At 42.9% G+C, this 288,358-nt stretch overlaps 1 protein-coding gene and 1 long non-coding RNA gene across 2 annotated transcripts; one reads left to right on the forward strand and one right to left on the reverse strand.

Annotated features, from left to right (window-relative positions):
* Nucleotides 1-1,000: 1,000 nt before the first annotated feature.
* On the reverse strand, nt 1,001-57,451 carry LOC144696123 (uncharacterized). Its single transcript, XR_013580072.1, has 3 exons — nt 57,362-57,451; nt 2,582-2,690; nt 1,001-1,164 (listed from the first exon to the last, which is right to left on the reverse strand). It is a non-coding gene; the product is annotated as an uncharacterized LOC144696123 (long non-coding RNA).
* Nucleotides 57,015-227,536, forward strand: LOC144696122 (forkhead box protein O3-like). The gene is made up of 2 exons (XM_078567432.1): nt 57,015-57,462; nt 224,450-227,536. Exons 1-2 carry the CDS (start codon nt 57,034-57,036, stop codon nt 225,863-225,865), a joined length of 1,845 nt encoding a protein of 614 aa, XP_078423558.1. The 5' UTR covers nt 57,015-57,033; the 3' UTR covers nt 225,866-227,536.
* Nucleotides 227,537-288,358: the final 60,822 nt, after the last annotated feature.

A 288,358-nucleotide genomic window follows, 5' to 3' on the forward strand; every position in this document is an offset into this window, starting at 1 on the left:
TGTACCTCAAACACCTGGGGTGTTTTCCCTCTCCTCAGTCTTTCCTTCCTCTACAATCTTTAGGCATTTAACATTCTAGCTTAGCCTTGCCAACCACAGATTTATTTCATCTTATTTTCTCTTTTGAAAAAAGTAGACATCATGCTGGTGAAAAATGCAAAAGAAAAAGTGCAAAATCCAACTGAGAAATGTTCATACAAATACTCGGTTCCAACAAGTTAATTTTTGTCTTAATCAACATTCAGGCCATTTAGGAATGAAATTAGAAATGCCTTTTCACACAAAAAATAGCTGGAACTGGATTTTGATCGATTTTTGTTAAGGAAAAGGTATCAAGGGATGAAGATGAAAAGCGTGTAAATAGAACTGAGGTACTGATCAGCTATGACATAACTGAATAGTGGAACAGACTTGAGGGGCTGAATGGCCTCCTCCTGTTCCTGTATTGGGCTCCTCTAGCCACAGGAGTGCAAGTCCCTGTAGTATAAAGGGTTAATGACCCTTGTGTTAACAGCAGTATACATTATCGGTGATGTCAGATCACATGTCATTGGGAACTGAGACAGAGATGATTCTGGAAGGAGCCTCATGTTTATCTGTCCCTGTACATAGTTATATATAGTTAATAAATGTTTGAAAGTTCCTAGAGGCCATGTTTCCAGTAGTCAATGTTAAACACACTTTGGAACCATTTATGATGATACCTCAGTCCTTAGTGCTTATCCTGCTTGTAATAGTGCAGAACACTGATTGATTTTTACTCAGCTGTCTGAGTCAAAGGTGCTTAAGCGCCTTCTCCGGGCCTGCCAGTTAAAATGAAATAGTTTACTGTGTTTAGAAAGTCTAAAAGCAGTTGACAATAGCATTAATTTTATTAGGTATGTTTAAATGAAATACTGTAATTTCTTTTACAGAGCAAGTCTGCTGAGATCCCTTCACTGCATTTAAACAAAATCCACTCAAGTTGTCATCCTCATTGAAATTTGATGTCCAATTAATATACAGAATGTCCTCCTTTATTCATTGTACCACAACCAAATTCAACAATAGCCACATCAGCGTATTTGTTACATTTCCACATCATCATGGCAACATGGTCTAGGATGTTCATGGAGCAAGAAGTTGTAATTAAAGTCAAGTCTTTCCCTTCATACTTCTTCAGAGCTGCAATTGCATTCAAATATCTATTAATTCACAGGCAAGAGCTTATAAAATTTCTCCTTTTTGCCATGACCAAATTTCCGGCAATATTTAAAATTATTTTCTTAAACTTGTTTCTCTTACGACAAACTTTGTGGCCTTTAAGTTTTACAGAGAATTCCAGATGTCACAATGTTTTCTCCTGATCTTAAATTACAGAACTTATTCAGTTTTGTGAAAGTTGAGGTGGATTAGAAGTTCCAGTGTTTCTAATGTTAATTGAATTATACAGAATTTCTTCTGAACGGTCTGCACATCATTACCTCTGCATAGGATATACATCCTAGATATATTTATAGCAGTGGATCAATTAATGCAACTGCCTTTGGATTTACAATGGCATAACAAGCAATTTATAGAAAATATAGTGTATATTCTAAAAAGCTGGGCTTTGGCATTAACAAGGGTTCTCTATTAGACTCAACCTCACTCTATCATTACTATCAAGCCAGGGGACTAACTCTGGTTCAATGAGGAGTGTCAAAGAGCATGCCAGGAGCAGCACTGGGTGTACCTAAAACTGAGATGCCAAGCTGATGAAGCTAGAACACAGAAATGCATGCATACTAAACAGCAGAAGCAGCATACTGTAGACAGAGCTAAGCGATCCTACAGCCACTGAGTGAGGTCAAAGCTCTGTGTTCCTGCCATATCCAGTCATGAATGGCGGTGGTGTATATTCTAAAAAGCTGGGCTTTGGCATTAACAAGGGTTCTCTATTAGACTCCTAAGTGGCACTGTATTTATGTCAATATTGCACAAGCAAGGCACACCCCAGTTTATAAAGGACATAAAGACTGCTTATGATACTGATGATGGATAAATACCTTTGAGTCCATGGCTTATAAAATCTGTCAAGGTATTACTGAATTTAACATAAAGCAACTGAAATGTAATTTGCTGTGTTACTGTGTTGCTCTTTTATTTATTTTAAATGGATGAGCACCAGAGGGTTAAATGTAACATACATTACAGAGTTTTACCTCAAATACTTGTCAAGTACCATACTTAATATTGAATTCAGATAGCACCAATTATGATTCAATGTTTCGTGTACAAACAAAGATTATTAGGGGTAAACTGTCTAATAGGTATTCACGTTGGACAAATTCAGCCAGGAAGGGGGTTACCTTAACATAGCAGGATTGCAGTTTTATAGAAACAAAGGAGAGTTTGCACATCATTTGAATAGATAGAGATGGGAATTACAATACCCTGGTGTTACCCAACTTTTCTAAATCTGTAATTGGTAGTAATATTATAAGCAGAGTTACAATATTGAAATTACTCTAAGCCTGGTTGATTAAGGCATTAAACACTGTTCGTTGGGTAAGGAAGCAGCACTTAGGGAATTTAATATGGAAATTAGTGAGTTATCAACCTGCATGACAACGCAACATTTTTTTTTTATCTTCATGCTTGATGTATTATTGAAGCTAAATGTGTCCTTTCCTGGTCTGTTTATTATTTGTGTTGACGTAATTATGGATCTGAAAAATAGAAGAAATTTAATTAATGGTTGCCGTAGTGACAAAGCTGATGATCTCATGATAGCGAGAAATTGCAACATTTTAACAGCATGAAAAGCACATCTTTTTCTCCTTCACTTATGAATCTTTTTCATGTGTTTTGACATGCGGTACGTAGTACACCTGGTTATTCTGCGTTGCACTAGTAGGAAAAGGTTGAACTGCCAAGTTAGAGTTGGTCACTAAAAAACAAAGTCAGAATCCAAAGTGGTTCAAGCAGGTGCTTCAGAAGAATTTGGAAAAATCCAATGTTTGGCTGAATCTAGAGCTAACAAATTACTGATTGAAATCCTTTTGCTTTGGATAAAAACATTAATCTTTAGTGAACTCTCTTGTACATCATCAGTACCAGTTCTGTATAGGCTACTCAGACATTAACAAATTACATCGTATAAACTGTGCTCATGAACACCAGTAAAGATTTAGGCCTCAATTTCTGTGAGGTCTGCGGTGTATTCCAAGGATAAAATGAACAATAAAGCAGCGGAAGGCTTGGTTTTATGTCTGAATCCTAATATTCGGACCTAACCTAAGAACATAAGAAATAAGCTTGAGCTTGCTCTGCCATTCAAAAAGGTCATGGCTGACCTTTGACCTCAACTTCACTTTCCTGCCCAATCCTCATACCAATTGATTTGGTAAGCGTTCAAAAATCTACCAGTCTCAGTACCCTTGAATATAGTCAATGATTGAGCATCCTCAGCTCTCTGGGGTAGAGAGTTGTAAAGATTCACAAACCCTCGGGTGAAGAAATTATCTCAATCTTAAATGGCCGACCCCTTTTTCTAAGATTGTGCCCCGAAGTTGTAGACTTTCCAGCCAGCGGAAAATTTATCAATAAGATTTGATCAAACACAAGAACATGGTCAATAAAATCTCCCTCCTTACTGGTTTTATTCTGACTATCTTCAAAGGATGGAAAGTTGAGTAGAACCTTCCAACAGAAAAGCTTTGACCTTGCAAATTCACCACTCTACCAATCCATCAATCTCACCAGCCAAATGAAGATCTTCACTAAAGTGGCATAACTGAAGAACTTACGACAGATGGGGTCCAATGTCTTGTTGGGTGATGCTGAATAATCCCTGAGGCTGTAGGCTGAGATATTTATCGAGCAACAGGGGACATTTTCTGTTAAGGATTTAATGATATTGTGAAAATTGAAAAGAAGAACCACTTTACCCAATGATTGGTGGCATGAAATATGTTCCTTTACTTCAGTCAAAGAGCGCATGAGTATTAGTAATAGGGCTCTGCCAAAATAAATGCAACTCCTCCAGAACCATATGGGAAAGACACACAGTTTGAAAACTACCTAAAAACAAAAGACACTTATCAATAGGCAAAGCATATGGCAGTGCAGAATCCTGTAGCAAGCAGTCGCAATCTACTAACCATGCTGTTAGTAGTATTACAGGTCAGGAATCACTCCAATAACATTTAAATAACAAAACCCAAATTTGCATACATCTTGAGGGGAAAAATGTTTTAATTTATCACTATAAAGTACAAATGAGTTAATAGGCAATGAGATAATGTGGTTAAAGGGAAGTTAGTCATGCCCTGTTTAATCCCCATGTACCTTCTCGTATGGGATCTGCTTTTTTTTAATGAATGTTGTACTATTAGAAGTTGTACTATTAGTATTAGAGAATAGAACGCTTTTCATTTTGGACACCCAGTATTAATGTCAAACACCACCAGATCAGCCTTGAGGTCTTTTTGTCCAGCAATGTGAATTGGTTTCTATGTTAGAAGAGCATGTCTAATAGATGAGTTTGGCAAATTTCCATTTCCCACACTAGGCACCCTCTAGCTCACTGTGTGACTGTGCTAATTTGGGGCATCTTTATGCTTTAATGGAACTGGATTAGGAATACCAAATGCCAGTCAGTCTGTGTGTGTAAAATTTAATCCAACAACTTCAAGTTATATTTGAATGTACCGTCCCAAAGGTAAAAATATAGTATCAAACCAACTGCATCACCCCATTACCTGAAGAATTGTGCCTGGCAAGATTAGTTTAGACTGTGGTTTCTGATTATTAATAAGTATGACTTTTGCCAGTCTTGCAAATAATTTTCTCTGGGTTCACAGATGAAATCACTTTAATACAAAAACAACTTTCTGGATCTTATTTACAAGTAGTTAACCATTGTAATAAGTGCCAATTAAATGAGGATGAAGTATAGACAACATGGTCATTTGGGTATTTTTTTAGAACCTGCTGCTATTCCCTAGAAACCCGACAAGACAATATTGCTTTTTATCATTTAATACCCGACTGTTGTTATTGAGAGTTAATGAGCTCATTCTTGGGCCCGATGAGAAACGGTAAATGATTTTTAATGCTGCTTTCTTAATAGGAGAAGCTAATTAACACAAATGTGAGTGCAGCACAATTATTACTTGTTTTTTTTTAACCAATGTGTACCAGCTCACATTCACTGACATTGAATACCACCTGATACATTTTATTCCCCATTTCACCATGTTAGCAACAATCATTTGAAACTTTCTGTCCTTTTTAGAATTATTGAAAAAGAAAGACTTCCGTTTCTATAGTGCTTTTCACAACCACCAGACATCGCAAAACACTTTATAGACAAAGGAGTACTTTTTGAAGTGTAGTAACTGTTGTGATGTAGGAGACATGGCAGTCAGTTTGCACACTGCAGGCTCCCACAAACAGCAATATGATAATGACCCAAATCTACTTTCGTGATATTGATTGATGGATTTTTTTTTCTGGCCAGGACACTAGCCCCTTCCAATATTGTCATGGGATCTTTAATGTCTAACCTTAGCAGGCAGGGCTTTGGTTTAACGTCTCATCCAAAAGCTGGCACCTCCAAACGTGCAGCACTCCCTCAATACTGCACATTTACTGACACCTATTTTAGTTCCTTCTGTGAGTTTGGACAGCACTCCCTCTAGCTCCAAGTCCAGATCATTGATGCATACAGTGAACAACAACAGCTTATAGTCACACAGCACATTTAACATAATAAAATGCCTCAAGGCGCTTCACAGAGGCATTATAAAACAACGCATGACACTGAGCCACATAAGGAGATATCAGGGCAGGCGTCCAAAAGCTTGGTCAAAGAGGTAGGGACAGAATCTGTCTCAGAACATAACAGTGAATGGTTAAACTGAAACGCTCCAGTCAAGTTTGAGGGCCCTAGCCCAAAAATTAATAAAAAGGGTTTTTGTCTCTGATAAGCTTTGTTTTATGAATTAAGTTTCTTATTTGTGCTGCCTAAACATAACCCAAACACAGGGGGGCACTGTATAATTGTAAACCAGACTGAAACCGAGTAAAAAATGAGTGAAATTGTAATGGACTGTACACCCATATAACCACTTGGTGTGAGTAATTTGGACATTTGTTTTATTTTTAAAACAGTCTAACCACTATGATGTCTCAGCTTCTTGTCGCCTTGCCATCATTCCCCACCCTGAGCCATCCCAGGCTCCCCACATCCGTAGCTATTATCCCAAAATAATTTCCAGTTCCTTCCCTATTCCCCAAACCCATCTCAGATTCAACTCCTCCATGAGATCCATTATCCTTCAACCCCAATTAGCACTCTACTACCTGTCAGGTACTTGTGGAGATTGTCAACTGCTCTTTACCCTTAAGTTTTTTTTCTATTGCATTCAAAACCACCGTTGTAAGCTTGATCTCTTGAAAAAAGTGAACTCTCGCTCCTTTTCTTTTCCCCTTTCTCTCTAAGGTCCTCAAATGCGTCATCACCATCCAATTACTCATCCAGGTTTACTTACTGCACAAAATCTTCTACTGCAATTTTCATCTCATCTACAGTACCATGGTGTCCCTGATTGAAATGACAAACAATATCTTATGTGGCTCAAAAACAAAAAGTGCTGGAAAAACTCAGTAGGTCTGACAGCATCTGTGGAGAGGAAGGCAGAGTTAATATCTCTGACCTCTCTGTCTCAATTTCTGGTGATAAACTACCCACCAATATTCATTACAAGCCCACTGACTCCCACAGCTACCGCGACTACAGCTCCTCACATCCCGCTTCCTGTACGGACTCCATCCCATTCTCTCAGTTCCTTCACCTCCGTCACATCTGTTCCGATGATGCCACTTTGCAAAACAGTTCCTCTGACATGTCTTCCTTCTTCCTTAACCGAGGTTTTCCAACCACGGTGGTTGACAGGGCCCTCAACTGTGTCCGGCCCATCTCCTGCGCATCCGCCCTCACACCTTCCTCTACCTCCCAGAATCATGATAGGGTCCCCCTTGTCCTCACTTATCACCCCACCAGCCTCCGCATTCAAAGGATCATCCTCCACCATTTCCGCCAACTCCAGCATGATGCTACCATCAAACACATCTTCCCTTCAACCCTCCCTGTCGCCATTCCGTAGGGACCATTCCCTCCGGCACACCCTGGTCCACTCCTCCATCACCCCCTACACCTCAACCCCCTCCCACGGCACCTTCCCATGCAACCGCAGAAGGTGCAACACCTGCCCCTTTACTTCCCCCCTCCTCACCGTCCAAGGGCCCAAACACTCCTTTCAAGTAAAGCAGCACTTCACTTGCACTTCCCTCAATTTAATCTACTGCATTCGCTGCTCCCAATGCGGTTTCCTCTACATTGGAGAGACCAAACGCAGACTGAGTGACCGCTTTGCGAAACACCTTCGGTCTGTCCGCAAGCATGACCCAGACCTTCCTGTCGCTTGCCATTTCAACACACCACCCTGCTCTCATGCCCACATGTCCGTCCTTGGCTTGCTGCAATGTTCCAGTGAAGCTCAACGCAAACTGGAGGAACAGCACCTCATCTTCCGACTAGGCACTTTACAGCCTTCCGGACTTAACATTGAGTTCAACAACTTCAGATCATGAACTCTCTTCTCTATCTTCACCCTCTTTTTGATCCTCTTTTTTCTAATAATTATTATTATTTTTTAATGTAAATTTTTCTTTTCCCACCTATTTCTATTATTATTTTTAAAATTTATTTCCATCCATTGTTTTATCTCCACCTTTTAGCCTATTTCGATCCCTTCCCCCCACCCCACCCCCACTAGGGCCATCTGCTACTTGCTCATCCTGCTTTCTACCCTTAATGTCACCATTAGCACATTCCCTTAGCTAATATCACCACTGTCAACACCCCTTTGAACTTTTGTTTATGACATCTTTGGCAATCTCTCCTTTGCCTCCACCTATCACTGGCCCTCTATCCAGCTCTACCTGTCCCACCCCCCTTAAACAGCTTATATTTCACCACATCTCTTTAGTTCTGATGAAGAGTCATATGGACTCAAAATGTTAGCTTTGTCTTCCTCTCCACAGAGGCTGTCAGACCTGCTGAGATTTTCCAGCAGTTTTTGTTTTTGTTTCAGATTTCCAGCATCCACAGTATTTTGCTTTTATCTTATACGGCTCTTACCTCAGTAAGCACATGAGTACACTCTCATCTCTCTATGGTCTTCAACATGGTAAACCAATGCAATCCTCCTCCACCGCCCCTCCTCAGCGTTTTCTTCCATTCTTGCATCATTCCATTCCCACCTATCCTTTTGCAGTCACCGCTCCTTCAATGGTTTCTATTCCCATCCTCATTATCTCCAGTATGCTGCAAGGTTCCAAGTACAGCATCACTTCTTTTGCTCGTACCAGTGTTGCCTTCCCAAGCAAAATTTGTAAGCATTTTAGTGATTTATACACAGGGTCTCCTAAAAACCTTCATTCTTCCGCAGCCCTTAATCTCTCACCATTAAGAAAACATTTCAATTTGTCTTTCTCAGGTCCAAATTGGGTATTCTAACAATTCCCCACATTGAACTCCTTCTGCCACATTCTTGCCCACTTACTTAGTCTATCACTTTTTATTGTTAATTGTATATTGGGTAGGTGATTATAAGTGATGAGCATTAACTCGGGTCTCATGTCTGTGCTCATATGAGTTGGAGCAGGCTGAACGTGTGACTGTTGGTGGATAATATGTGATGTGTATCTCTGTAAATAAAAACTTTGTAAGTGTATAAAGCTCCAAATCTCGTCTTCACTGTCTGGCTGAGTTCTAACATTTATAGCTTACTGCTCCCACCTACATAATGTACCTAATCTCCCATTCCTCATCCAAGTCATTGATATATATGGTGAAAGGTTTAGATGCCTATACAGATTCCTAGGGAATACCATTGACCCGAAACTGAACTGGACTAGCCACATAAATACTGTGGCTACAAGAACAGGTCAGAGGCTAGGAACCCTGAGGCGAGTAACTCACCTCTGACTCCCCAAAGCCTGTCCACTATCTACAAGGCACAAGTCAGGAGTGTGATGGAATACTCCCCACTCTCCTGGATGAGTGCAGCTCCCACAACACTCAAGAAGCTGGACACCATCCAGGACAAAGCAGCCCTCTTGATTGGCACCCCATCCGCAAACATTCACTCTCTCCGCCACCGACGCACAGTGGCAGCAGTGTGTACCATCTACAAGATGCACTGCAGGAACTCACCAAGGCTCCTTAGACAGCACCTTCCAAACCCACGACCACTACCATCTAGAAGGACAAGGGCAGCAGATAGATGGGAACATCGCCACCTGGAAGTTCCCCTCCAAGTCACTCACCATCCTGACTTGGGAATATATCGCTGTTCCTTCACTGTCGCTGGGTCAAAATCCTGGAACTCCCCCCCTAACAGCACTGTGGATGTACCTACACCTCATGGACTGCAGCGGTTCAAGAAGACAGCTCACCACCACCTTCTCAAGGGCAATTAGGGTTGGGCATTAAATGCTGGCCCAGCCAGCGACGCCCACATCCTGTGAATGAATTTTAAAAAAAGCTTTCTTCCTACTCCGTCTTGTCCAGCCGCCAACCAATTACCAACTTGTGGTGCAATGTTCCCTCCACTTCCAATTGTTGTTAATCCTAATTTTATTTTATTTTCTTTAATGCCCTCCAAGCCATACAATTGTTCTTACATTTGGTAATTTTATTGGAAGAAATGCATATCATAAAGTTGTATTTCCCACTTTAAACTTGCTTTTATTTTTGTACTGTCAGCAAAAGACATTGAAAATATGGCACTTTCTGGAAAAGAGGGTAGACAGGTGGTTAATATACAGGCCTCCATCAGTGTTGTTCACAACTTGGCAGTAGGGGAGTGTGCAAATAGCATCACACAGTCACTCATCCTCTTGAGTTTCTAAGCTTCGCTGGGGGAGGGCGGAGTTTCTGGCCCCAGCTCAACATTTCCCCCAACAGTGCCATGAAGATTATGAACATGTCATGTGGAGAGCCCATAAGCATGAGGCTGCATCCTACCACCTGTTGCATAGATAACATGTTGAAGAGTTGCCAGCATTTTAATCCCTTCCATAGTACTGTAGCACAAAACATCTCCAGGATTCTTATTCTAAATACAAAAAGTGAAAACCTTTGACCCTTTTATTTAAATAACCATTATGACATCACTGAGTACTGGCAGAATAATACAAAAAAAAACCTGGGTTTAAGAGGTAATGAAAATAGACTTTGCGCAGCTGTAGAACACTGCCCTTTCAACGCTAGGACTTGGGCTCATATCCATCTCACACTGTGGGAAGGGAAGCTCTACATTCTGTTACCCTACCTGTGCGGGTTCCATGCAAAATATATTCGGCTATTCTCAGCCTAGCTGATGGTGTGAAATTGCCTGCAGCACCTCACTGACTCAGACCAGAATTGTCCGAGAAGCCAGAAGGGTTTTTTGGGAATCACAAATAAGGAAATTCACCAAGGTACAGAGAGGGGGCCGGGTTTGAAAGGGCATTGCTAGGGTGTAAGGTAGGGTAGATGGTTTCTGTTACAGCTGACTTAAGGACCTTCCAATTTTACATTTATGCAGAAAGTGTTCCATTCTTTGGAATTGACAATCCTTCACCTTCGCGAAAGGCAAAGTCACAAAGATAGAGAGATTTAACAAACCACATACATGATATAAACAATATCAGCAGGATAGAAATACATGATGAAGTATCTGATATGTTTTGGATTACACTCCTGGTAACATGATACATACGTGTTCTACTACTGTCAGTGCCTTCGATGTAATAAAAATCAAATCTAACTCCAGGTTTGCCGCTACAATGGCAAAATACCGAAGCTGCTGTAAATCTAAAATAAAAACAGAAAAGGCTGGAAATACTCAACAGGCCAAGTGATATCTGTGGACACAGATTCAGTGTTAATATTTCAGGATCATGACCTTTTCCTCAGAACTCTGACAATAAATGATGATTGGTATTCTATGAAAACCGTATTTGAGCTAATTGAATACAAGTTTGATTTATACGTGCTCATCTGCTGCCTTTAGCTTGATGGTTCTAATGCAGTACATGTGACCTTTGCTTTTTTTCAGGGCCATATACTTGTCAGCTCAACATGAGAATGATCAAATGAGTGTGTCCTATTCAGGTCAGTGAAGGAATGAAGTAGACTTTTGATTTAGACAAAAGGTTAACCTGTACTGTAGGAAAGGGCAGCAAAAAGGCCTTAAAGAACTGAACAGAGGAAAAACTTTATTGCAATAGAGAAAAGAGAAGACATAACCCAAGGGTGATATTTTCCCTCATTCATTAACTTTAGCAAAAATTTCGCTGTGTGTGCAATTGAGCTAACTTTATTGCACATAAAACTGAGGTGTTTCAGGCTGGGGGTCAAAGTAGGTCAGTGAGCACAGGAGTGATATGAAAGTGACTTGCTGGCATTTAGTACACGGGCAGAGTTTTGGATGACCTCAAGTTTATGGAGGGTAGAACACAGGAGGCCAGCTAGGTGCGCCTATGAGGACTTGTTCAGAATACAGAATTTGGAGAGGGCCTTGGAGAGGGCTGTACAATTGCTCTCAAGCCATAAGCCAGGCGCAGGGTATAGATGCTGCAGCATCAACAAAAATTATTTCATGTTTTCAGATACCATTTTTTTATTCATTCACAGGATGTGGGCTTCGCTGGCTGGGCTGGCATTTATTGCCCATCCCTAATTACCCTTGAGAAGGTGGTGGTGAGCTGCCTTCTTGAACTGCTGCAGTCCGTGTGGTGTAGGTACACCCACAGTGCTATTAGGGAGGGAGTTCTAGGATTTTGACCCAACGACAGTGAAGGAACAGCGATATATTTCCAAGTCAGGATGGTTAGTGGCTTGGAGTGGAACTTCCATGTGGCGGTGTTCCCATGCATCTTTTGCCCTTGTCCTTCTAGATTGTAGCAGTTGTGGATTTGGAAGGTGCTGCCGAAGGAATCTTGGTGAGTTGCTGCAGTGCATCTTGTAGCTGGTACTCACTGCTGCCACTGTGTGTCGGTGGTTGAGGGAGTGAATGTTTGTGGATGGGGGTGCCAATCTAGTGGGCTGCTTTGTGTTGAGCTTCTTGAGTGCTTTAGGGGCTTCATTCATTGAGGCAAGTGGAGAGTATTCCATCACACTCCTGACTTGTGCCTTGTAGGTGGTGGACAGGCTTTGGGGAGTCAGAAGGTGAGTTACTCACCGCAGGATTCCTAGCCTCTGACCTGCTCTTGTAGTCACAGTATTTGTGTGGCTAGTCTTGTAGCCACGGTATTTATTCTAATGTCCTTTAGGGAAGGAAATCTGCTGTCCTTACCTGGTCCGGCCTACATGTGACTCAAGGCCCACAGCAATGTGGTTGACTTTTAAATGCCCTCAGAACTGAACAATTAGGGATGGGCAATAAATGCTGGCACCCACATCTCATGAAAGAATAAAGATATGGCTAGTCCAGGTCAGTTTTTGGTCTATGGTATCCCCCAGGATGTTGATAGTGGGGGATTCAGCAATGGTAATGCCATTGAATGTCAAGGGGTGATGGTTAGATTCTCTCTTGTTGGAGATGGTCATTGACTGGCACTTGTATAACACAAATTTTACTTACCACTTGTCAGCCCAAGCCTAGATATTGTCTAGCTCTTGCTGCATTTGGACATGGACTGCTTCAGTATCTGAGGTGTCGCGAATGATGCTGAACATTGTGCAATCATCAGTGAACATCCCCATTTCTGACCTTATGATGGAAGGAAGGTCATCGATGAAGCAGCTGAAGATGGTTGGGCCTAGGGTACTACACTGAGGAACTCCTGCAGAGATGTCCTGCAGCTGTGATGACTGACCTCCAACAACCATCTTCCTTTGTGCTAGGTATGACACCAACCAGTGGAGAGTTTTCCCCCTGATTCCTATTGACTCCAGTTTTGCTAGGGCTCCTTGATGCCACACTAGGTCAAATGCTGCCTTGATGTCAAGGGCAGGCACTCTCACTTCATCTATGGAGTTCAGCTCTTTTGTCCATGTTTGAACCAAGTCTGTAATGAGGTCAGGAGCTGAGTGGCCCTGGCGGAACCCAAACTGAGCAGGTTATTGCTAAGCAAGTGCCGCTTGATAGCAATGTTGATGACCCCTTCCATCACTTTACTGATGATCAAGAGTAAACTGATTGGATGGTAATTGATTAGGTTGGATTTGTCCTGCTTTTTGTGTCCAGGACATGCCTGGGCAATTTTCCACATAGCCAGGTAGAAGCTAATGTTGTAGCTGTACTGGAACATCTTGGCTAGGGGTGTGGCAAGTTCTGGAGCACAAGTCTTCAGTACTGATGCCGGAATATTGTCAGGGCCCATAGCCTTTGCAGTATCCAGTGCCTTCAGCCATTTCTTGACATCACCTGGAGTGAATCAAATTGGCTGAAGTTGGGCATCTGTGGTGCTGGGGACCTCTGGGGGAGGCCTGTCCAGCTCTGACAGGCCCCAAGCTCCAGCGTCAGTTTCCAGCATGTACAGGACCCTGGAACTGAAAATCTCACCAGGGCATCTCCGCGGTGAGCCCCATCAGAGCTGCACCAAACATCTATTGGTCTCAGTTTTGAATATGCTAAATCAATGAGCATCAACAGCTTCCTGGGGTTGAGAATTCCAAAGACTCACGACATTCTTGATCCAAAATGGCTGCCCCTTTATTCTGAAACTATCTTGACAAGCATCAGCACATAATGAGAATGGAGATCAGTGCACATGCCTTTTGATGGTTCTGCAAACTCCAGACCCCTGGCAACTATTTTTGCATATTTGAAAGGATGGTTTGGAACACCTACTTTTTCTTAAAATTAACAACTAAATATACACAGTAGTTATTATATATTTTAGAAATTATCAGGTCCAATGATAAGAAAGACTTGCATTTATAAAGTGCCTTCCACAACCTCAGTGCAGTCAATTAAGTGCTTTGAAAGTGTCGTCACTATAGTAATGTCGAACCTGTTGATGGCCCCATCCATCAATTTGCTGATGATTGAGTGTAGACTGATGGAGAGGTAGTTGTCCAGGTTAGAGTTGTTCTGCTTTCTGTGGACAGGACATATCTGGGCAATTTTCCACATAGCAGATTAATGCCAGTGTTGTGGTTGCACTGGAGCAGATTGGTGAGCGGCATGGCAAGTTCTGGAGCACAAGTCTTCTGTACTATTGCCGGGTTATTGTCAGAGCCCATTGCCTTTGCAGTATCCAGCGCCTTCAGCCGTTTCTTGACATCACGTGGGGCAGAAATTTCCCCCTTTCGCGAGGGTTGTGCAGGGACGGGCGCGGACCCGATCAGCAACCCCGATCGGGGCCGTGCCGCCATTTTATGTGGGTGGGCCAATTAATGCGCTGAGCGCTCCACGCGGGGTGGTGGGAGGGTGTTCCCTGAGTCGGGGCCTGCACTCTTTCATGCGTGTGCGAAAGAGCACAGAGGTGCTTCAGGGAGATTAGTTTAAGGTTTAAAAATTTAAATGAAGAAAAGAAAATATTTTAAGACATGTCCCCTCGTGTGACAGTGTCACATGAGCTGGGACATGTTAATGAATTGTTTCAAAATTTTTTGATTTAATTAATAAACCCTTCATGAAACCTCATCCCGCCCATGGATGAGTTTCCATGAAAAATGTAAAGGCCGCCTGGGCTCTTCGCCTGCCCCCCAACCTTAAGGTTGGACGGGCAGCATTCTTAATAACGTTAATTACTTTCTTAATGGCCTGAATAGACCTTTGACAGTTCGGCGGGCACACAGTCAAACTGCCGAACTGACAATCTAAATGACGCGAGGTGATGTTGGGACGCACGCCCGATGTCACTGTGCATCATTTTATGCATTGGAGAGCAGGCCCCACTCACCGGCCAGAAAATTCTTCCCATGGAATAAATCAAGTTGGCTGAAGACTGGCATCTATGATGCTGGTGACTTCAGGAGGAAGCTAATGTGGATCAACCACTCGGCACTTCTGGCTGAAGGTGATTACAAATGCTTCAGCCTTGTCTTTCTGCACTGACATGTTGGGCTCCCCCATCATTGAGGATAGGGATGTTTGTGGAGCCTCCTCCGCTAGTTAGTTGTTTAATTGTCCACCACCATTCATGACTGGATGTGGGAAGACTGCAGAGCTTAGATCTGATCCATTGGTTTTGGGTTCACTTAGCTCCATTTAAAGAATGCTGCTTCTGCTGTTAAGCATGTATGTAGTCCTATGTTGTAGCTTCACCACGTAAGTTATTCTGAAGTCAGTTCATCACCATCAGTTTTGCGACTGACAATCAGAAGGCCAGGTGTTGACAATCTTGGGGCTGGGCATCTCAGTCACCCTATTGATGCCCGAGGCCTAGATGATGCCCAAATTCAAGCAGGTGTGACTAGGTGGGAAGATCGCCCATCTGAAACAGACACAAGTCTGCTTTACGGAGCATCTTGGGATCCTATGCCAGTTGTAGGACCCCAATACAAAAACGCAAGGCTGGGTTTTATGGTTTTCAGTGAGGTGACAGAGGTGGAACAGAAAGTGAGTGGTCCACTCGCTCTTGCCCCTGCCATCTGAGCATGGCGAATCAAGCGTTGTTCAGCCAATTACTGCCCGCCCATTGGGAAGGCAGTCACTTAGTGGTGTGAATGAGGGCTACAGGCCCAATCAGCTTCTAGGCCAGGCCATCATGCGGGAAAGGGGTTAAGCCACGAACAGCAAGTCAGGGAGAGCTATCAATGTAAAGGCCTCCTGCCCTCCCAATCGCTCCTCATTTCTTAAGGCAGGCTTGGAACTGTGAAAAAAAATGAAGTCAAAAAATATACAAACGCTCCACCAGCCGAATCTGCTGCTACATGTAACCCTGGACCCAGTGGCAAATCTTTTCCTCCACACTTGTGATGCCTCCTCATACTTGGCATAAAGCACTCCCAAACCTTTTCCCATCCAACGCCCGAAAATGGAGTGGACAACAAAAAATTCCGTGCAATTGGGTCGTTAACAAACTCAATAGCTTGTTAATTGGTTATTTCAAAATGGTGGGCGGGCTTCCGATTTCCACACTGTTCCATTGGCCTTCTATAATATTGGAGACTGGCGTGATGACGACACATTAACAACCCGACACCATCACACCACGGGCTGAATTTTGCGTTTGTTGGTCGGGCGGGCCTGACCGAATCGGCGGCGGGCGCGGAGCCGATCTCCACCGGGGAAACGGGCCGCGCCGCCATTTTGCGCGGGGGGTGCCAATTAAGGCCTGCCCAGTGCGTTTAGGACTCCCGTGTTCATCGGGAAAATTAAATCGGCGGCGGGCGTGTTCGGACCGCCGGTTCCAATGGGGAACCGACAGTCTGTAAAAAGAGCGGCCAGGCAGCCTCCTTTAGGCTGTTCACCATGGCCAGTCACCCGGCAACACAAGAGGTGAGGGCAGAGGAGGAGAGGGGCAGGCTGCAGGGTAGGCCAGCGGTGGGGCCACTGTGCCCCTCGGTTCTCCGATGCCTGCCTTGCTGCCCTCCTGGGAGAGGTGTCCAACCATCGGGAGGTCTTGTTTCTGGAGGATGGGAGGAGGAGGGCCCCCCACGTCACCAGGCAGGCGTGGCAGGAGGTGGCGGAGGCAGTAAGCTCCCATGACGATGTGCGGCCCACTGGCACCCAGTGCTGCAAGCGCTTCAATGATTTGTTGCGCTTTGGAAGGGTGAGGACCATGTCGGCCTTGGCTATTTTACCCAGCAGGTAGCCTTAGCCTTTGAGGCCCCCCCAACGTCTTATTGTCGTTACTGCATTGGGCATTTGGCGCATGCTGGGTGGGCAAACGGGTACTCACCATGCTTACATCAGCCTTAGTGGTTGAGGAGAAGATGGGTTCTCCCCGCAGCATATGTTGGTGTTTGTGGTATTTGAGTAGTCTGGGGACAACCTGCAGGGGAGGCAGCTAGACACATACTCAGAACTCCAACACATGTCTTATTGATGGTGATGAGATGGTGGAAGGGGAGCCTCACGATGTCGTAGCCAAGAGCCATCTGCTGGCCTCGGCGCCGCACCTAGTTGCGCCTCCTTGCCATGGGCGCTAAGACCCATGTGTTATTCAAAGTGATGGACGCCGAATGTGTCCAAGGTGGCTGTTGGGGGAGGGGGTTGGGACCAGCCGTACTATCTTCTGGGGACTGGTCACCAGTAGTGTGGACAGGAGCCGCTGGAGGCCTCAGATGGGCCACTGTGGTTGGGGTGCGGCGTGCGCGTGCAGAGTACATGAGCGATCAGCCCCAATAAATCCTCTTCTCTGTTCTGCAGGCAAAAACTGAGAGCACAATAGCCGGGAGCGTCTGTGGACTGGTGGTGGGCACACCGTGCTGCAGCACCTCACCACCGATGAGGAACAGGCCATGGAGCTGGGCAGGAGGCAGGCGGACAGGTCGGCAGGTGTCAGTGAGGCTGGGCTGCAGCGGCCAGGTATTTGAGGGCCACAGTCCCATCCACTCTGTCTCCCCACCATCCAAAGCACTGATGGTTGCTGCAATCGTTAATGCTGCAACACTGCTCATTCACAGACTGATACAGTCAGATGTGTGGGTCATACACAAAGGTCCCTTGGCCCCTTGAGGATGTGCGTCTCCACCACCTTCCAAAGTCACCTTATCCCATTTGTGACCACTATCCCCATGGCCTAACATGCCATGGCATCGCTGCTGCACAGCCAAAGACTTATTGCGTCTTAGGAGGGTTTGTACCTCCACCACCCTTTCAGCCACTGCGTCCCACATTACTCTGTTCAAAAGGTCCTCAGCACCTCACTTGTCAACCTCATAGCACTCAACTTAAATAAATGCCACCACATTAGTCATCCCTGCGCTGAGGGGACATGTTGCCTTCTGTCCACCTGGTCTATGCCCCTCATAACGGTATGAAGGTCAATAATGTGACCTGTCAATCTCCTGTGCTCCATGGCAAATGTTACAAGTGTTTGTAATCTTTCCTCATAACTCCAACTCTCCAGGCCAGCATGCATCTAGGTCAGGAACCTCTGCACTCTCTCCACTCCAATGCCATCCCTCCCATGAAGCGCGGGTCACAACTGAACACAGAAGTGTAGATGTGGCCTCGACAGCGTTTTCTGCACTTGCAACATGACCTCCCTTTTCCTACATTCTATTCCTCAGCTAATAAAGGCAAGCCTGGCTTTGACCTTGTTAAACGCCTTATGTACCTGTTCTGCTACCTTAACGGGTCTGCCCAACAAGGTCCCTGTAATCGTCGTGACTTCCCACGGTCCCACCATTACTCATGTATTCCTGAACCTTGCTTGTCTTGCCCAAGTGCTTAACCGAACACTTATCCACACAACATTCCATGTGGCAATCCTTAGGCCATCTGACCAGCCTGTCTGTATGCGCGGGTAATGTTTGGGCCTCCTCTTGACTATTTACCACCTCACCAATGTTCGTCTCCTTAGGTTCTTGAAGGGTGAGCGACATATGAGGCTGGGGGGAAAGGGATGAAAGGTGTTACTGACTGAACGCTAACTGATGCACTGTCCTTGTTGTTAATTTCAGCATCACCACTGCATGGCCGCCACCAACAAGTCCAGAGCCCCCCCTCCACACCTGAGGGCCAAGACTCGCAACTTGTGTCACACCATTTCAGCCAGCCAGGCACCAGGGCAGCGACTATCACATCGATGGGGATTATAACGTCAGCTAGTGTCCCGGGGCACAGTGGAGAGGGCACTTCACAATCGCTGGAGGAGATGGCACGGACAGAGAGTGACGATGGCGCCAGCAGCCAGAGGATTGAAGGGGACCAGGCACATGCTGAGTCGGGCAGTGATGATGTGACTCTGGAGATGTCAGCCATGCAGCAGCTGCAGGACAAGCGGCCAGGTGCGCGGGAGCATCTGACAGGGTTGCGTGAGGGTTCAGTTGGCCTCTGTGGTGGAGAGTGTCAGTGAAGGCATGAACCTCAGGACAGAGCTTCAGGCTTCCTCCATTGAGAGATTGGCGACTCTCATGGAGAAAGGCTTCCAACAGATTGAGAATCTTCTGATTGGGTTACGCTCTGACCTGCAAGCCCTCACAGCGCTAATGGCCACAGGTGGTCATTCCCAATGTGGGAGATGTTCTGGGCACCAAGTGTCGCCGCTCGGTGCCCATCCATCTGCGGTGAGCAAGGAGGTCAATTGTGACCTCACGTTGGCGCAACAGCTGCCTGTTGTCTCTGCGAGCTCCTCTCAGGGCGCTCCGGATGAGACCATAAGACCATAAGACATAGGAGCAGAAATTAGGCCAATCAGCCCATCAAGTCTGCTCCGCCATTCAATCATGGCTGATAAGTTTCTCAACCCCATTCTCCCGCCTTCTCCCTGTAACCTTTGATCCCCTTACCAATCAAGAACCTATCTATCTCGGTCTTAAATACACTCAATGACCTGGCCTCCACAGCCTTCTGTGGCAATGAATTCCATAGATTCAACACTCTCTGGCTAAAGAAGTTTCTCCTCATCTCTGTTCTAAAAGGTCTTCCCTTTACTCTGAGGCTGTGCCCTCGGGTCCTAGTCTCTCCTACTAATGGAAACATCTTCCCCACGTCCACTCTATCCAGGCCTTTCAGTATTCTGTAAGTTTCAATCAGATCCCCCCTCATCCTTCTAAACTCCATCGAGTATAGACCCAGAGTCCTCAAACGCTCCTCATATGTTAAGCCTTTCATTCCTGGGATCGTTCTTGTGAACCTCCTCTGGACCCTCTCCAGGGCCAGCACATCCTTCCTGAAATACGGGGCCCAAAATTGCTCACAATATTCTAAATGTGGTCTGACCAGAGCCTTATAAAGCCTCAGCAGCACATCCCTGCTTTTATATTCTAGTCCTCTCGAAATAAATGCCAACATTGCATTTGCCTTCCTAACTACCAACTCAACCTGCAAGTTAACCTTAAGAGAATCCTGGACTAGGACTCCGAAGTCCCTTTGCACTCCAGATTTCTGAATTCTCTCCCCATTTAGAAAATAGTCTATGCCTCTATTCTCCCTACCAAAGAGCATGACCTCACACTTCCCCACGTTGTATTCCATTCTGCCACTTCTTTGCCCATTCTCCTAACCTGTCCAAATCCTTCTGCAGCCTCCCTGCCTCCTCAATACTACCTGTACCTCCACCTATCTTTGTATCATCTGCAAACTTAGCCAGGATGCCCTCAGTTCCTTCATCTAGATCATTATGTATAAAGTGAAAAGTTGTGGTCCCAACACTGACCCCTGTGGAACTCCACTAGCCACCGGCCGCCATCCTGAGAAGGATCCCCTTATCCCCACTCTGTGCCTCCTACCAGATAGCCAATCTTCTATCCATGCTAGTACCTTGCCTCTAACACCATGGGCTCTTATCTTACTGAGCAGCCTCCTGTGCAGCACCTTGTCAAAGGCCTTCTGGAAGTCCAAGTAGATAACATCCATTAGCTCTCCTTTGTCTAACCTACTCGTTACCTCCTCAAAGAATTCTAACAGATTTGTCAGGCATGACCTCCCCTTGATGAAACCATGCTGATTTGCCCGATTTTATCATGCACTTCCAAGTATTCTGAAATCTCATCCTTAATAATGGGCTCTAAAATCTTACTAACGACCAAGGTCAGGCTAATCGGCCTGTAATTTCCCGTCTTTTGCCTCACTCCCTTCTTAACCAGGGGGGTTATATTGGCGATTTTCCAGTCCTCTGGGACCTTCCCTGACTCCAGTGATTCCTGAAAGATCACCACTCACGCCTCCAGTATCTCTTCAGCTATCTCCTTCAGAACTCTGGGGTGTAATCCATCTGGTGAGGGCAGCAGCTCCTCCACCCCTCTGCCAGTGACCGTTGCATCTGTTGAGGCAGCGACAATTGGGGAGGTGCCAGTTCTGGAACTGGCCACTCCCTCCCAGGCGGGGCCAGTGCAGGCTCCACGGGCCAGAGGACACCCGCCAAGGTCATCGAGGCCAACAGGACAGCAGAGTCAGCAGGCTGGCTCACAAGCCACTCCGAGTGATAGGGCGGCGCCTAGACGTAGCACCCGCAAACGAAAGCATAAGGCACGTTAGGCACACCACGTTTGTCACTGGTGATTTTGTGTTGGCCCTAGATTAGGGAATGTTTCATTATGTGCGTCAGAGCGACGTTTGTTGTTTATTCTGGACTGAATAAATCCACTTTTCTGACTATGGCTGAGGGTGTTTCCTTTGTGCTGCATTTGTATGTTTCACAGACATATCATGAGTGTTTGAGTGGACATTGATGTTTCTGTACTAAGCCCTTAGTTGCAGCTGATGAGGTGGAAGATGTGGCACCTAAGTGCCACGTGTGGAAGTGCCAGGCAATGCTGTTCCTGCTGATCCACGTGTGTGGAGCTAGCTGAAGGTTCATTGGATTAAATTATCCCGGGTGTCCCTGCCTCCTTGGTGTAGTGCCGGGTCAGCGTGCTGCCCCTCATCATTGCCCTGTGCTTCCTCATCCTCTGAGCCACTGCTGGATTCATCATGTGCAGCCTCATCCACTGCGTCAAGGTCTTCATCAACTGCATCCCCCCTTTCCAGCGCAAGATTATGCAGAGTGCAGCATACAACCACTATCACAGAGACGGGTTCTGGGGGGTACTGGAGTGCGCCCCCTGAGCGGTCCAGGCAACGGAAGCACATCTTGAGAAGACCAATGGCTCTCTCCACCACAGTCCTTGTGGTGCTGTGGCTCCTATTGTAGCGCTGCTCAGCTTCTGTTCTTGGATGGCGGAGAGGCATCATGAGCCACCTTCTGAGGGGATAGCCCTTGTCACCCAACAGCCATCCATCCAGCCGGGCTGGAGCACTGAAGAGCCCCGGCACCTGGGAGTGTCTGAGGATGTAGGCATCGTGGGAGCTGCCTGGGTACCTTGCACAGACTTGTAGAATCTGCATCCTGTGGTCACACACTATCTGCACGTTCATGGAGTGGAAGCCCTTCCTGTTGACGAAGGCACCGGGCTCACCTGCTGGAGCCTTGATGGCCACATGTGTACAGTCTATAGCACCCTGGACACGGGGGAAGCCAGCAATGGCCGCGAAGCCTCTGGCTCACTGTGTGTGACTTGCCTGGTCACAGCGGAAGTGGATGAAAGTCATTGCCCGTCTGAACAGAGCGTCTGTAACCTGCTTGACACGTGTGGACAGCTGATTGGGAGACACCGCAAAGATCACCCACCGAGCCCTGGAAGGAGCCAGAGGCATAGAAGTGGAGGGCAACTGTGAGCTTCAGAGTCGCTGGCAAGGGGTGTCCACCCACACAGTTAGGGGAGATCTCAGGGCCAATCATCTGACAGATATAGTTGACTGTCTCCCTTGAGAGATGGAGCCTCCTTCGGCTCTGCACCTCAGGTATATTGAGGTAGCTGCTTCGCCGCCTGTAAACCCTGGCAGCAGGATAGTGGTGTCTTCTGTGGCCCCTTCCGCCTTGGACAACCTCTTGGCCCTGCACCCCTTGTCCCTGCGCCTGACCTCCCAAAAGTGGCTCCCCTGGAGGCTGATTGTCCAATCCTGGCCTCCTCCTTATTCTATCCCTCCCTTCCTCCTCAGAGGAGTTGCCTCCAGTGGAGATGTCAGAACCCATACCCAGGCTGAATGGAGGCCTCTGGAAAGCTGCAGGCCCGATAAAGATTACTGTCTGCAGGCGGCTGAGCTGAAGCTTCAAAGTACAGAGAAAGCTGCTGGAAGTCGATCTGAACTGGTAACAATCACACAGGCAAGTTTAAAACACTTTCTGCAATAAATACTTCAGATAAAACATTAACAGCCCCTCTGAGCCCACATATCCTGCCCGTGGATGAGGTTTGTTAAAAAATCAGTTACCCGCCTGCCCGTTGGGCCCTTGCGCCAAGGCGAAGATCGCACGGGCTCCTCAAAATCGGCTTCAGTTGCAGAGTTAAGAGCCTTGAAAAGGCCGTTAATTAACGGCGGGCGCGCGTCGCACTTCATAGTGCGCCCCCCCAGCTAAATATCGCGATGCCGCGCGCTGATGTCGGGACGCTCGCCCGATGTCAGCGCGCGACATTTTAAGCGCTGATGTGCGGGCTGCGGGCTCCGCTACCCGCACGCCAGCCAGAAAATCCTGCCCCACAGTTTAGGTTCATGTTGGCGGGTGGGCCTTCTGCCCGATTTACGGCTGTAAAATCCATCACACAGGAACAAATGGACAGAACTCATTCTGCCCAAGCTCCCGCAATGGTACCAGGTCTTGAGCGGTCTCACCAGTGATCTTTAAACAGCCCACTTGGTGCCACTCGAAAAAAATCAGTCATAGAATCGCAGAATGTTTACACCACAGAAGGAAGCTATTCGGCCTATCAGCCGGTCCCAGTTCTCTGCGAGAGCAATTTAGCGAGTCCTGCTCCTCCCACCCTTTCCCCATAGCCCTGAAAATTTCTGCTCTTCAGTTGCTTATCAAATGTTTGAAAGCCACGATTGGATCTATCTCCACCACCCTCTCAGGCAGTGCATTCCAGATTGCAAACGCTCACTGTGTGAAAAGGTTTTTCCCTCATGTTGCCTTTGGCTCTTTTGCAAATCACCTTAGAAGGAGATAAACCTTTTTCCAAAGTTAGGTTTTTGGAAGGTTCTTGGCCAGGGCCTTCCCTTGGGCCCATCAAAATCCCCAGCGTTCATCAGACCTCGACCAGCGACCAGCATCAGAAGGCCTGTTTGGCAGCCACCAGCTCAGTGTTTCCATTCAAATGTTGCCTGATGTCCCAGGCCAGCACTGAGTGGTGCCATCGCTCTGCCGACTTGACCCTCATTTTGGAAGGGAAAGTTGAATTTCCGCTCCACTCTCCTTACGGGAAACTAACAACAACAAGCCACATGTCAACTCCTGAAAGATAGGAACATTGAAAGAAAACAAGTTGCTTCTCGGTCCAATGTCATGACAGTACGCACTGCCGACCTGCAGAGAAGGTTAGGAGGAGATTTGATAGAGGTGTTCAAAATCATCAACAGTTTGAATAATGAGAGAAAGTCTCCAGAAGGGTCAGTTAGCAGTGAACACAGATTTAAGGTGACAGGCAAAAGAACTGGAACTAGAGTGGGAAAAAAATTATTATGAAGCTATGAATTATTGTGATCTGGAATAGACTGCCTGAAGGGGTAATGGAAACAGATATGATAGTTACTTTCAAATGTGGTTAGATAAATATTTGCAGGGAGAGTACAAATTACAGGGCTGTGAAAGAGCTGTGTACTGAACCGATTTGATAGCTTTCAAAGAGCTGAACCAGGCATGTTGGGCTATATCATTCTGTGATTCTAAAATTTATTGTGCTTGATCTTACTCTTTTTCTACCCACTTATGTGCCTGTGTTTATTCCTGGTTTCCTATTATTCCGGCTGTCACTATGTTGTCCTTCTAGACGGCACTCCAGTGCAGTGTTGAAGGAGTGCTGCACAGCCAGAGGTGCTGTCTTTCGGATGAGATGTTAAACTGAGGCCCCATTTCCTCTCTCAGGTTGACGTAAAAGATCAAATGGCACTATTTCAAAGAAAAGCAGGGGAGTTATCCTGGAGAACATTTGCTCCTAAACCAACGCCACTGCAACCAGATTACCTGGTCATGGTTATATTTTTATTTGAGGGAGCTTGCTGAGTGCAAATTGGCTGGCACGTTTCCTACAATTCAACACTTCAAAAGCTTTTCGTTGGCTGTAAAGCACTTTGGGACATCTTGAAGTAATGAAAAATGCGATACAGATGCTCGCCTTTCTTTTCTCTAACCTTCCTTTAAAACAAACAAACTTTTTTTTTAGAAATTGGCAGGATATTTTGTAGCATTGCATCATAGTGGGAGGATCAGTGACATCATGATAACCTGGCAGATGCTACTGTTTCTCCAGAAATGCTCAGAGACAGGGCAGACTGGCTCCACCCAAATGTCATCTGATGGGACTTACTTATAGGCTGAATCATGCTAAACCACCCAATTATGACTATAACAGATAAATATTTTCCATGTTAAAACATAGCCCAGTGCTGAGGCTGAAACTAGGGGCTGGGAGCACACCAACCCAATTACTATATAAACTGATACTCACTGAATCCTCGCCAATTCTCCACCCCACAACATTGGTTAAAGTTCTGGTTTTGTCGTACTACTGGCCAATTAAAGTGACTGCCAATGTATGAGTTATATGGGGATCAATAATTGTACTCAACAAGGGAAAATAGGAAATTATTACTACTATGGCTATCCCTCACTACAGAGGGTGATCATCTTCCAAGAGTCTGAAGATGGCTGATGAGGCCGATTTGGCTTCTGCAGACCTTATGGCACGTAGGGCATTGGTTGTCATGTGGGATGTCTGGTCGTGTATTATCAGCTCGGGTCCTTTTCACTACTTTCGCTTTTCCACTTCATTTTGTCATCGTTGGGTCTCAAAATGCTGGGATCCTTCCCACAGACTCTACCACCATCTGGTTCGGTCCAAGACGATGGTCTCCCAGGAGTTGATGTCAACGTTGTATTTCTTCATGTTGGCTTTCAGCGCATCCTTCAAGCGCTTCTTCTGTCCTAACCCTGGTGCGTTTGCCTTTTACTGAGCTTGGTGAAGAATACTTGCTTTGGAAACCCGATATCTGATATCTGAACTATATGACCAAACCAACGAAGCTGACGATGGATGATCATAGTTTCGATCTTGTGGCACCTGCTTGTGAGAGGACATTGTTATTGATATGGAACTAGGGACTGGGAGCACACCAACCCAATTACTATATAAACTGCCGGGCCCTCTAAACTTAGGTCTGTTTATCAATTGGAAGTGTTTGTATAACCTTGTCTCCCTAAAAATGCTCACAGACTCATGGACATTTACAGCACAGAAGGAGGCCATTCGGCCCATCATGACTGCTCTGCTCAACAAAGATCTGACTACACTAATCCCATTTCCCAGCACTTGGCCCATGGCCCTGGAGGCTATGGCAACGCAAGTGAATATCTAAATACTTCTTAAATGGTACAAGAGTTTCTGACTCAACCACCCTTTCAGGCAGTGAGATCCAGACTCCCACCACCCTCTGGGTGAAAAAATTTCCCCTAAACTCCCCTCTTAGCCTTCTACCTCTTACCTTAAATCTATGCCCCCTGGTTATTGACCCCTCTACTAATGGAAAAAGTGTCTTCCTATCCACCCTATCTATGCCCCTCATAATCTTATACACCTCTATCAGACCCCCCTCAACCTTCGCTGCTCCAAGGAAAACAACCCCAGCCTATCCAATCTTTCCTCATAGCTCAGACCCTCCAGCCCAGGCAACATCCTGGTAAATCTCCTCTGCACCCTGTCCAGTGCAATCACATCCTATAATGTGGTGACCTGAACTGCATGCAGTGCTTCAGTTGTGGCCTAACCAGCGTTTTATACAGTTCCAGCATAACAGCCCTGCTCTTGTATTCTATGCCTTGGCTAATAAAGGCAAGTAGCCCATATGCCTTCTTAATCACCTTATCTACCTATCCTGCTACCTTCAGGGATCTGTGGATATGCACACCAAGGTCCCTCTGATCATCAGTACTTTCCAGGGTCCTACTATTCATAGTGTCATCCCTTGCCTTGTAAGTCCTCCCCATTTGCATTACCTCACACTTTTCTGGGTTGAATTCCATTTGCCACTGCTCTGCCCACCTGACCAGTCCATTGATATTCTCCTGCAGTTTACTGCTATCCTCCTCACTATTTACCACCCTATCAATTTTGTGTCATCTGCAAACTTCTTGATCACAACCCCTACATTTAAGTCCAAATCATTTATGTACACCAGTGATTATATAGAAAATCAGGGACATTCACAGCAACTCTATTGTGTATTCAAGTTATCCAACATCCACAGTATGGATCCTTTACAGGCTTTTAGTGTACCAAAACATGATAATATTTAAATAAAAATGCACTTTTTAAATGTAAACCTAGGTAAAGATTAAAGCCCAAAGCTCCATCAATACTGAAAATGGGGAGAGAGTGGACACAATAAATATTTGTGTCTGCTGATATCACAGTGTCTGGTGGGCATGTATTGTCCCAGCCTACTTAGTATGCTGGCTATATTTTCCTATATTATTGCAAGATATTTTTTTTAACTCATTGTCACTTAATATGCTCCTTCCACAAAATAAAAATTGATGCAAGTTTCAAAATCTGACTTATTCTTCTACAGGATAATTGGTTAAAAACACCAATAGTTAGGATTGCTGCAATCCTCTACAATGGCTGTGTAGTGTTCAGTTTTTCTGTGTTTGATTATGTGAGTCTGTTTACTTTGAATGTTCACTGGCTTGATTGATTAAACCAGGGTATGGACTCAGAGAAAAAGTAAACAAAGATAGAGTTGGAAGATAGAGCTAAAGGACGGAGTAGACATTTTAAAACACTGTGAATAAAACCTGTTAAACCGCTGCATAGCTCTGCAATATAAAATATATAGCAGGATTTCTAGCATTTTGCCTTAAACTCCCTCCATTTGAGATTTAACATGACACTGTGAGCAGTAGTTGTATTATTCCTTGGATATTGAACTCAAAGGGTCTATCCTTGACATTTATTATATCACTGTGCTGAACTTTCACAGTCAATTAGTTATAGATTTCCTACTCATTCAGAGTCAATGGTCGGAAATTCTAGCTTCTCATGATTTACTCCTCTTAATCCAGAGACACCTGTTTCTACATCGCTCACAAATAATGTTTGCATAATTATTGTTCTTTTTAACACTTACATTGTATACTTCCCTAATTATTTTCGCATGCATGTATTGTCTTATAGAATATTTACGATCAGAAAAATACTACTCAGGAGAATTCTATGAATTCTTGTGAAAATGAAAAGGTATCAAATTCAGAAATTGGAACCATTGAGACAATTTTGTTTCCAACTGCAGTTCCAAATGCCTCAAGAAGCCAATGCCAGATTGCTATATTGCTTTAAAAGTAAACATATTCTTTGGAGTTGGGCTCATCACTGAAGCCGTTAAATCCAGCAGTGCCCATTTCTCAAATTTGATTAATCAATTCCTCTCACTTCCTTGATGAATCTAATGAACAGTGAGAAGAGTCTTGTGATTGACAGCATGGATAATCTAAATTCTCAACTTCAATCACTGCAGTGGGAGTTCAGGGGACTCCCAGAAACACACCTTGGGGTCCAACAATTAATGTGATTGATTTCAGAAGGGTTGGAGAGTTAATCCAGAAGCATACTCTGCAGGAGATAAAATCTGCAGTTTCCAAAGTACATGAAGCTTGTTAATACAGCTTTGTGCATATTCTGTTGGTGGTCCCTCAAAACAAGGAGGATGCTTACCACAGAATCCTAGAGTAGAAAGAGAGAGAGGGAGAGAGAGATAAAGAAAGGGGGAGCGAAAGAGATGGAGGATGTAATATATAGGGGTGAAGTTCATACAATGTTAAAGAAGTAGAAAGGGGTGGTAAAAGGCAAACGGAGAAAGAGCATTGATATGGGGAAAAAGTTTGTTGGTAAGTATGTGGTCAAAGAGAGGTTGCAGGCTTTCTGATCTTTCTTGCTGTCAGCTTCTTTAGTCTTCATCATCTGCCTTGCCTCAAAGCCAGCTACACCTTGGGCAGTCAAGTGCATGCTCTTCCCAGCTGTTAAGTTCAAAGCTGATCTTCTTCAAGTAGGCTTTCAGGGTATCTTTAAAATGTGTCTACTATCTGCCCTGTGACCTATGACCAGTCGTGAGCTGGGAGTAGACAGCACACTTTGGAAGGTGAGTGTTCAACATTCTGATGCAGTGGTCTGGTCTGTCCAACCCAATTGCTGCATGAGAATAGCTGCCACTTGGCTCAGGACGCCTGCTTCCTGGAAGATGCCCATGTTCATGCATCGATTAATTCAGGCGACGTGCAGGATCTTCCGTGGAAAGCGCTGACAGTAGGTCTCGAGGTTTCTCAGGTGTCGGAGATACGTCACCCAGGGTTCGCTGTCATAGAGGAGTGTCGGGAGGATGACTGCCTTGTCGGCTGTGACCTTTCTGGCCGTCCGCAGGTGATGGTTAATGAAGACTCTCTGAGCAGCTTCCCAAAGGAGGAGCTCGCACACTGGATCCTGTGATCCTGTACAGGACCTGCAAGTCTATGGTCACTTACTGGGACATCTGGTTACCAAGATAGCAGGAATTACCTGCCTCCAGGGGATTACCCACAGCCATGATACTGGGGGCTGGGGGGGGGTGGTGGTGGATTTGGTGTAAGCCCTGGTTTTGGCTGTAGGAGGACCTTTGTCCTCAACATTCAGAAGCAGCCCCAGGGCTCCATATGTTTCTCCAAACAAGTCAAGTTCTTCTGTGTGAGCCAGGATAGCACAGTCATCCACATACTGGAGGCCAGTTATAATTTGCACAGAATTGTCTTACAGCAGAGGAGGCCCCACACAATCTTAATGGCCCAGCAGTCTCATATGTACGTAAGAAAATGGAGCAGGTTTAGACCAAATGACCCCTCTACCTGCATTTCCATTCATTAAGATCATAACTGAACTTTGATTTCAACTCCAATTTCTGCATGATCCTCATATCCCTTGAATCCCTTAGTATTTAAAACCTATCAATATCATCTAAAAATACCCAATGACTGAGCATCTTCAGCCCTCTGGTTATAGAGTCATAGAATCATAGAGGTCTACAGCACAGAGAAAGGCCCTTCGGCCCATCGAGTTTATGCTGGTCAAACAAGTACCTAACTATTCTAATCCCATTTTCCAGCATTAGGCCCATAGCCTTGTATGCCATTCCAAGTGCACATCCAAATACTTTTTAAATGTTATGAAGGTTTCTGCCTCTACCACCCTTTCAGGCAGTGAGTTCCAGATTCCCACCACCCTCTGGGTGAAAGAATTCTTCCTCACATCCCCTTTAAACCTCCTGTCCCTTACCTTAAATCTATGCCCCCCTGGTTATTGATCCCTCCACCAAGGGGAAAAGTTCCTTCCTGTCTACCCTATCTATACCCCTCATAATTTTATACACCTCAATCATGTTCCCCCTCAATCTCCTCTGCTCCAAGGAAAATAACCCCAGTTTATCCAATCTCTCCTCATAACTAAAACTCTCCAGCCCAGGCAACATCCTGGTAAATCTCCTCTGCACTCTCTCTAGTGCAATCGCATCCTTTCTATAATGTGGATTCCAGAACTGCAAACAATACTCTAGCTGTGGCCTAACCAGCGTCTTATACAGTTCCAGCATAACCTCCCTGCTCTTATACTCTATGCCTTGGCTAATAAAGGCAAGTATCCCATATGCCTTCTTAACCACCTTATCTACCTGTCCCGCTACCTTAAGGGACCGGTGGACATGCACACCAAGGTCCCTCTGATCCTATATACTTCCCTGGGTCCTACCATTCATCATGTATTCCCGTGCCTTGTTTGTCCTGCCCATGTGCATCGCCTCATACTTATCCAGATTAAATTCCATTTACCACTGATCAGCCCATCTGACCAGCCCGTCTATATTCTCCTGTAATCTAAGGCTATCCTCCTCACTATTTACCACCCCACCAATTTTCGTGTCATCTGCGAACTTACTGATCAACCCTCCTACAATCAAGTCTAGATCATTTATATATACCACAAACAGAAAGGGACCCAACACCAATCCCTGTGGAACCTCACTGGACACAGGCATGAGTCACAAAAACACCCCTCGACCATCACCCTCTGCTTCCTGCCACTTAGCCAATTCTGGATCCAATTTGCCAAATTACCTTGGATCCCATGGGCTCTTACCTTTGTTATTGGTCTCCCATGTGGGGACCTTATCAAAAGTCTTGCTGAAGTCCAAGTAGACTACGTCAAATGCATTGCCCTCATCTACATACCTAGTCACCTCTTTGAAAAATTCAATCAAATTGGTCAGACATGACCTGCCCTTAACAAAACCATGCTGACTGCCCTTGATTAATCCCTGCCTCGATTAATTCTGTCCCTCAGAATTGCTTCCAATAGTTTCCCCATCACTGAGGTTAGACTGACTGGCCTGTAGTTCCCTGGTTTATCCCTTCCTCCCCTCTTGAATAACGGTACCACATTGACTGTCTTCTGGTCCTCTGGCACCTCTCCTGTGGTCAGAGAGGTATTGAAAATTATTGCCAGTGCCCCTGCTATCTCCTCCCTTGGCCCGCTCAACAGCCTGGGATACATTTCACCCGAGGATGGAAATTTAACTACTTTTAAGCCTCCCAGACCACTTAGAACCTCCTCCCTTTCTATACTAATTTCTTTAATTGTATCACAGTCCTTCTGCCCGATTTCTATACCCACGCCATCCCTCTCACTTGTGAACACCGACACAAAGTATTCATTTAGAACCCTACCTATGTCTTCCGGCTCCACACACAAATTACCACTATGGTCCTTAATGGGCCCTACTCTTTCCCTAGTTATCCTCTTCCTCTTGATAATTATTTTGGCTGATGATGTATATACACCACAATGACGTATAGAAACAAAGTGTTATAAAATTTATTGCATTAGGTCGCAATAGCCACTTTCACTTACTTGCTCAGCAGCTGTTCATGCATCACCTCATAAAAAATTATCTTTCCTTGAAGGGTACAGGAGATTGACAGCAGATTTTACATGCAGCCAACCTGCAAACTGTAGTCTAAACTTTTATGATGGAAAGTCGTAAACTTGTATCTCCCAGCAGAACTTTTACTGCTTAAATTTCTTGGCTTTCAATCTCTCGATGTGCTGACAGTATTTAATATTTAAGACATAAGTTGCTAAGGCCCAGAGGGTCTACAAAAATGTAACCTATCAGGTCAGGCTACAATCATAAATAAGTCCAACTGGTGCTGCACCATACCACATAGAATGCCAATATAATAGTAATTGAAAAGCTACTCAAAACATATATGAAGCTAAAAAGGTTTTTACTTTAAAATAACACTGTAAGGACTGTCTCTTACCAGTAAATAGAATTTTCCCAAAATGTAAAATTGTCGCTAATTGACATTGCTTTTGTCTGACTAAGCTTTCTTTAACTTCTTACTAATTATGAAACCAATCAATGAAGTAAATGGCTCCAGGTCAGTATTTCCTTGGTCTGCATCTATAGGTTGGCCTCCAGAGGAATGGTTTAAAAATTGTTTAAAGAATGGCATTCATCAATATAAATATGGTGGTATTATGGCACAGCAGATGGTAAATGCTAAGCTACTCAAATCCCTGAGAGAAACTACAAAATGCTGCCACGACTGTTTGCAATTTGTATTTATTTTGAGATGTGAGCTTTGAATTCAGTGAAAAGAAGGCCACAAAGGCTTAGAGGGTTTTTGCAAAACTATATTAAATGTTTATTAACAAAAGAAATAATGTTAAGCACATATATAGGTCTACAAATTACGACTATGATAGCTCCTAGCTCCTCTAATTAATCGAACTCCCAGTTACACCTCCATTAAGACAACACAAAAAACACATAGGGCTGCATCTTACCTATGTCGGGCGGGCTGGGCGGGAATGGGTGCGGAGCCGTTTGCCGCCCATGATCGGCTGTGCACTGTCATTTTAGGTGGGCAAGTCAATTAAGGCCCGTCCAGCGTAATAAATGGCCAGTAGAGATCAGCGCTACCTGTGCAGGCGGGGGAAGGAGAGAGAGTCGGGGCCTGCACTCTTTCGCGCGCGTGCGCAAGAGCGCAATAATCTCCCTAAGGCACGAAGCCGCCTCAGGGAGATTAAGTTGGTAATGAAAATTTTGAATAAATAATCTAAAAAATTATTTAAACATGCCCCTCATGTGACAGTATCACATGAGCTGGAACATGTTTGTGCATTTCGCAAATTTTATTTAATTATTTTATTAAACCTTCGGGAAACCTCATCCTACCCGGCCGCCTTGGCTCTTTGCCTGCCCGCCAACCTTAAGGTTGGGTGAGCAGCGCTGTTAATGAGCTAAATTACTTTCCTAATGGCCTTAATAGGGCCTCTTACAGTTCGGCGGACACACGCCAGAGGCGGCGCCCACCAAATGCAAGAGCGAAATGACGTTGATCAGGAATATGTTGGAACAGTCAAGTCTAGAGTTGGAAAAGTTATGAATGAGGGTTTCAGCAGCTGATCAGCTGAAACATGCGTGGAGTCGGATGATGCTGCGGAGGTGAAAATAGGCGGCCTTAGTGAGGATGGGATTATGTTGTCGGAAGCTCAATTTGGGGCCGGATACAACATCAAGATTGTGAACATTCATCAATGGAAGATTAACTGTCCAAAGTACAGACCTGAAGAGCAAAGGTCTTAGCTTGCTGGGGCATATTCCTACAGTGAAATAAAGCATAAGGCTTGCATGTGATACAAACTTACTGTAAGCAGATTTTAAATTTATCTTATTTATTTATAGGTAAAATAGTTCAAATATTTCAAACAGTGAGATAATCCTTTTCCATTTGAAGTTGTGGATTTTCAAAGGAACGTGTCAATCTGGATTCTGGTGGATTACTCATTGTAGTTTTCACTCTGTACGGTAGATTTTGACTGTGCAGTAGTATAGCGTGTGTTTAAAGTCACCTTTTTTTATGATACCTCTTTTTCAGAGAAATATATTTGCTTCATAATTGCATGCAGTTGGTCTGTAATTTCTCTTAATTACATTGGAAGGTTTTCTAAATGCAAAACAATCACAGCATATTACCTTAGATTTTTTTCTATTCATTCATATGTGGGTGTCACTGGCAAGGCCAGCATTTGTTGGCTGTGAAACACTTTGGGCGACTTGAGGCTGTGAAAGGTGCTATATAAATGAATATTCTTTCTTTATAATGACAAAGTCTGTGTATTGATTGGTATTTGTTAAAGAGAAATAAATTGGGGTTTGGGTGTAACTTCACAGAATTTGCATGACCAGAATGAATTAGATAGAATGGGAAATCTACCTTCTCTCTTCAATTTTTGATAATGTCCTGTATTATGGGCTTAAGTTCTTTATCTTGGTGTTACAATAGGTGGGAAAGTAAGTTGCAGTGAAGAAATAAGAAATTTACAAATGGATGTGGACAAGTTAGGCGAATGGGCCAGAATTTGGCAGATGGAGTTTAACGTGGATAAGTGTGAGGTTATCCATTTTGGTCAGAAGAATAAAAAGGCGACTTATTATTTAAATGGTGAGAAACTTCATAATGCTTCAGTGAAGAGGGATCTGGGTGTCCTCGTGCATGAATCACTGAAAGCTAGTATACAGGTACAGCAGGTAATAAGGAAGGCAAATGGAATTTTGGTGTTTATTGCTAAAGGAATAGAGTATAAAAATAAGGAAGTGTTGTTGCAACTGTATAAGACATTGGTGAGACCGCACCTGGAGTACTGTGCACAGTTTGGGCCCCTTTACTTGAGGAAGGATGTAGTTGCACTGGAGGCTGTTCAGGGGAGGTTCATTGGATTGATTCCAGAGATGCGGGGCTTGTCTTATGAGGAGAGATTGAACAGTTTGGGCCTATACTCGCTAGAGTTTAGAAGGATGAGAGGAGATCTAATTGAGGTACATAAGATGCTAAAGGGGATAGACAAAGTAGGCTTGGAGCGGATGTTTCCCCTTCTGGGGCATTCTAGAACGAGAGGTCATAGTTTTAGGATAAGGGGTGGTAGATTTAAATCAGAGATGAGGAGGAATTACTTTTCTCAAAGGGTGGCGAATCTGTGGAATTCATTACCTCAGAGAGCAGTGGATGCCAGGACGCTGAATAAATTTAAGGAGGAGATAGACAGATTTTTAATTAGTAATGGGTTGAAAGGTTATGGGGAGAGGGCGGGAAATTGGAGTTGAGGCCAAAATGAGATCAGCCATGATCGTAATGAATGGTGGGGCAGGCTCGAGGGGCTGAATTGCCTACTCCTGCTCCTAGTTCTTATGTTCTTATGTGCAAATAAATAAGAAAAATAATATTAAACATCTGATGTGATGAGTTTATCAAATGATAGTAAAAAGAAAAGGGAAGGACTTGCATTTATAAAGTATCTTTCATGATCTCAGTGTTTTACAGCCAATGAAGTGCTTTTGAACCCTTGACTCTTATAATTTTGGAGTGTCAGCAGTCAACGTGTACACAAAAAAGCTCCCACAAACAGGGATGTGGTAATTATACTGGTGTTAGTTGAGAGATAAATGTTGACCTCGGGAAGAGCTCCCCTATTCTTTTCCAAAAAGCTCGATGGAAACTTTCTTATCCACATGAGAAGACAGACCAGGCCTTGCTTTGCTGCCTCATCCAAAGGACACAACTCCAACATTACCATTACTGGAGTGTCAGCCTAGATTTTTGTGCTCAAGTGTCTGAAGTGGGACCTTATTAACCCACAACCTTCTGACTCAGAGCTGAGAATGCTACTCACTGAGCCACAGCCAACACACATGAAATTATGTTTGCGCTAAAGCTTTTGAATAATTTCAAAGCCACAATTTAGCTTACTTTGCTAAACCTATTAAAGAGGAACTAAGCGGGGTGGGGGTTGGGGAGTGTTGGGCAGAGGGGAGATGAAAATGGTCTGGATGAGTTTCAAAGATGGATCTACAGGATAAAATATTCCAGAAGGCTCAAAAGACCTTTCCTCATTGTTGTACCCTTCAGTGTGTTTTGTCATTGCACAGTTCATTCACCAAACACACCCCATTAATGCATTTGGAATTAGTTATTTTTCACATTTGTGAATTAATCTAGCCTCTTTGATTGTACTTTCTCATCAATATGCAACATCATTCACTTGCTTTCCCTGGGTAGGGTAGCATTATTGTAGGCAGCCTGAACTCTGTAATCATTCCACGTTACTCTCAACCAAATTCTTTTCTCATGAATAAAATAAATATCCATCAGTTCTACCTAGCACATTATGGGGTATGCTGTTCTTGTGATTTATGCAGAGGCTGAACTCCTCTGACAACAATCTACTGCCAAGTTAACCATCGCAAGATTTCTGGCAACACTAAATAAACTGATGGCTTCTTAAGCAGAACTTACTCATTTTTTTTTTACCTTGAATTATCATTTGCCCTGTTCTGTCAGCCTTCAACTTCTCCGACCCCAGTGCCATTTTCATTTCTGGTATCATGCTTTGCAGAGCCTACTTCTCAACGTTCAATAGAATTTAAAAATTGCTGATTTGACATTAATGGCCTCGCTTAATATATTTGTGGTGGCAGGAAACTTATTCATGAGGCATTAACTTATTTTAAGTGCCGGCTGCAATTATTCTGTGACTGGACTGTGAATTATAAACTTTCCAACCGGCACTACAGAATAGGGTTGATATTGTTTCAGTGAAGATGTTAGTTGGCACCTTAACAATGCTTTTTAAAAAAATATATATCATAGAATGATACAGCACAGATGGAGGCCATTCACCATTCAGTCCATTATCTCAATGCTGTCAAAATTCTCAAAGTTAAATGAAATCACAAATTTATTGGATGCATTACAACTTTAATCTATCCAGCCTGCATAAATCTAAGTCCATTAACTTTGTTTGTCAGTCATGAGTCAGTGAGTAGCCTGTTGCATCTACACCAGAATATTGTGGCTTCAAGTCCCAAGCTAGGACTTAAGCACAAAATCTGGACTGACAGCCCAGAGCAGTAATGAGGGAGTGCTGCAGTGTCAGAGGTGTTGTCCCTTGGATGAGATGTTAAGCAGAGGCAACATCTGTCTTTTCAGGTGGATGCAAAAGATCCCATGGTGCTATTGTAACAATGACTGCCGTTCAAAAAGTATTTTATTGGCTGTAAAATGCTTTGGGGCTTCCAGTGGTCATGAAAGGTGCTATATAAATGCAGTCTTTCTTTAAGGGAACAGGCATAAAATTTAGGGGAGATAGTGGCATTGGGCTAGTAACCCAATGTCACGGGGGTCACATGTTCAAATCTCACCAAAAATGACCAAACTGTAGAGGGGGAAGAACAGGGTGGAGGTGTTGCCATATATTCACACACAGACAGAAGGAATATGCGCACACTTTGGAGCTTTTTGATGTAAACAAAAGCTTAGGAAACAGCCATTCCCTGGTTCATTCCCCAGGGCAATGCCTTGACTAGCCAGAGTCAACCTGCCGGGTTTGAATTTGAACAAAGCTGGGCAGCTAACCGCTCCATCCTGCATTCTCCATGGCAACACCTCCACCAATCAGAGTCCACTTGCCAATCAATCAGCGCCCTCTTCTCATACAATAAAACTGTTGTTCCCCCATTTACAGTTTGGTAATATCTTGCGAGCTATCCTGATGAGTGCGAGGCGAAAATCTTAGATAATATCTCTTTTATCAGCAAAATCCAGCTTGAGATGGAACTATTTGGCTTATCAAGCCCACTCTGTATGGAGTCAATATATACTCATTCTACCCTGGACTTCACCCCCATTACTATATTCTGTTGCTATATATATACTTGGATTTTCAGGAAACTTCTACAAAGTTCCAGAGCAGCAGTTAATAACTAACTGTTGGTGCAGTCATGTTGGGTTGAATGATCAACTGTATGCTTCTATGAATAGCTAAGACAAAGATTTGCAAGATAGATGGACATTGTTACTGCAACAGGTAAATAATTCGCTTAGAAATGAGAAACTGATGTTAGCCATAAATGAGAACATTTCAGGCTGAAAGGATGTTACAATTATAAAGAGGATTGAGAAGATTGATCCAGGTAAATCATTTACTACAGTGCCCAGTTCAAATACTGAGGATACAAGTTAAAATGAGGAAGTTAGCACTAAGTATGGAAGCTGAATAGATTGTTTGGATACAAAGGGTAATAGAATTGTGGAGTAAGTTAACAGGGGAGGCCATGGAAGTGTATAGTACAGATCGGTTCAAGAGCCAGTCAGTTGTGTTTCTCGAAAGAGAAGGGATTAAAGGTTATGATGGGAAGGCAGTTCTTTGGCTTTAGGGCAACTGACAAGCTTTGCTCACCTTTGCACCTTTCACAGACCTTTTCCTGTTCCGAAGAACCATTCAGATCCCTCAGTTCATACTGTATGAGAAAGAAAGAGAGAATAGCTTTTTATGGGTATTGCACCCCCCACAACCTCAGGACATTGCCAAGTGCTTTACAGCTAATTAAGATTTTTTTTTTGCTGAAGTGTGGTCACTGTTGTAATGTAGAGAAACATGGCAATCAGTTTGTGCACAGCTAAAGTCCCACAAACGCCAATGAGATGAATGACCAGTGGTGTTGGCTGATGGATAAATGTTAACTAGGACACCCAGAGAACTCTATGCTCTTTCTCAAATAGTGCCAGGGGAACATTTCCATCCACATGAAAGTGCTCACTTTAATACTTGTCTAAAAATGAGTTTATAAACTGCTTCAATAAATTGCTCCCTTACAACTATGTCCTTGTTTTATTTTACCTGTCTCTCCACCACATGTCTACCAAAGAAAGTTTAGCTTAAATATAATTATTTTTGATGTCAAACGATGAGCCTGAGCATATGCATATATTATTCTTCGGGCCACTATTTTAATGCTGGTAACGTTTTGGGGTTTTACTCAGCAGTTCCTCTCGTGCCCCTCTAAGGGGGCACCTACTCCCTGTGAACCAAAGGGTGGCCTTAAAAACACAATATCTGATATTATAGTGTTACCTGTGGTGAACAGAGCCCCTAATACCGTATTTAGATTACTGGGTTTGACATTGTGATCTACTGAGCTTTGGAAAACAACGGAGTAAACATTTTATTAGACTGTGGTTTAAGCCAGGGTGTTTCAACCTTTTAGAAAGGTTGGTCATATCATTGAGATACAACCAGAAAGTATGCTGGGTCTGATTAAGGACACAGATCAATGAATAATTTTAGTGTGGTTGCAAAGTGGAAACCACTCTGCTACAATTCAATACTGAAGTTGCATTGTTTACTCACTCTAGGCTACCACCTCCTCCTTCATTTCAGTCTCTCCATAATAAAGAGCTTCACAAGGATAACATTTCATAAGTAACCCCCAGACATGCAGTTCTACTGAAAATTTGGACCTCCTCTCCTTTGCCTTTTAAAGTTACTTCCGCACTCTCTACTCAAGGCCGTGTACATGGATCTGCCAGCTCTTGTACCATTGACAGGTCCAGACCACAACTGCAGATTTGTAGAATTATTGGGAGTTGGAAAATGCCTGCCATGTTCAGGAAGGATACAACACAAATCATTTTGTTATTTCATAACAACACCAATCATGATTCCTGTTGGTTGCCTACTACACATGATTAGATACGGGGAGTAGAGGTTGGCTTTCATTTAATGAACGCAAATAAATAAGTTGAAAAATTCCATTAGTAATTCTGCAAAAAGCTTATTAACTTACTGATGATTAACATTTTTGTAGGTACCATACCGCTTATAATCGCAAATTAACCTCTGTCTAGCAGGCTCAAAAAACTCCTGAATAAAGCTTCCCTTACAAAGAAAGGAAAACTCCAAGAAATACATCATGATATGATAAAGAAAAGTAGTTAGAGGTTACAGTACATCTCTATCCTTCACACAGACTCTCCTTGCTGCAACCTTTGCATAGCTTAGTTTTTATGCACAATAACTGTTTATCAGATACAATTTTATGCCCCAACTTCTGAGATTCAATATTTTAATGGTTAATAAATTTGTTCAAAGATTCAGGGTCCCTAGTCCTGCTCAATCGTAATTAATACTCGTTCATCAAAAATTGTAATTTAAATCAATTCAGTTGTAAAATACCTGTGCTGAAATAAATATTTACGGAAGTGAATTTAAAACAGCGAAGTCTTATTTACAAGCACCTTAGACCTCAAGCCTATCAATCATGGTGCAAAATATGGAGTGAAGGACCAAATATTCATTTCTTTTTATTTTGAAAACTGCATACAGATGAAAGGTTCTTGATCTCTTCAGGGATCCCCATTGAGAGTAAGTGACTTTGTGCGAGTTTTACTTGGTCCTCAAATAAACAAAATGCATCAACAGGCAATTTTTAAAAGGTCAACCTGTCCTCATTTTAAACAAAGAAACACTGAGGGGGAAAAAAAAATCATCCAAACTTAATCGTTATCCAACAACTCTTGCTGGAAAATGTTCACAAACTGATTCTGCATGAAGATGGTACCTGGTTCTACAGTGATGTCCTCCATTGGTTAAATAGGCTGCTAACATTCAGTGTGGTAGGAATTGGTCTCAAGTGGTGACACAAAATGGGCACTATCGGATTGGCCGTTTGCTATTCATAGCACCTGATGTTCAGTTCTATTGACTGCATTATTTCAAGCCTCTGGGTTACTAGTCTAGTAAATTAACCATTATTCTGCTGTACCCTGGAGTTGCAATACATAGGGGACTGGAACTTCATCCATTGTAGATCAATGCCTTCATGAGGTAACTGTAGAGAGACTCGAGAGGAAGACTGAGGGAAGAAACACTCTTAAGTGTCCAAATCCTGAAGTAGGTGTTGAGAATTTTTAGAGTAAACCAGTGGAGCACCACAGGACCTCACTAGAAGCTAAGGAAATTGTGTGTCAAACTATATGTACACAGTAACTCCTTACTTTTTGTAATTGCAAGCCAGTGAATGTAAATTCAATTAAAGAACTCAAAAAGGATGGAAACAAAGCTCAGTTTTAACAGAATGTACAAAAACACAAACTTAAACCAAGGGGAACAGAAAGGTGAAATGAGAGAGTGTTCTGAACAGTCATCAAAATAGTCAAGTGGTGTGGATGAGCTGGATGGTATTTTTTCATCTTTTTTTTTGATTTGGTAAGTGCATAAGCTCATCTTTAATTTACTGATAATGGGTTCCCTATCCTTTATTGAATTTTCCTGGTCCTTGTGCTAACAATGTTCTAGAAAGCAGCTAGCAACCTTCTCCCAGAACCTCGGCTTGTGTTACTTCAAGATGCATACGAAGGATCTGACAGAGAATTACTACACATGTTCTGTTTTGCCTTTTAAGGAATTATCTGCTTTCTGTTGGCATCTTCCCACCTTGAATAATATTAGCCTCTTGGCATTATGGTATGTTGGGACATTAATGCACATGGACTGCAACAGTTCAAGAAGGCAGCTCACCACCACATTCTCAAGGGCAATTAGGGATGGGCAATAAATGCTGGCTTAGACAGAGATGCCCACACCCCATGAACAAATGTAAAAAATAATCCTACCCTCATGTCTTGGTCCCAGCCTGTCTCACACCGCGAACGTTACTGCATTCTTCTTCATATCTCTTCCAAGTTTAAGCAATCATTACCACCTGTTACCTTTGATGACCCCAGCTTTAGTCCTCTATCTATCGATATTATATCTTCTCTGACATCAGGTGGAATTGCCATTTTTCCATTCCTAAGTTGGCTGCCAAAAAGTTTAGTTTTCCTTTTCGTGCCAAGTTTCTTTCCTACTCTATAAATCTTTATTCTCTACAAAAACCCAAGCCTGTCTGAAACTTGGATAGTGCTCCTGCACTTGGCAGAGGTTCCTCTCACACCTTGCTCTTGGACAAGTCAAAACAAAAAACATCGTCATGTGCTGGTAAAATTCTAGCCTTCAACTCTCTTGCCAGTACAAGCTTTTCCTACCCCCCCATTTAATTGACACCATTATGATCACTTCTCCTATGAAATTCCTTTATTTTTTTCAAATATCAGCTGTGGCTCATGCTGGCACTGAGTCATAAATTTGTAGGCTTAATTTCCACTTCAGGATTTGGCCACATAATCTACTTGAGTGCAATGCTGCTTAACCTTACATCTTTTCCATGCCCATTTGGAATAACACAAAAAGCCCTACAGATAACTGGCACCCTCTTCCTACCCACTGGACCATTAATCTTCACACCCACTCTTATTTTTCCAGACCTTCCACCTACTGCCATGGCTCAGTGACAGTACTCTCAGCTTTGAGTCACGAGGTTGTGGGTTCAAGCTTCACTGCATGAAACTTGAACATATAATCTAAGCTGATACTTCATGCAGAACCTAGGGAGCATAGCGCTGTCGAGGCCCTTGTCTGCACTCTCGCCCGGGCGTAGAAGATTCCATGGCACTATTTTGAAAAAGGGCAGGGGAGTTATCCCTGGCGTACTAGGCAACATTTCTCCCTCAACCAACATCACGGAAACAGATTATCTGATTGTTATCACATTGCTGTTTGGGGGAGCTTGCTGTGCGCAAACTGGTTGCAATGTTTCCTACGTTACAACAATGACCGCACATAAAAAGTACTTCATTGGTTGTGAAGCATTTTAACATGTTCTGAGATTGTGCAGGGAGCCATATAAATGCAAGTTCATTTTTTTTATAACTACTTGTCCCAGTGTGCTGCTGGTTTTTCTCCCTGCATAGTAGACTTTTGAGATGCCTGCACTGTTACTTGGTGCTGCTGCCTCCTCAGCTATGGCACAGCATTAACTCACTTAAAGGTGATGGAACATTTAAATGGAGACAAAGGCCACCGACATGCAAATCACAGCTTCTGGCTTCATACACTTACATAATAACTTGCCACAAATCCTCAGAAACAGGCATTATAAAAATCCAGCCCCATTCTCTTTTACATCTCTCATGGGTCTTTGAATGTACCTGCCCCTTTAATGGTGCTGTTGCCTTTAAGGCCCACTTTGCTGCCAGCCTTCCGAATCTCTCTAGTTCGACAACGAATAAAAGCAACTCCAGCAATGCTTGGGCCTGTAGCCTCCTTTGTAATAAGAGCCTTCAGGAAATTCTGGCACTCCAATTCTTGCTGAGGCACCATGTCCCTAAACAATGCCTGTCTCAGAAAAGTGGCCCTTTATTCATTTCAATCAAGATGATGTGTGGCACTCTGTAACCTGGCTTCTCACATTGGTTTCTCAATCTTAAAAATAGCCAAGACAAATAAATTCCTGGGGAAAAAAATCTTCTGCTCAATATCTTTCTTTTAGATTTCTATATCATCATGCCTGAGGCATTTTTAAAATGTTGTACGCCAAGAGGCATTGTTAATTAAATCATTGAATCATGGAATGATGCAGCAGAGGAGGCCATTCAGCCCATCATATCTTGCCAGCTCTTTGGTAGAACTATCCAATTAATTCCACTCCCCTGCTCCTTCCCCAAGTATTTGTTCACTTTTCTTTCGAAAGTTACTATTGAATCTCCTTCCACTACCCTTTCAGGCAGTGCATTCAGGTTTAGTACAACTAGCTTTACAAAAATTGTTTCTTGAGTTCTTTCATCAATCATCTTACGTCTGTGTTCTTTGGTTACTGACCTTTCAGCCACTGGTTCACTTGGATCTCCTTTTTGGCCTCTAATTTTCCTGACTCTTCCTTTTACTATTTATATGTTTATGAAAAATGTTTGCATTCCCTTTTATGATCACATATTCTCACACACTCTCTTTGCCCTCATTATTCCCTTTTTTTTTTAAGATCTCCTCTGCACTTACAACGTTATTAATGATGAATACCTGGAACTAGAAGTCTATTATTTAATCAAAGTTTTGCATCTGATTAGATGGAGGTATGTTGCAGTTCACTCAAGGAGTCTGAGTTACCGTGACAACATGCACTTTTACATGTATGTTGTAGTCTGGAGTTATGGACAGCGATGGTGGAGGCTCCCACATTCATTCCATCACATGGCTGACCAGGAATCTCTCCCACTCTTACCGCCTGCCATTGGTGTGTGTTGGAAGAATTTGCAGGTTGATAATCAACCTGTTTGGCCACATTTGGAACACACTTTCCTTGGCAATCAAGTCCGGGTTGGGACTCATACGAAATAGGAGCAGATGCAGGCCATTTGGCCCCTTGCGTCTGCTCCACCATTCAATAAGATCATGGCTGATCTGTTTGTGTTTAGATTTCCACATTCCCATCTAACCCCGATAACCTTTGATTCCCTTGCCTAACAAGAATCTATCTACCTCAACCTTAAAAATATTCAATGATCGCTGCCTACACCGCCTTCTGAAACAGAGAGTTGCAAAGTCGCACAGCCCTCTTACAGAAAAATAATTCTCTTCATCTCTGCCCTAAAAGGGCGACCCCTAATTTTAAAACAGTGTCCTCTAGTTCTGGGACTCACCCACAAGAGGAAACATCATTTCTGCATCCACCTTGTCAAGACTGTTCAGGATCTTATATACTTCAATCAAGTCACCCCCCACTCTTCTAAACTCCAATGGAAACAAGTCCATTGTGTCCAACCTTACCTCGTAAGACAACCCGCTCATTCCAGGCATCAATACAGTAAACTTCCTCTGAACCGTCTCCAATGCATTTATAGCCTTCCTTAAATAAGGAGATCAAAACTGCACACAGTATGTGAAATGTGGTCTCACCAATGCCCTGTATATCTGAAGCGTAACATCCTTACTTTTATGTTCAATTCCTCTAGAATAAAGGATAGCATTCCATTAGCTTTCTTAATTACTTGCTGTACCTGCATACTAACTTTTTGTGATGCATGCATGAGAACACTTAGATTCCCCTGCACCTCGGAATTCTGCAGCTATTTTCCACTTAAGTAATACTCTGCTTTTTTATTCTCCCTGCCAAAGTGAACAACTTCACATTTTCCCACGTTATACACCATCTGCCAGATTTTTGCCCACTCACTTAACTTATCTATATCTGTCTGCAATCTCCTTATATATCCTCTTCATCACCTACTTTCCTACCTAACTTTTGTGTCACCAGCAAATTTAGCCACCTTCATCCAAGTTATTTACATAGGTTATAAGAGGTTGAGGCCCCAGCACAGAGCCCTGCAGAACTTCACTCATCAATCAGAAAAAGACCCATTTTTGCATACTCTCTGGCCGGGATTTTCCGGCCCTGTACCAGGCGGGACCCGCCAGATGTCCATTGACTTGCGGCGGGACTGGACGATCCTAGCGGTGGGGGGGCGTGGAAAATCCCGCCCACAGTTTTCTGCCAGCCAGCCAATCTTCTGCTCATGCTAATATGTTACCCCCTACACCATGGGCTTTTATTTTCCGCAATAACCTTTGATGTGGCACCCTATCAAATGCCTTCTGGAAATCAAAGTACAGTACGTCCAAAGGTTCCCCTTTATCCATTGCACATGTGACTCCTTCAAAGAACTCCACTAAATTGGGTAAACATGATTTCCCGTTCATAAAACCATGCTGACTCTTCCCAATTACCTTGAGTTTTTCTAAGTGCCCAACTACAACCTCCTTAATGATCGGTTCTAACATCTTCCCCACAACAGACGTCAGGCTAACTGGCCTACAGTTTCCTGTTTTCTGCCTCCTTCCCTTCTTGAATAGAGGGGTTATATTTGCTACTTTCCAGTCTGATGGAGCCTTTCCAGAATCTAGGGAATTTTGGAAAATTCACACCAAAGCATCTACTACCTCATTCGCCACCTCTTTTAAGACCCTAGGATGAAGTCCATCAGGACCTGGAGACTTGTCCGCCCGCAGCTCCAACAATTTGCTCAGTACCATTTCCCTAGTGATTGTAATTTCACCAAGTTGCCCTCACCCTCCCACCCCCTGATTTACAGCTATTACTGGAATATTTTCTACACCCTCTACAGTGAAGAGAGAAACAAAATATTTGTTCATTTCATCCACCATTTCCTTATTATCTACTATTAACTCCCCATTCTCACTCTCCAGAGCACCAATACTCACTTTACTTACATTTTTCCTTTTTAAATACCTGTATAAACTCTTGATATCTGTTTTTACATTTCTAGCGAGCTTCCTCTCATACTCTAATTTCTTTCTCCTGATTAACCTTTTAGTCATTCTCTGCTGTTACTTTATATCTGATCAATCATCTGACCTGCCACTCATCTTTGTGCAGCTATATGCTTTTTCCTCAAGTTTGATGCTCTCCTGAACTTCTTTAGTTAATCACAGATAGTGGGTCCTTTCTTTAGATACTTCTTTATAGTAGAAATATACTTATCCTGTGTATTCCAAAATATCTCCTTAAATGTCTGCCACTGCTTCTCTATTGCTCTATCCTCTAGTCTAGTTCACCTCAGCTAGCTCAGATTTCATGCCCACATAGTTGCCTTCATTTAAGTTTAAAATACTAGTCTTAGACCCACTCTTCTCCCTTTCAAACTGGATGTAAAATTCAATCATATTGTGGTCACTGCTACCTAGGGGTGTCTTCACTCTGAGATCATTAATTAATCCTGTCACATTACACAATACCAAGTCTAATATAACCTGCTCTCTGATTGGTTCCAACATGTGCTGCTCTAAGAAACTATCTTGAAAGCATTCTATGAACTCGTCATTCAGGCTACTAATGCTAATCTGATTTTTCCAGTTTATATGTAGATTAAAATCACCTATGATTATTGCCACCACTTTATCATAAGCACCCAATATTTCTTCTTGTATACTTTGTCCTAAATTGGGATTACTAATAGAGGCCTGTAGACCACTCCTTACTATTCCGCATCTCCACCCAAACTGATTCTACATCCTGATCTCCTGAACCAAGGTCATCTCTAACTGTTGCACCAATGCCATCCTTGATTTACAGTGCTACCCCACCACCTTTACCTAGCTTCCTCTTTTTTTTGAATGTCATATACCCCTCAATATTCAGGACCCAATCCTTGTCACTCCATAATTGCTATCACATCATATTTATTTGCTTCAATGTGCGCTATCAATTAATTTACTTTGTTATGAATGCCAAGTGTCTTCAGATACAGAGCCTTTAGTTTTGTCTTTTTGTTGTCTCTGTAAATTCTAGTCTTGACTGTTGGTTTATTCTTAAGTTTTTACTCTCTGTCCCCTCCTGCCATTCTCTGACCCTCATTTCCCATATTACTATTTTGCTCTCCTGCCTTGACGCTACACCTTGATTTGCTACATCTACCCAAGCTTGATCCTTCTCATGACCCACCTAACCCCCCCACCCCTCCTGCCCATTTAATTTAAAGGCCTCTCTACTTCCCTAGTTATGCAGTTCACAAGAACAATGGTCCCAGCACGTGGTTCAAGTGTAGACCATTCCAATGGTACAGCCCCCACTTTCCCCAGTACTGGTGCCAGTGCCCACAAACCAGAGCCCACTTCTCCCACACCAGTCTTTGAGTCACATGTTCATTTCCCTAATCTTATTTGCCCTATGCCAATTTGCACATGGCTCAGGTAATAATCGAGAGATTGTAACCTTTGAGGTTCTGCGTCTTAATTTGGTGCCTAGCCCTTCATATTGACTATGCAGAACCTCTTTCCTTATCCTGCACATGTCATTGGTACCTACATGGACCATGACAACTGGATCCTCCCCCTCCCACTGTAAATTCCTCTCCAGCCCTGAGTAAGTTCCCTAAACCCTGGCATCGGGCAGGTAACACAGCCATCTGGACTCTCGCTCGTTGCTGCGGAGAATAATGTCAATCCCGACGCTATACTGTCCCCTACTACCACTACATTCCTTGTTGCTCCCCCCACTTGAACAGCTTCCTATACCAGGGTGCCATGGCCAGTCTGCTCATCCACCCTGCAGACCTTGCTTTCGTCCACACCTTGTACCTGTTTGACAATTGCAAAGTCTGAGGCTCCTCCACAACTGTCTGCTTGGTCCCTTTACCTGCCTCACTCATTGCCACATCCTCCCGTCTCTCACCACTGTCCAGAACAGATAACCCTATTTTAAGAGGTGTGACCGTCTCCTGGAACAAAGTATTTCTCCCCCTCCCTTATATTGCGCAGTGTCAGCAGTTCAGCTTCCAGATCAATAATCCTGATCTGGAATTCCTCTAGCTGTTTACACTTTCTGCAGATATGTTTGTCCTGAATTGTCTTGGCACCCAGAAGCTACCACATTCCACAGCTGCAACATAACACCTGTCCTGCCATTGTTTTTACATTATTTAGTTAATTTAATTGCTTTCTTAATTAACTTAGAACAATTTCTACAATTTACTACAATTGACTGTGCTTATTAAAAGCTATTACTATCTACAACTAAAAGTTTTAGGTTATTTAATCACACAGGTGTGTATAATAGTAAACACATCTAGGCAACATTTGCTTATAGATAGCTATAAAAGAACTCCTGTAATATTGCACCAGGAAAACTGCTGTAGCTTCAGTAAAGGCATACCACATGACCTCTACCCTCATCCACTCTGCAGTGGAATCCACCTCAGAATATAACTGCATGTTGCAGCCCAAGACTTTTCTGGCTTGACTGGGTGGCTGGTTCAAATATCATCCTCTCCCAGCCCAGAGCTAACAGCTCCCAGCTCAGCTCCAGCTATCTCTCTATCTAAGCTCTCCACAGTAACTGTAAAATACCTTTTTTACCCCCTTTCATCTCAGGTTCCATTGTTCTCACATATGAACATACGAATTAGGAGCAGGAGTAGGGCCACTCGGCCCCTCAAGCTTGCTCCACCATTCAATAAGATCATGGCTGATCTGAATGTAACCTCTACCCCACATTCCTGCCTACCCCCGATAACCTTCCACCCCCTTGTTAGTCAAGAATCTATCTAGTTCTGCCTTAAAAATATTCAAAGACCCTGCTTCCACTGCCTTTTGAGGAAGAAAGTTCCAAAGACTCAAATGGTCTGAGAGAAAAAAAATTCTCCTCATCTCTGTCTTAAATGAGCTACCCCTTATTTTTAAACAGTGACCCCTAGTTCTAGATTCTCCCACAAGGGGAAACATCCTCTCCACATCCATCCTGTCAAGAGCCCTCAGCATCTTAAAGGTTTCAACTAAGTTGCTTCTTACTCTTCTAAATTCCAGTGGATACAAACCCAATCTGTCCAGCCTTTCCTCATAAGACAACCCTCCAAGTCACTCACCATCCTGACTTGGAAATATATCGCCGTTCCTTCACTGCCACAGGGTCAAAATCCTAGAACTCCCTTCCTAACAGCACTGTTGGTGTACCTAAACAGCATGGACTGCAGCAGTTCAAGAAGGCAGCTCACCACCATCTTCTCAAGGGCAACTAGGGATTGTTTCTCAGAGCAATATGTTGCAGAACCTACCTGGGAACATGTTATTTTAGATCTAGTAATATGTAATGAGGTGGGATTAATAAGAGGTATCGTAGTTAAGGATCTTCTCAGGAGTAGCAATCACAACATGGTAGAATTTCAAATTCAGTTTGAGGGGGAGTAATTCGGGTCTCAAACCAGTGTCCTCAACTTAAATAAGGGCAATTACAGAGGTATGAAGAAAGAGTTGTCTAAAGCGGGCTAGGAAAATAGACTAAGGGGAAGGTCAGTGGATGAGCAGTGTCAGATATTTAAGCAGATATTTCATAAAGCTCAGCAAAAATTTATCCCAGTCAAAAAGAGGGACTTGATGAGGGGGATGAACCACTCGTGGTTAACAAAGGTGGTCAAGGAGAGTATCCAGTCAAAAACTAAGGCATACAAAGCGGTGAAAACTAGTGGTAGGTCAGAGCATTGGGAATTTTTTTAGGAACGAGCAATGGATGACTAAAAGCTAATAAAAAGAGAGAAAATTGATTACGAAAGTAAATTGGCAAGAAATGTAAAACAAAATGCAAAAGCTTCTATGGGTATATTAAAAGAAAGAGAGTGGCTAAAGTAAGCGTGGGGCCCTTGGAGGATGCGACTGGAGAATTGATAATGGGGAACAGGGAAATGGCAGATAACTTAAACCAATATTTTGCATCAGTCTCCAAGGTGGAGGACACTATAAACATCCCAAAGATATCAAATAAGCAAGGAGATAATGGGAGGAAAGATCTTGTAACAGTTTCTATCACGAGGGACAAAGTATTTGATAAACTAATGGGACTAAAGGTAGACAAATTGCCAGGACCTGATGGCCAGCTTCCAAGGGTTTTAAAGGAAGTGGCTGCAGAGACAGTGGAGGCATTGGCCAAAATATTCCAGAACTCATTGGATTCCGGGAGGGCTCCAGTGGATTGGAAAACCGTTAATGTGATGCCTCTGTTCAAGAAGGGAGGGAGACAAAAAGCAGGAAACTATAGGCCAGTCAGCCCAACTTCTGTCGTTGGGAAAATGCTAGAGTCCATTATTAAAGAAGAAATAGCAGGACATTTAGAAAAGCTTAACGCAATCAAACAGAGTCAACATGGTTTTGTGAAAGGAAAAACATGTTTGACAAATTTGCTAGAGTTCTTTGAGAATACAACAAGCAGAGTTGATAAAGGGGAACCTGTAGATGTAGTGTATTTGGATTGCCAGAAGGCATTCGATAAAGTACTACATAAAAGGTTACTACAAAAGATAGGAGCTCATGTTATTGGGGGTAATGTATTAGCATGGATTGAGGATTGGTCAACACACAGAAGACAGAGAGTCGGGATTAATGGGTCTTTCTCAGGCAAGGAAGGTGTAATTAGTGGAGTGCCACAATGGTCCGTCCTAGGAGCTCAATTATTTACTATCTATATTAATGACTTGGAGGAGGGGACAGAGTGTAATGTATCCAAATTTGGTGATAATACAAAAATAGGTGGGAGGGCATGTTGAGGTGAGGACATAAGGAATCTACAAGGGGTTATAGATAGGTTGAGGGAGTGAGCAGAAACTTGACATTTGGAATTTAATGTAGGAAAGTATGAGGTCATGCACTTTGGTAGGAAGAATTAAAAGGCAGACTATTATTTAAATGGAAAGAGACTCCAAATAAGTGCAGCACAGAGGGATCTGGGTGTTCTTGTGCATGAAACACAAAAAGTTAGCATGCAGGTGCAGCAAGTAATTAAGAAGGCAAATGGAATTTTGGCCTGTAATGCTAGGGGATTGGAGTTTAAAAATAGGGAAGCCTTGTTATAACTATACAGGGCGTTGGTGAGGCCGCACCTGGAGTACTGTGTACAGTTTTGGCCCCTGTATTTAAGAAAGGATACACTGGCATTGGAGGCAATTCAAAAGAGATTCACTGGGCTGATTCCTGGGATGAAAGGGTTGACTTATCAAGAATGGCTAAACAGGTTAGGCCTTTATTCATTAGAGTTTAGAAGAATGAGGGGTGATCTTATTGAAATGTACAAGATTCTGAGGGTGCTTGACAGGATAGATGTTGAGAAGATGTTTCCACTAGTGGGGGAATCTCGATCTAGGGGACATAGCTGCAGAATAAGGGGACACTCATTTAAAACTGAGATGTGAAGGAATTTCTTCTCTCAAAGGGTAGTGAATGTCTGGAATTCTCTACCCCAGAGAGTTGGGGAGGCTAGATCAATGAAAGTATTTAAAGAGGAGGTAGATAGATTTTTGATATATCGGGGAGTTGAGGGCTATGAGGAATTGGCATGAAAGAGGAGTTGAGACCTGAAGTAGATCAGTCGTGATCTTATTGAATAGCGGGACAGGCTTAAGGGACCGAATTGCCTACTCCTGCTCCTATTTCTTATATTCTTATGGAAACTCTTCCTATCCATCTTTATATTACTAGCTAGCTTTCTCTCTAATTTTACCCCCCTTATTAATCCCTTTTTCATTCTTTGTTGTTATTTATATTCTTTCCAACCTTCTGACCTGCCACCCGTCTTTGCGTAATTATATGCTTTTTCTTTAAGTTTGATGCTGTCTTTAACTTTTTTAGTTAACCATGGATGTTAGGCCCTCCCCTCAGAATCACACCTCTTTGAAACTCAAATCCTTCCAAATATGAAAGCTTTTATGTCTCTTGTCTTTGCTTTAGGGTCAATAAAATATAATATCCCCACTACTATTTACCCACGGGACTCTTGCAAGATTCAAACAGGTTTCTTTTCACCTCTGACTCCCCTTTGATATTCAAGTTACCTCTCAGCTTATCTAAAAATGCAAATGTTAGATTTAATCTACTTACTTGTACCTCAAACTTAACACGTCTAACCTTTTCATGTTTCAAACCCCCCAGACAACCTGACTCATATCAATCTCTGCCTAGCTTAATTAAATCACACACACACACACACACACACACATACACACATACCCACATACCCACATACACACACACAGACTTCTTTGCAGAATAACACAATATTCCCCAAAAATATTTTTAAAATAACATCCATTCTCACAGCTGCTGTTACAAAACACTTATTATGAGGAAAACTTTACAGTTACCAATAAATTGTACTAATTTGTACCAATAAATTGAACACCACCACCTGGAAATTCCCTTCCAAGTCATGCACCATCCTGACTTGGAAATATATCGCTGTTCCTTCACTGTAGCTGGGTCAAAATACTGGAACTCCCTCCCAAACAGCACTGTGGGTGTACCTACACCACATGGATCGCAGGGGTTCAAGAAGGCAGCTCACCTCCACCTTCTCAAGGACAACTAGGGATGGGCAATAAATGTTGGCCCAGCCAGTGAAGCCCACCTTCCCTGAATGAATAAAAAAAACTAATATTTAAAAGATAAGTGAGCAAAACAAGTAAAATAATCACCAACCAATCACTTACCTAGTTCCCCATAATGTTATATTTGATGTTCTCCAAATTTGGTCAGTCCACTGAGACACATCACCAACGCCAGCAACAGCAGCACCAACACCAGCAGCAGCACCAGCAGCAGCAGCACTAACACCAGCAGCAGCAGCACCAACACCAGCAGCAGCAGCACCAGCAGTGCTAAAAGCACCACCAGCAGCAGCAGCAGCAGCAGCACCAGCAGCAGCAGCACCAGCAGTGTTAAAAGCACCAGCAGCAGAAGCAGCACTAACAGTGCTAAAAGCACCAGCAGCAGCACCAGCAGCAGCAGTAGCAGCACCAGCAGCAGCAGCACCAGCAGTGCTAAAAGCACCAGCAGCAGCAGCAGCACCAGCAGCAGCAGCAGCAGTAGCAGCAGCAGCAACAGCAGCACCAACACCAGTAGCAGCAGCAGCAGCACCAGCAGTGCTAAAAGCACCAGCAGCACCAGCACCACCAGCAGCAGCAGCAGCACCAACAGTGCTAAAAGCACCAGCAGCAGCAGCAGCACCAGCAGCAGCAGTAGCAGCACCAGCACCAGCAGCAGCAGCACCAGCAATGCTAAAAGCACCAGCAGCAGCAGCAGTGCTAAAAGCAGCAGCAGCACCAGCAGCATCAGCATCAGCAGCAGCAGCAGCACCAACAGCAGCAGCACCAGCACCAACACCAGCAGCAGCACCAGCACCAGCACCACCAGCAGCAGCAGCAGTGCTAAAAGCAGCAGCAGCACCAGCAGCACCAGCACCAGCAGCAGCAGCACCAGCACCAGCAGCAGCACCAGCACCAGCACCAACAGCAGCAGCAGCACCAGCACCAGCAGCAGCAGCACCAGCAACACCAGCACCAGCAGCAACAACCAGCAGCAGCAGCAGAACCAGCAGCACCAGCAGTAGCACCAGCAGCAGCACCAGCAACACCAGCAGCAGCACTTGCATCAGCCACAGCACCAGCAACACCAGCACCAGCAGCACCAGCAACACCAGCAGCAGCACCAGCATCAGCCACAGCACCAGCAACACCAGCACCAGCTGCACCAGCAGCAGCACCAGCAGCACAAGCTGCAGCAGCAGCAGCACCAGCAGCACCAGCTGCACCACCAGCAGCAGCAGAACCAGCAACACCACCAGCAGCACCAGCATCAGCCGCAGCAGCACCAGCTGCACAGCACCAGCTGCACCATCAGCAGCAGCAGCACCAGCAACACCAGCAGCAGCACCAGCATCAGCCACAGCAGCAGCAGCACCAGCAGCACCAGCTGCAGTAGCAGCAGCACCAGCAACACCAGCAGCAGCACCAGCAGCACCAGCATCAGTCACAGCAGCACCAGCCGCACCAGCTGCAGCAGCACCAGCACCAGCAGCACTAACAGCAGCACCAGCACCAGCAGCAGTGCCAGCAGCACCATCAGCAGCACCAGAAGCACCCAGCAGCAGCAGCACCAGCACCAGCAGCAGCACCAGCAGCACCAGCAGCACCAGCACCAGCAGCACCAGCAGCAGCACCAGCAGTAGTAGCAGCAGCACCAGAGTTTAGAAGAATGAGGGGTGATCTTATTGAGACGTATAAGATTCTAAGGGTGCTTGACAGGGTAGATGTTGAGAAGATGTTTCCACTAGTGGAGGAATCTCGATCTGGGGACATAGTTACAAAATAAGGGGACACTCATTTAAAACTGAAATGCGAAGGAATTTCTTCTCTCAGAAGGTAGTGAATGTCTGGAATTCTGTACCCCAGAGAGTTGTGGAGGCTAGATCACTGAAAGTATTTAAAGAGGAAGTACATAGATTTTTGATATATCGGGGAGTTGAGGGCTATGAGGAATTGGCACGAAAGAGGAGCTGAGGCCTGGGGCAGATCAGCCATGATCTTATTGAATGGTGGGGCAGGCTTGAGGGGCTGAATGGCCTACACCTGCTCCTATTTCTTATGTTCTTCTGTGTTCACTGCACCACAAGACCTCCATCTGCTTAAGTAGCTCATATTTATTAGCTGAACACATGTTTAGGAAATGGCCTTTCATTGACTCCCTGGTATTTGCAATATATAATACTGTATTCATTTCCACTTTTTGCTCTGCTGTAGAGTTATTAGTCAGTTTGTGTGTCATTTGTGGCCATTGGAAAATTCCAAGCTCTTGATCGGTATTTACATCTGCAAATGGGTCTTTAAATTATGAAGGGGTTTGATAGGGTAGATATTGAGAAAGTTTTTCCACCAAAGGTCATAAATATAAGGTAGTCAGCAATAAATATAATAAGAAATTTAGGAGACACTTCTTTACTCAGAATGTGGAACTCACTAGTACATGGAGTAATTGAGGGAAGTGACGTAGATGCATTTAAGATAAGTACATGAGATAGACAGAAATAGAGGATATGCTGATAGGGTTAGATTGAGTAAAGTGAAGGCTCATGTGGAGCATAAACACTGACATTGACCAGTTGGGCCAAATGATCCTTTTCTGTGCCATAAAATCTCTGTAATTTTATGCAATCACTACCTGAAGATGTTAAAAAGAATCATTAATGATATTTGCAGTAAACTATTTCTCCACATTTTAAAACAAATTTATAAATTTCAGCTCATTGGTCAATGAATGTTAGGCTTTGCACTTTGCAAATGCCTTAAACAAAATAATTTTGCAATGAAAAAGTCAAAGAATGTTCTAGAAATTACAGTTTTATGGAGTTATATAGAATCATATTAATGCATCTCACCATAAAGGTTTTAAATGCAAGCATATGAAAATTTGCAGACTCTCAATTACTGCTTATATAACATTTATAAATATCAGTAGCCAGAACCTATGTTTATAAGTGTAAACTCAACTTTCACTACTCATCTATCACTGCCAAAATTAAATAAAATGTATCATGTACAAAATAGGAACAGGTTTCGAATTCAGTTATTCACTAGTGAAACTCACATTGTTCAATATTAAACTGACACATGCAAAGGCACATGCACATTTATGCCATAACTGATTTATTAGTTTTGTAAATGTTTGGTCAGCATATACTTTATGTTATCCACACACTCCGGAAAAAATATTGTATTAAGAAAAGTGTTTTGGAACAAAAGATTTATAACAGAATTCCTCAAGGGAAAAATGCATTTAGCAAAATGCCACACTGTTGCAGTCACTTTAGTCACTCCTAAAAGTTGATGTAAAATATTAAATATATATTTTTAAAAGGAATCTTGTTTTGGAGTCAAACAATATTTAGTCAAAGTCATAGAGGCCTACAGCACAGAACAAGGCCCTTCGGCCCATTGAGTCTGCACAGGTCAAACAAGTACCTAACTACTCTAATCCCATTTTCCAGCACTAGGCCCATAGCCTTGTATGCCATGGCATCACCAGTGCACATCCAAATACTTCTTAAATGTTATGAGGATTTCTGCCTCTACCACCCTTTCAGGCAGTGAGTTCCAGATTCCCACCACCCTCTGGGTGAAAAAAATTCTTCCTCACATCCCCTCTAAACCTCCTGCCCCTTACCTTAAATCCAAGCCCCCTGGTTATTGATCCCTCCACCAAGGGGAAAAGTTCCTCCCTATCTACCCTATCTATGCCCCTCATAATTTTATACACCTTGTAGAAACAAAGTGTGCTTTAAGTTTTGACAGTTGGGTCAAAATCCTGCAACTCCCTTCCTCACAGCACTGTGGCTGTGCCTACACCACATGGACTGCAGTGGTTCAAGACGGCAGCTCACCCACCACCTTCTCAAGGGGCAATTTAGGATGGGGCAATAAATTATTCATTCGGGGGAAGCCCACATCCCGTGAATGAATAAAAAAAAGAGTCATTATGGAAAAGCAAAAATCTTGTATCGTCAGACAATACCGGTATTACGAGAAAAACATATGTTATTGAGTCACTATGAAAAAGGGCAGGTGACACGAAACCATATGTTATCATAAAGAATCTAAGTTTTAAACGGAACCGTCAGACTGGGTCCGATCATCATGGCTTAACCGCATGACGTCAGTGAAGGGGATTTCCTTGAGGCCCCGCCCCCCCCCCCCCTCCTTGGGCTCCGGTTAATTTATTCCACGCTCCGCCCGCCCTGGAACAATGCTGGGCCAATCGGAGGGGGCCGGTGGGCGGGGCCCGCGTTGGCTACACGGAGCGGATGGAAGGCTGCTGTCAGCGGGCGGCCAATCAGGCGGCGGCTGGCCGCAGTGTATCCTTTCCAGTGGGGGAAGCACATGGGGAAGCAGCGGCGGCTGGAACTGACAGAGCCGCAGTGACAGTGAGAGCGGCAGCAGCGGCGGCAGCAGCAGCCGGGGGCAGAGAGAGAGGAGAGAGAGGAGAGGAGAGGACAGCGCTCCATCCTTCTGGGATAGCACCGCGATCACTCCCAGTTTTATCATCACCTATCTTCCGGGGCTTTCCCCCCCCCCCCCCCCACCCATCCCTTTCTTTGATGTTGCATCTCCCCCAGCACTGACATCTCTCCACAATATCTATTTATCTTTTTTTTGTTGTTGTTGTTGTTGTTGCTGGTGGTGGTGAGGAGGAGGAGGAGGAGGAGGAGGAGGAGGAAGGAAAAAAAAAAAAGGACCATGGAAGAAGCTGTAGCCCCTCACGTTGACATCGACCCGGATTTCGAGCCGCAGAGCCGGCCCAGATCGTGCACCTGGCCGCTCCCTCGGCCCGAGTTCCCCGGAGCTGAAGGCAAGGGAGAGGAAAGCGCCCTGAACAACGAACCGGCCGCGGCGACCGAGAATGGCAGCGGGGTCAACAAGGCAGAAGCGAAGGCTCTCGCCGCCGCCATCCACTCCCCGCTCCGCCTCAGCGAGTGCAGCCAGCACCGCAAAAAATCTTCTCGCAGAAATGCATGGGGCAACCTGTCATATGCAGATCTGATCACTAAAGCCATTGAGAGCTCACCCGAGAAGAGACTGACACTGTCACAGATCTACGACTGGATGGTTCGCCACGTCCCCTATTTCAAAGATAAAGGGGACAGTAACAGCTCCGCCGGCTGGAAGGTAATGGCTAATTCTTTGGGTGAATTTGCAGGTGTAACATCGCCTGTTGCATTTCCCTCACCCCCCCCCCCCTCTAAACAAAATTACGAAGAGATGGCCGGATGGTTGAAATTATTTGAGTTTGACAGCACCTTGTAGGTTGTGACGTTTAGGAGAGAGCTTTCAGCTGTGAATTAAGTCAGAATTGATCTAAAGTGGATTTATTTTGGAAGTTAGGGAGGGCAAATCCCATCGGCTCACTAGAAGCTTAAAAGTTTATCTATCATTTTAGTACATGACCCCCCCCCCCGCCCTCTCCCACCACACACACACACACACACACACTTGCACACGAAGTTTACATACAGCCAGTGTTGCGGAAGAGCTCAGTACACGATTACACAGGAGGCGACTTGTTAAAACCCTTTTGTGTATTGTGCAGAAACCGGAAACTTAAAGAAATCTATAGCTCCTTCCACCTCCTGTTTTATTTAAAGACAAAAGCTGCAAGTTAGCAGCCTAGAGGTAAATCCAATGTCTTTTGCGGAGAGCTGGCAATGCCAAAGCACATTGCGCAATCTATTCCTATTAGGAAACTGAAATCGCAGCCCATAAGACCCAACTTGAATCGGCAGCGAGTTACTGCCGATAGACCATAGTTGCTGATCCGAAGTCGAAGAAAGGTTTTGAACTGTGGATGGATTTTTAAAAAGCTATTTTCCCACTAAGATATATGTTGTGGTTGTTAATGATTATCTTTCTACGGTCTTGCAGTGACAAAGCGATTCATTTTGTTTAACGCACTGATTCTTGAATGATGGATGTAACATTATAATCGTTCGCTAAAACGTAAAGGAAATCAGGTGGTAAATAGTTGGATCCCCCGGGTTAGAGTTAACCCGTTTATAGACAGGGTCTTGGCTGGACAAGAATTCCAACTGGGGAAATGTGCTTAGATTGATTAAAGAACAGTTGATAGATGTTTAATCGTGTCGTTTGGTTTCTTTGGCGAGCCTTTAAGGACATACAGTGGAAGATAAATGCCAGAACCCCATTAATGCTTCATACATGAAGTGAACCGATGTTTCGGACAAGTTGTTGACCAGATGCTGTTAAGATACATGTTTGCAGTGAGCTTCCTTATAACGTGATAGAGAATATTGGGTGACCAAGAACGAATTACAAGCATATAAATGGCCTCAAATTAAGCCTAAGCTAAGGTGACAAGACATGCCTTAGTAGTCCAAATTGATTGTCAGTTTTATATAGTGCATATACGTTTGGTAAAAGTGCGTGCAGCATACTTATGCCATCATTATTTGATAATTTAGTTAAGTTGACTTGATTGCCTTCTTATAATTTGCCTTATTTGCAACCAGACCATATCCGGCTTAGAAAGGACGGGCCGAATGGCCTCCTTCTGCGCGGTAACAATTCTGAACTCCATTCCATTGCCAATGTCTGGAGCCCTCTCGCTACCTTCAAAAGCCTTCTGCAAAACTAGCTCTCTGACCATGCCTTTGGTGCCCATCTCCAGTACTTACAAACCTGCGTGAAATGCCTTGCTGCACTGACCAGAGTTAAAGAAGCTATACAGATGCAAGCTATTGTTGTAATAAATTAACCTCCCAGGTGGGCTCATGGCTGCCGTTAAAAAGAAAGGGTGAGTTGTGTCTGAGAATCAAGATTACGCTGTCAGTTTAAATGGTGAGCTTTACTATCGGAATCATTTAAAACATCAGTGGGGTAAGGATAATGAATTGAGACTCAACCATTGAAAAAACATAATCCTCAAGACCATTTGGACATAATTTGCTACATATATGGATGTAGGGGCTCAGAATTCGATGATATGAGTATGCCTGTAATGGCAAACATTAAAATGTCATTGCTCTAGCTTTTTTTTTAGGGAATCTCTCCAAATAATCCTTTTCTCATATCTGAATTAGTAATGTAGTGTTGAGTAACTCAAATCACTCCAGGTAAAAGAAAAGTGCCCTCAGTAAATCAGGGAATGATTACAGGTGCTAGGATGGAGAGTTGTACTAAGTCAATACTTTGGCAAGGAATAGTTTCAAAATGAGTCTATAAACTTAGCTCATTATTAGCATATTCCTTGAAAATGATTGGTAGAAAAACACACCTTTGTCTCTATGTTAACTAGCTCCTCTAAAATGCTAAGATCTATTTTCTCAGGCATGATTCGACACTGAAATCCCAATCTGTGCTGGGAAATAGGAATATCTGCATTGCACACAGGGAGGTGAACTGAGGCCTGTACCTGTTGCAACTCTAGGTGGTGCATGGTGAGCAGAATAGCAAAGATCTATGTGTGTCTAAATGTACTTTGTACAATTATTTGCTGGTAAGACTGAGTTTTGCTGAAAATTTTCGCAGTTAGTTTGAGTGAGAACAGAGCGTATTCACCAGGTCTGGGCTAAGAAATACGTGGTTTAGTGTATTGTATTTTGTATTCAGGAAACTATGGTGTGGATTATATTCACATTATTTGAGCCTAGCCTTCAGATGGGGAAAGTCTGAACTGAGCTGTAGAGTGGTGGTTGTGTCAGTCAGAATTTTGATCTATTTTAATATAATTAAACAACCAAGAGAAATAATTGAACCCTACAGCCTGTGGGAACTGAATTTCCATCCACACAGAGAAAGCTGGAGCACTGGGGCTAATTATGTTAAACTCAACTCCCTTACATTGTCTGAATCAGTGAATAATTCAAGTCAGCACCCTGGTGATGTCATTAGGACTGACTTAATTTGAACAAAAAAACTTTTAAAAAATCAACATAATTAGAAAATCAAGCAGGTATTCAAATTTACCATAATAGTTTAAAATGGTTTGAGTATTAAAAGGGCTCCTGATAGTGAAAGTTCTTCTTTAAATGTTTCTTGAACGGACCCTACCTGGCACATTTAAAAAAAAAATCTGCGCCATTCTTTAGCTCCAAGAACTCCCCTCCACACAGAAGTGCTTTAAGTGAATAAGAGCGGTATACTTGCAAACTCTTTAAACGTTGTTTCGCACAAAGACCATGAACTGTTATTCACAGAGTCTAACACTGTGAATTTGAAAATGTTGCAAAGTTTGGCTTTTTACTTCCAAAAATGGAAATGTTTAACATTCGGTTTAATGCGATGACTAAACATTCCCTTTAAACCTAAATGGGTTTTAAATTTACAAGCTTTATCTGAATCTCTTTATTCAGCAATGTGAAAGAACACATACTGGTGTCCTCTATGTGACCACTGGCCTGTGTAACGTGATGGTCCCTAATGAGACTGGAACATTATTTCAGCAATGTCTTGGCTGGCATTTAGTTGTAAGGGACTGAATTACAATCTTACTGGCTGGAAACAAGCAGCAGTGGGGGGAGGAATCAAGACCATTCTGAGGACTAGAGTACATAGAGAGTATAAATGGTGTTTGTTTAGGTCTGTAGTTTGATGATTTTAGATGACAGAATGATTAGGGAAATCAGTAAACTGTTTCTTAGCGCATAGCTAAAATTCAATATCGCTAAAGAAATATTTTTTTAAACCAAAAAATCCCTGACTATGCAATCGCCTGAACTGGACATTATGTAGAAATATATGTTCACATTTTATTTACAGCCCTTCCCCCCACATTTCTCACCTGATAAAGTCAGAGTGTAAATGAGCCATCCAAATAGAAGATTCCAGGTTCGACTCCCAATAAGTGCTGAGTTATTTGACCTTAGCCAATGGGAGTCTGGGGCACTATGAGTCTCAGTGATGGTTTGGCTGGAAAGGGAAAAAAAATTAGGTTTCCCATACCTGTTCAGAGGTACTAGCTGGAAACTGCACGCACCCCGGGACGAGGGGGTTGTCCTATGACCAGCCGCTGAATAAATTGGCTCTATATTCTCTGGAGTTTAGAAGAATGAAAGGTGATCTCATTGAAACATACAAGATTCTGAAGGGGCTTGACTGAGAGATTGTTTCTGCCGATTGGGGAATCTAAAACATAGTCTCAGGATAAGGGGCCAATCATTTAGGACTGAGATGAGGAGAAATTGCTTCATTCAAAGGATTGTGAATCTTTGGGAACCTACCCCAGGAGATTGTGGATGCTCCATTGTTGAATACATTTAAGGCTGGGATAGACAGATTTCATTCTATCAGGGAATCAAGGGATATGGGGAGCAGGCGGGCAAATGGAGTTGAAGCCCAGGATTAACCATGATCATCTTGACTGGTGGAGCAGGCTCGATGGATTGTATGGTTTACTTCTGCTCCTATTTCTTGTGTTCTTGTGCATATGCAAACATGAAGGGAAGATAGGATTGGACAGCTGTGGTGAGTCGTCATGGTAAATAGTCAGCTGGCATCACTATCTTGACTCACACAGGGAGAATGGCAATTTGGAAGAGGAGCTGAAACCACTGAACCATACCGAGTCCCTGCCTTCAGGAGCACATTTGTTCTGTTAAACGCTTTCCATCAGAAAAAAAGCTATGCATTTTTAAACACTGAGATCATTTTCTACTCAATTTCAAGGTGATCTGTGTACCCAACTTCCCAGTCTCTTGAGAGCCTGTGAGTGCTTGCCATTTTCAGAGAACACAGTTCAATGGCGATTGATATTAATTCCAATCCCATACATTTCAAATGTGGGTAATTGGAAATGTTCCAAATGGTAAGTCAGGTGGGAGAATACCTGCAGCAAACTGTGCTGTGACATGGTTTTCTGATTTAGTTTTAAAAGTTCCAGAAATTTATCGGGAGAAAGGTATGTTTTCAGATTGACTGGAGAGTGAAGGATTATGTTATAAAGCATTTTGAATGATATTTAGTGGGGCGTAATATTGTTTCAGCGGCTTTCTGAAATGGCTATATTACAATTTCATGAATAATTTAACCTAAACAAATTAAATCTTGAGAACTATTGTATTTTTAATGAGCTCCAGCTATTCCCTTCATGTTGTTTGAGGTGCCTGATTCCTGCTCAGGTCATGCTGTGCAGCAATGTAAGCGAGTCTAAGTTTCTCCAGTTGTAGGGGAACATCCACAATGACACGATAAAGCAAAGCACCACAAATGGTGGAACTCAGCAAACCTCCTTTGACAGCACCTTCTAAATCCGCGACTTCTACCACCTAGAAAAACAAGGGCAACAGACGCATGGGAACACTACCACCTGAAAGCTCCCTTCCAAGCCACACACCATGCTGACTTGGAACTAGATCGCTGTTCCTTCACAGTCGCTGGATCAAAAAATCTGGAACTCCCTCCCTAACAGCACTGTGGGTTACCCACCCTAGATAGGCTGCAGCGGTTCAAGAAGGCACCTCACCATCAATCTTCTCATTGGCATTTTAGGGATGGACAATAAATGCTGGCCTTGCCAGTGATGCTCAAAATCCCGTGAAAGAGTTAAAAAAATTTTAAACAAAGGCAGAAGATGCGGGGAACGCTCAGCCCAACCAACCTCATGCTTCCAGTGCTTTGTGTTTTAGTTTTGTAATGAAGAGGTGACTTCCTGTGATGATCACCGGGGTGAAAGATCCGGTCAGATTTTGTTTGCCTCATGTAACAACTGGGAAATGCAGCAGTGTCTGGGGTAGATATTCCTGGTCTGGGTGTTTTGGGATGCCTGAGAACAGCAACTACAGGAAATTTGAATGGTGAGGAAAGCAGACCTGTGTGGGAAGCCAGACAGGTGACCCAGTGGGTGTGTGTTCCCCTTTGCTTGATCTTTCTGTATTTGCTGTGCCCATGTGACCCAGTATTCCCAGATATAGGACTGGGGAAGTTCCAGGCAAGAGAAACAGTGCCACTTTTGTTTCAGATTCTTACATCTGCTAATAATACATCAGTGCACAGCACATTCACCTCTGAGTCAGAAGTTCAATGGGTTCAAGCCAGACTCGAGAGGCTTGAGCACATAACCAAGGCTGACACTTTGATGGGGCACTGAGGGACAGCTGCATTGTGACAGGTGTCGTCTTGTAGATGACCTGTTAAACTGAAGCCCTGTCTGCTCACTCAGGTGGATTTAAAGTATACCATGGTATTATTTGTAGAAGAGTGGGATGTCCTGAGCAACATTTGCCTCTCAACCAAGGCCATTAAAACAGAATATCTGGTCATGTATCTCATTACTGCTTGTGGGACCTCGCTGCATGCAGATTAATAGCTATGTTGCCCTACAATACAACAGGGACTACACTATTGATGAAGCACTTTGGAATGGCCTGGGGTCATGAAAGCACAATATAAATGAAAGTTCTTCCTTCTTAGTGGCAGTGTTAGATAGGAAGTATGGCACTGAGCAGAAACCCCAGTTTCAACCGTCATTTTAGAATTTCTTCCTTTGTTTAGAATTTCTCTTTAGAAAAGGATATATTGTCACCTCACCCTTCTGAAGAGTACTTTGAAACATTTTCTTCCTATTTACCTGAAGAACTCTTGCTGTAGTGTGACTTTATTCTCTCACTCAGGTGATCAATCTTCACTTGCTGAGTTTAGAGTGTGTCAGCAGCGAATACTACAGGTGAGACATACCACTCAGCCTCCCCGTACCCTTAGCCAATATCTAGACACATGCACTTTCCAGTTGGCTTGGTCACTCTATGGTGTTTGGTACTGTTCACTGAGCTCTGTCAGGCCATTGATTGGAAAAGGATTAAGGTGCAGGTAGGTGAGGGCATTTGTCTGAATTGTGCTCCATGAATTCACATTGAATGTTAGCTCTGCTGGAAACGAAGATTACTTTATTGCTTTGTCTTTCAGATTGTAGGTTTTCACTGAAAGATTGTTGCTGGTTGAATTCCAGTTGTAAGAGTTCCACTGCCAATGACATCTATTATGGAATAACATTCCTTTATCAGAGGGCCTATTTACTGCCATACGTTTTGCTATTATCCTATGATACTCGATTCACCTTTGCCTGAGCACTCTGTATCCCAGGCTATCTATACTACTGAATCGAATGCTGCATTATGTCTATATTTTTAACAATTAGTTCAGCATTACTCGTGTGCAATCACTCGATCGGTAATAATTAAATAACACTCTAACTAACAAGTAGTTAGTGATGACTTTTAATTGATTTTCCACTGCCAACAGTAATTGCAAAGTGAATGAACACAAATGGATACAGTAGTTCAACTGTAATGTGAGATAACCCACATTTAATGTCAATTCTCAATAGACCTACAAATCTATTAAACTATAAAGTGCCAAATACTTGGGAGCGTGACACATGCACAAAGTGAATCTTGAGATTTGACTGCCTAGCTGGCATGAAATCAGAGACTTTGTGCATGTGGTGTCATCAAATGCCAGATCTTACAGTAATGCGTAGTAAAGGACATACTTTCCAGGAGCGAGTGCAATGGAGGTTTACTAGACTGTTTCCTGGGATGAAGGGATTATCCTATGAGGAGAGACTGAGTGGGCTAGACCTATATTCCCTGAATTTCAGAAGAATGAGAGGTGATCTGATTGAAGTATGTAAAATTCTTAAGGGGCTTGAAGGGTAGATGCAGAGAAAATGTTTTGAAGAAAACTTGGAACACATTGCCATAGTCTCAGAATAGGGGTCGGCCATTTAGGATTACGGACGAGGAGAAATTTCTTCACTCAAAGGGCTGTGAATCTTTGGAATTCTCTACCCCAGAGAACTATGCATGATCAATCATTGAGCATATTCAAGACAGAGGTGATAGATTTTTGGGGATCAAGGGAATTAAGGGATAAGGAGATAATGCAGGAAACTGGAGTTGAGGTAGAAGATAGCTCACAATCTTACTGAACAGCCAATCAGGCTCGAAGGGCCAAATAGTCTACTCCAGCTCCTATCTTTTATGTTCTTATGAATGCTAATCATCTTTAATTGATCAACGTACTAATTGGCAGACTTTGTTAGCCCACAGCGTTAACCTATTTTTATATCAGCCTAAGACAGTGCCAAAGATGTGGTTCTACCCAGTACAAAATGAATCTGGATAGTCGCATCCAGTCCTTAGTTAGAAGACATCCATAGGTGCAAAAAGACGCCTTGATTTCATTCTGATTGATATGAAATTCTTAATCTCCCTCAATAATGTTCCAACAACGGCTGATGCCAAAAAGAGCATTTTCCATTGGATCGTTTTGGAACAACTCCCTGCTGTTGGTTTTGCGTCACAATATTGGTGAACTTGGAGTTTCAAATACTAAGTGCAAGTAACAAGAACTGATGGAAGGCAGAGCTGCTGGTAACTGTGAGTAATAAGCAGTGAATGATTGGGGAGGATTCTTGGCACCCTTGAGTACTAATAGGTAGAGGGCAATGTTCAGAGTTCAGATGTTGAAGTCCTCTCTCCTCCCCCTCCATTTAGTTGGTATGGTTTCCTCATAAAGAAGTATACTGTAAAGTACACGACCTCATTTCCCTCCTTAATTGGATTGCAAGAAAATAATTCTATCAAAAGAACAAATAGAGATTTAATGTAACCCTTGGATGGGGGAAGGGATAACAAATGATGTAAAATGGAATGAAGCCACCCTGATAAAATCCACTGTATCAATAAAAGAAATAATATATACCATAGAAGCCATTTTAAAGCTGCAGTCTTGTCTTAATTCAAATGGTTGTAAACTGCTTGAGTCTCATTTGAGTGATTCATGATGTCCTGAATGAGATAATGCCTTGTAATCACTCCCAGTTAACCATTATTCTCCATTTAAACTCTATTGACAGATGCAGCAAAAGCCAGCCTCAATACATGCAGGTTGCTTGTGGTAAATTATGCATTTAGGGCACTGACCTCAAAGACAACAGCTGGGACCAGTTAACAAATGGATTTTTAGACTTTGTTTTACCGCCCTTATCTTGACCAATATCGATTTTAATGTCTCTATAGAATCATAGAAAGTTGCAGCGCAGAGGAGGCTATTCAGCCCATCATATCTGTGCCAGCTCTTTAAAAGAGCCAACCAATCAATCCTATGGGCCTATTCTTTTCCCATAACCCTGCAATTTTTTCCATTTCAAATATTTATCCAATTTCCATTTGAAAATTACTATTGAATCTGCTTCCACCGCCCTTTCAGGCAGCGCATTCGAAATCATACCAACTCGCTATGTAGATCTTTCTCAATTTACCTCTGTTCTTTTGCCAATTACCATAAATCTGTGTCCATTTGTTACTGATTCTCCTGCTACTGGAAACATTTCTCCCTATCTGTCAAAACTGGTAATGATTTTGAACACTTCTATCAAATCTCCCCTGAATCTTCTATGCTTTAAGGAGAACAATCCCAGGTACTCTAGTTTCTCCACATAAATGAAGTCTTTCATCCCTGGTATCAATCTAGTAAATCACCTCTGCACCCTCTCTGAGGCCTCAACATCTTTCCTAAAGCACCTAGAATTGGACTTAAGACTTCATCTGGGCCTAACGTGTGTTTTATAAAGGTTTAGTAAAATTTCCTTGCTTTTATACTCCATACGCCAAGGATCCTACATACCTTTAAAATGCCTTCACAACTTGTCCTGCCCACTTCAAAGACATTTGTACATATAGGTCCAGGTCTCTCTGTTTCTGCACCCCCTTTAAAGTTGTAGCATTCAAGTTATTTTGCTCCTCCTCATTCTTCCTACTACAATGAATCACCTCCCGCTCCTGTGCATTAAATTTCATCTGCCATGTGTCTGCCCATTTCACAAGCCTGTCTATGTTTTCCTGAAATATGTACTCTCCTTCTCAATGTTAACTATGTTTCTGAGTTCTGTGTCATCTGCAGTCTTTGCAACTATTTCCTTATACCCAAATCCAGGTCCTTAATATACATCAAAAAGAGTAGTGATCTCATCATCCACTCCTGGTGGACGCTGCTACAGACTTCACTCCAGTCTGAAAAACAACTATTCACAACTACACTCTGCTTTCTCTCCCTTAGTCAATTTTCTATCCATGCTACTATTGTCCCTTTAATCCCGTGGACTTCAATTTTGCTAACAAGTCTATTTTGTGGCATTTAATCAAACACTTTGAAAGTCCATATGAACAACATCAACCGTACTACCCTCTCCATTTCTCTCAGATATATATCACTCAAAATCTGCCCACCACTGGCATTAGGCCGACTGACCTATAGTTGCCTGGTTTATTCTCCTCCCAATTTTTGAACAAGTTGCAACATTTGCAATCCTCCAGTCGTCTGGCACCATCCCAATATCTAAGGAGGATTGGAAGGTTGTGTCTTGAGCTTCCATGATTTCCACCTTTACTTCCCTCAGTAACCTAAGATTCATCCTATCTAGATGGGTTAGCTTTTCTACTTTGGGAGTTGCCACCTTTTTAAGTGCCTCCACTTTATCTATTTTTATCCTATCCAATTTCTCTACTACTCCTCCATTCCTATGACAGTGCCAGCATCCTTTCCTTTGGTGAGGACAGATGTGAAGTACTCATTTATTAACTCAGCCACCCTCCCTTTGCCCCCACAAGAAGATTTTTTTATTTACTAATTGGTCCCTCCGTCCCTTGACTATCATTTTACAATTTATATCTTTATAAAAGACCTTGGGTTCCCTTTTATGTTACCTAGTAAGCTATTTTTATACACATTCTTTGCCCCTCTTATTTCCTTGTTCAGTTCTTCTCTGTACTTTTTGTATTCAGCTTGGCTCTCTACTGAATTATGAACCTGACCTTTTTGTGTTTCATTTTCTGTCTATATATTTAGACATCAAAGAAGCTGTAGTGATGGATAGCTTTCCTCTACCCATTGTACGAATGTGTGTATTCTGTAGTTGAACTCTCTCCTCTTTGAAGGCCTCCCATTATCCATTTACTGTTTTACCTGCCAACCTTTGATTCCAATCAACTTTTTCTACTCTCTGGGATTATCCCTCCTCCAGTTGAATATTGCTTTCCCAGTGAAATATGCTCCATTTGCCCCATTTCATTCCCTAGAAACAGATCTAGCTCTACTTTCTTCCTCCTTGGGCCAGAAATATACAGATCAAAAAAGTTCTGCTTCACATTTCAGGAATTCCTCCCCCTCTTTACCCTTTGTACTGTTACTTTCCAAGTTAAATACTTTTACTTGACTATTTATAGTGATGGTTACAATTGCAAACAGAACTGCATCTACAGGATTAACTAAACAGTAGATATTTGCTCCAGAGATCTATTCACTCACTTCCCAAGAGGTTTAAAATAAACAGATGCATTACAGGTGAAAATTGTTCATTTTTGTGATCCACACTGTTGCTTTATAAATTTCTATTATGCAATTTCTTGGTGTTATTTATTTAAGAAAGTTGTGAAAATGGCCTTTATTCATGTTTCCATCGCCACCAATCTGTGCACCATTTTGACTAGTTTGACTTAAGCCTGATGAAATAACCCTAAAGCATAAATGTATTTGCAAAGCTGGTAAATCTCATTATCTTCTCACTTTTATCTGAAGAATTTGCTGTTCTTTATCAAAGTTAATCTTGAATGGAGCAAAATGATGATCTTGAAAGGAGGCAGATAAAATTAGATTGTGCTTGACTACAAACTGATTAAATCGAAAACTGAATACCCTTTGCATAATACCATCAAAGTGGGAAGAGAAGATGCTGTATTTCTCTACCTCACCATGATGGACTCTTAGTTGCCTGGTGAACTAAATTAACTTGATGGTAAAAGAAATCTGGTCTTGGATCTAGCACTCTCGCAACAGCTGATGGTTTTCTCTGGAGTTTAGAAGAATGAAATGCGATCTCATTGAAATGTGTGAAATTCTTGAACCTGTTGACTGGGTAGATGCTGAGAGGCTATTTTATCTTGTTGGAGAGTCTAGAATGAGGGTTCATAGTATCAAGATAAAGGGACCAAGATGAGGAGAAATTTCTTTGCTCAGAGGGTTCTGATTCTTTGGAATCCTGTACTCCTTCTTCTATTTCTTACGTTCTTATGATATGAAAATGGACAGTTGGCATGTGTGTTTGTGACCCTTGACAGTGCCAAGAAGATATTTTATCAGATGGGTGAATTGCAGCTGATCTGTAACCTGGAATCACCCAATATCTGCTGACAATTTTAGCATGGGTCATGGAATGGCAATCAAGAATGATCACTCTTACCCTCCTTAATGCAAGGGAACTGAGGCCAATTATAAGTGCCCCAGTACCTTTTTTTGACTGAGTTAAGTCAGCTCAGTGCAGACTGAGAATTGAGCATCAGACCTGCCTGATCTGTGAAGCTGGTTGGCTAAAGTTGCTGAACCATCATAGGACACACCTGGGATTTGTCCAACGCTGACTCTTCTATGACAAAGGTGATTCTTGAACACAATGCGTTGTACATTTTGTAAAAGGGTGCTCTATGATGCCTTTATTGTGAACTGTCATTTCCAGTGTAGATCAGCAATTGAAGAATGATGTGACAATCCCATTTAAATTGGGCATCATATTTCTAACAGGAATCCTGTAAGTACATTCGAAAGCAGGAGGCGAGCAGCCAAATAAACTGGATCTAACTGTGGTTTTGGCAGGTGATCACATTCTTCCACCCAAAATGCAAATAAAAGCACTTAAATGTAGGCAACGCACTGAGCAGCTTCTAAATGCAACACAAGCAGCTATAACTGTTGCTGTACAGTCATTCTCCTCACTGAATGCCTTCGTTAAAGGGGCAATCCTATTCAAAACTGATAAAAACAAAAAAACTGCGGATGCTGGAAATCCAAAATGAAAAATAAAAAATAAAAAATACCTGGAAAAACTCAGCAGGTCTGGCAGCATCGGCGGAGAAGAGTACAGTTGACGTTTCGAGTCCTCTTGCAGGGTCATGAGGACTCGAAACGTCAACTGTACTCTTCTCCGCCGATGCTGCCAGACCTGCTGAGTTCTTCCACCTATTCAAAACTGGATGGCTGTAGAAACTGGTGGCAAGCTGATTACTTATCAATGACAATAACTAATAAAACATGGCAAGCAACTTGCTATTGTGATTTCATAACAAACGTATTCCTGGCTCAGTGTAGAGAATAGATTATTATGGATAATTTTAAAGTTAATTTCCTGGATAGTGAAACAGGCAGGTGCAGTTTGGATGCCACTTTTGCACTTTGCCTTTACATTTTACTTTTTATCAACCTTGATGAAGATTTATGTTGACCGGGGGTGTAAAATGATGGGTTAGTTTATTTGACCCCTAAAGAGGCCCACGTATACTAAAAATGCTAATCTGTTAATATCTTAAGCAGCATCACATGTATGCTGCCTTATTGGATATTTTCACTTCTCATATGAAGTATAGTCAAAAATCCAATTACCTGCTTTTGATCAAATACTTTGATCTAAACTTGGCTGGGTTGAGGGGACTTCCTCCTTGTCAACTAAGACAGTTAGAGGGTTTAATTTATTCTACCTGGATGCAGGACTTAATAACACCTTATTTTATTCAACACTTTATAATTTCCCTACTCCAGTCCACAGAGGCAATGCCTTATCTTTGTGGTGTCACCATAACCACTTGTGACATTACGGAAGCTGAATCATCAGATTAACTCTTTACAGTGTTTCCTTTCGTAGCATTTTTAAACATAACAAAGGAATTCAAATGAGGTTTATTGGCATCTCTTCCTCTTGCATGAATGATAAACATTGCAAGGGACATCTGCTTCATTCTATTTCTAACGAGGATGTCTCTAACACATTCACTTGCGAATTAGAAGGTGTTACTCATATGTTGAATACAACTAATAATTCCCTGCACTTTCAGTGTCTTTCAGTCATCTCTACTTATTCCTCTCTCCCCACTGTGTATTCCTCCTCTCTCCTCACTACATACTCTCTCCCCTCTCTATGAGCCCTTTCTGTTTATTACGTGTCCTCTCTCTTCACTGTGTATTTCCCCTTTATCTCCCCATCCCTCCTTTGCATCTCTTCTTCCTTGCTACGCACATTTGAATCCTCACTGTCTAGTCGCTCTCCTCATTGTAAATCCCTGTTTCTTGCTATAAATGACAGATCTCTCTTGAACATAGCAAAGCCTATGGTGTTAATTGTATATTAAGTGAGTGTTTAATTTGTGGGCATTCACCGGGGATTATATATAGGAACAGATTGAAATTGTGGTTTAAAGACAAAAAATGCTGGAAAAACTGAGCAGGTCTGGTAGCATCTGTGGAGAGAGAAACAGAGGACCCGAGGGCACAGCCTCAGAGTAAAGGGAAGACCTTTTAGAACAGAGATGAGGAGAAACTTCTTTAGCCAGAGAGTGGTGAACCTATGGAATTCATTGCCACAGAAGGCTGTGGAGGCCAGGTCATTGAGTGTATTTAAGACTGAGATAGATAGGTTCTTGATTGGTAAGGGGATCAAAGGTTACGGGGAGAAGGCGAGAGAATGGGGTTGAGAAACTTATCAGCCATGATTGAATGGCGGAGCAGACTCGATGGGCCGAATGGCCTAATTTCTGCTCCTATGTCTTATGGTCTTATGGTCTAATGTTTCAAGTCTGTATGACTCTTGTTTAGAGCTAAAGAGAAGTAGAAATGTGATGGATTTTATACTGTTTAAGAGGGGGTGGAGCAGGTAGAGCAAGATAGAAGGTCAGGGATAGGTGGGAGCTAAGGAGGGATTGAAAATATGTCATGGACATGAGACAAAGGGAGTGTTAATGGTAGCAGTAAAGACTAAAGAAGGTACTAATAGTGGCATAAAGGTAAGAGCATGATGTGTTAATAGTTGAACAAGGGTCAGCACTCTGTGAAAACACAACATAGAAACCAGTGACCGGTGGCCCTGTGGGGTGGGGAAAAAGGATTATAAATAAATAAATAAAACATTTGAAATTGTGGTTGTTAGGTTTGGAGGTGTATGATTGTGTTGTGTGTCTCTGTAAATAGAACTTTATAAAGTTTGTAAATATTAGGCTCCAGTTCTAATTTTCATCACCTGGCTCTCTGGAATGGAACATGTGGTATCAGACTAAATATTAAAAACACTAATCTGTTAACTGCTCATCAAACAAATGCACCTGAATGTGATCTTTAAAAATGTCACAAAATTAAACTCATTGCACTGCCTGAAGCAGTCATATTAATGAAATGTAGAAACCATTCTTCTCCAGTAATCATTGAATGTTCAGCCACCAAATGAAAAATAATCTGGTAAATAGTTTAGCTTCTGTGCACATCCTAAAACAAGTGTACAAATCATGTAGAAAGTAATTTAAACCCTTATCAGGAGTATGACTGTAATGTGTACCATCTAAAAGTTGCACTGCAGCAACTCACCAACGGTTCTTTGACAGCACCTTTCAAACCTACAACCTCCACCATCTATAATAACAAAGGTGGCTGGCACATGGGGATACCACCACCTACAAGTACTCCTCCAAGCCACTCGCCATCCTGACTTGGAAATATATTGCCATTCCTTCACTGTTGCTGAGTCAAAATCTAGGAACTGCCTCCCTAACAGCACTGTGGGTGCACCTATACCACATGGACAACAGCAGTTCAAGAAGCAGGAATTCACCAAGGCTCCTTAGACAGCACCAAATCCACGACCACCACCATCTAGAAGGACAAGGGCAGCAGACACATGGAAACACCATCACTGGAAGTTCCCCTCCAAGTCACTCATCATCCTGACTTGGAAATATATTGCTGTTACTTCACTATCGCTGGGTCAAATTCCTGGAACTCCCTTCTTAACAGCACTGTGGGTGTACCTACACCGCACAGACTGCAGCGGCTCAAGAAGGCAGCTCACCACCACCTTCTCAGGGGCAATTAGGAATAGGCAATAAATGCTGGCCCAGCCAGCGAAGCCCACACCCAATGAATGAATAAAAAATGAATAAAAGAACCTATCTTGAATATGACAGTTTCAGTTTTGATGGATTTTGAGGATTTTGTGGTGTGATGGATAAGCACTAGACCCAAATTCCTAATTTCTAACTTGTGTCCTCTATTGTTTAAGTCCTTCACCAAAAACAAAGAACAAAACCTGAAACAATTGGAATGAAAGATAAAAAAAGCAACGAGAGACAAGAAAAGATGCAAAATCTTTATAACAAATTTAATTTTTCTCCAAGATTCTAATTTTTTAAAATTATGACCTTCCATACGCAACACCACTGAAGGTCCACTAGTAATGCAAATGCTGTATAAATGGGAACATTTAATAATGAATAAAAGTCTTGTGTCTCTTTCAGTCTCATTTCTCACTGTCTGATTTGTTTTATGTCTCTCGTGTTTTTGAAGCACAGTGTAAACAGCAGAGGACAAGTTAAAAGCTATAAAGTTAGGAGTTAGGGAAAACATCCAAAGGCCAATGGAGTTGTTGTGAAATGATTTCAGACAGCCTTCTTCTTGATTAGGTGCTGCGTATAAGCTTTTTAAGTGTGGCGTTACATTTTATGTTGCCTGAACTCTTTGAGATTATGGTCACGTGTATCTAATTTTAACAGTGAAATTTCAATGGAATCAATTGGTCCATTCCTTTTCAGATCTCAGCATCTCATTGCCATCGCTCTTTTCAGTTATATATCCAGTGGCGTTTCAGCTGATGTGTACTTTTAAAAAATTAATTCATGGGATGTGGGCGTCGCTGGCGGGGCCCAGCATTTATTGCCCATCCCTAAATGCCCTTGAGAAGGTGGTGGTGAGCTGCCTTCTTAAACCACTGCAGTCCATGGGGTGTAGGTACACCCACAGTGCTGTTAGGGAGGGGGTTCCAGGCTTGTGACCCAGCGACAGTGAAGGAGCGGCAATATATTTCCAAGTCAGGATGGTGAGTGGCTTGGAGGGGAACTTGCAAGTGGTGGTGTTCCCATGTGTCTGCTGCCCTTGTCCTTCTAGGTGGCAGCGGTTTTTTTTATTCATTTAAGGGATGTAGGTGTCGATGGCTAGGCCAGCATTCATTTCCCATCCCTAATTGCCCTTGTGGAGGTGCTGGTGAGCTTCCTTCTTGAACTGCTGCAGCCCATGTGGTGTAGGTACACCCACAGTGCTGTTAGGGAGCGAGTTCCAGGATTTTGACCCAACGACAGTGAAGGAACGGCGATATATTTCCAAGTCAGGATGGTGAGTGGCTTGGAGGGGAACTTGCAAGCGATGGTGTTCCCATGCGTCTACTGCCCTTGTCCTTCTAGATGGTAATGGTTGTGGGTTTGGAAGATGCTGCCTAAGGAGCCTTGGTGTGCAATGCATCTTGACGTGCATCCTGTAGGTGGTATACACTGATGCCACTGTCAATATCAATGTCTTCTGCAGTGCATACGACTGTAAAAATTAAAGAAAGAAAAAGAAAAACTTTATATCAGGCCTTTCACAACCACTGGACACCCCAAAGCACTTTACAACCAATGCAGTACTTTTGAAATGTAGTCATTGTTGTAATGTAGGAAACGTGGCAACCAGTCTGTGCACAGCAAGCTCCCACAACAGCAATGCAATCATGACCAGATAATCTGTTTTTGTGATGTTGAATGAGGGAGAAACATTTGCCAGGACACCAGGGAGAACTCCCCTGACCTTCGAATAGTGCCATGAGATCTTTTACATCTCTCCACCTGAGAGTTCAGATAGGGCCTCTGTTTTAATGTCTCATCTGAAACCTGATCATCTCTGATAGTGCAGCACTCCCTCAGTACTGCACTGGAGTGCCAGCCTAGATTTGTTTGTGCTCAAGTTCCATTGCTTCTCCTATCTAATTTTAATTTGTGCTCTCCGATATCCAAGCTCTTCTCCATAGTGAAAAAAATTGCCTGTTTCTAGAATTAGGGGCAGTGCACAGTGCAAGTGCATACACTTGCAAATGTATTCTCTTGACTCTCTCCTCCACCAGCAAACTATTCTGCTACCGTGGCATGTGGGAGTTAAAACTCGGGAAGAGCATGTTAAAAGTGAGGCATGCTCCTTCGTCCTCACCAGCATAGGAAAGGGCTAGGTAAAATAATTATACACTATAAAAGCGACCAAATGAGCTCCCAAAATAAGTGGGTGCGTGTCATTGTGAATCCAGAGACAGTAACACGTTGAAAGTAAAGCGAAATAATTGGAATGGATGCAGATCTGAGAACAGCAACCCTCCTTCAATACTCTCAGGCTTACAAGGAATCAGCCGTGATGTCAATGGAAATCTTTGTTGCCGGAATGAACAAAATCCCACGTGACAACATTCCTTTGATTGTGATAATGATTTCATTAAAATCACCCATTTGTATTCTGAACTGCAGCAAACAACTACTGAAAAACTGAAGATGCTGTTTAGAAAACCAACTGCACTTGAGCATTGATATATATTGAATAAGAGCTGATGTATAGCTATAGTACTTTTCTCTTTTGCACTAAGAAAATGCTATTTTATATTTCATATTTCAAAATTAGTGTGAAGGACTTCCTTCAGTGTCATGTGCACTGTAGAGTCAGGTCCCAAGAAGATACTAAATAATGTCTCTATTGTAGTCGTGTAAAATGGATGTTAGTTGCATTAGATGATGTGGCAATGACAGTGTGCAGCCCTGGATTGCTGACTCCAGTTTTGTTATTTGAGGATCAGTTTTCAAAGAGGAATAGGCCATGAGCACAGCTTAAGCTATTTCTAACTGAAGGTAGATTTGAAATACTAACTGATGCATTTTGCAGTGGAAAGATTTTGCCTTGAACGTAGGAAATAGGAGCAGGAGTAGGCCATTTGGCTCATCAAGCCTGCTGCACCATTCAAACAGATCATCCACCTCTTACACCATTTTCCCCACTATTCCCACATCCCTTGATGTCATCTATTGATTTCTGTCTTGAACATGCTCAATGATTGAGCTTCCACAGCTGTCTGGGGTAGAGAATCCCAAAGATTCGCCACCCTCTGAGTGAAGAAATTCCTCCTCATCTCAGTCTTAAATGGTCTGCCCCTTATTCTGAGGCTGTGTGCCCTGGTTCTAGACTCACCAGACAGGGGAAACATTCTATTCACACCTACCCTGTCACGCCCTGTAAGAATTTTGTAAGTTTCAATGAGATCACCTTGAAGCCTCCTTGCATCCTTCCCACAACTCACATTCTCACCTAGATTTACAAAAAGAAAAACTATATATGTTAGGAACATGAACCAAAGACAGAAAATCCTGGAACATACAGCAGGCTCATAGATCCTGTAAACTTATACTCTTCGTCAATAATTGTTCTGACAAACTTTTCATCAAGGGTCTACATCTGAAAGATTAATGGACCAAATCTTTTTATGATGCATATGGACTTGATTCAAGATATAAGCTGGCATTTTCTGTTTTCATTTTTAAGCAATTTTAAAAATCTAAGTATCTGTCATAATATAACAAGTGCAGAATGGTTGATTTTGTCTATTTGAAAGGTTGGTTCCAAAGCGCAGCAAACCTGATAATGTTAGTGAGAATGAACAGAGCTATAGAATGCAAGGTTAAAGATCTACACATAGTTAACATACATATATTGTTGACAGACATTTTTAAAAATGTGATTTTCAAATTTGGAATGGAGCTCCATCAAGATATGGCGAATAATTATTAACAAAAAGACATTTGGAAACATTTGCTCGAATTTGCAATGTTTAGATAGATTGGCTAATGTGACATTTCAAGACTGCTGATAGCCACCGGTTAAATGAAACTTTTGCATATTTTGGTATTTCTCGAGATAGCAAACTGTATTTAAACACCGTTGTTAATCGAAGAAATGCCACCAAAGGAAATTAAACCGCTCGACAAGATTAACATCTTGAGAAAGAGGAACCCATTATGGATTCAAACTCTGTCCGAAAGTACAGCAGATTATATCCCACTTCATCAGCATGGTCTGAATGATACGATGTCAGCATTGTATATGATAACTGACCATTTAGGTTTATTTTGGTATGTCTGAGGTATTTCATTTTAATGCATTGCGTATAAGTTTGTGCTTTGGTTGCACCCTTTACAGGTTTTTATCACTTGTGTGCCTGTAGGCCACAGCGTCATCGCTGTCAGTGCCCTTTACCCTGGAAGCAGATTCCCCTTGTTGCTATGTGTTAATGCCATTGTAAATGTAATAGTGGAATTTCTTATTTCCAGCAAAATTGTATAAGTTTTTAGAACAGGTTTACATTTTTGCTACAGGTACCAGAAGCAATCTTCCTTTCTTCCATTTGTGATATTCCCAACACAAACTGATCAGTGGAAAGCTTCTCCCACATTTTGAGATATACTAGTCTATTCTGAACTTGCAACTAAGGAAGGGCTGGTGCACAGAATATGTGGTTAAAATGAAGACAAAACCAAGCTATCTGCCTTGGTGCAGTGGGTAGCACTCTTACCTCCGCGTCAGAAGGATGTAGGCCCATGTCCCATTCTAGAACATTGAGGACAAATTCTAGGCTGACATTCCAGTGCAGTGCTGAGGGAGTGCTGCACTGTCAGGGATGCTGCATTTTGGGTAAGACTTTGAAATGAGGCGCTGTCTACACTCTCAAGTGGATGTTAAGTAGCTCATGGCACTATTTCAAAGACGAGCAGGGGCGTTCTCCTCATGTCCTGGTCCATATTTATCCCTCAGTGAAAATCACTGAAAATGTGGATAACTCATTGCTGTTTGTGGGAGCTTGCTGTGTACAATTTGGCTGTTGTATTTTCCTACATTACCACTGTGAGTACACTTCAAAAGCACTTAATTGGTTTTAAGGTGACTGGTAAGTTCAGAGGTTGTGAAAGGTGCTATATAAATGCAAGTTCTTTCTTAACATATGTGGTTAGCAGATTTTGATAAAATAGGAGTGATTTCAACATGAGAAATATTCTGAATTGCATAGAATGAAAAACAAATCCAATTATAGCTGTCATGATAAATTGAATGTTGGAATTAGTAATTACTGCATGTAGTTGGTCACTGCTGATATCTGCCATTCTCATAGCTCCATTAATTTCAGTAGGGCAAGCTGTCATGATTTTCTAAAATTGAAGGCAGTTATGAAGCAAATAGTTCAAAAGAAACCTGCTCATTAAAGGGGAAAACTTCATATTGTTTGACAATGAAAAGCCAGTACAATAAACTTCTGTTTCACCAAAAAAATCACGTGGATTCCATATAAATGAGAATAGGTTGAAACGTCAATCAGAAAAAGTTAAAGCAATCATGCAGAAGTCACTCTCTGCATTGGTAAAATATTTTGGATTATTTCTTGCTGAATGTGGGTGTGAAATGGTTAAGAATATCTCCTATTTATTGCTATTGTAGTCAAATATATTATGATATATACAAGTAATTCTGTGAAGGAAAAAATGTTGCGTATCATTTTAATGGAATGGACTAATATGCAATTAATGGTCTTATCTTTTGAGCATTTATCTAAAGAAATATACCTTTAGTGTAAGTGTACAAAGAGCTATAAGGGAAAAAACACTTTCAAAACTTGCCACGTGATGGCTGGCTTTGAGTGAACATCAGGAATGGAGCCAGGACTAAGGTTAAAGGAACAAACATCACCTGACCTGCCAAATGTCAGAAACGCTATACAGCTGATGATTCTCATCAGGATAGAGGACATCCTGTTCTGAGTTATTACTGCTTATGATTAATTACTAATTTTAATAATTAAAAACAATTAAATTAAAATTAAATATATTTCATGTGCTTTTCAGGGATAGGGAGAGTTTATTCCAAAGCAATGCTGAAATACTTGATAGATTCAATTGACAAAGTATGATGATCTGAATAATAAGATTGCACTCCAGTTGTAACTTCCTGTAGCCCAAATATTATTCCTATAATACATTTATATATAAACACGTTCACTTATTTCTAATTGGGCTGTGGAAACCACTGGCATCTGACAAAGCTACTGTTATGGTCAAGTGAGATGGGGTCGATTGGCTCCCCTCTTTTCCTCTCTCCTCCTTTGACCGCAACAGGTCTTTTTGCTTAGAAAGGATATATTTGCCAATTCAGTGAGTACTTAACTATTTATGCACTGAGAGCATAAAAGAACCAACCGGACAGGTTTTCTTGAATGTAAGAAGGAGGTTAGCTTTATTATACTTAAACCGATCTAAGCAAAATAATAAAATACGCTCCCACACACACACACACACACACACACTAGAGTCCATAAAACTAAAAAGAATATACAGCCTAGCTGGCTTTGATAGTCTTGCAAATTGTCTCAATGCTTCCATTTAAAGGTGTAAATGGTTGATTTGGCTGTTCTCTCGGAGACAGTAGTCCTGGGTTGAATTCTTTTAAGAAGTCTCTGTCTGCAGCACGGGCGTCCCTGGATGGTCACAGTCAGCAAACAGGTTCCGAAGGTTGCAAGGCACGTTGGTGAGAGATGGTGGAAGGATGGACCCCACTCGGGTCTTCTTTCTCAGCGTCTCAGCTGCTTGTTCTCTTACTGCAGAGAGACCAGAAACTTTAAATACACAAAGGGTGGGCCTTTCACATGACCATCAGCCAGTGATTTGAATGTGGTCGCCACTAATGTATTCCCCCTCAGAACTTTAATCAGTTCATATCTGGGACACTCTCTCTCATAGCGAGGGCCCTATTCAAGTGATTGCATTTAAGACATTGCCATTATAGATTGAAAAGTTCATGTCTGGGGACCCCCTCTTGGCTAGGGTCCTATTGTCCAAGCGAATAGGCTCAATGGTTCATCTCCAACAGTTGAATACCTCGGGCAGTTGCCTTGATGCCTTGCTAATGGGGACAGGATGTGTGGCTCACTTACATTCCCTAAGTCCGTGTCCTTGATGGATCTTTGCAGACACACTGGCCCAGATTTCGCTGCTTGGTCAGGTGTGCAGAGACGGGAGAATTGCCAGGTCTGTAAACCTGACCTTTAAAACTGGCTGCCCCGCAGTTCTGATTTTCATTCTGGGTGCGGCCGGCTGGATTGGAAGTTGGGCTCACCACCCCCTGAGTGAGGACAGAGGCTGCTGAGTGCAGAGGTTGGCTGGGTGGGAGGCCTACCTCTGTGCTGTGGCATTTTGCTGAATTAAATTAAAAGAAGATTTTAACAGAAGAAACAGCCCCCAACCCTCACCCCATGCCCCATCACCCCCCATGCTCCATCCCTGCCAACCTATGTCAACTTATACCTCTCACCCACCCATCATGGCACCTCATATCCCCTCTGCCAACCCATGCCCCTCTACCCACCCTAAATGGCACCCATGCCCACTATGCAAATCCATGCCCCTCTACCCACATTCTCATGGTCCTTTATAACCCCTATGCCAACATAGTGCCAAAGTTCCAACCCATGCCCCCCACCCACCACCCTTTGCCCTTTCACTCTCCATGCCAACTCACTTAGTATCCTTTGATATTTATTTGACAGCTCTGACAGTTCTTTGACAGTTTTGACAACCCTAATGTGTCTATGCACTTCTTACGCACAATCATGTTTACTTTTAACAATTCCAAAGGGGTGCCTTACCTCTCCAAAGGGGTAGAGGAGACTGCATTGTGAGCAGCGAATACAGTAGACTAACTTGAAAGAAGGGCAAGTAAATTGCTGCTTCACCTAGAAGGAGTGTTTGGGGCCTTGGACGGTGAGGAGGGAGGAAGTAAAGGGGCATCTTTTTGCGATTTTATGAGAAGGTGCTGTGGGAAGAGGTGATGTGCTGGGGTGATAGAGGGGTGGACCAGGGTATCACGGAGGGAATATTCCTTTCAGAATGCTGACAAGTGAGGTAAGGGGAAGACGTGTTGGGCATCATGCTGGAGTTGGCGGAAATGTCGGAGGATTTCATCTTTATACTATTCTTACCACTCCCTTTGCCTTGTGTTTTATGACATTTTTGTCATTTAATCTCTCCTGCCACCCAGCCTATCCCTGACACTCTATTTTGATCCACCTGCCCCTCTCCCCTTTTCCAGCAGCATAAAACCCATCACGTTCCTACCTCTCTCCAGTTCCGAAGAAGAATCATATGGTACTTGAAATTCTGTTTCTCTCTCCACAGATGCTGCCAGATCTCCCGAGTTTTTTCCAGCATTTTCTGTTTTTATTTCAGATTTCCAGCATCTGCAGCATTTGGCTTTTATTTCTCTGTTTTTAAAAGTTCAATTCAGGTTTCCAGCCGGTGAATTACAAATCATTATTTGGCATAAGGCGCGTTTTCATGACACTACAAAGCCCACCTTGAAGCAAGCAGATTCTTCTCATGTTACTGGAGAAACTGGAAGAATCATAGAATGGGTACCGCGTAGAAGGAGGCCATTCTGCCCATCGTGTAATGTCAGCTCTCTGCAAGAGCAACTCAGCTAGCCTCACTCCCCCACCTTTTTCCCCTTTAGCCAATGTTATTTTTCTCTCTTTAAGTGCTTATCCGATTCCTTTTTGAAAGATGCAGTTGAATCGGCCCTCCAGCAGACTCACAGGCAGTTCCAGATCATAACCGCTCACTGCGTAAAAATGTTTTTCTTCGTGTTGTCATTGGTTCTTTTGCCATTTACCTTATGTCAGTGTCTGCTGCTTCTCGACCATCAATGGGATAGTTTCTCTCTGCTTACTCTGTCCAGGTCCTTTATGATTTCGCAACAACCCTGCCAAATCAAGAAGGTAGACCAGCACTTATAAGGAGAGACTGTCAGACACCCAGGGGCTGAATTCTCGTGCTCCCGACCCGGTCAGGCGAGCACCCCCACGTCATCGCCGCGATATTTCGCTCGGCGCGCGCGTGCAAAAGTCAGAAGCGCGCCCGCCGACAATTAAGAGGGTAATTAAGCCCATTAACGCTGCAATTGTTGCCGATTTTCACGGCCCGTCCGACCTCACGGTCGGCGGACGGGCGAATTGGCCGGGCGGCCTTTGCATTTTTCATCCAACCTCATCCAAGGGCGGGATGAAATTTCCGTTAGGAAATATAAAAATAAATATCTTTGGGCAGCACTTTTTCAGCTATATTTTCAGGTGATTGATTGTGATATACGGATGTTTTTTTTTCAGCTTTTTAAACCTTTATTTGAGCATTTTTAAGGTCTGCAGCTCCCTGAGGCAGCTGCCTGTCTTAAGGGAGCTCCCTCGCAGCGCTCACCCGCACCCGCCTGCTCTCTTCCCGCCCCCCAAACCCAGCAGCGCTGAGCTTTTCAGCGCGCCTTTCATACTGACTGGCCATTAATTGGTCAGCCAGCACGAAATCGCAGTTGGGGCTGGTTTCTCGATCGTTCCCGGGTCTGCTAATCGTGCGCGCCCGCCAAGGGTAAAAATCAAGCCGAGAAAAGGCCAGCATCGTCAGAAAAATGGTTAGTGGTCGGACGGTACGGGCTGACACACAGCTTCTACATATTAGAGTCAATATAGAATTGTTACAGAATACCTTTTGTGTAAAGCAGTGCCTGATGCGGCTTGCACTAAGGGATAGAGACCAGGGATTCTTGTATGTGACTCTTTATCCATTCCAGGGTTAATTGATGCTAAACAACATTTGGGAAACTGCAGTTGGTCCCAATGCCAAAGAGAAAAAGCAAGGTAGGGTTCCTGCCCCTAACTGATACTCATTGACACTTGGTGAAATGTGCATGTGTGTGGATATCAGGTGAAACCACGATGGGCCTCACTTGTGAATCCTTTCATGGTCAAACTGCAATTGACACTCGTTGTGCCACGGCTCAGAAATAAAGAATGCCCGCCAAGGGCAAATACAGAGTGAGGCTGATGACCATGAAACCTTACCTCAAAGGAGAACTGGTACTGCCAGAAGAGAATGGGTAACATTTAAAAAGAAAAACATTATTTGCGATAGGTTCTTAAAAGGACTGGGGGGTGTTGTTAGAACGGTGTCATGCAAAGACTTTAAAAATCTCCAGGCATTTTAAGTTAATTACTTGTAATACAGCTGGGCAACAATAGTTCTTTAGTTTTTTTGGCCTTGTTTTCGCTAATGCATATGATCCCCTGTCCTTTCAATGACCCCAACTCGCTCGGCAAGCATAAAACATTCCTTTGCATGCAATAACGACGCGGATTGGTGGCTTTCATTGCCTGACCTCAATTGCTGCTTCTTGGCAGACTAGCCTGCGCAGATGATGTTGTGTCAACACTCTGCAAACTGTGAGGTGAAGCGAGGGAAGTCGGTTCTAGATGCTTTTGTGGAAAAAAAAAAGGAATAGTGCAGAATGATAATCCTGCCTCCGTACAGAGATTTGGCTCAGGTTCCCGAGTTACCTAGGCATCATTCCAAACATAGACATTGCTCCCTTGAAATGATTCCGTGAGAGGTTTCGAAAAAGCAACTGAAGGTAATCACACCCTGGCTGGCACTGTGTTTAAAAACGTACTTTAATTATCCGTCGGGGCCACTTTGATACACTCCTAACTTTGACATTTTCACTTTACGCAGTGGGGAAGCTTATATCACAGGATATAGCAATAGGGACGACACGAGAGTGCATCTCAGTGGTGGGAGAGCTCGGGCATTCTAAAGGGACATGAGCTTTATGAAAAATAAAAGCAAAAAACTGCGGATGCTGGAAATCCAAAACAAAAACAAAAGTAAAAATGCCCGGAAAAACTCAGCAGGTCTGACAGCATCTGTGGAGAGGAACACAGTTAACGTTTCGAGTCCGTATGATACGGACTCGAAACGTTAACTGTATTCCTCTCCGCAGATGCTGTCAGACCTGCTGAGCTTTTCCAGGTATTTTTATTTTTGTATTAGTTTTATGAAAATGCTTGACAAAGATTTATTCATTTGTTTATGAAGGTACCACACAAACTGTGCCAAAAACCCTTTAAGTTCTGTGGCATGATATGCCATAGTCATGAAAATGATTCATGTCTTTATTTTTTTGGCATTTTGCATCTTTGAATAGAATAAACATTTGCCAAATACTTTTTCATAGCCACAGTGTCGCTTTAGGACCTTTTTATAAAGTAAAAGATGCACTTGGCTTGAATGGGAAAGAACAACAGCAGCATTATTAACCATGGGATCAATCCTGTTATTGAAAAATTTCAATACACTGAAAATATATTTAGACAAAGTGTCTAACTTGTCATTGGTCTTTTGTCACTCTGTTATTGCAAAGAACCTGTTTTTTTTTTAAGCATCAAGGCTGCTTTGATCCAATGAAATGATTTTCCCCTGGTTTCTTACTGATTTTGGGCAAGTTAATATATCGTCATTTACATCATTCTGCACATCATATCTACTCTAGTACTCTAGTCCAAAGTCATTGGGAAGCAAAGCAGACAATAGTTTAAACAGATTTTTCTTTTATTGCTCAGATCTTTAGCATAAAAAATATGTCAGTGGTTGTGTCTAAAACAAATTACTTCAGTCATTCCGGACAGAACTGTGCTTGAGTTTGTGGTTGAGCTACTTGGTTCCATTTCTGTACATTTAGGGATCCCTTTATGGATGTTCTCAGAGAAGATTAACCCTGCTTTGTCTTGGAGGGAAGTTAGTTCTCTTGTGGTTTACACCCCTTGATCACTTTTATTGTGAGGGCTAATATGCTGTCCACTCCCAGGATAACTTCAATGGCTCCTTCAGCCAAATAGTGGGGGAACCAGAAGAACAATGGTACACATAGGAGAAGGCATTTGGCCAATTCCAGGCATTGGCACAAGGGAAGAGAAAAATATCACCCATGTAGTATAAGAAAAGTGTGCCAGGACAATACCCCCTTGCCACCTTGTATTCCCAGCCCAGTGATTGGAGCTATGCCAGAAGTCACAGCCGTGTGGGTAGATGTTATTTGCTTCTTCCATTTGCCTCCATGGAGATACCTCGGCCCCTGTTTCATAGCTCAGCAGCAATGGGTGAAACCAGCAACCTTCTATTCCATCATGCAATATGGCAGCCCTTGATATTGTTATTATTATTGCATCATTTCCCCCTTCTGTTGCATCACCCTCTATGTTATGTAGAGGAATGTCGGAGATCCATCAGTCAATTAAAGCGTCTTATCTATTGCAAAAATAGAATAATGCCGTAACTCAGAGTGAAACCTGAGCAGTTTCTATTCATCAGTAGAACTCAGAGACTGGATTCATCTTGTAAATTTATGGACAGCTATGCTATGTATTTATAAAACATAGCAGTTTCATTAAATTGTTTCTGCGAAATGCTTTAAAGAGTTCAGATGATGCTACAAAAGCTGTGACATCCTCACAGTTGCAAATTCGTGTGTCCCAAGATCATCTGAGATGCCCACATTCACTGGGAAAAAGAAACTGATTTCATGCATTGTGAGGGAATTTCCAATTTTTCAGGCCAAAGTGAATAAACCATGCAAGCAATGAATATGGATATTGTTTGGGGAATGTGTCTAAGTACTTATCAATGTAGGAGTGTACACCGAGGCTGAGCAGTCACACAAGACTGAGATACTGACACAAATAAATCCTTAGCTGGAATTATTTCTTTCAGAGACAGTTTTTCTTTAAAAAAAAAAGTGTTTTCTTTTAACTCAGTTTCCTTCATCCAGTCCGATGAACAGATTATTTTAAGCAAATCTCTCCAATTGCTCCTTTCACTGACATAGCAGGGGTTCAAAATCCAATAGCCAGACAGGCTGTGAAGAAGGAAAATAAAAAAAGTGAAAACCAATAAACAGGCAGATTAAAAAAAAAACAGAATAGAAACAAGACAGAATGTAAATGAGAGCAAATGGAGTATTGATACTCCATTGATTTGATTTTCAACAGCAATGCAAATAGGAACCTGTGTTGCTCACATCATCATGACCTTTCAGAAGACACAGCTTCACCCATGAATTGTCAAACATATGCATGAAGTGTTAGTCACTGGTCTCTCGTGTGATTTCCAGTAATTGGAAAGGGCAAAGAGATACTCTGCTCTTTTTCATCATTACGATGTGAAAGGTTGCACAGTGGGCCATTGGATTTGCTTTTACTTAAAGAAGTTTTTTTTTTGAGGAAACTTGCACCAGCCACTTTTATCCAGGCGCCCATCCATGTAACACCACCCGCTGAATTTTCAGGTCCCAAAGGGGGGTGGGAGGGGGCGGGGGGGGTGGGCGACGTGGGGACAGGCGGGCATGTAAATTCATGCCACTGGCCAGCATGCTAGTTCCCCAGCTCCATCACCTCCACAGCCCCTGGTTGAAGGCCTATTAAGGCATATTGTTGCAAAATTTCAATCAGCCTCCAGATCCCCGAAAGAGTTGGCGGAGAATTTAGCTGCCTGGAGGCGATTTTGTGGTCCAGACTAGGGGGCTGGCACTTCAGGCAGGCTTAGAGGCCCTCTCTGCCCACCTGGCTTCAACGGTAGCCACAGACCACCTCATGGGTAAGGTTCCCCCTCCACAATGACGGCCTGGCTGCTGGGGCCAATTTAAATTTTTTTTTAATGGAGAGGCCACCTCCATTTCTCTTACTTACCTGGTAAGGCAGCCTGCTGATTACTCAGCATTGTGCTGGAGAACCTCCTATTGACTCTCCAGCTTTGCACGTGCCCATTGGCTTTAATTGGATGGCAAACCCGCTCTCTGTCCATTAATTGGCCAGTTCGGGACAAATCACAAGTGGTCGACTGTTTTCCCCACAGTGCAGGCTGCTGGCCCCCATTGACCATGATAGCCGGATATCGGGCTTCGCAGGGAGAATCCTGCCCCACCTTTCCAGGTGGCTTCATCACCTGTGGACTGATATACATTTGCCTGTTTTGCACTGCACTTTCCGTGTTGGCATTTGTGCCCAAGGAGACACTGCGCTGACACCAAAAGCGCAGTCCGAAAGCAACATATGCTGGTGAAATGCAACGTTCCCTTGACAGAGATGTTAACTCTTGACCAGTTTTTAGGGCAGGTGAGCAGTGGGCTGATTTGGAAATTCACCCACTGCTCCAGAAACGAGGCTCTATAGTCATTTTAACCCTCAGGCTTCACTTAAATCCCGCAGGTCAACCTCGCCCTCACTCCTGGCTGCAGGGAGTGGTGGAAAATCATGCTGACTGGGGGCAATGCTGCCACCAACACCTGTTGGGGCCTTTTAAATGTTTCAAAATGAGGGTATGGTGTTATATCGTGGTGATCAGTATTTATGTAGTTACAATAGGTCAAGTTTCAACAGGGTAACCTGGACAAATTACACGTACCCATACCAAATGCATTGAGAAGCATGTGTTTCTTCAATTAGTTGGGGGAAAGATTAGTGCTTTGTCCAGACAAAGTGTACTTTTTATGATTAGTTTTGGTTCAGGAGGCAGCCAGTAAATGATAAGGAGATTTCAAGTGTCAGGTCTTTTGTCTGGAAGGAGCAGCAAATTCTTAAATCGTGTCCGGTTCCACGGATGACCTGATTTGTCTGGTTACTTGGGCATCAGGTAAACCAGAAAAACCAGGCCAGCGCTGAACAATGTGTTATCAGCAGCTTTCGCTGTGTAAAGAGCTGCAGCAGTAACTGTCCTTCTCCAGCAAAAGCAAATGCCATGGATAGTCAGAAGTTCTCCTTACTATAGCTAAAAAAAAACCCTCTGTATATACTTGATGTTCACTGCATTGTGAAAGAACATTCCAGGCATCGACTTTGCCACTTATATGGCTGCATATCTGCGGATCGTTTATCATTTGCCATAAAAACGCTATAAACACTTCCATTGTGTAATTAAGTACCCTTGGCGTTAGCATTGGACGCTGACTAGATTTATGGAGCTTTTTTAAATAATATGATGCAAATTCAAGCCATTTTTCTTCTGAGGTGAAGTCAAATTAATTTTACTGTTTGCCTAGCCCTGTTTTATTGCACATTTTTATACTTTGTCAGAGGGCTGCCTCGGTCAGGTTACAATGCCTTCTGTGCCTGTGAGAAACTGGTCATAAAAGTTTTGGTGAAGCCAGCAGTGTTTCTCGTTGACGTTGTACCATCTTCCAATATTTTTAACTTAAATTTACATTTCTTTTCACCTCCAACTCCAGTTTGCCGCTCATCAAAACTGGTTTCTGAGCGTGTTTACAGATAGTGTTAGTGGCGTTTTGAAATTAACTTAATCAGATGCATCCTTGAAGAGGAAGGAACAGAGTGACTTCTTGGCTGGTGTACTGGTGCCGAGGAACGTTCCCCCAGAACGGCTCGCTGCTGTCAGAAATAAGGAGCAATTTGGGAAAAGAACTGAAAAAAAATTATTATTCGCAGTTTTACAGGATGGTTAAGGCATCCATTTATATTTTTAAAGTATATGTTTGAAGGAGATATAACAACAATCTGCATTAACAAAGCACCTTCAACACAGTGAAATATCCGAAGGTGCTTCACAGGAGCGTTATCAAACTGAAATTTGACACCAAGCCACATATTAGGACAGACCAAAAACGGCGGGTTTCAAGGAGCATCATGAGGAGGAAGCCAAGCCAGAGAGGCAGGGAGGTCTAGGGAAAGAATTCCAGAGCTTAGGACCTTGACACTTGGAGGTACAGTTGCCAGTGGTGGAGCGAATAAAAGTTGATATTCGCAAAAGGGCCAAATTGGACAGAGATCTCGGAAAGTTGTAGGGTCGGAGGAGATTACAGAGATAGGGAGGGGGTGAGGCCATGGAGGCAAGAAGGAGAATTATAAAATTAAGGTGTTGCTTAACTAGGAGCCAGAGTAGGTTAGCAAGCATAGGGGGACAATGAGTGAATGAGGCATCGTGCAAGTTAGGGCATGGGTAGCAGAGTTTTGGATGAGTTTTACAGAGGGTACAAGTCCCAGCGTCTAGAGACGACCAACTGTCTTCGTGCAAAAATAGAATTAAAATGCTGAGCCATTCTCAACACCCTCAGCATCGCTAAATCTCAACATTCAAGATATTGAGAGAGATAAACAGAATAAAAGCTCACAGGCCTGATGGTGCAGCCATCTCTGGGGAGCTGGTGTAGTGATAATATTGCTGGACTAGTAGTTCAGAGGCCTAGGCTAATACTGTGGAGACATGGGTTCAAATCCTATCATCTATTAAACCCAGAATGTAAAGTTAGTCTCAGTCATAGTGACCCATGCTGGTTATCATTGATGTTGTAATAACCCATCTGGTTCACTAATGCCCTTTAGGGCTGGAAATCTACCATCCTTCCCAGGTCTGGCCTACATGTGACTCCAGACCCATAGCAATGTGCTTGACTCTTAAGTGGCCTAGCAAGCCCTTCGGTTCAAGGGAAATTAGGGATGACCAACAAATTTTGGCCTTGCCAGTGATGCCCACATTCCATGAAAGAATTTTTAAAATCAGTTTATACTCAAGTCTGATAATGGGCAAAGTGCCCACCCAGCTCCATGGAAGTTCCAAACAGGATTAAGCACCAATTCTTCTTCAAGCAAAGTTTGGTCACCTCATGGAGCGGACTTCTGAACTTGGGAGTGGAGGCAAAACCCCAAGAAATATTTAAGAAAGAGTTGAAAAGGAGAGTTGTTGAATCATTATGAGTGGGTAAACTTAATGGGTCCAATGATCTTTCTCACCCATAACTATCTTGTGAACTTGTGAAAGTACAGATTAGATACTGGATATTCTCTGTAACAATACTGTACCTCAACTCTACCTTCAGAGCCTATCCTCTGATGGTGAGGCAATTCAGTTTCTCAGAGCAGTCATCCTTGGACCTTGGTTATGACTACCAGTCTATTGACAGTGAACCTTTAGCCCACTGAGTTGAGACTGACTAAGCAAACCTTACTTAGGACCATTAACGCTGAGAGAGACTTTCATCTCATCAGACTGGGCTCAATCCAAACCAAACCACTGATGTGAAAGGACAATGTGCATCATCCAATCTTAGTTGATAAACCACTCATGTTCTTTAGATAGCATTTCAAATATCAGTAAAAGAGCTGTTCGTTGTTAGAAGTCCTTTGACTAATACATGTGTTGGCTTTTCATATGTAGCCCAGTTAAATTGTGCATTAGGTTTAGTGCTTGAGATTGGCAGAGTTTCCCTGCAGTGTTATGCATAATACTTGTACAGTCTTCTGCTCAGGTTTTCTCAGGACTTCAAAGCTGAGAAGTTCCTTATCATCACTCAGTCCTTTCCTTCCTCCTGCAATCGACAGGTTTTTAAAAAAATATATGACAACCCAAACTTGCAACATCCAACCACTATTTCCTGATTCTGTTTTCTCATGTACTTTTTCAACGATGACGGGGTGGGGGAAGGCTGTTGTCCAGCGCCATGAGATCAGATCTTTCACACAATTTCTCAATAAATTATAGTTAACCAGTTATGTAGTGAGTTAAAGAGGAAGTAGCTGGATGATTAACCTTGAAAATCACTATTACAGTAATTTCATGAAGGACCACTGCCCACATAGATTGACATTGAATCATTTCAGCACTTCATTCCGCGAACTTAGTTCGACAATGCCTCCTGGCCCTTATTGCTTCCAATATTATAATAATAAGAAACAAATGAAGTTCTGTAATATTGACCACAGTAATGCACCAAGAAGCTATTTTTACAGTCTTGTTATGATTTAGTTGGATGCTGTCATTTGCTGTAACACTGTGGTGAACCCTGTACTTTTTGGTTTGAGGTTTCGATTGATATTCTGCTGAAATTTCGATACTTTTAATTATGCTCTGTGGTCGGATGACACAGTTTTTAGTAATTGGAGTTGAGGGTTCAAACTCAGCTGCTCAATAAGGGTGCATTGATGTTAGTAATTTAACGTCATTGCAGCACAAGTTGCTTCACATCAGCGCTATTGTAGCAATATAACTCCCAGGTGAAGGCAAAGTGGGACTCCCTGGGGTGGGGAGTGGGGGGTGTGATTCTTTGGCACTGTATGAACTCTGTAAACTCGCCTGACCTTAATTTAAATATTTCGAGAGCAGAGATTCTTCTTTCCCCACTCTCTAAATATTCGAAATGTCCAACCTTTGGGAGACAGTTCTGCTCTTGCTTATACCCAGGCATTCACAGACAGGGCATTTGAAATCATAGAATCATAGAATAGTTACTGCACAGAAGGAGGCCATTCGGCTGGTTGTGACCATGCTGGCTTTCTGTAAGAGCACATTGTAGCACAGGCAAGAATCAAGCAATGTAAACCGGGTTTTGAGTGCTGGAATCCAAAATGCAGTCAGAAATCCAGCTTTAATGAGTATTGCTATAAAGAAGGCAAGAACTTTATATGCCACCTTTCATGATTCCAGGGTGCCCCAAAGCGCTTTATAGCCAATTAACTACTTTTGAAGTGTGGCCATTGATGTAATGAAGGGGACCAAAGCAACCGATTTGCGCATGGCAAGCTCCCACAGAGAGTAATGAAGCAACGATAATCTATTTTATTGATTTTTGTTGAGGGATAAATGTTGTCCAGGATACAGGGAGGACTCGCCTACTCTCCTTCAAAATATTGCCTTGGGAGCTTTTACATCCACCTGAGAGGGCAGGCAGGGCCCCAGTTTAAAATCTCATCCAAAAGACAGACAGAAGTCCTATAGCTCTGTATCTGAGGTAGCTGGTTCTTAAATGGTGATAGGAAAATGTAAACACTTTCAAGGTCTCAGTAAGAGTTGTAGAGGATCCATGAAGCAGACGCATGAATTATAGACCTAACCGAGCTTGTAAATACAATCAGATTTTAAATAATCTGATTTACAAAAACATGGCCGGGGGGCGGGGAGGGGGGAGGTGATGGCGTAGTGGTATTGTCACTGGACTAGTGATCCAGAGACCCAGGGTAATGCTCTGGGGACCCCAGGTTTGAATCCCACCACGGCAGATGGTAAAATTTGAATTCAATAAAAAATTTCAAATTAAAAGTCTAATAATGACCATGAAACCATTGTTGATTGTTGTAAAAATGCATCAGGTTCACTAATATCCTTTAAAATAGGAAATCTGCTGTCCTTACCTGGTTTGGCCTACATGTGACTCCAGAACTGCAGCAATGTGGTTGACTCTTATTGCTTATTGGGTATTAAATGCTGGCCTGGCCAGTGACACCCACATCCCATGAACGAATTTTTTAAAAAAAATCACTTTATCAGAATGTCATTATTCTGTATGGAGATGGGTGTTACTGGGAGTTTGGCAGACTAGACTGCCCACACTAGCTTAGTGAGTAATTGTAGCATTCAGTGTGGTCCTTAGCTATACTGATGAGGAACGTGCTGATTTGAACCCAGATCTATGTAACTTAGCTGATTGGGAAGAATAGAGGAGCTGAATATTATTTAAATGGAGAAAGACTGCAGAAAGCTGCAGCACAGAGGGATTTGGGGGTCCTTGTGCATGAATCACAAAAAGTTAGCATACAAGTTCAGCAGGTAATGGGGAAGGCAAATAGAATGTTGGCCTTTATTTCAAAGGAAATGGAGTATAAAAATAGGGAAGTCTTGCTAAAACTATACAAGGCACTAGTTAGACCGCACCTAGAATACTGTGAATAGTTTTAGTCCCCTTACCTAAGGAAAGATATACTGGCATTAGAGGCAGTCCAGAGAAGGTTCACTAGGTTGATTCTGGGTATGGGGGGATTTTCTTATGAGGAGAGGTTGAGTAGGTTGGGCCTGTGCTCATTGGAGTTTAGAGGAATGAGAGGCAACCTTATTGAAACAAAAAAGATTCTTAGGGGGCTTGACAGGGTAGATGCTGAGAGGTTGTTTCCCCTTGTGGGAGAGCCTAGGACCAGAGGGCATAATCTCAGAGTAAGGGAGCACCCATTTAAGACAGAGATGAGGAGGAATTTCTTCTTTCAGAGGGTAATGAATCTGTGGAATTCTTTACTGCAGAGGGCTGTAGAGGCTGGGCCATTAAGAATATTCAAGGTTGAACTAGACAGATTTTTAATCAGTAAGGGAATCAAGGGTTATGGAGAAAAGGCATGAAAGTGGAGTTGAGAATTATCAGATCAGCCATGATCTCATTGTACGGCGGAGAAGACTCGATGGGCTGAATGGCCTACTTCTGTTCCTATGTCTTATGGTCTTACGCTGTCAGGGTTGCTACAATCTGTTTCTTGAAAATCCCTGAATAAGGTGAAACGTGCTCTTTGCTCTGCCTGAAACCTGTTGGTTTTCCAGTGCAATGAGCTGTTCATGACCGAGTGTTGCAGATTGGTACTTTCCAAGATCTGGGACTACTTGCAGAGGGAGGCATTAAAGCTTGGTGCCACTGCCACAAAGGCTCAGTGGAGAAATGCTTATAAATATCTCACTGAATCGTAAATATCTTATTGAAATATATAAGATCCTGAGGGGGTTTGATGGGGTGGATACCAGGAGGATGTTTCCTCTTGTAGGGAAGACTAGAACTAGGGAACACAGATTATGAATAAGAGGTCTCCCTTATAAGACGGAAATTAGAACTTTTTTCTCTCTGAGAGTCATTAGTCTGTGGAATTCTCTTCCCAAAGAACAGTGGAGGCTGGGTCAATGAATTTATTGAAGGCTGAGTTATATAGATTTTTGGTAGTGGGAGTCAAGGATTATGAGTAGGGAGGAGGGCATACAGGAAAGCGGAGTTGAAACACAACCAGACCTTATTGAATGGCGGAGCAGGCTCAATGGGCCGAATGGGCTACTCCTGCTCCTAAGCCTTATGTTTCTAGGCCACAGTCTAAGGCCCTCCCACCGTGGTACATCAAGGGACTGGAAACCATGTAAAATCCCTCGTGCTGTTTGTACCAGAGAATGTTTGACCTGAAATGTATGTTGTAAATTCAGCCAGTAATTCTAAGTGTAAGGCACCTCAGAGTGCCTGCCTTACACTGGATTCAAAGAAATTGAACTGTATTGTGCTTTATGTAATGTCAAATTTAACCTAAGTAATGGACTTCTGCAAGAATTTATGAATGAAGTGTCTAAAAATAAACCATGAGTAAGGGAAAAGAACAGTCATTGGAAGTTCCTGACTAGATGACTTATTTTGCATGGTGCACATGTGTGGACTTCCAGTGAAAGGAGATCAAGCTTGACTGTAATGCTCCTGTGGCGAAATAGCTTGTCAGCACTTACCAAGCACATGTGTGAAAAATGGCCTCTTGGGTGGGGCTCTGCAAAGCTGCCTGGAACTGAAGTTCAGCAAGAGGGCAGGTCCTGTCCAGGACAGGAGGAGAGGGGAGGGAATGAGGGGAAAGGATTGTTCAAAAATGATGGAAGCGATCCAGTATTGTAAACGTTCATTGAGAACCTGTCATTTTCAGACTTTCACCTCTGGTTTAAGCGCTACCTAGTTCAGCCTGTCGGCCTCACCTGAAAATAACGACAGGGGAAATTTTGGTGGTCGCAGAAACCGGGCTATCAAAATTCAGCAGCCCTTGGAACAGCCGCTGATTTTCTTTCTCCAGTGGAGCAGGATCTGAAACAGACAGCCCACTCACTTTCAGCCATTCTGCGTATCTGCCAAAGCTGAATTTCACTCTGTGAATTTGAAATTGAATCTTTCCTGTAATTGAACTGTGTAACTTCCGATCTCCAGAGCATCAAACCCAGGGGGTACCCCAAATAGGTGCCTGAGGACCCCACCCCCAACCCCCGGAAGCCTCCACGTAAGGACTGCATGGCAATTGCCCAGCAAGTTCAAACTTCCATTGGGTAATTACCCGGCACTGGAGTTGAGGTTACAATCAGGTCAGGCATGATCTCATTGACCGGCAGAGCAGGCTCGAGGAGCCTAGTGGCCCACTCCAGCTCTGAATTCGTACGTTTGTGAGTTCATATGTAAATGTTAGCCTTTCTTTTTCAGATCCTGCCCTACACGCTGTGCATTTCCAGAATTTCCAGAAAACCAGAATTGCCTGGTTTCATTTTACAGCTCCCAATATTTGCCACTTTCCCCTTCATCGTGTCTGCTTGAAAGTATTTCGAATGTGTACAGCCATTTCATTCCTATGAGGGACAGTGCCATCAAGCATTCACAACTAATCAGTCTTTCTAAGCTTAGAAATTACTGTTGCTGTTCGAAAGGACAAACATTTAATACCTTTAATTACATTCCTTTACCTGGCATTTTGTGATGGCATTTACCTATTTAAAATAGCCAGTTTAAGATAGCAGACAGGAATGCCACACAAAAGCATTAAGTGTTTGCCTTAGTCTCACTAGTATGAGTGCAGGCCGTGGGTCAGTTTGTGGCACTTCTGCCTCTGAGTCACAAGGCTCCAGTTTCAAGTTTCATCAGGACATGAGCACAAAAGTCAAGGCTGACGTTCCTAATGCAGTGCTAAGAGAGTGCAGCTCTGTTGGAGCTACCATCTTTCGCATGAGATATTAAGCCCAGGATCTGTCTGTCTGCCTGCTCTGCTGTACACAAAAGACCCCATGGCAGTATTTCAGGGAGGGGCAGGGGAGTTATCCCTGGTGTCCTGGCCAATATTTAACCATCGACCAACATCACAGAAGCTGATTATCTGGTGATTATCACATTGCTGTTTGTGGGAGCTTGCTGTACGCCTTGGCTGCTGTGTTTCCTACATTACGACAGTTGCCACACTTCAAAAGTACTTCTTTGGCTGGAAAGTGCTTTGTGACATCCTGTGGTCATGACAAGTGCTAAATAACTGCAAGTTTTTCTTTCAGTTTCAAGGCTTAAATATAATGACGCAGATGAATGTTTGATGGCGAGTCATGCTTACTGATGGTTTGGACTCGGAAGGTCCTAATTTCCATCTCCACCTATGTGAAACTAGGCTGCCGTTCCAGCGCAAAACTGAAAGGAACACTCCCGTTATAGGAGGTCCTGTTCTTCTACCTGTTCCTGTGATTTAGTGGATGTTAAAGATTCAGTGGATGTCAAAGATCCTTTTGGCACTATTTAAAGAGAGAGACCAGGGCTTTCTCCTTGTCCACTGTCCTCCCTCAACCAACAGCAGCTAATATAGAGTAGGTTAATTAATTTGATTGTTGCTTGTGGAATCTTGCTGTGCACCAATTGGAAAGCAATTCATTGCGATTGGAATCACTTTGGAACAAACTGAGAAATATGAAAAGGTGCCAGATTAAAATATGGTTTTCCTATCTTGATGTGTCCTCTTTTAGCATGGAAATATTTTCTATGGCAGTAGAAAATCACCCAGAGGTCCTTTCATAGGGAGTTGATTTCCTTATTCTGGAATGAGTGTTCATGTAGAAACGTAGTCATTCCCAGTGGACAATGAAGTCATTCCCGGCGGACAATGAAGTCATTCCCGACAGACAATGAAGTCATTCCCGACGGACAATGAAGCCATTCCCGACGGACAATGTGGCCATTCCCGGCGGACAATGTAGCCATTCCCGGCGGACAATGAAGTCATTCCCGGCGGACAATGTAGCCATTCCCGGCCGTCAATGAAGTCATTCCTGACAGACAACGTAGTAATTCCCGGCAGACAATGTAGCCATTCCCGGCGGACATTGAAGTCATTCCCGACGGACAATGAAGCCATTCCCGGCGGACAATGTAGCCATTCCCGGCGGACAATGAAGTCATTCCCGGCGGACAATGTAGCCATTCCCGGCCGTCAATGAAGTCATTCCTGACAGACAATGTAGTAATTCCCGGCAGACAATGTAGCCATTCCCGGCGGACATTGAAGTCATTCCCGACGGACAATGTAGCCATTCCCGGCGGACAATGTAGCCATTCCCGGTGGACAATGTAGCCATTCCCGGCGGACAATGGCAACGCAACTGTAAGACCTCCATGGGAAAGAAAGGGAAAAGAAGATTTTTGTTGGTATTATCGCATCTCCTTGTCGCAGTAAGGATTGAGCCTTTAATAGCTTTCTGGTGTCCTTTAGTGGGGATGTCCAGAGATACTAGGATGAAGAGTTAATCTCCAAACAACTGTCTGAGTTTGAGGCAACCTGCTCTGCCTCTGTCTGAATGCCGCCTACTGCTGAAACTCTCTCAATCCTAGTTACTGTTCCCTGGTGATCTGTGTTAGTGATGCCGAGCAGACCCCAATGGATATGAGTCAGATCAACCTGGCGTGCAAGAACGATAGAGAATGCATGAATGTACAGTCCATGTAGGTTTGGGAGCCTAACCACGTTCACACAGAACCTTTTAGCCAGCTTACATTATGCAGTAAAATAGACTGTAGCATTGATTGGTTGAGCTTGTCTTTGTTTATTATTAGGTTGACAAAGAAAAGAGCTCATATTAGGTGCCAAAGGCCTTCAGGCTGTGAATTGGTATGTCATAGTTTTCTGTGATTCAAACTCAGGATATCCGGTAGAGGTCACATCCCATTTAACCCTGAGGAGACAATGGCTGCTTTGAGCAAATTAAATTCAGAGTTGATTGCCATCGCTTCATGGCACTGATATTCCTCTCCAAATGTCTCCCCTTCCCTACATCCCTGAAGGAATGAATTCATTTTAGGGGCCATTTCCATGGAGATCAGGCACTTGCCAAGATGGCTACTCTACACGCATTTGACATAGGATTATCACAACAGGCCTCAATGATCTTTCCATCTAACATCCACACATGAATCTTTGTCAGCAGGGATCACTCAATAGTGATAAGCATTGGGAAGTCTGGCTAATGTCTTTGCTTCCCTAGACCAGGCAAGTTACAATCAAATGTAGTGCTCCTATTGTCACCCATGGCTGAGATCAGGAACTTACCTGGGCCAGCCACATAAATACTGTGGTTACAAGAGCAGGTCAGAGGTTAGGCATATTGTAACTAGTGACTCTCTTCTTGACTCCCCAAAGCCTGTCCACCATCTACAAAGCACAAGTCAGGAGTGTGATGGAATACTCCCCACTTGCCTGGTTAAGTGCAGCTCCAGCAGTACGCAAGAAGCTTAACACCATCCAGGACAAAGCAACCTGATTGTTTGGCATCTCATTCACAACCTTAAACATTCACTCCCTCCACCATTGGCACTTAGTAGCAGCAGTGTGTACCATCTACAAGATGCACCACAGCAACTCACCAAACTTCCTTAGACAGCACTTTCCAAACCTGCAATCTCTACCACCTAGAATGACAAGGGCAGCAGATGCAAGGGAAAATGGCCACCTGCAAGTTCCTCTCCAAGTTGCACATCATCCTGACTTGGAACTTCATCACTGATCCTTCTTTGTCATTGAGTCAAAATCATGGCACTCCCTTCCTAACTGACCCATGGGTTTAGCTACACCACATAGACTGCAGCGGCTCAAGAAGACGGCTCAATCATCTCATTGGCAATTAGGGAGGGACAACAAAAGCTGGCTTTGCCAATGACCCTCATATCCCATAAATATGTAAAAAGACAAACCGGGGAGAGAATCAGATTCATACTGAACAGAGGATATGCTGAGTCATCCTTGGGGAAAGTAATTTCACCAATTTCTTGGGAGGTTGGGGGAAAGCTATGAATTAGTTTGTAGTTTACCCAAGATATCTCGCTTAGGCTGAAAACAAACCCTGGCTGCTATTTTAAGCTGGTCTGTATCAAAGATAAGCCACCCCTCCCTCCCCCACTGCTATTCAAACTGACACTTACTAGTTTTGAAAATTTAAATCTGGCTAAATTAGCAGCAGGTGGATCCACATCAATATAAAATGGAGTATGGATGCCTGCAAGGCTCACATGTTTTTTATTCTTTCATGAGATGGGCATTGTTGGCAAGGCCAGTATTTGTTGCCCAAGCATAATGACAGTTGAACAGAGCAGCCTGCTAGGCCATTTCAGACTCAACCACTTTGCTGGAGTCACATGTAGGCCACACCAGGTAAGGGTGGCAGATTTCCTTCCCTAAAGGACATTAATGAGCCAGATGGGTTTTTACACCAATCAGTGATAGTTGTCATGGTCACCACTACTGAGACACACTTTCAATTCCAGACTTTATTAATTGAATTTGAATTCTAACCAGCTGCTGTGGTGGGATTTGAACCCACACACCCAGAGCATTAGCCTGGGCCTTTGGATTACTAGTCCAGTGATGTTACCACTACACCGCCACTTCCTCTAAAAAAAATAAGCAATTGATTTTTTTGGAAAGCTGTGTAGAAAGAAGTTGAACAGGTACAGAATTGAACCATAAAAGATGCATACATCAAGGTTTGACTGAACCTTTAACCTCCATAAAAAAGCCTAATTTAAAATTGTAATGCTATTTTCTACGTAGACTGACCCTGTGTTGGAACAGATATGAAACGATGGTGCTTTGTTTCAAGGCTTTGTTGCATCATTAACATAGTTTGCACACATGTCTGCTTCACAAGGTGGAGATATTATTTATTTGGTAGGCACAGGTTACAAGGAGATAAAGTGTGTTCCACTTAATCTCTTATGCACTAAGAAAAGTAAATTTATATAGTACCTTATCACAGCTCTCAATGCACCCCAAATCATTTAACAACTGATACCCTTGTGGTTGCCTTTATTGTTGCTTGTGGGTGAATGTGCCAATAGCAATGAGATCAATGACCAGTTAGTTTGTTTTCTTTTTGATGAAGTTAACTAAGGAAAGAATTTTGGCCTGGACAATAGCAGAAAATAACTATTGTTCTTCAAATGTAATTTTTGATTTCAAGCTGGAAAGGCAGACATTAATGCTTCATCTGAAGGACATGACCTTTGCTCCCTGCACTGAAGATAACATGCGCAAGTCTTAAGAGTGGAGTTACCAACAGAGCCAAGCTGATGCTTAAAGAGATAAAAGCAAAATACTGCTGGAAATTTGAAACAAAAACAGAAAATGCTGGAAAAACTCAGCAGGTCTGGCAGCATCTGTAGAGAGAGAATTAGAGTTAACATTTCGAGTCCGTGTGGCCCTCCTTCAGAGCGTTGTTGATGCTTAAAGAGACTAGTTAATAAGGAGCAGTGAGATATATTATAGCACTATAAACCTTTAATTCCTCTTGCTAATTCACCAGGTGAGGTCTCACAGACAGCTCCTTTTATAACTCACTCTATACCCTCTCCATCTCATTCTGATAATCATTTGCACTTTTATCTCATCTTCACTTTTTATTATCACCAAATGGTTTACATTTAAGACTCTGGAATTCCTTGCCCCATTCAGTCATCCCTAACCCCTCTAACTTAGGCCTGTAAAACATTCATTTTCCTTTTCCAGAGTTGCATAATTGTCTCTATGCTCCCTCCATGCTTATTGATGTACTATATTTCGGTCGTAGTCTTTCACCTATGGTTGACAATGAAAAAATCAGAGCAACACTGACAATTTATTTGTGGGAAGTACATGTTTCTTGATTTGATACACAGGGATGTTTGGAATGTTACATTATTGGAAAATTGACCATTCTCTTTCAGCCATTCATTATTTTGATGCAATATTATAAAGTAAAATTTAAAAAGCCAATGACAGGAGCTCTTTGAAATCTCAGGGAACTGTACAAGGTTTGATCTCAAAATGAGCTGATCCTTCATTAGCCTTTCTTGGGAAGTTTACATTTGTGGATATTAAGCAAAGGCAGGTTTGGGGTTAGCTGCGATCTCTCCCTTAATTGTTCCCCTTCCAACCCACCCCCTTCCTTTGGTGAAACAACTGCCAACACTCAGTGTTATGGCTCCCAAGAAGCATGGCCCTTTGGGCAAGATGCTGGAGGATTGCCCATGGACACAAGCACTCGAGTGATCTCACCACTGAGTTCCAAAATAATTCACCAACCTCTTGGAAATAAGAAACAATGAAGATCTGCAATGTTAAAATCGATGTAACATGCAATATTGTGTTGATAATGAAAATAGCAAAAAAATCTTTGTTCACTTTTAGATATTAATTCAGTTAATAAACAATGCGCGCTACAGATCTGTAGTGGTCATATGGTACTTCACTGGCAAATCTTTAATATTTAGCACATTTCCCGAGCATTGTTTTTCTACCTTGATTAACTGAAGGCCAATAACTTCAGCTTCCATTGTCTAATACCTCTGCAACATTCAATTCCAGCCTTGTTGTGGCTAGACATCATGGGCCCAATTTCGAAACACTATACACCAGCACACAGAGGCATTTACCCACATGTGATTCACAGAACTTACTGTTCTCCCTTGAGGCTGACTGTGCTTTTTCATGCATCAAACAGTCTGATTTTGTGCCTTGGCATATCTTCGATTTCCTCAATGGGCTCCAACATCTTGAGCTTTCCAACGCAAATAGTCCACCTGTCTACACACATCTGGAGCACAGTATTTGCATTAGCAGAACAGCCTTCGGGCTTCAGTCACCATCCAGAAGGTCATGCCAACATGGTGTTGGCCTTGCCTCTTTGGTTAGGCTGCTAACTCATTCCCCAAGGACTTGATCAAGCTGTGGTTATGTTAATTGAGCCCTGTGGGTGAAGGAGTGTTACATGGTGAAATTAGAAAAAATACCCCACAGATTGCAGCTAAATATGTCACTTAAGTGAATCCATTGTTTGATAGAATATGTACCATTTTACAGAACTCCATCCAATATTGAATTGAAATGATTATTTCCAGAGGTAAGGTTTGACAATAGATATGTCTTCATGGCTGCTTGTAAGTCAGAACTGACTTAATTGACTTCTAATAGAGTTTAAAAGAAGTACAAGATTAAATTAATGGAGTAAACAACTAAAAGAGGCCCCCTCAAAGGCACACCATTTGCTAAGGAAGAAAACTATTTGAACTGCTATGTTATTATAGTGTGGAACTTACCAATGTGACCGTCAAAAGTGAGTCAGTTTGGCACATTAATGAGGCAGAATTTGCTCAGCTTTGCAGATTCTCAAGTATGATACTCAAAGACTGGATCAGAGCTTGCTTGGTCCATCTGGGAATATTAATGTCCAGTTCAATGGTCTATCAATGCCTCCTTACTTGCTGTTAGCAGACAATGGACAAACCTTAAGAGGAAAAAACGTCTGATTACCATATGACTGTATTGTTAGATATGCCCCATTCTGAAACATTTGTGCTTTAAACAGCCCTGTTCACACAAACAGGTATTTAACAAGTTCTTAATCTGTCTTACATTTGCCTAAAAAATAATTTTAATTTGATTGTCCATTTAGCTTAATCTTGAAACATATGTATTCCTACTATGTGTCCAGTTTTCTAAATTTTAATTGGGTTGCTCTGACATCAGTCAAAAATTAATTTATTTTTCTTCCCCAACTTTTGTTTAGTCTTTTCACAAGATTTTTTCAAAAAAATATGGTTCAAAGAAATGTAACTTTATTTCATACATCATTTAATTGTAAATAAACTGAGGCTAAAACCCACAAACAAAACTTTTGGTCATTCATTTTAATTTCCAACTCTTGTTCCAAATTGTTCTGGGCTACTGAGCTGATGTTCTTTTATTCTGGGAAAGCATTTATATTTTAGTTATGTCGCCTTAGCTACAATCTTAGTCTTACTTTTGTTTTTACTTTCAAAACAAATTTAGTTCCAATTTCAATTTAGTGGACAAAAATATAATAATTTTAGTCAAGGAGTAGTTCCCTCGTCATTTTATTAGACAGAAACAGCATTGGACAAAAGTAGGTGGAGCTAGCCTAAAATTAGCATGATGTCACTGAGAAAAAGAGATAAAAGAGCGTAAATAATCTCAGCATTATATATTTCTTTAATTATTAGCAGCATTGTATCATATCCCTAACCCTGATGGCTTAATTGTTCCCTTCAGACTAGTCGGAGTGATGTAAGTCACAATCTCTTTCATCTGGTGCTCCACAGGTTGCCTAGGGAAGAGGTGAGGTGAAAAATGTCCATTGGGAGCACAGGTACTTTGTCGTATTAACCTTTTACTTGAGTTGAGCAATTGGCCGAGTGCCAAAGTGTTATTCAGTCTCCAGCACTCCCGGAGTTGTATTTGACTGCCACAGAGCTATGAGAGAAAGCGCGACTGCAATTATTCAAAGCTGACACTTCAGTGCAGTACGGAAGGAGTGCTGCATTGTTGGAAGTCCCACATTGCAGATTGAATGTCACACAGAGCCTGCCTCTTCAGGTGGCTCACCTGAAAGTTAAGACACAGGTACGGCAAGGAATTAGGAAGGCAAGTGGTATTTTAGCTTTTGTTACAAAGGAATTGGAGTATAAGCTAAATAATTATTACTACAATGAAACAGGGCATTGGCGAGGCCACACCTGGAGTACTGTGTGCAGATTTTGGTCTTTGTTAAGGAAGAATATATTTGCCCAAGGAGAGTGCTACTAAAGTTCACTAGACTGGTTCCTGGGATGAGGAGATTGTCACATGAGGAAAGATTGAGTAGCCTAGGTCTTTATTTCCTGGAATTTAGAAGAATGAGTGGTGATCCGATTGAAATACATAAAATTCTTAAGGGCTTGACAGTGTAGATGCTGAGAAAATGTTCCCCCTGCCTGGGATATCTAGAACATGGGGTCACAGCCTCAGAATAAGGGGTCAGCCATTAGGACTGAGATGAGGAGAAATTTCTTCACTCAAAGTTGTGACTCTTTAGAATTCGCTACCACAGAAAGCTGTGGGTGTTCAATTGTTGAGTATATTCAAGACAATGTTTGATAGATTTTTGGAGACTAAGGGACTTAAGAGATATATGGATCACACAGGAAATGTAATTGTGGTAGAAGATCGACCATGAACTTGATGCATGGTGGAGCAGGCTCGGAGGGCCAACTGACTTACTCCCGCTCCTATGTCTTATGAATGTCACTGCACTCAAAGGAGCGCGTGGACATCTGGTGCCCCAATATTGGGTCAACATTTCTCCCTCAACAAACACCACTGCAACATCTTACAGCAGTTCTGGGACGCTGCACAAGATGGCAGCTACGTTTGATGACAGAGCGATATTGAATCTGGTTCAGCACCATTTTGAGAAATGTGATAATACCTTCGTGTGGCTGGTCTCCCATTTTCTACCCTCTGTAAACTTGAGTTCATCCAAAACTCTGTGTCTTATCTCTCAGCAAGCCCAGTTCCCCTACCACCTCTGTGCTCGCTGACCTACGCTGACTCCTGGTCAAACAACGGGCTGCATTTTATGTTCCCCCATTGGGTGTGTTTTTTTGGCAGGTAGGGCACATTAAATAGGGCGGGTGCCCACTCCACCACCTTCCCACTCACCCCCAAGCTCACCTCCATAATACAGGGTGGGGTGGGCAGACTGCCCGATTCTGGTGCCATATTTAAATAACCAATCAGGGTCGATTAGCCCTGTTATCAAGCCAATTGACCGGGATAATAAACTGCCCACACCATAAAACGTTCAGCATGGGCCCTCAGGTCGGAGAGGGCAGCCCGATTTTCAGAAAAGGTTCTTCAAAGGGCAGGAGGGAAGGGGGGTGGGGGGGTTGGGGTTTGCCGATCGTGGGGGGCGGCCTCCCTAAGATGGAACCAACTCTTCCTTCCTACCTGTCCACAGCCTGAATCCCCGCCTGTTCCCCTCAGTCCCCTCCCTGACCTACCCAAACTCATCCTGTCCAAGACCCCAGACTTCTCTGTTCCAGGGAGCCATGGGTCTTCTTCCCACTTCTTCTGCAGTCCTGGCAGTGGCCAATGACACAGCCGGGACTGATGGAGCTGCTGGCTAGTGAGGGATGGAAGTCCCACTTGGTCCCGTTTAGCCGCCCTGCAGCACTTTATGACCGCGGGGCAGGTCAACGTGGAACATGTCAGCTCCACTCTGACTTTGCTTCTGGGAGTTATGGGGCAGCGGGGGGTGGTGGGGTGTAAACTATCTCCTGCCCTGTATTATTCAGCCCAACCTCTTGATTTTAAAGTTCTCATCCTTGTTTTCAATTCCCTCTATGGCTTCTCCCCTCCCTATCTCCGTAATCTCCTCCAACGCCACAACCCTCTGTGATATTTGTACTCATTTAATTCTGACCTCTTTTGCAGTCCCAATTATAATTGCTCCACCATTGGAGAGGTGAGGTCCAGAGTGACTGTCCCTGACATCAAGGCTGCATTTGACAGAGTGTGGCATCAAGGAGCCCTAGCAAAATTGGAGGCAATGGGAATCAGGGGGAAAACTCTCCACCCAGCACAAAGGAAGATGGTTGTGGTTGTTGGAGGTCAATCATCTCAGTTCCAGGACATCACTGCGGGGGTTCCTCAGGGTAGTGTCCCTAGGCCCAGCCATCTTCAGCAGCTTCATCAATGACCTTCCTTCCATCATAAGGTCAGAAGTGGGAATGTTCGCTGATGATTGCACAATGTTCAGCACCATCTGTGACTCCTCAGATACTGAAACAGCCCATGTCCAAATGCAGCAAGACCTGAACAATATCCAGGTTTGGGCTGACAAGTGGTATGTAACATTCACGCCACACAAGTGCCAGGCAATGACTATCTTCAACAAGAGAGAATCTAACCATTGCCCCTTGACATTCATTGCCAAATCCCCCACTATCAACATCCTGGGGATTACCATTAACCAGAAACTGAATTGGACTAGCCAGATAAATATTGTGACTACAAGAGCAGGTCAGAGGCTAGGAATCCTGCAGTGAGTAACTCACCTCCTGACTCCCCAAAGCCTGTCCACCATCTACAAGGCACAAGTCAGGAATGTGATGGAATACTCTCCACTTGCCTGGATGAGTGCAGCTCCAACAGCATTCAAGAAGCTTGACACCATCCAGGAGAAAGCAGTCCACTTGATTGGCACCACATCCACAAACATTCACTCCCTCCATCACTGATGAATACTGGCAGCTGTGTGTACCATCTACAAGATGCACTGCAGGAACTCACCAAGGCTCCTTAGACAGCACCCAAACCCATGACCACCACCATCTAGAAGGACAAGGGAAGTAGACACATGGGAATACCACCGCCTGCAAGTTCCTCTCCAAGTCACTCACCATCCTGATGTTCCTTCACTGTCGGCTGGGTCGAAATTCTGGAACTCCCTTCCTAACAGCACTGTGGATGTACCTACACCACATGGACTGCAGCGGTTCAAGAAGGCAGCTCACCATTACCTTCTCAAGGGCAACTAGGGATGGGCAATAAATGCTGGCCTAGCCGGAGACACCCACATCCATGAATGAATAAAAAGAAAATTGGTGGCTGTGACATCAGTTGCCAAGACATAAGTTCTGGAATTCCCTCCCTAAACCTCTCTGCCTCCCCAACCTGCTTTCCCCCCTTTAAAACACTCCTTAAAATCTGCCTCTTTCTTCAAGCTTTTAGCCATCTGCCTTAATATCTCCTTATGTGCCTTGGGGTCATATTTTGTTTTATAATGCTCCTGCGAAGCACCTTCATTACATTATTGATGATATATAAATACAAGCTGTTGTTCGATAAAAACATGTTCTATTTTCCTTTATCAGGGGCAGCAGTTGCTGGACAAAAAAAGCAAAAAGAAAGAGAGGTAGAGACTGAAGCGTACAAACATGTTTTCTCCGCCCTGTATGCCTCTGATGTGCTGGTTGTGGAATGCTCTAGCTACACGCTATGTTATTGGAGTTTCCAGCCTCCTGTTTTTTTAATTTAGATTATGCTGACTCAAAACTGGAAAACAGCGAGATGCTTTTCTTGAACTGAAAAGTTGCTGGAAATTTTTTTTAAAAAGCTAACCCCACCCCCACCAATAATTTATTGTTGTGAAATTTGCATAAAATCTAAAATATTCCTGTACCCTTTTTTTCCAAAGTCTCCATGCTCTAACAGCTTCCCCTTGCAATTATTACACATATTCCTACTTAAGACCGTGCATAATCGCAGATCTAAAACTCACGTCTCCTTTGCAGCAGGAAAAGAGCCAGGAAAAACAGTGTAGCACACTGTGTTCCTGGATTCAGATGTTCTAATGCCTGGTACATTTTGTTGTTGAATAACTTGGCTGTGGAAAGGCTCATTTGTCAAGCCTGTCCAATAGTCCTTAGCCTGGCTGCAGTGTGCTTGCCTTGGGGATGCTGCTTATTCTGACAGCAGTACAAGCCTAATTGTCTGAATAATAAGCACCGATGAATGCCTGCCTCATTCCGGCATGTCAAAGATGTAGGCATAGCGTCTCAGCTAGGAGCTTAGTGACAACTGTGACCAAGTGAACTCCAGTAAGTAGGTCATTTGTAAGTGGGCGGGTCTGCTCCAGAGTCATTCCTGAGGACTATAGGGAGGTACGCAAATACATTGGAGCTGCCTGCAGTGAACACCAAACTCAGGAACAGGTGCAGAGCAGACCAGTGCCCTTTTGACTCATTCTCATCTGTTCAAGGCACACCATCACTATTGACCTTATATAAGGGATGTCAGCTTTAATTTGGGCAGCAAAATAACTTTTAATAAAGGAGAATGGACATCGGAACAAAAAAAAAGGCAGTAAATCTTGCAATATTTTCACCTTTTATATATTTGGGGTAATAGATGCTTCTAGGTTTTTGTTTAGCAGAATTCTAGCTCAATCAGGAGGTTCAGATGATTCACCCATACTGCAAAATATCGCCCCAGATTTTGGCGGGGTTTTGGACGGTGCACTGTCAGTGTTCAGCATCATCACCCATCTGAAACTGACCGCAAGTGCCGATTAGTATGGAAATCCCAAAGTTGTGGTCTGTCACTCACTGCTTCAGCACAGACTGTGCACCCTCCCCGCCAGAACCTGCAATCAGTGAGATTAGCTGATTTGGTGAGACTTTTCCCCTTTTCCACTCTCACTTTGCTGTTAGAAACCCCGTAAAAAGTTACATTTTGATCAATCAGGTTCAATCAACTGGGTTTTTAACGGTGATGTGAGTAATAGCTACTGCTGAACAAGAGATCTGACCCTGAAAACATAATTTTATATTTGTAGAGTGTTGTTAAATGTCTCCCTTATGATTAATTACTAGATTTTTAAAATCATTTTTTAAGAATAATAATTTTTCTATCAAAAGCTTTTTGATGATATTTCAGGTTCTTGTGCATGTTTCAACCTTTATTTTGCTCTATGTAAATATTTTTTAAAAGTGGTTTGATTTTCGTTCTTTTCATTTCCTGGTTGACTATCTGTGAGAATTCTTTAATGCGATTGGCTGCTTGGACATCAGTTGAATGACATCACTGTAGTGGCATGCTGGGAATTCGCTTGAAAGAAGGCTGCAATCCACTGCACAGTGAGAGAGATAAAGTTCTTGCCACAGAGATTGCGAGATCTCTCAACAAGGCTTCCTTCGAGGTCAGCGATAAACACCTTGCTTCATTGCTGACCACAAACCTGTGCCACTTTAACGTATAAAAGACCCCAAAATGCAGTTGTTCTTCACAATAATTGGAAAACTATTTTGGTGCATTGATACTAGTGAGACCTCCTCTTTAATCAGTTTGCTGCAGGAGGTCAAGGTTGATTTGGTTGACTTCTTCTCAAGCTAGTGTCACTCAGAGTTGAGAGGAAGGATGTATTCATGATTGGCCAATTGGCCACGTCAATGTGCCTTCACGCCTCCCAGAAATGCTTCATTATAACCTCACTTCCAATGCAGCCCAGATCTGAGAACCCTGATAACCTTTGACTGCCCATGAACCATGAACTGCAAATTGACAGGTTTTGGGGAAGCGAGATATCTATCAAGCGCAAAACCTTGCTGCCTTTTTAAAAAATTGCTCGTGGGATGTGAGGATCGCTGGCAAGGCCAGCATTTATTGTCCGTCCCCAGTTGCCCTTGAGAAGGTGATGGTGAGCCTACTGGTTATCATTTATAAGCAGGGTTACGTTTTATCGTGAAACTGAGCAAATAGCATTCATAAAAGAACTGGAAATCTTCTGCAGTATGATGTGTTTTCAGTTGGCACTGTGCCAGTCAGGCACCAGTAAGATCTAGCTTCAATCCCATGATAACACAGTCCAGAATTTCCATATCTCAGAGACACTAATCTGCTCCAGCCTCTTCCGAGTGCCAAATCTCAAGGGGGGCAATTCTTTACGAGAATTGTTTTACAGCAGTCTAATCATTACCATATACCACAGAACAGCAAAAGAACAAGAGCAGAAGGAAAACAAGACATCTGATGGGTACATTCAACTGTGTGTGACCTGTTTATTTTAAAGGGGCATTGCTTATCCAATTCTGAAGTTGTGTCAGTTCAGAAAATCCACTTGCAATATTTGTGCTGATTTAAGCGTTGGTAAAAATGCATTACACATTGGTTGAGGTAAAGAATGTAAAATAGCAGTGAAATGGCCCGTCACTTTTTTATGATACTACATCTGAAAATGCAGGACTGAATGTTGGAAATCATCATCCAGAGACAAAATTACATGGGGATATGGCAGCCAAAAAGAAGTAGTCTGAAGCATTCCCATTTAGCACAGCGTGCAGTGCCAGAAGCACATACCCTGAGGTGTGCATCAATTATTAAACAAAGTGTTATTTAATCCTAACTAGTAATTGTAGGCAAATGCAGCATTAAAAATGGCTCAACTGAATTTCCAAACATGTTTTTCAAATATAACCTTAAATTTTTGTTTGGTTGTGAGGGTATCCTAGGCCACTGTAAGGGCAATTTTAATATTTGGGTTTCTTATCTAAATTATGTGAACCTAAAAGGCACAAAAGCCTCATAAGGACACCTCTTTGTTCAATTTGGGGCCCGACAACCAGTACAATCCAGATCATGAGTTATGTATAGATGAAGAATGTCATTCAGGCCCTCACAATTAATCCATCTAGGATGAGTTTAGAGTTATATAACATAACCCTGCTTATAAATGATAACCTGGAGGCTCAAGGGCAACTGGGAATGGACAATAAATGTTGGGCCTTGCCAGCGATGCTCCCTCACAATAACTCTTGTTCTTTAAAAGATTTTCACTTCCCTCCCTCAAATTCTCTTTCATGTCTGAAAATAACTTAAAAGCATAGAAGTTTACTGGACAGAAAGAAGCCAATCTACCCATCATATCTGTGCCAGTTCTTTGCTAGGGCAATGCAAAGCTAACCCCACTGCCTGGCTCTCTCTTGAAAGCCCAGTATCTCTCCCTGTTTCTAATATTTCACCATTTTTCCTTCAAAAGATGCAATGGTCTTTGCCAAAATTTCCTGTGTTAAAACATTCCATGTTCCAACAACTCCCTGTATTAAGAAATTTATCCTAGCTGTTCACCTCACTCTCTTAATGATAGTTTTGAATTAATGATCCCTTGTGTCAGATTTACCAACTAAAGAAAATAAGTTTCTATATTGCTGAACACAGACTTTACCATTTCGAACAGCCGCCCTTTGTCTGACAATTTTGCTTTAATTTTTTTATTCATTTATGGGATGTGGGTGTCACTGGCTAGGCCAGAATTTGTTGCCCATCCCTAATTACCCTTGAGAATTTGGTGGTGAGCTGCCTTCTTAAACTGTTGAAGTCGCTGTAGTGTAGTTACACCCAAAGTGCTGTTAGGGAGGGAGCTCCAGGATTTCAACCCAGCTACAGTGAAGCAACAGTGATATATTTCCAAGTCAGGATGATGAGTGGCTTGGAGGGGAACTTGCAGGTGATGATGTTCCCATGTATCTGCTGCCCTTGCCCTTCTAGTGGTTGTGGGTTTGGAAGGTGCTTAAGGAAGTAACTGGAAGTAGTGTTCTAGGTCTACCTTTTTAATGCTGCTTACTGTCTCATTTGCCTTGATAAAATCACCAGTCAGGTGTAGCCTGAAAAGCTATGTTTCTCAAGCATTGCTTTGAAACAGTGAGACTCCACTGGTGCTCGGTTTTATTTCCTTCTCTAATTTACCTGCAGAGTTGGAATGTCTCCCTTGGTGACAACAGTGGTCACAGTATTCAATTTTAATTTTATATTAATTGAGTGTTGAATTATATTCAGGTGGCGGGCATTAACCAGGGATGGATTTGTACTCCTGTAGGTTTGGAGGTACATGTTTGTCATGTGAATCTCTGCAGATAAAAACTTCTAAAGAGTATAAAGATTAGGCTCCAATTCTACCTTTCATTGCCTGGCCTTTTGGAAAATAATACACAAGGTGTAATTGGCTCCTGCAGAGCACTGTACGTTTAGCTAGCGATATAGTTTAGCATTCCGGGTGTCTTGTTGATTGCTGCTCCACAGTGATTGGATACGTTAAATGCCATTTACTGAGATGACCCTAGATCCCTTTCAACATCACTCTTAGCTATGATGCAATTCACCGTCTGTCTGTGTTAGTTTGGGCAATATTTGGAATACTACAATTAGATTTAGTGTCTTGAGCTAGGAAGAGGAAATTCAGTCAAGGCCTTTGCTCCTGATTGCTATCCACAACTCCTGCTGGAATGAATGTGTGTTGGCAGACATTTTTTCAAGATACTGAGGGGAACAGATAAGATAGATAGAGAGGAACTATTTCCGCTGGTCAGGGAGTCTACCACTGGGTACATAAGCTAAAAATTAGAGACAGATCTTTCAGGAGTGTTCAGGAAACTCCTCCACGCACAAAGAGTGGTAGAATTTTGGAACTCTTCCATCAATGGAAATTGATGTTAGATCAATTGTTAATTTTAAATCTGAGATTGATAGATATTTATCAGCTAAAGGTGTTAAAGGGATATGGGGCAAAGGCAGATATAGGGGGCTGGATTTTATGGCGTGAGGTGCGGACTGCTCACTCCTCCCTTCCCTCCCCCTCCCCCCCCCTCATTCCCCCCCCCCCCCATTTCCCCCCCCCCCTCCACACCCCCCTGCCCAGCACCCCCATCCCCCCCGCCCTCCCATCTCCCCATCCTCAGAGGAAAAGTAGATCCCAAGCTTTTAAAAAGACGGTCCAGCAGCAACACTACACTGAGGAGCTGCGGGCTAAACAGGCTCAGGGTCAGGCCTCTGCCCCTCAGTGGTAAGGAAGTCCCACCCTCGAGAACTGCCAGCCAATCAGCTCTCGCAGTCTCAACAGCTCCAAAACTCAGTAGCGGGGTGGGGGGCTGCTAGGACTGCAAGGAGGCACAGGGAGAAGAGCGATGGACACAAGACAGGTGACGGGTGGGAGAGACATCTTGGTGGGGGTTACCTCCAATGTGCAGAGGGCATCATCCAATTGATGTGCCCCTGCCCCCAATTGATATGCACCCTCCTTTCTTCCCACCTTTTCAAAGAAGCCCTTTCAAAAGCAGCCTTCACACTGTGGCCTGCCTGCCACAGCCCAGTGTTCTACTGCTGTGGTGGTTAACTGCCACTTAATTGGGCAGTTAAGGGCCTCAACAGGCCTAAGGACAGGCGGCCTAGTGGGCGACATACCCATCCCCTGTATTATGGGGAACGGGTCGGGGCTGAGCAGGGAAAGAGGTGGGCTCGGCACCCAACATATTTTATGTGCCCCACCCTGCCGAAAACACACCTCCATCCAGCCCATGGAGTTAAGTTGTGGATCAGTCATGGTCTCATTGAATGGGAGAACAGGCTAGAGGGTTTAAATGGCCACCCCCTGTTCCTATGATCCAGTGACATGTGAAAATGAGGACAAGAATCGCAGGATCACTGAAGGAGGCCATTCAGCCCATCATGTCTGCATCGGCTCTCTGAATGAGCAATGCACCAAGCTCCATTCCCCCACCTTCTCCCTGTAATCCTGCGCATTCATCTTTTCAGATAATCCAATTCTCTCTTGACTGCCTCAATTGAACCTGTTTCCACCACACTCTCAGGCAACATATTCCAGACCTTAACCTCTCGCTGCATGAAAAAGTTTCTCCTCGTGACTCCATTGCTTCTTTTGCCAATTACCTTAAATCTGTGCCCTCTTATTCTCGATCCTTCCATGAGTGGGAACAGTTTTTCCCTATCTACTCTGTCTAGACCCCTTGTGATTTTGAACACCTCCATCAAATCTCCTCTCAACCTTCTGTTCTCCAAGGAAAGCAGTTCCAGCTTCTCCAATGTATTTATGTAATTGAAGTTCCTCATCCCTGGAACCAATCTTGTGAATCTTTTCTACACTCTCTCTCATGCCTTCATATGTTTCCGAAAGTGCACTACCCAGAACTGGACCAAATACTTCAGTTGAGGCCGAACCGGTGTTTTATACAAGTTTAACATAACCATCTTGCTGTTGTACTCAATGCCCCTATTAATAAAGCCTAGGATACTGTACATAAGCTTTCCTGTCATATTATCTACAATTAAATAGTTGATTGACACCCACTGTCCAAGCTGATATGTGAAGATTGGATAATTAGGTGAGGTGTTAAAGAGTTCATAGTCGTGGAAAAGCAAAGCAAGGCAGATGTTGGAAATATGAAATAAAAACAGAAAATGTTGGAAATACACAGCAGGTCAGGCAGCACCTGTGGAGAGAGGAACAGAGTTAACATTTCAGGCTGATGGCCTTTCGTCGGAACTGTTCTGATGTAAGATCACTGACTTTAAGTATTAATCCTGTTTCCATATTCGTAGATACTTTGTAAAATTGTACCCCAGTGAAATTAAGCATCACCAGGAAGAAGGAGAGGGGGGGGGGAAAGTGGGAAAAGAGTAATAAATCTTTCCCTCAGTGCAAAGAGTTATGCTGTAAACAATGTGGCTGCTGATGCACAGTGGCTACAGCATACATGACTTGTGACAGAGTTTCAACTCAATTTGAACCTATTCAAGCCCTTTGAGCTATTATTCCCTGGAGTGTCCCTTCAGCTCTCCAGCTAGTTGTCTGCATGGCTCTTTGTCACCGTTGTGCTCGTCTCTGGCACCAACTGCAGCATGGGAATATTTGATGTGCCAAAAGGTTGCGTAGTTATGGGAGAAATGTTATCTTATTATTATGTGTGACAATGCTCTATTGACTGAGGTAAATAATGCAATTGTAGAGCAGTGCTTTTGAATGTTCTGCTAAGTGCAGTTATCAGTCTGTGCAAAGAGAGAAATAAGACGGCAAATGTCTCCATAATCGATTAAGGTGACTGAGGCAACATATAGTCTGTTGCACAACGTCCTTCAGTTGTGCCATGATTACTTGTTCTCTGCAGGTAAAACATCTTTTGTGCAGTGGTTTACAAGGTGCGTTCTATTCTGTAACTTCACAATTGGAAGGTGCCTGACAATGGTACTGTCTGGTTTAATGCTCTGTCAATACAAAGCATTCATTGTTGTAATTTTTTAGAATCAGGAAATGTATTACATAGACGCCAATGACTGTGTCCTGTAAGCCATGCCAACCCTTTGGGATCAGTTAATCGATGGCCAAATGTACCCTTATCTATTAGGGTTCAATGGCATGAATAAATCAAAGTAATTATGCTATCCATTTAAGATTGTGTGGGCAAATTCAAACTGGCACTGAATGTCTTTTTTTTGAAATAACAGGGAATAACGAGTTTGTTGTCTTGATGACAGACTGGACAACAACTATAAATATATTCCCAGAAAAACTCTGATAGACGTGGCACATAGGTCACTGTAAATTATTAGAGTTAACATGGATAGGCTGGAGAAGCTGGGGTTGTTCTGCTTAGAGCAGAGGAAGGCAAGAGGAGATTTGATAGAGGTGTTTAAATTCATGAATGGTTTGAAGTAAATACAGAGAAACTGTTTCCAGTGGTTGAAGGGATGATAACCAGAGTGCACAGATTTAAGGTGATTGGCAAAAGCACCAGGAATGAACTTTTTTTAAGCAACGAGTAGTTAGGACTTGGAATGCACTGCCTGATAGGGCGGTGGATGAAGATTCAATAGTAACCTTTCAAAAGTGAATTGGATAAATACCGGAAGGAAAATGACAGAGAAATGAGGAATGCACGAGAGAGTGGGACTAACTCAATTACTCTTCAAAAGAGGTGACTCAAACTCAATGGGCCCATTGGCCTCCTTCAGTGCTGTACTATTCTATGATTCTATGAGTCATAGACAAAGCAGAAAGATGGTCAGCTAATTGGTTTATTTTTTGACTTGGACAGTTATGCGTCTGGCTTTCCATTATACATTTCACTATATATTTGTACTATTTCAATTGTTTTCCATTAAACTCTGCAGTGCAGGCAGCACATAACTATATCGTGAAGCTGTTGCTATTCCACCACATGGAAGGATTGAAAGGGCCTGAGTCAGCAGCCTCAACACAGCGAAAGTTTCAAATAATCTTGGTGCAGTTTGATCTTCGTAACTGTGTTGTGACGATACCTCTAATTTTGAAGCTAATATTGATCAGACTCATAGATTATTGATCAGTTCTTCGTCATAATATTTGTAACACACAGTTAATGTAGTGTGTTTCTGCAGCTAAACTGACTACCTGTTCCACGTTACACAAGGCAATTAAAAAAATTATTTTAACCCTGACATGTCTGTGGACATCTGAGAAGAATTTTGGGTAAGCCTTCTGGAGAAAAGTCTGATTTTTAAAAAACGTTTATACATGAAGAGTTAACTTGTATTTACTCCTTTCACTTAAATGTGAGATCTTCTAACCTGACTCAGGAACTAAAACTGACTCAGTCTTCATCAGATGGTGTTTCCTCCTGCCTATTGACCATTGAGAGTGGATGTGATCTCCTTGACCCAGTCTGTCCCACCTTTCCCTTTGGAATAAGGTGCATTACCATGAATCCCAGCCAGTGAAAAATATCGTGGTGCGCGAAAATGATGAGAGAAGTATAATTTTATTAAAGTCCCTCTCTTCAACTGCATTTGTCAAAAAAAAAGAATAATCCAGGCTGTTAATTGAATAATAACCGAGTATCTAATTGTATCCAGGTGGTGGGTATTAATGAGGATTCACTTGTTCTCTGTTAGATTGAAACAGAATAAAACTGTGTTGGTTTGGTTTGGAGGTGCGTGTTTGTAAAGCGAGCCTCTGCAAATAAAACCTTATAAAGTGTGTAGGATTAGGTTCCAGTCCTATCCTTCTCTGTCTGACTATTAAAGATAGAACAAGGGCTGCTACTGCAGGGCAGCACTGCAGTTGAAAGGAGTAGGTTTTTTTTTTAAGACAACAGGTTCATTTGCCATTAATGTGGTGATGTAAATCCAGTTATGTGAATGTTTTTGAATATTTTTAGGCTGGCTTGGCCTGTTTTCAAACTTACAAAGTGGCGTGCAGAACTTACAGAGAAAAAGTTCCTATTTTCTCTCCACATTTCCAAATTTATGCATCCTATGACCTAACAGTAACCTTAGGCCTGTGAGAAACGGCTTGCTGAAAGACTGCACGTGTATGAAGGAGATGAAATAATAACATCAGCAAATGACATCAGGGCTGGGTGACTTTGGGTGCTATTTTTGGTCCCTTCACTTTCCTGCTGCTTAAAAATGACACTAGTGCTTTCCAGCTGATGTCATTTTGATTCCCAATCGACAGTGATTTCCACAATAAATACCAGGGTACGTTTCACAGGTCATCAAAGATCAGATGAAAAAGGCTTGTGTGGGAATTCAGAGCAATAGATCGTTGGGGATAGATTAAAGAGGGATTAGCAGTGCTATATTTAAGGGCTGATTGTGCAGGTATCATAAAAGCCAAAATGTCCTGGCCTAAGTAAGTGAAATCTGATAAAGAATGTCAAGTATGTTATTCAGGGTTAATTTAAAAAAAACACTTTGCAACTTTTCACATAACCTTGAGTTTAATCAATTGCCCAGCAAGTCAATATGGATAAAGACAACAGGCAAACAATTGATGCAACAATGACTAATTTTTGAAAATGTGCTACAGTTTTCAGAAAGTTAATTGACAGCAGATTGGTTGCATTTAGTGTGTCAAGATTTCTACACTGGGCATTTAGAAATATTTTAAGCCTGGGCTTATATTTTGTACTTTAGTTGGGTTAACCTTTGTTGAGTCCAGATGTAGCAATAAGGGGTCCGCTCGACTCTTGACCTCAAACCACAAGAAATGCTGTGCAGCCCAGATGGTGTGTGATGTCTTACCTGTTGCCAGCCATGGAGTGTGTCTGACCTGTGTTTGTGTGTGAACTCGCTCTCCTGCACATCAGCTGTTCAAAAACCAGACTTTTTATAGGCTGAGTTTGAAACTTTAAGAGTACAGTTGACCAATAGCAGAATCACATTTTACTGGGCTTGTAGCTGGCCCATTTGTAAGTACCATAGTTGGATCAGGACTTTGACAAAATGAGCGGAAATGGAGTTGGGTTTGCTGCACTGACAATCTGTACAGTGGGAGTGAATGGAAAGTGGTTTCATCCATTAGGATTTGTACAAGAATCAATTGGACACGATTGGATTCTTTGAATTTTTATATAGTGGGAGTGAATGGAATGTGTTGGGATTCCGTATGTGTTAATATGGTACTATTGAGTTCATTGGTATTCTCTACAGTGAAGTTTAATAGGAAATGGTTCAGTACTTTGGAATTCTATGCTTAGATGTGGTATGCATTTATTCGGAGCCTATAGCAATGCATCCCCAGACATCTGTTAATTCATCCACATACACTTGATCCATATTATTGTACCATTACTGGGAACTAAGCCAAGTTATTATGAAGTACACACTTCTAGTGGCTGTTTTGTAACATAACATGAAAAATTTGCACAATAATCAAAACCTTGTAATCTTATATAAATCAGAACTTTATTAAAAAAGTTGTTCAATGAGATAATTTTACAAATCACAGGTCTCATCAATGAAAATAATTAATAAAACAATAAGTAATTGCAGTTAATTTCAAATAATGGTTTGCACAACATAATTTATTCTAGGGAAATTTAAAGGACAACTCCTAGACTATTTATTATTGTACTATTGGTGATATATCTAATTTTCTTTCTCTGTGTTAAAGATTATCAAGATTTAATGGATTTTTACACATATGAAGGGATTCAATAACACACCATAACTAAGGGAATTACAACAAAGAAAGTCCCTGGAATATATTTTCCTCGCATGTAAAGATAAAGAAAAAAATGACTTAATGAAGCATTAACGTTTATAAATAAGATTTTAATTAACAAAATTTTATAGAACAATTTTTTTTTCTTTATTCATCCACAGGCTGTGGGCATCGCTGGCAAGGCCAGCATTTGTTGCCCATTCCTAACTACCCTTGAAACTGAGTGACTTGCAGGGCCATTTCAGGGGGCAGTTAAGAGTCAACCACATTGCTGTGGGTCTGGAGTCATATGTAGGCCAGACCAGGTAAGGACATCAGATTTCCTTCCCTAAAGGACATTAGTGAACTAGATGGATTTTTACGACAATTGAAAATACTTTCATGGCCACCATTACTGAGACTAGCTTTATGTTCCAGATTTATTAACTAAATTTACATTCTACCAGCTGCCACGATGGGATTTGAACCCGCGTTCCCAGAGCATTTGCCTGGGCCTCTGGGTTACCAATCCAGTGGCATGACCACGGCACACCATCACCCTCCTAAATTAGGCCTGCCTGTCACGTTTTGGATTTTTAAGTTATTTCCTTCAGGAGAAAAGTTCTTGGACTAAGAATTTGAACAGGTTTAAAAGGAAATGTCACAGGCAGCAGTCAATCAGTGCACTAAATACAGGCATGTCAGTTTGAGGACATCACAATGCACAGCCCATTTCAGACTGATACAGCAACAATCTCTTATCTCATTCAGGGAGCGGGATTAATTGCCAAAGAGTCAGCAGAGATGTGGTGGGCTGAAAGGCCTCCTTCTGTGCTGTAACATTCTATGACCCCAACCCCATCAGAGAGGATGTCAGGGACATGGAGCAATTCATCAAAATGTAACATGTCAGTACAGCAAGCAATTAGGAAGGCAAACGGTATGTTAGTATTTATTGCCAGAGGGTTGGAGTACAAGAGGAAGGACATCTTGCTGCAATTGAATAGGGCTTTAGCGAGGTCACACCTGGAATACTGGGTATGGGTTTGGTCTCCTTAACTAAGGAAGGATGTACTTGTCTTTGAGGGGGGTGCAATGATGGTTCAGTAGATTAATTCCTGGGATGAGATGGCTTTCCAACGTCGAGAGATTGAGTAGAATGTGCATGTACTCTCTGGGGTTTAGAGGAATGAGAGATGATCTCATTGAAACTTACAAAAAATCTTAGAGGCCTTGACAGGGTAGATACTGAGGGCCTATTTCCACTGGCTGGAGAGTCTAGAACTAGGGTTCACGGTCTCAGGATAATGTGTTGGCCAGTTAGGGCTAAGATGGGTGGAAAATTCTTCAGCCGGTTGATGTGAATCTTTGAAATTCACTACCCTAGAGAGCTATGGCTGCTCAGTTGATGATTATATTCAAGGATGTGGATGATAGATTTTTGGACTCTGAGGGAATCAAGGGATATGAGGATCTGGCAGGGAAAAGTGGACTTAATGTTGAAATTCAGCCATGTCTTACTGAATAGCAGAGCAAGCTGGGGGCGCTGGATGACTCTTTCGTTCTTATCATCTCATCTTTGGTAGCTAAATAAAATATTAACACCTTTCATGGTGAGGACAATTCTATTCATATAGGCAGAGCAGGAGATACCTATGGAGGACGTTGACCCAGGAGAGTAGGTTAGTTGGTTTGTTTAAAGAAGCTGTTGACAAAAAACCAAATTACAAAGAGAGAAGTGAAATTGGATTAACTAGTGGAATTTGCTCTCACCATTACTTTGTATGGGTCATTGGTGTTCTGTGAAATAAAGTACTTTGGATCTAGCCTTGTTTCATCAAAGACTTTCACCCACCTTTAAAACAATTGGAGAAGTGTATGTGAGGACATGTATGGTATATAGTCATGGTGGGGGGTTGGGGAATATCCTATTCTTACACACTATCGTACACTTCGATAACAAGCAGAATGGGCATGCACCTAAATGTAAGACACAGCCGCTGAGTGAGAAGAGCAGGCTCCTGGTGGATTCCTCTTATCATCAATGGCGAACCTGTCACTCCCACCAAGGCAAGACCTGGAAGACCTGGTGAGGATGCAGTTCCAAAGTGGGCAAGGCCAGGTTAAAAGAGGCATGGAGCATAGAGATTTGAGGGATCTTTAACATTAGGCCTCAGAGTGTGCAGTCCCTTGAAGGGGAGGCAAGGGAAAGAGGAGTGGGATGCAGGAATTTGGGGAAGGCTTGCTGGGTTCTGCCTTTCTGCACTATAATTTACCTACCAAGATAGGGGTAAACTAGCTATTGTCCTTGGGGTAGGGGGGGGGGGGGGGGGGGGGGTGTGGAGAGGAGGGGTTTGGGGTAGGGGTGGCGGGGGGGGGGGTGTTAGTTAGAGCAAAATCCAAGACATTGCTCTTTGCAGATGAGCTGCTGCATTTACCTACAGAAGTGGCTGTATTCCCAAAGCAATTCATTGGTTTGGAACTGTTTTGAGATGTTCCAAGGATGTGATAAAGTGCTATATGAATGAAGTTCTTTCCTTTTTCCCCCTTCCCTTTTAAAGAATGCTTTGTGTTCGTTCTCTGACATACTTTGCTCCTGATAATATAAAGCGGAGGTGCTAGTCTTGCAAGAGAACTTATCTTGTGTAAATTCTGGACTGTTGCCCATTTGCAGGTCCACACAATTCACACAGTACGACATTCCACTCATTAAATCATCTGATTAACTGTTATGACAGGACAGGAATGATTTGGCCTTTCTATAGCAGAGTTCGAAGGAGAGCCAAAGCCTGGAACAAAGTTAAGATCATTTGCCAGATCTGCCTCACCTTGCTAATGACAATTGGGATAGAAAGAGAAATCGAAGAAAAACTTGCCTCTTGTATTCACTCATTCTGAGGAGGAGGAGGATTTTCAGTTAGGGGGCAGCTTTCAAGTTTCTTTTCCTTTGAAAAACAATTTTTTTCTTTTTACTTTTCTAATTGGTATTTAAAGAGGTAGCCACTGCCGTGCCGACCATCAAATTGCAAACTTTGTGCTGAGCTGGTGCAGTAACTAACTATTCAACAGAAATTATTGTTTGATATCCATGCGGGGAAGTAGGGAGAAGGCAGCTGAGTTAAGTTGCCCTGGGCCACAGCTGTATGCATCCTTGCTTCCATGTAGTGACAATGGGTAGAGGCATGAGAGTGAGTTTTTTACTGTCCTTTTGACCTTGGGCTGGTGCATGACATGGGAAAGAGCTATACAGAAAGCAGCAGGAACTGGAGGGGCAGGCTGGGGGGCGAGGGGGTGAGGGGGGGGTGGGGGGGGGTCAAATTAAATGCCTGCAAAATGAGTAGAAAAGAACATTTTGTGCCTCATATCTAACAACTTAAAACATCAACCATTTGAACAAAAATGCCTCATACCATTATGTATTCAAAATAGACCAAGGATACAGCCTGATAGAGCTCTTTTGCAAAAGGCCTGACTAAATGCTGGCACTGAAGCCGTTTAAACACACGGACAAGGGTGGCTTTTCGTGAGTACTTTGCCTCACTGAGAAATGATAGAGCACAAGACCTTCTTTGTCATACTCAACAAAGGACCTGGAAAGCTTCCACTCCTTAAATTCCAATCTCTGCTTCCCTTGCCAAAAAAACCTTTAACATCACAAGTTTATATATTTAACAGAATTATCCTGGCAGCAACATGTAACTTAAAAGCAATTTTAATAACAAATGAAAGCTGAATTTAAACTAATACCAATTCTCAGCAGTCAAATCTCCGTCTCTCATGAAGCCAAGCTATAGGAGCCCAGAGCCTCATGCACCTTAAAAAACAGGCCAAAGTAATCAAGTCAAGAGCACAGTGAGTTCTGAAAGCAGGAATTACATATAAGAACCATATACATTCAATCCTCAATCAGCCTTTCACCCATGAAGTAAAGTCATTGACTGTTCAGGGAGTAACAGCATGAAAATATTTGTTTTTGGAATCACTGATGAGTTTGCTCTTTCTCTAATTTTGCTCCGCTATGTTCCGTGTGATCTACCTTTTTATGACTCTGCATGAAATTGATTTCTTAGCACAATGCATGATGCCACTGTTGGGGTTTCATGCGTGTGGTATGGGAAAAGGCAGCATGTCTGTAGCAGTGACAGTCGCACTGTGGGATCTCATGCTGACTTTATACAACTGAACTGTTCCTACTTGAAATACAATGAAGAAAGATTTTCACAACCTCGGGATGCCCCAAAGTGCTTTATAACCCACGAATGAAGTCTATGTTATGTTATAATGTAGGAAAGGTGGCAACCAATTTATGCGCAGCAAGTTCCCAAAAACAGCAATGTGGTATTGAGTGGGTAATCTGTTTCAGCGATGTTTGTGACAGGTAAGTATTGGCCTGGACATCGGGAAAAACTTTCTTCTTCGAAAGTGCTAAGAGATTTCTAATATCTACCTGAGCAGGCAAAGCAAGAAACGATTCCTTGGACAGTACAGCTCTCCCTCAGTGCTGCATTGTGACTCTAGACTTTGTGCCCAAGTCTATGGAGTAGGACTTGAATCCACAACCTTCTGACTTAGAGGCAAGAGTGCTACCCATTGAACCACGGCTGACACACAAATTGTGAGGCATTTTGACTTTGTGTGATAATGTAAAACTCATGAAAGTGAGTAAGCAGCCTGTTTCACGTCTCTCCTGACTTTTATTTCCATTGAAGTCAGTGGGAGTGATGTGAAACAACTTGCCCAGTCACTATCATTGACACTATTACACATTGACACATTTGTCTTCTGCTCCTGGCATTCTGGAACCCGGATTCCTAAAGCAGCAGCCCCAGACCGACAGTCAATCTGCACTGATTGAACACTACAGGTTGTGACTTCAGTTATATGACTGAGGACCACCCCAAGGCAGGGCAAGGTTCTGCTCAGCGAGTTGTAAGTTGTGTTGCTGGACTGAACAGGTTAGAAGTGAGAGAGTGTTGAATCTAACACTGCTGAAAGTGTCCATTTAAATTTGCCACCACTAATATGTTTCCCATCACATGGAGAAAAACCCATTTCTTGAGGTACACGTTTGTAGTACTGGGAAGTAAGATCGTAGCCTTGTTTGTGTGTTACAATGGGGAAGAAATGTGATTGGTTCACAACAGCTCCAGGATATAACTGCAATGTGAAAATAACCAGAGGGGTCACTGATTCCCAGCACGATGCCATTCAGGCCCTGTGCACAATTCTTCATTCGGTATGATCTGCAAAGGGTTGTTAAAAAATCCCACTGAAGTCATGGAATATGACTATCAGCACAGAATTATTTCTGTTTCTTTAGAAGGTCTCATGATCCCTTCATTTTAAGTTATCATCTAATCAGTTCCTTACTTGATGGGGAATTCTTACTTGATGGGAACAGCCACAGCCAGAAGCAAAGTACAGGTGCAATAAAGTTTATGTCACAACCATGATTATCAAACATCCCATTGGTAATATGGAATCAGCCAACTGGAGGCAGCCTTACAATCTAACCACATCCTGTTCTAATGATTTCCAAAATAATATGTCTGCTGCTTGTTCCCTCTGTGTGTGAAAAAGTGCCGAGGCAAGATGTTCTTTGGCCAAAAGGACAGAATCATAGCACATGAATACTATGGCTACAGGAGTAGGACAGAGGCTGGGTATTCTGTGGTACAGACTCACCTTCTCCCAAAAGCCTTTCCACCAGATACGAGGTACGGATTAGGAATGTAACTAATATTCCCCACTTGCCTGGATGAGTGAAGCTCCAACAACACTCAGAAAGGTTGACTCCATCCAATACAAAGCATCGCACTTGACTGGCATCCCATCCAGCACCTTAAAAGTTCACTCGCTCCAATCACGAACGCACAGTGACAGCTGTGTGTACCATTTACAAGATGCACTGCAGCAACTCACCAAGGCTCTTTTGACAGTACCTTCCAAACCTGTGACCTCTACCATCCAGAAGGACAAGGGCAGCAGATAGATGGTAACACCACCACCTGCAAGTTCACCTCCAAGCCACTCACCATCCTGACTTGGAAATATATCGCCGTTCCTTCACTGTCACCGGGTCAAAATGCTGTAACTTCCTTCCTAACAGCAATGTGGGTGTACCTACACCACAGGGGCTGCAGTAGTTCAAGAAGGCAGCTCACCACCACCTTATCAGGTGTTATGATCCCAGCTGATGTCACTACTGGACAAGTCAAATCCCAGGGTGGAACTCGGCTTAATAGATCCTAACTTTTATTTTTTGTTTAGAAACATGGAGGGTGGCTACTGAACAGAGTGACAGGAGTCAGCTGATGAAATTTTAACAAAAGAATAAAACATTTATTAAACAAGAAAATATGAACTATATTACATTGCTCCTTCACCCACACCTATACCTTTACAGATACATATAGATTTATATGGATAATACAAGTTACAAAAGCTATCTTATACTCTCATGTTACCAGTAAGTACGTAGTCCATGTAAATAAATGAATGACCTGTGGTCAGACACACCACACTCTGAATCTAGGTGACTGATGCCAACTCAAACAGATGCTAGGAATTTCTCTTCAACTCCATCCAGACGCTTGTCACACCATGAGCCAACCAGTCTCACTGAGCTCTGTCTTTCACACGAGGGTTTCCAATCCCCCCTCTCAAAAAACCAGCTTTGGAATCTTCTTGCAATCTATGCTTTCTCTTGGACGCCTTCCACAAGGGTCCACCTCCAGGGTTTCAAACTCTCCTTCCGATGCTCCTCTTCCCGGATTGCCACGTGCATTCAAGTTTTGCCTTCCACGCTCTCTCTCTCAGATGCTCAGCCAATGCCAGCAGAACACCACTGCTTCACATGCCCATAGTAAGGAGTCACCAAACTTTGGCCGTCTCCTTGGATCTTCTGGTGTTCGCAAGCCTATTTTACTTTAGGTCTGCATCCTGCAGCGTTTTCTCTTAGTTTCACTTCCACTGAACTGGATCTTGTTCAGATTCCTGTCCTTCCTTTGACTAGAATGCCTTCCTTGGACCTTTTTCCATGTTCCAATCCCTGGTTTTGATTTCTTCTTTAGTTTGGGACTTGCTACCTATCCCTCTCCTATGCTGCTTCTGCTGGCAACTCCTTTCAACTGAACTGAAACTACTTTTCTGTTTTCTGTCTCTGTAGGTCCCTCTCTCTGGACCCCTGTTGCTAGGCAATAGCACGATTTTTCTACCTCATGTTTGTTTTAACTTCCCTTCAAGAGTCATAAAACCTCATTGGAATGCAAGCATTTTTTAAAGGTGAAAGCAAAACTCAAGTTCCCCCCTTTTTAATGCACAAATGCAGAAATACAAATTAAATTTAAAGTTAAAGATATACCTTATTCCTAACACACAAATTCACATGTAACTTACTTAAAACTACCTCTAGTTCCTAATACAAGGGCAAAGGGTGCAAGAAATGCTGGCCTTGTCAGTGATGCCCACATTGTATGAGCAAGCTAAAAACGAGGAGGGTGAGAGGATGAAAAAGTGAATAAATTATTGGCAGTGGTACCACTAGTGCTTTAATGAAGTGCTGGCAAATCATGCAATCATTTCAGATGCCTTCCAAAGCCCTGCCCAAATCACCTTACCCTATTATACTTCCTCTACTTGTGGGTTCAAGTCCCATCCCAGCACTCGTGGCCAAAAATCAAGTACTGAGGGAGTGCTGCACTGTCAGTGGTGCTGTCTTTCGGATGAGACTTTAAGCCGTGGCTCTGTCTGCTCTTTCAGTTGGACATAAATGATCCTTTGATGTTGTATTGAAGAAGAGCAGGGGAGTTATCCCTAGTGTCCTGGCCAGTAGTTATCTCTCAATCCATACCACAAAAATGGATTATCTGGTTGTTATTGTTGTGTTCAGTGTTTGACTGTGTGTGTGTGTGTGTCTGTTGACTGTTCCCCATGCTGCTTGTCAAGCCTGTGGATGTGGTTACAGAGAAAGAGAGAAACTGGTAGATGCAGTCATTTTAAAAGCTTTTTAAATAAAGCCCTGTTCACGCATCAAACCTGGTGAGAATCATCCCCGCACAAAATACAATGATGATCACATTTCTAGTTGTGGGATTTTGCTGTAAACAAATTGGCTGCTTCGTTTCCTATATTACAATACACATCAAAAAATTTCTTCATTGGCTGTGAAGCACTTGGGGACATCCTGTGATTGTGAAAAGCTCTTTTTAAATGTGCAATTTTCTTTCTATACTTAGTTCTTCAAATACCATCTATTTTGGTGATAAAAGCAAAATGATGTGGATGCTGGAAATATGAAATAAAAACAAAAAGTGTTGGAAAAGCTCAGGAGGTCTGGCAGCATCTATGGAGAGAGAAACGGAGTTAATGTTCCAGTACAGTATGACTCTCCTTCCATTGCCATGTTATGCAGGGCTCCATCTGCATTGTCGTGAATGAGAAAAACCAGCTCGGCAGAGTGTTTAAATCAAGTGCAATACATTTATCTCCCTTATCATATGGTTTATGAATGGCACAACATGAGTTGGTGCAGTATCACTTCTTGGCTCTTGTACTCAAGTGATTCCTCTGTGGAACATATTGCCTGTAGTCTTTGTGTCCTAAACCTCCTTCGGCTACTGTGAAGGTCTTGTGTATGAGTCTTTTTTTTTGAAAAATATACTTTATTCATAAAATATATGGAAGAACATTCCAAACCATTTCAAAATCACCATCACAAAAGTACAATCAGGTTCAACTTTTACACATGGATCACAAGGTGCATCAATACAATCGATGAATATTACAATCATTTCAATATGGTCAATGCAGACAATTGGATTGGAGTTATCAACATACACCATGTTGCACTCTGAGGTGCATCAATACAATTATAATACAGTTAGTATTCACTGCATACATTTACTTTGAGCTGTACAGCCCAAGGGGCTCTCAACAGTTCCCAGCCCCTCGGTGCCCTGTGGCAGAAAGGTCTCAGACAGCGACCTTTCCCCATTGCCCCTTTGCGGCGGCTGCCCCAAGCTTTAGTGCGTCCCTCAGCACGTAGTCCTGAGTCAACCAATGATAGTCACTCTTGCTGAGACTAACTTTATATTCCAGATTTTATTACTTAACTGCTGTGGTGGGATTTGAATCCACATCCCCAGAGCATTAAGCTTAGTCCTCTAGATTACCAAGCCAGTGACATTACCACTTGTAGTCCTGAGTCAGCCACAATGAAGATATGGTAGTTGCGAGTGTTGTCTTACTTTAAGCTATCTTGGTGCACTCAGGGCTGCCAACCACCTCTCATATCTTGGTCCTACTCTCCTAAATCCTGGAAGAGGGTTTAGCAATTCTTAAGTATAAAAAGCTCGCTTTTCTCACTCAGTAGTCCCTAATTCTGGAGCAATTTTGCTGAGTAAACAATTGACTTTGCTGTTCCAGTGCTACTTCAGGTGTTAAATTGCCTCCTAATTGCAGTTCATATCTAATTAAGAGGATTAGTGCTGCTCCCTTTTGATTGGCTGGCCAATAATACAGGAGCAAAAACCACATATAGCTTGCAGACTGGAAATTTAAAGATTGGGTGTAAATCAGCGGGGGTAATTTCTGTGACTGCCACGAAGGGCTCAGCCCCACCATTAACTCCAGAAAAACACAAAACAGAATTTTCTCAACATTGCTTAATTCTGCAACAGTTTAATCCACAGTCAAATAGAAAACACTGGTTAACTATTCTGATCACCTGCCATCAGGCTCTTGGGGGGCCACTTTTCCTGATTGTGTGTGACAACGTGTCAATAGCTGTTGAAAAATCTGCATGCTAGCTCTATGTATTTAAGGTCATTCAGTTATTGAGAAGGTCATTCGCGCACACAGCATTCCACAGGTGTGACGTGGCATTGCAGCATGTACTAAAGTAACAGTTACTTCCACTGCGTGTGATGTTACCTATAATTAAAGGAGAACATGCAGCATTATTTTAAAATTGCCAACAGCAACAGGCTATGAGTTCTCAGTTACACCAGCTCAGATTCTGGAGGGTTAAATTTACCCAGTGAATGTCAATCACTCCAGCAAAGATTTATAGGATCCCTGCAGAATTTAGCAGCAGTATTTTGATATACTTTTGGTGGGTCAAACAAATAAAACAAACCTTGAAAAGCAGTCAGAAATGTAATTATTACAATGTCAAATGTCAGTATGCAAGTGGAAACATTATCAACATTAACTGTAGTGAAAAGCTTGGAGGACAAATATGGGCTGATTTTAAAACTAAATATAAAAATTGGATGCTGGAATTATCTGTTGAGGAGCTAAGGTTTATTCCTATATTATTTTGACGCACCTTTTTTTAATAACTCAGAGCAGAAAGGTGAGGGAACAATTTGCAAAAATGGAAATCAGCCCAGCTCTTTGTAATTGCATCATCACCAGAGAAACCATGCAAGCACCACTTGTAAGTCTGGCTGTAATCATCCAATTAGAATGCTGTCTTCAAAGGCACACCTCTCAGATTTACAATTGTCCACAGGTGCTTGAGGTAATAACTGCCAATACTCTGTACCCTTATGACCTATATTTGAATAGTCAGTTATTAAACAAGGAAAATAATCTCCATTTTATATCTGGCAAACTAAATATACACTGCAAAATGATTAAGTTAAAATTAAGCAAGGTTTTATTAAGTCCAGTTTGCTTAACTTACGTGGTGCTTAAAAATGAGCATGTTCCCTATTCATTCTGTAGCCTGTTCTGCTGAATGAATAATGATGAGAGTCAGCTTTTTTAAGTGAGTAGTTTTCCAGTCTACTTCCTCATCCCCGATATTGTAGCTTCTGATCAGTTTAATGCTCATTTATCCAGTGCACTGATAAGTATATCATTACTATAAATTCAATAAAAATCTCAAACTCTTAATATTTTAAAGATATTCTAATTTTTTTGTATACCATTTTATTTGGCATTTCTTAATTTTCTACCTTTAGTAAATTTACGAAATAATTGAAAGAACTGCATTTATATACTGCCTTTCGTGTCCACAGGACATTCTAAAGGCTTTCGCAGCCAATGGATTATTTTTGAAGCACAGCCATAGGAGCAAAGACTAGTTCATGGAAAAGTTAATACCACAGAGCAGATAAATCTTCACCTTGTGCTATATTCGTTGTTATTGTTAATTATTTGTGAAGTTATTAGCATATCTAGAAACACTTACTAAAGATGTTGCTTCATGAAAGAATTTTTATTATGCTATCAATAGAGTGAGAGCACTTTCAAATATATTATCATTAATTATTTTCAACAACAAGCTAAGTCTTTAGGTATGAATTACGTAGAGTGGTCTGTTGTGTTCTGGGGCCTAGGGGTTACATTTCTGGGAGAAACGAAAAAATATGCCTTGTTAGTAAATTCACCACTGTCTAGATCTACAGGCACTTTAGAGCAGTGGCTCATTGCTTTGTACAGCCTTATGTAAGGTACTGTATGTATGGGCTTCTCAGTGAGTTCTCTTCATGGGAAAACTTATCCCAAGGATCAGTTTTGTGTGGCTCTGTGGTTGCTAGGTAACATTTCTGTTTATAGATAACAGCAGATCGCAGTCACCCAAAGGGCTGTTACAACGCCATAGAAAATCAGTATTCCAGACCTGATCACACATTAACCTGGACATGGACATCACATTCAATTATTTGGAATCCTGATTCCTTTCTGAAACTGGGTTGCCAAACTTTGGAACATTTATATCATTCAAGTGTCTTGTTAGATTCTTGAGAAGCATCACTATTACAGATGCATCATAACTAGTTGTCATTGAGATTTTCACATTTCAAAGCCACATATCCCCACAATTTCATTAGCAAGCAGTTAATTCTGACAAACAAAGACCTTTTGCATGTTTTCCAGAGAAACACGAATGTTAACTCCACAGTTCCTTTCACATTGCAATTAAAAAGAAAATGAAGTCAACAGCTGTCATCATTATAAGCGACGAGGCTGAGTTTAAACACTCTGAAATTTAATCACAGTTCCTGTCAATCAACCTAAGTAGACTTTCAATTGACAGAAGTCAGTAACGCGTGGGCCGAGGAGGATTAAAGAAGCAAGATCACATTTTTTCAATTTTCGGAGAAGAGGTCAATAGCTGTTCTGCTAATTGCAGCACGTTTTACCCACCAGAGGGTCTTCATTTAATTTCAGGATTGTTATTTACCATTAAGACCTGACATTCCACCCCCCTATGCCACACAAGACTTTGCATCGCTTTGAGCTTACAGCAGTGAAGCTGACTTAACCTCAACTCAACCCTAAATTTTAGAAGCTCCAATATTTTTTTCTTGGTCGCACATTGGGAACGAAATCCTAATTAGAAATTCTACTTTATAAGTTCAGTTGTCAATGTGCACACCCAATGTTTTCGTACCTATTATGCACACTCAAAAAATATGTATGGCTGTTAGTGCTTGTTGTAGTCCATGGAACATTTTGCACCTTGTAGCTTTACTTTGTAACATCATCACCTTCAATGTCCTTATTCTAAGCGTGAGGTATATGAAACAGCATGATGTCGTTCACACCAGCACAGCCACGCTCTTCCCATGGTGCCCACTGAAACTCAGTATGTTAATGCACATTGGCTGGCGCAGTATGCCCCCCATCATGTCCGAGCAAATGCAGCGAATTTCTACATTCTCAAAGTGTACCCAATGAATGGGCCCATCTACTTATACAGTGGCATGACTGTGCCGGCACTACACTGAGGCTGGTGTGGCAGGAAATCTGTGCAAGTGGCACTTTTTGTTTTTCTCACAGAATTGTACAATTCTCTGCACGTACACATCTCCTGTCGTGTTGGCGCAGTATGATTCATCCCACTTACCTACATCCAGGGGTTTTGCTGGGGAGGCAAAGCACTTAAATCTAGCGTGGTATCCAGCTGCAGCACAGTCAGATTTTTATGTCGCATTTACCTCACCACTGGCATAAATTCAGGATGAAAACCTTAGTACAATCATGACTTAACACTTCTTTTCAGTTTGTGCTTTGTGCCAGTATAATCTCAGAGCCATCTGCTCAACGCTTCCACTCATTCATCATTTTAATGGCAACCATATAGCCTGGATTCTTTCTCACATAATGGTCCTTCGTTCAGTATGTATAACAGTTTAATTTTAGAGAGACACTTCATTGCTGTAATAAGCGAAGACCCAATTTAAAACTTTTTTGAGGAGTTATTACACCACTTCAGATAATTCATTCTTTTCAGTGAGCAGCTAATCTACTGTCAATCACTGCCTGTAGTGTTTCATTCCAAATCATCGCTTGTATCATGTTTCTCATGGCCCTTCTGCATTTTTAAAATTCATTCACGGGATGTGGGCATCACTGCCAAGGCCGGCATTTGTTGCCCATCCCTAGTTACGAACAAACGAACAAGGAGCAGGAGTAGGGCCACTCGGTCCCTCGAGCCTGCTCCGCCATTCAATAAGATCATGGCTGATCTGATAGTGACCTCAAATCTGCATCCCGCCTACCCTCAATTGCCTTTCACCCCCCTTGCTTACCAAGAATCGGACTTAAAAATATTCAAAGACTCTGCTTCCACCGCCTTCTCAGGAAGAGAGTTCCAAAGACTCGCAACCCTCTGAGAGAAAAAAATTCGCCTCATTTCCGCGATCCTTTATTTTTAAACAGTGAGCTCTAGTTCGAGATTCTCCCACAAGAGGAAACATCCTCTCCACATTCACACTGTCAAGACCCCTCAGGATCTTATCTGTTTCAATCAAGTCGCCTCTTATTCTTTTCAACTCCAGTGGATACAAACCTAACCTGTCCAACCTTTCCTCATAAGACAACCTGCCCATTCCAGGTATTAGTCTGGTAAACCTTTTGTGAACTGCTTCCAACGCATTTACATCCTTCCTTAATTAAGGTGACCAATACTGTACATAGTACTCCAGATGTGGTCTCACTAGTGCTCTGTATAAATGAAGCATAATCTCCCTACTTTTGTATTTATTCACTTCACAAAAATTGATAACATTCTATTAGTTTTCCTAATTACCTGCTGTACCTGCATACTAACCTTTTGCGATTCATGCACTAAGACACCCAAATCCCTCTGCATTTTAGAACTCTGCAATCTCTCACCATTTAGATAATATGCTTCTCTTTTATTCTCCCTGCCAAAAAGGACAAGTTCACATTTTCCCACATTATACACCAATTGCCAGATCTTTGCACACTCACCTAACCTATCTATACCTTTTTTTAGCCTCCTTTCACCCTCTTCACAACTTACTTTCCTAACTATCTTTGTGTCATCAGCAAATTTGGCAACCATCCCATTCATCCCTACATCCAAGTCATTTATATAAATCGCAAATAGTTGAGGTGCCAGCGCTGATCCTTTTGGCACACCACTTGTTACATCTTGCCAACCTGAAAAAGACCCATTTATGCCTACTCTCTGCTCCCTGTTAGCCAGCCAACATTCTATCCATGCCAATATATTTCCCCCCTCATACCATGAGCTTTTATTTTATACAATAACCTTTGATGTGGCACTTTATCAAATGCCTCCTGGAAATCTAAGTACAGTACATCCACCAGTTCCCCTTTATCAACAGCACATGTTATTTCTTCAAAAGTTGGTTAAACATGATTTCCCTTTCACAAAACCATGTTGACTCTGCCTGATTACCCTGAACTTACCCAAGTGCCCTGCTGTAGCTTCTTTAATAACAGCTTCTCCCATTTTCCCTATGATAGATGTTAAGCTAACTGGCCTGTAGTTTCCTACTTTCTGTCTCCCTCCCTTTTTGAATAATGATTACATTTTCTATCTTCCAATCTAATGAGACCTTCCCGGAATCTAGGGAGTTTTGGAAAATTAAAACCAATGCATCAGCTATCTCACTAGTCACTTCTTTTAAGACACTAGGATGAAGTCCATCAGGACCTGAGTACTTATCAGTCCGCAGCTCCAAAAATTTACTCAGTACCACTTCTTTGGTGATTGTAATTTTCCTGAGTTCCTCCCTCCCTTCCATTTCCTGATTTATAGCTGCTTCTGGGATGTTATTTGTATCCTCTATAGTGAAGACTGATGCAAAATACCTGTTCAATTCATCTGCCATTTCCTTGTTTTCCATTATCAATTCTCCAGACTCACTTTCTATAGGACCAATGCTCACTTTGCTAACTTGTTTCTTTTTAAAATATTTGTAGAAACTCTTACTACCTGTTTTTATATTTCTGGCTTGCTTTCTCTCGTGCTCTAATTTTTCCCTCCTTATTAATCTTTTAGTAATCCTTTGCTGTTCCTTATATTCTGTCCAGTCATCTGATCTTCCACCTGTCTTTGCACAATTATATGCTTTTTCTTTAAATTTGACACTATCTTTAACCTTTCTAGTTAACCACGAATGGTGTGTCCATCTCTTGGACTTTTTCTTACTCATTGGAATGTATCTATTATGTGTATTCTGAACTACCCCCTTAAATGTTTGCCACTGCATCTCCGTTGACCTATCCCATAACCTAATTTGCCAATTCGCTTTAGCCAGCCCAGCTTTCCTGCCCTCATAATTGCCCTTATTTAAGTTTAAACACATAGTCTTGGACCAACTCCTCTCTTCCTCAAACTGAATGTAAAATTCAATCATATCATAGTCACTGCTAGCTAGGGGCACCTTCTCTATGAGATCATTAATTAATCTCATCTCATTGCATAATGCCAGATCTAGTATAGCCTGCTCTCTGGTTGGCTCCAGAACATGCTGTTCTAAGAAACTAGCCTGGAAACATTCTATGTGCTCCTCATCTAGGTTACCTTTACCCATCTGACTTTTCCAGTCTATATGTAGATTAAAATCTCCCATGATTATTGCTGTACATTTCTGACAAGCTCCTATTATTTCTTCCTTTATGGGAAGGTAGTGGTGAATCATTGCAGTTCATGTGCTGAAGATACACCCATTATGCTGTAACATAGGGATTCCCAGGATTTTGACCCAGAAATGATGAAGGAACATTCAATATATTTCTAAGTCAGGATGATGTGTGGCATGATGAGTAATTTGCAGGTGGTGGTGTTCCCATGCATCTGCTGCACTTGTCCTTCTAGGTGGTGGAGGTTGCGGGTTTGGAAGGTGTTATTGAAGAAACCTTGGTGAGTTGCTGCAATGCACCTTGTAGATGGTACACACTGCTGGCACTGTGCATCAGCAGTGGAGGGAGTGGATATTTATAATGGTGGATGGAGTGCCAATCAAGCGGGTTGCTTTGCCCTGGATGCTGTCAAGTTTCTTGAGTGTTATTGGAGGTGTACTCATATCTTAGGAATCTTTTCCTCGAGACAAAGTACACTATCTCTTACATAAGGCACTTGATTGCCATGATAGTTTTGTTTCTTGGTGAAAATTGTGGGGAAGTGATGATGACTGTTATACTGCATGCATAACACCCACCCTTAGTCATTTTTCTCATTTAAAACGTGGCATTACAGATTTTGGGGTCTATGCATTTCCTGTCAACCTTTTCCATCATAGATTCCTCTGCCCATTTATAGAATGGAAATCACCTCGCTTCCTGTGCTTACACCTCCCCTCACCATTAGAGGTGCTACAGCACTCACCATCACCAGGAGAATGTAATTATAGTACGACATGTTTGTATAGGCAATTCCCATTATAAATATGGACTTAGGAATTTATGAAGAAATATAAAAATAAAGACAAAATTTATGACTATAATGGAGCCTGAAATATGCCTGCACCCCCTCGTTCATATATCATTTCTCCTCTAACCCCAGTTCACCTAAAACTTAGTCAGTCTTGCTTCTCATGTACCATGTTACAGATGATTGTCTATATATTGCGTAGGATACATGGCACCGCATAAAACCATTCTGCCCAAACGGTCTATGCTGGTTCTTATGCTTCATTCAAGCCTCCTCCCATCTTTCATCATCTAGATCTATCATCATAACCCCCTACTCCTTCTCCCTCATAAGCTTGTCTAATTTCCCCTTGAGTGCTACTATACTATTCGTTCAACAATCTCCTGTGGTAGCAAGTTCCACTTCTTGACTTCTCTTTGGGTCAAGAAACTTATTCTGAATTCCCTATTTGATTTTCTGGTGAATATCTTATACTGATGGTCTCCAGTTATGCTCTTTGCTACGAGACGAAACATTCTCTTGAATCTGCATTCTCTTTGTATCCATGTACATTTGTGAATTGAAAACTCACAGTTATTCAAAGTTTGGACTTTGATAAAGAGCATATTGTGCTCCTATGCAGAAGCACAGGAAACAAATGAGAAACGTTTGCATATTGCATTGAATAGAGAGAAAAGGTCATAATATGATGCAAGTTGTCCATCATTATTGAATGTTTAAGTTAAACATGAAAAAGTATGGGAGTGGTAGAGTGATCCAGCAATAGTGAATTATGGGAGTGGTAGAGTGATCCAGCATTGTGAAGTATGGGAGTGTAGAGTGATCCAGCAATAGTGAAGTTTGGGAGTGGTAGAGTGATCCAGCAATAGTGAAGTATGGGAGTGGTAGAGTGATCCAGCATAGAGAATTATGGGAGTGGTGGAGTGATCCAGCAATAGTGAAGCTGTTGCAAGTTATACCATGAGGTAGGACACCAATTTGCAGTCATTGGCCCAGGCAGATGCTACACTAGTGCAAAAGCATTTCTATGTAACATTTGCTTCACACCCCTTGCTGAAATACTGCACGATTCACATTATCGTTCACACAAGAATAAATCCTGGCTACTTCAAGATATCCAAAAGCTTTTGTAAATTTAATTTCTGTGAGATTCCTCAACAGTATATAGTGCAGGTTTGTTGACTTTCTTGACCATTAACTTGGCTTGGCTGCCCACAATGCAGGCCCAGTGCATCTTGCAGCATGTGGATCCACAGTACTGTCAGCACCTCCAGTTCAAAGCCCTGCTTCACAGCATAACAATCAATTCACAGTGAATATCACCCCTCATAAAAGATGAAAATCTGGTCATTCATAAAACATAAGGCTAATAACAATCTTTCCACTTTCACTTGACTGAATCTAATTGCTCAGTTCACTCTATTGGGAGAAAACTATCCAGTTTTATCTGCAAATGGAAGGGACATTTACTGCTGCATGATATTTTGATGTAACAATTAAGGTGTGTAGGCATTTAGCAAACAGGCTGTAGAAGCCGTTTCTGGAATGTACTTAATCCTATAGTTGCAAAGGTTGAGTAGACTTCCCCTATATTCGATAGAATTTAGAAGAATGAGCTGTGAACTAATTGAAACATATAACATTTTTAAAGGAGAAGCAAAATACGCAGATGCTGGGAATCTGAAACAAAAGCAGAAAATGCTGGAAAAACTCAGCAGGTCTGAGCAGGAGAAACAAAACAGAGTTGTTTCGAGTCTGTATGACTCTTCTTCAGAACTAAAGAGAAGTAAAATGTAATGAAATTTATGCTGCTTAAGGGGGGTGGAGCGGGTGAAGCTGGATAGAGGGCCAGCGATAGGTGGAGGCAAAGGAGAGATTGCCAGAGATGTCATGGACAAAAGGACAAAGGGGTGTTAATGATAACGATACTGACTAAAGGAGGTGCTAGTGGTGGCATTAAGGTCAGAGAGCAGAATGTGATAATGGCAGGACAAGGGTAAGCACTCTGGAAAGAACAACATGAGCTAGTGACAGATGGCCCTGGTGGGGGTGGGGCGGGGAGAGGGGACGGTGGTGGGAAAAAAGATTTTTAAGGGACTTGACAGAGTAGATGCTGGGAGGATGTTTCCACTGGATGGGAAGTTTAGAACATGATGGTCACAGTTTCAGAATAAGAGTGTGCTATAGGGCTCGAATGAGGAGAAACTTCTTCAATTGAAAGGTCTGAATTTTTGGAACTCTCTCCAGAAAGCTGTGAATGCTCAGTCATTGGGTATATTCAAGACAGAAATCAAGAGATTTTTGGTACGAAGGGAATTAAGGGATATGAGGATAGTGTGGGAAGGTGGAGTTGAGGTAGAAAATCAGTCAGGCTCATATTGAGTGGCAGAGCAGGCTTGAAAAGCTAAATGGCCTACTCCTGCTCTTATTTCTTATACGATTATTTCCTGAACTGATTGAAGAGCTGTTTTCTGCCGATTTTATAACATCCTTTCTCCAACCCAAAATGTGCCCTACATTCATTTGATTTCCTCTCACTAGAAAACATTGCCTCAGTTCCACAGTGCATTAGCTCGGTGCAGTATCTATGACCCAAAGACCAGCCGATCATTCTCTCCAAGAAGCAAAGACTGCAAATGCTAACAGGGCATTGGCTATGAAGGTAGATATCCCAATCCATGGTACAAATCAATTGAAATTTTTAAGTACTTTTTTCACTTTATTCTATAGCGGAACACAGTTTAGTAATGCATTGTAAAGAAAGAGACTGGATGGTGGCAATGTTAATATGAGGGGAGTTTCTAGGTAGTCATTGTGCACTTAAATTCTAAGTTATTAAAAGTAATTGAAGATTAGTGAGGTCCCTTAAGGTCCAAAATGGGAGAATTTATAATAGAGAACAAGGAAATAATGGCAGAGCATTTAAACAACTACCTTAGTTCTGTCTTCACTTAGAAAATATCAACGGGATGAGACAAAGTCAACATGGACCCATGAAAGGGAAATCATGTTTGAGAAACATGTTTGAGAAACCTACTGGAGTTTTTTGAGAATGTAACTAGCAGAATAGATAAGGGGGAACCAGTGGATGTGGTTTATTTGGATTTGCAGAAAGCTTTTGATAAAGTCCGACATAAGAGGTTACTGTATAAAATTAAAACACATGGGATTGGGGGTAATATATTGGCATGGACTGAGAATTGGCTGGCAGACAGGAAACAGAGAGTAGGAATAAATGGGTCTTTTTTGAGGTGGAAGATGGTGACTAGTGGGGTATCGTAGGGATCAGAGCTTGGGCCCCAGCTATTCAGAATATACAACAATGAGTTGGATGAAGGAACCAAGTGTATTATTTCCAAGTTTGCTGATGACACAAAACTAGGTGGGAATGTCAGTGATAAAGAAGATGTTGAGAGGCTTCAAGGCGATTTAGACAAGTTGAGTGAGTGGGCAAATAATTGGCAGATGGAGTATAACGTGGATAAGTGTGAAGTTATGCACTTTGGTTGGAAAAACAGATTGGCAGAGTATTATTTAAATAGTGATAGATTGGGAAATGTTGATGTACAAAGGGACCTGGGTGTCCTTGTACACCAGTCACTGAAAGCAAGCATGCAGGTGCAGCAAGCAGTTCGGAAGGCAAGTGGTATGTTGGCCTTCATTGCAAGAGGATTTGAGTACAGTAGCAAGGATGTCTAACTGCAGCTATACAGGACTTTGGTGAGACCACACCTGGAATATTGTATGCAGTTTTGGTCTCCTTACCTAAGAAAAGATATATTTGCCATAGAGGGAGTGCAGCGAAAGTTCACCAGACTAATTCCTGGGATGGCAGGATTGTCGTATGAGGAGAGATTGGGTTGACTAGGCCTATATTCGCTAGAGTTTAGAAGAATGAGAGGGGATCTCATTGAAACGTATAAAGTTCTGAAAGGACTGGACAGACTGGATGAGGGGGTGATGTTTTCCCTGGCTGGGAGAACCTAGAACAAGAGGTCACAATCTCAGGATATGGGGTAGGCCATTTAGGACTGAGATGAGGGGAAATTTCTTCACTCAGAGGGTGGTGAACCTGCAAAATTCTCTACTACAGAAGGCTGTGGAGGCCAAGTCACTGAATATATTTAAGAAGGAAATAGATAGATTTCTGGACTCTAAAGGCATCAAGGAGTATGGGGAGAGAGCGGGAGTATGGCATTGAGATAGAGGATCAGCCACGATCATATTGAATGACGGAGCAGGCTCAATGGGCCGAATGACCTGCTCCTATTTTCTATGTTTCAATGTTTCTATGTCAACGTGAAAAGGCCGACAAACACTTCTTGGCATCTGACCATTGATAAAAGCTGTAACCAGCTAATGAAGAGTTAATACGGAAAGTGAGCAGCAATGGAACCACTGTATTACAGAAGCTTTATGGAATTAATGAAAGAGCTGACATTGGCACCACACATATAAAAGTATTTTCAGGTTTCGATCCAGATATTCATTTAGTGGAGGAAGAGATGCAGACAGGTTTGGCTGGAGATGGACAACATCCGCAGATGACAGAACCTGCTTCGTGACTAATGTGTAGCAGACTTTATAAAAGTGGACAGCAGAGCACACACACTCAAACCAGGTTCAGTCAACGTGTCTCTTGACTAACTGAGGACTATTTAGGAAAAGGACTCCATGTGATCAGACTTGGTTAAAATAGCCATACTGTCATGACAACCAAAACCACACACATTTGAAACCACCTTAGCAACCAGTTGTTTGCTCATTGTTAACAAGGACTAAAGGAGTTTTCTTCTCTGCATCTTGATTATAAGGGTGTGACTTGAACATTGACAGCTGACAGTCTAAAATATGCCACTGGAGCAGGGTCATATTTGTAAATAGAAGTTGCATTTTTTGGTAATTAAAAAAATCCACTTTGATCCTAGACTATTCGACGTGCCAACTAAATAACAGAAACATTTATTTATTTAATAGGGATTACAGCATTTTAAATATAGATCTGTACAGTTTTATTGAATTTAAACTGTGACTTCATACAAAACCAGCCTACCACTCTCTCAAGAGAAGCAAAGGCTGCAACTGTTCCACAAGCATCAGATAAAAGGTAGATTACCCAATCCATGGCATAAATTCATTGCGCAATCATCAGCCTTTTCTTTCACTTTCTTCTACAATAGAACACAACTTAGCAAAATGAACAGACCTACAAGCATTTGTTAGCATCTGACAATTGAAGAGAAAGAGATTGGATAATGCCACTGTTGGTAATATTAAGTGGGCATCTGCCAGGATATGTTTGGAATCTAAAATGTTAGAATTACAAATTGAGAGGAGGTAATACTCCAGAATGAAAAAAGAATGTTTATTTTCAATGAGTTGAATATTTTAATATTAATGATATGTCTGTTTATGTGCTTGGAAAACACGGGTGCCATTCATGACTCAGAGGGTGGTACTTTTACCTCTGAGTCAGAAGTTTGTGGGTTCAAGTCCTACTCCAGACTCTTAAGCACAACATCTAGGCTGACACTCCAGTGCACTACTGAGGGGGTACAGTGCTGCACTGTCAGAGGTGCTGGCTTTTGGGTGAGATGCTAACCTGATGCTCCATCTTCATTCATAGGTGGCCATTAAAGAGCAATGGCACAGTTCAGGCTAAGAGAAGGGAGCTCTTGCCGGTGTCCCATCCAATACTAATCCCTCAACCAACAACACTTAAAAAAAAAAGTTTATCTGGTTGTTTATCTCATTGTTGTTTGTCGGACTTTATTATGTGAAAATTGGATGCCACATTTCCTGCATTACTATGTTGACTAAACTTCCAAAGTATTTTATTAGCTGTAAAGCCCTGTGTCATGTCTTGAAATTGTGAAAGATGCTACAGTATGTAAATATAAATTGTTCTTTATTCTAACTTTTACTTGTGAAGTTAGAGAAGATGTCATGAAGCTATTAATGTATATAATATTATTGGAAAATATTTTTCTAAAATAGAGGTTTAGCCTGTGAGTGTGTCTTAATTGTTTTAAAGCCAGCTAGTCTGGGTACTTTGATGTGTACTAGTTTTGAGATGTAAGAGAGGTAGAGTGCATTTACATTTTTTGAATAGAGCATTCAAGAAGGTGAGTGAAACCTGGCACATAGCGAGCAGAGACCAAGCAATATGTTTATATTACTAGTAAAATTGGTACAATGAAAGGGGTTTTATTGTTAGAAGAGGCTGGTGATACAATGAGAATTTACATTCAATGAGCAATGCTAAGTATAATTTCAGCAGTTTTGTGTGCGCAGGGCAGAGGCAATGTGAGATCAAAGCAGCTGTAAGCCTCCAACCGTCTCCACAGGACCAAAGAACTCATTTTAAATTCATAAGATGAAAATGCTTTGCCTGGTGTCTGGTTAACTCTATGGGGTTGTTGTTGCCTTAATGGAGATTAGTTTGGGAGCTATGATCATAGTAATTTGTAGCCATGTGTATTTAACTTGTGTAAATTAATAACATGTTTCATTTAGCTTAACATGAAACCTCTCAAGCGCTGGTGGTGTGATTCCTGAATTTAGAGTTGCATCTCAAACACAACACTTAAAATTATAGGTTATGACAGTTGTTTAAAGTTTCCCTCTGGGATTTTAAAAGAATAACTCAGCTTTACCAACTGCACTGGTCATAACAAAGAATGAGCATCCTCCTGGCAACGACCTGTTCAAAAAACAAGCTGGGTGATTATTGGCTCAGTATTGATCAGGGAAAAAGGAAATGGAAATGGAACAATGGAGAACAGTGTCTGGACATTCACAGGCTTTAGCAATGGGGAGGAGAAGCCACAGTTCTTTCACTTTTGGAGTTATTCAAAGATGCAAAATAGAAGGAGGTGAGTAAATATGTGTGTAATCAGACAAGATAGAGAGGTAGAGAGTAAAAAAATCACAGGTAAATTTATTTGAGTTTAATTTGAAATATTAAAAATAACAATATTAGTTTGGCTCAGTTGATAACATTCTCACCTCTGGGCTAGAAGGTTGTGATTCAGCCTCCATAACAGCCCCTGAGCACAGAATTTATTTTGACAGTCCGATGTAGCACTGGACCAGGAATTATTGGCCCTCAGGTGAGATATTACACTGATCTAGGTTCTGTCTGCTTGTTCGCATGGATATTTGATAATGTAATGGAAAAGCACTAGGGCTGCTACCCTGAAAGGACCAGCTGAAATTGGCCAAAAATCATTCATCGTCTAAACCCATTTAATTCCATCAGTGGAGACGCACTAAAAACTTGTACTGTCCAGTTAGAAGCGAGAATTTTCAAAAAAAGGAAGTTTGTCTTTTTTTTATTCATTCAAGGGATGTGGGCTTCACTGGCTGGGCCAGCCAATATTGCCCATCCCTAGTTGCTCTTGAGAAGATGGTGGTGAGCTGCCTTCTTGAACTGCTGCAGTCCATGTGGTGTGGGTACACCCACAGTGCTGTTAGGGAGGGGGTTCCAGGATTTTGACCCAGTGACAGTGAAGGAACGGCGATATATTTCCAAGTCAGGATGGTGAATGGCTTGGAGGGGAACTTCCAGCTGATGGTGTTCCCATGTTTCTGCTGCACTTGTCCTTCTGGATGGTAGTGGTTGTGGGTTTGGAAGGTGTTGTCTAAGGAGCCTAGGTGAATTCCTGCAGTGCATCTTGTAGGTGGTACACACTGCTGCTACTGTGCGTCAGTGGTGGAGGGAATGAATACTCGTGAATAGGGTGTCAGTCAAGTGGGCTGCTTTGTCCTGGATGGTATCAAGCTTTTTGAGTGTTGTTGGAGCTGCACTCATCCAGGCAAGTGGAGAGTATTCAACCACAGTCTTGGCTTGTGCCTTGAAGATTGTGCACAGACTTTGGGGAGTCAGGAGGTGAGTTACTCACAGCAGGATTCCTAGCCTCTGACCTGCTCTTGTAGCCACAGTATTTATATGGCTAGTCCAGTTCAGTTTCTGGTCAATGGTAATCCCCAGGATGTTAATAGTGGGGGAATTCTGCGATGGTAACGCCATTGAATGTCAAGGGGCAATGTTAGATTCTCTCTTGTTGGAGATGGTCATTGCCTGGTACTTGTGTGGCACGAATGTTACATGCCACTTGTCAGCCAAAGCTTGGAAGTTGTCCAGGTCTTGCTGCATTTGGACATGGACTGCTTCAGTATCTGAGGAGTCACAAATGGTGCTGAACATTGTGCAATCATCAGCGAACATCCCCACTTCTGACCTTATAATGGAAGGAAGGTCACTGATGAAGCAGCTGAAGATGGCTGGGCCTAGGACACAGAGATGTATGTATGTCTGATATATATGGGAAGCAGATCTTTAATTTTACAAGTGGCAAAGTCATGTGCACCCACATTTCTGACTTGTGTTGCTAGCAGGGAAGGTTCTCTGCCAATAGTGCCAACTCACAGAATTATCTCCTATCTCCAGCGCATTAATCCTTTGTGTACACTGTGCATCTATACGTGTCATATTTCTTTCCATCACACGTTGTCGATTTGACGTAATTTGATTTGTTCGGTTACTGTAAGTTAGTAGCTCCCATAGTACTATGTAGCGCATTACATGTCAAGACCCCTCAGTGTTATAAAATATTGTATCTCTGATTCCCTGTGAGCGATGCTGCAAGAGATCCTCCAATCTTTCAGTACAAACACGCCACCTACTTCGGCAATCTCCTACATGTTAAAATATATTTGAATGCTTTAATTGGTGCTTTTGACTGATGTGAACCAACTTTTTGCTTTGCTATTCTTGGAGTACATCAGTGGTTTAAAAAAAACCCTGTTTATATGATCTATTCCTATGATTCAATCAAAGAATCTCTGTAAAATCATTAACAGGCGGCTAAATCCTATTATTTTATGCATGCAAAGGGCAGATATTGTTTGTCTCCATGTGCCCTACAGATTATATGGATACTGCTGGGTGTACAAGCAGTAGGAACTCCAAACTTTGTCAGATGATATAAGAGGAAACTCTTGGTATTTGTATTATATGTGTATTGGACACAAGCTGTACAGCAGTTGTATTATAGAGAAACATCAGTTTCTTAGCTTCCATACTAAAGTGAGATGAAATCATGCTTACCCAGCTTGCAAATTATCCAGAGGGTGCTGACACTAAGGCAAACACGACTAATACAGCAACGGACACAATATAATGCTCGTGATCTCCAGGACGAGTCTATAGGTCCCAATCTCTTAGGGTTTTTGCATTGTTTGAAAAAGGGGAGGCATAAAACAGCTGTGTTTGGTGCTTTTTTAAAAAATCCCTGAATTATGAAGTGGTTTGTTTTCCTGGCTAACCAATGGATGGTAGAATTGGAAAGGACTTGAGCTGACCAAGTGGCATAACTTCCATCCTGAGCTCTCATATCTTGGCTCTGTGATATCAATACTAAAGAGAGTTGGATCTCTCTTGTTCAGGAGATTTTAATCACTAATATGACATTTGCAGAACGACAGCACTCCTAAGGATCAGAATCGGGACAAGTATTGGTGTGCAGCATATTATACTAAGGTAGTTACTGCAATATGTAATATGAAGATGTACATAATCTCCAGACAAATTCTGTATTATCTGCACAAACAGTACTTTTGTTCTTAGTCTGTTGACCCTGGTGGGAGAGATCTTCACCTCTATCAGACATTGACTATAACATTGAAATTGATCCTACTCTTGCCCAAATTTGATTCAAGATCATTCTGGGAATTTTTCTGTAACTTGTTCATTTATTTAATTGTAATTCTTCAGAAGGATGCAAAGCTCCACGAGGCTCTGGTTGCGATGAAGTGCCCTGTGAGTGTTGCTTTTGTGATTAATGAAAAACGCGAAATCATTATGATGCTTTTTAATGGATTTTGTGCAGAAAAGGAATATCAGTGCTGGAGGAATGGGACATTTTGCAGCATTTTGCACTCAGTTCCAGTTTTTAAGTATAAAAATCCTCACAATTCAGCCACAACAATGAGGATTAACAGCAACTTCGTAGGGGTGCCTCTTCAATCCACCAATGAAAAACCTTGGAGGAGCACCATTCCATTGAACCAAAGGGACATTTCCTTTGCCCACACCAACTGTCTTTGTACATTGAGATTTATTTGCAAATCTGGTGCCTTATTATGTTAGTTTGTGCTCGGATGAGACTGGCCAAATTTATTTCCCGTAGCGCCACTACAACCAGTCCATAGAATTGATATTTCAGCTATTAACTCAGGATTTGAGCCTAGGTGCAGGAATAATAAGTGCAACAATGACATAGAGGTGGGAAATGTTCTATCAACAGAAGTAAAGACTGTTGTGCAACAGAAACATAAATTAATGGCAACCAAGTATCTCTTTAATGTGTTTTTTTTCTGGTGACGGAATTCATCTGCTTTCAAAAAGGGTGTTAAGTACCTGGTAGCTTCACCTTGCAACTAGAAAATAAAGCCTAACCTTGAAAAATGCTTGACAAAAAAATTATTGTAAACGAGAAACAAGGGCCAGTGCCCACTGAGGCCAAAATAGAATCAATTGGCATCATAATAGCTGCTAAGATAAGTCACTCTTTTATTTATATGTTCAAAAACTTGGCAAATTGACTAATGAGCACTTCTGAAACAGCACCAAATGTGCACCGTAGGGAGTTTGTCCAAGGTCGTGAGCTTTTGAAATACCATATTTTGAACTTTAGTATTTTCTGTAACAAGTTGAAAATCCCCAGCTCCTTTTAAGCTGGCTGATTGTGGAGAAACATGTAAGGGAATCATGGATATAATTGCTTTTGTGTATGGGTAGCACTTCCCAGTGAGCTTAGAAACAGCAACGGTCATCGTCATATTTGGGACAAACTTAAAGGTGATTGGCAAAACCATGAGGGTAGATCTTTAAATTCACCATTTAGCTGGTTTACAATATAATAAGAGCTTTTAAGTTGGGGAAGAAACAGATTTTCCTGGCCAAGTCCCGAATACAGTTGAGGAGATTAATTGATCTGATTGATGAGGTCAAAGGAGAAATGTAATTGACTGTCACTGATTAATAATTAAACAGTGCAGCTAAGGTTACGTGAGGTGTATATTTTCTTGGAGTCGTGCTACAAATGAGTGAGATCAATTTCTAAGAGTAATGTGCCACGTTAAACGGCACACATGTAATTTTCAAGTTCATCACGTAGGCATTAACTTGGCAGAATGGATTGCTGCACATTGTAGGAGTAATAGCCAGTGCAGTGTTTTGCCAGAGAATGCACAGAGTTGTGTCATTGCTGTGTATTTCATTATTTGCATTACCACCATTCAGGGTAAAGTAACCAGTGGGCTAGAATTCAATGTAAAAGTAACACTGAAGCTGACAGTGTTCACCATTATTTATGCACAAATCAGACATGCACAGTTAAACATGAAAATCCAGACGTTGCTGTCTGAGATGTGACCCTCATCACTAAGCTGCATGAAAATGGCATCTTGCAGCCTGGCTCCCATTCAAATGTGTGAAGTTCCTGTGTTGACATTGTAGCTGCGGATAAAGCATGCTCCAAAAAGTTAGACTTGTCCATTCCAATCTGAGTGCCCCTCTAATGGTGTGGCAATTCTTGATTACTGCCAAGCAACCTTTCTGGCACTGAAAATTAACTTCACAAATGAGGAGTCACCTTTGTAAAGATTTTAATTGTTGTAGGGAATTTAACTTTTTTCTTTTTTCTTTCTGTCCTTTTATTTCTCCCTTTATCCAATCCTTCTTACCTTCTATTGTACTTTCAGTACCTGATTTGACATTGAATTCACTACTCTGACACTTCTGGTTCAGGTTCTGTGCTCCTCATTAATGAGCCTTCGGTCTAATTGGCTAGGAAAATACGCAGTTGGTTGCTCTGCTCACTGAAGTCCCAGATTCCCTGTAGAAAGCACTTCACTGTTTCCATCTCCCACACAGCAACTTGCAGTGCAAAAGCTCAAGGAAGTTAAACGGGCGATGGTGAGGCTATCCAACGTTAGGCACCATTCAATCACCGGTGAAGTAGATTCTGGTCCGGTGTGTGGCAGAAGCACAGACTATTTCACTGAAAACATGAGAAGGCTGGGAGTTTGATAAAGGCAAAATAGATAAACTAGAATGGAGTTCAGTCGGATTATTTGTATGCGGTTCAAAGGTTGAAAAGGCCTTTGTCATCCACCTTCACATTGAGTATTTTGTTTGGGGAGGAGGTGAGTCAGGGTCACGTCTGGTTGAACATGTCTCCAACAATCTGCCCAGCCATGTGTTCCACACAAAATTATGCCTCAGCTCACATTCTGACAGATTCAGTCTGAATGCTGACAAGCCATAAATAAATAGAAACAGGGAAAATGTCAAGGCCATTTTGTTGGTATTCCTGTTGTCTTAGTAGTTATAACCCATGATCTGTTTCTGTTCAAAGTGCTTACTCATTTTGACCTTGAAGAGATCTCAACCACTTGCCCTACAACCTCCCTTGAGAAGCTATCCAAAAAACCAACCACCCTCTCAGTGAAGTAATGCAGCCTTTTTTCCACCAATCTACATTTTCTTAGCTTACACTCATCTGCTTCCTGGATCAAATCAAATATTCCTGATTGATTCTGTGCACTCTTGAACCTGAATTAATTTGAATAATTCCATCATATTCTTCCATACTATTTTCCTCTCCAATGGAAAGAAACCCAGTTCTGTAAGTCTATCTACATTTGCTTTCTATTCTAGTCCTTTAATCATTTTACAAGTTTTTCTCTGCTCAGCCAATTTCTTCCTTTAGTGAGATTCCAGAACTCCAGGTGCTTGCTGACCAGGAGAAGATTCTTCGATTCTCACTCAGTTTCTCTTTTTATGAAAATAGCGTTCATTTTGCTCTTTATGTCAGCCAGAACATTGGCTTGAAGGGCACATTCTACTACAACTCACAGATCACTTTTCGGGCTTGTTTCTTCCTTTCTCCCAATGGTTCTGTAATCCTTTTGCCTATTCCATTCATGACTTTATCCTTATTTTACACCCAACTGCACCTGCCAATTGTCTGCCCACTTCCTCAGACAGTAACCCCTCCGTACCCCCTACATTATTAACCACCCACTGCTGCTTTCAAGTTGAAGCTTATCAACGACACCTTGCAGGTGGTTTATGTGTTAGCATCGAACATCTCTCCAACCCAACATCACTTTTATTGCTTACCTGAGCAAGGTCAGACTCAAGTGCAACTAAGGTAAGTTGTTGGTGGCTGCCATTGGCAGGGAGGCCCGGGCCATTCATTATCCAGCTTGAGGTCTGACACAGAATTTATTGGTCGTCTGTTAATTTCAGCAGATTGGGCATCGTAAAAATAAAATAGAATGTCTGCAGGAGATTCTTGGACTCCAGTGGTATGCATATTTTTGAAAAATTCCCATAATTCTGGAAGGAGATGCTTGAAGAGGTGCCAATGCATTACAGACACTTAATCCAGCAAACTGTGGGGTAGGTATACTAAGGCATTTATCTTGTTGATTTTTAAAAAAAAATATGATAACGTGGCTGCATCGATCTAAATTCAATGACTGCAAATGAAAGGCAACTGCTGTCTTCTCTCCAATACAAGTACATACCAGACCGTAGAGAAGCCAGTAGAGAAAGGAATGGACAGCACTACAGCATATGTCTTTCCCATATCCGTGTTTAAACTGGTGATGGCAAAATAAATATGAAAAATACCACACAGATTGGCAGAAGACTGGTCACAACATGGCCAAACCTAACTGAGTATTGGATGATGAACCAATGTAAAGTTGCCTCACAAAGCAAGTGCCTCTATTTCAACAATTAAAAGCGCACTTAATTTACAGAGCCAGTGTCCATCTTCATATTTAAATGTCAACACAGTAACCAGGGCTACGACTGAATCTGGATTCCTTCCACTTGACTTGTTTAACATGTGGGAATGATCAGTAGAGTAGGGTTGCAAACTGTCCATTTGCCCGAGTACTAGGTTTCAAGCCAGCCCAAGCCGATGGGATGAAAGTCTTCCCTGTCCTGTTTGGACAGTCTCCAATGCCGTTCCAAGTGGGTGTTGATGCAGAGCACAAAACTGCCGTTAATTTGCCAAACTCTTTCAGAGGGGCTGCAAAGTTTTTGTGAGAAATGGAAAATGTCACACTGCTTCATTAGCGGGTGCGAGTTTTTATTGTTGGATGAGAGTGGGGCCTTGACTCTACAACTTGCTATGTTCAACCTGACCTGAAGAATATTGGCACTGAAGCTTGGGGCTCTTAAACTGGAGAATCATTCCATTCCGCAACATTAGCAACTCTCACCTTAATCAGGACAAAATTGTTAAAATAAAACATAAGACAATGTGTTATCCATCTCATGCAATTATCAAACTGTAATGTAAAAGGGTTCCTTTTATTTCCCAGGATGAGTCAGGTACTAATTATCATTTGATTCATCATGCTACAATACAGACAAGCTGAACACTTTCTCAGTCAGAATGCTTGACACGATAAGCTCAACAATGTCATTTCCCCCTAAACCAGCCAGTAACTCTTGCAATTACTATATGCAGAAAAGAAAAATACAGGTGTGTTTGAAACTACAAGATAATTATTTGGAGTTCTGCGGATGGATGGAAACTGTTTTAACTTCATTCTAATAAATTTTTGAGATTGCTTGAGTCCTGCAATGTGCTAAAATCCTTCCACTAAATACCTGCTCCTGAACACGTCTGGGGCGATTATGTGTCTTTATGCTTTTGCCACAAATAAGAAATGCTTCACCTACCAAGAGTAGGTATTGATGATTTGGATACGCACTGCACAATTTCCCACCCATTCACCTTAAGTGGCAATAAGATCATGTTCGGCATATGCCTAAATTTCCAAGTTGTGCTCCCATCAAAAGTGCAAAAGTGGAACATCATCCCTTCAATGTATTCAAGGTGCAATATTCCTCTGCACCATGTAATCAACTTAAACTGGATATTGGTGGGGTTTAAATTCATGTCATTCAGTTGTAGGAGAGTTGTGCCTACAATCATATCTGCCATCATTTCAAACAAAAAGCAAGGGACCAATGGGAGAGGGAGTTCAGTTATGCGGAGAAAGTGGAGAAGCTGGGATTGTTCTTCTTCGAGCAGAAATGGTTAAAAGGAAATTTAATAGAGGAATGATTTCAATAGAGTACATAAGGAAAAACTGTTTCTACTAACAGCAAGGTCAGTAACCAGAGGTCACAGATTTAAGGTAATTGGCAAAAGAGCCGGAGAGAGAGATGAGGGGATTTCGTTTTTTAATGCAGCGAGTTGTTGGGATCTGGAACGTGCTGCCTGGAAGGGCAGCGGAAGAAGATTCAACAGTAACTCTCAAAGCAGAATTGGATAAATACTTAGAGAGGAAAACATTGCACAGTTATGGGGGAGGAGCAGTGGAGTGAGATTAATTGGATATCTCTTTCAAAGAGTTAGCATAGACACGATAGAGTGAATGGCCTCCTGTGCTAATTCTATTGTTTGATGTAAAAGCTAATAGTCTATATAATATTCCAAAGAGGATATGTGTCTCAGCAATTAACGCAACACCATGACCTGCTCATGTCATTTATAAACATCATCTGTTACTACCTTGCAACACAATCAACCCTTTGTGACAGATATCTTCCAGGTATGTCATACTGAACTTATGATACTTGTACAATGTACCCTGGATAAATATAAAACTGACGATTCGCTATTTTCAGTAATCTGAGCCTGGACTTCTAACCTTGGGATTTTGACTCCTCCTGTATCCATTTTCTTTGGAGATTTGACCCTTTAGTATTTTTATGGTGATTTATTGACCCTTTATTGACCCTTTAGTATTTTTATGGTGATCACATGGATAGAGCCAGTTATACTCTGTAACAATTGCAGGGGAATTTGCTTATCTGATTGCATAGCTTGAATTTGAATAGCCAATAACAAATTTGAGCACACAAGCCAAATTTGCTGATTGGACATTTTGCGTCTTAAAAGGAGGCTCTTCACTGCTGGAATAAACTGCTACCGCATAGGGGTAACCTGAATTTAAAAATTCACTTTAAGAATCAATAATTCATTCTGTGCCATTTACGCTACAAAGTTGTTTAGACTTTGCATAACCCACTCTGTTTAGTGTAATTCAGATGCAGCAACTCAAATTTAGGCAAATAGGGTGAGATCAGTCATCTCCAATGGTTAGACTCACCCCACATCAGCATTTCACTGGCTGCAGTGTAATGGAGCTCTTGGGAACTTCATTTGAATCTTTTTAATGTTAGCAGGGGCCCATGAAACAGTTGAGTCTTTGTTAATATTAAAATTCACCCAACGCTCGGATGCCAGCCTGTTTGGATGTTTGCGGAATCACATTTGCACAGTGCTGTACTTTCTCTTTAGCCAGAAAGCATTGAAAACATTGCAGAGACACCACTAGAACTCGGGTCCATTGGATTCCGAACAGGTACCAATACCTGTACTGGAATGGTTTCTTGCATCCCTTCCCCTTCAGCTCAGCCTGCCTACCCCCCACCTCACCCCTCCCCCCCCCCCCCCCCCCGCCCTCAACTTTACAGACTCTCAACTAACACGCTTCAATTTTTGTGCGGAGAGGGGTTCACTGTTCCAGGATTGGTGATCTAATTCTATCTCCCTTGGGTGTTTTAAAAATGTTGTAAAGAAAAAAGCCACATTGCAGAAGATGGCACTCCATAAGTCGCAACTAATGTGACATCTCTTTTACAGCAGGGAGTTAGCAAACGAAACCATCTGTTCAACTCCGCAAAATAGACCCACCCCTTGAATAATTTTGAAGCAAAGTATTTTCTATCTGCACGCACTGTTTCATCGCTATTAATTGGATAGTTTTAGCCATAAACCCCTAATGCCCTAGTTACCTTTGATGGCCTGGGTGGCAGAACATTTGTCCTAATTGTGTGGCTCCTGTCCTTTACCATAAAGCAACGTGCGTGTGCTGTGGCTTACATTTTGAAAAGTGTTTACAATTCAAAGTTATGCAAGAAAATCTAAACTAACATTTCCTTGCGCATTCTTAGTACTTAAGACTGTTTCGTTTACGTAAAAGTCATTGACAAGATTTGCCCCTTCATGTCTGTTTAGTGAGTAGTCACTCTCTCTGGTAAATGAACCAGCAGATCTCCTCCATTTACATAACAACAGTCACTACACTTCGAAAGTAGCTCACTCACTGCAAAATGCTTTGGGGCAGCCTGATGTTCTGAAAGGCGCTATATAAATGCCAGTTCTTTTCTCCGTTTGAACTTTTATTTCCAGAGTTTGTTGAAATGATGGAAAAACTTCTATTAGACTGGGTATTAATTTACATCCTTAAAGGCGACTTTATGTTATAAAGATTGGATACTCCACAGCAGACGATTCTGTTTAATTAAAAGGATGTTTTTTAAACCCGGCACAATGAAAATTCATGACACCCTTTCCCCTTTAAGACACTAACAGTGAACGAGAAACATAGCTTCAGGGGGAATGAAAAATGCTAAGAAGAAAATGGTACATATGCTGCCAGAGCACAACAGAAATACTGTACATGCAAATTATCTTTCCAAGTAATTACTGTTAATACACCCAGATGCTGTCTTACCACTAAAGACAGCAGGCGCCCATTGCACTGTGCGTGTCACCTCTGGGCAATGCACAGCAAGCGAATGAGCCAATCCTTCTCCACACATGCACACATATATTCTGTCTTTCCATAGTTTCTAGGAATAATTCTAGGACAGGTAAACAACATTACTTCCCCTCCCCGCCCCCCCCACCCTCTCCTTTCCCCTCTTTCCCCAATGGCTCTAACCTCTGCTCATCAGAAAATAGCAGTGTAACTGTTGTGCGTATCCTCTTGAATTCAGTCCAGGGGTTTTTTTGCCTCTCGTGACAGCTGACACACAGAGATTTGCACACTCCAGCTAATGACTAACCCAACTATAATGACTAACCCTGGCAACCAAAGAAGAGAAGTAAGACGCTTTCAGTTTAACCCTTTTGGCTCTGAATTTCCACTTAGCAGTGCCAAGGAACAAAGAAACCAACCTTTGCCCAGTATCGCTCAGATGGTTCTTTGCCAGGAATGAGCTGTTGGATTACTCAGACAATTATCTTGCAAAATGCCACAATCCAGACAGAACTGTACTATGTATAGACAAGTAAAAAAGATTTATCATAAAAAGATTATTAATCACTTGGGAGGTCATATAATCTCCAGATGTCACACTTCGAAGTGTAAACAGTACAAAGGGAAACAAAGCCATTTATGTCCTTCTAGCCCAGGGCTGGAAATTTACAAGCACATGACGAATTGTGAATGTTCTTTATCAAATGGTAATTAAACTCAGATTGACCTCAGGACGTATATAGACCATGTTCCCACAGGGAGTCCCTCAGCACTAACCAGATTTTAACAGCTAAATATTGCAAGTGTGGTGCAGGATGAGCAATGCCACAGGAGATCAGCTAGCAGTATTTTCCTTGACTATCTACGCTGGGAAAATTAATGTAAGTCATTTCTTTTGTACGCTGCACATCTCATCAGAACGTTTTGACGATAAGGAGGCACTGCTGGCAGATGCAGCAAAATCACCCTATTGCCTTTGCACAGAAAACTCTCTTGCCCACCCTCTTGTCCCAAAGTCATCTCTTTCCAGTCAGGCTTACTGTCATGTGCTATCTCACTCGGTAGGCTCCAGGAACAGGAGAAGCTGTAAAACATGTTTGGTGGCTCGAGGGGTGGAAGGCACAGGAGCTAATCTTCACTGAGTGAGTGGAATGAAAATCAGGCAGGTGCTACAGTGCATGAGGTTTCTGCCCTGCCAGATTACTGTCCAAGTATTTAGCCCAAACTACCTTCCCTTTCAGTTGGCGGCAAGCGACAACTTGTATTTGTGTAGCACCTTTGATGCAATAAAACGTCGCAAGGCACCTCAGGTAGGAGGCAGGTGCTGCCGCGCAATACAAAGTTATGGCAGGTTGGTCAAAGGCATGGATAAGTAGGTGGGTTTGGTGGAGGTGCCTAATGGAGGAAGGAGGTAACAAGGCAGAGATATTTGGAAAAAGAGTTAGAGGGTGGGGTCAGCGTGACTGAAAGTTTTGAGGTCAGGCGGAATGCCGGGAAGAGGGTGTGTATGAGAATCCAGAGTTGGTACACTGTAGAATAGAACTGGAGCTTGCAGAGGTAGAGTGGGGTCAGGACACGAAGATCTTCCAAATGAGGGCAATAATTTAGGATTTGCTTAGTTGAGAGACAAGAAGCCAGCAGAGGCGATTGAAGACAGGGAAGATGAGTAACTGAGTTATTTCGATCTATCATTTGATCTCCACCTTTTAGCCCATTTCCATCCTTTCCCCCCACCCCACCCCCACTAGGGCTATCTGTCACTTGCTTGTCCTGCTTTCTACCCTTAATGTCACCATTAGCACATTCCTCAGATAATATCACCACCGTCAACACCCATTTGTCTATGACATCTTTGGCAATCTCTTCTTTGCCTCCACCTATCACTGGCCCCCTATCCAGCTCTACCTGTCTCACCCCCCTCAACCAGCTTATATTTCACCTCATTTCTACATTTCTTTAGTTCTGATGAAGAGTCATACGGACTTGAGACGTTAACTGTGTTCCTCTCCACAGATGCTGTCAGACCTGTTGAGTTTTTCCAGCTATTTTTGTTTTTGTTTCAGATTTCCAGCATCCGCAGTATTATGCTTTTAACTGAGAATGTGGTGTTGGGCAAATTGAACTTTGTTTTGAGGAAGTGTTCAGGAGGTTTCTAAAGTTCTGGAGGAAACTAACTAGGCAAAGTGGTTTTAGGCAGGGAATTCCCAGTGTAAGGGCCAAGATGGTGAAACACCTTACCACCAGGGGTAGTGATAAACTTCCAAAAGTTAAGTCTTGCAGCCTCAAAAGCATGAACAAGAATTTTAGCATCAATGGGGATGCTATGGGGTGAAGGTGAGCAATGTTGCAGAGGTGTATAGGATATGGGGTTTGAAGCTATGTTCGGTCATGGTTCAGTTTTCAACTTTTCTGTAGCAATTTGATACAGTTTAGTGGCCTGTGGGGCCATTTCAGAGGGCAATTAAGAGTCGACCATTTGGGCAATCTCAAGGGCAATTAGGGATAGGCAACCAATGCTGGTCTTGCCAGCGACGCTCATAATCCCATTAAAGAATTTTAAAAAAGGCCTGAGTGATTCATAAAAGAGAGACATTGAATTGAAGGTATTTGGATCGGCTGGCTTTGGTTTTTCCACTCAGAGGTTCCACAACTTGGGGTCAGTTAGGGAGCCTGACAACAAAAAGATGATTGTAGCATTGAGTATGTAGGAAAATTAAGCTGGATGCGTCAGTTTATGTATGGCAACTAACCCTGTGTCTGTCATTAATGGTTGCATTAAGAAACATGTAAATGGAGAGAAGTGGTGGGGTGGGTGGTGGGGTGGCTTATGGTGGAACCTCAGGATGCCTCACAGGTCACTGTCGGGAAGGAGAAGCTGGTGCTAGAGATATGCTGGATCTGTTGTGCCAAATAGGAATGCAATCAGTCAAGAGCAGTGCCCTGAAGGTGGGGCACAGATGGTATAGGAGGATAGAGAGAGATTGACCATGTTGAGCATTACACAACCATCAAAGACAATAACCAAGATACATCACGGAGAATGTCACTAGTGACTTTGACTAGAGCTGCGTCGGCGCTGTGCGCAGAGCAGAAACCAGGTTACCGGAATTCATTTTGGGAGAAATAAGCTTGGGTTGTGACTACAACACCTTGAGGAAACTTGGGGAACAAAATGAGGTTGGACATGTGGGCAGCAGTTAGTGAGGGTGAGGGGGCTGAGGGCATTTTTTTTCGGGGAGGGGGTTTCAATGGCAGTTTTGAAAGGGAGATTAACAGCGCCTGGGGTAGCTAAGGGTGGCTCTCATGACGCTGGAAAAGTTTGAGGCAAGAGTTTCATGAGAACCGTACTGTTTGTTTCATCCTCCAGTGGAGGAGGAAATTGCAGCTTTTCCCGACAGGGGAATTGTTGGCAGGACGTCCATGGCATTGTCTGGTTTCAGGGAGCCCTCAGTAACATTTCTTTTAATTGCTCATGGTATGTGAATGTTGCTGGCAAGGCCAGTATTTACTGCCCATCCCATAACATGAGACATGATTGTGCCTTCTAGATACTTCCAGCACTTCGGAACAATAAAAAATAAAGTTTAGTATCAGTTGGAGCCTACATTTAGTGGAGGGTTTTAGTGCACCACTGGTCGGGGCCTCAGAGAACATACTGTGGCTCACAAATGTTAAGTGTGTAAAAGGCATGTGAAATTGGAAAATTTGCTTGCCATATTAACATATGAAATTTAGTTGTTCTGATATTCCTCCTACTTTAAATGGAGGAGTTAATTTGTTAAAAATTGTTTAAAATACTAAAATACTGAACAAAGAAACACTGCTCAAACACACAAGCATTCACATGCCAACACTGGGTTGAACAGCATTGAAGTTCAAGTGTCAGTACGCAGTGCGGTGCTGTGATTTGGTGGGACGCAAGTCATTAATATATGGAATGAAAACAGAAAATGCTGGAAACACTCAGCAGGTCTGGCAGCATCTGTGGAGAGAGAAACAGAGTTAACGTTTCGAGTCCGTATGACTCTTCTTCAGAGCTAAAGAGAAGTAGAAATGTGCTGGATTTTATACTTTAAGAGGGGGTGGAGCAGGCGGAACGAGATAGAAGGTCAGGGATAGGTGGGGGCTAAGGAAAGATTGACAAAAGTGTCATGGACACAAGACAAAGGGAATGTCAATGGTGAAGTGGTGAAGTGCAAGGAAAACCACAAGCCCACCGACACCCATTAATATATGGAGTTGTGCTCATGTGAAGCCTTGGCCTCCAAATTAGTACCCACACGATGAGCTGCCAGTTTAACAATGATACATAGAACTTTAATTAAGTCATGTTCACTTACTGACTTAATTGCTCCCCTCTTCTCTAATATACCATAGAGCCAATGTAATCATGCTGGTACTTATCTGACAATATATCACCAGTATTAGCCCTTACCTGTAATTTTGTGCGAGTTCCCACTAAAAATCTATAATGTTTATGGAATTAAATTATATAACAATCATCAATAATTCCTGTTTCCCGACAATATAACAAGGGGCTAAAAAAAGCGTTTTGTAGGATACTTCGGGACATCCTGAGGTTGTGAAAGGTGCTATCTAAATGCAACTTCTTTTTTTCCCTGTCCATTTTGTCAGTGGAGCTTAGAACTGCTGAGTCATTCTGGATTCTGCCTTTGACCTTTCGTTCATTTGGGTGTTCTAGGCCCAACGGACTGGATCAATCTGTAAATGGTGCCTGTCTGAAGTGTCTGCTTGGGTACGTCTGTGTTCCGTCTATTCTGCACTGGACACTTGTGAAATGGCTGTGGGTAACTGGAGGATCTGTCACTGCACTGCTCCTGGTGCCACTGATGGGCATGCGGTTCAATTATCACACTGTCAGTCCTTGTTCCTATCAGCAGAGCCAGTGACCTGAACACAACAGCAGGCTGTATAATACCCTAGGCAGCAGTGGTTGGTTTGAGAACCCTGTCACAGAGTGCTGGCAGGAAGGCTACATTGTGGTCTGTCTCCAACCCAACCTTTTCAAACTTCTTGCATTGACAAAGAATCTGTTAATTCCGATCCAGGCTGAATTAAAGAGACAGTGTGTATTCTGTTGGCTTCTGTACACTTAAAATATCTCCTTCAATTAAAGAAGACAGGGCTTCTGTGCCTGAAGCATGCCCTTTGATTGCTAATGACATGAGCTCAATTTATAAATCACTGCCTCCCATTTTTTTAAATTAGGAGCAGAAAGCACAGATTGTATATTTGTCCATTGCCACATTTTCCATATATACTGCGCGCTCTCAAAGTAACTTTTATAATTTAAAGAAAAAGATTTTCTAACTCTGTCTACTCCATGCAGGCCACAAACTGCTAAAAGGGTGCTGCATTACACTGGTGAATTGAAGGTACCAAATTATTACAGGATTTTCAAAATTGCCCGCAAAAGTTCATCGCACAATTATAGTTCAAATTTCAATGTGACTTATTTTTGCAAAGTTACAGCTGCATTAATTAAAATACACTTGCTGACTCGATTAATGTTTCTTTCCGTTGAGTAGTGGTGGGGCAGGTTGGGAGATGGAAAATGGAGTGGGGGTGGGGGACAGGGCTGCTTTTACTTCTTCCCCCAATTTTTCTCTTACTCTCTCTCTCCTGGGCACATTGTCTCACTGTGCGTTGTATGTTTGCAGCTGTTGGCAACCCTCACCAAAATGCTGTGCCAAATGAGACAGTGACTTCTTGGGACTATTTGGCAATGGGGGCTATGACAGCTGAACCCCCACCCTGTCCTCGGAGTTCTGCTCCCCCCCGAATTTCTGCAGAAATAATGATCAGGTACAGGGATCCTGGTAGATTTTAGTCTTCCCAATTCAGAAATATACTGAGGCCAATGAAATTTCATCCATCATCGTCTCATCTAGCTATAGTAATATATTAACATGGAACTGGTATCAAACTTGGCAGATTTCCATTTTGAATGGTTTAGTAGATTTTATACATTTACTCACTGAGCCATCAGGGGGGTTCTCCATGCCAGGTTCTGTGTAAAAATGCCCAATCTCAACTGGTACTTGGGCATTGCTAGCATTTGATGCCTTTGAAGTGAGTGGCTTACTAGGCCACTTCAGAGGGCAGTGAAGGGTACCGCATTGGTGTGGCTCTGGAGTACCATATAGGTTAGACCACATAAGGATGGTAGATTTTCTTCCCTAAAGGATATTAGTGAACCAGATGGGTTTTTCCAGATTTGTTCATTGAATTTGAATTCCACCATTTCTGCCATGAAGGGATTTGAACCCCCAGAGGATTAGCCTGGGCTTCTAGATTGCTAATCTGGTGACCATACCACTACATCACCATTTTACCTTTACGTGCATCCCTCCAGTGGCCAAAACACTGAGAAATCACACAGGCGGGCAGAAAGGATGGAAAATACTGAAGAAGGATGAGGAATGGAAGATAAATAGCAGGGGGAAAAGGCAAAAAAAAAAATGATAGGAGAGGGAAAGAGGAAAGAAGGAATATATTAATGTAATTTAGACATTGGGCGGAATTTTGCATCCCGTGGGTGGGCGTGGCCCAGCAAGCTTAAACCGAAAATAACGTGCGATGACGTTGGGCGAGAGTGCCAGTGTCATCGTGCACTCGTGCGATATTTCAGTCGGCGGGTGCGCAACGCGCCCGCCGACGATTAAGAGGCCTTTAAGGCCGTTAATGTATTAATTAAGTGCGATTTTTCGCTGCCTGTCCCACGATACGGTTGGTGGGCGGGTGAATCGGCCAGGTGGCCTTTGGATTTTTGAGGAAACATCTATGGGCGGGATGAGGTTTCTGATATTAATTTTTTAAAAAATGTTTAAAATTTTTTTTTGTAATCTGTATGTTCACGTGAGGGAGACTGATGTGTGGACATTTTTCTCCTGCATTTCCAAACCTTTATTTCATGGTTTAAAATTCTTCAGCTCCCTGAGGCAGCTCTCTGCCTTCAGGGAGCTTCCATTGTGCGCTCCCCCAGCTCCCGTGCTGACTTCAGCGCTCGCCCTCCTCCTGCCCCCCACCCCAGCAGCGCTGAGTCTTTCAGCGTGCGTTTTATGCTGGCTGGTCATTAATTGGCTGACCATGGGCGGCAGTCCATTCCAGCCCACTGCCCCCGCCCGACAACCCCGAAAATCCTGCCCATTGTGTGTGTCCCCCAAGTGACTGAATGTGGCTCTCTTCTCTTGATCAGGTTTATGTTTTTGATCTGATTTCTTTGATACTTGGCTCACAACGAAAACTGTGACCCCTAAGATTTAACCACTCTGACTAACACGGAGGCAGCAATGTTGGACCAGTGCATTAGAACAGAAGCTTAAACCTACAGCAATCTCTTAGTTACTAATCTCTAAACCCTTCCCAACAGGAAAGGAAGGAAACTGGAGTCTGTATTCTTTGAGCTTATCTTGCATGTGGTCTTTGTTGGCCAATTGAGAATGACACAGTGGGCCCTATATTAACTATGTGAGAGCTCCAGGGGGCCAATCTGCAACATTAATGTAACAATCCCAGAAAAGCAGGTCCTCCTCATTAACCTTTCTGATCCATTCTTCTAGCTTAATTTGTGTTTTCACAGACTGTTGCTGGGGAGCCGTGGGTTAAAGGCTCCTTTAACATTCAATAATACATGTTTACTCAGGTTATAGCGGACAAGGGATCATTGTAACACTTGGCTTCATCTGGTGCCAAAACAAACACTGAGTTGCTAAAACCATCCTGAAATCCTCACTAAACATACATCTCCTCACCCATGATTATCAAAATTAAGAGGTCATATTCTCTTAGCGAAGCTGGTAGGCTTTCTGGCATTCTCTTTGGTGAGAAGATTGAAGACTGAATTGGCATCACTTCTGCAGGTTTGAAGCCTCCAAGGTGATATATCGTTTCCATGTTAGTGAGAGATGTAGCTCGCATGTCTAGCAGAGAAATAAAAGAGTGAGTAACTAGAACTAACTTTTCATATTCTGCAGCAACAATAAAGATGTATTTTTGAAAATGCAGCGTGGGCTGAGCTGAACCTTTAGGAGAGAATTAGGGGCTGGGGTTTGAGCAGGTAAACACGAGCAAGAACATTATTTGGCAAATTAGCAACCTACCTCTTAAAGCCACCTGAGTGCAATGTCCTGGAGAAGCTGTAGCTGATGAGATTTTATGATTGTGTCAGCCATGGCTTAGCTGGTAACACCCTCTCCTCTGAGTCAGAAGTGTGTGAGCGCACATCCCTCTCCAGAGACTTCACCGCAAATTCTAGGCTAACACTCCAGGGTAGTGACGAGAGAGCACTGCACTGTTGGAGGTGCTGTCTTTTGGATGAGACATTAAAAGGAGGCCCTCACTGCCTTCTCAGGCAAATGTAAAAGATCCCATATGGCACAATTTTGAAGAAGAGCAGGGGGCTTCTCCCTCAGCGTCCTAGCCAATATCTATCCCTGAGCTAATGCCTAAAAAGCAGATGATCTGGTCATTATCACACTGCTGTTTGTGGGAGCTTGCTGTGTGCAAATTGTCTGCTGCATTTCCTAAATTACGACTTTTCAAAAGTACATCATTGGCTGTAAAGCATCTTATAATGTCCTGAGTTTGTAAAAGGTGCTATATAAATGCAAGCCCTTCTTCTTAGAAATGGTAAATTGTGTTGGGAATGTGATGTGAAACACTATTTCTAATGATGCTTAAGCTGAATGATTCATTTCTTCATCCAGTGTAATGCACTGGTAAAGATGGTCAAGAGTTAAATATTTTTTCCACCACTGATGGTGCCATTTCATTCTCTGACACCAAGGGTCAATGTTCCATTCTCAGCGAGTCCTTCGCACGATGCCTGAAAAAGTGGCGAGACCCCCGCATGACCTTTACGGGGAGGGTCCGCTGTATCTTCTACCCATTAGGCAGTTAAGTGGACAGTGGCAGGCCTTCATCCCAACTGAGGAGCCTGGAAAATGATGTACCGCCTGCTAATAGTCGCTGGCCAATCAGAGATCCCCTCTGGAGTCCCAGGATCATGGAGCGACCCATCGTTGGAAGCTGGGGTAGTGTTTGCGGGGAAAGGGCAGCTGTGAGGATTGGCAGTAAGGGCAAGGGGTTGGGTTGTCAGCGGCTACCCCTCTGCCTCCATCTCCATGCCCTCGATCACGCACAGATTAGTTCAAATCGAGGGAACTCGCACCCCCAACCCCCCCAGTTTTACCAGTCGTGCAGGCCACATGTTGGTAGGTCTACCTGGAGCTGGGAAGATTGCAGCGGAGATGGGAAGAAGCCCTTACATGGTCACTAATTGGCCACTTAAGGGACTCAAGTGGAGATGGGGCAAGAAGGTTGACAATGGGCCTCCCCGCCCAGAACTTACTTCCAGCAGAGGTGGGCAGACTTTGGGTATCGGTCCCGACGACACCAACCCACTAAATTTTCAGGCCCGCCCGTCTCCTTCTGCGCCTTGTGCAGGGACTGAAGATTCAGGCCCAGGAATATTTTAAAAATGCCCAATTTGTCCCAATATTACTTTCTGTTATTTTTTTCAAAATTATTTTCTGCTTTTTCAACGTGTCTGACCATTGGGAAAATGAGCCACCCTTTTCGCTGCCAATCCTGTATCTGGTGAAAAACCCCTAGAGAATTAGCATGAACACAGCACCAGAACCAAAGCTGTCGTGGGCATGTACTTAAATTACAACGAAAATGGAAGTCACCATAGTTCCCTCTCTCATTAGAGAGAGATGAATGGTGGTGAGCTTAACCTGAGGGTCACCACACCTCAGGCAAGGAGTGAGGCTGAGCCTTCATAGATGGCCTCAGCCAATGTAGGAATTGAACCCACACTGTTGGCATCACTCACCACCCATCCAAGCTAACCGACTGGACAACACCTGAATCTGCGCCATGTTTTCAAATAAACTTTCATTTTAATGAAATATTTATCCTGACCCACACAGTTACGAAGTGCATTGTCTTGTGATATGTCCTTCAGTATTCTGGCTAAAGTCAGCGAGCGTTATCTCATAGGACTGAGGATGTTTGCTGTCCTTTCTATGAGACGTTGAAATCAAGGCCCCTTTTGCCTATTCAGATCAAAGGCTCTATTCAAAGAAGAGCTCGGTGTCTTGGCCTATAGAAACATAGAAAATAGGAGCAGGAGTAGGCCATTCAGCCCTTCGAGCCTGCTCCGCCATTTATTATGATCATGGCTGACTATCCGACTCAATAGCCTGCTCCCGCTTTCTCCCCATATCCTTTGATCCCTTTTGCCCCAAGAGCTATATCTATATACACTTATCAAGCAACATAGTCAGTTCAGACTAACAACTCATTAACTGTTGGCTGTTTGTGGGACCTTGATGCAAATTGGTTGATGAATTTACTTAACTACCAACAGTGCCCACACTTCAAAAGTGCCATTGTGGTAATGTCAATGGACTAATAATCCAGTGGGCCCAAGCTAATACTCTGGGGTCATGGGTTCGAATCCCCATCATGGTAGCTGGTGGAATTTTAAATTCAATTAATTAAAAAAAAATCTGGAATTGAAAGCCAGGCCTGTATTTTTGCTCCCTGTTCAGGAACGGAGAATCGGGACATTTCTTGGCTCCGCAAACCCAACCTGGGAGAAAGTGGCCCGCAAGGTTTGATTTTCATTCCAGGGTGGCGTTTATCCCTGGGAGTTGGGCCGGGTAACCATGGAAACAAGGTGGAGGCAGGCTGGGTGAAAGGCCTACCTCGGTGCACCGGCACTGTATCGAAGTTTTTTTTTAAAGAAACCATAAAGTGCCCTCCAGCCCTCACCCCTCACACCCCCTCATTCCCCCCTCCCAACCCATTCCCCATGCCGCATCCATGCCAACCTATGCCTGTCCGCCCACAACCATGGCCCTTTATAGTCTTATACCAACTTAGTGACAAATCATGCCAACCCATGCCCCTCCCCCCACCTCTCCCACTGCCCTTTGGACAGCTACCCATGGCCCCTCAGATCCTCTATGCCAATCCATGGAACTATCATCGATTGTCGTAAAATCCCACCTGGTTCACTGAAATCCTTAAGGGAAGGAAATCTGCCATCCTTCCCTGGCCTGGCCTCCACAGCAGTAAGGTTGACTCTTGCCTTCTGAAATGGCCTAGCAAGACACTCAGTTCAAGGGTAATTAGGGATGAGCAATAAATGCTGGCCTTGCCAGCAACACCTACAATCCCGTGCAAAAAATAAATTTTCAAAAGCGATTCTTTGGGTACGAGATATTTCAGGACCTCCCCATGTTATGAAGGGTGCTGTTTAAATGTAGGTAATTTCTTTTGAAGTAGGTGAATGTCCCAAAACAAGAACTGATATTATCCGTGTAAAAGGAAAAGCACATGAGCTGTTTCAGCAGCGTATAGTTTTCCATTATGTTAAGCCGTTGGAGGAGGCTGGATCCTCACTGATCTCCCCCAACAGAACGATTCTGGGCCGTTGGGAGAACTCCCAGATAGTTTCCAACAAGATGTGCAGGCAGGAAAACGATCAGAGGGTGAGGTGGTGTGGACGGATCACCAACGGTCCCTGCACATTGGAGAGGCCGAGGGGATTTGATTTCCTGCCACCAGCACCCCCCTCCCCCGCAACAATACATTGCATTAGATTGCTAAAGAGAGAGGTGAGAAGAAGGAGATATTTTGTAGGAATAAGTTACCGGGACAAAAACGTAAAAAAGTAACAGAAATAATCCTGATCCTGACTAGTGATCGGATAATACATAAACAAAAACGTTCGCCTAATTTTCTGCATTCTATTGTATATTTCAATGCAAGAAATAGCGAGAAAGTCATTACAGCTGAATATTATGCTGAAAACACTGTATTATGCAGGAATGTTGAGTTCTCAGTTTCGTAGTGGGTTTTGAAATCCAGAAACATTTGTCACGGAGCTGCAAGCAGTATAGCAAAGATGTCAGCTCCTTAGCACGCTGTCAACGTGGCTCTACAAACAGCTAAAGCAAGAAGTAATTATTCCCCACCCCCACCATCATTTAGTTAAAGTACTGTTTGGGGAAGCGATACCAGAATCGGGCACACTGCCAGTGCAATCATTTTATACTGTGCACTTATGAATAAGTACAGTAGGTACATGTTAATAGAGTCTGGAGATCCTCTGGTGATTAAAGTGTGAGTAAGGATAGCACGGCACCAGCTGACCTAGTTTCTCATCCTGTTCAATCTCAGGGAGATATTCTGATGCTCTTGCGTGCAAAAGAAATGGCAGGGCTCAGGTTTTTTTAAAGATAAATGGAAAAGCAGCTATCAGTTAAAGGAATCGCTTTAAAAGTATCTTTTTTTTTCTCTCCCTCCTAGTCTCCTTCTCTCCACTCCTAAAGTTGCTGTTTCTCTTCCCCTCGATTCCTTAATTTTAAAATTTTCATCCTTGTTTTCAAATCGCTCCATGGCTCACCCCTGCGATTTCTTTCAGTCCCACAACCCTCTGAGATATCTGCACTTCTCCAATTCTGGCTTCATGCGCATCCCCAATTTTCATCACTTCAGTCACAAGTGGTGTTGGACAATTAAACAATTAACAGGAGGAGGAGGCTCCACAAATATCTCCATCCTCAATGATGGGGGAGCCCAGCACAGCAGTGCAAAAGATAAGGCTGAAGCATTCGCAACAATCTTCAGCTAGAAGTGCCGAGTGGATGATCCGTCTTGGCCTCCTCCGGAGGACTTTGCAGGGTCGAGTTTGCCATTGCCATTTCGGAAGGAAGTTAAGTGATAGGCCAGACCTGGATGGCAGATTTTCTTCGTTAACCAACGTCAGTGAACCAGATGTGTCTTTTATAAGAAAGGTCAACAATGGTTTCATGATCATCATGTTAGACATTTAATTCCGGATTTTTATTGAATTCAAATTTCACAATCAGCCACAGTGGGATTCGAACCCCAGTCCCCAAAGCCTAACCCTGGGTCGCTGGATTATCAGTCCAGTGACTATGCCATTGCCTCCCTCAAGAGCTGCCACAGATGGTGCGAGGGCCTGGGCCAGTGAGATAGGAGGAAGAATCTAAAATAAACTATAAACTAGAAAAAGTTGGAAGTACTCAGCAGAGCAGGCAGCATCTTTGTGGAGAGAAACAAGAGTTAACATTTCAGAGCCACGATCTTCCACCAGAGCCTCGCGTTGTGATGCACAGCATTCTCGTCCGTCTCTGCAACCCCGTGCTCTGCGCTTGTAGTCCCTGTGAGCGACAACACATTGATAGTAATTTTACAGGCAAAGTTATTTTGTGGGCTTCAGATGTTTTTAACAGGTTTTTCAGCGAAGCGTATTATTTCTGAGCTCCACCTGAAACGAACCAGTGAATTAAGCCTGGATCCTTCACCAAATACACAGCTTAGGGGATGTTAGTAATTCTTACTCCTGTCTGCATGCAATTAAGCTGGGTCATACATGCAATATATTGTTGTAGCTTGCTCGTGGTTGGGAAATGGCTGTAGACGGTCTTACCTGTGTAGCATGTAGAGGTATAACCAGTATTGCTGGTAAGAGGATTATTATGATTATATGTGACATAATAACTGATCTTCAAACCACGAGTAGTGGCAATGCTGCATAATAACTTTTTGTAGGCAGAGTTTGTCGATTCCATTCTCCTCCTCCTCTCCGAGATTATAATTCTGCTGATGTCTTCACTGTAATCAGGCATCAGCCCCGAGGCTGTCCCTGTGTGCACAGTTTAATGAGGGGTTAGCTCATGCTTGCTTCAGTTTACTGCGCTCGCACTGTAGCGGCAGCAGATTGGCATCGCTGCACAGAGTTTCGCAGGTTCACAAGGGCTGAATATGGAAAGTTTAAAAAAAAAATAGAAGTTGTGCTCAAGCAAACAGTCAAGTTATCTTAGCTAACTTTGCGTGCCAGGGCTGAAGGCACAGAAACGTTTCATACTATCACAAACACAAAAAATAAATCTTAGGGCTGTTCTAGCAAGGGTAGGATTCACACTGAGTCTTTCTGAACATCTGGTTTTTGGAGAAATCCAACTTGTAGCAAAACTGCAGTTTCTCACCATGAAATTAATTCTTCCATTGTTCCTTCACTGTGCAGTACATTCTGGGTTGAGCAACACCATTGTGACCCAAGCTGCATTCTTTGGATAGGCCCATATAAACTAAGAAAGCTGAACTTTGGCTCACGAACTGGAAGAGCTGATGTTGTTGCGCAAAAATGGGGTGAAAAGAAAAGCAGATATGTTAAACAGCAATTTCCATTTTAACCATGATGAGCTTAATGGCTGAATATTGTCCTTGAATTCAACTTCTTTGCCTATTTAAGAAATGTGTCTTGTAACATTGTGTAGATGGAACTCAATATTTATCTATGGCATCATCATAGCCACCTTGCGTTCTGTGCCAACTCATGATATGTGGTGCAACAATAAAGAGTCCCCCGAAATCTCAGCCAACGTTCTGCAATGCGACTTTCAGTGTGCTGCATCTTGTGTTCAATTGACTGAGGCAGAAGAGTGGAAACACCACACCGTTCTCTCCAGCATTCACTGTCCCTTGTTGACTTCAAATTGAAATCCTGTGACGATGTCACATCTTTGTTCGGGCTATTGCACCCTCTAAATGCAGGAATGACTTACTGGCATATTTTTGGTCTTCTTCTGAAACACTTGGAGCAATATTAGCACTTGGGATACTTTCCAGTTTCAGATACCAAGCTTCAACATCAAACAAACTCAGGTCTGCTCTATACCAAGGTGTTCACTAACCCCTCTACTCTGGCCTGACAATTTGCCTTAATTCTAATCTCAGAGAAGTGCCCTCTTTTAAGACTAGGTGCCTTTCCATTTACCATACAGGGCATTTCAATGGACTCTCCAGGTATTCTGACCAAGTAATAATCATAGAATGGTTACAGCACAGGAGGCCAGTCTGTGCCAGCTCTCTATCTGAGCAACTCACCTAGTCCCACAGCCCCGCTTTTTCCCTGTAGCCTTGCAAATCCTTTCTTTTCAGATAATTGTTAAATTCTCTTTTGAAAGCCACAATTGAATCTCCCTCTACCACACTTTCAGACAGTGTATTCCAGATCCTAACCACTCACTGTGTAAAAAAAGATTTTCCTCATGTCACCTTCTGTTCTTTTGCCAATCACCTTTAATCGGTGCCGTCTGGTTCTCAACCCTTCCACCAATGGGGGCAGTTTCTCCCTTGTGATTTCTTGTGATTTCCTTCCTTGTGATTTTGAACAGCTCGATCAAATGTCCTCTCAACCTTCTCTTTTCTCATCCCTGGAACCATTTTCATACATCTTTTCTGCACCCTCTCTAATGACTTCACATCCCCCTTAAAGGATGGTGCCCAGAACTGGATGCAACACTCTAGTTAAGGTCAAAACTGCATTTTATACAGGTTTATTGTAACTTACTTGTTTTTCTACTATATGCCCCTATTAATGAAGCCCAGGATACTGTATGCTTTATTAACCACTCTCTCAACCTGCCCTGCCACCTTCAACAATTTATGCACATATACACCCAGGTTCCTCTGCTCCTGCACCCTCTTTAGAATTGTACCCTTTATTTTATATTGCCTCTTCTCATTCTTTCTATCAAAATACATCAATTCATACTTCTCTGCATTAAATTTCATCTGCCACTTGTCCACCCGTCCAACCAATCTGTCTATGCCCTTTTGGAAGTTTACTACTATCATCCTCCCAGTTCACAATACTTTCATGTCATCCACAAATTTTGAAATTGTGCCCAGTACACCAAAGTCTAGGTGGTTTACACAAGTATTTCTAGCATTTTCTGTTTTTATTTATGTGCAGAACACATTTTACCAACAACCCTTCCTTGTTCAGCTGTAAAAGTAAACTCTCTTGCACCAACCCCTGTTGGATTTGCATCCAAGTTCCAGAGATCAATGGACAGTGGACTAACCCAATCACTGGCCTCATCTATTGTTTGTTTAGCCAAAATAGCAGCTGAACAACCTTATGACCTGGAGTTTATGTTTGGTGTAATCGTTCGGAGAGGCCACAAGATGGTCTACAAAATAAAATGTGCCACTGAATAGGTGAAGGATACTGTTCTAAAATTGGGATTAAGACTCGTTGTTGGAACAGTGTAGAAGCAGCTTTGCACTGCAGCTTACCTTGATTTTTATGCTTGGCACCTAATGTGGGAAAGTGCTCCACAGCCCAATTCTGACTGAACCTTCTTCATGGTCTTGCTGTAAAGCACTAAAGTAAATGTCAGAGCCATCCATTGTACTTCCAGTTGAAGGTTTTTTCCCCCTCCGAGTTCCATAAAATCCAAGTTGAAGAATGATAGCACTTCAAACACTTTCCAGTTTCAGATGTCAATCTTTAGCGTCAAGGGAATCCATGCCAGACTTTAGTTAACAAAAGGTTTTTGATGATTGAGTACAAAGTGAACAAAGGCAGGGATTAAGGACCTTTTGGTTAACACTGGAAACCACCTGGTGATTGAGAATTGATGCTTATGCAGACTTTGCATTTTGGGAATGGTTCAACTTTGCTCAGATAATTGCCCTCATCGAAATATAAAAGGTTCTGAGTGGGCTTGGCAGGGTAGATGCCGAGAGGTTGTTTCCCCTGGCTGGAGAGTCTAGAACAAGGGGCCATAGATTCAGGATGAGGGGTTGATAATTTAAGACTGAGGCGAGGAGAAATGTCTTCACCCAGAGGATTGTGAATCTTTGGAATTCTGTACCTCAGAGGCTTGTGGATGCTCTGTCATTGATAAATTTATGGACTGAAGGGGAATAAAGGGATATGGGAATCAGGTGGAAGTGTGAAGTTGAGGTCAAAGATCAGCCATGATCTTATTGAATGGTGGAGCAGGCTCGAAGGGCCCAATGATCTACTCCTGTTTCTATTTCTTGTGGTCTTATATTGTCATTATGTTGCCTTTCTCACGAAGGCTGTTGGGGTGGGGAGGGAGGTTAGAGAGTCACAAAGCGGTGTTGGAGGGGCTACCAGCAAGAGATGAAATCATGTTAATGAGCCAGTGCACAATATTCTCTCATGGCAGTGGTCTGGACCTAGAAGATGGATCGATCATCTGGCTGCCATCTCAGTCACAAATGGTACCTGCTTGGGAGGGAAGGTGGTTTTAATGAGGGAATGACTGGTATATTCTGTGATGTAGATTGGCTCAAAAGTGTTGGGGTCAATCTGGTGAGTTCCAAATTGCTCAGTTTGTGAAAACTGACAGCTACTCAGTGTACAGGCAGTAAAATCAATAACTAGTCACCTTTGGTAAATGTTAATGCTGTCTGTTTGCTAAAAGCAAGTGTGTGTGAAAAAGAGATGCCAAATACTAAAACTTATGTCTGAGGCACCCTTAAACAATGCTAATGATTCTTTTAAGAGTGTTAGTTTAATCTACTTGCAGATTACATTGAAATCCTGTCTCCAGGTGCAGGGACTACTTTCATCTTCAAATTCAAGATTGGCTGCTAAGGTGGTATGAGGTGGTGTGAGGTAATGTGAGGCATTGTGAGGTGGTGTGAGGCATTGTGAGGTGGTGTGAGGTAGTGTGAGGCGTTGTGAAATGGTGTGAGGCGTTGTGAGGTAGTGTGAGGTGGTGTGAGGTAGTGTAAGGCATTGTGAAGTGGTGTGAGGCATTGTGGTGTGAGGCGTTGTGAGGTAGTGTGAGGTGGTGTGAGGTAGTGTGAGGCATTGTGAAGTGGTCTGAGGCGTTGTGAAATGGTGTGAGGCGTTGTGAGGTAGTGTGAGGTGGTGTGAGGTATTGTGAGGCATTGTGAAGTGGTGTGAGGCATTGTGAAATGGTGTGAGGCATTGTGAGGTAGTGTGAGGCATTGTGAAATGGTGTGAGGCATTGTGAGGTAGTGTGAGGCATTGTGAAATGGTGTGAGGTGGTGTGAGGTGGTAGAGTCACCAGGCTACAAATGGGCATGTGTCAGCATTTCATCACAAGTTGAGTTCCTGCTCTTTGTCCTTGTTGTCAAGGACAGATGTTTCTCCATAGGGAGAGGGAGAATTTGAAGATGGGTTTTCTCACTCTGACAGACTTACTGACAGCTGGATTAAGTAAAGGAAGCTCTGATCAGGGCCTAGAGCCCTGTCTGTTTTCTTGGTCAGTACATGTTGCATAGCCGACAGAGAGAGAGAGAGGGAGGAATATAATTTAAAAAGGTATTCTCTAATGTCAACAGTTTCAAAATAATAGGGTAGGAGAAAACACATCACAAGGGAACTGTTAGAAACTCACCTCACATTTACTATTTAAATAGTACTTTATCTTAGCCCACTATTCTTTGTATTCCTTTTCATTAAAGTCATTCCAACAAATGATATTAACATGTTAGCAGAAAATTCCAGTCAACATTTTAGAAGAGATTCTGGGCTTGTTCACAAAAAAAAAAGCTGGGCAGTCCTCCAGACTGTTTCTCATCTAGTTTCTGGAAGTTTCTTCCGCTCACGTCTGCTCTCTGTCAAAAAGACAGAAATTACACGGGAGTCATATACTAATGACGTTAGTGATGCCATCTTTACAATGGAAGTTTTGCTTAACCCAGAATTTCGGTGGTGCACTCAGAGGCCCGGTGAGAGCACAGTCTTGAAGGTGGCAAACCATTAGACTGCATGCCAAACAGGGTTAAGAAGCACCACAAGCTAGGTCAGCATAGTTTATCATTCAAAAGAATATCTCCTTGTGCTTCATCGATATTTTATTTCTCTGCTGTGTGTTCCTGACTGGGAAGAATTTTTTTTTCAAAGTTCTATTTCCCAGTGTGTTTATCCCTGATGTTAAAGGATGCCATAGAAATGAGAAAGACTATGCATCTAGATAATCCTTACTTCAACACAGCAAAGATGTAATACTGAGCCCCTGCCTCCTACAGCTTGTCTTGTAGCATTTACTCCATCATCCACGTGCCTGCTTCAGGGATTTGCAACAAAATTATGTTTAAAAAAAAAAACCCGTTGGTTTAAAAAAAAAAGCAAAGTTTTATGTTCGTGATGTGACATTTCGAGAGCGCCTGCCAGAAACGCCCAGAAGATGCCAGGAAACTGCCTTAATCAACTGTGATGTTGGCTGGAGGGTGAATCGAGGTGGGCACAGAGAAGCTGCAGCCGCCACAGCGCAGAGGCAGCAAACATCTGCAGCAGGTCAACGTTAATATCTCCTGGGATGGAGGAATAAGGCTCCACCCAAACTGCTTCAACCGCTTTTGGTCATCAATAACGCAAGGAATGCTCCCTGTCATGAAATATCAATTAGTACCTCACAGCCGAGGCTTGTAAAGGAGCCCCTGTGGTTTCGATGGTGTCAGGTGGTGTTTAAGAGAAAAGAATCGCAAACATAACAAAAGGCTTCTGCTGGCATTGAATGCTGCAACGGGCTCAGTGACATCGAGACCCGGTGAGCAACCAGAATGTGCCACATTGCCGATTGGTCAACACTGTTCAGTTCAAGACCTGAAGATGATTTTAAAATAGCAGGTCTCATTTGCTTCCTGCTTTTAAAAAAGAAGGCCTCTGAAAAGTACTTCTTTCTTGTTATATAATTTAGGCAAAAGTATTCGTTGGCAATAATTTGCCTAGGGCAACCCTCCAACCCAAGCTGCCGCTGAAGTGGCTGACATGAGAGTGAGTCTCGGGGCACATGTCACTCCCTGCAACATGCTGTTTGGGCAGGAACAGAGTAGGCCTATGTTCAGTCCATCCACCTGCAAGATGCTGGAGAATTGGTGAGGTTATAACAATCCACTTGCACCGAGTTATTTCCTCTATTAAACGCAGCTTTATTTAGCAGCTCGACCACCAGTGATGACAATTAAGGCAGCCCACATTGTTAAGTACTAGCAGACAGCAGAAAGGTGTGGGTTTTACAGAACCATCTGGCATCGTTTACCTCCAGGACTGGAATGCCCTGAAAAAGGGAGGGCTTCAGCCTCAAACACACACAGCTTTGTTCAGTGTGCAAACTACAAGTAAGACACAGCGTCGTCACATGATCATTGAAAGGCACTGCACTGCTGAAAGTGTTCGAATGGAATTTGATGGATTTTGATCTTGTGCAATTGGCGACTTTTAAAAAGACTGTTATAATTTACTGAAGAGCTCTTTCCTGATTACTCTTAATCATTTCCTGTTACTTCTCCACTTAACAATTCAACGGAGACGTTTGCTGAATTTTGGGGTGCCTGTGGGTTCGACTACTGATCTGTGTTTGAGATCGCTAACTGTACCTACCCCCAGCCAGGAGCTTATGATGAGGCCGACTGACTGCTTGAAACTTATTGTATTGACAGGAAGTCAGACTTATAACACAAGAATTTTTAGGAACCAGAAAATGAACCATTAGGTTCAAAGGGCCTATCCTCAGGCTAGATACTGGAAGATAATGGGCCATGGTACCCACTCTCAGAAACAAACTGTGCCGGAAGTGTAGAGTCAGGAGATGATGAGCTCAAATCGTTTTAATGGTAATGGTACCGGCATCAATTGTGTGGGCTCAAACACGAGTGGCACATAAGTAAGATATCACAGAGTGCAGCTGGAGCCCACTCTGAGTCACCGTCATCAGGAGAGGAACAAGCCAGGGAAAAGAAATCTCGGGAAAAATCAGAGGAGAAAAGCTTCTCGTTACAGAAGTTGAATGTGTATCACGTGTTTAAAATTAGACACATAGGGCGTAATTTTACCCTCGTCGGGCGGGCACGGTGGGCAGGCGGGCCTGGTCAAGAACCCGCCCGCCGCCAGCCAGCGTGAATGGCGTGCTGAAACGCTCAGCGCTGCCGGGGTGGGGGTGGGAGGAGGGCAGGCGTGGATGCGCTCAGTAAAAGCTCCCCAAGGCACAGAGCCACCCCGGGGAGCTGAAGATTTTCAGCACTCAAAATAAAGAAATGAAAAATAATGAAAACGTGTTAAATTGGAGTGCAAAAAGCTTTTTTTAAAATCACCGGTCAAAACCTCATCCCGCCCGTGGAAGAGGCTTTGCCAAAAATGCAAAGGCCGCTTGGCCTTTTCGCCCGCCCACCAACTGCACAGTTGGACGGCAGTGAAAAATTCAAATCGACTAATTGATTAAGGGCCTTAATAGGCCCATTAATTGTTGGCGGGCGTGCTGCCAACTCCCGTGCACGCTGGCCGAAATGCGAGTGTCCGATGATGTCAGGACGTTCGTCTGAAGCCATCGTGCGTCATTTTACGCTTGAGTGTATTGGGCACACGCCCACACGCCAAGCGAAAAATTCTGGCCATAGTGGTAAATCAATCACCAACAAAATAATCTCTGATCGGTTGGCACTGACTAGTGTGGACTTGATACTAAACTGTATGCATGATGGATGCAGTTGTTCAGATTCCATTTTGTAGCTGACAGCTGGCATTGTTGCAATAACAAAACCAAATGTTCAAATGTATTTTAGACCCTTAGCCATTGGTTAGGTATCCAGCAAATGTGTTGGTACCCTGGCCAAAAACTTCCATGTGAACCAGCTGGGGGTCATTCAGCAACCCATAATTCAGCAAGACATTCCTGAACAAAGCACTGGGTCCACCATTTTTGGGATGATTTGGGTTTTTGCCTCTGCCATAATACCAAGATCCCTCTTCAAATATCACAAATGACAACCTCTGTGGCTGTGATGCACTGTCCCTCCTTAACTTCTCTGTAGTCTTTGATGGAATCGATTGTATCATCCTTCTCCAGTGCCTCTCCTCTGTTGTCGAGCTCTGTGCAACTTCCCTCATTCATTTCCACTCTTACCTATTCAATTGTAGCAAGAGCATCTCCAAGCATTGGCTTTTCTTCCCTCATTGCATTGTCCTTGGAACCATCCAAGGATTCACCTTTGGCCCCCTTCTGTTCCTTATCTACATGTTACATCGTGGGGTCAGATTCCAAATGTATGCCAATGACAGCCAACTCTATAACCCAGATTTTCACCCTATATGACAGATCCTATTTTTGCCAGTAGGGGAAAGGGGGCAGGCTGTGATCACATGTGGGGGGAAACCCAAACCTAGCAGAGCGATTTGAACTCAGTGCTGAGTTCAAACAGGCCCCATTTTTGCTGGAGCAAGATCCATTTGCTGCAGTGTATGACTTACGACTCTTAAGAGTAAAGGTGAATGCATGTCAAAAGCAGATAAGGTCTGTGGAACTGTGAAACTGTCAAGTTATTTACATTCCCTGCGCTTTAAGTTTTGAAAATAGAACAGCTTGCTGTGTTTCTGAGTTGAAAAGAAATGCTGTTTTCAGTTTCAGTAGATGTTTGTTGACGTAAACCTGAGGGCTATCATTATAGAATTATTATTGCTTGACTGCTTCCATAACCTATCATTATCACAGTGGGAGGCTGTAACTTCAATTTGACTGACATCTCCAAGAGGTTATTAAGGACTTAGCTATCTTTGATTTGGCTATGAATACAAATGTATGTTTTTATAAGGGATTAAGTACTTGAGAAGATTTAAATGTATTGAATGGGCTTTTATCATGAGAGTGTATTTTTAATAGAGTGAAGTCTGTAATAGATACTTAAAACTTTATTTTATTTTATCTCAGCACGGCTCCTGAGGTCTGCCAATGGTGGACAGTGGGTGCATTGTCATGGAGGGTGTAAAGACAAAGGTGGAGGTCATATATTTGCATGAGTTAGCACCAAGTTGATATAGCAGCTTTAAGGGGCCATGGGGATGTGTGGGGGTCATGTGTTGGCATGAGTTGACACTAAGTTGGCATGGGCTGTAAAGGGCCATGGGGATGAATGGGGTTCATGTGTTGGCATGAGTTGGCATAAGAGCTATAAGGGGCCATGGGGATGAATGGGAGCATGGGTTGGTCTGCAGGGTATGAGGGGCCATTGGCGATGGGTGGGGGCATGGGTTGGCATGAGTTGGAATGGTGAAGCATGGGGAGCAGGTGGGGGGGATGAGGGAGTATAAGGTTCAGACAGCCTAATATTCAGCCACACAATTGGGACAAAGTCCCAGGACACCAAGATGGGCCTTTTAAACAGCCCGCCTCAGTACTTGACAGCCACTATGGCTGCCCTCAAACTGTTTCTGATGCACCCATCTCCTTGGAACGAGGGTCCCATTATTCAGGGCACTTTTCCCTGAGGTGAATGCAGTGAGCCGTGAAATTTCCTGATTCAGCATACCCGGCTCGGGAGTGATAATCCAGGCCTCCCTCCCCACCACCTCTTAACCCTTCCACTGTGCCTGCATTGTCAAATAACTTGTTCAATGCCACCATTTCCAGCGGTTAAACAATGGGAAGACCAAAACTATCACTGTGGGCCTCTGTCATAAATTCTATATCTTTGCCACTGATTCCAGCCCCCTCCCTAGTCAATGCCTCTGGCCAGACTGGTTGCAACCTTGGCAGTCTGTTTGCCCACAAACTGTTTTCTGACCCCATATCTTCTTTCTCACAAAGATCAGTTAATTCCAGCTCCATTGCCGGTTCCCACTTCTTCCCCTATCTCAGGGCATCCATGCCTTTGTTACCTTCAGACTCAACTACTACAATGCTCTCGTGGTGGCCTCCATCTTCCACCCTCCATAAACGTTAGTAATCCTATCCAGCACCAAGTCCTGCTCACCCGCCATCCTTCTCCTCAATGACCTACTTCAGCTCCTGGTTCCTCACAACTCAAGTTTAAAATTCTCTTCCTCTGGTTTAAATTCCCTTGTGAGCTTCCCCCTCCCATTCACTGTAACCTCCTCCAGCTCTCCAACCCCAACAAACTCTCCGCTCCCTTGACTTTGGCGCATCCCTCTTCCCATTGCCCACTATTGGCGACTGTACCTTCAGCACCTTGGCCCAAAGCTCTGAAGTTTCCTCCTTGGACCCCTGTGCAGCACAACTGGTCTTCCCTTCTTTAGACACACTTCTTTGACTATGTTTTTGGTCAATCCCTCCACCATGCCCCCCCCCTTTAGTATCTCTCTCTAACTCAGCATCTGTTTTTCTGATTATGTCTCTGTGAAGACCCTTGGAATGTTTCTTCAATCTGGAGGCTATATAAATGCAAATTTTTGCTGCCGAATGATCACAAGAGGAACGGCATCTTCCTGTTGATCTAGGGAAATGCTGGAAGGAATCTTCAAGACGGGATTGCACTTTGCAATGCAAATGATTCTGACAGTAGTGAGCGAGTGGGGGCCGAGAGAGTAGCTGTGTCTTTAACTCAGAAATTTACCTGCGGTTCAAAGTAAGCTTGAAAATATTTGTTGCAAAGTGAGTTTCAATAACCTTTCAGTAATTGATGAAATATTCAATTAGCAAAACGAGTGGGTGGCACAGCCTTATTTTAAAAGGGGCATTGTCGCAGTACTGGGGAATTTCTAGACATGCTGAATTCCTGCAAAAGACTGCTCCAAAAAAAGCCCTGGCATTTCCACACCAGGAATATAAACATAACAAGCCTGCATATTTTCAGTTCATTGAAAGATTTCTGGGATTTAAGTACAGCTCTGTGACTCAGTCTGTTCTAGTTTACAACCACCCAAGACCAGAGCGTCAGCCTTGTACTTAAGTGCAATGGATAGAATATACACAACCTGGAGCGAGGTTTACTTAGGTTTAAAAATATCAGCAATTTCAATGTATCTCACTTCTAAGATTAAACATCACTCGTCTTTGTTAATAGGTTTAGATGCTATCTCAGAAAATGTCGGAAATACGGAGCAGATCTGTCAAATGAATCATGCAAAACATTATGGAAATAGCCCTCTACCTGAACCAACAGGGTGAAAACTTCCACCTGCCTTTTCTCTCTTGTTTATTACCAGCACTTTCTGTTTTTATTCCAATTTTTCAATATCTTTCTTTCTATTTTTAACCTATTTCGGCTTTTTAGATGATAAGTTCCACTTGAACGCCTCAGAGCAGTCTGTGTGTAACTTGTAAACTGAAATCAGCGCTCAGCAGTATTAAGTACTGGAGGTACAAACATCGAAACAGTTAAGGAAATGCAGCAGCTTAATCCAATTTCTATGTTTCTATCAATTTTATTGGGAAGATGTGGTGCGAAGAGATTTTATATCAAATTAACACCAGAATGCAGCCTATAAAGTCCAACAATATTGGCACAGTGCAAAATGCAGATGTGGACTTGGTTGCAGTTAGCAGGGACTGATTATTGTCAACAAAACCCCCTTTTATTGTATACAAATTTGACATATAATCCTGTTTATCTCTGAACTAAGGAGATGAGGCTCGCAGGCAGGTGCTAGGGGCTGGTAGTGTAGCAATGAGGGGGCAGTAACTGTAGGAACCTCATAACAGTGATTAAAGAACTTCTTTAAAAATGTGGATCAAAATAAGCGATGATGTTAATAATCAAGATGGATTATTTAGACAACATATTGTTTGTGCTATGGATCATGTCCTGTATCACAGAATTAAAGGTAGTCGTGTGACACTTAAATTAACAGATTAAGCACTTCACACAATACTATAGAATTAACATCAATCGAAAAGCAAAATCTCGGCTGATTTTTCTCCTTTTATTATGTGATTGTTAATTACATCACTCCCTGGGTTAATCACTCTCATGCAGAAATCCCACTCTCCAAAAATCACAGCCGTATGATAGTCTAACAGGAATAAAGTGTGAAACCAATATAGGCATTTCAGAAAAATCAACTTATTTGCAGGAAAATTTGACAAAAACCTCTTTGAAAGCTACTTTGGACTCTCTAACTACACAAGACCTACTTGTTTTAAAACAACCTCTTTGTACCAATGTGGCTCAGGAATGTAGCTTACAGAGTTTTCTTTTACACACTTCATTTTCTCTCCTGAAAGCGATAACTCACAGCTGTCCCTCCCCCATCCCCCGCCTTCCAACTTCCCACCTTCCCCTTCCCCTTCCCCCAGTACCTCACTCAAGTGGCAATGCTTTCCATTCATTCCTTGGACAGGGAATGAATGACAATAGCAGGCCAGTCCACCACAGTGGACGCTGAACCCAATTCTCTTACCACGCCGTGCTTAGTCAATTCCGTTTTATATTGGTTTTACAGGATGTGGGTGATATTTTACTATCCATCCATAATCGCTGGGCAAAGGCCTTCTCACGAGGAAGCAGTGGCGGGCTTTGTTAGTACAACCGAGTGGCGGAGAGCTTTATGGGTCAATCATGGGATTGGGATTACATCTAGGTCAGAACAAGTGTCAGGGGGGCAAATGCCTATCCCTCTCAAACTTTGGTAATGTTCCTGGGAAGTTTCCTGAGGCGCTTCACTATGTTAAAGGTGCTATATAAATGCAGGTTGTTGGTGAAATGCACTAGCTGACTTTATCTGATTACCTACCCATTTTCTTTGGTACTAGCCCAGAAATAGCCAGGTTTGAATTCACAACCTCCAGAACTGCTAGTCCAGTACCATAACCAGTACGCCATCATAGTGGAAACATAAGCCAGGATTCGCAGCCCAACATACTTGCTTGAAAAGATATGCAGCTCCTTGTGGTAAATAATTAATAAAAGTGAAACTCAATGCACGAACTTCAATTAATGACATCATCACACACTTTACAAACAGGATAAATGATGCGAGGAGATGGAGTTTGATAATTCAAAGGTGTTTCAGGACTGTCTTCCACAGGGTGTGCACAGGTTACGTCTTGGCTCGGGTCCAGCTGAGTGACAGGTTGGGTTCCTCGGAGCGCTCCAGCAATGCTTCAAATGTAACCTGACCTGCCATGTAGTACGGCACTTCACTGCATTGCAGACAGATGTTGCAACATAGCACCAGGACCAGGAATTCCTGGTAGCCACAAGGCTTTGGTGCGGCGCCAGGGTATGAGCTAAAGCCAATGGTTGCGTGTGTAAAACTGCGGTCATGTCTGCTGAATGCCTTTCTGTGGCATTTTAAAATTACAGACCAGACCAGAGTGACATTTTACATCCCCTGAATTGCTTGCCCATAAATACTGCCAGCAGTTATTTTTAAGACTGATGTTGAATCTGCTTCCTGTTTCCCTCTTGATATACTTTTGAGTTTTGTTTTGTAGCCTTTTTAAAAAGGGTAGCTTAAATAAAACAAAGGCACTATTTCAAAACACTTACGATTTAATTTGAAAAATGGTATTCACTCAGAATTTACATTTTATCTTTGCACCCGGGCCTTAGTGATCTCTGTATTATTCCTTTTTCTATTAGAAGTAGTTATCTCATGTGGTCTTGTCGATGATTGGAAATGGGAGTAATTTTGATGTTGTGCAGTAGTGTAGAGCAGGTAATGGCGAATTGGCTGCCTGGTTTATGTGTCCACATTGACCCCTCATTGGCTTCTGGTCAAGCAATTTTAAAATCCTGATCCTTGTTTTCAAATCCCCCAAATGGCTTCACCCCACCCTATCTCTGTAACCTTCTCCAGACCTGTGACCCTCCGAGATATCTGCCTTCATCTTATTCTGCTCCCCACCCCGAGCATACCCGATTTTAATTGCTCCACCATTGGTGGCCGTGCCTTCAGTTGTCTAAGTCCTAAACTCTGGATTACCTTCCCTACTCCTCTCTGCCCCTCTACCTCACTTTCCCCCTTTAAGACATCCTTAAAATCCACCTCTTTGACCAAGCTTTTGAGCATCTACCCCAATATCACCTCATGTAGCTCTATATGCAATTTTGCTTTATAATGCTCCTGTGAAGTACCTTGGGACATTTCATTACATTAAGGGTGCTATATAAATGTAAGTTGCTGTTGTTCTTCCGATTTTTGGTTCCATTAACTTCAGTGGAACTAAATCAGTGGAGATGTACAACTGACAGCTGACCCAATATCACCTGAATTACAAAACACAAGGTCAAAATAGCCCAGAGAGGCAGGACAAATTGTACTCTCCAAGTGATGCAGAGATAAATGTACTTGGATATCGATTTAATTCACTCCCCTTTATAAAGATATCCATTCTGTCCTTATTTTTCTGCAATACTTTGGTGATAATATGCAGTAGCAAAACTGCCAACAAGTTGGAAGCAGAGCAAAGGAATTGGTTGGAACATAAGAATTTCTCTGCAGGCTAAGACAAGGGGCCAGAAGATACAAAGCTGGGTGCTGCAGCATATTAGTGAAGGGAGGGTATAATTGTGGTGTTACATGTTTGCAAAGGCAATTTCTATTCTAAAAACAAATCACAGAATCACAGAATCACACAGTGCAGAAGAGGCCCTTCGGCCCATCGAGTCTGCACCAACACATGAGAAACACTTGACCTACCTACCTAATCCCGTTTACTAGCACTTGGCCCATAGCCTTGAATGTTATGACGTGCCAAGTGCTCATCCAGGTACTTTTTAAAGGATGCGAGGCAACCCGCCTCCACCACCCTCCCAGGCAGCGCATTCCAGACCGTCACCACCCTCTGGGTAAAAAAGTTTTTCCTCACATCCCCCCTAAACCTCCTGCCCCTCAACTTGAACTTATGTCCCCTCGTGACTGACCCTTCAACTAAGGGGAACAGCTGTTCCCTATCCACCCTGTCCATGCCCCTCATAATCTTGTACACCTCGATCAGGTCGCCCCTCAGTCTTCTCTGCTCCAATAAAAACAACCCAAGTCTATCCAACCTCTCTTCATAACTTAAATGTTTCATCCCAGGCAACATCCTGGTGAATCTCCTCTGCACCCTCTCCAGTGCAATCACATCCTTCCTATAATGTGGCAACCAAAACTGCACACAGTACTCCAGTAAGTAGGGGAGAAAAAGTTGGCACAAAAGAGTGACAAAAATGTGACAACAGAGAGTAACATTTCATTCTTATTTTTCTGGAATACTTTGATGTGGTATTATTATTTATATTGAAATAGCCAAACGGAGATTTTGTAGGCAAGAACTGCATACATATTCAAAACAAAAACAAAAATACCTGGAAAAACTCAGCAGGTCTGGCAGCATCTGCAGAGAGGAACACAGTTAACGTTTCGAGTCCGAATGGCCCTTCAACAGAACAGTTCTGCAGTACTAACACTCAGTGCTGTTTGAGGATGTATTGCACTGTGATACACTGAGAACCAGCTGGTTTGCACTCCACATCGATCTTCAAATGATGGAGGACAGATCAAAGGTACAATTTGGCAACAAATTATAGCAAGTGTGCATTTAATGGAATAGTGGAGACAAGGTGCTGTCTTGCGCTTTTAACATATGCCTTGAAATGACTTGTAGTGGAAGTATGGCACCAAGAGGGAATTGATCTGCTCTGCCAGATAAAGAACCCCAGAGAGTCACTAGGAAGATGACATTTAACATGTGGCCCTAAATTACTCTTTCAGCGAAGGGCAGGATGATATCTTTTCTCCGTAATAGAAATGCTTTCCTAGAAGCTGTGCTGTGCTGCATTGCAATTAGGCTTGGCAACCACTAAAGGAATGTGAAAACAATTAATTATAATTCCAAGGTTGGGAATTCCTTCTTTAAGGAAAAACAAGAAAATGTCTCTTCTAATTCCCAGATGCCGTGGAGTATTTGCAGATCCGTTTAGCACATGTGTCGAAAGTGGAAGATAGTGTCTTCTCTCCCCTATTAAATAAATAAGGAAAAGTCATTGGGCCCTTCAGAAACTGAGAACATGCACTCTTGAATTCATTAGTGGCCATCGTATAATTTGCTGGTACAATGTGTTCTTCTCGTGCACTCCATGAGTAGCTGTTAACAGATACAAAAAAAAAAATACCCTGTAGGAACAAGACTCACGTACGTCACCTGAGCTATTTTTAGTCTCTGGATTCCAGGCATTCCCTGCCACACAACTGGCTAAGAACATCGTTTGTATCATAGACAGTCAAGGCGCTTGTCTAGACTTGACTTGCAGTGATTGTTTTGTCCCTGGATCTGCTTTCAATTCTACGTACTTATCTGCCTAATGAGGCAGCTAGTCCTCCGCTTCTAAGAAAACCTGACCTTCAATGAGTAACCTTCTTGGGATTTTTAAGGGCCGAATTCCATTTTGAACAGATAACAGGAGAATATCTGACTTCTCCAAGATTGTGGGAACTGCAGCTATTGAATGTGCAATCTTTAAGAAGGAATATTTTCTCAGAGAGTCATTCATTTTAGAGAGAATCCATTCTCTAAATTTGCTTTAAAAGAATCACAGAATCACAGATTGGTTACAGGGCAGAAGGAGGCCATTCGGCCTGTTGTATCTGTGCTGGGTCTCTGAATGAATGGTGTAGAGATATTCTCACTGGACTGGTAATCCAGAGACCCAGGGTAATGCTCTGAGGACCCGGGTTCAAGTTTGGCGGAATTTGAATTTAATTTTAAAAATCTGGAATTAAAATCTAATGATGACCATTGTCGATTGTCGTAAAATACCATCTTGTTCATTAATGTCCTTTAGGGAAGGAAATCTGCCGTCCTCACTTGTGCCTTGGTCTAGCCTACATGTCACTCCAGACCCACAGCAATGTGGTTGACTCTTAAAATGCCCTCTGAAATGGCCTAGCAAGCCAATCAGTTATATCAAACTGCTAAAAAGTCAAGAAAAGGGAATGAAACTGGATAGACCACCTGGCATCAACCTAGGCACCAGAAACGACAATGACAAACCCAGTCCTGTCGACCTTGCAAAGTCCTCCTTAGTAACAGCTGGGGGCTTGTGCCAAAATTGGGAGAGTTGTCTCACAGGCCAGTCAACCAACAGCCTGACATAGTCATCCTCACGGAATCATACCTTACAGATAATGTCCCAGACACCACCATCACCATCCCTGGGTACGTCCTGTCTCACTGGCAGGACAGACCCAGCAGAGATGGCAGCATGGTAGTATAGAGATGGGAGGGAGTTGCCCTGGGAGTCCTCAAATTGACTCCGGACCCCATAAAGTCTCATGGCATCAGGTCAAATATAGGCAAGGAAACCTCCTACAGATTACCACATCCCGCCACACCCTCGTTCCCTACTCAGTTGATGAATCAGTGCTCCTCCATGTTGAGCACCATTTCGAGGAAGCACTGAGGGTGGCAAGGCCACAGGATGTACTCTGGGTGGGGGACTTCAATGTCCATCACCAAGAGTGGCTCAGTAGCACCACTACTGACTGAGCTGGCCGAGCCCTAAAGGACAGCTGCAAGACTGCTGCTACCTGCAGCAGGTAGTGAGGGAACCAACTAGAGGGAAAAACATATTTGACCTCATCCTCACCAACCTGCCTGCCACAAATATATCTGTCCATATCAGTAGGAGTGACCACCATGCATACTGAAGCAGACCAAGTCCGAATGCAACAAGACCTGGGCAGTATCCAGGCTTCGGCTGACAAGTGGCAAGTAACATTCATGCCACACAAGTGCCAGACAATGACCGTCTCCAACAAGAGAGAATCTAAGCATCACCCCTTGACATTCAATGGCATCACCATCACTGAATCCCCCACTATCAACATCCTGGGGGTTACCATTGACCAGAAACTGAACTGGACTAGCCATATAAATAATGTGGCTACAAAAGCAGGTCAGAGGCTAGGAATCCTGCAGTGAGTAACTCAGCTCCTGACTCCCCAAAGCCTGTCCACCACCTACAAGGCACTTTCCAGGAGTGTGATGAAATATTCCCCGCTTGCCTGGATGAGTGCAGCGCCCACAACACTCAAGGAGCTTGATACCATCCAGGACAATGCAATCCGCTTGATTGGTACCCCATCCACAAACTTTCCCTCCCTCCACCACCGACGCACAGTAGCAGCAGTGCGTACCATCCACAAGATGCACTGCAGGAATTCACCAAGGTTCCTTAGACAGCACCTTCCAAACCCCCAGCTACTACTATCTGGAAGGACAAGGACAGCAGATAGATGGGAACACCACCAGCTGGAAGTTCCCCTCCAAGTCACTCACCATCCTGACTTGGAAATATATCGCCATTCCTTCACTGTCACTGGGTCAAAATCCTGGAACTCCTTCCCTAACAGCACTGTGGGTGTACCTACAGCACATGGACTGCAGCGGTTCAAGAAGGCAGCTCACCACCACCTTCTCAAGGGCAATTAGGGATGGGCATTAAATGCTGGCCCAGCCAGCGAAGCCCACATCCCGTAAATGAATAAAATAAAATGAGCAATACGCCTAGTGCCACTGCCCTGCCTTCTCCCTGTAGCCCTCCATGTTCTTCCTTTTCAGATAATAATCTAAATCCCTTTTGAACCCCATGATTGAACATGGCTCCACCATACTTTAAGGCTGTGCATTCCAGATCCTAACTACTCGCTACGTGAAATGTCGCCACTGCTTCTTTTACCAATAACCTCAAATCTGTGCCCTCCTATTCTTGATTTTCCAATAATGGGAACAATTTTTCCCTACCTACTCTGTCCAAGCCCTCATGATTTTGAATATCTCTATCAAAACTCCTCTAAACCTTCTCTTCTCCGAGGAAAACCAACCAACCTTCATCCCTGGAACCATGCTTGTGAATCTTTTCTGCACTCCCTTTATTGCCATCATATCCTCCCTAAACTCTGGAACCCAAAACTGGATACAATACTCCAGCTGAGGCAGAACCAGTCATTTAGTTGAACATAACTTCTGTGGTTTTGTACTCTATGGCTCCATTAATAAAGCGTCGGATACTGTATGCTTTATTAATCATACTCTCAACCAGTTCTGCCACCTTCAATAGTTTATGCACGTTTACACCTAGATTCCTCTGCTCCTACACCCCCTTTAGAATTGTACCCTTTATTGTTTATTGCCTCTCTGTGTTCTTTCCACCAAAATTAATTGCTTCACATTTCTTTGTGAACTTGTCAACTGCCACTTGTCTGCACATTCCACCAACCTGTCTATGTCCTTTTGAAGTTCTACACTGTCCTCCTTACAGTTAACAATACTTCCGAGATTTGTATTGTATGCAAATTTTGAAACTGTGCCTGTACACCAAGGTCTACATCATCAATACATATATATATATAAGGAAGAGCAAGGCTCTGAACACCAGCCCCTGGGGAACTCCGCTATGAACCTTCCTCCAGTCTGAAAGACATTTAGTAACCACTATTCTCTGTTTCCTGTCACTCAGCCAATTTTGTACCCTTATTGTCACTGTGGTTACGACCAGGTGAGATGGGGTGAACTGGCTCCCATCTATTCAACCTCCTCCGTTGGTCACAACAATGGTTTAAGCTTTTTTTTTTAATGAGGATATGCCTTTTCCAGATCAGAATGTAATTAACTATTTAAGCTGTGAGCATTAAGAAACCAATCAAACAAAATAAGGTTTTCTTGAGCCAAAGAAAGAGCAAATTTATTAACCGTTACCCAAGAAAAAATAGTAAATGCGACGTTAAGCATTTGGCCTCCATGCAGTCATTGGGGCCCCCCACACACACACGCACACACACAGACACACACACGTATCAGAAATAAGGGGAGTTAGAGTCCAATTAAAAAAAGGTAAAATTATATAAATAATATGATTGTCCTGTAGATTTTAAACACTGTGACCGATTTGGTTTAGCTGGTTTCTTGGATGCTGTCAGATGTAGAAGGTGTTGCAGTTATTACGAGATCTTGGTTCGCTGGTAGGTTTCTGGTAGAGTTGGCTTCTTGAACCGGGCAACATGCTTTTTCCAAAAGAGAGGGAAGGAGAGAGTGAACAGCCCTCATCCAGTTTCCTCTGCTGAAGACTTTCTTGACACCGCCTGTGTCACTTGCAATCTCTCTCTAGTGGATGGCAGCCTTACCTTGAAATACTTCACCCATTGTGTATTTCCAAGAGGTTTTGGGTGGGTCTGTCTGTGGCAGTCATTGTTTCAATGTCCATTACTTTGCATTTTTTTTTCAATGTCTCTTCCTTAGACAGTTTTTTTTTATTTGTTCATGGGATGCTGGTGTCGCTGGCTAGGCCAGAATTTATTGCCCATCCCAAATTGCCCTTGTTCAGAGGGCATTTAAGTGCCAACCACATTGCTGTGGGTCTGGAGTCACATGTAGGCCAGACCAGGTAAGGACGGCAGACTTCCTTCCCTAAAGGGCATTAGTGAACCAGATGGGTTTTTACGACAATCGACAATGGTTTCATGGTCATCATCAGACTTTTAATTCCAGATTTTTATTGAATTCTGATTTCATCATCTGCCATTATGGGATGTAAACCGGGGTCCCCGGAGCCTGGGTCTTCTGGAATACTAGTTCAGTGACAATCCCACTATGTCACCGCCTCCCCTATTTACAAGTTTCAATGGATGTCTGGATTGTAGGAAACGTCTCTCTCCTCACACTCCCCTGAGAGCAATTTGTTTGTTTCTCACTCCGCCTTGAATTGTGGCCTGCATTTTTAAGCAGTTTACTCTGTCTCAGTTCAAATTGCCCAATTTCCAGTCAGTTTGAAAGTTGAAAAATCATATTTTCAAAAATAAAGGGGCATAGCCTCATAACACTGTCCATTTTATTCCATGAGTTCTCACTTTGCTCACAAGTCTGTTGTGTGGCACAGCATCAAATGCCTTTTGGAAGTCCATGTACACCACATCAACAGCATTACCCTCATCAGCCCTCTCTATTACCTCAATAAAAAAACACAAATAGTTAGTTAAACATGATTTTCCATGAACAAATCCATGCTGGTTTTCTTTAATTAACTCACATTTGCCCAAGTGAATATTAATTTTGTCCCAAATTAACGTCTCTAGAAGTTTCCCCACCACTGAGGGTAAACTTTTGAACAAGGGTGTAGCATTTGAAATTCTCCAGTCCTCTGGAACCACTCATGAGTCTAAGCAAGACTGGGAACTTATGGCCAGTGCCTCCACAATTTCCACTCTCACTTCCCTCAGTATCCTTAGATGTATCTCATCCGGTCCTGGTGCCTTATCCACTTTTAGGGCCGACTGCTAGCAAATATTTCCCCCTTATCCATTTTAAACCCTTATAATGCCTGAATATCCTCCTCTTCCACCATGGCCTGGGTGGCATAATCTTCCTTGATCAGACAGATGCAAAGTATTAATTTAATACCTCAGCCATGTCCTCTGCCTCCAAGTGTACATCCCTTTTTAGGACACTATCAGCCCATTCCTCATTTTACCACCTTTTTACTATTTATATGTCTACAGGAGACTTTTGGATTCCCTTTCACGTTAGCGCTTTTTATACGCTCTTTGCTTCCCTTATTACTGCGTTATCCCTCACACACTTCTCCTCCATGTCTCCTGCTGGAGAGGGCGTAAACAGATCTGAGCCTGGCGGCAGAGGAAAGCCTAGATTCAGCGATTTTAATTTTCATTTGGTTGCATTCACTTTGAGAAAAGAGTATCTGGAGGCTGAGCTCGTGGTTGTAGCCCTAACAAAGAGGACCCTTGGGACATGGTGCCTAGTGGAATCCTGTCTGATCCTGAGGTCAGATTGTGCTTCCAAATCTGTCTATCATCATACGGTTCACGCCTAGAGCTGCTCGGATTGTCCCAAAGTCCCCAGGAATTGAAGATTAATCTCCAGGACACGGCACTGAGCAAAACCAGGCGAACGGAATTTTTTTTTTCCCCATTTTCTTTGAAGGATTCTCTGTATTAGTTACAGAAATATTGGAGATGGGAAAAAGGCTGTTTGACTGAGAGCCAAGAATGATCTATTCAGTTAGTGAAACGTATCAGGCGACAATGGCAGGGGAGGGGGGTGGGGCAGTTCGCGACAGAAGGTCACGCGATGAAAGCTCCAGGAATCGGTAGCCCTGGTCACACCTTTACATAATTGCACAGTGACGCGAGTAAGTCTTCTGTTCAGCTTGGCGTGCTCATGCCTGTTAGGAAATCTGGAAACAATTCACATGGCTGCCAGGTTCATCGGTGAATATTCTGGTCGTATTTGATGGCTCTATTGCCAGAAAGGGCCATGTATGGTAAATTCACTATTTCACTTAGCATACAGCAGACATCATTTCCCTCACTAAGATTTCACACGTTATGATGGGTGTGTGGAATTTTCATATTATATTTTCTATATTATATGTCATTTTCACACTTAGAGTGTGAAAAGTACCACGTTGTATATATTCTAACCGCCCAGACTTGAGTTGTGCCTGAACAGATCCTCTTTATGGCCTGAATTTCCCGGTCGTCAAGTGAGCAGGATCAGAGGGCCCGGGAGCGGATGGGAAATGGGTCACCGGCTGCAATCGGCACCCCCCGACCGTGACTTCACACCGGCTGGCCAATTACCGGAGGCTAAGGATCTCGGCGCTGCCGGGGTCGGGGTGGGGGTGGGTAGAAAGCGGCTGCTGATGTAACTGAGGGTGCTGGGGTGAGCACTTCAAGAGAGCTCCCTGAGGGCAGGCAGCTGCCCCCAGGGGAGCTGCAGACCCTCCACAGACTAAAGGACACAACAAAAATGCTGCAAAATATGTCAATGCAGCGCCATCAAGCCCCTGAAAGCATACCTCATAAAAAAAAAACCAGCCCCCAGATATCTCTTTTTATTTTATTCTCCCCCCCACCCCCCACCACAGAAATTTCACCCCGTCCCTGGATCGAGGTTTGAGCAAAAATGTGAATGCCGCCTGGGAGACTGGTCCGTCTGCCAACCGTAAATGTGAACGGGGCCACGTAAAATCGGTGTTAATTACATCGTTACTTAATTGTGTGTCACACAACATTTGAAGTGTAGTTAGTTTCGGTGTGAATTTTACCACGGCACATTGGAGCAGGTACAGCGTCCAGCCATTCCTGATGATAACATGTTGGACGCTGCTCCAGGTGGTAGAAAGTTGTGAGGTCACATTGATAAGGGGTTCTCAGGATTTGGTAAATTGAAATAAAAAGGGGCATTTTTTAAAAATCAGCTCACAGTTTTGTAAATGTTCCTCCATTTGCAAATGTTTGTGGAAAGCCAGCCTTGCTTCCTACTCGCACTCTCTGCTAACAGAGGTAAATGGTAGAAAATGTATCTCTCTATCTGTCAAAATGAAGCTTACGGAGAGTGTACCTTGGGTTGTGATATTCACTTAATAAGAGAATACTGTTGGGGATCTCAATATGCCTGCTGCGATATGCAAATATCTGCCTGATAGATTGCCTCGATCTATCTACCATGCAAATGAACAGCTTAGTTTTTTAAAATTAAGAAATCTTACATTTTAACTCATTGTGTGTCAGACTTGCTCTTCAGTAAAATGGAAAATGCCTGTAGTCTTGTGGATGTTTGATTTTTCTTTTTTTTCATTCATTCAGAGGATGTGGGTGTCACTAACAAGGTCAGCATTTGTCGCCCATTCCTAATGGCTCTTGAGAAGGTGGTGGTGAGCTGCCTTCTTAAACTGTTCCATGTGGTGTAGCTACACCCAATGTGCTGTTGGGGAGGGAGTCCCAGGATTTTGACGCAGCGACAGTGAAGGAACGGCAATATATTTCCAAGTCACGATGGTGAGTGGCTTGTTCTCATGTGTCTGCTGCCCTTGTCCTTCGAGGTGATAGAGGTCACAGGTCTGGACAGTGCTGTCGAAGGAGCCTCAGCGATTGCTGCAGTGCATTTTGTAGATGGTACACACTGCTGCCACTGTGCGTCGGTGGCGGAGGGAGTACATGTTAGTGGATGCGGTGCCAATCAAGTGGGCTGCTTTGTCCTGGATGGTGTCAAATCTTTTGAGTGATGTGGGAGCTGCATTCATCCAAGCAAGTGGGGAGTATTCCATCACACTTCTGACTTGTGCTTTGTAGATGGTGACTATTATTCATAATTTACATAAACAACATAGATGACTATGTGGGGGGTAGGATTAGTAAGTTTGCAGATGACATAAAGATTGGCCGGGTGGTTAACAGTGAGGTTGAGTGTCTTGGGCTAAAGGAAATATAGACGGGATGGTCAAATGGGCAGATAAGTGGCAGATGGAATTTAACCCTGAAAAGTGTGAGGTGATACACTTTGGAAGGAGTAATTTGACAAGGAAGTATTCAATATACGGCATGACACTAGGAAGTTCTGAGAAACAAAGGGACCTTGGTGTGTGTGTCCCTAGATCTCTGAAGGCAGAGGGGCATGTTAGTGGGGTGGTGAAAAAGGCATATGGGACACTTGCCTTTATCAATCGAGGCATAGATTACAAAAGTAGGGAGGTCATGTTGGAGTTGTTTAGAACCTTGGTGAGGCCACAGCTAGAGTACTGTGTGCAGTTCTGGTCGCCACATTATAGGAAGGATGTGATTGCACTGGAGGGGGTGCAGAGGAGATTCACCAGGATGTTGCCTGGGATGAAGCATTTAAGTTATGAAGAGAGGTTGGATAGATGGGTCATTTTCGTTAGAGCAGAGAAGACTGAGGGGTGACCTGATCGAGGTGTATAAGATTATGAGGGGCATGGACAGGGTGGATAGGGAGTAGCTGTTCCCCTTAATTGAAGGGTCAGTCACAAGGGGGCATAAGTTCAAGGTGAGGGGCAGGAGGTTTAGGGGGGATATGAGGAAAGACTTTTTTACCCAGAGGGTGGTGACGGTCTGGAATGCGCTGCCAGGGAGGGTGGTGGAGACGGGTTGACTCACCTCCTTTAAACAGTACCTGGATGAGCACTTGGCACGTCATAACATTCAAGGCTATGGGCCAAGTGCTGGTAAATGAGATTAGGTAGGTAGGTCAGGTGTTTCTCACGTGTCGGTGCCAAAGGGCCTTTTCTGCACTGTGTGATCCTGTTACAGGCTTTGGGGAGTCAGGAGGTGAGTCTGGTGTGTGTCTGTGTATGTGTGTGTGTGTGTGTGTTTGTGACTGTGAGAGGTGCGTGTTGGTGTGAGAGTCTGCCTGTGTTTGAGAGCCTGTATCTGGACGAGGGTGTGTGTGACTTTGTGAAGGTATGCCTGTATATTCTTGTGTGTCTGAGTGTGTGTATGCATGTGTTGGTTCGTGTGTGTGTGTGTGCATGAGTTAACGGGAGCATCATGTGAACACTCTGTCAAGGCTCACGTGAAAAAATGCCTTTTGTAGTCGGGAGCAACCAAACACCATTATGACTTGCCATTTTCAGGAACACAGGGAAGAAAATTGGGGGCGGCAGCTGGACTGGGGGTGGGGGGATGGTGGGGGGCTGTTGGGGAGTAGGTAGTAAAAGCAGCAACAGGAAATGAAATCTCATTATGATAGCTGTGAGAGATAAAAGATGTGCTGAATCATGGATTTTCCCCCTTTGGTTGATGTGTCAGGGATTGAGTTGGGTTTTCAGAGCAGAGTGTTTCCAAAGAAACACATGCAGAGCTTTCCTTCAGAGCGCAGCAGGAAAATAGTCATGCTGTATCCCCACAGTCATATAGATCTTAGCTGACCTACGTGGAAGAAGGCGCTGGGTGGGAAGGAATATTGGGAATGTCATTGTTCAACTGTGGATTTATCTAAGACCAATTTAGTCTGATGTATTTCTAGATTGGCAGCTCCCTTTGCAGAGTAGTTGGGCGGTAGCGACCATGGTGTGTCTGCAATTGGTGAGTGTCTGGTCCAGCTCACTCCCAGCTGGTATCCAGGCAAAGAATAAATCATTCATGCTAAATACATACACCCACCCAGTCGCCTCACCCATTGCCTGATTACACCTATAATTATGCAAAATTAATATACAGTCAATTATCCCACAATATCCCTGCCTGCGGCCTTTTGCTGACAAATTTAGTCGGGTGTGGTGATGTTTCGTTAGCGGCCAATGTAATAGCTTCATAGCCAACAGCACGCAATGCAATGCCATTAAATGATATTCAATTGATGGATACAACTATCTAGAACAGCAGGAATTCTGGTATGAATATTTATTCTTGTGCATATTCCACAACTACTCCTAAAATGGGAAGAAAATAAAGTCTAGTGTTTATCAGACTATATAGTGAAAATATTCTTCGAGAGATTGAAGACCTTCCTGGATTTTTAGTTGAAGGTTACAGTTTTAATAATATAAGATACACCAATGTCACCATTCTTAATGCTGACTCTGAAGAGAAACTTCGAAAGATTTATGAACATCCAAACATATGAATTAGGAGCGGGAGTAGGCCACTCGGCCCTTTGAGCCTGCTCTGCCTTTCAATAAAAGCATGGCTGATCTGATTGGAACCTCAACTCCACATTCCTGCCTATCCCCGATAACCTTTCACCCCCTTGCTTATCAAGAATCTATCCACCTCTGCCTTAAAAATATTCAAAGGCTCTGCTTCCACTGCCTTTTGAGGAAGAGAATTTCAAAGACTCACGACCCTCTGAGAGAAAAAAATTTCTCCTCATCCCTGCCCTAAAGGGGCGAGCCTTTATTTTTAAACAGTGGCCCCCTTAGTTCTTGATTCTCTCCCACCCTGTCAAGGTTGCCTCAGGATCTTATATGTGGATTTTATTTTGGATAGAGTAGTGAATGGAAGTGAGAAGAAAGGGCTCAGCATAATTTGCAAGAAAACAAAATGCCAAGTAGTGTCCAAAAAAAAAAATCATAGCAGAATTTAAGGTCACAGTGAAGAATGAAAAGGTCAAACAGGCAGACGGCCTCTGTTACCCAGGAAGCATGTTAACACTGGATGGAACAGGGTGCGACCAAGAAATAAGACGAAGGATTGGAATGGCCAAAGATGCATTTCAAAAAATGATAAAGATTGTGATTAGCTCAAAATTGGCCTTGGAAATGAGGCTGAGAATCCTGGAATGGTACATCACATCCATTTTGACTCACAGCAGTGAGTGTTGGACGATCGGTGAAGCCATGCAGAGATGAATTGAGGCTGCAGAGTTGTGGTTTTTGAGGTGAACAATGAAGATATCTTGGACAAATCACACTGCCAATGCAGAGGTGCTAGTAAAATCTGAGACCAAAAGAACTCTGCTGATAAAGATCAGGAAGAGACAGTTGGAATTTCTTGGGCACGTAATAAGGAATCATGATTCAGAAAGTCTGATGCTGATAGGAAAGATTGATGGTTAAAGGGATTGAGGTAGACAAAGAAATATCTTTCTAAGGAGCCTCGTACACTGGATGAATACCTTCAACGAAGATGATCTAGGTCTCCAGAGCAAGATTAACATAGAGGCCCATGGTCGCCAATGCCCTCTTAGGGCATGGTACCTGAAGAGAGAGAGAGACAGAGAGAGATTTATTAGACTAAAATGTAAAATCTTGCATTAAATCTTAAATCAGAGACTGTCCTTGTTCTTTCCAGACTGTAGGAGACCCAATCCCATTAGGGAACTGGACTAGCACTGTCCACATTCATTTAATGGATATGGTAGTGTAAAAATTCTGCTTCCAGACAAACAACCCACCTGTCCTGTGTTTAACTCCCACTCATGGCAATTTAGTGACATATTAATTTGATAACCGCGGTAAATTGTTGGCTAATGCCAGAAAAACAGTGAAAACTGCTGGACTGTCATTAAAAAATGAACACCTGGTTACAAATATCCTACTGGGAATGAATCTTCCAACCTTCACTCATCTGAGCCCACACAATGTGGTTGACACTTAATGTTTTCTGAAGCAGCAAAGCCCTCAACCGGTGATGGGCAGTAATTGTGACTCATATTCCAAGCGGTTTTTAAGATAGGGATGTTGACACCTTTAGGGCATGGGCTGAATTTGAACTGAGCGCCCCCATCCCAGTTTCCCCCTGCGTATGCCCTTGTGACTGTATCATTGTGAAAGGTCCCCTCTTCTGCCCGGATGTCACTTTATGCCGTTAAAACAGGCTGTTTTAAACACTCAAGCTGTGAATGTTTGAGAAGTTTGTTCGTGTCATCTGTGCTCGAGCAGACAATGGAGGGAAACTGGACGGACAGTATTTCATTAATGTGTAAATGCTGCTTGGAAACAAGCTGGGATGAAATGTCGACACAACTAAAAATAGTAAATAAAAATAAGTAAAACCGAATTAAGGTTAATAAAGTACCTCACAAAATTGCAGCCAATCAGCTTCCCCCTCTGCCAACTCAGCCTGGGAGACTCCAGCATATCAGAAGAAATAGCCGTGCGTACATATTAATGGTTGTGTGTTTTTAAAATGAAATTAAAACTCCTGCAGAACACCTACAATCGGACTGGCAACAAGTTACACGTGGAGCCATGGTTTGTCCATCGCTGCTGATACCATGGTGACTCATTCTGCGGTATATGAGTCTGCACAATAACACTGTCGAGTGTACTCAGCTGAGGCCTGGGGCTGTCCCTGTTGCCTGGGGAACAGTGAGGACAGCCCAGGTTCTCTGAAGGAAATTGCATGTCCAATTAGTTCTCGCAAAGCTCATTTCTCAATATCTTAAAAGGAAGAGGGCGTGAAGAGAGAAAGAAGCTGCAGGTCACCACCTGATTTCATAATAAATATTAATTTAATAGTTTCATCGAAAAATGTGGGCAGAAGCTGCCAAATTAAATTTATATTTATGATTTAGACACTCTGCTATTAGCTACACTTGTAATTGATGGTTATAGTTGCAAATTATGTCTTAGAAAAAAGCCAATGGCAGCAGTGCTGGGTGAAAATAAATGGTAACTTGGAGTTTATTTTTTTGCAAAATATTTTACTCATCAAGGTGAAGGAAGTTAGTTCTGAGAAATTGATTTGCTTCTGCATTTCAGGCACCCAATGTCAGCAGCAAGCGCTCCAGAGTTAAATATAGCACAGGCTAGATGTAGAATTCAGGTCCCTGCACTCTGCTGACCAAATCACGACTGTCCTGTGGAAGGTTACCAGTTTAGATGGACTATTCACTTTGAGCACTCGGCCACACAAGACCTTCGTTACACCTCAGACAGAAAGGCCTGGTTCAAACTCAACTCCAGAGAACTTAGGGACATTACCAGAAGCAGAAGTTGACCATATGGCTCCAGAGGTCGGCTCCACCAATCTACATGATCATGGCTGACCTTAACTCGCACCTCATTCCCCTTATCCCTTGATCCCCTGAGAGGCTAAAAATCTATCTAACTCAGAGCTTGGCCTTCAGTGCAATGCCGAGGGAGTGCTGCATTGTCAAAGATACCATACGTTGGATGGGTTGTTAAATAGAGTCTATATTTGTGTGGAAATGACCAATCTCATGACATCATTCAAAGGATATCCTGGCCAACGCACTCAAAAACCTGACTGAAGTTCTGCTCAGTGAAAAATGGTTGCCACAGATGGAATTTAACAGCCTCCCCTGAAGCGAGTTTGGTGGGGGGGGGTCAAAGGGTGTGCGGGGGTGGGGGGTGGGGTGCATATAATCAGGCGAGAGACTGGCAGGTGGGAACCCTGCCACCTCCCCTTCTCTGCCCCAATTAAGCCTGTGGCAGGAAGGCTTGTGGACAACCTTCTGGCCCACTGCCGGTACTCACTCCCGTCAGGTTTGTTTGTGGGCTCCGTGGGGGGGGGTGGGGTGGGGTGTGGAGGAAGCATCCTTCATTTTCAAGTCCTCAGTGCCTGATCAATGGACCCGGCCTCAGGAAGCGGGGAGGGCTGAGAGCCAGCCCCTGCCCTTGGCTGCCGATCCCACTCAGCCCCGAGTGACCCCTGCACCTGCATCCCACCCCCCCCCCACACAACACCAATCTCTCACCTGTTGCCTGAGTCCCTCAGTGATCCTGGTCCCTGGGTTGATCCTCAGTGGTGCTGCTAAGCAAAGCACAGCTGTTGATTCTGACTGGCCAGTAGCTCTTGGCAGGCGGGATTTCCGCTCCCGGGGCCCTTGACCCTGGGGAAGGCCCGCTGCAGCCCAGTTAAGTGCCTGATTGGCACTTGATGCAGTGGGCAGTCCCAAAGGTAGGCGATACAGGGCTCTCATTGGCTCTCCGGGTGATGGCCGAGACCTTCCCATCACCGACATTAAATTCTGCCCCACGTTTACATGGGCAGAATTTTTACCTTGTCGGTCAGGCATGGCTGGTGGGAGTCCAGATCGGCCGGCCAATTAACAGCCAACCAGCATGAAACGCGCGCTGATAACCTCAGCGCTGCTGGGATGGGGGGAGAGGAGTGCAGGCGCGGAAGCCAGCGCATGCAATCGGGTGCGCTCAGTGAAAGCTCCCTGAAGACACAGAGCTGCCTCATGGACCTGAAGACTTTTCACATTGAAAATAAAGTTTTCAAAAAAAAAAGGGAAAACCTGCCCCCTCGTGTGACTCTGACACAGGAGCATGTCGAAAATGAGTTCGAAAATCGTTTGACTTTTGATTAACATGGGAAATCTCATCCCGCCTGTGGATGAGGTTTCCTCAAAACTCCAAAGGCCGTTTGGCCTATTCGCCCGCCCGCCCGCCGACTGTCAGGTTGGACGGGCAAGGGAAAAATTCAGTTTAGTTTATTAATTAATGGGATTCACAGCCCTCTTTATTGTCGGCGGGCGTGCTGCCGACTCCCGCGCGCACCCGCCGACCGAAACATGGCGTGAGTGTGCGTTGACGTCAGGACGCTCACCCTACGTCATCGCGCGCTATTTCGCGCTCGGGCGTGTCGGGCGCTGAGCTGAAAATCCTGGCCCATGTGTAACACCAGCCACCCTACTTCAAAGTAATTCGTTATTGATTCAGTGTTTTGTGAGCTGCGATAAAGCATTGTAAAAGTACCAATCTTCCTTTATATTTACAGATTTGTTTGTACCCCAGTTTTAATTATGTTGCCAAATGCTTTGCCAATGGAATAAAGGAGAACCTAGATATGAATCTCCTGCCAGCACTCTCAGCCTAGGAATAGTTTATTTACAAGGAGGGGACCTAAGTGAGGAGAACATTTTTTAAGAAGAGTATCTCGGTACTTCGGTAAGCTGTTTCAGGCACTAACCAACAACAACAACCTGGATTTATATAGCGTCTCCAATGTGGTTTAAAAGTCCCAATGCACTTCACAAGAGCAATTATCAAGCTATCAAATCATCAAAGTTTTATACTGAGCTACAACAGAAGGTCACAGCAGGTCTGGCAGCATCTGTGGAGAGAGAAACAGAGTTAACGTTTCAAGTCAGTATGACTTCTTCAGAGCTAAAGAGCTCTTTAGTTCTGAAGAAGGGTCATACCGACTCGAAACGTTAACTCTGTTTCTCTCTCCACAGATGCTGCCAGACCTGCTGAGTTTTTCCAGCGTTTGCTGGTTTTGTTTTAGATTTCCAGCATCCGCAGTATTTTGCTTTTATTTATATTTACAAAAGAAGATATTTGGGTAGGTGACCAAAAGCTCAGTCAAAACGGTAGGTTTTAAGGAGCGTCTTAAAGTCAAACACCCTGAGTGAACTGCTCTCTCCCTCAGAATCAGCTTTGGCTGGCTCTGCTCAAAGTACCGCACGATTTCTCAGCATTCGGTCACCTGTTTCATCGGGGCATCAGTCAGCATCCTGACTGCAAACTGAAGCTGTCACCAATTCCGGTTCTGTAATTCACACAATTACATCGTTATTCGCAGTCCGCATTTGCAATTCAGATGTAAGCAAATTCCTCCCAAATCCCATGTATTTTACCGTCATGACTGAGCCTTTGAATAGTCATTCTGAGAGCCAGCCTGGCTGTGTCGTAGTTTACAAATTTGTTGCTTGCTTTTTAGAAAATAATTCTACTGTATTTCATAAGGGATTGTCTCCGAGAGGGCAAACCAATCCAATGTGCACCTCACGTGAAAAGAAAATTTGAGAGTTTGTATTTTGATCGACCATGTATTTTTGTTGAGTTACATCAATGAGTAAAGTTTTGCTGTGTGTCACGGGCCTTGTTTAGCTCTGGACACCACAGGCAGGATTTTCCTGACTCCAGAGAAGTGGACTGGGAAGGTTTGGAATGGGGTGGGGGGGGGCGGGTGTGGGGAATAAAGGAAGCCATGTCCCAAATGTTCCCTGGCACAGTCCCAGGGAAGTTTCCCAGGGGTGGGACCAGATTGAACTGATTGAAGGGAGGCAGGCAGCCAACTTAAATAATTAAACAGCCCATTCAGTGAGATGTTCCTGGCCTGACAGCATTTTACAAGCAGGGGAGTGGCCCCCACCCCTGCCGTGTGGGGATGATGCCAGCTCCGTGCAGGAGGTCTCCCTGGAGCTGGACCTCCAACCCTAAAAAAGGGAGTCCGAGGGTGTGGAAGGCCGCCCCCTCCCCCTCATAGCCCCAATGGGCCATCCAAGGGGCCTCTGCCTTTCTTAGCCCCTTCCAATTTAAATTTATTCCCTACCTCTCTGAGGTCACACCCACGTTCAGGCGCAATCTCGATTTCCAGCCCACGACACCAACACCCACCTCTGCCCATGGGGCTGACGAGGTGACGGAGCTGCTGGTCCTCTGGTTGGGTCAGCAGCGTCTACAGTCTACCTACCATCCTTTAACTGGAAGATGGACCTAGAGGCGGACAATCAAGCGTCCAGCTTCCGGGAGTTTGCTGAGAGGCAGTAATGCTGCCAACAAGCACGGCTCTGGGCTGCCATTTTGTCGCGACGTCAGGCTCCCAAAACCCACAGTAAAATGCTGCCCCCCTCCCCCCCACCGTCAGTTTCTCTGCTATTTTACAGTTAACAACATTCTGTCGCTGGGTCAAAATCCTGCAACGCCCTCCCTAACAGCACCGTGTGGGTGTACCTACACCACATGGGGCTGCAACGGTTCAGGAAGGCAGCTCACCCCCACCTTCTCAAGGTGCAGTCAGGGATGGGAAATAAATGCTGGGCCCAGCCAGCGACGCCCACACCCCACGAACGAATAAAGAAAGAAATTCTGATGATGAATTGGGTGGGGTCCTTTGTCCAATTTTCCTCAGCTTCAGATCAGTAACTCTCTGTCACTGTTCACTCCAGGGAATTGAAGTTCAGGGAACAAATATTGGCAGAGTATGAACTGGAGCCAAGGAACAGCGGCTGGATATGGTGTAGAACTCATTTCTTAGGCATGTGGATATTGCTGCCTGTTAACAACATTAATGTATCGCTGAAACCCGTCTTATTCCAGGTGATGGAGTGCCAGATAGTGCTCACCCCACCACACACACACACACACAGATAAACTCTGCCCCATGCAGAACACAGCGCATCAGCAAAGACCCTCTCTGGTCTATCAAAAGTTACACCAGATTTAATGGCAGTGTCCAAGTGTTGCCATGAATTTCACATCAGAAATGTTTTCACTGCAGGTCTGATAGAGGTATTCAAAATCATGAGGGGTCAGGACAGAGTAGATAGGGACAGGATACTCCCATTGGCGGAAGGATTGAGATTTGAGGTAATTGGCCAAAAAAAAAAGCTAATGGCTGCATAAGGAAAAAGTTTTTCACACAGCGAGTGGTTAGGATCGGGAATGCACTGCCTGAGAATGTAGCGGAGGCAGGTTCAACTGAGGCATTCAAAAGGGAATTGGATTATTATCTGAAAAGAAAGAGTGTTCAGGGGCTACGGGGAGAAGCAAGGGGAATAGCACTAGATGAATTGCTCATTCAGACAGGCAGTGTAGACAGGATGGGCTGAATGGCCTCTTTCTGTGCTGTAACTATTCTGTAATTCTGTGAAAGGGGGATGGGTGGGTGAGTGGCTGTTGCTGCAGGGGCTTTTGAAGACAGCTCCTTTGCAAATTCTACCCTCAATGTTTCTGTGCAGTGTCGAAAGCCCCCATGCCATTCATTTTCATCAACTGCATGAAAAACCTGATACAAAACTGTCACTTGTGTTCCTCATGCACATATATAATTGTCTACACCGATATTATCCCCAAGATCCTTTTGGATATTTTCAGTTCTCCCAAAGCAGCCACAAGACAATGGGGCGGAATCGGCCCAGAATTGCACTAAGTGCGGGAGTGTGCGGGAAAAAGGATGTTTTACTCACCAGCCGCAATGATGGGTTCTCGCGCTGTATCGTTCCATTCCAGGTGAGACCCGCCGCATTAATGATGCGTTCCCAGGAAGCACACCGGATCGCTGGTGGGACAGCCTCTGATTTGCCTGCCCCACCGTCACCTCAGGCCTCCTGTCATCCAGGCCCCATATTTAAAGGCCACCCCTGCACAGAGCTAGCTCTCTCTAAGGGATCGGAAGCTGCTGGAAAGTCATGGATGCCAAAGGGAGGAAACATGCTGCCCCCAAATTTAGCGACGCCTCCCTCAGGCTCCTACTAGACACAGTGGAGGCCCTGCAGCGAAGACCTCTACCCCTGCTCTGGGCGAAGACCAGCAAGCAAGGTCACCAATCCAGCAGGAGAGGCAGTGGTAGCGGTGGCCAGCACCAACGTCCTGCAAAAGAGGACAGCCCCCGGTGCCACAAGAGGATGAATGGTCTCCTCCGTGCTGCCAGGATAAGTCACTCTTATTCCCCTGTTCCACAGTCCCCTGCCATGCATTAATTATCTCTCCTGGCTTTCGTTGGCACATCTGGGAAGCAGCTGAGGATGTCCACGACCCAGGTCCCCGACTCAAGCCCCGAAGACACCTCAGAAGAAGAATCTGATGACATCCTAATGAAGACCTGTCACAGCGTCACCCACACCCTCCACCAGCACAGAGACACACACCTCGGGGGGACCTAGTTCTAGAGTAGCCTCAGGGTCACAATCTGGTGAGCACATCGCACTTTATGATCCACAGCAGGCGGAGACAGGGACTTCCCAGGTCCCCGGCACTCAGAGGACTGCTGGAGGCCAGAAATCTGCTGAGTCTGAGTCAAATGAGGAGCCTCTGGACTCGGTCATACCTCAGTTGCTGGAGCTGTAAAGGCAAACTCGGGAACATCAGGAAAGGATGTCCACTGCACTCCTCAGATTGCAAGGCACGATGGAGGAGTCCATCCACTTTCAGTCTGAGGTGATAGCACCAGCATGCCAACGCACCGAGGTCAACACTGGTAGGATGGCGGCTGCCATGGAGACCTTGGTCCAGGACATTGGTCCTGTACTGTTGTGCGGGCTGAACTCCATCGCTGATACCATAGTTGACCTCCATGGAGATCTAAGTGCTCCGTGAATGCAGTAGATGGCACCCTGCACCTATGGGAAACCTGAGATCTGGGCAAATCCCAGCACTCTTGCTTCCTGGCTTTCCTGATCCCAGGTGAAATACACAAAGTTCTGTGCCTTCATGAAGATGGTGTCTGTAACCTCCTGGATACACTTGTGTGTGGAGGCTTGTGAGATCCCTGAAGGAGCCACTGACGTAAGAATTGTGCACCGTAGTCACTTTCACAGTCACTGACAGTGGATGCTCTCCATGTCCCCGTGCGCTAAATCTCGCAGCAAGTGGCACTTGTGACCAACCAGTTCCCTAAACATGAGCAGTCTTCAGCGACACTGGTTCTTGGTCATCTGCAGGCATGACAGGTGCCATCTATGGACCCTGTGTCTAGCGAGGTGCCTAAGAGTGACAGCTCACTGTGGATCTTCAGCTGCATGCGCAGCAGACCCTGCCACCCCTTCATCTTGAGGGCAGTACTCCTCCTTTTGCTGTGCCAGGCGCCTCCGCCGCTCTCTTCTTCTTCTTCTCTCCTCTCTGTAAGCCATGAGACATACGGCTAAATCACCAGGCTCTATGGTCCTGATGTTCTCCTCCTGCAGGACCAGAGAGAGATGTGTGGGTTTGCCTATGTATCCTAAGAACCTCTCTTGGTTAAGTCTGAAGGCTCCTTCATGCATGCTGGAAAGTGCTGGCCACCACTTGGATGGCCAGTGTGCAGTGCGCTCATTGGCTGTCCAAAACCCCACCCACCTCCGCCCAGCTTCATTTGACCGATTGGCGGCAGCTTTGCCCACTGGACTGCAGGCTGTGCTCTCAGCTCAGGCACAGGCATTCTCCTAACCCGCACCGCAAGGCTGCACTGTTAACCTGAACCATGATGGATACTGGTCCAAACCTTTAATAAAGACATTGCCAGAGCAGCTCCATCAGTGACTGTACCATGGCCAGCTTTCGCAAAGGGATTGTACAACTTGCCCAGTCAGCCAATTGCTCTGCTGCCCCCGAAAACGCACATTAATTTACAGTCTGTGCCCGAGGAGTGAAAAGTTCTGGAGAATTTGGCGCCACTTTTATATTTTTGTATTGCCTGAGTGGGCAGAAATGCTTCAGAGGCTGGACTCCAAGCCTGTCAATGGAGCTGCAGCTGAACGGTCTCAGCTGTGGAAGAATGCTCACTTTTAACCAGCTTTTCCAAATGCATGGCCACTCCCCTCACCTGCCTTCCTCCACCCCCACCCTCCTCCGGCACGTGCTTGTCTGCTTCCTTCAGTCTGTGCTGCCTTGACCCCCAACCCCCCACCCCACCCTGGCCTGACCCGCACTGGAGCCCCTGCCCTGGCACCGCACTGAAAGCCAGCCAGGTAAAAGTGACTTACCTGTGCCCCCCACCCCACCGAATGAGCAATGCCTCTTAATGTCCTGGGGCGATGCTCCCGAGCGCTGGGCAAGGTTGTGAGCCCTCACCTCTGAGTTCCCCTTGAAGTTCAGCTCACCAGGCGCACGCCTTTTAAGGCAGTCGTGAAGCTCGCCGCTCTGAAGTCACGCCAACATGAGCAATAACTTTGATGTGGGGGGGATGATGGCTCTGAAAGGTATTAGGTTTCCTTAATGGGCAGCACCTGGTTCCAGAGGCAGACGTGTTCAGCTGCATTTTCTACCAGATTCATCTGTGTAAAAGGAGCAACCTTGCTCATCACCGTGAAATTTGCCTAAGATTAATAATGCAGGATACAAGATTAGATTGGAGTTCTGAAGCCTGATGTTTGCGGAGCTGAGAGTTATTTCTCAGGAGCTTTCTCCAAAGATTAAATCAGTTGGGTAAATGCACCCATAATAGAGCAGGTTGCACATATTCAGGAGAAGGAATAGGCTCATTGGGCTTAAAGGCCCCTTATTATTTCAAAGGCTCTTACGTCACTTCAAAACACGCACTAGCCGCAATCTCCATTCAGCATTTTCATTAACATCAGCACTAGTGGATGTTTGTAATGTAACGGCAAAAAATTTGTACTTTACTTCATAAAAACAGAAAATTGGAAATACTCAGCAGGTCAGGCAGCATCTGTAGAGAGAGAAGGACAGAGTTCACGTTTCAGATGACTGATGACCTTTTCGTCAGAACTGGAAAAACTTAAGAGAGGCAACATGCTGTAAGCAAGTCCAATAGTGGTGAAAGGAGGGAGGAAAGAGCAAAAAGCAAGGTCTGTGACGGAGTGATGAGCAGGAGAGATTTACTGACAGGATTAAGGGATGATGGTGTGAAGCAAAGGGCCATGGTTATGGTTCAAGGAAAGAACTAAAAGATCCATCCAGAGGAGTGTGAATGGGAATAGCAGAATCATTACCAATAGCTGGTGTCTAAAAAATGAGGCAGAGGTTATGATCTGAAATTGCTGAACTCGAAGTTGAGTCCAGAATATTCCAATATATCAACAAGAAAAAGAAGAATTTCCATAGCATCTTTCACGATCTCAGGATATCCCAATGTGTTTTGCAGCCCAAGAATTATTTTTTGAAGTGTAATCACTGTTGTGGTGCAGGAATCCCGGCAGCCAATTTGCACACAGCAAGCTCCCACAAACAGTAATATGATAATGACCAGATAACCTGATTTTAATTATGTTGGGTCCGGGATAAATATTGCCCAGGTTACCAGGGGAAACTCCCCTGCGTTTCTTCAAAATAGTGGCATGGGATCTTTTACATCTGCCTGAAAGGAGTCAGGGCTTCGGTTTAGCATCTCACCTGAAAGATAGCACCTCCAACAGTGTAGCATTCCCTCAGTAGGAGTGCCAGCTGGCATTTTGTGCTCAAGCCCCTACTGTATCCAACACCTTCTGAGTCAGAGTATTACCACTGAACTAGGATAACGATAATTAAATCTTCCAGTAGGACCGGTGAGACTTTCCTTAAATAGAAACTGAAAATGCTGGAAATATTCGGCAGGTCTGGCAGGGAGAGAAACAGGGTTAGTGTTTCAGGCCAATGACCTTTCCTTGTGAATGGGAAGGCCTGAGACAAAAATGTCACGAAAGTTATTGAGAGAGCGCGGTGTGCATCCAACAGAACAGAAAATCTCATCAGCTAGGGTCAATGGGATTTTTGATGCGCTTTTTTCCTGTCGCTCCAATGTCTGCCTCACAGTCAGCAGAGTCTCCAATTCTTTAGCCAGTTGTCATCGACAGGCCAAATGTCCACGTTCCAATGGCCTCAACATCTCCTCTTCCTATATATAGCCAGGCGGGCAACAATGCAGTCAGTGGCCACCTATATAGTTCAAATGTTACTGTATCAAATCCGATCTTTTAAAGGAGATTTATCATCAATGTCAGGAAGTTCCTCAGCCAAAGAGCAGTCAACACATAGATTGTATGAACTGTAATTTTAAATTCATTTGCAAGGTGTGGGTATCACTGGCAAGGCCAGCAGTTTTGCCTATCCACAATTACCCTTTAGAAGCAGGTGGTACGTTGCCACCTTGAACCACTGTAGCCCATGTGGATTGTTGTTCCTCAGGCCAGGCGCCAACATCCCACGTGGACCTCCTCAGAAGCCTATGTAAACATGAGTGAATCCTATAATTTGGTTTGAAGTAATAAAAATGTTGGACCATTAAAAAAAAATAACAGTTTTGATGCAATGAGTGGCTTACCAGACCATTCCAGAGGGCAGTTAAGAGTCAACCACATTTTGTAAGTCTGGAGTCACATGTAGGTCAGACTGAGTAAGGATAGCAGACTTTCTTCCTTGAGTATACCAGTTGTGCTTTGATAACAGTCCAGTAGTTTTGTGCTCACTGTTACTAGTTTTTAATTACAGGTTTATTTAATTAACTGAATTGAAATTCCCCAGCTACCCTGGTGGGATTTGATCTCACATCTTCAGATTATTAGTTCAGGTCTCTGGATTACTAGTCCAGTAACCTAACACCTATGTTATCATACCCCTCATCCAGATAGAACTGTGCAGATGGAGCTCTGGAATTATTTAATAGACAATTAGACACTGCAATGTGGGTATATATATATATATATATAGGGGTTTGTGTGGATGAATGAGCTAAGATGGATTGAATAGTCAGCCTTATCTGTAACGATCTCATGAAATGGCATGCTTCAGAGTGAATTTACAACAATTCGGTATCCTCACACGAGTGACAACTTTTGCGAGTTATTGTCTGGTGTGTCCTGCAAAGGAACAACAAAAGATGACATTTGAACATAAGCAAAAAATAGAATAAAATAAATGGTATCCTACGCCACTCGCGGGATCAGGGACTGTTTCAATGATTACATCACAGAAGGCAGTGCTACTGCATTCTGAATCATCTGACCCACCTACTGTTCTGTGCAGGAGCTGTAAATTCCAAATACACCAAGTAGCAACTTGTGAATAATATAAATTCTGCCAAGTGTATCCAAAAGCCCGGAATGAGAATTGTATTGATCTCAGTGGCAGAGGGAGTATTAGAGTGAATTGGGTGGAATTCGTGCAAAATTCTCAACTCTAAATTCGACCCAGGGTATCCAGATTACATCTTGCCCTGATTTGGACATGGATTGCCATTCTTTCATTTTCTTAGGGGCAAATGCTGGAAATTCCTACCTGTTGCAATTATGGAAGTGCTATTACCAAAAGGAGTGGGGCAGTTCAAGAAAGTAATGCTACCAACTTCTCAGGCTGACAGAGTGGGGCTTTGCCAGTGTCATCCAAATCCAGACCTTTTTTTTTTAAGTTGTGCCTGTTTAAAGGTGTGACAAAATGGATTGAGCATAGTCTTCTGGAATAATTGTTTTCAGATAATTTTTTTAGACAATGAGGGAAACGTCTCAATCCACAATAAAAACAGAAAATGCTGGAAATTTCAGATGATAGGTTGTTAACTTGAAAAGCTAGCTCTGTCTCGCTCTCCACAGATGGTGCCCTGGTTGGTGAACATATCCAGCATTTTCTGTCTATATTTCAGATTTTCACCTTCCACAGTATTTCATTTTTGTATCACTATCTCAAATGTAAACCGGTACATGAACACTGCTGGTGCAACACATTGTGTGATGAAAAAAAATCCGTCTCCTGTTTAACACGGGGTTCCACACTATCTAAAGTTTCTTAATCAACCCTCCCAAAAACAAAGCTGTGGTTCTGATCTACAATCTGACCTGTTAACGCAAAACCAGCTAAATAAGGACCCCATTTTGCACTTCGCATTTAGCAGGAAATTTCAGTGTTACGGCCTCAGGTCCATTCAATTCATTGGATGTAAAGCACTTTGGAGCATCCTGAAATTGTGAAAGGTGCTATATAAATGCATGCTCTTCCTTCTACCTAAGGCTGTTTATTTAGCTTCTAATTTAAGTGACATCTTCACCCAATATAATAAAACGAAAATTTTCTTTTAATTTTTACAGATTAGTATGGATTTAAGCATTGTTCTGTACCTTTAATCAGTTCCTAAAGACCTGGGTAGGGTATGTTTACTTGGGGCTGGGGCATAGCAGGAAACTTGACACAAATCCAGGTGTTAAATAAGTCCCTGATGCACAGTGACTTAGAGAAAGGCCAAACTTTACGTTCATTATAGCTATTAGATGTGGATTTCTGTCCATTTTGTTATTTCCTCAATGTATTTGGAGTTACTAAATATGAATCTCTTGACCTCCCAACAACAGTAGTGACATGAATCAGTGACAAACTCAAAGAAAATGCTGACTATACGTAGAAGGTCAATCGGATTCTGAGAGAGAAAGGACTGGTTCATTTTAAACATCAGACCCATCATAAATCACCTCAAACCACAATGTGAAAATATCCCTCCAGATTTTTTTTTCAATTTTGGCTCACAGTCTCAAATTAATGATTTTTCTTTTTGGGTCCAGGACTGAATGAAATTGATGTGTTTGTCAGGAGTCTGACAGGGGTTCTGTTATGGGGAAGCATTATTAATATTGATACTCTAATTAGCTAACAATGGCACCAGTGATCGTTCAGGAACAAACAATTTCCAAAGAGTACCATGGCTTCAAAGCACGTACAAAGGAACGTGCTTCTTAACATAACCAGCCTTCGTTCTAGTATTTACATGCACAGAGTTCTATCTTTAATGACCCAACTCCTGATTCTATTCATTTATGTGTTACAGCAGGGTATCAGTCTGGGAAACAGTGGGAGAAGTGAGAGAATGATGCATTCAGTGGTGGAGAGTGAGGAGAAGAACGACTATTGAAACTATAGATGATATATATGGACCAAGAGCTGGAAAGTGGGCTTAGACTCGATAGCCCTTTTCGACCGATACTAACATGATGGGCTGAATTTCAATCGCTCTATGTTTAGTCACTTGGTAGTACAGAGCCTGAGAAAAAAGAGACATGCTGTCAAAGCTTTTTGTCTTGCACTCATCAGGACAGATTCGTAAGAATACCAAATCTCAAGGGGAACAACAATTCATACTGCATGAAAAGTGGGTGCAGATTGGTTGGCAATTGGGCACTGATTGGTAGAGGCATTGCCATGGAGATTGCACCAAGGAAAAGTTAACTGCCAAGCTTTTTTTAAAACTCAAACCAGGCAATGGATTCTGATTGGTCAAGGCATTGCCATGGGGAATGAACCAGGGAATGGCTGTCCCCCAAGCTTTTGTTTAGTTGAAAAAGGCACAATACTTTCTGTTTGCAAAGGACTGGGCCCTGTGTGTGAATATATGTAGCTTCTAGCATACCTAAGAGAGCCAGACTGAGAGCCTAACTGATCTTAAAGTGGTTGTTAGTGTAATTCTTAGCACAGTCAGGAGTGTTTAGTAAGTGTTGTCCAATCGCAGAATCACCTCTGATGTTGGAAACTATGTTCTGAATTTTCCAAGCATGGGCTGGTTGAGTATGGTCAGTACTTTACCTGCTGCAAATAGCCAAAGGGACACGCTGTTTGATACGATCCACCAGTCATTGATACATACAGTCTACATACCTGGCATCACACCAGCACTGAAATTATATACTACATTACTCATTTGTCTGGTAGGCAGAATGTCCTTTTGGCTTGACGGCAGCATCCTATTTATTAGTGGCAAATGCAACTCGTGTTGCTACCGCATAATTGCAGCGTGTAATGACTAGCTTCACCTGTTGCTCAAATTTTTGAGACACCTCGCCCTTCCAGGATAACCTGAGGTAGACTGGGTACTTTTCAGGACCAGAGGTGGTGACCTTAGCCCCATTCATGAGTGTGCGCGATATGCAGCAAGCAATGATTTGAGCTGGGTAGCCACGATCCCGCAGGAGAACTTTGATACAATCTATCTTAAGGAGAAACGGGAGGGACTGAGAAAGAGAACCCATTCATCAGGGAGATGGAGACCCTATTATGTGAGGGTGACTTGAGAACAGTAAGGCAGAATACCTTGTTCTGTCGGTGGAAGGAGAACTCATTGAGTGGCAACAACCAGTATAAGTGGGCAGAAAGGAAGGGGAGAAATAGACAACATATCAAAGAGAGAGAGGGAGAGAAAATGTGTGTGTGGAAGGCATTCTGTTCAACAGACCTTTAAATTTTCAGCTTAGCGCCATCTTTCTAATTTACCTGGTCTTTCTTGGTAGTGTCCTGGACTATGGCTACATGCCCCATAGTAGAATCACTCCATTTTAAAATGTAATAAATGTTGCAAAAAAGACAGCGCAGTGAAAATATTTTGTGATTAAACCTTAGTAATTGGGTATATATGATACCAATAGCTATTTACTGTTTCTTTGCATGATATCTGTGGCTGATAATAGCACAGTCTCTCCTTCAGTATACTGTGAACATGACCATTTACTGACAGAAACTGCTTTGGAAAGGATCTCCAATTAAACAGCAAGGTGCAAACTATACTTACTTCACTGGCATGTTTTCCTTGTATAAATGAGACCTATTCAAGAGATCTGAAAAATAGGTTATACACCACCAATTAAAGAATTATTTGAAAAGGGGAACAATAAGACAATTACATTAACAAAATTAAAAATAAAAAAGATAAAACTTGACATTTCATTATTCTTACAGGCAATATTTTGAGAAGTAAACAAATTTTCAGAGGTAAGTTGTTAAGCAGCAGCAAACTAAAAATGCACAAAAAGATTATTTATTTCATTATTTTCTATTAATTTAAAATTATACATTTTTCCCCTTTATTTAGAAACTAATACAATTTCTCCACTCCTCAATGATCCTTCTACCATCCCAGCCATGAGGGTAGGCAGATACCTTCTAATATTTATTTAGTTTTCAGAGTCAAATTGTTGATTAGAATTAATTAATCATCGCAGCTCATTAGAAATGTTCAATTTGTACCTCAAAGACGAAGGAAAGACTTTTATCCCTGAATATTGACCCATTTAAAAAACACAGTTGTGAAAATATTTCGGCTCTTGAACATTTCCAATAAGCTCATCTTAATTTATAAAGATCTTTCTGGCATATGTTAGTTTTCCAGTGAAAGCCATAAGGATGGTAACCCAGGTTCGAACCCTATCCTCAAACCAACAGCCTCAATTGGCGAACTTTACCATCAGGCATGCTTATTTTTAATTAAATACAGGGATAAAGTTTTTCAGCACCAAAGTTCCAGGATTAGATTGTTCCATCTGAATTATTTTACAGTGGTTTACAGTCATTGAGTAATGGGGAAGACGCTGGGTTTTTCAAAACCACATGTCACAAGCTGTTCAGTATCATGATTTGGCGTGACTCAGACTTCCAGTTTCCAAAGCCTGCTAGAGGCTATCAGTAAGTGCTTACTCCTGCCACCCAAGTGGCAGTACTGTGGCTCTGAGGAGAGGGAAATGGGGACCTACAACTCTGTGCCTGATGTTTACAGTTATAATTCTTTGGGCTTCTCAAGCAATTTATAGGGCACGGGATGGGTATATGTTGAAGATAAGCCTACTGACAAATGTACCTATTAGGACTTCCACTTGGTTCATCTCTAACACTTGAGTTCGCACTGAACTCAAGATCAGGGTACATCTCACAGAACATATTTGCAGTGTTGAGGCCTATAGTGACTAAAGCAATCCTCCTGCTCCCGACATCTCATTGTGCCTCACTGACAGTTTGGAACAAGGACACTTTGTTTTTAACCAGTTTGTCAGGTGGGCCCCCTCCAGTGTCACCCATATCACTGTGTGGAAGGATACCGTTCGAATTCAGTTGTGCTGTTCCCAGTACGTTCACTTGAATCTCCATCCCTGCAGAAATCACATTATTAGCGCACTATAACGCAGGTTTGATCCCACGGTTAGGTACATTGCATTGCCAGGCTTTGCTTTGCTGAAACACGAGCACTTGCAAAGCAGCTGGGAGCCTTGTGAATTTAAGCATAAATGTTACAGACGGGGCTGGTTAGCTCAGTCGGCTAGATGGCTAGCATGCGATTCAGGATAACAATTCCTATTGTGGCTGAGATGGACTTGGGACCTGCCTCCTCACCTGCCCCCATTCTTGATGGGGAGTGGTGCCCCTCAAGCTACATAACCAATTGTCTCTAATAAGGAGAGAGAGGGATGCCTATGGTTCCTCGTGACTATGGCTAATTTAGCTATCTTTCATGACATCCGTGGGATCCTGATCCTATTTTAACCTGGAGCATGAACTCGGAATCTGCTGTAGCGTTCCTGCTAGACAGAAGCAGATCTACAGCTAATCCACGGACTGAAGAAGATCTTCATAGTAGGTCAAAAACTTACCTTTGTGTTGGGGCAAGTGCCAAGTGGAGACCAATTTCCTCCACAAAAAATAGGAAGAGAAATTCCAAGAGGCAGTCACACTGAGCTCCTTGCACAGATGTCTGGTTGGTGGCCATCCAACTGCCCTTCAGCTAAGGGATAGTACAAGGTGTAGGTGAAGGAGGGAAACATAAACAAAACTCTGGCTAAATTTGTGGCAGGTTTTCCAAAAATGAAATATTCACACAAATGGATACCCCAACAAACATTTTGAGTTCTAGTGAAATCCATTCAATCCATGTTGCACTTCACATGTGCATCAAAGTTAATATTAGCAACATGATCGTCAATGCATAGAGCATGTTACGTAGATCCGGTAATTTAACATAGCTCTATCAGTGTCATATAACAGGTTAAGTAACTTATAAAGAAGACTGACACCACTTGTAGGAGGGTATTGCTAGTTTTAACTTGATCAGAGTGACATGGCTGACACTGAGACAGCACAAGAGGACAGTGGGAAAGAAAGGCTGGGACTATCCATGAGTAGAAGTATGGTCAGGTCAAGCATGTGCCACTTGGACAAGGTAAGTACATAATAGCTTGAAGGAGAAACAAATGCAGGGATTTGGGGAAAGAGCCGATAATGTGACTAACTGGTTTGCTCTTTGGAAGAGCTGATGCAGACTCAATGGGCTGAATGGCCTCCTTCTATGCAGTACTATTCTATAACACAGACATACCAACTACCCATGGTCTGATGACGAACAGATAAGAGATGCATTTGAGCTTAGTGCTCTTGAGTGCAGCTCAGACACGGGTGAGATGACCCCAGAGAGTGGGCAGTTCAGGAGAAAAATTTGATTGAACCCAAAGTAAGAAATCCCTTTCTGCTGATCCATTAATAACCCCATGGCACAAAGGCAATTACATAAATAAAACAATAGTAACCTGATGCAAGAATTTCTGAAAAGAGTGAAGAATAACTCTGCATGACAGTGTGCGAGATGGAACGCCGTCCAGGGCAAAGCAGCCCACTTGACTGGCACTCTGTCCGCCACCTTCAACATTCACTCCCTCCACCACTGATGCACAGTGGCAGCAGTGTGTACCATCTACAAGATGCACTGCAGCAACTTAGCAAGGCTCCTTTAACAGCACCTTCCAAACCCATGACCACTACCACCTAGGAGGACAAGGGCAGCAGATGCATGGGAACAGCACCACCTGCAAGTTCCCCGCCAAGTCACTCACCATTCTGACTTGGAAAGATATCGCTGTTTCTTCACTGTCACTGGGTCAAAATCCTAGAACTCCGACCCTAAAAACACTGTGAGTGTACCTACATCACATGGACTGCATGACTTACCACCACCTTCTCAAGGGCAATTAGGGATGGGCAAAAATATGTTGGCCTTGCCACCGATGCCCATACCCAGTGAATAAAAAAACACTACCGGCCAGAAGTCAGGGGGGTAGAGTATACTTTCTGACGCTTGATAGCATCGGCTGATGCTGTCCCTTGGAAAGTTTTAAAATTGTACTTTAAATGGTGTAAAATTAAATTGCAGTGTCATTCTTATTCTGAATATGTTCCAGCCTGCAACTTTCAAAGGCACTGCAAGGGAGTCTATTTTCAGTGGGTTTTCCCTGAAATGTTTATGACTGCTCTCTCAATTGCAGTAACTGGTAAATATGTAACTGGCCAGGGTTCAACACTTGATAGGGATGCTATCAGCAAGGGAGGACAGAATTCCCTTACACGTCTACACACTCTTGCATTGAGATCCCAAAGTCTCTGGCACATTCTCATTTAGTCATTTCCATTTTGAAGCATTTTTTAAAATCTGCCATTGGAATTTCTGAAAGCAAGCAAAATCAAAACAGGAAAATTAATACCTTCTCAATGTACAGATAAGAAAGAAAGCTACGTTGACATTTAAAGCTCTCAAAAAAGTGAGTGCGATACGTTGTCTGGTATTGCTGCACTTTGTATTACAGTCCACCGACGTTTCTGAGGCAAAATAAGTGTCGATCCTGATTTATCTCTTACTGTCTTCCTTGGGTTTCACCCATGTTACAACCTGTTGGCATTTCGGGGGATGGGGAGAAGGGTCGGGAGTCAGGGGAAAAAGAGTGTCAGAACAAATTACCAGGTTTGTGACATGTGACAATACAATATCATCCGCCACTCCTTCACATCCAGCTTTTTGCTGACAGCACGTTAACTTGACAAGGTTCTCCCCTTGTGGCAGATCAGAGGCCAACAGCCGTCAGCGACTGTTTCATCAGGCAACACGTCTGTACATTTCAAGCGGCCAAACGCAGAAGGAATCGTAGAGCAGGAGCTGCCGGAAGCCCATACGTCCATTCTGTTTAGATTTCCCTCACAATCCCAAAGGTGCCTGCGTGTTGAATCTAATTCCCAAGCTAATGACATGTTTTCCTACATTCTGACAACAACTCTTAATTAAAACGTAGCGTTCAAAAGTTCAGATTCCTGAATTTCTATACCTTCAATTTTGGTGTCAAATGTTCTCTGCTTCCCTGCTGCAATAATTGAACTGCTCTGCTGACTGATGTCATCAGGTGAAGAGATAATGTGAGGAGGATGGCTGAGATTGATGCTGGCAATGCTGCTGGAAAGAAAGCGCAACACATAATTATACGGAAAATTGCCACCAATATTTCAGCTGTAGCTGTTATGATGAAGTTTAAAATAGCGATTTTATGGCAAAGTTGGCCATTGTGATGCTAATAACACTTGTGACTCAGCAGTGCTTCCACTTTGTGCTCCTCACATTGAACTCTTCACCTCGCAGTGCCTCCCAGTGAACTGTTCAATTGGCAGCAGGAAAGCTGCATTGATGATACTTGACAATAAAGAGCCGTAATTTTTTTTTTATTTTAAAGAGAACTTTAAAATAAAACTGCCAGCAATCAGAATTATTTAAAAAAATATATCCTTTGTGTCTTCGGGGAACCATAAGCGAGGAAGAAAGAGTGACCCACTTTGGAAAGAAGCTGCCGGGTTTTATTTGCTTAACAAAAATAAAATTGTATTGCAGTGACACCGAGGAGCTTTGAATTTCCTCATCAAATTCTAGAATCAATTATGACAATACTGTTTTGACAGTGTCGGGTTGCAACCTAGGGAACCAAAGTAAAATCTCAAATATTTCCTATAGAGAGTTGAGATTCCCTTTGATTGCCTAGTCTTATTGAGCTGTCCTGAGGAAGCAGGGGGGAAAAAAAAAGGCGGAATAAATGAATACAAATCAGCTTTTGAAATTCCCTCACTCCTGAGTTTCCATTTAGACACATAGAGTGATTCTGTAGAATCTACTTACTGCCAGAGCCTGATCATTCAGAAACAAAATCTCTGATAAAGTCGAACTGCTGGTAGCTGCCATTTTCTTCTTTTGATGGCAATATGCAAGGTGGGAATAAAAAGAAATTATTAGTGTGCTACCGAGTGATACAGATCAAGAATGCCCCAGATTTAATCCCTGGTTTAAGAGTTGACTAATTTCAATTGATACGGCAATGAAAGCAGTGTTGTTGACCCCAGAATGGGTAAAATAAAACTCACGGGGCCGAATATCTGTAGTATTCTCTGTCCCAATTGCTGAGTGATGACAGTGCACATAACTGGATATTGCGTGAGGGGAAATTGAACTTGTGATGCGTTTCCTTTATTCATTCATAGGATGTGGGTGTCGCTGACTGGGCCAGCATTTATTGCCTGTCCTTAATTGCCCCTTGAGAAGGTGGTGGCGAGCTGCCTTCTTGAACCGCTGTAGTCCCTGTGGTGTAGGTACACCCACAGTGCTGTTAGGGAGGGAGTTCAAGGATTTTGACCCAGCGACAGTGAAAGGAGCATTGTGTGGTTGGAATTAGCTTTGACTGTTTAGTCCCCAGTTAGCTTAAATCAGCTTCATTTCAAGGATTGACACACGTCCTTCATCAATGCTATATAAGAAACATGCTGCAGAAATCTAGCAGTTTGTTTGTATTTTGTATCTGGAATGGAATACCACTCACCCTTTTAATTGCTTCATGCTAGTTTAATCTAACTTGACTAGTGCTGGATGCTCCAATGCATGTCGATATTACCAGCCTAGTTGTCCACTGCCAATCGAGTATTTAAAACCTCAAACCGTACTGCCTATTCTTCTCCACAGCCACATGTTCCTTCTCCTCCTGGGTCATCTTGGAAAGCAAAGACAACAAATCCTTAACCTTCTTTTCACGCTTACGAACCACTTTGAACGACCTCCCTCTCACATCATCCATCCTCCAGCCTTGCCACTGATTGTAGATTCTTTCTAAAATTAAGGTGGTCTCCTAAGCATCTGCCACATATCCTTGCTCTCACTTCTCAAAAACTCTATCAACCCATTCCCCTGCACTCTGCCATTTCTTCATCGCCCCCTATATTCCGAAGCAAATGTATTTTGTCTCTCCTGCTTCCTGCCAACCCAGCTCCTGAACACCACGCTTCACATTTGCAACCCCAGGTTCACTGTCAGACTTTCTCCTTGTGCTCACCTCCTTTAAGATTTCAGTCACCCTTCCTTAAAGAGTTCAACCTCATCCCTCACGAACAACTGCTCTATCACGAAGCTACACCTCCCTTCTGTAGCAGTTGTAGCTTTAAGGAATGTAGTGACTGTAGTTTTAAGACTTATTGTGTTGTTTAGTATCACGTGACAGTGTGAACCAATCAGCTCTAAGTGTGGGGAACCTTAGAGTCGGAGCTCTTCTTCTAGTTGTGGAGCTTGATGAAAGTGTGTAACTGCTGTTGCAGCCTGTGAATAAAGTTCAATGTTTCTAATGAGAAACCTGTCTGGAAAAGGAAGTCCATAACAATTTCCAACATTATTAGAATCAGTCATTGCCATCTAACTATGATCTCACTTTTCCTCATCCTATTTTGGATATCTGCTCCACCCATACACCCCAGCTCGCAATGTATATTCCTCTGGCTCTCAATTACTATTTTCTCCTTTGCTTCCTATACCCTCCACCCCATTACTGGAAGCTTATCCTCCTAAAATCTTTGCCTACTTCTCTCCCTTCAAAAGCCTCCTGAAACCTTATTCCTTTAATTGTATCTTTTATCTTCCCTCTCCAAACTCCATGACCCTGTGGCTGACCCCTTGTAAACTACTCTGAGGCATTCTGTTCACTCGAAGATTACTAAATAAACAAAATCAAAACTAAAATGCTTCTCATGTAAAATATAGTCCAGGATTACATTGCACAGTAACTGAAAATCAGCAACCCCATCACAGTAACAATTGTTGATACAGAGGATCCACACTTCAGTTTTGTCATTCCCAGAGATTTGATAAAATTCAGCAGAAAGTGATTTGTCAATGTTGATGTCGCAATGTTCTGTCGTGGTTTGACATCTGTAAGAGTATGGAAGTGTAACAGGATATGCAATCAAAGCTGTATTTATAACTCAGGCAAAGATCCACCTCCCAGAAAGGGTCAAGTATAAACTGTCAAACCCTCCATATTGACAGCATGAAACTAAACCTGCACAGAAAATCTGCCCATACTGTGCTGAAACACAAGCCTGCACTGTGTTGGCAAAGCTTTAGTCCATATTTGAAAAACTGAAGGCCACAGTGACTTACCAAAGACATTCTTCTGATTCACAGAGGGGTAACAGAATGGCGACTGTTTAATGCTTTAGTCCATTGAAACGTTGAGAAAGATACAGGAATGGCTTTTAGTATGCAAGAGTTTGGAAGAATATTCTAGTTCTTGCACTAATGGGAAAGATCTTTATTCCAATTCAGGCAATTTGGTCAGGACCTTATTGACCTTTGATTTGTGAATAACTATCTTGGTTGATTCCATAGTCACGATTTTAATCACACCACCCCACCCCCGTCCAGCGACAATGTGAAAATTCAGCTTCATGGCTCCAATCTGCTATGTTCCAGCCATTGATGAGGTTCCCAATAAAGGTAGATGGGACCTACTTAATACTTAAAAGCTGCAACCTGACATAATCAGTTCCACACCGTAATATTAAGTCAAAGCCAGGGAGAGTCCTGCACTGTCTGCAGCCCGGCAACAGAACCAACACTGGGGGAGGTGATTGGCTTATCGAGGCCAATGTAAGTCTTTGTCTTCTGTTAGAATGCCCTGTGGGCTAGGAGGAGCAAGAGTCATTATCCCGGGCTCTGCCAGGAAACCCTGGACCTCCTTCTCCAATTGAGGTTGTTCCCCCCACCCCCGCCCGCCCCAACACCCTCCCTGACTTCCAATCAATCTGCAACTTGCCAGCCACCTCCTTTATCCCAACCGCCTCACTGATTTCAGTCACCATCAGGGACCTCCTCCCACTGACTGCCACAGGTCCCCTGGCTGTGGTCTCCTGTCATCAAATTTTTTGTTCCTGCCTGCCTGTTCAGGTGTGGGGCAGATCTCCAGAAACTTCTACGTGAATGAGGCCCCGTTGCTAAGCTCGTCAGGGTCGCCAGGCCCCCGGTTGCTCCATGTGCGCTGCCCGCTTTGGGGCACGGGTGAAGCAATCCCACGCCCCATTTTAAAAAGAAACCGCAGCCCACATCTTTTACATTAGCCACACAAGCCAGTGTCAAGGGGTCTTGGAAAGGAACATCCGATCGTTGTCTGAATAGCTCGTTGAAATTTAATGTTGGACGTCGGCATCAGAATTTGGAAGAAACCTATAACAAGGGGACCAGTGGCAGTGCAGCATTTTAACACAGCAGCTGGTTCAACAAAGATAGTGCAACTGTTGACAAATGCCCCTCGTGAAACAGAATTGGATCCCTACCAAACAGATCCTTTCACACAGCCAAGCTCCAACAACACAGGAAAACTGGATTCACTGAGTGTATTTTACCACCAAAAGGAACTGTGACACAAGTTCTGACAAAACAAGATCAGAAACCACCTTCAGTTCACAGTCACATGAAATCCCTCAACTATAAACTCTAGGGGTTTTCTTGAAAGAAAATAAAAGTTGAAAACATGAACTGGAACATTTCTAAACTTGTAAATTATCTCATGGCTAATTTCCCTAAATGCAAAGGCGCGATAGATTCCTGAAATAACATCTAAATGAAACATTAGTATTCATTTACACGCCATAAATACAAGACACGTTATTAAATCCAGTAAGGAACTCAGAATAAACTTCTTTTTCCAGAGAGCAGTGAGAATGTGGAACTCACTGACCACATGGAGTGGTTGAGGTGAATAGCAGAGTTGCATTTAAGGGGAAGCCAGGCAGATTCTGGAGGGAGAAAGGGTTATGGTAATATGAAGTAAAGTGAAAGGAGGCCAATGTGGAGCTCATAAACCAACATAGATCTGTTGAGTTGAATGGCCTGTTTCTCTGCTGTGCATTCTATTTAATTCATTTAGGCCAGTATAGGACTAGCAAGGAATAAACAAAAGATGGGCCATGTTCTGCATGGAGCTGAGAATTACACTCCTTTATTCCACCTAGATTGGAATAAGCACCGCAAAAGTGAAAAACTGAGTCCATTGTGTTTGCAGCAGTCCAAGAAATATGGAACAGGACATCCATTTTGGGGGATTACGGAACCTTCTGTTGTTTGGGCTAAATTCATGGTCTTAAGTACAGTGTGTTTTTTTTCCCCTGCTGTTGCCTTGACTGTTAAGGTGTAGCTTAAGATTGTCCAGAAAATGACTGCAACATTGTGAGTCCAATTATGTGCATGTTATATTCTGAAATGAAGTGTAGTGTAGCAACTATGCCAAAGCAACATTTTTTTGTTGGCTGCTATCGCTCGTCACGTAATTCTGTATGGATGCGGCTTATGGATATGAAATTTCAGTGAGTAAGCTACTTGTCTGTCTCCATGCATGAAGGGATAATTACTTATGAACCAGGCTTAGTCAGGGCTGTAGATTGATTTCGAGGTACAATACAGCTCATTTGGTAAAGTGCCAGATTACAAATAAGATGAAAACAAATGAACTATAGTATAAAGAGATTGTTGCATAATACAGAGTGGTGCATTATTTCTTAGATCATCGTGACATTTATCAGCATCAAAAGGACCAAAAAAATACTCAGAAGTGCCAGGAAAGAGGCTTAGAGTGAACCTCTCACTAATGGTTGCTAAACAATTCCAGTTTGACACCTCTTGAAAATAGTCATTAATCTTGCTTTTGGGGAACCTCACCATTGTTTCTAATAAGAGGCCTCTGAACTACAAAAGAAAATTACCGCATTGGCACCCAAACGCAAAACCATCTGGTAAAATTTTGCCTGTTGGAATTCCTTTTATCCATAACACTGCTTCCATGGATGGTATCTGATCTAATTGCTTATACAGCGACATGGTTAGTAATGGAAGACATGCCAGTGATAGATAACATTTCCAATGTTTGCATTAAGTACTGGTTTGAATACTCACAAGTGTAGTGCTTTTGTATAAATGTGATCTGTTGCTGCCATGGTGTAGTAATGATAGCTTTGATAAACGTAGGGTTGTAGCTTTCAGAATAGTCCTGTGTTGTAAGATCACAAGATCTCTGTAAACCAATCAGTTTGTAGCACAGGGAACCTCTAGGAGGGAGTTCTCCTTTAGTTATAGAGCTAGATGCACGCACGTAGCTGATGCTGCTGTCTGGTAAATAAAGTTCAATGTTTCCACCAAGAAAAGTTGCCTGGAAAATCAACTCTATTAGACATGGTACTGCACAATAACCTGATTTCCTGTATATATTTTTTTATTATTCATTCTTGGGATGTGAGGGTCATTAGCAAGGCTGGTATTTATTTCCCGCCCCTAGTTGCCCTGGAGAAGGTGATCGTGAGTTGTTTTCTTGAACCAATGAAGCCCATGCAGTGAATGTGCTCCCACAATGTTGTTGGGCAAGGATCTTGATCCAGTGATGATGCATTTATCGGATGCATTTCTGTTCCTGGGAAGAATGAAGCTTAGGATGCAATGTTTTAAAGTGCAATTTTCAGAAGAAACCTTCACTGTGAATGATGATGATTAATGATGTGAGTTGTGAATCGTAGTTTAAAGAATTAGTGGTGCATTTTAGATTGTCCAAAGTTATTAAAAGCGTGCATGCCCCTCCCACCTTTCTGTTTCCTACAAAGCTGGAAGGGCAGAGAGATTTGAAATATAGATGTATGTTTAATGATTGACCAACAGAAGTGATCCATCTATGGAACAAGCTTAGTCTCATCAGTTTCCCCTAGAAAATTCATCTTGAGTGCCCCGATCTGACCAGATCTTAAGACAGAGCCAGAATTCGAGCTCCTGGCTTGTCCACTGGAGTAATCGGATACCTAGAGCTCTGTACCTTTTTAAGTGTACTATCATAGCAATGTTCTTTTAGAGGAGAATTTCAAACAAGGTCCATCTTTGAAATAAGTCAACCATAGCAGAAGTGAATGAAAAGACTGGCAATAGACAGAAAATAATGAAACCATTCCAACCAAGCTTTCCTGTAATGTTGTATTAGTGCTATAAGTTCTCTCTTGGGTTTTTTGATACTTTACTAGGCTCAAGTGTATATCAGATACAGAAAGTGACATGGAGCTCATTAACATGCTCCTAGCTGAAGGAATTAAAGTTCGCAGGAGGTCGCTTTTCAGCCAGCATTTTAACAGCTAGAGCCAGAGAATATAAGTTAATAATTATCTTACAATTTTTCTGACAACGATCTTTTAACCATTTAGAATTATAATCGGCCTGATTTTGCAGTCTGTGATAAAGTGACGTTCCTTGTTATTGGCTGTTAACAAAGTTGCCCACAAAGATCTAGCAAGCCTGGTGGCATCGATTTTACCTTTCTTGATGTTAATTTCATCCTGGTGCTAGAATCTGGCACTCTGGATCTCAGGATCTCTGGAATCAAGCAAAAGTGATGCATCAAGCAGGGGAAGCAGCCAATCACAATCAAGAATTCTCACAGACAGCAAAGCGGGAAGTAAGAGGCAGGCTTCATCACTCACTTCTTAGAATTTTGCAGGAAGTAATATAAAGATTAGGAATTACACTTAGGATTAAGGTCGAAACTGAAATATATATTTTTTAAAATTCTAATTATTTTTAAAAATTGAATTTTTTAATCTTGGAATTTAATCATGACCTTCCTTCCATCATAAGGTCAAAAGTAGGGATGTTTGCTGATGATTGCACAATGTTCAGCATCATTCGCGACTCCTCAGATACTGAAGCAGTCCATGTCCAAATGCAACTAGACCTAGACAATACCCATGCTCGGGCTGACAAGTGGCAAGTAACATTCACGCCACACAAGTGAGAGGCAATGACCATCTCCAAAAAGAGAGAATCTAACCATCACCCCTTGACATTCAATGGCATTACCATCGCTGAAACCTCCACTATCAACATCCTGGTGTTACCATTGACCAGAAACTGAACTCGACTAGCCATACAAATACTGTGGCTACAAGAGCAGGTCAGAGGCTAGGAATCCTGCAGTGGGTAACTCACCTCCTGACTCCCCAAAGCCTGTCCACCATCTACAAGGCACAAGTCAGGAGTCTAATGGAATCCTGTCCACTTGCCTGGATGAGTGCAGCTCCAACACTCAAGAAGCATTACACCATCCAGGACAAAGCAGCCTACTTGATTGGCATCCCATCCACAGGCATTCACTCCCTCCACTACCGATACACATTAGCAGCAGTGTGTACCATCTACACGATGCACTGCAGGAACTCACCAAGTCTCCTTAGACAGAACCTCGCAAACACAGGACCATTATCATCTAGAAGGACAAGGGCAGCAGACAGATGGGAACCCACCACCTGGAAGTTCCCCTCCAAGCCATTTACCATCCTGGCTTGGAAAGACATCGCCGTTCCTTCACTGTCACTGGGTCAAAATCCTGGAACTCCCTCCCTAACAGCACTGTGGGTGTACCTACATGACAAGGACTGCAGTGGTTCAAGGAGGCAGCTCACCACCACCTTCTCAAGGGCAGTTAGCGATGGGCAATAAATGCTGGCTTAGCCAGCGATGCCCACGTAACATGAATGGATACAAAAAAAAAAGCATGGAATGGAGAAATTTGACATCCCACAAATGGAAAAGTACTTCTTTTCAGGGTCAGAGAGGTCTTTCAGCAATAATTATGACTTAGTACGCAGCTAAAAACCCAGATACACTGCATTCAAAAGATGTAACTATTTCAAGGGTGCTACAGTGAGAATAGTAGCATAAAAAGTGAAAATTCACATCAATTCAGTGATTTCTAATTGATTTCCACCTGGAGGGCCCTGTGCAGCAGCAGGGAACCACTGACAAAAACTTTTGGATTTTCATGTTCCACTATGCCTTTGCTGACACCAAATGTTGCTGTCAGTTTCACAGCGTAATGACAGTCAATGTTGACAATTTCACCCTCAGTACAATCACAAAATTCCGGACTTAGAAATATGGCACAGAAGCAGACCATTTGGCCCCAACATTTCGAAATGGTGGTGTTTATATTCCACATGAGCCTCCTCCCATCCTACTTCATCTCATTCTAACAGCATAATTAGCAACTGTCTTCATGTGTCATCATTCATCACCGCGACGTATTCAGCTCTGTGGTAACAATGTTTTCTTTTGGTGTGGCCCGCATTATAAAAATGCCACTTACCTGCCAAGAACCAATTTAATTTGCAACAACTAATGCAAAAATGTGACCAGGGAAAGGGAGGGTAATCAATCAAAATCCCCTTCCACTCTCGATTGCAATGGTATACACTGGGAACGCACTGTATTTCTGGAGTGCAAGATGGGCCATATGACACATTCTAATCATTGGAAACTCAGTTAGGTGCGACTAGCCATATTTCGATAAAAAGACATTGAATTCCCGATGTCTTTGCTGACAGGGTACCCCAGAGGTGGGCAGCAGCAGGTATTGGGGAGCCTGTGGTACACTTCCTCTGCCCACTGGAATTATGCCAAGGAGCCGGCATGAAGCCAGAGGAAAATCTGCCTTTAAGTGGATAAACCTGCATTAACAGCATTAGCGATGCTAAACTCCTTGAACTGTGTTTCACCCCTGACATTCCAGCCTGCAGCTGGTTACTATTGCTGCTTTCCTACCCTAAACATCAGCCTCAACTCTGCACCAAGTCCCTGGAGCTTTTAACGGTCTCACTGAAAGAACCGGACGAGCGTGTAAAATCCTCCACCTTGAAATTAGAAATGGCGGCTGATGAATCCAGAAAACGCTCAGGAAGAAGTTTTGGGGCTGGGCGGGGGGGGGGTGGAGGAGGGATTCAGACCAGGAAGTATTTGCAAAACCAATAATTTAAAATGATTCTGGAGAACTTCTATTATTGCTCTGCTTTTGTGATTTTGAAACAGCACCCTAGCTTAAACACTTTAAAACTGACAACATCAGAAATGAGAAGCTGCGGTATATAGTATGGTACAGGGTTGACAGGGATAAGGAAATACTTACCGAAACATTAAGAAGTCAATAAAACAAAAGGCAGAACAAGCTATCGGCATCGATATCATGAACCTTAGACAGCAATTGGCACTCTCCATGAACTAGACAGCAAATCAATCACTGGCTTCATATGGCAGCATAGACCTTGGCCTTGAATGTCACCTGAACCCCAGGATGGCTATTATCTTAAATTAATTCTTGTAGTCTTAGAAATAAATTTGTTTTAAAGTTGGTTGTCATCTTATTGCAGAGGGCAGGGAGGGATGCCTGGCAACAAGGATCACCAGCTCCTCACCAAATCTGCCTGAGGTTCCTTCCAATGGAGTGAATGGATGGAAGATTCAGCAAGTTCTGTGATAAATTATTTGTAAATGGAGTTAAAATATAGAATAAGTTCTTTTTAATTTTCTTTATTCACGCCTCTTCACATAGCAGAGTGTCAGCTGTTACTTCTGCGTCAGAAAGTTATTGGTTCAAGTCCCACTCAGAGACTTGAGCACAAAAATTTGTACTGACGCTGAAGTACTGAGGGAGTGCGACACCATTGGAGGTTCTGTTGCAGGCAAGGTAAATAAGCTGGGGCCCTGTCCGCCATCTCAGGTGAATGTAAAAGACCCCATGGCACTATTTTAAGGAAGAGTAGGGATAATCCCCAGTGTTCTGGCCGTTTTTATCCCTGAATCAACACCACTGAAATAGATTGTCTGGTTATTAATACATTTCTGTTTTCTGCTCTGTGGGAGCTTGTTGTGTGCAAATTGGCTGCTATGTTCCCTACATCACAACAGTTTCTACACTTCAAAGAATTAGCTGTAAGACACTTCGGAATCTCCTTTGATCGTGAAAGGAGCTATATAAACGCAAGCCTTTCTTATCTTTCATTTCTTGCTGAGATATAGTTCCACAGGTACTATGTATTTTATATATCTCTCTATGTACTTGTACGTGTATATATATTACGCTACACATAGAGGAATAATGGTTGAACAGAACTAATCCAGCTATGTTATTACTCATTTTAACAACTATTTGAGTCAACTATCAGCATATTTGTTCTAAGTGTCTCAAACACCCTGCATTAACACTATATATGTACACTATGTACTGCATATTTAGAGAAAAGTGGCAATCGTTATGCTGCATGCAAATTGTTTGCTTTTTGGTCTTATTTTCAGCCTGTCCTTTTATCTTCACAGAACTCAATCCGGCACAACCTCTCCCTGCATAACAGATTTATACGAGTACAGAATGAAGGCACAGGCAAGAGCTCTTGGTGGATGTTAAATCCTGACGGAGGGAAAACTGGAAAATCTCCCAGGAGACGGGCAGTTTCCATGGACAGCAACAGTAAGTACCTAAAGAGCAAGAGAGGGGCAAACAAGAAGAAAGCCACCCTACAGGCGACACAGGAGGGAAATGAAGGCAGCCCTTCGTCACAACATACAAAGTGGTCGGGCAGTCCTAGCTCTCACGCCAGCGATGAATTTGATGCGTGGACTGACTTCAGGTCACGTGCAAACTCAGCAGCAAGCACTCTGAGTGGTCGATTATCTCCCATAATGGCCAATTCTGAATTAGATGAACTTGAAGATGATGACAGGACTCCATCTTCTCCATTACTCTACCCCAGTCCCTCGAATACCTTATCACCATCCGTAAGTACAAGGCGCTCTGTGGAACTTCCCAGGTTGGCTGATATGGCCAGTACAATTAACTTGAATGAGGGACTAACAGAGAATCTTCTTGAGGACTTGCAGGACAATTACAACATGAGCCCATCGCAGCAAATTCCTTCAGGATGCCTGAGACAGAGAAGCTCCAGCTTCTCATTTGGATCCAAGTGTTCAACTCGTGGAAGTCAAACTAGTACATACAGTGCCACCATGTACAGCCAACCACCCATGACTATGTTGCGTCATTCACCCATGCAGACTATTCAGGAAAACAAACAAGTCACGTTTTCAACAATCAACCACTATGGGAATCGTATGTTGCAAGACCTTTTGACCCCAGAGTCACTACGACACAAAGAAGTCATGATGACTCAGACGGACCCTCTGATGCCACAGGCCAATACAGTTGTGGCATCACAAAACCAGAGACAAATGGTGATGTGTTCTGATCCGGCAATATCACCATTCAATGCCCAGTCACCTAGATTAATGAATAGTAATCCATTTCATCACCCATCAACAGCGCAGCAGAATTCTGCTGTCAATAATGGTGCCTTATCCAATCCCATTGGCCTTATGCACATGCACTCTGATGCTGGTCACATCAACTCTGTCGCACACCATCTCCAAAGCCAGCTTCACTCACTCGCTAGTCATGGGATGCAAATGGAAGCATCAGACTCAAGGTTGAGCTCTTGTCCAGGAGGAATTAATATTTCCACCATGAGTCAAGATAAGTTCCCCACTGACCTTGACCTAGACATGTTTCACGGCAGTTTGGAGTGTGATGTGGAATCTATCATTCTTAATGAATTCATGGATAGTGAAGAGCTCGATTTCAATTTTGACTGTGCTATGCCAACTCAAAGTGTTGGCATTAACATGGCTACCCTTCCCACTGCTCCACAGACCACGAATCAGAGTTGGGTTCCAGGGTGAAGTCGAGTTACAATGTTCAGTATCATGGGATGAAAATTGGTTCCTTAAAAGCTCTAAAACCAGACCAAATTAACATTTGCCTTCTTAGGAAGCACATACTTGAAAACAGAAAGATTTGTTTTGTTTCCTTTACCTGGGATATACTTAGAAATATAATCAAAAAAAGGCAATAATGTGTTCTTTGTTAAAATAACTGTTATGCCAATTAAAGTGACATCATTTTTACTTCTGGAAATTAGTCTGCAAATCCCGTACGTTATGATCATGTTCTCAGCACAGTTGATTCATTTAGTGGGTCTGTGCGATGTAAGGTAGATGGAACTCAACAAAATAGTTCTGAAATTAACGCCTTAATCTAGTTTCTCTGATAAGTGAAATAATTTTAAATAGGTTACCTTTTCCTATTTGTAAATCTGGCACAGTCTCTCAGAATATAATCCTTCGCATTTTTAAGTAAGGTTTACTCTGAGTGTTATGTGGGAGGAATATTTTCTGTGCACCATGTAACAAAACCCATCCTCTATAAAAATGTTGATGATTTCATTATAGAATACATGTTGACAAACTCATCCCCTGCAGTGACTGAAACTTTCATTCTTGCAGGCTGGTACCTTACTGATTATTCCAATTCTCTTGAATAACCAACACAAGGATACCATAATTGAGCTTTGACTTTGGACAGAGATTGGAGGAAGCAGTGGCCATCAGAAAGCTGTAGTAAAGGGTTGCAACAGGTGAAATAGTCCTTCACTAGAGACAAGCCCCATTTTATTTAATCACACCCCTGAATCCACACCAGTTTCCCTTGAAACCAGATGTTAATTTGGTCTGGGCCAGAATAATTTCCTGCTCAGCCTTGGGTTTGCATTAAAATCACCAAAGCTTTTTTGTTTTTTTATGAGCGTGTTTATAACAACGGAAGGCATTTTAATATATACTTGTATTTCTGAGGACAAGATCAAGAGTAGGTCGAAATGATTTTGACAGAGAAGGCTTTTCCTTAAACTCTGGACTGATAAATGGTTGGATTTTCATGATGCGAAACTCCCATACCCTCGAAAGACTTTGATCAAAACAGTTCTTTTGATTCGGTGGCTTACGTCTGCTGTTCGGCTGCCCTCAAATATTACATAACAATGTAATTTCTTTTTCTTTCATAGACAGTTATATTGTTACTGCTTTGGCATTTATCATTATTGTATGCTACTTTGGTCAAAACTGTATTTATTTTTAGATTGAGGGAAATGACAAGTTGGTAATGTAGGTGTTCTGAGCTAATACCACAGCCTGAAACTTTAATTTATGTAGTGATTGGGGCATTACTTTGTGAGAATTTCTCTTGGAATCTTGACTCTAGCTACCATGTTTTGCCACAGAGAATGGTGAAAATCAGGAGATACTGTGCAAACAATTACCTGGAGTCAATTCTCCGAAAACCTGAAACTTTCTTTGGAAAGTGCCATAAGTGATAGTTATATAAGTTACATATGTATATTAACTTCTTTTCAATGTAAAGCATATGGATAATTAAAATCAGAAAAGTCCATTCTTAAATGTACATACAGGTACTGTACTGTAATTTCACTATGTATACTTTGAATGTTGATGTGATTAAGAATATAATTTCTTTTTATTTTTCAAATATAAAAGAATATTGTACGATAAAGGAAACCCCAGACAGCAAGTTTCTCTTTTGTTTTGTTTGAAATTTCTATCAGTGACAGGACAAATTCAGTTGTTTTATTTTTTAACTACTGTAAGTTTTTAGGTCAGACAGTAAAACAGATTCTGTTCTAGGCGCTCACACTCCATTGGTGATTATGAAATGGGCACTTCCTTGCCACAGTGCATTTGTGGGGGTGGGGAGGGGTGTGGTAGAGGGTGTAACTCTGGATGATAACCTCCTGAACCTGGCCCCAGGATTGGCTACTCAACACGTCAAGGGTTATAGGGGAAAGTCAGAAAAGTGGAGTTGAGATCACAACCAGATTAGCCATGATTCATATTTAATGGCGGAGCAGGCTCAAAGGGCTGAATGGCCTACTCCTGCTCCCTAGTCCTAAGTTCCCACGTTCCTATGTCCATGTCCACCATGCCTTTGCCTGATTGGCTTATTTTAGACTGCCAGTCAAACAGCTTTTTTTTCTCGCCATGTCCATTATTTTTCAAACTAATGAATGACAGTTCTAGGAAAATGAAATAAGCACACAACGTTTTCAATGTAATGCCCCTATGATTGTTCTCCCTGGTTTGCTCCCGTGTCCTGGAGATTAATCTTCAACTCCTGGAAACTGCAGGACAGTTTGCGAGGGTTTGCAACCTCATGAGCATCTCAAACTGAGGTCACATCCTATCTGAAGACTCCAATTAGATAATGTAATAGGTGAAGACATTATTCAGTAAATGCAAATCTATTCATGCAAACCAAGCACACAAATGCACAGAGGAAAGCCACTGACTTTTCAGGAAAGTTTTTCTTTGCATATCACATTTCGCCAATATTGACAGACATTTGCAAATTTACCCACAGAAAATACGATCAGTTGAACGTGGGTTTCTCCCAGCTTTCGCAGCTTCAATAAATCTACTAAGATAACATCTTCATCCTCCCCTCCTTCACAGTTGCTGAAAGCATCAGCCAACAAGAGGGAGGTTTCAACTGAAGCAGGTCCATTGCACATGGATAAAACTGCTCAACATGGAACTTCTTAGACCTCTTTTTGTCTCGTAGCGAAAAATAAAGGGGAGGTAATTAATCAGTGCATTATGCAATGGTGTTCTCTGTCCCCACTTCAACCAAACCCCCTTGTACCACCCATCACCACTCCCTGCCCATGCCAAGGTAAATGAACACCTATATTCTCATGAGTTATCAAAAAGTGTACAAAAGCAGCTTGACACACAGCCCAGCGACACCCTGTCATCATGCTGTGGAACAGTTAGTGAGTGAATGCTGAATGGATTTGAAATTGGTTTCTCTATTTTAATCAGAGAATCACGGTTTGTTTTTAAACAGGCAATGTCTCAGTTAAAATAGTAGATCAATAACTTTCACTTTTGATGCGTTACGTGTTCATCTGCTTCATCATCACATGGTGTAATTTCAAGTGCGTGGAGGGGATCCTAATTCCTGGGTGGGAAAGCAGTATAAGACTGTCCCAGCCCGGGATCTCCATAAGAGGGCCAGACCTCCAATAAATTCCACTGACCATTTGAAATGGCTAAAATGAGTAAGCTGGCCAGCTTTGGGCAGATCAGAATCGCAGGACCTGGTGGTCACCTTCTTACACTATTGCAAGGGGCCAATTGGGGCAATATCATGGCTGGAAGGGTGGAGGAGGTGGATGAATCTGGAGCAGAACAGGATCAATGTTTTCTTCGGGAGTTGGTGGAGCACTCCTGCTCCTTCTGTCCACAGTAAAGATAGTCTCTGGCTTACCTTACAAGGCCTCCTCATCTTGCCTAATGAGCAAGTCATTAAAATGCCATTCGCGTCTTCTGAATGTTGCAGCCCCCAATCATTAAATACCAATGAGCCTCCTGCCTTAGTGAGGGCCTCAGTTATCTTAATAAAAGAGCCCAGGGGTGATGAGCATCTGCCCGGTTATTTTAACTGTACTCCCAACCGTTCCCGCCAAGTAGGATGGGTTAAAAGTTCCCCTGTAGCATCTAATGAAATGTAATAAATGAATTGGCGACAAATGCAGGGATATCACCTAATTGAAATGTCTTTGGCTGTAATCAATAATTCACAAGAGATGAAACATACAGTATCATCAGTGCTATTACTGGGGGAGTGCTAAATTGTTGGAAGTGCTATTTTTCACATGGGCATTGAACTAAGGCACCATTTGCTTTTCTCTGGTCACTCAAGAGGATGTCAAAGATCCCATGGTACTATTTGAAGAATAGCATGGAATTCTGACCAATATTCCTCCCTCTTCCTGTACTATCATAAACAGATCAATCTGTTGTTTGTGGGACATTGCTATGCGCAAATGGGATGCCATGTTTGCCTATATAACAACAGTGACTGAACTTCATTGGTAGTGAATTACTTGGGAATGTTTTGAGGATATAGGGTGCTATTTAAATGCAAGTTTTTTTTGCTTCATATCCATACCATCTGCTTCTGTGGTGATGCATATACATCCCACAACAAACAGCATAGGGAAGACACACTATTACTGTTACTGTTCTCTGTTGAAGATTGATGGTTCCATATCAGTGAAACATCAGAGATGATTTAATGCATTGTGCAATCCAGTGTTATGATCACCAACATGTTTTTGTACTCCTTAACCCTTAGCAGACTGCCTTACATTGCTCAGGGTTTAGAACATCAATAATCCGAATTGTTGGAAAAGATTTGTATTCTGTTTATCACAGCTAAACCATTACAGTAATTGTAACAATTTAGCCTTGATTTACGAATGCAGATGTTCCCTCAGCAGGTTGCTACACTGCTGCTTGCTCTTAACAATCTTGCTCTTCTGAAATAACTTTTTTAAAAGAATGACAGAAATACCACCCAAAGTTACATTAAAGAAGTTCTTCATTAAATATCCTATAATTTTAAAGTTCCATGCATCCTTTCAATTTTAATTAGACAGTAGTGATGAGTGCTGGGAACTTTAGCACATAGCATTACCACACACCAAACTTGTGCATTGAAATGGATGCTGGGCATGTTAAACACAGGCTTTGGAGTTTGTTACTGCCATGAAATTTCTTTATTTTGCCAATAGAAGTTTTGAGTTTACATTCGGTTACTTTCCTGCCCTCTCCAGATTTCACAGTGGCAAATGTGATCATTGACAAATTCCTAACTAATCAAACTGCAACTGTTATGAATATGATCCAGTAAGAACCTTTCTGATTCACAGTCTAATCAAACAGACAATAACGATTTAACTGTGGAAAATTAATCAACATTTAAATATAAGCCCCACAGATTTTTTTTTTAGAAAGCTGTAATTGGGTTTGACTAAGACTACAGTCTCAATTAGAATGGACAAAAATATTTATACATAAGTGACCAACCATTTTAAAGACGGTTTATTTTAAAGACCCAAAACTCACTCTCTCACTTTCCCAGAATCGCTTCATCCAATTCAGGGTCGTGGGAAGTCGGAGCATATCCTGACAGCCAATGGGTGCTGGGCAGTATACACCCAGGACAGTATGTTAGTCCATCACAGGGCTAACACTCACACACACTGGGGAACAATTTACCGTAGCCAATCCAACTAAACAGCACGTCTTTGGAGGGTGGGAAGAAACCAGAGCAGCTGGTGCAAACCCACACAGACACGAGGAGAATGTGCAAACTCCACACAGACAGACACTCAAGGTCAGGATCAAACCTCAGTCCCTGGAGTTGTGAGGCGGCAGTGTTAACCACTGCACCATCATGCCACCCAATACCCAAAACTGCACAATAGAATAAAATAACACTATGTGAAAGAAAGATGTATTACTCAGAATATAAAAGAGTGCCAAAGCTTTTTTCTGCTTCCTTTGTTGTTAATGTTCTCCCATTCCCATCTCTCCTATTGGCATTGACTCCTTGTTGGGGTAAGGTTCCATGGGTAGTAAGTGTCCTTGAGTTTCCCCCCATAAATTGCATGATTTATCTCTGAATCACCTGGCTAAATGATTGGGTACCATAGCCAAGCCCAATGGCTAGACATGCATTCCAGCAGAGAAATCACTGGATAGTGATCAAGAGTGGCAATCCTAACCAATTTTAGTTACGTCAAACAAGCTCCTACATCCATCCCAGCTAAGATCAATTAATACAGCACAGACTGGAGATCAAACAAGGTGCCTTTCTAGCCTGCATGGCTCAGGTAATCAAGAGAATAAAGTTGAACCATCAGGGGTTCCACGTAGATTTTGGTCACTGAATATGTTTCTCTGACTTCACTGTACTGTCAAAGAAATGAAATTTCATTGTGTTGTAATGGGCCAGCATTGATGTTCCGTTCTCCAAAACCATTCTTTTGTGCTACTTTTCAAACCCAGTTTTCATTTTCCCTTGAGATAGGAATGAATCCCATTATTTTCTATGCAAACAGCTGCTGGTTTATCTACATTGTCTCCTTTCCAGTTGCTTCTGGCATTGAAAGGATGCCATGCTCAAGTGTTTCAACATTGCCAAATGTGCACCCCTTCAGACAACAGAACACATGCATATCCAATCAGCTATAGTCAAGTCTTAATAGTATCATTGAATGCCCTTCCATACAGAAATGTGAATCGTAATCTAACAAGGCCTTCTTGGTTTGTCATGGCTTCACATTTTCATAGATAGCTATGTAATGTCATTGCTCAAACGGGGTAAAAATGGCATTATGCCCCATCAGCTTTTACATTTATTGCTTTGCGAATGGAGTAAGTCATCCCCATATAACATACAGTTTGATTGACGCTACACTTGTGCGTAGCGCAGCCCACAGACAGTGTTCTTACAGTGAAAAAATGGGAAGCAACTCCTCCAATACCTTTGAGGCCTGTGCAAGTTTGGATCCTTAATGTACAGTGAACTGAGCTTAAGATACATGAGAGTTGAGAAAGCCTGAAAACGAAAAGACAACCTGTGCTTTTAAATGAAAGTTTGTCAAAATTTCATGAAGAAGCCTACTTTTTCTGGAACAGAGAGCGAGGAAGAGGGTATGTTTGGGGTTGGAACAGGCCCAGTCTGCTAAGGGATTAATGGTTGTCATGCCATTAAGAAACCTGTAATGAATATAAAAATACACCTTTGTGTTGTTCTGTCCCTTTAATTCAGATGCTGTGAAGCCAGCATGAACTTGAGTTCAATAGAAAGTAGATCCCCTTGCAGCTGTATCTGTCTATAAACCCATAAGACATGTTGTAATCTCTTTATCAGGTCAGATCTGGTGCGCTACAGTCATTTGATTAAGATTTCCATACCTTAATGAATGTAAAACTTTCAACTGTGCTGTAAAGGTTTGTGAAAATTGCAATGTGAGGAAATGTGTATAGTGTATTGTACAGTGTATTTTCATTAATAAATTGTTTTAAATAATATACTTGAACCAGTGGGTAGAATGTGCTACTTTATGTGATGCTTGGCCATGGCACGAATTTCCCAGAGCCCCCGAAGAAATAAAAGGTTTGCATCAGCTCAGAGTATAAGATGGCCTGATGGATTCTGATTGTATTCTACATGTTGCCTGATCTCCAAACTTATGTTACAGTTGCAAATTTATTCATCAGCACAGTAAGTTGGACTTTTACTATTCCCAAAACTGTGCACAATAAATCATACACCAAACACCTTTCCCATCCAGCCCCGACTTACAGGTTGAGAACATGCTCCAAACATCTATATTAAGAACCAAAGCCCTTTGCTCTCTCACTGTACTCACCAACTGCCAACACTTGGAACAGAATGCTTCTTTTTTTTAATAAAAACATGTTACATTTACCTCCCCTTTTCTGTAAATCTGTGAGCACCAACCCCAGTTTAGTAAACATGCAGGTGAGTTTATCCCCCAGCATGATAATCTGGAGTTCTTGAGTCATTAATCAGCTGTTTGTTCCTTTTGAGAAAGCTTTGGCCTCTGCATAGTACCTCCCCCTGCTGGATTCATCAGAATCTAGAACCTGTCATGCTGGGAAACAGGAGCTGTGTGGCTGACCCTGCACAACATACTCAACCTCCAATGCACTGCTGTACAGAGCCACCTCGCCAGTAATAGAATATATAAGAAACAAGATTATACACAGATTTTACAACAGTTCTTGGACAGCTAAAATACCTACGTTTTATTGTTCTACTCTAAATTTGCAAGAATTTAGAACCATAATTTTCTACATGTTTATCTAGGCATGTAAAGTAAATCTTAGTTTGTATATTGGAAAGCCCACTCTGCAAGACATCAAACTGCAAACAGTCAGCATCAATTATCAATATCAAAAGGTCTGGCTAACTGTGACTGCAAGGAACAACCCAGATTATGTGAAGTATCTTGGGTCATTGAACTGTTGGCTATCCAAAACTCCACCTGGCTCATTGCTCTGTTAATATCAGGTTGGTTGATGTGAAGGGCTGTAAACAGGCTGGCAGTGGGCATCTCCCCTTTCAAGAAGAACACTGCCCAGGATCAACTCAAGTGGCAGAGAGCTATCTAACAGAATGAGCATTGTTATCTTCTGATCAAAGAAGACACAATGAATGCCAGTGCCTAACTGAACTGAAGAACAAGAGTGGTTGAGAAAAATAATTTACCAAGTCTATAAAAGAGTAGGAGGTGAGAGATATCCATGTGCTTTAATATATTAATTAGAGATTTTGTAAAGCAAAAAATTATAAAAATGAAAGACGGCCGGCTTTGTTTATAATCACTTGACCCACTTCCATGCAGTTTTAGTGTTTGATTAATTCCACTTGGTTTTCTAGCACAGAAGGATTTCTGAAAGCAGAACTGTCAGAATGGAAGCAAAATTCTCCGATTACCCTCATAAAATTCTATTTATCACGGAGTGACTGAGAAGCTCAGGTATTAAAGCATTCTTGAACAGAAGGTCATCTGATCAATTCTCAAGGCTGCCTCTCACATAAACTCTGTTGGCAGATCTTCATCAATTTTCAGCCAAGCTGTTAAATGGAGCAGCACATGGCAGTTAGGTACTCACCTCATGATGGAAGAAATCTAATATCACTCAGCCCTCCTGCTGCGATACAATTGCAGAACAGTGTTAATCATAGTCAGAGAGAGGTCCAAATCTTCCACCCTCCTTGTCTTCCAGCTGATTGTGTGACCCAGATAGGAAGAGAGAGAAAATAGGTGTGATAGCATGCTCAAATAAGCAAGTGTACCCAACATAAATACATGGCTTCTGTACAATTATTTAGAGGAACGCTAATATACATAATACTATATAAGACCTAATTTTTCAAATTTGAGTAAATGTTGTTTAAGTCAGGGCAATTGTCCCAGTATCTGTGTGCACTGATCAACATCAGATTTGTGCCCCAATTGAACACTTTTTTGAAGGAGGACTCAAGATCTGAATGTTAACAAGTGTGTTTCCTCTGATATTCTATGTTGGGTTTTTTTTAAAACACTCGAAATATTCTAATGCAGTATTATCAAACTGAGATTTGGGCCTGACTTTTCAGTATGGGATTGGGAATCTGATACCCAGGACCCCAAGGGTGGGATGACTTCCAGGTCACGACCTTGCACCACATTAGTACCAGTCAAGCAATGTGATTTTCAATGAAAAAAAGCCTTAAATGGCCCAGAGGCAAAATCTGCCTAATAATTAGGGGTGGTCGGTGCAGGGAGGAGGGGGCACCAGTTCAGGTGGTGATTTTAAAAGGCAATCATGACTGGACTTGCTGTTGCCTGGAGGAATGGGAAGCAGAGGACAGGAGCCTCATGGTCTGAACAAGAGCCCGAATGCTCGCTCCTCAATTACTCAAGTAACTGTCCTCAAGCAATGGCAGCTTTGTGCCACTGCAATTATTAAATTGGTATGTTGTTGTTCATTTTATGCCCAGAAGCATTTGCAACTCAGAGAAATTTCTATCCCCGGGTTTGATTTTCACAGCTTGTATTTTTGTTATGCAGAGTTAAATCCAGGCTTGGGCTGACAAGTGGAAAGTAACATTTGCACCACACAAGTGTCAGGCAATGACCATCTCCAACAAGAGAGAATCTAATCATTGCCCCTTGATGTTCAATGGCATTACCATCACTCAATCCTCCACTATCAACTCCCTGGGGGTTACCATTGACCAGAAACTGAACTGGACTAGCCATATAAATACTGTGGCTACAAGAGTAGGTCAGAGGCTAGAAATCGTGCGATGAGTAACTCACCTCCTGACTCCCCAAAGCCTGTCCACCATCTACAAGGCACAAGTCAGGAATGTGATGGAATACCCTCCACTTGCCTGGATGAGTGCATTTCCCACAACACTCAAGAAGCTGGACACCATCCAGGACAAAGCAGCCCACTTGATTGGCACCACAACCACAAACATTCACTCCCTCCACCACCGACGCACAGTAACAGCAGTGTGTACCATCTACAAGATGCACTGCAGGAATTCACCAGGGCTCCTTAGACAGCAAACCCACGACCATCTAGAAGGACAAGGGCAGCAGATACATGGGAACACCACCACCTGGAAGTTGCCCTCCAAATCACCAACCTTCCCCTCCAAATCACCAACCATCCTGACTTGGAAATATATCACCGTTCCTTCACTGTTGCTGGGTCAAAGTCCTGGAACTCCCTTCCTAACAGCACAGAGGTGTACCTACACCACATAGACTGCAGCTGTTCAAGAAGGCAGCTCACCACCACCTTCTCAAGGGCAATTAGGGATGGGCAATAAATGCTGGCCCAGCCAGCGATGCCCACATCCTGTAAATGAATTTTTAAAAAGTTATCGAATTTCCTCAAAGCTCAAGGAAATTGAAAAGCCCTAAATTTGTTAAAAATTCATGATGAGAGCATAACTAGAAGCCATCAATATAAGATAGTCACTAATAAATCCAATAGGGGAGTTCAGAAGAAACTTCTTTAACCAGAGAGTGGTGAGGAAATGGAACTAAGCATCACAGGGAGTGGTTGAAGTGAATAATACTGTATAGATGCATTTAAGAGGAAGCTAGACAAGTGGATGAGGGAGAAGTGAATGGAGGCTTACAATGGTGGATTTAGGTGAGGCAAGATTGGAGGAGGCTCAATTGGAGCATAAACACCAGCGTAGATTGATTGAGCTGAATTTCCTGTTTTTGTGCCATAGATCCTGTGTCATCCCAGAAGTACCTTTGTTTGACTGTCCTTTTCTATACAAGATTTATCAACAGCAGCCATAGTCAATAATGGCTTTCTCCAGGCAGACGTGCACTAACGTGTCCCAGATCATTCGCTCTTCCCTCTTATTAACTTGGAAAATTTGATTCTGTCCCTCTCCAGCCCGTTGGCAAGCTCTTCTACAAGCTTAACAGCAAGTTAACTGGAGGTGTGTGTGGGTTTGCCAGCTCCCCACCCCTCTGCCCTCTCCTTAAAAATTCCAGTGCAGCACTGAGGTATCAGAAGACTGACACGCCATCGGAGTGCGCTATTTTCAGAGCCCACCTGCACCCAGCCCCAGCCCCACAGGCAATTGAAAACCCAATGCTTGGTGCACAGAGGCATTTGGTGAAAATTATGAAAGCTTTTGCTGAAGTAAATAAGGAAAGATTATTTCCATGGGTCAGTGAGTCAGGAACTAAAAGGAACAGATGTGAGGTGACTGCCAAAAGAGCAGAGAGAGAGGTTTAAAGTTTTTTTTTATTACACAGAGGGTTGTTAGAACATGGAATGCCTTAACAGAGGCAGTAGTGAAAGCAGAATCCATCATCCCTTTTAGAAGGGAAGTAAATAAATATTTGATAAAGAATAAAAGTATACAAGGGTTTAAGGAAAAGGGTTGGGGAACTGGTCTAAGTGGATAGACAATGTTCCCTTTAATTTTTCTCTGTTGTATGCAGCCAGTTTACTGTGCTGTATGGCCCCTTTAAGATGCACGCAACTTAAAAGGGATGTTGGTTGTGTGTGGCTTTTCTGTTTCATTGAGAGGTACATTCCAGATTGTTACTCAGCCGTGAACCCATGTGGCTTAGAGAGATCAATGTTGGTAGGTCTTTCCCGAGCACTGATGCAATGAGTTGAATGACCTCTTTCTGTAAGATCCTACAATTTCTCAGCTTTAATAAATAATGAAAATCTGCTGGTACAAACAACTAAGTGGGTAATTTGACTTTGAAGGAAAGTGTAAAACACATGTTATTGAGTCGGCAGCCCACTTTACATCTCTCTCAGTTTGACAATGGAAATGAAAACCAGAGGCAGCACAGGCTGTCAATCCATTCCCATTTTACATTATCGCGCAAAATGAAACTTCCCCTGGCCAGCTTTCTCCAGTGCTGGTCTCGTTTGCATTTTGCCCTCTTCAGGCTTAGTTGCCGGAGGTGTGATGAAGACCGAGAAAAGTGATGTTTGTGGATCTATGTGACAGCTTTGGAACTAAAGAGATGGCTGTTTGATCGATGTTTTAAACTAATCCACGAGAGAAGCCAATAATTTTCAGAGCAGAGCACAATTACCAGACGCGGGTTACTGAGAATGCAAGACCCCATCAACAATGTCACGTAAATAAACTAGGGTACTAGTGTAACATTGTACTATTCACAGGAATGCTGCTAAATGCGCCTTAAGGAATAATGTTTTAAGCGTCACAAGTTGAAACACATCCTAGCTTCACTATCAATTTTTCTGCGCCATCATTTCAGCCCGTCATATGATTTTCTGATGCAACTCTTAAGCTGTCATGACATCTGATTAATGTCTCCATTCTTCTTACATCCATCAGCGTGGCCAAGGCTTATTTCCTGTACAGTTCTTTGCTACACAGACAAGCCAGCATGTTGAAGAGACACAATCGTGTGATGATGATGTGTCCCATGAGTAAACTATACCAGACTTGCCAGCAAGAGTGCAAAATGACACAGCAGCTGAAACAATGCCACCCACTTGTTGTTAATTGCATCCACTCATTCAAACCTCTGAAATGCGATTCCAAACTAAGATCTGAAAATCAGTGCCAACGTTCACAGTGCTGCAGATGGACAAGGCCTGAATTTATGTGCCACTTTCGATAGAAGGAAAATACTGCAGATGCTGGAGACCTGAAATAAAAACAGAAACTGCTGGGAAAAACTCAGCAAGTCTGGCAGCATCTGCGGAGAGAGAAACAGAGTTAACGCTTCGAGGTCAGTCTGACTTCTTCTGAGTCGCGTTTGGTGTAAGATAGAGGCATCCTTGTATTTCTTCTCAGCAGCAAGATAGCATGGAAGCTGCTTCCCTAAGTTTCCTGCCCCAAAATCGATCCCTAAGTTTCCTAAAGCAATTTGGCTCTTCCAGCAATTTGCCTTGCAGAATCCCGAGTGAGCTCATTCTAATATCTGGTAACATGGGCCAGTAGTGCTGCAGCTATACGTTTCCTGTGATTACACCAGGTGAGGTATGTTAGAGTAAGGGGTTAACTGCTGCCTGGCTCAACTGCTGGGATTAGTTGAGCCAGGCAGAAGTGAAGAGATCCCAGAGGGAATTTGAGGAGTGATTATTGGCTATGACTTTCTAGAGCATTATTTTGACATTCTGCCTACGAAGCACAGGTTTCATTTCATCCTGTTTCCAGGATTCTGATGTCACTTGAAAATTGTAACCTCCTCCACACCCTTACCTACAGTGAGGGCTTTTCAGGAGCAGGTACGGCATTCCCTGTAGGCATTCCATTGACTGCCATTATAATGGAGGAGGAGGAGCAGCAGCAAAGGATGCAGGAAAAGCTGAGACAGCCCAGAGAGAGGATGTATCTCGCCAGGCATTGCCCCCTCCACAGAATACACGGGTAATGTGGTCCTACAAGGACCTTCAGGAGGAGAGGCAGTAGCAGAAGAGTTTGTCATGCTCTGTATGGGATAATGCAGTCATGCTCACTGGCCTGCACTGTTTTACCTGTGGCAGCTGCACTCAGCTATTAAGGCTCAAGGTCATTTCAGACAGACACATGAGCAGAATCATATCTCTTCCCGCCATTAGCGGGACTCGTGGCGGGCGGGGGTGAAAGATATGGCAGGATGCAAAATACCGGTTTCCCGACAGTGGGAAACGAGGCCGGGATCTTCCTCTCCCGACGTCCATGGTAGGCTGAAGGTGGTTCGACTTCCCTGCTGAAGCTTAGCGAGAATCCATTTTGCACCTTAACAGACCGGAATCGTGCACCCCTGTCTAATCCCCTGCCCTGCCAGCGGGAGGTAAAGCCGTTCCATTACCCGACTGCACACGGCCTGGGAGAAGTCCTTACGGTCAACACTGCCTGCATCACAGGAGCTGTCAGCAGGTATGGTGCACATGAAGACACGAAGCAGGGGGGCCATGGTATGGGTGCAAGACACGACAGTGGGGGGGAGCATGGAAGACATGAAGGGAGGGTCTGGAGGAGACAAAGAGGGGCATGGTGTGAGAGGTGAAGGAAGGCATGAAAGGGAAGAGGGAGGGAAGATGTGAAGTGGAGGAGGGGAGTGAACGGGGAGAGTGGGGCCAGAGTGTTTCTGAGGGAGGAGCTGGTTGAGTCAATGTTGGAATCCTGGAGGGAGAACAGAGGATGGTTGTTAGGAAATAGAGATAGTTTAAATAAGTTATACTTGTATTTGTGTTAGGAATGAGTTTTAGGTTTAAAGTTTAAAGTTTAAGTTTGATTTGTATTTCTGTATCTGTGTGTTAAGAAAGGTCAAATGGGGTTTTAGTTTCACTTTAGAAAGGTGCTTGCATTTCTAATGAGGAGTTTTACGACCACTAAAGAGAAAGTAAACATACATGGGTAGAAGGATTGGACTGCTGCCTAGCAACACGGGCCCAGAGAGGCAGGTCCCTCCCACAGAAACACACACAGAAGAAGAAAGACAGCAGTTTGTTTTGGAAGCTGTTTGGGTTCAGTTGGTTTGAAGGCAGCTGTGCAGCAGAAGCAGCCTAAACAAGGACAGATAGCAAGTCCCAAGCTAAGAAAAACTCCAAAAGTCCAGGGGAATGGAAGAAGAGAAAGTCCAAAGATGGCCTTCTAGTTAAAGGAAGGACAGGAACCTCGGAAAAGGTCCTGTTAAGTGAAGTTAAGAGTGAGGGGCAGAAAGCTTCAGATTTATAGAGATAAAAGCTGCAGAAAGCAGACTTAAAACAAGAAGGTCCAAAGAGACAACTGAAGGTCTGTAGCTCTTTGCTATGGGCGTGTGAAGCAGTGGTGTACAGTTGATGGCTGAGTCAGAGAGACAGAGTGAGTGGAAGACAGCTTGAATGCATGTGGTGACCCAGGGAAGAGGAACATCAGAAGGAGAGCTCGAAACCCTGGAGGTGAACCCTTGTGGAAGGCGTCTGAGAAAGTGTCGGTTTGGGAGAAGATTCCAAGGCGAGATCTTGGAGAGTGGAGATTGGAAACCCTTGAGTGAAGGATGGAATTCAGTGAGACTGGTTGGTTCACCGTGTGACAAGCGTCTGGGGGGAGTTGAGGAAGATCCATGGCATCTGGTTGAGGTGGCATCTGTCACTTGAAGTCAGAGTGTGGTGTGTTTGACCACAGGTTGCCGTAGGTTTACATGGACTGTGTACATTAGAGTATAAGCTTTTGTAACTTGTGCTATCCTTACAAATCTGTATACATCTGTAAAGGTATAGTTGTGGGTGAAGGAGTGTGGTAATATAGTTCATCTTTTCTTCTTGAATAAGTGTTTTATTCTTTTGTAGTTCATCAGCTGACCCCTGTGACTCTATTCAGTTGCCCCTCTCCACAGATCTAAACAAACAAATAAAAGTTCGGATCTATCAAGCTGGGTTCCGCTCTGGGATCAGGCTTGTCCAGGGGTGACTTCAGCTGTTATCATAACAGTGGTGATGACAGCGGGGGGCAATAGCTGTGAGAGAGGGAAATGGGATGCGGTGGTGTGGTAGGGTCAGGGTTTGGGTATGGTGGGTATAGTTTTCATCTGGAGGGTCACTGAGAGGAACAAGGATGATGGCATGGATTAGAGGAGTGGGGAGGATCAGAGTGGGCTGAGGAACTGGGGTGAGCTCAGAGGGGAGGGAAGACATGTCAAAATTAATGATGATAGGGTTCAGGGTGATGGGGGGAGGCTCAAGAGTTATCGAGGGGAGAGTGAAGGTGACATTAGGGGGTAAGTGGTGATTGGGGAAAGTTGGTGGGTGGCAGGAGGAGGGCGAAAGGTGGTGGAGACTGTCCGATATGTGACATGCACCATCTTGAGACAACGGCAACTCAAGATCAAGGCAACACCTTTGATATCCAACTGCAAAACATTGAGGTGGGGAATGGGTCTTCTTGGGTGGGTGGAGCTGATGGGTCATGGGCAGAGGGGATTGGGATGCCTGGACACACTTGTAGTGTCCTGGGTGCATGCACCTGGGGTGCCTGCCTGATGCTCCTCCTCCCTTTGGGTGCCCGAGAGCCCTTCCCTGACTTTTTGAGGCAAGGGGCACCTGGAGGAAGGTCGAAGTGCCCTGTCCCCTCTCGTGTAGCCACTGCAGAAACTCACCCATGGCTACACTGATGGAGTGCAAGGTCTGAGCGCATATCTGGCAGAAACTGGGAGTTCTGCTGGGCCAGGGTCCCCATGGCAGCTGCCAACCTTCCCATGGAGACATTCATGCACTCACATACCAGAGCCACAACATCAGAGAGCATGCGGACGGACTCCTCAGTCTCTCAGGCCACTCAGAGCCTCTGACGCCTCTGCCTGATATTCTCCTGCGTCTCTTTGATACTCGAGCATCTTCTACTAGTCCAGCAACAATACCACTATTCCATTGTCTCAGGGGAGGTGATGGCGTAGTGGTATTGTTGCTGAATTAAAAATCCAGAGACCCAGGGTAATGTTCTGGGGACCCTGGTCCAAATCCCGCCATGGCAGATGGTGGAATTTGAATTCAATAAAAATCTGGAATTAAAAAGTCTAATGATGACCATGAAGCCATTGTCGGTTGTTGTAGAAACCAATCTGGTTCACCAATGTACTTCAGGGGGAGGAAATTTGCAGTGTTTACCTGTTCTGACCTACATGGAACATCTGACCCACAGCAATGTGGTTGACTCTTAAATGGCCTACCAAGCTACTCAGTTGTATTAAACCATTACAAAGTCTCAAAAAAAGGAATGCAAAGTCCTCCTTACTAACTTCTGGGGCCTAGAGCCAAAACTGGGAGAGCTGCCCCACAGACTAGTCAAGCCTGACATAATCATCCTCACAGAATCACACCTTACAGTTAATGTCCCAGACTCCACCATCATCATTCCTGGGTGTGCCCTGACCCACCAGCAGGACAGGCCCAGCAGAGGTGGTGGCACAGTGGTATACAGTTGGGAGGGAGTTGGCCTGGGAGTCCTCAATATCGACTCTTGAGGTCTCATGGCATCAGGTCAAATATGGGCAAGGAAACCTCCTGCTGATTACCACGTACCTGCCTCCCTCAGCTCATGAATCAGTGCTGCTCCATGTTGAACACCACTTGGAGGAAGCATTGGGGGTGGCGCAGGGAACTGCAGCGGTTCAAAAAGATAACTCACCGCCACCTTCTCCAGGGCAACTAGGGATGGGCAATAAATGCTGACCCAGTCAGCGACACCCACATCCCATGAATGAATTAAAAAAAAATCTTTATGACCGCTACCAGGGGCTTGTCTTCTGACTCTGAATTAGCAGCGCCCTCGTCTCCAACAGACCTCCGAGTGCCAGAGACCTGGTCTGTCACCGCCTCTGGCTGCTGTGGACAAATGTCCGTGAGGTGACCACTAGAGTGTGAGCCTGAGCCTGAACTAGATATATGTCCCACTGATGTGTGTGTCTCTGGGCTGGTGGAGGGTGCAGTTGAACGCTGTGACGGCTGTACAGGTGTGAAGGTGTCCTCGCCCTCCCCTGGGGTGTCCGGCTGGGGGCTGGGGCTTACTTTCACTGTGGAGGCTGACCTCACCCTCTTCCTGCTGGCACCTAGAATGAGAGAGGAGAGAATAAGTGAGTGCCGCGGCTGGCTCAAACATGGCACACATCAATCACCTTGATTTTCCGAGGTTCTCGGGATTATGCAGGCCTCTTCACTAGGTGCTTGGGGGGGCGCCTGACCTCACTGTCGGCACAGGCACGGCCACGTCCCTCCCCGGCCAGCTCTGCAGCTTGAATTGAGGTGGGAGCCTAATTCATGTATCCCTCCCCCTGTCTTCTCTCTCTCTCCCTCCTTTTATGCACCGCCTTCTCCTGCATAAAGGCAGATAGATAGATTGTGAGCACATATGATGAAAGAGCAGGCTGCTCATTCTATGGCTGATAACTGACCCCGCCACTCCCCAAACCCTGACCACCAAGGCACCAGTCAGGGTTGAGATGGAATACTCTCCACTTGCCTGGATGAGTGCAGCTCCAACAACACTCAAGAAGCTCGACACCATCCAGGACAAAGCAGCCCTCTTGATTGACACCCCGTCCACCACCTTCAACATTCGCTCCCTCCACCACCGACGCACAGTGGCAGCAGTGTGTGTACCATCTACAAAATACACTGCAGCAACTCACAAAGGCTCCTTGAACAGCACCTTCCAACCCCGCGAGCTCCACCACCTAGAAGGACAAGGGCAGCAGACGCATGGGAACAGCAGCGCCTGCAAGTTGCCCTGCACTCCCTGTGCCTTCACTGTGGCTGTGTGAAAATCCTGTAGTTGCCTCACTAACAGCACAGCAACAGTTCAATAAGGCAGCAACCCTACACCTTCTCAAGGTTTTTAGGGATGGGCAATGGAAATGCTGGCCTTGTCAGTGATGCCCACGTCCCATGAGAGAAACACAAGTTGAGTGGTGATGTGAGTTGGGAGAGCAGAAGTTTCACTTGCCCTAAGGGAGCGGATGAGATCATTCATCTGTTTCCTGCATTGCAGAGCAGTCTTCCTCTGGACCTCACGGGCTCTGACCACCCTGGCGATCCCCTCCCAGGCCAGCATGGTCTGTCGGGTGGGCCTCCTGCGGCCATCCCTGGGGGAAGATGACAGGTGGGACTTTCCAGCCCCGCCCACTGCCTCCAGGATCGTCTGGACCCGCTGAAAGCCAATGAGCATTTGGCTGGGCCCTCAAACCTCCTGCAATGGGCCCCACCATGATGGGGCTGGACAATCTCGGCCGACATCTTTCCTTTCCTGCATGGCCTCGAGGAGATGCTCCGGGGGTGCGTTGCTGAAGCGGGGAACCACAGCGTGTTGCCCTCTCCTGCTCATCCTTCTTCCAGGGTCCTGACACCATTAATGAACACCTGTGCAGGTGTCTTTTAAACCTGGTGCCCTGACATGATGGCCAACTTCCTGCCCGCCCTGCCATAAGACTCGATGTAAACCACGCGCGTGCATAACTAATGAGGTGGGGAGGGCACGATTGCATGTAACAGCCCACCCCCTTCCACAATGGGAGTCACTCTGACTTTCTGGTCCAGCCAAGGAACTTAGGGCGGGAAGGGAAGATTCCGCCAATGGGATCTGCATAATAGCAGCCAGAGTGCTGCATGGGCAAGGATTCAGTAAGTGACTGATGCACTTTATAGCAGAGCAGGGGAACTCTTTGACTGCCATCACTGTAAGGGAGCAATGAGATAGGGCCATGCATTTTTACAGGATTGCTGGCTTGTCCATGATCCAGGGTTCAAGAGATGGCATCCAAGTGACTTTGTCAGCTCTTATAGACAATCCCTCAACTTCCTCAATAAGAAGGCTCCTACTGACATTCTATAGAGGCTTCCTCTGATCTGAACCCAGCAGTTTGCCTCTCCTCACTCCAGTTCACCAAGGAGGGTTTGCAAGACCAGCATTTTGAGGCTATGAATTCTTCTTCAATGGCAACATTTGACCATCCAGATTTGGAACTAGATAACTGTTCATTCACTGGAACCCCCTCCCTAACAGCATTGTGGATGTACCTATACCTCATGGACTGCAGCGGTTCAAGAAGGCAGCTCACCACCACCTTCTCAGGGATGATTAAGGATGGACAATTATTGCCAGTGACACTCACACCTCATGAGTGAAAAGGATGAATGTAACTCGCAACTCCCTTGTCAGCTTCATTTTTGCATGGATAACCAAAAATGTGACAGACAAAACCAAATTTACATTCTACCTATCCCAGCTGAGTTGAAAGAAACACACTAAGAACTTACTTCAGTTCGCTGAGGCCTCAATATTGTGCTAACAGGAGGCAAAGCTAGATCAATGGGAAGATATTTATGTAGAACCCACTCTGTAAAGCTGACATGGCCTACAAATGTTTAGATTTATTTTCAGCAAGAATGGGAACATGTGATGACAAGTGAGATCATTTTTAAAAAATTATTATCTGCCAAGGTACTGATGCATGAGGCTGTCACATGTATTACTAATTCTTGGAGTGGAACACCTTGGAATAGGGTGTATAGTGAGATTGCTTTCTGGCTGGAAATATCTATTTTCTCTACCAAAAAAAAGCACTAAATGATTCTCTATGATTCTATGGCACCTTTAACAGAGCAAACAATTTAGTGCTTCACAGGAACATTATCAAACAAAATTTAACACCAGGACACATAAGGAGATATTAGGGCTAATGACCAAGAATGTAGTCAAAGAGGTAGGTTTTAAGGAGCATTTTAAAGGAGGGAAGAAAAGAAAGGAAGCAAAGAAAAGGATTGAATTCCAGGGCTTAGGACCCAGTAGCTGAAGGAACGAATACCAATGTCGGAGGTTAAAATCGGGAATACTCAAAATGCTAGAGTTGGAGGAGGGAAGACAGTTGTAGCACTGGAGGAGATTAGAGAGTTAGGGAGGAGCCAAGCATGGAGGGATTTGAAAACAAGGATGAGAATTTCAATATCAAGGGGTTACTTAACCAGGATCCAATGTAGGTCAGCAAGTACAGGGTTGATCAGTGAATGGTTCTTGGTGAGAGTTAAGCCACGTAGTAGAGATTTGGATGACCTCAAGTTTATGGAGGAGAGAATGTGGGTGTTGGACCATGTATGACGGAAACACAGTCTCGAGGTGACAAAGGTATTAGTGAAGGTTTCCGCAGGTAATGAGGTGAGGGAGGGTGGAGTTTGGCGATGTCACAGAGGTGGAAATAGGTGGTCTTAGCAATGGCATCGGTATGTGGTCAGAAGCTCATTTCAGGGTCAAACACAATACTGAGTGAAAACAGCCTGGTTCAGACTCAGGCAGTTGACAGGGAGAGGGATGGAGTCAATAGCTAGAAAATTGTTGCAGGGATTGAAAACAATGACTTTAATCCTCCCAAACTTTAGTTGGAGGAAATTTCTGCTCATCCAGTGTAGAAATGGGAAGACAAGCCACGATGACAGGATGGATATAAATGGAATCAGGTGGGTGCAGTCCCAGCTGGATGACAGTGGCGAGGTACTGGAGCGAGTTGGTGCCAACAGCATCAAAGGCTGCAGACAGTTCGAGAAGGACGAAGGAGGGTGGTCTACTTTTGTCACAGTCACATAGGATGTCATTTATGATTTTGATAAGAGTAGTTTTGGGATTGTAGCAGGGGCAGAAAGCTAATTGGAGGGCTTCAAATGTGGAACTCTGGACAATCAAGGACATGGTTATTCCCAAAGAACCACAACAAGTTCCAAGTAGTTAATTATAACAAGTTGTCTAGCCATGATAAACACATTGTAGTACCCTGAAGTTTTATTTCATGGCACCACAAGTGGGTTGGATGATAAGGTTGATTCTCTTTCTCTGAACTCAGAGGCAGAATGTAGAGCTGACAATAGTATTCTGAGTATTTAAGTAGCTGGTGATATGGTTGCTGTCATATGTTCACGGAATGGATACCAACTAAATTGCCAAAGAACTGTCCATTCCATGCACAAAGGAAGGTGGTTGTGGTTATTGGAGGTCAATAATTCCAGATATCACTGCAGGAGTTCCTCAGGGTAGTGTCCTAGGCCCAACCACCTTCAGCTGCTTCATCAATGACCTTCCTTCCATCATAAGGTCAGAAGTGGGGATGTTCGCTGATGATGGCACAATGTTCAGCACCATTTGCGACTCCTCAGATACTGAAGCAGTCCATGTCCAAATGCAGCAAGATCTGGACAATATCCAGGCTTAGGCTGACAAGTGACAAGTAACATTCGCGCCACACAAGTGCCAGGCAATGACCATCTCCAACAAGAGAGAATCTAAGCCTTGACATTCAATGGCATTATCATTACTGAAACCCCAATATCAACATCCTGGGGGTTACCATTGACCAGAAATTGAACTGGACTAGCCATATAAATACTACAGCTACAAGAGCAGGTCAGAGGCCAGGGATCCTGCAGCAAGTAACTCACCTCCTGACTCCCCAAAGCCTGTCCACCATCTACAAGGCACAAATCAGGAGTGTGATGGAACACTCCCCACTTGCCTGGATGAGTACAGCTCCCACAACACTCAAGAAGCTTGACACCTTCCAGGACAAAGCATCCCGCTTGATTGGGACCACATCCACAAACATTCACTCCCTCCACCTCTAACACAGTGGCAGCAGTGTGTACCATCTACAAGATGCACTGCAGAAATTCACCAAGGCTCCTTAATATCACCTTTCAAACCCACAACCACTACCATCTAGAAGGACAGACACATGGGAACACCACTATCTGGAAATTCCCCTCCAAGCCACTCACCATCCTGACTTGGACAGACATCGCCGTTCCTGCACTGTGGCTGGGTCAAAACCCTGGAGCTCCCTCCCTAACAGCACTGCAGGTGTACCTACACCACATGGACTGCAGCGGTTCAAGAAGGCCGCTCACCACCACCTTCTCAAGGGCAATTAGGGATGGGCAATAAATGCCAGAGACACCCACATCCCATGAACGCCTAAAAAAAAAGTGGCAAAATGTTCCATTGGTTATGTAGTCTGTGACATCCAGTATTTTTAGTTTAAGTTGTTTATATAAATTCATAGCTGTGTTATTCTAACATGGCTGTTGATCCATTTAATGACTGCATCAAAACAACACAAATTTAAGTATATACTGAGATTAATCAGTGTGCTGAAAACATTGGGCAGTCTGTAACATGCAAAGGACATTGAAAGAACAGACATCTGTAAGAGCCAAATCTCCCTCTCTTTTCACATAAGTTTTGAAAGCATCCATCAGAATTGTGAATTTACATCTCTCTGGAATGGATGAAGAGACTGGCTGTCTCTTCCCATGAAAGGAGGAGGCTGAGGGGTGATCTAATAAAGGTCTTTAAAATTATGGATACAGAGACAATGGGCAGAATTATCTGCCTGTCGGGCGGGCGGGCGGGCCTGACTCAATCCCGGGCGGGTGCAGAGCCGATCGCCGCCAGCGATCGGGGCCGTGCCGCCATTTTATGTGGGCGGGCCAATTAAGACAATGTCACATGAGATGGGACATGTTCATAATTTACAGAATAACTTTATTAAAATTTTTAAAACCCTACATGAAACCTCATCCCGCCGCTGGATGAGGTTTCATGTTTTCTCTATTCCTCGCCAGGGCTCCTGGCCTGTCCGCCAACCTTAAGGTTGGACGGGCAGGTCCATTAATTGTTTAAATGATCCTGTCAATAGCCTCAATTGGCCATTGACAGGTCGGCGGGCCCACAGCTGATTTTGCTGCGCCCCCGCCTTCCTGAAAATTTAAATGGGGCGGGATGACATCAGGGGTTCTGCCCGATGTCATCCCGCGTCATTTTACCTGTCGGCGAGCGGGCCCCGCCCCCTGCTCGCCAACGGCAAAATTCTGCCCAATGTGTCCTCCTGTGGGGGAAGAACAAAACTAGAGGCTATCAATATAAGATAGTGACCAAGAAATCTAATAGGGAATTCAGGAGAAACGTCTTTACCCAGGGAGTGGTGAGAATGTGGAACTCGCTACCACAAGCAGTAGTTGAAGTAAATAGTATAGATGCATTTAAGGAGAGGCTGGGTGAACACATGAGCGAGAGCTAAATAGAGGGTTATGTGCATAGAGTTAGATGGGGAAAAATGGGAGGAGGCTCGAGTGGAGCATAAATACCAGGATGGGTTTGTTGGGCCAAATGGCCTGCTTCTGTGCTGCATCTCCCATATAATTCGATGTAAACATATGTCAACATGTCAAAAGTATATTTAAAAGAAAGATGTGGGCTGAGAAATTGCACTTCTGCCTGAAGCGATTGCTTTGCCTGCCAGTTCACACCATGGTAGGTCCTAATCAAACTGAGGTTTGGATGTTATTTAAATGTCACTGACAAGCTGTAGATGTCAGGTAGGTATCGTATTGCTGCTTGCTGCTTGTGCGAGTGCAGGACATCAGCCAGTTCCTACACTGAGTTTTATTATCTGCCTGTCTAAGATGGGACCAAATAGGTCGAAACTACACAGACAATGGGCAGAATATTGAGTTCGGTGGGCGGGCGCGCGCCAGACCCAACCGAGCGTAAAATGATGCGCGATAACGTTGGGCAAGCGTCCCGACATCATCACGTGGAAACCCGCGATATTTCGTTCAGCGGGCAGGCGCCGGAGACAATTAAAAGGCCTATTAAGGCCATTGAAAAGGTAATTAAAATCGAATTTACGCTACCCATCCAGCCTTCCGGTTGGCGGGCAGGCAAAAACGCCAAGCGGCCTTTGCACTTTTTAGGAAACCTCACCCACGGGCGGGATGAGGTTCCCTAAAGCAAATAAAAACTAAAACAAAAATTTTACGCTTGAATTAAAAACCTATCCCCGATCATGTGCCTCAGGAAGATTGAGGTGTTCTTTTGTGTGCCTGCAATCGGCCTGCTCAGAATATAAAAGCAGGGATGTGCTGCTGAGGCTTTATAAGGCTCTGGTCAGACCACATTTTAGAGTATTGTGAGCAATTTTGGGCCCCGTATCTCAGGAAGGATGTTCTGGCCCTGGAGAGGGTCCAGAGGAGGTTCATGAGAACGATCCCAAGAATGAAAGGCTTAACATATGAGGAACGTTTGAGGACTCTGGGTCTATACTCGATGGAGTTTAGAAGGATGAGGGCTGATCTGATTGGAACTTACAGAATACTGAAAGGCCTGGATAGAGTGGACGTGGGGATGTTTCCATTCGTAGGAGAGACTAGGACCCAAGGGCACAGCCTCAGAGTAAAGGGAAGGCCTTTTAGAACAGAGATGAGGAGAAACTTCTATAGCCAGAGAGTGGTGAATCTATGGAATTCATTGCCACAGAAGGCTGTGGAGGCCAGGTCATTGAGTGTATTTAAGACCGAGATAGATAGGTTCTTGATTGATAAGGGGATCAAAGGTTACGGGGAGAAGGTGGGAGAATGGGGTTGAGAACCTTATCAGACATGATTGAATGGCAGGGCAGACTCGATGGGCCGAAAGGCCTAATTTCTGCTCCTATGTCGTATGCTCGCCCTCCTCTCCTTCCTCCCCCCACCCGCACAGGCAACACCCAGCGCTGCCGCTCACTTTCCCACGCTGGGTGGGCTTTAATTGGCCCGCCAACGTGAAACCGCGTTGCAGTGCTGATTGCGGGCGGCTTCCCGACTGCCCCCACCGAGCACCCCCGCCAAGGGCAAAACCCTGCCCAATATTTTTTTTTTACCATTGACACGATAGAACATTGCACAAGGACAGTTCATCTTAACACACTTCCTTTACCACGAGATAATCAAGGCAAATGCTGACACAGAAAACTGAACAAAGTGCGCAAACTGGAAATAAATGCTACAATGATGGCAGAACAGTTTGCACAGTCGCATTGTCATGTGATCAGCAATGAACATTTCACCTCAGTATTATTTTTTTAAACAAAGCCCAGCCCCTCAATTTTGTTTAAAGTTTTGATCTCACATCAAAATGGCATTATTTATCTTGGGAATAATTGCATGAAACTCAGATTTTATCAGTTAATGGAAAATGTAAGATATCCAAGATTGGTAATATCTTGTATTTATTAGTTACTGTGACTTGTCTTGCAAGTATTATCTCTTGTGAGCAGATAATTCCCATGGATAATGTACAAAAGATTGTGACATTGTGGCAGAATTGATGTTTATCACATCTCCTTGGACCTTACAGCTGTGACCCTGCCATGTTCAGGACAGTTATCTTCAATTTTAACCCTCAGTGGTTTTGAGCAGCCATGTCAAAAAGATCTGTAAGACAACAACAACAACAAATTGCATTTAAGTAGCGTCTTTACTGCTGTGAGATGTCCCAAGAAAAAGGATCAGCCTCAGAAGAACCCAAAGAAGGTTCGTGCCTTCCTTTGTTTTGTGGGGGCAGGGAAGCAGATTTACTCCCTCAAACCCAACAAGGAAAGTTTCGACCCTGGCCCAGACATTGCCGTATCTCGAGTGCAAGTCGCCCACCAAGACACCACCCTCTGAACCCAATTCCACCACTTGCCTAATGTCAGTGAGTGTTCTTCAGGATTTTGTAATGATCCATCACTCAGAGCTGGCATTCTACTGCTCTGCGTAGAAGTGGGCCAGGAGCAACATGTAAATGAGGGACAGAGGCTAAAATAACCAGCAGTACACCAGCTCATGTTATTCACTAACCCCCAACCACCCCGCCTCCCCCCACCCTTCTCCCCCCATCTGCCCAAAACCGACGTGGAGTTAAAATCAGAACCTCACGTCTTACAATCATTCTTTTGGCAGCCCACGATATGGTGTCAAAAAACATTATGCTGTCAAAACAGTAACAACATCAACATTGATATGATTCCTTTAACATAGTAAAATGTCCCAAGGTGCTTCAAACAAAATTTGACACTTACCCACATGAGATATTAGGACAGGTGACCAACAGCTTGTTCAAAGAGATAAAACACCCTTTAATTTAAAATGTCCCTCGAACACATGCTTCCTTGGCTAACTCTGTAACCTCCTCCAGTCCTATAACCTTTCACAATCTCTGCGCTCCTAAATTCTGACATCTTGTGCTTCACTGATTTTCATCGCTCTGCCTTTGGTAGCCATACTTTTAACCACCAAGGCCCTAAGCCCTGGAATTCTCTCCCTAAATGCTTATGTCTCTCTACTTTTCTCTCTGCCTTAAAACCTACCTCTTCTGGCCGATTGGCACGGATTTTTTTGCCTTCGAGACAGGTATCTGGAGTCAGGAAATTTCCCGATTTGGCAGACCTGCCTTGGTAAAAAGTGCCCTGTCAGACCCAGGAGGGTGGGTGCAGGATGGAGTGGAGCTCTCTGCCCCCTGAACCAGATTGGATGCCGCCACAGGAGCGGCAAGGTGGGCTGTTTAAAAGTTCCGCCTCAGTTCTCTGGAACTTTGTTCCAGCAGTTTGCTTATATTTTAGGCCCACTAGCCCTCACCCCTCACATACCTACACTTCCCCTCACACCCTTACCCACTCCCCATGCCACATCCAGACCAACTCATGCCTGCCATCCACTCCCAGTGGCCCCCAGGCCCTCCATGCCAACTCTTGGCACTTCCACGTCCATTCACCCAGTTGTGTTAACAAAGTAAAACCTTTCATGGGAGCCTGGGCTCTCAGGCAAGTAAAAAGCTGGGTGGGGGTTATGAGTTGGCAGTGACACTATGAGGGGCCTTGGAGTTGGTGTGGGGCATGAGTTAGTATAGAGGGTATGAGGGGCCATTGGGGCTGGGCGTGGGGGGCATGGGTTGGCATGGACTGTATGAAGGGCCATTGGGGGTAGGTGTGGGGCATGAGTTGGCATGGAAGAGGCATGGGTAAAGCCCTTTTACCTTACTTTTCAAAAGGTTCCTGAATCCAAACTATGAATTTCCATGAACGACGAATCATGGAGAAGCTGGTCAGACTCCAGGGGCTGAATTTTGAGGTCGTTGGGTGGGCGCGGTGGGCGGGCGTGGTGGGCGGGCCCGGGAGCAGCCGCCCACGATAGGTCCTCGACTGCGATTTCACTCTGGCTGACCAACCAAAGGCCAGCCAGCGTGAAACGCACACTGAAAAGGCTCAGCACTGCCGGGGTGGGGGGCGGGAGGAGGGCGAGCGCTGCAGTCTGCTCAGGCATGGGGGGAGTGCGGAATGAAAGCTCCCTGAAGGCAGAGAGCTGCCTCAGGGGCCTGAAGAATATAAAATCATCAAATAAAGGTTTATAAATGCAGAAAAAAAACGTCCACACATCGGACTCACTCACCTTATAAAAATTCTGCCCAAACAATTTTTAAAAAAATTTAATTAGGGAATCCTCATCCCGCCCTTAGGTGAGGCTTCCTGAGAAATGCAAAGGCCGCCTGACTGATTCACCCGCCCGCCAACCGTAAAGTTGGACGGGCAGCAAAGAAATCGCAGTTAATGAATACCTTAATGGTCTTAATGGTCCTATTGATTGTTGGCAGGCGTGCTGCCGACTCTTGCACGCGCCTGCGACCGAAATATCACGCCAGTGTGCAACGACGTCGGGACGCTCACCCAACGTCATCACGGCGCTGTTTCACGCCCGATCAGGTCAGGCGCCGCGCCCACCTGCGGAACGTAAAATCCTGCCCCGTGAAAATTGCGGAGCGTGGGGGCGGTGGGCTAGGGGATGCCTACCCCTGCAATAGAGCCGGCCAGATTGGGAGCGCAGGGCGCAGGCTTGCTACCCGTCCGCCATTCTTAAATGCCCTCAACAGTTAGGGTCAAAAAAATAGGAGCAAATTGATTTTAGAAATGAAAGATTTTGAGAAAGTAAGTAACAGATGAACACTAACCATACAGTTGCCTCTTCCATGTATTTATTGAATTTTGGTTCCAGCCATATGTCTCAACAGATCAATCATAAAGCAGGAGGTTTCTGGTTAATTATTAATTTTATAAAGATTTTACCAGAGTCAGAGTCAATCTTGAAACCTGCCAGTGTATCTCTGTAGAGCCCTCACCTTTCCTTTGATCTCTGTTTGCACAAAAAAAGTCTCAAAAACACAGTCCATACCTAAAATCTATTGAGTCTTTGTAAATGTATATACATAATTAATGACAACATGCACAACTCACAAACGATTGTGAAATACTGTGTATAAATCCCAGCTCCATTTTTAACCTCGTTATAATAATCACCTTAAGTCTTACAATTACTGGTGCCAGGGCTTCACAACAAGAAAAATAATACTAACGCTTTGGAGCCCTTTCAGTGTACTAATTATAGTTGAGTTTCCCTTTAATGTTTTAGATTCCCTATAATTAAAGAACTTTCCTTTGTGAAATCCTGGTTATGCAGAGGTATCAGAAAGTCTTGTAGCAGCTCAGCCTTCAGGATTCTTTACACCCTCACATCATTTGAAGGAATCCATGCCAGACCAAAATGTTTTCTCTATAATTGTAATTGCCCTGCTATAAGATTTTACAAGTCAACTATTTAAAAGGTACCCTAGGCTCTAGAGACTGGGGATGTAATGCACTGTAACACTCACATTCTTGGAAGGTGAAGAGGCTGAGATTTCATACATCGAGTCAAATTCTTAACTTTTCCGAAATGCCGATGACCATGTCAACTCACTCTGTCTCACTCTTGAAGCCTTAAGCCATTGTTCTAACCATGTCATTGTTACTTACAGAATATGAATGGCCTAATGACACACTCATGTAACATGTGTGCCAGATTTCCAGAGCCGCGTTGACCGGTTTTATGTGGAAGAGGATCCAGTGTTCTCCAGCATGTGGAGGGTTAAGAGAGGATCTAGTGACCTGCTTTCTTAAACTTATACTGCACCATGGCAGAGAAGGTGATGGAGAGCTGGTTCCCTTGTCTTGTAACAGAAGTTAGCTCAGAATACTGCTTTAATTTAAACCTTTGAAATAGAACAAAGGGACAAAAGGTCCAAACTAGCAAAAGTTAATTTTAGGACAAAATAAATCTTTTGTATACAAAGTGTGATTAATATATGAAATAGAATTTCAGGAAAAAGCAGCCGCTTGATTGGCGTCATATCCACAAACATTCACTCCCTCCACCACCGACGCACAGTAACAGCAGTGTGTACCATCTACAAGATGCATTTCAGGAATTCACCAAGGCTCCTTAGACAGCACCTTCCAAACCCACAATCTCTACCTTCTAAAAGGACGAGGGCAGCAGATAGATGGGAACACCATCACCTGGAAATTCCCCTCCAAGTCACTCACCATCCTGACTTGGAAATATATCACCGTTCCTTCACTGTCGCTGGGTCAAAAATCCTGGAACTCCCTTCCTAACAGCACTGTGGGTGTACCTACACCACATGGACTGCAGGGGTTCAAGAAGGCAGCTCACTACCACCTTCTCAAGGGCAACTAGGGATGAGCAATAAATGCTGGCCCAGCCAGCGAAGCCCACACCCTGTGAATTAATTTTTAAAAAAGACAGAGCAGTGGAGAGAAAAATCCTGGAATGAAAATATTAGATGCTATAATCAGGGCGCAATTGGATGGATGAATTGTGATGGGCCAAATCCCCTCATCTGCAATTATCAGGACATCCATTTAATATTCATTTGAAAGGTGACACCATCATCAGCGGAGTTAACCTAGAATATATACTCAACCTTTTGATTCAAATGCATGAGTGCCATCACTGAGCCAGGTTCACACATGTACAATTGGTTGTGAACCAGCTGCATTACTCACTGGGTGAAGATATTTATACAGAATCTCGTAGATGCCACATATAACCCTCGAAATAAAAGTTTGTCTAAAACTACAATTAACTCTTGCAGGGACACAAACCTTTACTTAAGATTGAAGAGAGGACAATATGAACAAGGATAGATCCCACAATTCTGCTTACACAGCAAGCTTTATTTTTCTACTTTGCAGAGTACTTTACATACGGGCCAAAATGCACCCAAAAGAAATACAATTCAAGGTAAATTTCCTCAAAGAACAACTGAAAAAGGTCCAACAGTTAGTTCTGACTTTCTGCAGCTTTCTGACTGAAAGGAGTAAAAGGACATTTTCCCATTGAAAGCTTTCTAATTGAAAACTTGTGACTCAATGATCAGAATAAACTGATTAAAACTGCACTTATTGCCGGATGTCTGATAATTGGATACTTTGGGTTCATTATAATTTGCTATTTCAGACAATATAGATTCCAATTTGAATAATGGCAATATTGTTAACACTAAAACTTCACTGTGGATCCGGCAAAGCACATTGTAAAACTTAACTGTTGACAATGATAGATGTGAAACAGTTCCTTCCCTTCCTGAACTTTAGCACACATCACAATTAAAGAGAGCTGGGAGCATGAAGTGGGCTATTACTTTCGTGAGCTCAATTTGAAACAACTATGTATCATCATACTGCGAGTTTTATGCCAAAATTTGTTCACGGATGCTGTTGTTTCCATTCTTTGCATTGTAACATGATCTATATTTGCACCAGTACACACTTTATACCATTCTTGCAATTATACATCGCGGGTTCAAAGGAATGTGAAAGGAGAGCAATTTCAGAGCTCAAAAGAGCGTGAGAGGAGAACGATACCGGTGTAGGAAATAGGCTCTGCATAGCCCAGCTAGGAGCTAAATTAAAAAGCAGAAGCTCAAAGGTGGTAATGTCTGGATTATTGCCTGAGCCACGAGCAAATTGGCATAGGATAAATAACATTAAAGAGATGAATGCACGGCTCAGAGTCTGGAGTGAGAGAAGTGAGCTACGATTCATTGGGCACTGGCAACAGCACTGGGGAAAGTGGGAGCTGTACTGTTGGGACAAGAATTCACCTGAACCATGCTGGGACCAGTGTTTTGGCGAGTCATATAACTAGGGCCATAGGGATGGCTTTAAAATAAATAGTGGGGGAAGGGATCACGTGAGCAATGATGCGGTAAATCAAAGGGAAACAATGAGGTAATAGGGCAGGAAAGCGATTTGGGTAATGATAACCAGAGTGTGGCAGGAAGGCACAGGGCATACAAATTTAAGACTGCACCAGCAGATAAGGCTAGAGATTGCAAAAGTGGTAAAAAGACAAAGTTGAAGGTTCTGTATCTGAATGTGTAACAAAATGGATGAAATATTAGGGAGTTAGGAACATAGGAGTCGGCCATTCAGCCCATTGAGCCTGCTCCAGGATTCAATATGATCACAGCTGATCATTCACTTCAATGCCTTTTTCTCACATTATCTGCATATCCCTTTACGTCATTGGTATTTAGAAATTTGTCCATCTCTACTTTAAACATACTCAATGACTGAGCTTCCACAGCCCCCTGGGCTAGGGAACTCCAAAGATTCATAACCCTCTGAGTGAAAAAAAAAATTCCTCATCTCGGTCCTAAGTGGCCTCCCCCTTATTTTGAAATCGTGTCCCCTGGTTCTAGACTCCCCAACCAGGGAAACATCTTACCTGCATCTACCCTGTCTATCCCTTTAAGTATTTTGTAGTTTTCAATGAGATCACCTCTCATTCTTTGAAACTCTAGAGAATACATGCCCAGTTTCCCCCAATCTCTCTTCATAAGACAGTCCCACCATCCTGGGTACAAGTCTGGTGTACCTTTGTTGCACTGCCTCTATGGCAATAATATCCTTCCTAAGGTAAAGGGATCAAAAAGGTACACAGTACTCCAGGTGCAGTCTAACCAAGCTTCTATACAATTGAAGCATGAATTCACTACTCCTGTACTCAAGTCCTCTTGTGATAAAGGCTAACATCCCATTAGTCTTCCTAATTGCCTGCTACACTTGCATGTTAGCCTTCTAGTAACTTATGGACAAGGACACCCAGGTCCCTTTGTACATCTACACTTTCTAATTTCTTACCATTTAGGAAATACTCTGCACATCTGTTCCTCCTACCAAAGTGGATAACCTCACACTTTTTCCACATTATATTCCACCTGCCATGTTCTTGTCCACTCACTAAGTCTGTCCAAAACCTCTTGAAGCTGCTTTGCACCTTCTCATAACACACATTCCCACCTAGCTTTGTATCATCCACAGACTTGGAAATATTACATTTAGTCCCAACATCCAAATCATTGACATATATTGTGAACAGCTGGGGCCCAAGTACTGATCCTTACGGTACCCCACTAGTCACAGCCTGCCGACGTGAGAATGACCCGTTTATTCCTACTCTCTGTTTTCTGCCTGTTAGCCAATCCTTAATCCACGCCATTTTATTACCTCCATATGCTTTAATTTTATGCTTTAATTTTGCTAACCAACCTCCTGTGGGGGACTTTATCAAAAGCCTTCTGAAAATCCATATATACTACGTCAACCTACTGCTCTTTATCAATTCTGTTAGTAACATCCTCAAAAAGCTGCAACAAATTCATCAAATATGGTTTCCCATTCATAAATCCATGCTGATAATGCCAAATCAAATCATTATTATCCATGTGTCCATTTATTGCATCCTTTATAATAGATTCTAGCATTTTCCCTACTACTGATGTAACGCGAACAGGTCTGTAGTTCCCTGTTTTCTCTCTCCCTCCCTTCTTAAATACTGGAGTGACATTTGTTACCTTCCAATCTGCAGGAACCATTCCAGAATCTGTAGAATCTTGGAAGATGATTACTGATCAGAGGCTAGGAATCCTGCAGCGAGTAACTCACCTTCTGACTCCCCAAAGCCTGTCCACCATCTACAAGGCACAAGTCAGGAGTTTGAAGGAATGCTCTCCACTTGCCTGGATGAGTGCAGTCCAATAACACTCAAGAAGCTTGGCACCATCCAGGACAACACAGCCCGCTTGATTGGCACCCCATCCACAAACATTTACTCCCTCCACCACCAACACACAGTGGCAGCAGTGTGTACCATCTACAAGGTGCACTGCAGAAACTCACCTAGGCTCCTTAGGCAGCACCTTCCAAATGCATGATCACTACCGCCTAGAAGGAGAAGGGCAGCAGATACATGGGATCCCCTCCAAGCCACTCTGCATCCTGACTTGGAAATATATTGCCATTCCTTCACTGTTGCTGGGTCAAAATCCTGGAACTCCCTCACTAACAGCACTGTGGGTGTACCTACACCATAGAAACTGCAGCGGTTCAAGGCAGCTCACCACCACCTTCTCAAAGGCAATTAGGGATGGGCAATAAATGCTGGCCTAGCCAGCGACACCCACATCCCATGAATGAATAAAAGAAAATACATTCACTATCTCCATAGCTACCTCTTACAACACTCTGGGATGTAGAATATGAGGTAACGGGAACTTACCAGCCTTCAGCCCCATTATTTCTCCAATGCAACCTTCTTTCTGATATTAATTTCCTTCAATTCCTCATTCTCCTTAGTCCCTTGGATCTCTAAATCTAGGAGATTTCTTGTATCTTCCTCAGTGAAGACAGACACAAAGTAATCATTTAGCTTCTCTGCTATCACTCTATTCCCTATCATAAATTTGTTTGACTCTGCCTGTAATGGGCCCATGTTTGTCTTAACCCAATGTTTCCTTTTTGCATACCTATAGAAACTTTTAAAGATCATTTTTATGTTTTTTGCTGGCTTTCATCCATATTCTATTCTCCCTTTCTTTATCAGTTTCTTGATCCTCCTTTGCTGTATTCTAAAATCCTCCTAATCCTTATTTAAAGACTATCCATTGCTTATGTACTGACATACCTTTTAATATATTTTCCCAGACCACCTCAGCCAATTTGCCCCTCATGCACTCAATTCCCTTTATTTATATTTAGCATCTGCCTTCAGATTGAACTACCTCACTTTCAAACATGATGTAAAATTCTATCATATTATTGACACTCACCCCTAAAGGTTCTTTTAAAACAAGATTATTAATTAGCTCTTTTCCATTATATAATGCTAGATCTAAAATAGCCTGTTTTCTCTTTGGTTCCTTAATATACTGCTCTTGAAAACCATCCCTAACACACTCCAGAAACCTGTCCTCCACAGCATTAGTGCTCATTAGGTTTACCCAGTCTATATGCAGATTGAAGTCGCCCTTGATTACTGTATTGCCCATGTCACATGCTTCTCTCATTTCCTGATTAATACCATGCCCCACATTACCACTACTGTTTGGTGGCCTAGAAACAACTCCTACCAATGTTTGCTGCCCTTGCTGCTTCTTAGCTTCACCCAGACAGATTCCACATTTTGTTCTTCCAATCTGAGATTCACCGTTACTAATGTGCTGATTCCATCCCTTATTATCAGCGCAACACCACCTCCTTTTCCTTCTTTTTCTGTCCTTCCTAAATGTTGAATATCCTTGAATATTCAGTCCCCAGTCTTGGTCACCCAACAGCCATGTTGCCTACCGTAATGGCAATTCGATCATACCCATTTACCTCTATTTGTGCCTTTAAAACATCTACCTTGTTGTGCATTCAGCTAGAGTGCCCTTAACTTTGTCTTTTTGACATTATTGCACATTCTAAGTTTAGTTGATGTGCGCTTTCGTTTCACCTGCCTTTTAATTTCACTTGCTACTTTCCTACTTCCCACTACCAGCTTTACTTCCTTCTAATCTGAGCTACCTGCCAGGCTCCAGCCTCCTGACAAACTAGTCTAAACCCTCCCCCACAGTACCAGCAAAGCTCCCTGTGAGGATATCAGTCCCAGTCCGATTAAAGCGTAACCCACCTCGTTTGTAAAGGTCTCACCTGCCCCGGAACCGCTCCCAATGCCTCAGAAACCTGATGCCTTCCGTCCGACACCAATTCTCCAGCCACATGTTCAGTTGATTAATCCTCCTATTCCAATGTTCACTAGCAGGTAGGTGGCACTGGGAGTCATCCTGAGATTACTGCTCTTAAGGTCCTGCTTTTTAATTTCCTTCCTAATTCCCTAAAATTTGCTTTCAGGACCTCATCCCTCTTCCTACCTATGTCATTGGTGCCAAGAGGGACCACGACCTCTGGCTGTTCACCCTTCCCCCGAAGGATGTCCTGCAGCTGTTCCGTGACATCCTTGATCCTGGCACCAAGAGGGAGCACACCATCCTGAAGTCACGTTTACTGCTGCAGAATCGCCTGCCTGACCCCTTGACTATGGAATCCCCTATCACTATTGCTCCTCCATTCTTCTTCCTCTCCTCCTATGCAGTTGAACCACCTGTGGTGCCACAGACTTGGATCTGGCTGCACTCCACTGAGGAACCATTGCCCACCCCAATATCCAAAATGGAAAACTGATTATCTCACAAGATAGATTCAGGGGACTCCTGCACTACCTACCTGGTTCTCTTTGAATGCCTGGTGGTCACCCATTCCTTCTCTGCCTGTATACTCCTAACCTGTGGTGTGACCTCCTCCCTAAACATACTATCCACGTAGCTCTCTGCCTCACGGATGCACAACAGTGACTCCTGCCGCCACTCAAATTTCAAATCCCAGAACTCAAGCATCTGCAGGAAGTGTCACCAGCTGCAGAAATGTTCGTCTAGGACACATGATGCGTCCATGACTTACTGCACGATGTATATTCCACTCAGCCAAGCTGACCTGCCATACCTTAACTTTAAAAGTTATTTATTACAATTATAATAAGTAGAATAAGTTGCCAGTTACTCATCAATCAGCCTCTTCCCCTGTACCAAAGTAAGAGCCAACTACTGGAGACTGAAAATGGTAGAAAAAGAAAGGAGCACCCCCTCCTCACCTAACTCCCTCACTCACTAAGCTCCAACTTTACACTCTATGCACCCAAAGCAGCACTCTCTTAGCACAAATAGAAACAAGTGTATATGACCTGATAGTTATTGAAGGGTAACTCTTTTGAGTCAAAACAATAAACTAAATTAGCAAAAACAAGGGAGAAATCAAGCACAGCCCCTAAGTCAGGTCAGCTGTAAAATCAAGGAGAAAACTTTTAAAGGAACCTTAAAACCATCAAACTTATTGAAGGGTATTTGGCATTTCGAAATGATAGGAAATTAGGAAAAGGTGGTGGGTGTCATTGGTTTGTTGATTACATTGTTAAGGTTAAGAGGAACAGGTGATTGGTATTAATTGCCTTTGAACACATAAAAATAGGGGATAGCGGGGACAAGAGGAGTGTGGGAGGAGACCTGTAAGACTAAGTAAGGCAATAAACTCTCTTAGTAGAGAAAAGGCCTGTGTCTTGGTTTTGGCTTCACCAACCAGCTTGGATGCTATTAACAGTGGGGTAGCTCTGTTAATTAACAATGTCATTAGTGCAGTAGTGAGAGATGATCTTATCTCAAAAGAAAACTATGTAGAATCAGTTTGGGTGCAGATAAGAAATAGGAAAGGTAAGAGGTCATTTGTGGAAGTAGTTTATAGGCCCCCTAACCGTAGTTACATTCTAGGTCAGAATATAGAGGGAAAACTAAATGGGCCATGAAAGAAAGTTACTGCATTAATCATGAGTGACTTAAATCTATATGTAGACTGGGTAAATCAGATTGGCAAAGGTAGCCTGGAAAATGAGTTCAAAGAGTGTATCCTAGATAATTTCTTAGAGCTGTATGTTCTATACCCAACCAGGGAACAGGCTATTCTAGACCTTTTAATGAGCAATGAGACAGGGTTAATCAATAAACTCAGTGTAAAGCATCCTCTAGGCAACAGCAATCATAGAATTATGCCATAGGTAGAATGATGAAAATTTTCTTTCCATTGATGGAAGGGGAGAAGTGTGGGTCTAAGACTAGGGTTTTAAACTAAATAAAAGTGATTATGAGGGCGTGAAGACAGAGCTAGTTAAAATGAACTGGGAAACTAGGGTAAAAGTTGGGACAGTAGAGATGCAATGACAGATTATTAATGAGATATCTAATAACTCCCAGCAAAGATTTATCCCAGTAAGAAAGAAAGACTCTTTGAGAAGTATGTATCATCCGTGGCTAAATAAGGTTAAAGATAGAATCAAATTGAAAGAAACAGTATACAAAACTACAAAAATTAGTGTTAAATTAGAGGATTAGACAGATTTTAAGAACCAGAAAGAATGACTTAAAAATAATAAAGAAGGAGAAAGAGTGTAAGAGAAAACTATCTAGTTATATGAAATCAGATAGTAGGAGTTTATACATGCATTTAAATAAGGAAAGAGTAACTAAAGCTAGTTTTGTTCCACTAGGGAGTGAGTCTGGGAAATTAATAATGGGAAACAAGGAAATGGCAGGGGCATTGAACAGGCATTGTGTGTCTGTCTTCACTGTAGAAGATATAGGAAGCTTCCCAAAGATACTTGAAAATCAAGAGGTGGAAAAGAGGGAAGAACTTAAAAAAAATACCATCACCAGGGAAAAGGTGCTGGGAAATCTATTAGACCTAAAGGCTGACAAGTTCTCAGGAACAGGTGGCCTGCACCCTAGGGTCTTAAAAGAAGTGACTGCAGAGGTGATAGAGGCATAGGTTATAATCTTCCAAAATTCCTTTGATTTTGGGAGGGTCCTAGAGGATTTGAAAATTGTAAATGTAACACTTTTATTCAAGAAAGGAGGGAGCTAGAAAGCAAAAAACTATAGACCAGTTAGCCTAACATCTATCATAGGGAACTCACTAGAATCCATTATTAAGAAGGTTATAGCAAGATATAAAAAAATCATAATGGGATCAGGCAGAGTCAACATGGTTTTGTGAAAGGGAAATTACATTTAACTAACTCATTAGAGTTCCTTAAGAAGCTAACAAGCAAGGTGTGGTATACTTGGATTTTCAAAAGGTGCCACATCAAATGCCAAGATAAGAGCACATAACATAGGGGGTAAAATATTAGTATCGATAGAGGATTGGTTAACAAACAGGTAGCAGGGAGTAGGCATAAATGGGTCTTTTTCAGGCTAGTAAGCTGTAGCTAGAGGGGTGCCACAGGGATCAGTGTTGGGGCTTCAAATATTTACAATCTAGATCAATGACTTGGATGAAGGGACCGAATGTATGGTTGCTAAATTTGCTGATGACACCAAGATAAGTAGAGGAAAGTAAGATTTCAAAAGTCTATAAAGGGATATAGATAGGTTGAGTGAGTGGGCAAAAATTTGGCAGATGGTGTATATTGTTGTAAAATGTGAACCTGGCTACTCTTACAGGAAGAACAGAAAAGCAGCAAATTATTTAAATGGAGAGAGATTGCAGAACTTACAGCTCAGAGGGATCTTGGTGTCGGTACATGAATCACAAAAAGTTAATATGGAGGTAAAGCAAATGATTAGGAAGGCAAATAGAATGTTGGCTTTTAGCGCAAGGGGAATGGAATATTAAAGTAAAGAAGTTTTACTGCAACTGGTGAGACCACATCTAAAATCCTGTGTACAGCTTTGGTCTCCTTATTTGAAAAAATGATAACATTGAGTTAGAAACAGTTCAGAGAAAGTTCACTTAACTCATTCCTGGAATGAAGGGCTTATCTTATGAAGAAAGATTGAACAGGTTGGGCCTATGCCCATTGGAGTTTAGAAGGATGAGAGGTGATCTTAATGAAACATAAAAGATCCTGAGAGGACTTGTTAGGGTAGATACCGGGAGGATGTTTCCTCTGTAGGGGAGACTAGAACTAGGCAATACAGTTTAAGAATAAAACATCTGCCTTTTAAGGTGGAGAAAAGGAGAAATCTTTTCTCTCAGAGGTTATTAATCAGTGGAAATCTCTTCCTAGAGAGCAGCGGAGGCTGGGTCATTGAATTTATTCAAGACTGAGTTAGATAGGTTTTTGATAGACATGGGAGTCATGGGTTATTGGGGGGGGGGGCAGTGGTGGTTTTGGGGGGAAGACAGGAAAGTGGAGTTGAGACCACAACCAGATCATCCATGATCTTATTGAATGGCAGAGCAGGCTGGAAGGGCTGAATGGTCTACTCTAAAATCCTTATGTTTCTAAGTTAATTTGGATCTTATGTTCTTATGAGCTGTTTTGTTTTCAAATTTGCTAAGTAAGGAAGACATATTTGGACTTAGTTAGCACCTTTCAGGATCTCAGGGCATCCCAAAGCACTGTAAAGCCAATGAAGCACTTTTGAAATGTCTTCACTGTTGTAATGTAGAAATCGCAGCAGCCAATTTGTGCACAGCAAACTCCCACAAACAACAATGTGATAATGACCAGGTAATCTGTTTTTGTAATACTGATTGAGGGATATACATTGGCCAGACCACCAAGTATAACTCCCCTACGCTTCTTCAAGATAGTATCCTGGGAATTTTTGTCCACCTGTTAGAGCAGACATTGCCTCAGTTTAACATATAATTCAAAAGGCAGCACCTCCAACAGTGCAGCACTCCATCAGTACAGGACTGGAGAGTCAGCCTAGATTTTGGGCCCAATCCCTGGACTTCAAATTTCTTCTAACAACAGAGCCACAGCTGTTCTGTTAAACAACTTGTAGATGCTAATTGTCCAATTTCTCCTGTTGCCAGTTGTACAAGCACCGATCATGTACACACCAAGCTGAAAGTCGCAAAATGGACAATTGTACTAGTGGTATCACCATGGCCATGCCGAGGAAAGAGAAGTATATCTCAGGATCTACAGTGTTATGAATACGTATCTCCAATATGTTTTTTTTTAATTGAAAAGACAACAAATTATCTGGACAGTTTCTTGGGAACTGACCAGGCTTTTTGTAAGCAGTTATAAGTTCACTTTGGACTGTGGGCAAATAACCTTTTCTAAGAAGTCACATGACTTCAGCTAAATGACCAGCAAGGCACTTTATTTGAACTTTAATTGCTGGAGAAAAAAAATATTGTTTTCAGAGGCTGGGTGGCCCTGGTGATTTTCTGGAAACCACCCAACTGAGATGAGTTACTGTTTTGAACTTGTTTTTTGGACTCAGTTTTAGAATAAACCAAGAAGGAGAAGGTTGCCCAATTCCGTCTTTCCCTGCTTTGTTTGAAACTCTGTGTAGTTATCAGGATCTAGAAATCCTCATATCAGTATAACTCATCTGTATTTGGAAACCTGAGAAGCTGAGTCAAGAGAGAGATCCCAAGGACATTGATCTTTCTCTGTTCTCCTCCACACCGAAGCTCCTTTGGGAAGAACTTCCAAACAACTGCAGTGACCAGCGATCCGTCTTTGTATGCAGGAACACCAGATCGACAGCATCAAAATCCTTTGAAGTTTATTCTTTGTCATAAAGTTTCCCATTGGCTAAAAGGGTTTTTTTTCCCCTTAAATGTCAGCCTCTGCAGAGAATTTGTTTTTTTTTTCCTTTTTTGTGTGTGTGTGTGTGTGTGTGTGCATGTGTGTGTGTGTGTGTGTGTTGGGATTTAAAAGGGATATAGTTACACTTCTGGATTGAAAATTATATGTCAACCAGCTTTTGCAACTTGCTTTTAAAAATAAGGTTTGTTTTATAATAAACCAATCATTCTGAGTTTATTGAAAGAAGCCTGGTTAAAGTCTTCTTTATTCTGGGTCTAAAAATAGCAAAAGCAAACATTTGGTCATTTTGGTGAGTGAATAAAAGATTTACACTTAGAGTACGACCTGTGGAGTGGTGGAGTTAGAGAAACTGCGCACTCCTCTCATCCTGGTCGTAACAACAGACATAGAGAAACTTTACTGATTACTCTAACACATAGTGCCTGTTGACCCCCCCCCAAACAGGCACTGAGTGAAAAGTTGAGAAAGAACTTATAGTTTCCCCGGCCCCATGAATTATACACTGCCAATGTCAAGCCCCATTTGGAACAACTATGATGAGACAGCAATGTGTAAAGTGATTTTTCATGTTGCTGCTAATTTGGCTCATTCAGTACATCCATTTTTCAACAACTGCGAAGCGAACAGTTCTCATTTGCTTTGACAGAGTTTCCCAGTGTCCCTGAGGTGATTAATTCCACCTAGTATCCGTTGCAGATAGACAGGCACCAAAGTAGGCAAGAGTTTCACTTCATAAAGACGCAGATGGTATGTGATTTCTTCTAGGAAAATCATCAGAAATGTTTTAGCCAAGCATAGTGGTTGCATCTATGACTTATAAACCTTCATCAATTATGAGAAAGTTCAGAGATTCAGGACAGAGAATTGACAGATGCTTAGCTCATAGACACATAATTATCATGAGAATATCTGAGCATTATCTCTATGCCATTCTTTCTCTCTTGGAATAGAGACTACATTCTGCATCCATGACATGATTCCACTGCCAAACCTTCAGAGTAAAATATAAAATGAAGGATCCACAACCATTTGAATATAATGTACACCCTGGGATCCAGAAAATGCATTCTTGTTTATAATTGATGGGGGCCAGAACATGATGCAGCCTTTAAAAAAAAATTGCAACTACTTACTTACTAGTTGCATCATATACAAATTATCGATACAATGAAAATTATATTAGTTTACTCAGGCGGCATCACAGTCAGGCATTTGGAGAAATTGCTGATCTGAAATGAGAAAATTGCAGGACCAAATGTAGACATGTGCAATATTTTAAAAGTTTATCAGCCACAGGTGTCCCTTGGTCATAAAGAGCTCAACAAATCAGCATTATAAAATGGGATCACATTCATACAGGCAACAGAAATTAACTATATCTCCCAATCGATTGAGATTCGTTTGAAAAATATTTCAAAGTTCAGCAAGGAAAGTGAGAAACCGTTCTCATGGGCAGAAAGATCAAGAAGCAGAGGACACTGATTTGGCAAAAGAGCCAAAGGTGGTATGGGGAAAAACATTTTTATGCAGCAAGTGGTTAGGAGCTGGAATGAGAGGGCAGTGGGGGTAGGTTCAATCATGGCTTTCAAAAGCAAAGTGAACAAGCACCTGAAGAGAATAAAGTTTGCAGGGCTATGGGAAAAGGGCACAAAAATTAAACTAGCTAAATTGCTCTTGCAGACAGCCAACAAATGCTTGATGGGCTGAATGGCCTCCTTCAGTACTGTAGCCATTCTATGATTCTATGAAATGTAGTCTCTTTATACAACTTTGCTAAGATGAGATAGTAACTGTAGCATTCGAAAATGAACTTGAAATTGCAAAGTATTGTACATCAATGCTTTACTCATCACTAAGGGGAAGATCTCATACCTAAAGCAAGATATTTATTCTTACATTGTAAAAAAAATACACAACAGAAAAAGTTAACGAGAAGAGAACTCTTCATCACAATAAAAATAAACTTTATACAAACTTACATATGGTTAATACTGATAATGATCAATTAAAACTAGGTGAAGGTTGGGCATCATCACTCAGCTCAATCTAAATAACATCCAGATATTTCATGCTGGCATTATTGTCATTCCCTAGCTTTCCACCCTTTCCCTTATATGTATGACTTTACCCTTGATATTTCAATCTGCCTCCCTAAGCTCTGACTCTGTGAATGGTAACCTCCCATTTTCCCATATAGTTTGCTTTAATCATGTTGTTACAGCATTATTGTGAAAAATATTTTCACAAAGAAACTTGCAGAGCAATGACTGAACCCATATTTGGGTTGGCTTTACTGCATGGAGGAATGAAAATATCCTCTAAGTAGTCATTAAGCGAATGTCTCAGTGGACACTGGTATTTGATGAAATCACTGTCTCCTCCTGTGTGTTTAGAACAAGAACAAAAAACATCTGCCTAGCCTTGTCTACAGGATTTAAATTGTGAAATAAAATGTGCTAATATGAACACTTTTGTATTTGGGTCTCTGATGAAGTGGTGGCCGGTGCTTTGGTTGTTCCATCTTGGCCTCCTTTTAATTTAACCCCAGTAGCCGTGATGCTAGAAAGTGTAGCAAAGGTGGAAGGTGATATTCTGGACTACCCTGACAAATCTAGATCTGAACTTACCCGCCCGATGCATTTAGACATGCATTCTCCCTGCACATCAGCTGGAGATAATCAGGCGTGGGGGTTGGGGGTTGGGTGGGGGTGGTATTTGTTATCACCTTGCCCCCAGACAAACGATCTCACCTCATTTGCAAAGCCCCATGTCACATAAAATCTGCTGTTTCACCAGTCAACAATTTCCAGTTAAAGACCTGATGATAAATGTGAGCAGTAGTTTCTGAGGTTGCTGAGCATTGTCACTTTATGCCTCAATGATTCAACGATCAATAAAATGCTCTTTTCTTCATTACTCATGTCCTGAATCTGGGCTACATCCAAATCTTATTCTGACTATTTATTATGTTGCCTGCTTCAGTTATATGCATGTGTAATTTTATAAATATATATATATACCTACCACAACAATTAGCTAGTGCAGTAATGCTATCCAGAAGTGGAACTGAATGGTAAATGTTCACTGTGGCTTATTGTCAAGCATCCTACATACAAGTTACAAAAATAACATTTCATTTTATGCATTTAATGTATTAGCACATTAACTGTCAATCCTTCTTCAACCTGCATTATTAGCACCAGAATGTATAATTTAACAGCAAAGCAGAAATAGGTAGTATCATTATGGAGCTTCTCCAGACTAACCCCTGTAAGTACCTCGAAATGGTAGGAATGGGTAAATCTATTCCATCTTTTGATTAGAAAAACAGTATAGATAATGAATATCTGGAAGTAAGATAAAAAAAACCCCATTGAGGTCTTCAAATGACATCATAAACCAATGAACTCTCCCTGAGAAGTCACTTCCACCCAACATTCATTACTTGGAAAACATTCTGAGAGCGCTTGATGATAAAATTGGTACAAGAAGTCAGGAACCATCTAATTATCCAGCACTAACATGATCCTGTGCAATAGGCATTTAATTTTGCTTGACAATAAATAAAAATACTCACCTATTAACCGTAATAAAAATCATATGATATTAGATTTTAGGTCTTAGATTTTTGTTTGATTGAAAATTTCAAATTCCTAAAAAGATCAATGAGTCAGAATTTAGTAGGTAGTGAGTGTACAAATCAAAGTTGAGTAAAAGTGGCTTGAAGACTATCAGTGAGGAAACACTAATAATTTATAAAAACAACATATCAAATATAAGCAGTTGGCAAAGTGTACCAACAGGGAAGGTGAGAGCTAATTACCCTGAAAACGTCTTTAAAATTCTTCCCACTGCCATATTTGCTTTCTCAGTAATTGAAGTATCTTACACTGATAATAAGATGTGTAATATAGTAAAGACATAGACCACCATATCTTTCATATTAACATAATTAAACTTACCCATCAAATACCTCCATTACCATTTAATTTGGGGGCCGCAGCATCTACAGAAGGATTGGTGATATTCTTCTGGTGCCAAGCACCTTGCCAGCTGAAAAGACTTAGCTGCAATGGACAAAATGGCTTTCAAAGAACCTAAAGCATGAAGTTTAAAATTATTTTTACTTCAGAGAGGGAAACTGAGACACAGCGAGTGAGTGGAGGGTTGTGATCAGATCAGGAGAGAAAAGGGAGAGGCAGAGAGTCAAAGTGTTAGCATCTAATGGGTTCTGTTGATGGATGTTAAATACGCAATAGTTTAAGGTAATAAGGTGATCAGGTGTTGGGTATTGGTTAGTTTATTATATTCAGGTATGTACATGAAGAAGAGTCAGCCAGCACTGGGGCGATTGTGTTAGAGTGGAGAAGTAAGTGCTGTGGTAAGCAATAAAGAGTCTCTACCAAGGCATCCTAGTCTCAGTGTCTACTTCACAGCCAGGCTTGGGAGTTTTCTCTGACACTGGTAGCAGAGAGTGGTTGCCTGAGAGTGAAGATTGGAGATTAAGATTTACTTCCAGATGGAAGGTTAGAATTGGAGTTTTTTTTGAGAGGAGCCTGTAGTTGGAGACTCTTTGAAGAAAGATGACTGAAAGATGACAGGCATTAGCTGGCAGGATATGATTTTACACCACCGTTTTGTGAAACGGAACCTTATGTTCAATGGAAAAACACAGTTGAGGCATGGACATGGGGTACGCCTCTACCAAGAAGAAAGCAAGGGATAGCTCTGGCACTTTCACTTCCTGCCAGGAGCAAGGTCAGCTGCAAAGTGTTCTCAGAACTAAACACTCAGGGACTGGACAATGAAGGTTTGGAAGCTCTCTTAAAATTCATGGATAAAATGTATATGAAAAATGACTAATTGAATGCCTATGAGGCTTGGTCGGACTTTGATAAATTTAGGAAAGTGGATGATTCTTCCATAGAAGAACACATCATGGAGTTTAACTGACTCTATACAAGATTGCAGCGATTGCATTTGAAAATCCCTATATTAGTACTTGCCTTTAAATTATTGGACTGCGCTAGGATATCAAACGTGGATAGGCTCTCGGTTTTAACCTGAGTTAGATTCAAAGAGAGAGAAATGCTTTTGGATCAAATGTCCAAAGACTTAAAAAAAAATTTCTGGGAAAGCGTTCATTTCCAGCTGCTTTTATGGTACAAATGGACTCTTCAGCAGTGACACAAAAGACGGAGGAGACAATGCTAGCAGAATTTTGAGACTGCTACAATATAGGGCCCAAATGTCTGTACGAAAGTAGAATTGCAAACAAAAAGTACGAGGACAGAGACCCTTTGGGGAGCTTTGAGGTGGTGGGAGTTGGGCAAATATGGAAGGAGGGTGAACCCCATGAATAACCAGGGGGTGGTCAATAGGCACTTCAGATGCGTTGAAAATGAAAAACAGGTCTTTTGAGGCAATACATGACATGGAAGGAGCGTAAGGTGCGGAGGATGACACTGACCAATCAGAAAGAATCACATTGGTCACCAGAAGCTTCAGTCCGGTGATGAGAATCCTAGTCGCAGATTCATTCCATTGTGTGGTTTTAAATAGTGGGTGTACGTCCATGGTTGACTGGAGTGGACTGGCTAAACTGTTACATAAATTCTTTAAGTAAGAAGACGGAAGTAAAGTCAAAGAATATGCCAGTTCTACTTGCTTCTCTTATCGGAGGTAGATGGGAATGGGAATTTGAAGCACAAACAGACCAGCTTTGATCTTATTGAATGGTGGCGCAGACTCGAGGGGCCAAATGGCCTATTTCTGCTCCTATTTCATATGTTTGTATGTTTCAGTTTCGGTGATGGTAACACATTGAAATCACTAAAAAAAATATTTTTCTCCTACGTTTTGTAGACATAGTGACTAGATTTAGTCTGTCAACGGTAATTTATAGTAAAGACAAAAAAGTAATTATCGACAAAATAATGGAAAGATGGACAGGAATAGGGCTGGGGAGCACCAGCTAAATTCTTAACAGACAATGGAGGGAAATTTGCCAATGAGGAATTCAGGAGCATGTGTGAAAATTTGAATATTGTCGCAATGCACACAACAGCAGAAAGTCCTTTTAGCACTGGGAAATCTGTGAGAAATCAGGCTGTGATTGACAAAATGCCTGGAAAATTTTAAATGACCAACTGAGTTGTAAATTGACAACTGCTCTAGCATGGGCAGAACGTGCAAAAAATTAAACTCCAGATGGTTGGGGGGGCTACAGCCCCTGTCAATTAGTTTATGGCAGGAATTCGATGATATTTTCAACAATGTGGGACCATCCCCAGCTTCGGAGGGGACGGCCATGAGTTCCATTTTCGCAGAACGTTTGAATGCCATGCATACAGGGAGGAGAGCATTTATTAAAGGGGAGGTTTCAGGAAAAGATCAGAAGATCTTTTGAGGTATCGAATCAGGCTGTCAGAAATGAATTTTAAGCCAGGGGACATCGCGTATTATTAAAGAGAAGGGCAGAAAGAATGGAAAGGCCCGGGAAAAGTTACAGGCACTGATGGCAAAACGATAATCTTGCAACATGGTAATTAAACTGTGAGAGTACATTCCACACGGCTTCCTGGCACTGATTACACGTTGATGGAACCTGAACAGAGGATGGAAACTTAAGATGCACCAGGCACTTCACAAAAGCATATGCTGGACCTGTACGAACAACAGATCGTGGCAGATAACGGGTTGACTGAGAGTAGAACAAGTGATAGTGAAGATCAGGATCGGGTCATTGACCTCAAAGATCAACTGCCAGAAGTTGGAACTAGGGTGGCATGTTTGCCAGAAGGGGCTAGTGAGTGGAGGGAAGCCACCAAAGTAGGGAGGGCAGGAAAGGCCACAGGGACATACAAAAACTGGCTGAATGTGCAAGACAAGGGGCGGAATATCAGATCTATGGATTAGCAGGAGGAAGTAAAAATGTGGAAAGCCAGGAAATATAATGTAAGTTCAGGCAGTGGGCCCAATGGTGATCGCTGCCCAAGCAAACGGTCAAGAACTTATGGAAGGAAACCTAGTCACAGGAGGGACAGATTGAGTAGTAGTAGTCCACATACTACTACCAGTAGTATCTAGTAGGGGATGTAGTTTAACAAGAGCAAGAAGCAAAGAACAGGTAAGGAGCAACACAAGAAGTAGGAGCCCCTATGATAGAGAAGCTCTAGTAGCTACTAACAAGTTAGATGCTGAATTGGTAAAGGAGGCAAAACAAAAAGAACTTGACGTTTGGAGAGGGTTTGATGTTTACACGGAGGTGCCAGACAAAGGATAGCCAGCGTTGTGCCGTAAATGGATATGCATAGAGAAAGTACTTCCCCATGGTACATATAAAGCTAAGGCCAGGCTTGTAGCTCAGGGATTTGAGGAACAATTGGGTGACTGGGGAGTTAGAGGAGACTCCCCAGCATCAGGAAAAGTAAGCCGAAGGTCATGAAGACGCGAAACGTTAACTGATTTCTTCTCCACCGATGCTACCAGACCTGCTGAGTTTTTCCAGGTAATTCTGTTTTTGTTTTGTGCAGGAAAAGTAAGTATGAGGATTTTCCTATCACCTGTAGTAACACACTCATGGGAATGTAAACCCATTGACATCAAGGCAGCATTTTTGCAATGGGAACAATTTCAAAGTGAAGTATTCTTAAAGCCTCCAAAAGAAGCTGGCGATAAAGAGGGGAAATTATGGAACCTGAACAAGTGTGTTTACGGGCTAAACAATACACCCAGGGTATGGGTATTTTTCAGTTAGGTGCATCCTACTAAAAGCTGGTCAACTTTTAGCTAAAAGCAGATCCAGAAAAGTTTTATTGGTACGACAAAGAAAAACTAGCAGGCATTTTCTTAATGCACGGAGATGATTTCCTGTGGGAGGATGTGCGGCATTTGAGAAATTTGTAACAAATAAAATAAGAAACGAATTCAAAATTGGCAGCCAGGCTTCTGGAGCTTTTAAGTATATAGAGTTGGACATTTGGCAGACTAAGCTGGGAATAATCCTGACTCAATGGTCTTACCTGGAGAATGTTAATAGGATCCTGATAAATACTCACAAAAGGAAGACTCTACAACCAAGGAAGAAGCAGATCAATTAAGAAGCTTAATTGGGCAATTAAACTGGTTATGCACACAAGTTAGACCGGATTCGTGCTTTTAGAATTGAGCACCATGCTGAAATAAGCTACTGTTGGGGAAGTGCTAAAAGCAAATAAAACATTGAAGGAACTAAATGGGCCATAACTTCCAACTACCATTGGAAAGAGAGGGCCCACAGGAATTAGAATAAATAAATACATACTTACTTGACTTTGGAAGTTACACTGACACTTCTGTTTGCCGGAGCTGCTTGGGGCCAGCATTGAAAGACTCCTCGGAGGCCCCAGGGAAATGTAGCTCCTGCAGATTCAAGGAGGCCACACCCCCTTTGTTACTGCATTAGCTGCTGTAAAACAGGTAAGTTCAAAGGGCCTGTGAAATTGACAGGCCTGGAAGAAGGTAAGTGTCTAAGGTAAGTGGGTAGGATTTGGGGGTTGGTGGGGGGAGGATTCGGGGGGTGGTTGGAGATCGGGGTGGCAGGGGGTGGGAGGTTAGGGAGTGCTGGAGGCCCAGGGAGGCGCAGGTTGAGGTCTGAGGGCTGGGAGATCAAGATCTGGGGGTGTTTGAGGTTGGGGGTTTGGGGGTTTCGGAGGAGAGGTGGAGTTGGTGTCGGAGAGTCCTGTGGTGGTTGGAGGGGTGGGGTCAGGGCTGTGGGGGTAGTTCCATGGGGTCGGTCTGGGTGTTTACAACAGTTACCCAGAAGTTAAAAGAGGTTTTAATTCTTCTAACTTTTTCTGAATAACTATTGATGTAACCATGGCAGAATCATCCAAAGTTAATGATTTAAACTGCATTTTCGGATGGCTCCCAGATCAGGGCAATTGTCCAGAGGAGGTGCGCACTCCTGGGCAATGGCCGTGGAAACCCTTACCTGGGAACTTCTGAGAGGGATGCCGCAGTGCTTCTTCGGGGGGCCCCCCCCCAAATCTGACGCTGGGGGGGTTTGGAGGTTACAACCCATTAGGCTTAGAAGAATGTACACTCTGATTTCCAGACCTGGGTTAACCCAGAATGGATGAAATTCATTATTTTTTAGTTAAGCCTCACACACTAATCTCCCCGATGGTTATTCCAGTACAGCAGGAATCCTTGTATTTTTAGTGGGAAGAAATGATAAATGTTTTCCATTTGCTTGGGAATCGAAGAAAATAAAGAATAGTCAAAAGCACCTTAGCTGCGAGGCACTTGCGCTGGTCGAAGCGACAGGTATGGCTTTGTATTTATTGAGTATTTTAAAGGAACTCCTATATATGAGGCAACAAGGGAAAAGTGTGTCTATAGAATGTCCCCGAGCAAATGGTTATCTATATAGCGATGTCCATTCGACAAAGGGTATTGTGGAAAACAGGTTAAGAATTGATCTCACGGCTATAAAAGATACATTGGAAAGGAAGGAGATTTCCAAAATAAAATGGGTCGATGAAAGTCACCAGTTGTCGGATTATTTCACAAAAATAATTGCTTGTCCAAAGAAATTGTTGGGTATCCTCGAAGGCTTGGGTTATAATGGACTATGAGAACACAGAAATTTTCATGTTGTAACCTTATTAATTTTTTTGTTTTCAAGACTGGGGGAAGAGGGGGGGGGAATATGGAGTATGTTAAAGATTGATTGATTGTATAATAAGATAACGCATTATCATTCTGTACTTTTTTCTTATGAATAGTTTTTGTTTGCATATCAATTTAATTTAAAGAAAACAGGGGAATCTGTTAGTATCTAATAGATTCTGGTGATGGATGTTTAAGGTAGTAAGGTGATTAGGTGTTTGGTGTTGATTAGTTAATTATACTCAGATGTGTATATAAAGAAGAGTCAGCCAGCACTGGGGAGATTGTGTTAGAGTGGAGACGTAAGCTTGGTGACAAGGAACAGCCAGTCTCCGCCAAAGCACCCTAGTCTCAGTATCTTCATCACAACCAGGCTTGGGAGTTTTCTCTGACACAAAGAGACAGAGACACAGACACAGACAGATGAAGAAACATAGAAGCAGGTAGAAAGAGACAGATACAGGGAAGGAGAGTGCAGTAAGGGGTCATTTTCACTTTCGTTGCCTGGGTAGTGATCTGGTAACACAAACTATCTGACCATTGTGGAAACCATCTGATTTTTCAACTTTTTGATTTCAACTTTCAGCAATGACAGGAAACAGGTGGCAGCAGGTCCAGCGACTCATTCTACATCCCACTGACTTCCCAGACCAGGGTCAGCAACTCATTCTACACTGACTTACCAGACCAGGTCCAGTGACTCATTCTACATCCCACTGACTTCCCAGACCAGGTCCAGTGACTCATTCTACATCCCACTGATTTACCAGACCAGGTCCAGCGACTCATTCTACACTGACCTACCAGACCAGGTCCAGTGACTCATTCTACATCCCACTGACTTACCAGACCAGGTCAGCGACCAATTTTACATCCCACTGACTTACCAGACCAGGGTCAGCGACCCATTCTACAACCCACTGACTTACCAGACCAGGTCAGCGACCCATTCTACATCCCACTGACTTACCAGACCAGGTCAGCGACCCATTCTACATCCCACTGACTTACCAGACCAGGTCAGTGACCAATTCTACATCCCACTGACTTACCAGACCAGTGAATTCAATAAAAACGGGAATCAGTCCAAGTGTATAACAAATGGCCAATTCACTGCCACTTGTTTACTGCCATTACTTAAAGGTTAAGATCAGCTCTTTAATCATCAAAAGGTTTATTTGCCATGACAGCACAGGTAGAGTACATGGATGTGAGGTGGAGGATGGCTACACAGATGCAGTCAAAAATTGTAGCTTTAAAAATAAGAGTGATTGAATTGACAGTGGAAGCACTGGCTTTCCAAATCAGTCAGGCAGCCAGTAACCTAGATTAAGTCATTTTAAAGTATCCTGCTGAAAACTCCTTCAGGTACCATATGTCACTCCCCTGAGCAAGCAGCAGAAGTATTTTTTAAAAGATTGTATGAACTAAAAAGCTTATGCAATGTAAAAAGCATGTACTATAACACTTCAATGGGCCAGGCCTAGCTTTTTTTCAAAATCCTGATCCCGCTGCTGGAGGACTTTGCTTAACCTGCGCCATAAATCTGTGCATTGGTCAATGGTCTGTAAGGCACCTAAATTTGTCCCTTCTGTTTGAAAGCAATGAGGGTGAAGAGAGAGCGGTAAATCAGGAGATTGCCTCAAGCAGTATTTCACTTATCGCTATCTTATTCGTTCAGTGAGACAGCAGAGAAAAGCAACACCAGTTGATCGTAACCAATGAGAATCGCTTGGAAAACAAAGACCTGCATTTGTATAGCGCCTTTCATGATCACTGAATGCCCAAAGGTGTTTTATAGCCAATTAGGTACTTTTGAAGGGTAGTCATTGCTGTGATGTAGGAAATACAGAAGCCAATTTGTGCACAGCAAGCTTCCATAAACAGCAGTATGATAATTACCAGATATTTCATTTTCTGATCTTAATTGAGGGATAAATATTGGAAAGGACACAAGGGGTAACTGCCTCTCTCTTCATCAAAATGCCGCCATGGAATGGTTTACTTCCTCCTGAGAGAGTGGACCAGATCTCAGCTTAAAATCTCATCCAAAAGACAGCACCTCCAAAATATTGCAGCAGAGTATGAGCCTTGGTTCTGAATCTCAGGTCCTAGCATGGAACTTGAACACACAACCTTCTGACTTAGAAGCAAGAGTGCTACCGACAGAGACCATAGCTGACACAATACTTGCTGCAAAATGTTTACAGCTGCTATTCCATTATTCACCCAATAATTCTGCAAATGTAATCACATTGTTTGAATTTCTGAAGGCCAGATTCTGCACTTTTCTAAAGATACAGGTATCATCAATATGTGTCATGCTGCAGAACATGCATGGTGACTTAGCAGCAGCACGCAGAGTGATGCAGATGTCTGCTAAAATTTCACACAATATGAATATAACTGAACAACGATAATTGAACACAGATAGCGGAGTGACTAAAGGTGTAATAATTGCCGACATACATTTCTAGCCCAGGTGTTTCAATATCTTTAGTTGGATAAATTACGCCATCGTACTGTAGGTTGGCATGTAACACGTGACACAATGTTACAATATCGCTATACATTAAAGGTTTTTCCAATGCTGCAGTTGGCAATAATGTATTACAGATGCTACAGGTTGTAGTCCAGACATGAAACAGATGGCACACCCCTTCCTGTTGGAGGGAGGGAGGTCCAAGCCATCTTGAGTACCGAGCTTCAATACCACACTGCAGGTGAGCTGCAGGCTCTGACGACATGTGTTGCTATTCACCGCTCTGAGGTGGCCTGATACCAAGCAGCCTGAAAGCCAAGGCAGCGAGCACACCTGCTCCTCTAGTGCCCTACATCACCAATTCTGTTCTAGCCCTCACAGCAGTTATTTAATTTTGTAATAGCACTGCTTTGTCTTATAGATTTAATTTTCTACTTGTTTCTCCAATATCCTTGCACTGGCAGCTGACAAATGGAGAAATGAAGTATCTGCCAAGGTCAGACAATGCACCTAACACCATGGCAAAAAATCCACAATGCTGTCAAATTTTCCTCCATAATCCCATTTGGTAAAAGGAGAGGAAAAATTGTCCTTTAACATATTCTAAATGTAAATTTCATCTGATATATCAGATTTTTCAGCTGTATAAGAAGCATTTTTTGGGGAATTATATGATTGAGGCTTGATTCAAATCTCTCAGATGACTAAGTTACAAGGTATTATATGGATCAAAAACAACAGCACAAATTTCCATCATTTTTGTCAAGCATCCTTGTAATGATATTTCCAAATCACCTTTAACCCCCCTCATGAAATACTCTAGAATTGCCTCTAACAATATATGGGCCTTTCCTATAGCCTTTTCTCAAGGGTTGTGCACTTTGCAATGCAATTTATTTCAGACAGGACTTTGAGTCAGTTATTTTAAATCTCCTTATTAATGTAATTACTAATTTAACAGAAAAATCTTGAAACATTGTGTTGAGTTTCCTGGTGTATTCTGAACTATATAATTAATTGCTTGCCATTTAACAGTTACCAAGGTGAACCCTTGTACTCAGTGTGGAAAATCCTCATATGAATAGAGAAAAATGTTAATTTGCTCCATACAAAGGAATTGAGTCACGGTCAACATTTAAGCTTATGGGTTAAGTGCTGAATTTATTATTTAGTATTTGATTTATGTTGCTTACTTTTTAAGCACTCTGGTAATTCTTGGAATTGGGAAATAGAATCTCTGGCTAAAACCCATCACCACACCTCTCTGGAACATTGGAAAGATCACAAATGCTGCAAATTCATCACATTGATCTAATTAGTATCAATTGCCTGAGGTTCTGAGCAAGCCCACAGGACAGGAGGAATGGGCTTAGAATGAGATGCCTGTTGCTGAAGGTTTCAATGCGGAGCTTTGTACTAATACAGACACATGGTTTGCATTAATAGGATTTTAGTTCATGTTTGATAGATGGGGAGGCATTCTTACTGAATATCAAAGCACGAGTGGTATGTGGGAAGGAGAAGCCAATTAGTACAGTTCTGCTTTTCTCAGTTTGACTTGATATAAAACTAAACAGAAATCTCTTCTACCTTAATTAGATGGGAGGTGATTGAACTAAATAACCAAGCCATTTTAGGAAAAATATGAAGGGATATAGACTTGTCAAGTAAAATAGCTGGAATCATTTTAATGTACTTATCATCTAGAATTATTATAATCAGTTGTATTGTAGCCCAGAATGGATGGGCTGTGCACATTTGAGAGTATCTAGGTCAAACGACAGAGGACATATCTGTGCAAATGGAGACTTTCCTTTGTTGTGGATATGAGAATAAGGTACAAAAAGGGAATCTGGAAAGGAACTTGCAAGGGATATCCAAAACTAAGAGGAAAACTTCTTACAAATATATTAACAGAAAGTAAGTGGTAAGGGGGAATGTGAGCTCATTAAAGAGAAATGCAGGTGAGACTATAAGAGGGAAGAAGGAAACGGCAGACTTTGTATTCATTTTCACCGTGGAAGAAGGGGTTCAATACCAGCGGTACAAGAAGTCAAAAGCCAATGGGGAGGATCTTCGTGGATAATAAATAAAAATAATGAAGAAATTAATGGGACTTAAAAAAAACAAAGGTGAGTAAATTTCAGGTGCAATAGTAACAATTTTCCAAAGCATTCTGGATTCAGAAATTATTCAGATTGGAAAAGTGCAAATGTCACTCTGTTTAAAAAGGGGAGAAGACAGAAACCAGATAACTACACACCTGTCAGCTTAAAATCAATGGCAAAGAAGTTACTGGAATATAGCTTTGGAGACAGAATAACTGAACACTTGCAGAAAGTATTAGGTGATCAATGAAAGTGGCCATGGGTTTGTGAAGAGTCGGTCATGTCTGACTAATCCAGCTGAATCATTTGAGGATGCCATCAGCATAAAGGGTAGTGCAGTGTCTAATTAATGTTGTCTAGGTGGATGGCCAAAAGGCATTGATAGGGTTTGTTACAAGAGATTATTGGCAAAACACAGAGCTCAGAATTGGAGGTAACCTTAAGACATAGATTGATAATTGCTTGGGAGACAGGAGACAGAGAGTAAGGCTAAAGGGTTGATTCTCTGATTTGAAGGGAGTGACAAGTCATGTTCCTCAGGGATGTACGCTGGGACCTCAGCTTTTCACCCCATATATTGGATGGAAGTGTAAAGTTATGCACTTTGGATTTGAGAAAGATAAATCATCATATTTTCCTAATGTGGGATTCAAGGAGCTGTGAAGTAGAAGAGGGATTTAGATGTCCATATACACTAGCTAGTAGGAAGGCTCAGAGATAATCATAAAGGTGAATGGAATGTTGTCCTTTATCTCAAGGAGGTTGGAATTTAAATGTGAGGCAGTGATGCTTCAGCTATGTGGAGCCGTGGTCAGGTCCCTTCTGGTGCATTGTGTTCAATTGGACACCTCAGGAAATATATAAGAACAAAGTACAGCTGATGCTGGAAATCTGAAAAAAAAAAACCCGAAATGCTCAGCAGAAATGAGGTTCAAGGCATCTATTTTGAGAAATTATACCAAGGAAAGGGGAAAGCTCAGCAGAAATAGCAGCACCTGTGGAGAGAGATAGGGAGTTAACATTTCAGTTCAGAACGCTATTCTGACGAAAGATCATTGACCTGAACCAGTAACTCTGCTTCTCTCTCCACAGATGCTGCCATTTCTGCTGAGCTTTCCCCTTTCCTTGGTATAATTTCTCAAAATAGATGCCTTGAACCTCACCTGGTCACAGATGCCATAGAAGAAACACCAATCATTACTCATTTGGAGTGAGATTCATTAATTTCAATGTAAACATGTAATCTATCTTGCTGTGTCTCACTAGCTTTATGATCTATTGTGCTGATTTTTCATCCTAACATTATCCTGACATTACCAACAAAGGCAATTGAACACCTCCAAGAGAATAATGGAAAAGATTATTGGAGATACGATGTCAAATAAAACTTCAAAGGAATTGACAGTCTTGATGTTATGCATTTTTATATTGTCTTTTTGTCACAGTGAAGTGCTTCAGTTTTAATATTTCTCATCTGTATAGGTGCCAAAAGGGCACTTTGCTAAACATCAGAGGGTAATTTTAAAAATATTAAATGGATTCAATTGGGTGAACAGTTAACTGATTGGTATCACTTTAAGTTAAAAGTCTGCTGTACCTGCTCAATCTTGTTTCTGTTTTGAGGGTAACCATTTAATGACTGATTCCATCCACACAAACTTCATTAAGCAAGAAGGCAAAGGGTAAATTCATCAATCTTCTGCTCCCAACTGAGAGCCATATTCAGTAGGAGCACTGTTGGAGAATTGGTATTAATGTTGTGGTCCTGCTCTGGCCCCTACTTCCTTTGCAAATGCTTAGCTCTGTGTCAGGTCAATTTACCATTAACTGTGTAAAGCTACAAAGAAAAACAGCTAAAACTTTATCCAAACAAACATGTGATCAGCAGCCATTTTTAAAAAAGTCAGAAGGATATATTAAGCCTCTGATTGCCAGCAACATTGGAGAGTTAACCTCTTCGGAAAACCTTCTTAAAGTCTTGAGCTGACATATCTCTGGTGCTCAAACAAACCCAACTGTACCATCAGTAGCAGCCTAACCTTTAACCCACCACCACCAGTTTCCTCACATTGAAACTTGAACTATCAGCCGTGAATTTCCTTTTATAGTAGGAATTCATTCAGTCCTTTGTTAAACCTTGTCATGGTTTTGTATTCCACCATCCTCTCTGGTGATCTGTACCATCATTTATCAGCCTCTGACTAAAAGATATTGACTAAGTTTCCACATTCCTCTTGGCACTGTTGATGTTAACTTGTGCTTCCCACTTTCCAAACTGGGCTGGGATCTTCCAGACCCTCCCTGGCAGGTCCCCCGCAATGAGCTGGCGAGCTATTGAAATCTCCATTCACATCGGCAGAACCGGAAGATCCCACCGGCATGAGGGGCCGGACAGTTCCGGCATCCAACAGAAAAACTTCCTAGATCTACATTATCCATAAAATTCTAGGTAATTTTTGGGTGAAATTCACCAAAGATGAAATCAATTTCGGATTTCTGTTGCTTCATTTTCTCTATTTAATCTCTCTCTCTTTCTCTCTCTCTCTCTCTCTCTCTGTCTCTCTCCTCCGCAATCCCCAATCCCACCCCACAGCTGAAAATCAGAATACAGGGTTTTGTTTTCAGACAGTTCAAATCGATCAATCCAAACATCGCTGTAGTCACATCATAGACGCAACTAGGTCTACTTTGATGAGATGTTTCCACATAAATGTGCAAGTGCAATTTAGCTCAATCAGGTTAGCTCAGTGATATCACTCTCCTCCTCTAGACAGAAGGTTCAAGCCCTTCTCTAGAACTTGCACATGTAATCTATGCTGACGTGTCAAAAATAATTTTAAAAACTTGTATTTATATAATGCCTTTCACGACCAGCGGACATTTCAAAGTACTTTACACTCAATTAATTACTTTTGAAGTCTAATCATTGTTGTAACGTAGGAAATATGACAACCAACTGACATAACAGCAATGTGATAATGTCCAGATAACTTTTTGTTTTGTGCGATGTTGATGGATGGATAAATATTGGCTAAGGCATCAGGGCATCCTTTGCTCTTCTTCGAAATAGTGCCCTAGAATCTTTTGTGTCCACCTGAGAGGGCAAATGGGGCTTTGGTTTAGCATCTTAAACAAAAGACTACACCTCCAACAGTGAAAGGTCAGCCTTGTTTCTTTCTATGCTCAGACTCTGGACTGGGACTTGGAGCCAGAACCTTTTGGTTCACAGGGCAGTGTGCTACCAACTGAACAATAGCTGACACATCAGGACCTTATGAAATGAGTACTACATTGTGAGAGGTGCTTTTGTCCAGATGAGATGCTAAACTGTTCAAGCAGCTGCAAAGAGCAGGGGAAAGTTTCCCAGTATCCTGAAAACATTTATCAATCAGCTCAACCAAAGCAGATCAACTGCTTATTTATCTCATTGCTGTTTGTTGGATTTTTAAAATTCATTCACGAGATGTAAGCATCGCTGGCTGGGCCAGCATTTATTGCCCATCCCTAATTGCCCTTGAGAAGGTGGTGGTGGGCTGCCTTTTTGAACTGCTGCAGTCCATGTGGTATAGGTACACCCACAGTGCTGTTAGGGAGGGAGTTCCATGATTGTGACCCAGTGGCAGTGAAGGAATGGTGATATATTTCCAAGTCAGGATGCTGAGTGGCTTAGAGGGAAACTTCTAGGTGGTGGTGTTCCCATCTATCTGCTGCCCTGGTCCTCCTAGATAATAGTGGTAGTGGGTTTGGAAGGTGTTGTCTAAGGAGCCTTGGTGAGTTCCTGCAATGCATCTTATAGATGGTACACAGTGCTGCTACTGTGCACCGGTGGTGGAGGGATTCCTAGCATCTGATCTGCTCTTGTAGCCACAGTATTTATATGGCTAGTCTACTTCAGTTTCTGGTCAATGGTAACCCCAGGATATTGCTAGTGGGGAATTCAGTGATTGTAATGCCATAGAACGTTAAGGGGCGATGGTTAGATTATCTCTTGTTGGAGATGGTCATTGCCTGGCACTTGTCTGGCGCTAATGTTACTTGTCACTTGTCAGCCCAAGCCTGGATATTGCCCAGTTCTTGCTGCATTTGGGCATTGACTGCTTCTGTATCTGAGGATTGGTGAATGGTGCTGAACATTGTGCAATCATCAGCGCACATTCCCACTCCTGACCTTATGATAAAAGGAAGGTCATTGATGAAGCAGCTGAAGGTGGTTGAGCCTAGGACACTACCATGAGGAACTCCTGCAGTGATGTCTTGGGACTGAGATTAGTAACCTCCATCAATCATAACCATCTTTCTTTGTGCTAGGTATAACTCCAACCAGCGGAGAGTTTTCTCCCTGATTCCCATTGACTCCAGTTTTGCTAGGGCTCCTTGATGCCACACTCAGTCAAATGTTGCCTTGATTTCAAGAGCAGTCACTCTCACCTCACCTCTAGGATTCAGCTATTTTGTCCATGTTTGAATCAAGGCTGTAATGAGGTCAGGAGCTGAGTGGCCCTGGTGGAACTGAGTTATGTGCAAGTTGGTTTCTGCATTTGCCTACATAACAACAGTAACGGCGCTCCAAAAAAGTGATTAATTGGTTGTGAACTAATTTGAGATGTCCCATAGGAAGTGAAAGGCATTATAGAAATATATTTTGTCCTTTAATAAATACTCTCCACTTTCCTGGTTGAGTGCAGTTCCAGCAACACTCAAGAAGCTTGACACCATCCAAGACAAAGCAGCCCACTAGATTGGTACCCTATCAACCACCTTCAACATTCACTCCCTCCACCACCGACGCTCAGTGGCAGCAGTGCGTATCATTTACAAGATGCACTGCAGCAACTCACCCAGGCTTCTTTGAGAGCACCTTCCAAACCTGGGGCCTCTACCACCTAGAAGGACAAAGGCAGCAGGGGGATGGGAACAATTGGGGGAGACGGTGGCATAGTGGCAATGTCACTGGACTAGTAGGCCCAGGTTAATGCATTGGGAGCAAGGGTGCAAATCCCACAACAGCAGCTGATTAATTTGATCAATAATCTGGTATTGAAATGCTAGTCTCGGTAATGGTGACCATGAAACCATTGTTGATTGTCATAAAAACCTATCTGGTTCACTAATGTCCTTTTGGGAAGGAAATCTGCCATCCTTACCTGGTCTGGCCTACACGTGACTCTGGACCCACAGCCATGTGGTTGACTCTTAACTGCCCTCTGAAGTGGTGTGGCAAGCCACTCAGTTCAAGAGGTGAACAATAAATGATGGACTTGCCAGTGATGTCCGTATCCCATGAAAAATTTTTTAAAAAATCACCACCTGTGAGTTTGGCTCCAAGTCACACACAATCCTGATTTGGAACTATATTGCTGCCCTTCACTGTCAATTGGTGAAAATCCTGGAATTCCCTCCCTAATAACGCTCTAGGTGTAACTATACACCACCAGGTACTGCAGTGGTTCAAGAATGTAGCTCGCTACCACCTTCTCAAGGGCAATTAAGGATGGGCAATAAATGCTGACCTAGCCAGAGATACCCACATCCCATGAATGACTAGAAAAGTATCTTATGTGCTGCAACCAGATCAATTATCTGGACCATGAGGCCAGCAACTTTGTTACACCCAGATGGGATATCTCAACTGTGGTGTAGTAAAGGATAAAATAAAGATTGAAGTTATCTTTATAAACTTATCCTGTATGAGTTTTTATAAGATAAGTATTTTATTTGCGACTTTTAAACAGAGATGGCCTTCAGATTATAAATTTTGTATTTTCTAAAATGAAAATGTAGGCAAGAATTTCTAGCTCAGCTGCTAGTTTTTGACATTGTAGCAGGTTTAATATGAGAGGGTGGAGAATATTATTGTCCAGATTTTTTTTTAATGGAGTCCCAGTGTGAATGGAAGATAGAAATAACAGGACAGAAGCAAGTGTAATGAAAGTTAGTGCTCTTAATCAGAAGGCAAATAGTGCTCATACCCCACCCGCCTCCCGCAACCACCCCGCCCACCCCCCACCTCCCCGCCCCGCCCCCAGTATCTTTCGAGCAATTGGTTATACTTGCCAATGGACACTGAGCTGTACAGTTAACAAGCCTACATAGGAACAGGAGAAGGCCATTCAGCCCATCGAGCCTGCTCCGTCACTCAATCGAACATGGCTGTTTGAACACTTCAATGCCTTTTACCCACACTATCCCCATAACCTTTTACATTATTGTTAATCAGAAACCTATCGATCTCTACCTTAAACATATTTAAAGACTGAGCCTCCACGCTGCTCTGGAGTAAAGAATTCCAAAGATTCGCAACCCATTTAGTAAAGAAATTTCTCCTTATCTTGGTCCTAAGTGGCTTCCCCCTTATTTCGAAATTGTGTCCCCTGGTTCTAGACTACCCAACCAGGGGAAACATCTTACCTGCATCCACCCTGTCTATTCCTTTAAGTATTTTGTAGGTTTCAATGCGATCATCTCTCATCCTTCAAAACTCTAGACAATACAGGCCCAGTTTCCCCAATCTCTCTTCATAAGACTGTCCCGGGACAAGTCCGGTGAACCTTTGTAGCACTCCCTGTATGGCAATAATATCCTTCCTGAAGTAAGGGGACCAAAACTGCACACACTACTCCAGGTGCGGTCTAATCAAGCTTCTATACAATTGAAGCAAGACTTCTATATCTGGGGAGTCACCCAGTGTAATTCATAAAACTGCAATTATTGGCCTATTGATAATGTTATGACCTAGGTTGAGACCAGTAACTTCTTTTTAAAAGAATAAATCAAAAATTCTGGTTATTTATTGAAAGAATGAAGCCAAAGAATTTTTACTATACAAGAGCCAAATAAAGCAAACATGAAATATTATTTTAGGTAACCATCTATACTCTAAAACCAGAATCACTATATGTTAAACATGTTTTAACAAGCAAATTGCAGTTGATTATAAACTATAAATTGCACATTAAATGGATCAAAATCCTGGAACTCCCTTCCTAACAGCACTGTAGATGTACCTACACCACATGGACTGCAGCAGTTCAAGAAGGCAGCTCACCACCACCTCCTCAAGGGCAGTTAGGGATGGGCCATAAATGCTGGCCTAGCCAGCGACACCCACATCTCATGAGCGAATGAAGAAAAAAGCAACTGTATCTTTGTCTATTCTCAGCTTTTGGATCTAACCTCCATCTTCTTCAGTCTGCCTGTACTGCACCACTGGAATCATCATCTGACCTCTGATGGCTCTGTGTTCTTCTATATGGTTTTAACCAGCTTCAGACTCCCCAGAAGTTTTGGTTTCCAATCTCATTTTCAGTCTTAGTTTCCTTAGAAAATGGTAGGGCCAGTTTCCTTTCTTGGTTTCCCTTTTCAGCCAGGCTCTGTCTCAAAAATACAAGCTTTGAAACCATCGGTACCACACAATAAACGTTGGCTTTTTTTGTTACATTTTTGCGGATGTAAGCTTTATTACACAGTCCTATATGTGGTAATTTTGTCATATCACATTCACATTGATGACGGCGCAGCATCATAGGTATTATCTTTGACGACTGCCATATTGTAACATCCATTTATATTAAATACTGTTGAAAATGAACAGGACCT

This window comes from Cetorhinus maximus, chromosome 21 (assembly GCF_964194155.1).
Source record: "Cetorhinus maximus chromosome 21, sCetMax3.hap1.1, whole genome shotgun sequence".
Lineage (NCBI taxonomy): Eukaryota > Metazoa > Chordata > Chondrichthyes > Lamniformes > Cetorhinidae > Cetorhinus > Cetorhinus maximus.

Coding starts and splice junctions, on each gene's coding strand:
- LOC144696122 (XM_078567432.1), top strand. CDS start 57,034: ATGGAAGAAGCTGTAGCCCCTCACGTTGACATCGACCCGGATTTCGAG. Junction 57,463..224,449: donor ACAGCTCCGCCGGCTGGAAG/GTAATGGCTAAT, acceptor TTATCTTCACAG/AACTCAATCCGGCACAACCT.